Source organism: Talpa europaea, assembly GCF_964194135.1.
Source record: "Talpa europaea genome assembly, chromosome: 1".
In the NCBI taxonomy this organism is placed as follows: Eukaryota; Metazoa; Chordata; class Mammalia; order Eulipotyphla; family Talpidae; genus Talpa; species Talpa europaea.
Window position 1 is genome coordinate 94,054,837 of NC_140073.1, and position 246,120 is coordinate 94,300,956.

The 246,120-nt window shown below is 39.7% G+C and overlaps 1 protein-coding gene across 3 annotated transcripts; it reads right to left on the minus strand.

The window, feature by feature from the left end:
• Positions 1 to 8,904: 8,904 nt before the first annotated feature.
• Positions 8,905 to 236,545, minus strand: CACNB4 (calcium voltage-gated channel auxiliary subunit beta 4; the record flags this gene model as incomplete). Of its 3 annotated transcripts, XM_084237967.1 has the most annotated exons (14): positions 8,905 to 9,165; positions 11,604 to 11,789; positions 24,562 to 24,657; positions 26,671 to 26,822; positions 31,535 to 31,644; positions 39,422 to 39,480; positions 40,769 to 40,849; positions 41,073 to 41,092; positions 42,546 to 42,622; positions 44,251 to 44,381; positions 49,761 to 49,883; positions 52,140 to 52,259; positions 235,900 to 235,983; positions 236,486 to 236,545. In XM_084237967.1, 14 exons carry the CDS (start codon positions 236,543 to 236,545, stop codon positions 8,905 to 8,907), a joined length of 1,560 nt encoding a protein of 519 aa, XP_084094093.1. The 3 variants fall into 3 exon arrangements, with proteins under 3 accessions (XP_084094093.1, XP_084094094.1, XP_084094095.1); XM_084237968.1 differs by lacking the exons at positions 235,900 to 235,983; positions 236,486 to 236,545 and adding an exon at positions 124,613 to 124,657; XM_084237969.1 differs by lacking the exons at positions 44,251 to 44,381; positions 52,140 to 52,259; positions 235,900 to 235,983; positions 236,486 to 236,545 and having other exon boundaries at positions 49,761 to 49,822.
• Positions 236,546 to 246,120: the final 9,575 nt, after the last annotated feature.

A 246,120-nucleotide genomic window follows, 5' to 3' on the forward strand; every position in this document is an offset into this window, starting at 1 on the left:
GAACTAAAAAACAATAAAGTGTCCCTTCTATTTTACCTCTCTTGGCCATACACAAGTTTACCTCAAAATATAGAAAAGTCCACATGTGTAAGGCCTGGAGAGTCTATAATTCTCCTCAGTTATCTAAGCTAGAAAATGTGTATCTGTAGAACAAAGAGCATTATTGAGGACTGAAATGTGTCTCTTTCTGAATAACTGTGCAAGGAAGAGTCCTTTGATCTCTTTTGGAGCTTATGGTTTAAAAGTCAAAGTTTACAGAGACATAAAAATGGAAAGAAAATCAAAGCATTTTAATTTATAGACTATTTGCATAATAAAGTACTCTAGGCTGCTTAGGGAAAAAACGCTTGCATAACCAATTTATGTTAACTGTTATTTCCCTTGTGGGTAGTGCTTTTGGCAGCTCTAAAAACATTTTGCAAACTCCCCACAAGTCTGTAAATTTACCTAATGGATATCATATCCATATTAGACAAAGTAGGGCTTCATGTTTTATAATCTATATTAAGGAAATGGTTTCCCAGATTATTTTCTAAGTGTTTCTCAAAAGACAAAAGAAGTGAATATAGCTAATTCAATCTTGTCCAAGTCTAGGATCCATTGGGTGAAATACAAATTTGGAACTACTATAGACTAACTGGGAGTATTTGTTGAGTGATATGAAGCTATTTATGAAAACAACTCCTTATGAAACTGTGTACAGACTAACTTAACCATGATTATCATACTGTGAAAATGTCATTGGAGAGTCTGTTTCTACTCTTCACAAGAAAGCAGGATGGTCTGGAATTACCCTGCTACCATTAACAAACAGAAAATTGGACAAAGTACAGAAAACAACTGTTTTAAAATATTGGACAACACACAGCACAGGACAGTGATCCCTAGTAAGAGATAGAAACAAGATGCGTTTTACCTTATTTTTTACCTGGATCTTTCTGCCTGGAGGCAATTTCCAGACATCTATGGAGGGATGGAAACTGATATAGAATTTAAAATTTGTGAAGTAGAGAACTGAAAGAAGGTAGCTACACAGATAAGAACTCCAGAAACCTACGTAGGTCAAGTCACTCTATTTACATAGCAGTCTGTAAGTAAGTGTGCAATATTAAACCCCATCAGGCTAACCAATCACAATTTCTGAAGAAAAAAATAAGTTCCAGGGAGCTGTAAAACAAGTAATTTCCCAGAGTTTGCAGGGGATCAGGAATCATTTGTGTTCCCTTTAGTCAGAGTGCATTCACTGAAAATAGGGGACATTCAGTAGATATCTCAGAAACCTTAGAAGGGCAGCTAATTAGCCTGAAAATAATTGCTACTCTAGACTGGTACCTAAAAAACAAACCTTGGTACTTTTGGTGCTAGTGGGCAAGGTGTGAAGTAATGTGTATACCTAAAACATTTACAATGATGTAAACCAATGTTATCTCAAACACAAATAAATTAAAAACCTCCAAGGACCAAACTGATCCACAGTTGCCTGTCAAATTGAGTTCAACATTCTTTAAAGGAATATAGGATCAAGTCATCCATGATTGATAATGTCCTGAATCCAACAGAAAAAAAATTACTGGACATAAAAAGAAACAAAAATGTGATCTTCAACCAAAAAAGAAACCTCCCTACAGAAACAGATCTTGGTATAATGAAGTTAATTGCCCCAAGCTTATAGCTAATTGTTGGTGGATGTAGGCTTTACAGCCAGATAAGGGTTAAAGCCTCAATCTAACTACTATGTTTGTCTGTGTATTGTATGATAAGTCAGATGTTTCTCTCTCCAAACCATTTTATTAGTGGAGATGTGCTAATGGCAAGAAATGGCTTCAGACATATGGCCAAGTTGATGGAATAATTACAACTAAACTTCATTTCATCCAGTTGGGAGTTTGGGATTGTCTTGAAATGTCTTGATAGTTCAGACAACATTACATAGTACTCTTCAATAACTGAGCTAGAATTCATTCAGTCAACGTTTACTCTACTCCAGGTATTGTTTTCTATGTTTCAGATGACTACCTAGCTTTAAAGCATTTAATATACTTATTCTTAGATAAAAGTTATTAAACTTTGGTTTCCTTGTTTGTAGTTGGAACTAATAATCCATACACTGCTAGTTTGCAGAGTTTTCAGATGGATTAAATGTATTAATACTTGTGAAATAAGTTGGCTATAATAAATCACTTTATAATTCCAATACAATGATGATAATCAATACAGTATACATTTCTTTTGAACTTCCTGTACACTGTAATGAGAAAAAAGTCAATCAAGCCATAGTATGGACAACTGACAGAACACATGAATTGTCAAGTGATAAGCCGTATAACCTCCATGGAATTCTTGCAGGTACAGGATACCTTTGGAAACTTCTGGTAACCACTACATTAAAGTAATCATTAAGGGGTAGCCTATTCAATCCTATTTACTCATGTATTTTACTTCACATGTTTTATATATTTAACTTACCAGCTCTTTCCTAATATGGTATGTTTTTTGTGATCACTCACAGCACCTAGCAGAGTATTCAGGAAATAGTCATTTAATTGAGTCTGTGTTTTGTGAGTAAACACTTAGAATTTTTCTTCCTATAAGAGCTGAATGAATGTATCTCTTGATTTCCAGTATTTTTTCAGTATATCTCTAGAATAATATGAAAGAGAGATATAACGCTGATTTCAGTGGTTTTTTTTCATTTATTATATAAAAGAAAAAAATTAATGCAGTTGGTTTGTACACATTTAAAGTCCATAAAACAAATCCATAGAAATTAGGATACTATATGCATGCACTCTGCATTTTCTTTGTTAAATGTTTTGGGTCACAAAAATAACAACACATTTTTTTCCTTAAAGCCACTAAGCAGAGGGAGAACAGAACATGCAGCACTGTACACATTTGCATAGTATATTTTACCCAGCATGCCTTGTAGAATGCTACACATTTACCTATATAAGAAAAATAAAAAGGAGGGGTAAATTATCAAAATAGAGAACTAAAATTTAAAGAAAGGAAAAAATTACTTGACAAAGAAAATATTTTCCCCACATTATAGCTGGAGATATATCAATAGCCTGGGAAATCAACAGCCCTCAGAATAGCAGAGAAAAATGTTTTACATTAATTTGCCATATTAATTTTACTAGTACTAAGTTTGTCTGTTTTGCCCTCCCACCACCCCTCAAAAAAAATAGTTAATGGTTTTTTAAAATAGTATTCAGTGCAAAACAAATGGAAGAATCCTAAGTACTTTTGTTGTTGTTGAGACTTCTTTATTTATCATTCTGACTCTGGGCTGTGAAAAATAGGAAATATTTCAAACATGTCCAAAATTCATAGGAGCCCTTTCAGCTCATTTGTTGTTACTTTGCAGTTTTACTGAAGGAGAATGAACAGTAAATATAGTATGTGTCTTATCACAAAATAAAGTTTAATTTGTTTTATGGAAGGGAATGAAACAAAAGAAATTACATACACAGATTGCAAGGCTATGAAGTAAATTGCTGGAAAAGTATCAAGCAGCAAGTTAAAAAGATGGAAGAGGAAATAAATCTGATAAAACTTAGAACTAAATCTATATATTTTTAAAAAACACAACTGCCAAATTTAACAGTGGATTTTGCTGTAAGTTTGTGCTATAACAAATGTGCTTCTTTCTCCTCAATCTATTTTCATATAATTGGCAAAATATATATCTTTTATAATTTTGTACTGTACAATATATGTTTTTGCTACATTATTTCTCTACTGCTAATGCAGATTAGAAGTAACAACATAGATTTATTTTGGCAATAAAATGCTTTCGTCTTAATAACATCCCAGAAAATATTGTAAGGCATATGAAAAATAGTATGCAACAATATAGCATTAATGATCCTGCATCTTTAATACATCCCTTTATGCATACAGAATTCACACTGATTTCAGTTAAAAGTGTGTGAGGTGGCATGCAAGTAGGGCAAGAGTGGCCCCTACGTAAATATAGACATAGCTATTTGTTGAGAAATTTAAGTGTTCAAAACATAACCAAGAACACTTATATAAGTATTGAAAAGCCAGAGGCCAGCCACTTTTGTTTCTTAGATAGTTGTCATTTTAACTCCTTAAATTTTTCAAAGAGGGTCAGTGTATTGCCCAAACCACTCTAAATTTATTAGCAACACTTTCTACCATCTTTCTGCAAACATCTTACATACATCAAAAGAAACAAAAGGAAAGTTTCATAAGTAAATATGACTTCCCAAAACTGATTGCTATTAACTCTTATTTATATGTTTTTCAAAGTAAGTGGGAGTTACAGCCCTTAGTCGAGATTATCTGAGGAAATACTTTCTACTCTTGTCATAATGTCCCCCAATTACATGAAGCATCTAGGATTAAATCATCCATAAGTAGATAGAGATAGTTGCTTATGAGGATGTATTTCATTTTAAAAAGTTCATATTTTAATAAAAGAAGAAAACTTTAAAAAGCAATTTTTGAATATTGTAGCTCTGTCTGCCCGTACAAATCAATTTTACTATTTTGACTAACTTGACTGCTTAAGTCAACAACAAAAACAATCCTTATCAGTCTGACTATTGTATTGACTGATTTGATCATGACTATAATTTAAAAGAGTACTATTCTCTGCCTTATAGAGATAGCTTGAATAAGAAACTTAGTAACAGTTACAGGAGTAACAGTATTCAAAGGTCTAAGGGACTAATGAAATAAATTTTATTACATAATTTCCTATACTGTTTTCATTCACATAGTCATTCAAAGATGAGATTTCTATCCTAAAAAAAGAAAAGAAAAGAAAACATGCAACATTGTCATGAAAGACAAAAGCAGAAAAATAGAAGAAGGGGTACATTAGCATTTATTTGAAACTTTATATGAAGTTTGTTTCAGTGACATGGAAGTCCAAGATAATGCATTTCTTCACCCAGCAAGTGGCTAAGTGTCCATTGAAGACAATAGGATCAACAAAAGTTGGATTTGCAACCAGCTGCACTTAAACATCATGTCTCTGGATCTTCTCTCTTTTAGACTTAGAGCTAGATATTAGAAAAAGTTATACACAAAGGCAATTCCCTTGTAGTTTGTTTTGTTCCCTATGATGACCGATTTATTAACCTTGTCTCCTGATAAATTGAACCAATTTAAAGAAAGCTTCACTGTAACATGAAAGAAATGAAAGGGTGACAAAAAGCACTTTGGAAACAGTTTAAAATCTAAAGGGAAGTTATATTTTAGCAATTTATGCATTTTACTTTGCAGCAAGGTTAGCAGTTATAATAATAAATTTTATCATTACTTACTGAGAAGCGCTTTTCTCCTTAAAGACAGAGAGTCTTCTCGAGAGAAGAGGTAGTACAGATTAATATATAGGGCAATTTTTATAATGGCATTATGTTTATTTTTTAGCAAATATCAAAATAAAATGTATAACTAAGAAATACACTAGCATGCAAATCAAGGTTGCCAAGAAACATTCTTAACTGACATTCTGGGTCTCAACAACATTTTATGATATGTTCATTCAAAGAGTTTAAAATTGCAAACCATCTTTTGGCATAATTTCTTCCTCTCCCTCCTTTTCCCTGCCCTAGCTTCCTATTATGAATTTTTTAAGGCCCCCACACAAAAGACAAGTTCAAGTATGCAGGTATGAAAAGAGGTTAACATTCCAAAAATACATTTTGCAAACAACAGCAATAATAATTAAAGTAATCAACAAATTATTTAAAGGGAACAAATAATGTTCTCAGAATGTTTTATATTTAAAAAATTCATTTCATTAAGTACTAAGTGCAATGTTATCACATAATTAAGACTCTCTTATTAGGAAAGACTACCAGTCTAAATCGTTAATTTCAATTTTCTTTCCAGTAGAACTGTATAAAGATAAGAGAATCATTAGTCATTTATAAACATTTCTAAGTGTTGCTTTAAGTATTGGAGTAAACAAGGTAACACTGTAGATTATAGTATTGGAGTCACATTATAGCCTTGAGAATTAACATCAAGATTGACAAATTGCATTCCTTTTTTCCCAGGACATTTCTACATTGTCACATGAGTCTATACTGTTACATGTTTGCTGACAGAAATGACAGGATATGTAATTTACTATGCTGGAATTACATATACTGAAATGACAAAATACATGGTTTATACTACAAAACGGCTTCAAAACATTATAAGACTTGTTTCCCCTGCTTATCATTTGCTATTTTTAAATGAAATCAGTTCAAAACAAAGTATTTGTGGAACATGTATTTTTTTAAAGGTGCTCGATGTGCTTGGCAAAAATAAAATTTTCATTTACTATATATCTGTATTTTAGTATCATTTACACAATAAACTCTAAGGCCTAAGAAAAGGAAAATGCATATCTCATCCATTTGGAGAAGACAAACTTATTAAAAAAGAAGGAGAAAGACTGTACCAAATCAAAGCAAAGTTTTAAATATACCCATCAAGAAAATATACATTATACCCTTTCAAAGACTGTTAGCTTCTGAATAAGAATGCAAAGCAAAACAGGTTTGGACACATGATGGTAAAAGACAGATTGGTTTTGTGCACAGATGGACCTCTTTCTTTATGGGCATGACATGGAAGACTTTGAAACAAGGCTTTGAGAGGCCTTTAAAAATAACTTTCCAAGCTGAAAGAAAATGGTAATCTTGCCCACTAGGAAATATATGTTAGTGCTGTTACAGCTACCTGCCATAAAATGTAAATATCTTAAAGTAGTTAAATGACCAGATTGCTAATGCTACTACAAAAAAAGCTGAACAGCTGTCTAGTCTAAATTTATACACCTTGGTGCACTCTTTGCAATTAAATACTTTAACACGCACAAACAAGAAACCCGTAAAGCATATAGAAAAATGTTTTGGCTAATGTGTTCTCTCTCATGCAAATATGTGCTGTACATGTAATAAAAATGTTTTTGTTTGCTGGAAAATGCTCTTCTGTGCTCTAACAAAGTATTCAGTAATGGCAGGTTATATGTTTATTAAAGTGCTTAATGGATACAGTTCTTTAAATGCCTTAACTGAAAGTTCTATAAGCTTCACTACATGACAAAAGAACCTCACAAGCCAGTATCACGTTAACTTTTAGAATTTACTGAGCCCACATTTTTCAGTTGAATCAAATATTTGCGGTAACTTATATAACTATAGGCATCCTCATTATCAGCTAAACAAGTTCATAATGAAGAAAATGAATACAAGGGGAGGTATGTATGGTTCAAGATATGTATGACTAATCAAGAATATGGAACTTATTTTTATGGTCAGGAAAATTATTTAATGGATGCATGCTTTGAGAGCTTAAATATTGAAAGCATGTGGGAAAAATAAGATAACAGAAGTTGAATTATTGTTGTTTTCCCAAAAAAGATTTTATGACATGTGCCAGTAGAAATTTTATGCTGGGCTTTTTGGGGCTTTAGGAAAATGCACACATTGTGGACTTTTAGAAACAAGAAACTTTTCCTAAAGATAGTTGTGTATTGTATAAAGGGGTCAGTTTCAATAATTTTTTGGATCATATTGATTCTAAGACTTCCTTGATATTATAATGCATAAAGTCACTCATTCCATAAGAATAGTCCCTGGAAAAAAGCTGGGAAGTTGTAATAGGAGAAGAGGAGTGTTCATTAAAAATAAGGCAGCTCAATCTCCAAATTCTTCATAGTACTTTATAATAGAAATGCTATAATTTTAGTGATCAAATATATTCTGAGCCTACAAGTTTATTTTTTATTGCAAACTATTTAACTCATCATTTTTAATTAATCATTGTGTATGAACACAGTTTTCAATATCAAAATTGAATGTGTCCATGTAAACTGAAAAGCCTTAGCAAAATTATGAAGATTTGGTGAAAAGCTAGAACATTCAGATATTCAAAGACAAAGACTGAATGGAACAATGGGAAGTATTCAATTGTGCTGATGTTTAGCTTTGAAATCAGGAGGCTCTATGTCCATTTTTTTACTGTCTGATTTCAGATTCCTGGATGTATGTAGTTGTGCTCAGATTGATTAAAGGGGAAACAACACCCCATTTTCCATTTCACATAACCATCTAAAGAGACACAATTGGGCTTCTCTTTATTATTCTTTCTCACCGCTAAAGACATTTTTTTTTTTTTTTTTTTTGCTAACTTCAAACAAGTTAACAGTAGTGACTAAACAAAAAGCAAAACACTTTGAATACAACAGCTTTGCCAGGGGAAAAATAAAAATATTAAAATCTGAGAAGACTATAATTTCTGCATTAATTTGATTTTTTTTGGCACTATCAATACATTTGGTAAGTTTGAAAAGCCATTCTGGCAACATTAACACATATTAAAATGTTTACATTCCAACTTTAAGTGTAAATTTAGCTTCCAGCAAATAAATACCACAGCTGGTTTTGGCTCCTATTGGCATTTTGATTTTCTTATTACTTAGATTTTTTTTTCAGATTTTTTAATTGATTGATTGCAACATGCTCAAGTAGACTTTCTAGTCAATTCACCCAAATTCCAACAGGAATTGGTTTATAAATTGGTTCCAACTGGAACTGGTCATTTGGAATTTCCAGCATGGGAAATTATTTTATATGTGCCTTGATAAGTACCCTAAATTACAAATTGACATCTAAATCTAATGAAGAAAACAAAAGGTACTGTTATGTAAATGTTGCACTTAAAAATATCTATATGATTGGGCATCTAATATCCATCTAGACTGAAGGGCATAATGTACATTTGTTTGCCCTTACTTAGCATCATATGACATCAGCCCATAAGCACAATAAATACTGTGCTGTACTTGCCAAGTTAAGATGATTGGTTTATCCTAGCAGTGCTATGGCAATTGTCAACAGATGAATTTTTGTAGTTGTTTCTGCAGACTCAAAGCCTATGTCGGGAGTCATGGCTATATCCCCCAGGCGATCCTCTGTTCCTATGGGGTTTGTAAGTGTCCTGGTAAGAGTCAGGATAATCTTCTTCCACAAGAGGGTAATGATCTCGGCTATGCTGAGAACTGGAAGACAAGCGGTTCCTACTCTTCCGAGCCCTTTCGTTGTGATAATTTTCATCAGAGGTCATTAGACTTCGTCTTTCAATTGGAGAGTTCTCTGTGGAGTGGTTGCTGTGCCTCACACGCTGACTCTAAAAATACCATAGTTCATTAATTAAATAACGTCAACTTCAATCACTTAGAACAGACAAATGTTTGTACAATGCTAGGATCTGCACAATAAGATGTTAGATATCTCACTCAAAAGCATTTTGATACATAAATAGCCAGCTCAAAATATCTGGTCTTATTTATTCAGGGCATAACTTACGAAGATGCCTAAGTATAGATGGTTAATGAATTAAATTACATGATTAAACAGGCTGCCTATTAAAAATATAGAATTGAAAGTTAACTACTGAATGGAACTTAATATATTTGGGAAGACCTAATAATTCCACTTCCATTGCAAAAATGAGGATTATTTTGCTTTTGGGAAATAAGTTAAAGTTCAGCATAGCATCTATGCTATGATGCTTCTCTTACACTGATAAAATCTTTTCCCTTCTAAAGTCACACACTTCACCTTTATTTAGCTGAATATTTCTTATACCTTTAAAAATATTTTTAATGAAATTATAATTTTTGCTGCCAATAAAATAATGTGTTTCTTTTGCATCCTACATAAACCTAAGACTTTTAGCAACATAACTTTAAAAGTATAGTGGATAATTATGGAGCCAACTGAAACAGTGGCAAATCTTGCTTTCTCAACTGAAATATTTTGCAAGAATAATCTTCCAATATAAACTAAATTCTTCCAACACCATTAACTGAAATTAGTATCTTCATATACTTTTTGATATTTCAGATAATGTTACTTGATATTTTTCTTCAAATCATTGGAAATATGTATCATAGTTGTGTCTACCTGCTTAGGTAGATCACTTCTGTTAAGAAACAAAATCCTCATGAATCCAAGGACCCTGATGCATTAACTTAACTTCACACAGAAGGAAACTCATTCAACTGTCACAGCCTGTACTTTTAACCACAGTCAAGAGTCTAATAAGTAAGTGCCTGTGGTTATTTGGAAAACTAGGCCATAGGATAAAGGATACCACATTAACTCATCTGTGAAACTGGGAGAACCACTCTAGAAGAGTGTCTTAGAGATGATGAGTTGAGAGGGTGATATTCATAAACAAAGTGGTACATTTCATGTTTACATATGTTAGAGAAGCATATTGCTTCATGCATCTGTTTCTCATGCTACAGGTACAATTCAGAGCTATCCAAACGAGTGAGTGGAGCCACACTGGAGCAGTGAAATACACATACATGCAGTGAAATAAGGCAAAAAAATAGTCCTGTTGCATACATATGTATTGTATTTTACAATAGCACATTTCCCATATTCATTTCTAGCTTCAACAGCTATTCATTTATATGTCCATTTTTCTGCTTAGAAAGATGCAATTTTGTAGTAGGGTAATACAGTTATAATAGCATTTCCAAGAGTGCCATTTATCTCAGAGTTAACTCTACATGATCTACAATTATGAGGAGCATTATAGCCCATTAAAACAAAACTAGTCATGATACAAGAGGGTTCAATTGACTACATGCTCCTTAGTCAGCTGGGGGTTTGGCTATGTTCCAGCAGCTGCATGATAAACAGCAAATAATGATTGATTTAGAAAGGCAAGATTCACTTTGTATCATAATGCTTCTGACTCCCCACATTTGGCTCCGAGCCCAGCAATGGAAGAGCAAAGGAGAGAACCTAGTTATATTGTAGTACCTGCCATAGCCACGGACCAAGATGAACTCCTACACATCCCCAAGAAAACTCAGGGATCTGTTGCTGTTTCCAAACACAGCATCTCTGCTCATGTTCATGTTCTGTACTGAACAAGGTAGGAAGGCAAGCCCAGCAGCTGTGGGGCAGGATTGGTTAAAAGATCTGTGTGTCGGGGCCTCCCCTGGTGGTGCAGCAGTTGAGCGCTGGGCTGCGAAGCTGCCCACAGCCTCTGCAGCGCCTGTTCAATCCCCGGCCATAGGTGACTGTCCCACAGGTGACAGACCTCTCCTGCCACGCCCGCTGCTCCCCTCAGCAGTGTATTTCATCAGACTACCTGTTCTGTTCCCCGCTCTGGCTCTGGTGAATTCTCTCACCCTCCCGCGCTTCTGACTGTACCCAGTGCTTGTATAAATAAATAAATAAATCTTAAAAAAAAATCTGTGTGTCTCAAAATATTATATTTAACTAATCATGGTACATGGCATTGCCAACATTGTATAATTCTTAAGAAGTGACTTGTAAAAGCAATGCATAATGCAAGGAGTAATGTAAATAAAAGCCATTATAAATTAGCACAGAGTAAAACTCTAAGGAAAGGTTACTGTCTGGGTAACTTCATCCAAGATAGATCATGATGAAGTAACATTTTAGTTTGTTTTTTTTTTTTAATATATAAGGCCCACACATGGTTCTTCAGATTAATAAGAATCCCAGTTCCCATCTTAATCAAGTTCCTTACAGAATCTTAAATGTTAAGACTGTAAAAACACAAGTGAAGAGTGATACCTGTAACCCAGAAATTGCTGTGGGGTATGGTGAAAGTGCTGTTGAGCCCAAATTCCTTCCGAGCAGTGGGGTCATTGGGGTGCTGCTGGTGGTATGGGTAGCACGCCAGTATGCCTCAAGGTACTCTCCTAGATGTTCACACGCATCCTCCAGCTGATTTTCATCCAATATGACATCAAACATTTCCTGCAGATGACAAGACAAATTCCTTTCATTTATACTTTAGGTTTTAGGCAATGAAACCTAAAATTCCACTTAGTGCAGATAATAGTGTTTCAAATATCTAGTCACTAAAAACAAATTGATGGTCTATACATGCAATTTCTAAAGTTAAAGGCAAGTGAAAACTTGCACAGTTACCCATGTGCTAATGTGAACATTGATATAGAAAATGGCAGACCCATTAAATATCTGGATCTTTCATTGCTAAGAAGAAAAAGACAAGATAAATATAAAAATGTTTTAAGTAGAATATTGTGAAAACAGAGATGTATGCTATGGAGCTGAATGAGACGTTAGAATGTGAGAGAAAACAAAACAATGGCACTGAAATATTCTAAAACAGTCCAGAATATTCTAAAAATATTTTGGGCAATGACCATATCATTGGAATAAACACTTCATCCTCTAAAGTAACAATTATAAAGGAATAATACTCAGAATGCTTGTGATGATGGTTTATATCTTTGTTTTTGTTTTTGTGGGACCCTCGCCGATGGCTGGGGATCAAACTGGCGCTGCAGAGGCTGTGGGCAGCCTCGCAACCAGCGCTCAACCGCTGCGCCACTATGGTTTATATCTTATAAATACGTCTTGGGCCTCCACGGGTGGCGCAGGGGCTGAGCGCTGGGCTGCAAAGCTGTCCACAGCCTCTGCAGCGCCGCCAGTTCGCTCCCCGGCCGCTGGCGAGGGTCCCACATGGCGCGCAGACCTGTCCTGCCGCCCGCTACTTCCCCAAGCAGTGTATTTCGGTCCTTCTGCCTGTTCTGCTTCCCGCTCTGGCTCTGGTGAATTCTCTCACCTCCTGTCCTTCTGACTGTACCCAGTGCTTGTATAAATAAATAAATAAATCTTCAAAAAAAAAAATGTCTTATGATGAAACAATACAGGAAGGAGGTTTAGTGTTAATACTAGAAAAGCACATTACAGTGATTTCTGCTACCAGAAAATTGTTATGTGAAATAGTGAAAGAAGAACAAAAGTCATGTTTCTATAAGGATGTTGTCCAATATCTGCTGAATAATCAGGAAGCGTTCTTTCCTCCTCAAAGGAAGGGGTGGCTCCTCTTCACTGCAGTGTGGATGGGAAGAGACAGGACATATCCCTCCAGTGCTCTGGAGGGACACTCAGAAAACCACAGAAGCTCAAAAGAAAAAAGTCATTCCCTAGGTATAGCACACTCCTAACTTTCAACAGCTGGATCCTTACCTTCCCTCTTCATCAACCCCACCACCACATACCTATTTTAGGAGCTCTTTATACCAAAATAAGAACCTCCCAGTATGATACTGTGGCTGCATGATTGGTTAAGCAACTGGATGACTCTGAGTTTGTGGTGGGTCAGCTGATTCATTGTCATCAGTGTGAAGATTCCTTGAAGCAGAAGTCACCATGGAAACCATCTCTCCCCCAATACCTACCATTTGAATCTTTTCATCACATTGTTCTTAAATAAATAGTTTGACCCTAATTTGTAAAACTAGTTTGAAAGTCCTTGGAGCCATGAGAAATGTTCAGCAAATAGGAAACGAATAGGATGATTTCAATTAAATTAACTGGTGTTAGAGAAAAGATTCAGCCAGTTCAAATCATGCAGAAACCTACCCTTCACAAAATATTTATTAGATTTCAGATAACTTTTTGCATATTTTATTTATTCATAAAATATTTACTTAGTACCTGTTTTGTGCTATGTAATGTGGGCACACAATGCCAAAAGAACACACATCAGCCCTATGCTCACAAAGCATACTATCTGCTGGCAAACACAAGCATTAAAAATACATAAAAACATGTCACTCTGGGAATTTAATTTAGGACAATAAAGACATTTAATTTAGGACATAAACACTAAGTTAATGTTCAGAGCTGCAGCTTAGCAATCTAGATTTAGAAGAAGGTCCAGAGAGACACATGAAAGTTGAACTTAGGAGGGGAATTTATAAGTAAGCCAAAGAATTCTATCCGTAGAAGAAGGAGAATAAAACAGATAAAGAAGAAGAGATGCAATGGGAGAGAGATTAGGAAAACATCTAGTTCCTGCAGTTGCTGCCAACATATATTCTTGCAATAAATCCCCTTTTCTACTGAAGTAACTCAAGAGGGTTTCAGTCTCTTACAATCAAAAGCCACCTTCCCTCAGTAATGTAAACTTTCAACAGTTATAGAGTCCAAGAATTGCCCATAATGCTCTGATATAAACATCACAATGCTAATAGTCCCACTGCAAAGAGTGCCATAGACTCAGAGAGAAGTCACAGGAAGAAGAAAAGGGAAACTGGAGAAAGCAAAGGACCACTGTCAGGCACCCCAGGCTAAAACTTCAGAAATCCTTAACTGTGAGTTGGAGTCTGCTGTTTCATTTTATTAATGTTGACTGTATAATTCAACTATATAAGCCTCATTCTATAATGGGGTTTCAACAATGTATTGTCTCAACAAGTCATTCTCCTGCTTTAATAAAGTCCCAAGTCAAAGAAGCCTTCAGGGACACCTGGATCCAGGTTCTTGACTATCCCAGCCAGGATTTTGAAGCCAAGAGAGCAAAAAACCAGCTCAGTATTGCCCACTGCAGAATGCTATTTGAATCTGGTTTATATTTCTTGGTTGTGCCACATGTTACATTGTCACTACTATAGACATAATTAAAGATACATAAGCCCCCTCCCTGGTGGCACAAGGGATCAAGCACAGCACCATGAAGCTATCTGCAGCCTCTGCAGCACCAGTTTGATGCCTGCCCAGGGAGCTGACCTACATGGCACAGCAGACCTCTTCTGTCTCACCCACTGCTGCCCTCAGCAGTGTATTTCAATGGGTCCGCCTGTTCCATCCGCCGCTCTGTCTCTGGTGAATCCTCTCATCACCCCCTACCTCTGGCCTGTACCCCACTTCTTGTATGCATAAATAAGTAAATCTTTAAGAAAAAAGACACTTAACTATAAGTAATTTTAATAAAGTACTTCTTTTTGCCAAAGGATAAAATTTGTATATTTCAGCACATAGCTGTTTGCTTAAGCCTCAATCACTTCTGGGAAAGTATGCTTTCGCACTGCTAAAAAGACGCTATATGATGGAAGAAGATTTGAAACTGATTTTAGGCTTTCAAAAACACAGAGAAAAGCAAATTTCCATTTCTGAATGAATACTGACATATGCAGCTTATTTTCAACAAAGAAGAATTTCACAGTCTGTATATCTGTGACAATTACTGTTTAGAAATAACACAGCTGATTAGACCAGAGTGTTGGAACATGAGTATAAGGGATAAAATCTTAATTAATTATACATGAAATTCAAGGGAAGTAACCTTGAATTGTGAATTATGCAAACCAACTTTGCCAATTTTTCATAATTTTAAAGGTCCAAGTCTAGTTAGGGCCTTACTGATAATAGAGTGATCTCCATTGTGGGATATGGATTCAGGGAGTGATCTCATCAGCCAAGGAAGGTGTGGGTAATAGGACAGTCATAAGCAGCAAACAACCATGCCCTCAGTGATACCACGACCCTGGTGATGACTATAGGAGATAAAAGCTGTTTTCAAAGCGCTGCCACAGGGAATGAGTCTGACACTCTTTTGCCAGAGGTGGGCAGAGATAATGTGGCGGCTGAGGCAAATAAGCAGTGAACAGAGATATAAAAACAAACCATCAGAAAACCAGGCACAGTAGGCCCTTTTTCTGGATGAGCTCTTTCAGGAAAATTAAAAATGAAAACATTGTAAACAGCAGCAGTGAAAAAGAAACCTCTAGCTTATCTAGTGGTCCAGTTAACTAAAATGACAGAGAAGGAAAACGGAGAATTTTGAATAAATAAATACTTGAATAAAATGGAAATGAAGGCCTGAAATACCTTTTGAAAAAATTGTAGGTAATTAATGATATGTCTGGTTTTCTATTCACAGAGTGTCACATACTTTCCCAGGGAAGGCACCTGAATTGGGGCAGTCAGACATCCCAGTCTGCCTAGGATAAAGTGTTTTCAGGTACTTTAGATCATTGGTACTAAAATTTGGAAAAATCTGGAGAAAACTGTAATGGTCAATCACATTGGTTTCTATATAATAGAAAGTCTTTTTCAGTTCCTAAATTGAAGATTGGACAAAGTTCTATTTATTTCTTTTACATTGCTTTGGGAGGGAAGATATAGAGAGAGAGTGGGCAAGTTCTTCTCTCTCACTGCAAAATAGATACTTTATAGCAAACATATATTTTCTAATGTGTTTTATCTAGGAAGTTGTTATTTAACTTTTTAAAATAAAGTTTATAAAATAGATTAATTTTGCAACTTAATTTTACTTTTTTAAAAAAGTTGTTGCATTAATAATTGGTAACTAACCAAATGAGCCAATATATACAAGCTTTCCCCTGGTATATGCATTGCTTGGCATTTATTTGTTGTGTATAGATAAGACGTCATACAGGGCATCTATTTCCAGATTGGGAAAAAAAATAATAGGAGTTACATACTTTTATTTTTTTGCTATTGCAATGCAGAGACCCTGAAACTGTCACCATTTAAAAAAAAAATGGCCGTCACTATTTAAAATAAAATGCTAAAAAGGTAAAATAAATGACTGGATAGCAAAATATGTAATAATAATGATAAACAGTATTTCTTTCACATCAAAACTGCACTTCTTTATACTATTCAAAGTTTTGAAGTCCTAAGTACTTAACTCGCTAGTCAATGAGTGACAGGAAACCAGACTCTAAATTAAAGGGATTTTAAAAGATCTAGGAGGTCTTATAGTAATAAAGGATAGTCGGGAAAGATTACAATATTACTGGCTCAAGCAGTTAGTCCCAGGCATGGTTTCCATGTTTGCAAGCTAAACAGGAAAGACAATTAGAATTCTTGCCACTAACTGGTGGCAAAAGCATAAAGACAAGTAAATAGTGACTTTGATCGTCTAGTTCCTTTCTCTTGATAATCTGACATTCTATGTGAACCCAAACACACTTTCCTCACCATACCCCTCCATCCTGTCCATTCTTATTCAAAGATTATAACATTTACCAGTGCTGTTGTTTGCAGAAAAGGCTCCCATTGCTATAGTTTGGTCAAATTAACCCAGAGCTTTAAATCATAGCATTAATGGAGCGAGCTACTCTGTATATCCAAGTTGGGAAGCAGAAAGCCCTGTAACAAGAATATATCTCCTTTGGACTGAGAGAAACTAGATCCTATGTGGCCTTGTTTCATGAAGGAATCATCTGAGATCAGTTACTCTCTTTTTCAAAAGCAGTATTATGAATTAGACTGTGAACATACAGAGGCTCTGTAATAATAGATGTACCAATGGGGTCAGTACTTGAAATAGATGGGTGCATCCACGTGATTCTAAATAATTTAAATAAAATTACTAGAAAAGAGCAGTGGAAAATTACTGCTGTGATAGCAATACCATCAAGGATACTGGGCACTACCATTCAATTCAGAGCGCTTGTGTTTAATAGAATAAATCAGAGTCGATTCAGCAATGGGAAAGAAAGGGTGATAGGAGAAAATGACTATGGTTACTGTAATGTTAGAGGATTGCTAGACTGGAGGATGACTTCCCCTCTAGAGAGCGAGTGATCAATGTGATTTTATAGGCACCAAAATTACACAGCTCAAAGAACCACGGGGCCAGCTTTTGGTAACACAAGCCAGCTTGTAACTAAGTAGGATCAAAGGATTACATTTCAGTTATAAATTCAATTGTCTGCCTATCTGCTTTTCTCACCATGCAGTATATAGCTCTTATTACCATAGGACTGGGATAATACGAACTTTGGCCTTCTTAAAATGTACTGTTTTCAACTTCTCCAAAGGAAAAGGATACCAATATCTGGTAGAAGCAAAATGAAATCTAAAACTAAAGTGTAGAGATCGATATTCCAAATAAAAATTCAAGCTGATGGCATTAAAAAATAAATAAATAAATGAGATAGTCTAGTCCCCTAGGCCCTTTTCTGTCTCTAAACCATCTTTTCTTCAGTGAGTGCAGAGTGGGCAATGAGAGAAGAGTATGGTCATTTCCCACCCCTTCCCCATCACAGGGACCCCCCCCCCACCCCTTCCCCTGGTTCCAGAACCAAACTATTCAGTAGCCTATTCTCCCAGCTCATCTTTCTGTCTGGGGCACATTTAAAAATGCCCACAAATTCTGTGACAGTCCCTGCATAAAAAAGGAGAGTCTCTGTTCCCTATCCTGGAATTGGGGCAGCCTCTGTGACTCCTCAAACTAGCAGAATGTGTGGAAGTGACACTGTGCCAGTATCTAAGCTGACCAGATTGTAATACTTGCTCTTTGAGAGTTGGGAACTGCTGTGTCAGAAGTGTGTATCCCTATTGGAGAGATCACAGGCAAAGGCCCTGTGAGAGGAGCCATCCCTGCTTAAGGGACCAGGTTACTTGCCAGCAGATTGTTACCAAATGGCTACTGTTGAAGTCACTAAGTTTTAGGATAGTTTACTGTGCAATGATAAATAATCAGAACATTGTCCTAGCACAAAGGTGGCAACTTTAGTAGACTTGCTACTTCAGTCCTGCCTTCTGTTCCTATCAGTAAAGTTAGATGGAAACACTCCCGTTCATTTACATACTGCCTAAGGCTACTTTTCTGTTATAAAAAGTTGAACATTTTGTGCAGACAGCCATATGGCTCACAGTAAAACATTTACTGTCTGACCCTCTACAAAAAAGGTTTGCTGACCCCTTTCTTTGAGGAAGACTTATCCAATAAACCCATGATTCTCTCTCCAGAAAATTATATAATTATTCTGTTGCCATTCACCATTTAAAATCTTGCTATTCTAGGAGAACTTTGGACAGCCAGTTCACCTTTCCTGGTCTCGGTTACTTCATTTGTAAAATGAGGAGGTTAGGCTGATCAGTCTTTCCCTAGAAATGTTCCATGAAATGCTAGATCTGTAAGGTGCTTTGTGGAAAAATGGTTTTACAGCCAAACGTTAAGCGAAATACTACATACTCCCAAAAATCCTACTGGAGATATGAAATGTCCAGTAGCATGTTAAGGATTCTGTAGTGAAGAACTGGTCTACTGGTTCTTGTTGCTTACCATAAGGGTTCTCTCACACAGTTTTGTATCAGGGTTCTTTTTCATAGCACCTGACGTTGTATTGGAAAGAGCACACTCCAAGAAATACTACATCGGGTGCTTTCCAGATACCTTTTATACTTCAACAGACCCTGAACTTAGGAATCATTCTTCTCTCTACAGAATTAACTTTTTTCAGTGCTCTGTTAGACTTCCCTTTCCAAAGACTACTGCCTTTAATTTCTTAGCACTCTGAGACTCTGCCAGAGTAATTTGCTGACTTTTCAGATTGGAGATGGAGTAGCCAATTAAGCAAGTTGTAAATTCTCCTAGAGGAACAAAAATGACACAGTGATCACCAGTCTTTGAATGACTGACTAATTACTATCTTGAAGTAATGCAGGGACAAATGTAGATGCATTTTTACTTAGTACCAGTTTTTGGAATCCAGCTATTTCTTCAGTTGTACCAAAATAAAGTATACAGTTCCTTCTTAGCATTGCAAATGCTATTCACACAACATCAAATCAACATGTTTAATAATGTAAATAGTGCTTAGAAAATATTAGATACAAGATAACCTTGCTTATCCAAACTGCTTCTTTAAAATTCCAGGTTATCTGAACACTTACATAAAACAAGGACATGTTTATCCTGCTGAGATAATGACAGAACAAGGCTGTATTCCTAGTGCATAGGCTGCTTAAGATATCTAACATAGGGACAAGTCTGAATGCAGCTCACAGTATTATTTGCATTTAAGTATGCACATATATTTTCTTGGTTCCAGCTATTTCATATGTAACAAGTAATATTGTATGAACAACTGTTCAATTATTAATGCTCCCAGCAGCTAAAATACCTCAAAAGGACACAAGTATTTTTTTGAATAAATATTAATAAACTCACTCTCATTAAAAGACAGTAAAAAGAAATAATTTCAATATATCTCAGGGAATTATTTAACTAAGACCTCTTATAACATTATTAACCAAAATCTATATACACAACAATCTAAACCAGTGGTTCCCAAGTGGAAATGATTTTGACCCTAGGGGCATTGGGACATGTTTGGAAACTATTTTTGATTGTCACAAGTTGTGGGCTGCTAATGGCCAGGGGTGCTTCTAAACATGCTGCAATATACAAGAAAGATCCTCACAACAACGAATCACCCAACCTAAGATATTTATGGAGGTAGAGAAACCTGATCAAAATTATTCTTTTGTGGGCCTCCCCTGGTGGCACAGCAGTTGAGCGCTGGGCTGCGAAGCAGCCCGTAGCCTCTGCAGCACCAGTTTGATCCCCGGCTACAGGCGAGGGTCCCACATGGCGCGACAGACCTCTCCTGCCGCACCCGCTGCTCCCCTCAGCAGTGTATTTTGCCGGTCTACCTGTTTTGTTCCCCGTTCTGCCTCTGGTGAATTCTCTCACCCTCCCGCACTTCTGACTGTACCCAGTGCTTGCATAAATAAATAAATAAATAAACAAATCTTTTAAAAAAATTATTCTTTTGTAATTTGTGTAATAAGAGATTTACGAAGTAATTTATGATCTACCAATTTTTTTGCCAAAGGCTGACTCAGCTATATATAATCTCATTACAGAAAGTGAAAATCAAAATCAACAAACAACTATGAACCAGAGACACTCTATGGATGGTGAGGGGTGGGGAGAGGAGGGATTGGGGTCAAAATAAGGGGATTGCAATTGTATGGGAAATATAAAAATAAAATTTAAAGAAAAAATATATATAATCTTATTACATTATACATTCCTAAAGGCCAGAACATGCTTTTGCATCCCCAGGCTTAATGCTTAAATAATATTTGATCAAAGTACTTTAATCCTTGTCAAAGAAGGGTGGTTGTAGGTGAGTCACATGGAGTTGAGATGACTAAATATTTTTTTTTAATTTTTTTTAAGTTTTGTTTATTTATTTATTTATACAAGCACTGAGTACAGTCAGAAGCGCGGGAGGGTGAGAGAATTCACCAGAACCAGAGTGGGGAGCAGAGCAGGCAGAAGGACGGAAGTACACTTCTGAGGGGAGCAGCAGGCGGCAGGAGAGGTCTGTGCACCATGTGGGACCCTCCTCCGGGGTGGCCGTGGAGCAGAGCCGGGGATCGAACAGGTGCTGCAGAGGCTGCGGGCAGCTTCACAACTCAGCGCTCAACCGCTGCGCCCCTGGGGAGGCCCCGAGATGACTAAATATTTTGAGTTTGACTGATGTGACCACACATGGGTAGACATGGATATCACACCCTTGGACATGCCCATATGTTGTTTTATAAAAGCAGCTGATCTTAATGATGATTTGAAACAGTGAGGATGTCTCCTGATTGGATGTCTTCAAAATATTTTTATACTCTCCTGTTCTGTGGGTCTCACAGCCTCATGATTTGCTAATATTTCTACGCTGATGACTTCCAAAATCCAGACAGAATTAGTCTTAGAGGTGAGAAAGATCTTGGGTACCATGTCCTTTAGCTTTCAGCAGAAGAGATTCTTTCCACAACATCTCTATTCATGGAGCCCAGGCCAAGCTCAATCTATCTCCAACTGAATATTGTTGAAGACAGGGAGTTCACTATTTAGAAAGCCATTCATTCTTATCAGCATCTGCTGAAGAGCAGACTTATGAAATGTCTTCCTTCTAGTGCTTCAGTCTGATCCATCTATCTAATCATATTAGACAGGCCTAATTGCTCTCAAGTCCTTCCAGAAGTGATCCCTGACACTCCCACTGATATTAGCACCACTTCTGGGACCTAACAAAACCTGAGTGTCCTAAGAGTGTAAATCTTTCTAAGTTTGTGAAGACAGACACGACAAATGAGTTTTGACATATTAGCTTATGTTTTCCTTTTGCCTCTCTCCCCTTTCTTTTCCACCATTCAATCAGATGGCAGGGTCTCTGCTTCCTTGTCTGATGGTGGTGGATTGTGGCAGGAAACAGCCAGCTATCCATTTCCTTTTCTGGATTTTATTTCCCAAAAGCCTAAATTGGTTGGAGAGATTTTACTGACTGCCTTTGGAAACCAAAGAAGGTGGAGATGCTTTTAGATACAACATGAGCAGAGAGGAAATTCCTCTAATAGAAACATGAAGGGAAAAGAGGGAGACACCTCCCATCCTACAGACAGAGAATAAAAGGGAGCTCTCTAGCTAATGTCCCAGAGAGCAGGGGCTATGTGTCTCCCTCTCTTGCTAAAGATCCCCTGTTCCAGATGAGGTATGATGTTGTAGAGCATCCATTCTCAAGGAGCACATGGACTTGACAATGGTTGTCTGAATTGGAACTCCTCACCTCATTCCCTCAAAGTCTTCACCAACCTACTCTCACCTCTTGGCTTTCCACCTGCCCTGGACTTGAGTTAAAGGCAGCTGTAAGCATGGCTGAATATCCTGTCTGTCCAGTGGGATAGAGGTCAAAGTAGAAAAAGAGGTATTTCTTACACAGAGAAGTTGGAAACCAGAGATTTGTCTATACTATTGCAGTTATGAGTTGAGGCAGGATTGCAGGGCAGACAGAAGCTTGTTGGAATCAGACAAATCTAGGGTTGAAATGTTGGAGGTCATTTACTAATTCTTCCCTTAACAAGTTTTTAACTGAGGACTTAGCTTTTTCTTCTATAAAGTAAGAATAAAGTTACCTACTAGGGTGGTTATAGAGGTGCAGGATCAGACTTTCCCTTAAGTGAGACCTCCTGTGGTAACTGTGGTCATCACAGCCTGGTATACTTTAAGGAACCAGGGCAGCATTCAAGATGAGCCTCCCCAACCCCCACCCCAGGCTGCGGCCAGCCAGAGTCTGAGCACAGAATGGGAACTAGACCCTGAATATTTCTGTCCCTGGGGGGCACTCTAGCTAATTGACTGAATTCCATCACAGTCTGAGGCTCCTTCTATCTATTTCTCCTTCCTTACCCCTTTCTATTCAAAAAGTCTGTAGGAGCTTCTGCTGGTTCTGTGCCCTTTTCCCTTTATCTGTCATAGATATTTTCTTCAATATATTTTCACTTCCACTTCCATTGAGATGTCTGCTTTCCAGAAGACCCAAAATGATACAGCTCTTCTTATAAGATTGTCCCAAATATTGGAAATAGTAGCATAGTTTCTGGCATTTGGTAACTAACTGCTCAACAGAGGTTAGCTTTCTTCAATTGGGAAGAATTACAGAGTCAGGGGGCAGGATAATAGATTCTTCCATAGTCACACTGTGTTTATATACACATTGTGTGAGTGTATTTCATCAGTAGGTAACATGAAGTTAACCTTGCTAACACAGCACTCTGGTCCCAAGTTACTCAAATTATCAAAGGGTAGGAAACTAGGTGTGTGTGTATGTGTGTGTTGTGTATATGTACGTGTGTGTAGGTGGGTGGGTGGGGCTCTGAGGGGAGGAAACTGGCTTTGAAATGAAATAGGTCCCTACCTAATCCTAATTTGCTGTGTGAAATTAGGAAATCATTAAACTTCTCTTTCTTTAGTTGCCTCAACTATAAAATGGTGAATACTATCTACCTTACTGAGTAACTGTGAGCATTAGAGATAATCTGTGTAAAGCATCTAGCATAGTGTTTGACCCATTGTAAGAATCTAAAAAAAGAATGCATATGACTCTTATTGCCTATACATCCTTTCATTTATTTGCTCATTTAATAAATATTTATTGTGGGCCTGAGATGATAAGGAGTTGAGAAATACCAGTGAACCAGACAGGCCAGGCATGGCATAGCTCAAAGTTGCACCCAGTAATTATAACTGAAACACATAGATGTTGCTTATATGCCAGGAGGTGCTTTAAAAGTTTTACCACATATTCACTCACTGAGTTTTGCACCAACCCAATGAAGTAGGTAGTTATTCAAGAGTCCAAAACCAGTTAGTGTGGATTTGAAGCCAGGCAGTCTGGTTACAGAGTCTATACTTTAACACCTATGCTATATTGCCTCTCTAAATATCTGAATTAGATTTTATGTTTCCACACAAAATATAGAATCCTTATATAAGTATATAAAACATACAGTGAATCAAATCAGCTATTTCCTTTAGAGAAGCACAGGCACAGAAATAGAAAGTCGGTTGAGCTGGTGTAGATATTGACTGGCCACTGGTGACCACCCTGATAGTAATTACTCCCACAACCTCATCCACCCACCATTTGCTTGGCTTCCGACTCAGCAGCTATTTTTTGGCAACAACACTACAAAAAGTTGCTATTACATGTTTTTTCATCTTACGTAACCCTGACCTCTTCATCAGCTACAACCAAAGTACTTTGCTAATTCTAATAAATTCTCAGCTTTCAATGTCATAATCTTTTATGTCTGCCAGAGCTTTCTGGCAGAAAAGTTAAAGAAAGTCAAATAAGTATGTTTCATTTGTTCTTTTCTTTTCACAAAAATGTCCACATGACTGGAGTAAGTAGCTCACTGAGTGTTTGCGAGGCAGCAGTAAGGACATCTGACACAGGACACTAAGTTCATTTGTTATGACCCGGCAGCCACCAGCCAGCTCTGGGTGCTTGGATGTAGCAACACATCAGCAGCCATTGCTTTGAAAAATTCTTTAAATTTATGACAAAATACCATCCCAACAGCATAAAAACAATACTAATTTAAGAAAACAAACCCCACTACTCTCTCCAAACTAGTCGAGAATGATTAAAACAAAAAGGATACTTACTGGGGGGCATTGTGCAAGTTTGTCAGCTGCTACCAGTTGAACATTTAAGTGTTTACTTTGGGACTTTCCTCTAGATTTAATCAACCGTTGCAAAACCTAATGGAAGAAGACATGAATCTGAGCCTCTGTCAAGGAGTTGAAAGAAAACCAAATAAACCAAGATCATTTTCATAGTCTATTTAGCCCTCAGTTCTAATAGAAAGGAAAAGTAATGTGGCAAATGACACACACACACACACACACACACACTGTAATGATATCTTCCACTTACACAGGGTTTTAGTTATACAGCATTTGATATGTTCATCTTATGTGTGCCACGTGAGATCTTGGTGGGATCTTGATTTCTGCCCTAGATTTTACCCAAAGATTTCAAAGAGAGCTCTACAAAAGTGGGGTCGGCAGATGTCATCTGTACTAGGGGATGTAAGTCCCAATTTAGTTGAGTAATATTTTGGCTCACTACCTCAATGGGACATCAATATTTTAGCCCTTTTGTTTGTCACTGATAATTTTTGAAAGATTTCATTTTAATTTTATATAGTAACACATTTCATGATAGAAATCTAGGCAAGACATGTGTGCTGGCATATTGCTACACATAAACCAGTGATACATCTATTTTTCTTGGGATACTGCTGTAGCTGTATTTTGTTATATATTCCTTCCTTCCTTAATTATTATTTTAATTGAAACTGGATCCTCCCCCCAAAACAGTAGTAGCCTATGAGCTAGTACTGATACCTCAACATATATGTCCATGCCAGTCTCAGATCCTGCACTTACATGGATTGCATGGTGTCTGGGGCAGGGCATAAAGGGTATTAAAATCTAGTCCACTGCAGGGCCTCCCCTGGTGGCGCAGGTGGTTGAGCACAGTGTTGTGAAGCTGTCCGCAGTCTCTGCAGCACGGGTTCGATCCCAGCTGCCGGTGAGATAACCACATGATGCGGCAGACCTCTCCTGTGTCACCGGCTGCCCCCTCAGCAGTGTATTTCAGTCAGTTTGCTTGTTCTGTTCCCCACTCTGTCTCTGGTGAATCCTCTCATCCTCCTGCACATCTAGCCTGTACCCAGGTTCTTGTATGCATGAATAAATAAATCATTAAAAAAAATCTATTCCACCACAATAAAGGGTTTTTGAATCCCCTTCAGTTCTGGTTCAAAAATATCTCCAGATGGTCAAGGCCACTCTGATGATTCCCAAAAGGTTCTGCTTTGATCAGAATTCCCAAGCTTATCTAATGCTGAACTAGAGTCCAGAGAATGGAAGGGTGAGGTCGGCAGAAGGGTTAGGGAAAGGCACAATTTCTTCAGACATTCTCTACTCCTAAGAGGAGATTACTGCTCTAGTTGGAAACTGAACTGGCATTTCTGAACTAAAATGCACTCTTGAAAAGAAACTGACTACTAAGGTTGTACCCCCCAAAGGTATTGATTTTATATTCACTTTTTAAACAACATGACTTTTTGTTGTTTTTATTTTTTTTAATTTTAAAAATTTTTTTCGATCATTGTTCATTTTTAAACAATATTTGAACATGGCTTTTTAAATGAAGTACCCCCAAATCAAAGGGGACCATCTAATGGCTATCTCACTTTTACACTTATGTCCTGTGATGGCGTGAAGATACGTCATATAAATGCCATTGTGCTTAATCAAGAATAACTATATTTTTTGATGAACACAAATGTAAGGGTCTATAACATTTCCATCATCGATTTTAATTTATGTATTTATAAATACAGATACCTTTCTTGAATGATGTACTCTCTCAACTGGGGAAAGAATATAAGTCATACAAGACTCAATATTACCCAAGAAATTTACCAACATAGACTCCAAGGTGCCTAACCTTTTTTAATTTTTTTATTTCTACTATATTCTTGCATAACTGCCTGGTTTAGGAACCCAATAGATAGTGAGCTTCTTAAAGAAATGGGCTATTCTTTATCTACTATTTCAAATCTGTTCAGATTGATAGAATTAAAAGCTGTCATTAAAGCAGTCTCAACAAGACATCTTCCTGCCCACTAATACAAATACAGAGCAAATAGCATTTCAAAAGAAATGAACTTCTAATACTTAAGACAGAAATGAGCTAATTACCTTTGGAGATGAGACTTTTACATGAACAATAATTGGTGCTAAGGAAGTCTTTATAAGTTGTGCTGGGTGATTGATGGTGTCTGCATCAAGAACAACCAGTTGTAAGGATCTTGCCAATTCAAAGATTCTTTCGATTTCACTCTGTACTTCCGCTGAAAGGAGAAAATATTAGCAGGTTATGGTTCTTTTTATTAATTCTATTTAGTTTTTGCTAATTATTTTAATTAAATTATAACTATGTTTAAATAATAGTACTCTTTTCAGATAGGTTTATCTACATCGCAAAAGAGAGTATTTTGAATTTTCATAGTCCTGTCTATCTTAAGCTCTTTTCTGAAGAGAGATGGGTTAAGTTTTGCATAAAATGCAACAGTTAGTGGGAAAAACAGATTTTTTTAAATTTACAATCACCTTGATATTGAGCTATTTATATAGCTATGTAGTTTTTGATTGTTCTGTTCTTAAGAAATTTTATCTTAGAAGTTGAAAACACATTTAGGAGACAACTGAAATATATGTGCAAAGCAATATCACATGAAAAGTAAGTCACAATGAAATAATTTTTATCAATCAACAACTTATTAACACTTTATGGATATAGGTTTTAAAAATCTCACAATTCATCTGTTTAACCTTTTTATATCACTGGTTAAATGTTCTGTGTCTACTCTTACAACTAGCATATTTGTAAGTCTTAATTCAAGTATTAGGGTCAATGAACTTTTACAAGGCATGATTATCTTCAATATTTAAAAAAAATCAAACTAAGACCAACTACACTAAAATGATGCAATGCATCTAGGTGCAAATTTATTTGGCTGGCAGTAACAGCCAAGTGACCTGAATGTGTGTTCTGAATCTGGTCAAATGAAAAATCTGGTTATTTTCAAATAACTAGTTATTGCTGAAGCAATCAAGTTATTTTTTAAAAGCAATACAGATCATCTCTAAATACATAATATGGCTTTCTGAAATGTAAAAAAATTAATATACATTTCATAAATTGCCTCACTTATTGGGTCATGTCTAAAAGTCTGAGTTAGACTAATTTTCAGAAAGATAATTTTGATTTTTTTAATTTATTTTTATTTTTTGGTTATAAGTATGATTTAAAGTTAAAATCTCATCCAAACTACAGAGTAGGCAAAACTGCCTGGTATAAATTATTTCAAAAGAAATGAACTTCTAATACTTAAGACAGAAATGACCTAATTACCTTATTTCAAGAAGGTCTAATAAAAAGATGATGTAGCTCTAAATATCCTAATTGAAAAAGGCTTTTGTCAGGATCGTATAATTTGTTTTGTTTATCCATTGCAAATTCAAGTTCACAGCACCCACCAAAAAATTCTCCCCTTGTAACAAAAGGGATTGACAGGTTGTGTGGGATAAATACTCAAGACTATCATGTAAGTATTTTCTTGTATTTTGCAAAATTAGCATGCAATTCTTACTTCCCACCAAAATCACTGTTTACTGCATAATCTGTTATTAGAAGTATGAATTAAAAAGTCAAATATCTATTATTTTTCATATTGTCCAAAATTAACAGACTGAAAAATTTCATGTCGCTTTAAAAGGCAAGTCACTTTCAAAATAACAATATAAAGAATTTGGAAAATTAGGCTTATTTGCAAAATTCTAAAATCACGTATGTTAGTAATAATGAAGCACTTGTTTCCTTTTTCTCATAATTGTCAGAAACAATTAAAAGAATAATTTCTGTTCAGAAGCACGTTTGGAGAAGAAGGTTTATTTTTACTGTTGTAAAATTCTGCCTCAGACTGTTGGTGTATGCTCTCCATTTGTTATTTTCATTAAACGTCTACTGGTAAAGGAACTCTTGACCAGTACTGTACTAGAACAAGTCTATTGTTTCAAGCTTCGAGTCTGACTATGATGTAGCAAAAAAGGCAGTGACACCAACTGGAATGCCCTGGTACAAAGAATCCTTTAGGCTCTCTGAGTCACTTATGTAAATAACTCAGAAATACCTGGCTCTTAATTACTCTGCAGCAGCATTGAGGTAAATGTGGTTTCTTACAGGTGCAGAGGACAGGCACACCTACTGCTTAACCACTAAAATACTCTTGGGCAATGGGTACCTTGGCGTAAGCAGACAGCTAATGGGGCAGGGCAAGCCAGCAGGCTGCAGAGGGCCACCTTATTCACTGGAGTGGGCCTCATATTTGAATAATATGTATATAGAATGCAGTAGACATATTATGTGTGAGGAAGAGAAAGTCATATTTACCTGGATAATTCATTTTCTTAAAGAATAATTTTAATCAAAACCCCCAAATCTTTACTATTCATGTTTATCTCAGAAGGTGTCCAATGGGCTTTTTTTGTCATGATCTTATTCCAGACAAATGGAGATCTGAGAAATCATGGATTATGATGACTACTGCTTGACCATGACTGATTTGGACCCACTTCTCTTTAGCAGCTCTGTTACCTGTGATCTTTCTGATATCCAGTTGCTTAAACTACTTCAGTGGTACCCATTAAACATCCTGTGGGAAGTAGGGGCTTATGCCAGGGAAATATTGTATACTATAATAGTTTCTCTTGGAATTTCATGTGCACATCACTCTTCGTATCTCAAAGCCTCTAAGAAGTTTTGCAGAAAAGAAATCTGCCAACTGTAAATCTATAATTTCCAAGTTTAATTGACATGGGAAAAAATTTAGATATATCAATCATTAGTAGTTTTTAAAATGAACACTTCATGGATTCTATTTCAGAGATCTCTTCAGCAAGGTACACTATAACCCAGCACACTGACTTCCATTTGCTTTTTCAATCTCCTGTAGCTCTCAACCCATGGCCTGCAAAAACCATGGCATGCTATGCAAAAAACTACTTGTTTCTCAACCAAAGTTTATTTTAAATATGTTGATGCCTTTCTATATTCTTGTCTACCTTGAAGAATGAGCTCAAATGAAACTTCTGTGAAATCTTCTCAGACACCTCTTACTCTCTATCTTTTCTTTATACCCTTAGCTCTTTGCTCATAATTTCATTATCTCACAGTATTTTTAACTATCTGTTCCTTCTTTCTGCTTGCTCATGGATAAGCTACTTTGCTTTAACTGTATCTATATATTTCCTAAGTCAGGCAAAACCCATGGCACATAAAAAGTGCCAGTAAACACTTGGTAAAGGATCTACAAGTGTGCATTAACATGCAAACAAATGGCATAAGAGGTTCACACAATGGTTTATGATAGATTGCTATTAAATTCACTCTAATAGTTATGGTCATATGACTTTAAAAAGTAAATGGGAAAACCAGTAAGCTGAACTTGTTTATTAACTCAATATTTATAATAACTCCACTCACTCCATTGACGCTAACAACAGGTGACTAGATGACATGAAATGACTTCAAAGAATAACCAAAAAACCCTTGGCTGGTGCAGATGGTTGATGGAGTCAAGTAATGAAGTTTATACTTTGAAGTATGTTTAAGCCTTTCATTATACATCTGAAGAAGAGTGGTTAAAAGTCACAGTACAGAGTGAGAAGGAAAGAAGGTGGAAGGCAACAGAAAACAGATGCTTGTTTATCAAATTTTTAATCTAAGTTGGCATCCTTGTCATTCATGACAGTTGACTTCAGTTACCTAATGTGACTCACTACTGTCAACTCTGCCTTCATCATCTCCTCAGTGTCAAAATACTATGCTTTTAAGAGTGTTTTTCATTCTGTATGTGGAAGGTTCTAAATACAGGACTAAAGGAGGAACCAGTGATATCTGAGATCTCGACCACACAAGTGCCAACAACTATTCCATTTTTTATGTTTAGCATGCTCTTACAAAGCAACTATGCAACAATTTATTGAGTAGTTACCATGTGTCAGTGTTTTCCAGGAATATCGAGGTCTTATTGTGTAGCCTCTTTTCAACCTGGACAATTATTGGCTCAGCAAAGCCTTCAACAGATCCCTGATGGGATGTTTGGGCTTTCACTCTACCTTGGAGATCCTACATTTTTCTTAAAGATTTTTATCATCTATAGAGCTCAATTTGGTACTTTAAAAAATGTAGTGACACAGAAGAGCCCGATCTTTCTGAGTTGCTCTCAGTATGTGAATGAGGAAAAAAAAAAAAAGATAAGTGGACTACACCACTCAAGACAATCACAGAAACCACAAATGGGCTTTTGAGATGAAGGCTATGATTCACCAGCAGCATGGATTTGCTTCTGTAGTTGGTGATTCAGTCTTCCACCACCCTGCTTTTACATGACTTGATAAAGCTAACCACATATAGTGATTTTTGTCTTCTCCAGGATGGTGACCTTCAGGATGTTTTCTGACTGGTGCTCCAGAAAAGACATGTTTAAACTCCCTGCATGTCATTAATGGTGTTGCAGTTTCCACTTACAGATCTGACTACTCTGACTAGAAGCAAGCAGCAGAAGCAACACTAAGAACACCATTATCTAGCTTTCTTCTAAAGAACTGAGAAGGTAGACCATTTCTTTTCATGTCCTCTCATTTCCTTTCATGTCAGCGGTGACTCAGGTATGACAGATATCATTAGCCTCATTGAGAAGCCTGGGCAAAGTGGAGATGAGTGGTTTCACGTGGCTAGGCAGTAGCAGGCTAGAAGAGCCCACTGAGGTTTCTCCCCACCAGACTACTCATTAGTTAATTGACTAGAGCTGAGAGAGAGGACGCACTGGCTGCTACAGGACTCTGTTCCCTTCTTTCTCTATGACTGGCATTCTCCTCAGTTAATCAGCATTTCCCCATTCAGAAGGGGGAGCAAAATGGAAATGACATTCAAAATGCAACATGTATCATCCCTGTCTGAAAGTGCAGCTTAGAGAAGTACCACAGTTGAACATCTTACCTAAACTGGACCGAGTGTTTGAACGTTCAATTATTGCTCTCTTGCTGGGATTATTTAGGACAGACCTCTTGGCAAGAGAAATGTCAGCTGTCACTCTCGTTATTGATATCCTATGAATAGGAACACAGAACAGAACAAACCAGTAAAAATGTTACAGGTCTCTCCAAGTGATTTATAACCACAGTACTTAATAACCACTTTACATACTACAGTGCAACCACAATATAATAAACATTGGCCACAAGTATGAACAGACTTTGGCTAGTGTTAAAATACAAGCAGGGCAGGATGGAGGAAGGATTTGGAAATTTAACAAAAAATGACTGCAGTAAAAATGCAACTCTTTCTCCACTATCATCTGCCTTGCTGAATTCTTTTTTTAACACACACCGTACCAGGAGGGAATCAAAACATATGAATAAACCATGTTCTCTCTAGGAAGCAGCAACATAATTTCCCCACACTTCACAGCGGACTTGCTCTTGATCAAGCCTCAGGAACTGCAAATGCTCTGCCTGGGCACCTCAATGCTGCGGGTGAAATCCTCTTCATTTTGAAGAAATCCTCTTCATTTTGATCATCAAAAGCAATCAACTATGGGCCTCCCCGGTGGCGCAGCGGTTGAGTGCTGGGTTGCAAAGCTGCCCGCAGCCTCTGTGGCGCTGGTTCGATCCCCAGCTGCTCCCCGGCCACCGGAGGAGGGTCCCGCATGGCGCGCAGACCTCTCCTGCCGCCCGCTGCTCCCCGCAGCAGTGTACTTCGGTCCTTCTGCCTGTTCTGCTCCCCGCTCTGGCTCTGGTGAATTCTCTCACCCTCCCACACTTCTGACTGTACCCAGTGCTTGTATAAATAAATAAATCTTTAAAAAAAAAATTGCAGACTTAAAAAAAAAATCAACTAGTTGGTAGCAATATTGCATTCCTGTGCTTGATCATTAATTCATGATACATAAAGCAATTTTCCACAGGCACAAAGGAGTGTTTCATTTCTAAGAATATGAAAAAATATGGTTTCTTTTTTTACAGGCACAAGACTCTTCAGCATACTTGGATATAATTGTGAATGCATATGGTGGGAGTTATAAAACACTATAATTGAGGGCAACATGAGGATTGTGCCAAGATTTTGATGTTAGAAAGTATCCTATAATCAGGGAAGAGAATAGAATGAAGATATCATCCATAAGTGGAGAAAGGGTTCTATTTGCATATGATTTATCAAATGAGAGTCTCTGGAATTTACAACTTTAAAGTTATTAAGTTTAAAATGGAACTGTTCAACTTCAGATTACAATCTACCTGTAGAAAGCAGAGTCCCTATGTAAGCCAATTATTACCACCGTGGACTTTTCTTCACTCTTTTCTTCAGAGCCTGGCAGAGTTCCAGAGAGAAGACAAGGTAACCTCTTACCTTTATACTCAGTGCCCTCAACCACCTCCATTTTCAAGCTTCTTTGGGAAGAGGGTAGAGTTATTAACAACTATTGAGTTATAAGTCATTTCACACCTCTTTGGGACTACACTGTCATCACTCTCAGGAGACTTCACCAGACTTCAGTGACCTGAAGCCTCAGGGAGAATTTAAATAGTCCTTTTCACAAACAGTTGGAAATTACTTCTTTAAAACAATAGGCTGTGCCGAAAGTTCAAGTGCCATGTTAAAGCTAACTACTCCTTGCTTGTGTCACTGTGTTGTATTTATAAGCTGTAGATGGTCAGGAAGTAATATGGGGCCCTAATAAATTATTTGATGCCTTTCCAAACTTTCTTCTTCAGAAATCAAGAGTTTGGTGAAATACCTATGGGACCACTGAGAACAGTGAAAGGGTCTGAGTCAGCAGGATTTACCTCTCCTACTCTTGATACCAAATCCAATGCAGGGTGCACCTCTGCATTCCTGTTTCTACATTGGGGCTTTAGAGATGATTTTATTGTAAAAAGTTGTTCAACTGCTAAAAAGACCTTGAAAACAGTGGTTTAGTACAACATCTTCATTTTACCAAGAAGAAAACTGAGACTCAGAGAAGTTCCACATAGTGAGAGGCTGAGAAAGTCGAATACACAGGCCTGTGAGCACCAGGCCAGGATTTAATCTCTTGACTCATAGTTCTCTTGCAGTTTCAGTTTTCTTCTCCAGAAACCTGACTCTCCAGTGCAGAGGCAACGGTTGATGTTGGCCACGTGCATTTAATAGTCAGGATTTAAATTAGGACAATGTCAGGCGAACTTCAAATCTGAGTCATCATTCAGGCTGTTACAATGAGGAATAAACTCTGATAGGCAGTCCTTGGGGTTAAAATGCTCTTTATTTACAGAATAGAGTTTGCTTATTTTGTTTTTGTGTTTTTAGCTTGTTTGTTTTTTAAGAATGGAGTTGCTAGATAGAAACATACAGAGCAATTCAAATATATTGCTGGAGGGAAGTGGATTAGATTAGGGACAGAATTAGTGGATTAGATTAGGGACAGAATTAGACTTTCTAGAATAATGACTTTTTCAAAAACAAAATAACTAAAGCAGAAAAAAAAAAATCTTCATCTATTCCCAAAACAGGAAAAGGCATGTAGACAAAAGCATTCTTTTCCTGTTTTATTTGTTAATGAAATAGATTTTGCTATTATAAGATATTTCTTAATATATCTGGAGGAGGTTAAGAAAAGATAGACACAGCCTCAGAAACCCTTCAATAAGACAAAGGAATTTCTATTTTCTATGCAAAGATGCCTATTATTATCAAAATCAGATACCAAATCCAAACTCTTTTTTGGAAAATGGCTCCTCATTAACGTAATCATATTCATCATTGAATGCTGTCTAGTTTAAATATATTTTTTTTACTACAAATAATAAACTTTCTACTTCTTTTCTTGCTATACTCATACCCTTTAGTGTCTTTTAGACTTCTGTGCATCTTGTTTGATAAAGGTCACTAAAAAGTTCCCTGGGAAATCTTCATGTGACATAGTGTCAGTGCAGTCAAGCATTGCTTAACAATGGTCCAGTAGAGGACAGGCCTCATATAAGAACTCCAACTGTTGCTACTTTTGTTTCAGAATTCATCTAAAAATTGTTGCAATCTATTGTGAGCTAGGATTATTAGTTTTCTCTGATTTTCTGTAGAAAAAGATACTACTCTTGATGATGATTTGACACATTCACTAAAAAATTATTAGTATTTCCATGTTGCTAAAGGAAAGTTATAAGATCCTTCTATACATTATCCTTGATATATCTGATATGCAGCTCTATTTGTATATTAACTTTCAAAAGTTCCTAATATTCATACAGAAAAAATGTTCCATAGAATATAATAATAATGCACTGTGAGTAGAACAGGGATACAGGTTATAGATAGCTGTGAGGATTTTTCCTGGATCTTTTTCTTGTTGGTTGTGTGATTGTAGACAAGACCCCATTCTTTGAGCCTCAGTATCCTAGCCACTAAAATAGTGATAGTAGTTTGCCAAACTCTCTCACTGAATCGTCATTAGGAGCAAACAAGGGAACAGATAAAAGTGCTTTTTAAAATAGTTATTCATAGTGACCTAGGTTCATAAGCACATATATAATGTACACAAGACAACTTTTGGAAATTTGAAGACTTGAAGGAAACAGTTTCTTTATATCCTACCCTCAGAAGTTAGAAGTCTATCAAGAACTCTCCCATCCTGAGAGCCCAAAGGAACTTATATACACTTCTAGAGTATAAGGATCAGGTCAGATGTACTATAATCAACCTACTCATTCAAATATTCATATTTGGCATTGATGTGTTCAATTAATTATCTCTATCGTGTCTGAGTGTCCACCAATGAGTTTGCCTTTGAATAGAGGATAGTAAAAGAAGATGGTAAGAAAATTATATTGATAACAAAACAGAAGGTGCTATGATTTTCTTTTCCATTAGACGACTGAACTGACAAGTTGTTGTCATTACTGCATGGTTTTGCTCATTTGTGATAGCATCAATTGTTCCCACTTCCTTTTATCAGTAAGTATTATCTCTTTAGTCTCCCTAAGTTGTATTCTCACCCTCTTTTTTTCGAAAAAATTTTCTAAGGCCTTCTTTTCTTTAATTATTCCCTAGCTAGTGGTTTCCTCTAGCTTCACATCCTAACTATACAAGCTACATAATGTTTACTTAGGATTTCTGGCCATGGTCATTTCATTTACAAAATGTCTGATAACTACCATAGAGCTGATCTGATCCAAAAAGCCTAAAGTAACAACTTTGTTCAGATTTGAATGATTACTATAGCTCAACAAATTGCACTTGGTTTGAATGCTTTCTGCTCAGCCTATGAGTGGTAGATTCAACCAACTAAACCAACTTCATCTGAAAGGATGATTCCCCAATGAATATTTGTGGCATGAAGTGAAGATTAAAGTCCTATACCATGTGCATCCACTGTGTCCTGGTCAGACTGGTGCCAACGAGGCTGCTTGTTAGTCTCAGTGCAAAAAAACCTTCATTATGTACATGTATTCATATGCACAGAGGGCCCTCAGGAACTATTTATTATGGTGCTTTTTGTTTTATTTACATGCATTACAGTTTGGTCCTATAATAGGAGTTATAGCAATAAAAGTAGCTCTGAAGTGACTCAAATAATTCCTAAGGTATAAAAAAAAAAAAGCAAGAACATAATTCTGTAATAGTCAAGCTATTAGACTTTGATCACATTTATTGAAACATTTGTTAACCAAGATTTGAAAAACAACATGGAAGAAGAAAGCCTCTTCACAAAGGATCCCTTTTTGGCTCTTCCCAAAAATATAAAAATAAAGACTTTCTCCTGACTACTTTGTCTAATCTACTGTATTCAGTCAATGAAACTCTGAGTAGGCTTCCATTAGAACAGAGTGTTTATGTTGTATCACTGTGCTAAAGCCTTCTGTGTAGTTGTTCTCTTGGCTGATTTCAATTAAAGACTATTTGTGGTTTTCTATCCTTTTATTAAGTGGTAGAACACAACACAGCAGATTGTCATAGCTCAAATGTAAGGCTATTCCCCACACAGCAGACATGTGAGTCAGTGCAAAATTTTAAGTAAATTTCTTTTTCCTTATCAAAGTATACACATACTGAACCAATGAACTCATTATTGCTTTTTTGGCTGAACTGGCATCTTTTTATTTGGAAGCAACTCCATCTCCTAATCCCATTTTTAATATCTATCTTACCATAACTCTGATGTACATCAGATCTCTTTGGGGCTGAGTCTCTTTCTCCAGCTATTACTTTTGCTGCTACCTAATACTTCCAGATCTTCTGCTGTGTCATCAGACCCCTAGACACTCTTGGCATTGAAATTTTAATTCTATTTCTACCATTTTCAACAGTGTATAGGTGCTTGATGCAGACAACTCTACTAGACTCAGGGTTTAATTAAATGCATTTCCTCTTTCTGGCCCTCAGCATTAAAGAACACCAGATTTTCATTCTTGAAGGCAATAATTAAATCACTCACTTTCTCTTTACTAAATTACAACTTCTTTCTTCTTTTCCATTGGTGCTACCTTTCAAACCTTTAATTACACTGTCATTTAAAAGGATGCTCTGTGGAGATCAAAATAATCTAACACAATTGAGGCTGTGTTATGGTATGGGATTTGTTCAGCTTAGGAGCTGAACTTCCTTCATACCACAGGTTAAAATTATGTGGCTTTTAGCATAGTTGAAGGAAATGTGTGTGTGTGACCAAGGCCATAGGAAACCAAGCTATGCAGGTTAGCTGCCTCCAATCCATGGAGACCTGCATGATGGCAAAGCATTATTTCTGGGTCATCAGAGGGCTAGACCATGACCAACACTATTAAGTTAAAAAGTCATAGTTTAGTTGTTTCTTTGTAATGTGTTTTTAGGAAGTGAATTCCCAATTGCCAGTTGCCAAACATAGCTTATCTCTTATCTGTGATTGTTGGAGAAAGATTAGAATAACAGAAATTTTACATTTCCTTCCAACTTCCATATTATAGTATTCAGTGTTTTTCACTTTTCTTTGAAATGACTTCATTCTCTGCCCATATTTTTTAAATTAAGAAATGTGTAAGATTAAACCATGGCTTTCTTACTTAGCCCTTTGTGTCTACTAAATGAATGTGGAAGAGATTATTATTTGTTCAACAAAATCTATTTCCTCTTCCTCCTGGACACATGGCTAGACTACTTCCCAGCCTCCCTTGCAATTAGGTGTGGTCATGAGAACAAGTTCTAACCAGTAAAATGTGAAAATCAATGTGTACCACCTCAGTGTGGCATGATCCTGTCCCCACCTTCAGGCTGAAGGCCCCAAATGACAGAACAAACTTTCTGCCCAATCCTCCCTTCTCCCACTCTGTTCCCCCCACCCCAGCTGAGGAGAACCCATGTTAGATTGTTAAATGAGCAACAACTCACTTCCACTGTGTTTGAATCATTATACATTTTGAAGTTTAGTTGTTACGCCACCTATGCTAACACTAATGATGTAATGAAGTTAGTAATTTACAAGTGGCACTGAAGCAATCTGATTCTTGACATAACATCTTAATTAGGGCCTCCCCGGTGGCCCAGTGGTTGAGCGCTGGGTTGCAAAGCTGCCTGCAGCCTCTGCAGCGCCGGTTCGATCCCCGGCTGCTCCCCAGCCACCAGAGGAGGGTCCCACATGGCGCGCTAGACCTCTCCTGCCGCCCGCTGCTCCCCTCAGCAGTGTACTTCGTCAGTCTGCCTGCTCTGCTCCCCGCTCTGGCTCTGGTGAATTCTCTCACCCTCCCGCGCTTCTGACTGTACCCATGCTTGTATAAATAAATAAATAAATCTTTAAAAAAATAAAATAAAATCTTAATTATTGGAACTATCTTCTTTGTACATAGTCCCAGAAATTAATGAATATTTTAACGCTATTATTCAACAGATTCTTCTTTTGACAAACATATACAATTTGAACTTAAAGCATAATCAATTTTTTTCTTAAAATACTGTTTATTAAAATTTATTTGAAGATATTTAAAAATATTTTAAAAATACCTTCAAATTCTTTTTGTGTGTGTGTGTGTGTGTGTTTTTGTGGGACCCTTGCCGGTGGCCGGGGATCGAACTGGCACTGCAGAGGCTGTGGGCAGCCTCGCAACCCAGCGCTCAACTGCTGCACCTCCAGGGGAGGCCCAATACCTTCAAATTCTTAAATATTTGGTAAGTTGAATGCATTTACCCATACTTCTCAATATATAATATTTATGTTTTCTTCATTTCTAAAAAGGTTTCAGGTTTCTGCACATGGTTATTTTTATATGGAGAGTATTCTGCATTATGAAAGAGTTTAATACTGAATATTGAATCAAATGGACTTTTTATCATTTCACTGGGCCATGGTAGTATACATATAAAATAACAAAATATTTCCTAATTAAAAAATACACCCAGTACTAAGCATCCAAAGAACTATTATTCCCTACAAAATAGTTACTTAGGGATACTTTCCTTGTACTCTTTGGGAAAATATTTCTTATATTCTTCTTCTGAGGAAATTCAGTATTTTATTATGCATACCTGTATTACACACACACACACACACACAGCTTGAACAGTGAGTCACCCTATTTATCAGAAATAGTCTATATTTTAATTAATATTTTCCATTCAAGTTTGGTATGAATTCACAACCAAGTGAGAAAATAAAGTCAAACACATGCATTTAAATTAAACCAATAGATTATTTTCCTTCTCAAAGTCCCTTTCTTTTGGGGATTCAATGCTATACTTTATAACTTCTTATACTCAAAGCTTTAACACTGTACTCTTCCACTTAGAAAACTTTTGCAATCATTGGAAACAGAACCACAAATCAATTTATCACATGTTTCGTTAAAGGAAAACAAAATACAAAAACATCTATATATGTCTCACCTCCCATCAAACCTGTGCTTCAGGAAATCAAAGAGGGCTTTCTGCATCATGTCTGTTACCTTTGCAGAGGTGAGAAAAAAAGAATGAGGCAAACACACGCAGAGAGAAAGAGAGAAGTCAAAAGTGAGAGAGGTGGAAGGGAAGGGCGCTGTGCTGAGCAAAGACCTTATCACAGCCGATCCTCTCCGAGGGGTAGGTAATTGTAGTGGAAAGTGTTTTCATTCTTAACCACGCAGAGTTGCTAAGTTTCCCCCAAGTTTTTCCCCCAGGGTGTTGTGGAATGAACCAGCAGTGTACACTAGACCCAGGGCAAGCCTTCTTCCCTTATAAGGGGCTAGCAGACCAGGCGAGGCTGGCTTTGTGTGCAGGTGCTGCCTGCCCTTGGCAGACCTGGCTGGCTGTGCTTGCCCCCAACAAAGGGCAGGTGGAGACTCTCAGGCCAGATCTAGGTTCAACTGTCCTGCTAGTCTGAACGGGTGGATATTCTCCAGGCCCAAGGCTGGATTTCTGTGGACCATTCTCCAGCTCTGTCCTTTGACATTCAACCCTGACAGGAGGAGGAAGGGACAAGAGGGAAGAGGGGGAAAGGGAATGGAAGAGGGAAGGAGACAGGTAGGTGGGATTCTTAGAGAGTCATCAGTTCATTCAACATATGTGTACGGAATGCCCACGATGCGTCAGACATTGCCCTAAGAGAGTGGGAGAGGTGCCCTGAGGTTGCCACCTTCAGATTTTAATGTCCCATCACTCTTATTCTTAGCTATGCTCACACAAAGTCAAAAGAGCAACATCTGAAATCTAAGTCTTTACTCTTCACTCTTTTCCTTCTCATAAAGTATTATTTAATCTCTGAAGAGGTTCATCAATATTTTTGTTGGAGTTTTCCCCCCTTCTTATTTATGTCTTTTAAAATAAATAAGCAGAGAAATATTTGGTGGACTATGCTGTGTCTTGAGCACATAGCAAGGTGAGATTGTTGGTGCTTTGAGGATGTAGGTTTGCTGGCAGAGTGCTATGTTATCTTGTGTTGCTCATACTTGATTATTTCTAATAATCACGGAGCACTGGATACAGATAAGTCCTTTTCTTTATATTTAATACAGAGCAAACTTTTGATCACAACCATTACTAGTGTTTTGAGGGGGAGTTTTCTGAACAATGTTATGCATAAAGGACAGAAGTGTGTGAGAGAGGGAAGAAAGAACACAGGCTGCTCCCCCCGCCTTATATGATGAGAGTTGGCTCCACTGGCTCCTGTATGTAAACAGGTCCTAGAGGAGCAAACCCAAGTGGCTGTCTCCCAGGTTCTTGACCAAGAACTGAAGCATAACAGTGCGATATTTGTACCTCATAACCCTTCAGTGACGGCCCCACTAAGACCACCGGACGCATGGATGGCACAACATCGTAAGGAGGGATGTGCTCCGTCTGAAAGAGATGGTTCAACACGCGTGACAGGGTGAGAATAAGCATGCCTCCTCCAAAGCCACCACATTCATGATCTCACAGCAAGTGAGGAACAATTACCACAGGTTCCCACCAAGGAGGCTCATCCCTTATTTCATAGCCACTTGGGTCACTGAAATGGAGCATTGCAGGCAAGTATGGACAGGAACCTTAACAGTAGATTTAAGAAGGAAACACAACTTACCACTTTTTGCTTCTGTTTTGCTAAAAGACAACAATGAGAGCCATATCAAAATATGTAATCTTTGTAAATGATAGTACATGATTTTAAAAGATGGAAGAATGTACTAATTTGTCCCTGCAATTCTCATCATAACCCACTCTTTGGAGTACTACTTTATTACTTCATCCCAAATAAGCCAATTTTAAAGACATATGAAAAAAAATCAGACCACTTCCTTCCTTCATGAATGACCTAATACTCTGATTTCATGCTGGGCAGGAAGGGTGGCAGGGGCTCATAACAGTATGGGGAGTTCTGGGCCAGCTGGAAATCTTGGATTATTCCCCTGCTGGACACAGCATACATGTGGCTGAGATGAACTTGGATAAATAAAATTTGATGAAAGGAAACTTAGAATAGCAACTTGGGAAGGCATGATTATCACTTCTATTACTAGTTATATTTGGATTGTAATTTTGGTGAACCATGAGAAAATTTTGCAGTCCTTTGTGTGTTCTTAAGCTTTTTTGTCCATTTTCCAGATTATGCACACATTTTCCTATGATTGTTGCTCTTAATTTCAAATATGTTTATAATCAGTTATCCCTACTCTTTCCTATTTGCAATAATGAAAATTACAATGCCCTAAATGTCTAATGAATAAGGATGAGGCAAAATGCATTCAATATTTGAGTAAAGTAGCTTTGTGGTGATCCAAGCAGGCCCAGCCCTTTGGGGGTAACCCAGATACCTCATTTGGTTCAGAATTCTGGAGATCAGGAAGGATTCACAAAACCAGTATCTAAATATTCAGAACTAGTCCAGAACCAACCAAGTGTCCTGCAGTTATGGTAGGCTGCGAGAAATTGTTGGACTTGTCATTCTGAATTGGTCATATCAGATGCCCCAATGCAGCACTAATTCCAGGCCAGAATTAAATTAGTGTATAAGAATCAGGGAATGTGATGGAAGAAAAGTCCCCACTTGAATACCTCCATAATTTCCAAACATACAACACTCCATAACGTTCCTTTGTTACCATTAATTCCAAGCCTCCTTGTTTTCTGTCTAAAAGAAATGAGGTGATCATGGCCCAACCTGATCACCACAGCCCAGACATTAACAACACATCCTAAAACTTTACATGGAGACTGGAACAGAGCATATTCTTGAGCGTCTACAACTTTTTTTTCTTTTTAATATACCCTCAACATATTAAAGTCTATTGGGTTCTTGGGAGGAGTAATGAACTTGCCATTGTACACAATGGACATTACTGCATCTGGGGGTAAATAAGATTTTTTGAAATTATAAATATCTGAATTTTTAGACTCTAAATCAAATCAAATTACTATAGAAACCAAACGAGCAATGGAATATCCCAGGAAAATCTTTAAGTCAAATTTTGAATTATTTCTAAATTAGTAAAAACACTTGCATGCACGTTCAATTATTAAGAAAGGAATACATTCCTTAAAAAACTAAAATCCTCACCTGTTGATGTGGGTGTTGCTCGAAATGTCCCTGATACCATTTCTCCAAGACTTGAAGAAGAATTTCCACTGGATTTCCTAGGTTATAGGAAAGAAACTTAAGACTCATTCTCCAGACTCCTTGAAAACAGAACTGGAGAGTACAAAGCTTTCTTTGGCCTTTATCCTACTAAATAATTCAAAACACAACAAACCTTGCTATAAAGAAGAACTTCAAGAATCTATTTAAATGTTTTCTTTCTCAGAGAAAATGGGGACCTAGAAATAGTTTGCAAAAGTAACTCTCCTAGTTATCCAGTGCAGAAATGAGGCAAATGAACCACTGTCAGGAATGTTTTTGTGAACTGCTCAATTAACTAACACCATCACCAATGCACTAGACAGAAGTCAACACAGCTCAAAACAAGCAGCAGAACTGGAAGAAGCATTTCTTCTTAAAAGTGATTATGTCCATCGTTCCAGCAGTCAGGAATGCAACAGTGAGGGGGGGAGATAAAACCCCTTCCTTTTAGAGGCAGGGTCTGGTAGGAGAGATCAGTAGCAAACAAGATGAATAGTTTTTATGTAGTATTCTGATGGTAATAATTGCAGTAGAGGAAACTATGTCAGGATAGGAAGTAAGGAAAGGGAAATGGGCATAGTTTTAAATTGTGTGCCAGGAAAGAGGTCACTGAAAAGGTGATATTTAACAAAGATCTAAAGCAAGTGAAGGAGGGACCAGGTAGAAATATGAATGACAAGGCCCTAGTAAGAAGAAACAGCAAGTGCAAAAGCCCTGGAGCAGGAACATGTGTTCTTGATGTGTTCAAGGAGCAGCAAGGAGACAAAAAAGTTTAGAGAAGAGGAACAAAAGGGGTTAATAATAATACTTCAGGTATGCCATACGAATTTAAAATATTGACAGCTATAAGTGAGGATAACTGTATTTTCAAAATCCCCTATTAATATTTAAGAGGCTCCAATTATGACAAAGGCAAAAGAGTCCCTAAAGAATAGAAGAGTTTTTGAAAAAGAAGAAGGTATGATAGAAAAGGGAAGTTGAGAGGAAGAATAGATTTTTTAGGCTTTTCAGTCATAATTACACATCTCAAATCAAGATTTCATTGTAGTTTCACAATTTATGCAGGCTCAGTATGATTCTTATTTCTCCTCTCTCAGGCTTTGCCTGTATTCCTAAGACCTTTAAATACCTGCACTCTAAGATCTATATGACTACTTCATTAGATAACTAGAAGTTGGTTCATCCAGTCTATGTTCACTCCATCACCAAGAGATAGCATATGCTATAAAAACCCAGCGGGGAGAAGGTGCTACTAGCATAGGAACCCATGTGCTCCATGGCATTGCAAGCTCAAAGTTAACCAGGAAGAACCATGACAACAGGTGAGGTCAATATCCTACGGGGAAAGGATGCCCTATCTGACTCTCATGGAGGAAAGCTTCAGTTCCAAGGAGTGTTTGCTGAGGCTGCAGAAGAGTCCACTACAGAAATCATGTTGATGTCAGTTGATGTCAGGTGTATGCAATGGAGCGAATGAACAATCTGAAACTCCTTTGTGTCAATTTCAGAAACAACTTGTACACAAAAAATATCTTTAACTTTAAAAGCTTACATTTTAACTTTATAATAAGCAAACCTTAAAGTATCATCTCATTCCCTACCCCCCCCCAAAAAAAAAGCATTTATAGACAAGAAGGAGCCTTACCCTCCGTGAAAACGTCCTCTTTTTTGTTCTTGCTGAATCCGTATGTTCTCCAATCTAAGTGGACTCGGGATGAAGCCAATCTCACAGCCCTCTTTCACTAGCCTTCCTATCCACCAATCATTGTTGTATTTCTGGAATGCAGAAATAAAGCTCATTATCAATAGCTATTCACTTTTTTTCCATTACTTAATTTCAAGGAACCAGAAGAACAAAACTCTATTCATACTATATAGTTATCTACTATATTATGTATTATACATTATACATAGAAACTACTTATGATACATATGCTTCCATAGACTAAAGCAGGGATCTGTAAACTTTTTCTCTAACAGTTCAGATAGTAAATATTTAAGATTTTAAACACATAAGTAAGCAAGCATGGCTCACTCACAATAAACCATGATCCGTTTCTTTACAAAAAAGGCAGCAGCCAGATTCAGTTTGTGGGCCATTGTTTGCCAATGCATGGGCTAATGTCAGGTCTTAACCTTGAATTCCTTCAGTCTTTTTCAAGAAGTCCTAGTCAATTCTTAAGGAATAGGTTTCATAAGAATAAATATGCATCAATGTATTGCAACTCTGGAAGACAAGATAGGCAAGTCTGAGATGAAATATATTCATTTGTTTGTTATTTGTCAAAAGTTTTCATGTAAAGATTCCACAATATTGTCTGTAATCAACTCTCACTGGGGAAGAATTATAATACTCCAAGTTTAGGTGTGAAAATTAAGCTCCATCTCACTGCCTGAGGAAACCTACTTTTACAAAGGCTAAACATATCATATGATTAGTATGATGAAGTTTTGAAATAATTTCCAAATGGCCTGAAGTGCAAGAGGAATGCTGGGATTTCCATTTAAATAAATCACCGTGACATGTAAACTTGAAAAACAAGTCAACACAAAATCTTCAGCCAATATGCTGTGAGACTTTGTCAATGGAGTTCTATTTGATGAGTCAGCAAATCTGTATTTTAATTCCCAATGTGATGAATCCCAGGCAAGATGGCATATTTATTCCATGTCACCTGCCTCAAAAAAAGATTTCAGCTAGGTTGACTTCTAGAAAGTAGAGATTTCTATTGTTCATGTACTCCAGAGAGGATTTCGAAAATTTCCGTTCCGGTCTGTATTAGTGTTGGGTAAAATGACTCTTTCACTCTTTGATTTAAAGAATATATCTATTTTTTCAAAATGTAGTAACTATTACATCCCACTGTTTAGCTCAGAGAAAAGTGGAATTTATATGAGTATGACATTGGCACTGTGTGAAGGAGGAATGGTTGGTTTCATTGAATCACCACAGCATGAAATTCCATGAAAGTGAATAATTCGGATTAACAGCCACACATTCAAAAGCAAAAGGATATGCTTTGGGGATTTTGCTTTATTATGTGCACAGTTCCTATGCCAGGTGCCCATGGCATGTAGTATGAGATTGCACCGAAGAAATGTGAGTCAACCTAACATAAAATCTTGAACAACTAAGTCTTAGTTTCCCCTATCTTCCTGACTTTTATTTCAGGATAACAGATCTGAAACAACAGGCTTGTTTATTTTGGAATTAACAAAAAACAAGAGGACCTTTTTAGAATCTTTGGTCTGGAATCTAAATTTTACTGTGGAAGGGACAAAACAGACTATGAGTCATAGTTTCCTAGGGCTTGAGTTATTTCCTGAAATTAAGTTAACCCACTGGAACACTAATTTATTAAATGGTACCCAAGTGACCTTAAAGAGCTTCCTAAAATGGTTAATGCAACTTCCCACTCTGCTTTAACTTAGTTCTAGGAAACAGCTAAAGCACAATGAGAATCTGACTCAATGTAAATGAAAGCTCTTTGAGGTTAGTTAAGAGAAAGTTGCCATGTACTTTCTAGAGCTTAATTAGCTAGTCATTTGGTGTATGTAATAAGGAGAACTGTAATTTTTCTAAGCTGTTAAGCTTTTCATTACTGAGAAAATACTTAAAACCATGCATAGTAGATGGTCTTTTAGGGAATGGATGAGAGGAAAGGCCACAACTTGACTCTAGAAATTTGTGTTGATATGGAGCATGTGCTAATTTGTGGCATGATCCCCTTAATATTCTCCCAATCCTTCTCATTTCTATTTCCTTAAATGATGTGTGCTTTCTCTTTCTGTTTTCTTATATTCTCCAGATCTAAAAACAAGTGACTAATCCACATAGGGCTACCAGTTCAATATTATACACCAGAGTGTCAGAATGAAGAGAAAGTCACAGATCAATGAGCATGTAGATCAAAAAGCATCCAGCAGGACAAACTGAGAATACTGACAGAATGGAGGAAAGCAATGAAATACTACAGGGAATACTGGTGTGAAAGAGCATGTATGAAACATGTGAGAACTTGTCTTACCTTTTAAAGGGCTGCTTCTCTTTGGAAACAATGGGTATTAGCCACTAACGAATATAGTTTGGTCATTTTTGATGGGAATGGTGGGACAAAAATTAATGTAGCCATTCATATGCCTTGGCACAAGCTGAAGGTTGGGGGTCCTTGTCTTCTAGGAAGATGGAGACATTTTTGCCTCACTCACAAGAAAGCAGAGCTAAAAATTGATGTTTCCCCAGCTTCCTATGACCTGGGCTCCGATCTGTCTGTGCCTGCACTTATCTTTTTCCTGCATGTTACAATGAGTAATGCTCACCTTTCTATCAAAGATCTGCCCCTCCACTTGGTGTCAGCAGCCCACCTTTACTGCCTACTCAAAAACTTTACTCTTTTTGCCAACCTTTACTTTTCCATCAATTTCTCCCTCACTGTACATCAGCATGCACAGTTGCTCCAATGGTTCCCATCTTGAAAGAAAAGCTCTCTTAATTTCATATCCTCTTCAGTCTACTGCCTTGTTGGTGTCAACTTCCTTGAAAGCATGGTTCACACATACTAAATACACTTCCTAACTCCCCTTCTCTCCTCATTCAGCTTCCCTTCTGCTTAATTCCAGACAATGTCCCAATGTTTTCATGCCACTGACTACCATGTTGCCAATTCAATGTCCATTCTTCACTCCTCATTTTTTAAAAAAGATTTATTTTTATTTATTTATGCATACAAGAACTGGGGTATAGGCCAGAGGTGTGAGAGCTGAGAGGATTCACCAGAGACAGATTGGGGAGCAGAATGGGTGGATCTACTGATATACACTGCTGAGGGGAACAGAGGGTGAGACAGGAGAGGTCTGCTGAACCTTGTGGGTTATCTTGTTGGCTGGGGATTGAACTCAGGCCACAGTGGCTGGCAATAGTTTGATATCTCTGTGACTTTAACCCCTGTGCCACCAGGGAAATCTCTCACTCCTCATTTGAAATGAAACATCACAAAGTTCTCCGTAGTTGAGTGCTTCCTCCTTTTGGATGCTCTTCTCTCTTGATGTCCATGCACTTCTTTGCCCTGATTTTCCTCCTCTCTCTCTGGCCTCTTCTTTCCCATTTCCTTATTTTTAAAATTCTTTTCCTGTGCCCCACCTCTCCAGGATGGAATTCCTTTGGATTTGAACAAGAGCATTCTCTGGTCCTTTACTCTCTCCTTAGGTGACTTCATTACCACAGTATAAACTCAAATTTATGTTTGACTCAGTGTCTTCTTTCAGCTAACAAACTTTCTAGTTGATATCTCCTTTCAGATTCCTACTCTCCAGCCTCCCTCCCTATCTGTCCTCTCCCCACCCTAGTCAGTTCAACCCCAGTTGCTTAATTCCTTAAACCCTGATTTCCTAATCATCCTTGATTTCTCCTTCAATCTTGGTTCCTACTGTTGGAGCCATCACTAGTGCTCTTCATCGGATTTCCATAATATATATCAGGTCTGTCTACCTCTCTCCACCTCACTGCCACCATGCAGGCTCAATCCCATTGTCTCTCACCTAGAATGGTTCTAATCATTTCCCTGATACCAAACATATCTCACTGCAAACCACTGTCCCTAGAACAGTCAGAGTAACCTTGAAAAGATTTCATCCCATTATGGTGGTAAAATAAAATAAAATAAAAGTTTCATCCCATTCCTCTGCCTTTAATGATTTCAATGGCTTCTCATTACATTTAGAATAAAATCTGAAGTCTCACCATCATGGTAAGGTGCTACTTAACTGTACCCACTTGTGTCTAAAACTTTATTTCTTGTTGCTAGGCTCCTAGTTCAATGCATTCCAGTCATATGGCCTTTCTCCAGTTACCTGATTGTGCCAGACAAGTTTCCTACCTCAGAGTCCTTGCACATACTCTCCTCGTCCTAGAAGGTTTCCCCTTGTTCTTTTGAAAGCTAACTCCTTCTCATTCTCAGGTCTGTGCTTAATGGTCACATTTGCAGAAAGGCCTTCCCTGTAACATGTCTCTTCTCTTGGCCTTCTTTGTTTGCTAGTTGACACCACTCTCCACCCTTTCAAGTAAGCTGGAAAAACTGGCCTCCTTTCATTTTCCTCTGTCTCACTTTCTCCAGTATTCTTCGCCCCTGTGAAGTTTCCCAATACTGTCTATTTTCCCTTAACTTTCTCTCTAGCTCCTACCATGATTTCCAGTCTTTTGTGACACCCTCTCCACCATCTGAGTTATCATTCCACAACACAAGGCTGTCACATCTGGCCTTTACCTAAAATTCTTCTCCAATACATTGCCTGGTGATAAAGTCCAGGGTCTTGTCAGGGCCTAAAGGTCCTATTTTATCTGGACCCTGCCCCTCTGACCTGGCCCATCCCCTGTACCACTCCCTACTTTCCAGCCTCCAGGCACGTTGCATTGCTTCTGGCTGCATTGCTCAGTGCATTGCTCACTTTCACTTGATGTTACCTCTACCCTCCTCCAGCCTGAATATCCTTACACTTCACTGCTTCTGGAGAATTTTCTGGCCTCCTGAGCCTCCCTCCCAGTCAGCTCATCCCTCCTGCTTTTTCTTTCCCACAGCACCAATACAATTTTACTATAGAGGAAACTGTCATCCAATGCAGAAACCGTGCACTTGTCAGTCCCTTCCACCAGACTTGGAGCTCCCTGGGGGTGGAACAGTGAGGCTTCATTTCTGATCCACGATTGCCAACATCTGACATAAGTAGATGGGTTAATGAAAATTTCTGATGTTATTATTCCACTTTTTGAGGTGTGAACACTCAAAGTCCTCCTTGTACTGCTCAATCTATTAAGTTTTCTGTTTCCCCAAAATCAGGTGCATTTTCTTAGTTTTAACACTTTCTTTTATGGCTATGCAGTTACTCAAGATGATTAAAAGGTGATCAGAGGGCCACAGATCTGTCCTCTACCCATCCAGTGCTGATTGTGAGTGAATACCTTAAATGTGTAATAATGCAAGCAATGATCTCAGGCTTTTAAGTCTCAGTGAGAATGAACGGATCTGCAAGGTCTAACAAAGTAAATGAGGTAACACATTGGCAGCCTCTCAGGGCTCCTTTTTGTTTAGTTTGGCTCTGAGCCGACTGCTGGCCAGGACCTTGTGGAAGGTCAAAGGACACAAAATGACCTATATTTACCTCTTTAATGTGTAGGAAGTCCTTGGCATCAAAGGAGATGGCTGTGCTCGGAACAGGCACATCCTCGTCCAAGGCGCCACAGTAACTCACGTTCGTCTTCACAGCAAATGCCACAGGTTTGGACTGAGGACAGAATCATGAAATAAGCATGGAGGGAGGAAGACAGAGGAGAATTTTTCATATTGAAACAAACAAGATAATTAATAGTACAGATAGTAAGGAAAGAAGTTTTTCAAAGAGGGATCAAAGCAGCTTTTACATTCCCAGGCAGCAATGAGAAATCTACAGATGACTCTAAAAATGACACAGTCCTATTGGCCCAGCCATTTTCCCCTCCTGTAGGTATTTTCCAATACCCCCAAAGAACTGTGCCCTAAAATACTGAAGAGGGGTGGAAAGGTAGTCTGCTTTGTTCTGTTAGTCATGAAACTTAAGTTTGCTGTTTGAAATGATAACAGACATCCCCGCCCTTGGGATACAGGAAATGTATGCTGGGTTTTAAAAAGAAGGTGAAGCGGGGTTAAAATAAATATTGTTGAAATAGCATCCGATCTGAAATCTATGTCCCCTACTCAGTAGAATACCTTGTCCTGCCAGAGAAAGAGAGAATAGAAAGACCAGTCAGGGTTAGACAGGAAGAGCAGAGCTGCACATCACCTTCTCCTTCCAGAACAAAAGTTGGCTTCAAACTCTTTTTTGGGGGGATGGGGGAATAAAATTTAGATTTATTTAGCTACAATTATACTAATATTGTTTAATATTTCCTTTTTATTTTAAAATGAGGCAACACTGGCTACTATACTGTATATGATATAGGGTTACAGGTTCATACCTCAGATGTATGTCAACACACCACACCCACCACCAAAGTACCCATAGTCCTTTACCAGAGTCCACTGGGTTGCCTCCCACTTTGTTCATACCCTCTCTCCCCCTCTAGTAGCCTCAGTTCTATAGTTATACTTGGCTTAGTTTTGCCAGTTCTTTTTTTTTTTCCCTCTATGTCCCATATATGAGTAAAATCATTGGGTATTTGTTTTTCTCTTTCTAACTAATTTCACTTAGCATAGTCCCCTCCAGATCCACCCATGTCTTTGCAAAAGACAAGTGTTCATCTTATTTTTATTGCTGGGTAGTATTCCTTCCTGTACAAATAAATGCTCTGCTCTTCTGCTGTTGGGCACTTAGGTTGTTGACTCTTTTTATACAAATTCCTCCCCTGCAAGTGCTTTTGGGCTGGTACAGTCTCATAGAAACTAAGCAAACCACAGTGAAAGCTAACAGGGCTGCTACTGATATTTGCGTAACCACAATGGCCACAAAAGAGAGTCCAAAAGAAAGGTAAAACAAAAATTGGCACAAACTCAAGGTTTCTACAGTCCTAGACTGCTTAGCTACTGGGTAATTCATTGCTGATGGGACGAGTTGGAGTCTCACAATTTCCTTCACAGACACTGGCCAAAACGCTTTTTCACCAAACAAGCATATACCCTAGGTGTCAAAGCAGATGAAGACACCTCATGTGCCTGAATCATATTCCACTTATTTCTCTCTTAAAGATTTTACTATAAATATATAAAAAGCAAAGCATTTACTTTATTGAAGCTTCAAGGTTTCTTTCAAAAATTAGAAAGACTCCTAGCAGACTGTCATGAAGAGCAAAGAAGAGAAGGCAGGCCATGAGCCCTGTTTTTATATTTTGAAATTGTGTATAATATTTCATTTGACAAAGCGGTCTATACTGAAAAGAAAAAAAAAAGTTTTAAAGACATGGAAAGGAGCTCTCCAAAGACATTTCTGGTTCTAACATTCAAAAATGCAGTCTTCTTGCCTCCTATGGGTCGGTATAGAGACTGCTATGGGGACCTCTCCCTGTGGATATCTCAAGGTCTGTTTTGACAATGTCTTGTGTTGCCTTGTCTTGGCTGAACTTCTAGCCATTGTTCAAAGTATTGAACTTCACGCTGCACTTGAGGCTGGACATTGAAACCAAGAGGGACGAACAAAGAAAACAGGAGACTAGCAGAGCACAGGTGTGGTGAAAGCTGATGTCATCAAGAACTACGGCTCAAGGACAGGTGGAGCAAACTGGTGCCTTTGGAGACTCTGCCAAACTGGGACGTGGTAAACTGGATATTGGCCACAATTGCCAGGTTGGAAGCTGGCTAACAACTCACCACCAGACTAAACATAAAAGGATGAATCGAAGGGTTAGAGTCTCCAGAAGTGGATTCCTTGGAACATTGTGAAAGTCCTTTAAACTGGTACCTCGTCAGGATGATCATAAAATGTTTCCAAGAAATGTGAGGCAGGAAAAAGCAGCTGATACCTTCAGAACAACTTGTCACTTTGGAACCAAAGAGGGGAAAAGAATGTCACCTTTGCTCTCTCCAGCTGGATAGCGGCTTGCTGCTCTCTCTCCTGACGAATCGCTTCTCGATCCTCTTCCAAAGAGACATCGGAATCAGATGGCCTGCTCGTGTAGGAATCTGCTGAACCCTAAAAAGGAAAACCCAGAACATTTTGAATGAGGTGATGTGGAGCTTCTTAAATTGTCACATCCATAACAGTATCCTGGAGCGAACTCTTTCCATTTGCATGGAATCTGATGCGTACATTCTGTGCCTTACTGCAGATATAAATTTGGATGGCAGAATATAGTTAAGCATCTGAGTAATTCAGAAGGTAGCAATGTTGTGAAGGAAAATATTTTGACTAGATTAAGTGCTAGGAAGTAAACTGCAATGAAAATTATGTGATATTCAGCCCCAATTCTTCTTGCTTGTGCTATCTTTATATTAAGCCTTTATTCACTTACAGAACTGAAGTTTTATTTCATCCTCTCTTTTATGTATACATCTAAGGGAGAAAAGACTCAGCCAATTATAAGAACTAAAATCTCCCTATATCTTGGCTTACAGATGTTTCATTTGTCTAAGATTTTAATAAAATAAAGCAGAAACCTACATTAGCAAATTGATTTTCCAATTTCAGTGTCAACACCACTGAACTGCTCCACTATTAAAACTTCAATCATTGTGTTACATCAGCTATACTTGGTCACTATGCTATTGGAACAACACTGTAATCCACTCTAACAGATGTGGCAAAAGGCACATCCAGCATCACCTGGTGTTCATGTTATCAGAAGAGATGAAAACCATGGCGGCTAGTTCAAAAGTGAAAAACAAGCACAAAATTGCGAATTTGTCTTATGGTTGCTAAAGGAATGTCATCCTTACAATTTGCTTAAACCAGGATTAGCAGTTGATATTTGCATAGATGATGACATAACAGAGGTACTGATAGAACAGGTGTCTTTGGCCTGTTTCATAAATCATGCACTGGTTTTGAAAAGCACAGACTTATCCATATATAGCTAAGAATTTGTTTTCCATTGCAAAATATAGGTCTCAGAATGGCTGACTGCTGGAATGAGCCCTTTAAACAAAACTAAACTTAGAAGTATTAGGGTTTGTTTGTTTATATGTTTTGTGAATATGCTGCCTGTGAGAGCAGCTTAGCTCTCTCCATAAAGGATATCATTATAGCCAGGGTGATCCTTCATACTGTAAAAAAAAAAAAATCCCAGCTCAGATTTTCAGGCAGCCTGGAACAATAACTTTGGCTAGAGGTTTTACTGGAGGGCTCAGTAGAACACTGTTTCTAACTTCTATCTCTGCATTCCACTTCAGAAAACTTTAAGCAGATTTTAAAGTTTGAAATTCTGTACAACGGGGATATTGCCTAATTTATAGGATTGAATGGGATGAGATTTAATGGACAGTGGTTAGTTATTGAGCACTCAATATAGCACTGGTTTGGGGTGAGATGCTTGTGGCAGTGAAAAAGATGGGACTTAAACTCCGGTAGTTCAACAGAGCTGGGGTACAGGTCAGAGGTGCAGGGGGGTGAGAGGATTCACCAGAGACAGAGTGGGGAGCAGAACAGGCAGATCCACTAAAATTCACTGCTAAGGGGAGCAGCGGGCAAGGCAGGAAAGGTCTGCTGCGACATGTGGGTCACCTCCCTGGCTGGCTAGGGAATTGACCTCGTGCTGCAGTGGCTGGCAACAGTTTGATAGTGCAGTCTTTAACCCCTGTGCCACCAGGGAGGTTCCAAGTCTCATCATTTTCAACTCACTTATAAGATATATGTATAGTAGCCCATTTTGAACTCTGTGCATTTTTCTTATTGAATTGACTGCATAAAAACACATTCTAAGATTGATTATTGCAATGTGTCCAACCCTATACACTTTATATAGCATTGTTGAAAGTTTCCTTTATGGAAGAAATGCATTTGTTAACTATATTATAACCAAATTTCTCTCTTCAATTCTACTGGGAAAAAATCTGGACCTTCAAATGGATAATTACTGGGTGGTTGTTTTATATATATATATACTCATTGCTTTCAAATGAGTTATCTTGAAAACCTTTAAAAGAATTGCCTTAGAACACCCCCTTTGTCCAAACGTAGGTTCACTTGCATAAAATTCAGATGAAGAGAAAAAGGAAACAATATCTCTAAAATACATATGAAAACATTCTGAGCTAACCCTAGGTTTTGCTGAAATGTGATGTGTGAGCTCAACTGTTTCAAAGTATTTGACTGGCTGCCAGTGAAGATGTTGGGACCATAAAGTGATTTTGATGCAGGAAGTCAGGAAGGAGGTACTCGCCTTTTTCTGAGAACATGTGCTGGGGAAGGCTAATGACTATAGTTCACAGGAAAGCAGGCTGCCCACTGGAGCAATGAGTCAAACAGTAAAAATACACAATCTACTGCTGACACCAGGAGATAGCTAATTTCCTGATACACCTTTGACGACTTTTCAAATCCTGGCATTCAATCATCTCCGAGCACACAAGTGACTTAAAGATTCTATTTTGAAATGTGAGCAAGATTGTAAGAATTTCAAAACTACTTAAAAAGCTTTACTATTGCCAAATACTTAATAAGCTGTACTAAAGCAGAAGCATCTGTTTACTTTCCTGTTTTTAAGAATATTGATAGAGGGGAAAACAAAGCACTATAACATTCATTTTTATCAAGACAGTGTTCTAGCATCATAATATTTAGTCTTTTGGGTTTTTTGTTTGTTTGTTTTTGTTTTTTAGTGTCATCTACATCTCATCAAATATGGGAATCATTGCAGGGAAAGCAGAGGTCTAACATCCAGGGCCCAAATTTGGTCCATCAACAGGTTTTGCTGGCTTGGCCCAGAATTGGTTTCTTATTTTCATTTTGTTTTATTTTCACTGTTTGAAAGAGAGTACAGTCATATTCTAGGAGGAAGGAAGAAAAAAGAAAAAGGACATAGGTTCTTTCCACATTTGCCAAATGGGAATGAAACCCTTTGTGCTTATTTTTGAGAATTAACAAGACACCATAGTACAGCAGAGCATATAAACAGATTAACGGCAAAACTAACCCTTTGCTGTCCAAGAGAACTTTCTCCAATGATAGATATGATGGATAAGCTCTGCATGACTGCTGTCCAGTATGACAGCCACTAACCACATGTGGTTATTGGAATACTTGAAATGTGACTAGTGAGACCAAAGAACTAAATTTGTGATTTATGTTTTAAATTATGTGTCACTGTAATTAATTTAAATTTAAAGGTCCACATGTAACAGACACTTAATTTTTTTTTTTAAAGATTTATTTATGCATACAAGAACTGGAGTACAGGCCGGGACGCAGGGGGTTGGGCGGGTGAGAGGATTCACCAGAGACATTGTGTGGAGCAGAACAGGCAGATTGAGTGAAATACACTGCTGAGGGGAGCAGCGGGTGAAACAGGAGAGGTCTGCTGCAGAAGCTGCAGAAAACTTCACAGTGCTATAGCTTTGCCACTTGTGCCACCGGAGAGGCCCTGCAGTTGCAGACACTTTAAATGTAAGTGAAAATACCAAATTTATACTGTTTAACATTCACTGGAAGTGAAACTTACATTTAAAGTGTCTGCAACTGCAAGTTTCACTGCCGGTGAATGTTAAACAGTGTAAATTTGGTATTTTCACATTATGTGGCCTAAGTGATAGTGACATGTCTAGAGAAGCATATTACTCCTCATGCATCTGAAACTTTTTTCTCCAGTGAGCTTGCAATGGCTTGATGATGCGCTTTTCCACATTGCAGAAGGAACTAAGCCATTTCTTGATTACTTTTCCAGATTTCCCGGAGTGGGTGGGTAAATAGCTCACACACAAAGCTGCACTAGGCAAAATGGTCTTTCAGGTAATCTTTACCATTTCAGGCCAGTCCCTCACTTTCTAGCTGATATCTTTATCTCTTTCGCCCTCTTTACTAAACATGTCCATAACTCTTTGCAAGGGTAGCCAGCCTAGCAGGGTCCAAGTTGTGTCTTCAAGTGGCTAGGCCTGGGTGTTGTCTGGCATACAGCAAAACCTCAAGTTTGTTGAAAGAAAGATGTTGTCACACGTATCAAAATCTATCTGTTCTTTATTCAAAAGTTTTAAATTCTTCCAGGGTAGTTGGTTAATTGATCAAAGTCATGTTCACTTGGTGTGATGTTCATTGTTAAACAACTTTACTCCCACAATGTGAGTTTGGTTCCCTCTTTTTTTTCAGAATTGAGATTTTCAATGCCTTAATCCAGAGCACTAGATAATGTGTAAAGTGAGGAACTCCTTGATATTATATCCCTTTTTTTTAAAGATTTATTTATTTATTTATACAATCATTGGGTATAGTCAGAAGCATGGGAGGGTGAGAAAATTCACCAGAGCCAGAGCAGGGAGCAGAACAGGCAGAAGGACTGAAGTACACTGCTGAGGGGAGCAGCGGACGGCAGGAGAGTTCTGTGCACCATATGGGACCCTCACCTGGTGGCTGGGGATCAAACCAGCACTGCAGAGGCTGCAGGCAGCTTCGCAACCCAGCGCTCAACTGCTGCGCCACTGGGGAGGCCCTGATATTGTATCTTAGAGATGACAAATTATCCTTTTTCTAAGGTACTTTAACCATTTCTTATAAATTAGAGGCCTTCAAAAATGTTGGCTGAAAGAAGTAGGTAAGCTCTGTTCAAAAACCACTGCAGTCTACTTTATTGGATGAAAGAGCTAAAATGTATCTCACCACTGAAGCTTATCTAACTAAGCTTCATTTTTAGGGTCCAAAGAGCTATTGAGGTTAGCAAAGGAATACTTCATAAAAGGCCATAAAGTGAAGTGGAAGAGAATGAATCATCCTTTACTCTATGTGAGTCAATATTTTACAAACTTACATTATTACATCACCTTTAAAAAGTAGGTTTTACAAGGGAATATGGTGATGGTTCACTGGTGATGGGAGAACTATGGGGACTACAACAAAGTAAGAAAATTTTAAAAAAATTGTAAAAAGATAAGTTGGTTCTAATTATTCCCCTTTTACAGATGAGGCATCTGAACCTCAGAGAAACAATTTAAAACTTTGTTCCCTGTCACTATTATAGGGTACTATGTGGTGGTGGGGAGGGGGGCAGGGGAAGTGGTGGGGTAAGGCTAAATCTTTGTTTTTAATTTCCTTTACAGAATCTGATGCAAAAACTTGTATTAAAAATGTCAAATAGGGCCTCCCCGGTGGCGCAGCGGTTGAGCACTGGGTTGTGAAACTGCCCCGCGGCCTCTGCGGCGCCAGTTCGATCCCCGGCTTCTCCCCGGCCACCAGAGGAGGGTCCCACATGGCGCACAGACCTCTCCTGCCGCCCGCTGCTCCCCTCAGCAGTGTGCTTTGGTCCTTCTGCCTGCTCTGCTCCCCGCTCTGGCTCTGGTGAATTCTCTCACCCTCCCGCGCTTCTGACTGTACCCAGTGCATGTACAAACAAAAACAAACAAATAAATAAATAAATAAAACATGCCTCTATTAAAAAAAAAAATTAAAAAATGTCAAATACTTGTTACTTTGGAATACTAGATGTAGGTAAAGAAATAGCAACCTGATCTCATGGAATGTGAACTGCAAAGTGTATTTCAAAAGATATTTTTACTATTTCTAAGTCCATGTGATATCAATAAATTATCAAGGATTTGTTTTGTATATTCTTTGAGCTTTTACTTTAATGATAGGATTATTACTTAGCATTTTACATATTTTCAGGAGATTCTAGGGTATCTTTAAGAGTTGCTTTTCTTTTTTTCCAAATTGACAAATTTACCTATTTTATTGTCCAAGTTGATAGAAAAATATTTGTTTTATCTTTGATTAGAATATTGACTTTCTATTCACTAAACTTCAACATTGGTATCTTTAAACTTTTTTACATTTTTCATTTGTTTTTAAGATTTATTTATTTATGCATACAGGAGCTGGGGTACAGGCCAGAGATGCGGGGGGCCAGAGGATCCACCAGAGACAGAGCAGGGAACAGAACAGGCAGATTGACTGAAATACACTGCTGAGGGGAGCAGCAGGTGAGACAGGAGAGGTCTTCCTCGCCATGTGGGTTTCTCTCTGGATGGCCGGGGATCGAACTCTTGCTGCAGAGGCTGCGGACTGCTTCATAGTGTGGTGCTTAACCCCTTGCGCCACCAGGGAGGCCTCCATTTTTCATTTTTATTCCTGTAAACAACTGGTGAGAACTGGTGGTATGAGTTGTTTAAAAGTCAAAATCAATAGGTAGTTACTAAATTAAAACATTAGCATATTCTTGATCTGAAGTAGAGATGAATGTGTACTCTGTTACTGAGTTGTTTTTCTTAAGTGACATCTCCCCCAATTGTATTTACGCTACTTATTTAAAGATTATTTCTTGGGGCCTCCCTGGTGGCGCAGGCAGTTGAGCGCTACACTGTGAAGCTGTCCGCAGCCTCTGTAGTGCTGGTTTGCTCCCCGCCCGGCAGGCGAGAATCCCACATGGGGCAGCAGACCTCTCCTGTCTCGCCCACTGCTCCCCTCAGCAGTGTATTTTGGTCATCTGCCTGTTCTGTTCCCCACTCTGACTCTGGTGAATTCTCTCACACTCCTGCGACTCTGGCCTGTATAAAAAAAGATAAATCTTAAAAAAAAAAAAAAAAAGATGTGGACTAACAGCAGATCTGCAAATTTAATCAACAGTGATAACAGGAGGCCAGATTCCTTTTATTTAGGGTTACTAAAGGAAACTGAAAAAAAGTTTTGTTTTTTTCCAATTTTATATGGCTAGTATCTTGAAGGAAGAACAAAAGACAGCTATTACTTTATATGGATCTATTTGGTAAAAACTGCTTTGATTGTCAGTGGATAATGTTGCATGAGTATGCAAAATGTGCTATATCAATGATTTATAACAATTAGTTATAAACCAAAACCCTCCTGTAAGACTAGCTAGTAACAGAAATTGAAAAAAGTCAAATCATTTTGCATCCAATCAGAACTTCATCCTAATGGCAGAGATGGTGAGACTGAGGAGCTCACTTTCCCAAGAATGTGAAAGTGACCACCTGCTGAGAGAAGGTGGCCTTGAGCATCCAAGCTTATGAGATATAGGTCACAGAACGAATAACATCGTGGGACACTGAGCAGCTACAGATGGAACCATTCCTCCCTGGTCAAAACTTAGAACTTCTGATGAATCCATGTGACACTAGTACCAGGGCCATTACACCAGGCTGACACCAGTGCTCGCACCGGTAAGCTTTTACCACAGAACAAGGAGTTCATTCAAAGACAATAGTTCAAGTTGCACTGATCCAGTTTCAGCAGAGTTGTTGGAAAGGAAATGACGGTACTTGCTCAGGAAATCCTGACTATGTTTCTAGTAGATGCAGAGCTGCATGCTGATGACACAACTAATAGTTTCTTATAAATGTGACCTATTACCCTTCTGTAAAAGTGACTGACTGAAGAAAGCCTCCTTCCATGTTCTCCCAGAGTGGTTGACACAGCAGCCCACAAAACACCACTTTTACATTGTGGGTCTATTTTATTGAAGAGTCATACAAGAAATCCGATCACAGTAAACATGTTTCTCCTAAAAATAACTTCAGGCCATCACTTGTACTTTAAAAAAAAGACTTTTCTTCTGGCATATAAAGGGAGAGATAACAGATGTTGGTTTAGAAGAGAAGAAGGCAGGGAAAGGACTTGAACCTTTTCCGTGTCATTTCTATGGCCTCAAAAATTGATGAAAAAGAAATCTAATCCTTTGGAAATCTTTTTACTTGAATTTTCTCATTAAGGGATGCCTGTTGACAGCTAAAAGAATCCAAGTGTGTCATCAAGAACAGAAGTACTGCCCACAGAAAAACGGCAGATACAATGGAAGCCACAGTGAAGCATCTACTTTGTTTTAGATCATGTCTCCTCAGCTTTGTTTCCTCACAGCACTGAGCACAAAGCCATGCAGCTCATAGGCTCTGGAAATTCTTTGCTGAATGAAGGAGTGAATGGTGGGGGGGTGCCTTGGAGGGAGGGAGAAAATTCCCAGACTTCACCCAAAGGGAGGATGGTCTTCCTGTCCATAGGTGTTGCTGGAAGCCGGGTTGGAAAGAACACAGAAAAACAAAGCAATGTTAAACTTGACAAAACGTGAGAGTGAGTGATTTGTAAAAACTTAAGTTCAAAAATTTCTCAGAAAACATGTTATTGAACAAATAGAGGATTAGTCTTTCAAGCAGATATTAACAAATAAGGAAATTAAAAATGTTTGACACAGGCACTGTTAAACGAGATAATAGCCCACAAGTTAACCCCATATGTAGGAAATCAGCATATGATATTAGAAATATTTCAAAAAAAATGAAAAACGAGTGACATTCAATATGCAATGCTGAGAAACTTAGTCAACTGGAGAAAGAAATAGAGCTCTATTTAATTCTTATACAAAAATAAATTGCAGATGAAGAGATTTAAAAACAAAATTTTATTTATACACACATACACATTACAGGTATATATTACCACTAGTAGAAATTATGGCTTAGGTTATAAAATAGGATGCTAAAATTTGACTTACATAAAAAAATTCCAACATTTGTCTGGAAAAAATAAGTAACAGTCAAACAAAATGCTAATGACCAAAAGGAAAAAATGTCACATAAGAGATAAGGATTTAATGTTCTTCATATTCAAACAGTTCTAGGAATTAGTAAAAAACAAAAAGAAGGAGAAGAAACTCCTATTGCTTTACCCACTTGATAAGAGAAAAGAACAAACAAAACTAGGAAACAATAACAGGAGCAAGAATGTACAGTGAACACATGAAAAGAGGCTCAGTCTTTTTCCTAGGTATAGAAATATAAGATAAAATATGACACTACTTCCACCTATCAGGTCAAAATGCTTGATAATACCCAGTACTAGTGAGGGTGTAGTAAGACTGACACTCACATACATTGCTAATAATGTCAATTGGTATAATAATGTTGGAGGGCATTAATCAAAAACAATCAAAATTAAAAGACACAAATTTCAAATAACCCATTCTGTGGGAAGAAATTTACCCTAAAGATACACCTGTATCAGATTTGTATGTGTTCACTGCAATAATGCTATGAGAGAAAAAAAAAAAATCAGTAAGAATCTAAATGTTTACCCATAAGACTTTTTTTGAAAGTATGGCTCATTCATAAAATAGAATAATATGTAGAAACTAAAAAGCATGTCATAAGCCTCTAAGCAATGATGTATAAAACTGTTAAATCACAAGATCAAGTTGTAAAATAATCTAGTATGTTGTTTTAAAATTGTGCTAACGTGCCTGCTTCAGCAGCATCTATACTAAAATTGGAACCACACAGAGAAGATTAGCATGGCTTCTGCATAAGATGTTGTGCAAATTCATGAAGCATTCCATATTTTTTAAGAAAAATAAAAATGATATGATCCTATGAAGAGATGCCAAGAAAGCATTTGGTAAGATTCAACATCCATTAATGATGAAAACCCTCAAAAAACTGGGGATAGATGGAACATTCCTCAACGTGATAAAGGCCATAAATGATAAACCCACAGCAAGCTCATTCTCAATGGTGAAAAATCAAAAGCTTTTCCACTAAGAACTGGTACAAGATAAAGATGTCTATTTTCACCACTAATATTCGATATAGTATTGGGATTCCTAGCTAGAGCAATCAGGCAAGAGAAGGATATAAAAGGAATTCAAATAAAGAAGTAAAGCTATCATTACTTGCAGATGACATAACATACATCGAAAACCCTAACAACTCCACTAAAAAACTAATTAAAACAATAAATCAGTCCAGCAAAGTGGCAGATTGAAAAATCAAAACACAAAAATCACTTGCCTTCCCATATGCAAACAATGAAAAGCCAGGCTTAGTATTTGACTCCCATCTGATAATTCCGTGTTCTAGCTCATTAGGTTGAAGGGAAAAAAAACAAATTCCTACTTCAACCTTTGAAACTACTGCTCATTTGGTAGCCATAAAAAAAAAAAAATCACTTGAAGGGATAGAGTTCACTACATACTGAAGTAAATAAGACTTAGAGATACCAATAAATGCCCAAGGCCATACAACTGTGAAATGTGGTGAACTCTGATCTAACTGACAGTAAAGCCTTGGCTAACAGTTGATAACCAAACTATGCAGAAGTGTTGGTGGGCACTAAAAAAAGTAGAATTAATCTCGCCTCTCTCTTTGCATCTAAATTAAGCTAGCAGCTACTGAGGATGTTATGTTCTCTCAATGCATTATCCTGAGTTTCCTACAAAGCTCTTTTAAGGCCTTCCAGGGAGGTTAAGCGGCATTCTCTAGTGACCAAGCCATTAGCTGGCGAAGGCAAGACCAGCATTCAAGGCAAGAGGATCTCTTGAGTGACCTGTTTAAGATTCTTCTGAGGTCTGTTCTTAAAGGTGTCTTCATGGTGCCAGGAATTAGGTCTTCAAGTTCTTGGAGCCAGAGAATTCATCTGAACTGCCATCAAAATATATTCAATCAACTATTACTTAGGATGTGATAGCAAACTTAAGGATTTTCTCTCCCCTTGAGTTGGGCCTATCCAAAGCGGTCAGAGAGGAAACTCATACCTGATCACTTTTTTTTTTGTTGTTAGAAGCTTTTGGGCCCATCGGCAATGGCAAAATGTTAAAAGATTAAAATTACTGAAGAAAATGAGTCTGGGAAAGATACTATGATTTAATTTATTCTGAGCTCCTTTATTCTTCATTAGCAAGTGTAAGGAGGGGTTGAAATAGAATAAGCAGTTCAGAGTGGGCTTTGAAGCGAAACTGCCTAGGTTGGAATCCTAAGGCTGTCATTTATTAGATGTTACTTAATCTTTCTATGCTCAGTTTCCTTTCTGGAAAAAAAAAAAAAGAGCATATTAACTCATGGAGCTGCTGTGATTATGCACTGAGAATAAAAAGTATAAGCATTCAGCAGAGGAATCATTCAGTACAAGTTGGCAAATACATTTCAGTTGATGAATTTATCCTGGTCCTTTGGTTCTTGGGTGAGTTCAATTTACTGTTTTTAAGACCTCCCTAAAAACACAGAAAAAGAAGGTAAATTTTAAATCATCAAGGTGAGCAGAAATTAAATGTCCTAGGTGAGACCTGTGGAAAAATTAAAGGCATTGGCCAAAATGAAATTTAGAGGTTTTGGGTGGCATATTCCTCCCTATTTTCTTCTGCCTGCAAAAGCTATGTTTACACATGGGGCATTCCCGCTTCAGGAATAACCTGAAGATGGTCAGCTTTGGTTTTTCACTAGAGGGTAAAACTGCTATCCTTTGCATGGGGAGATGAGGCACTCCACCCACCCACTATCCACTCTGAGCTGCTCAGCAGCTCCCAGTGATGTGCCCATTGATATAGGAGCACTGATATAGGAGCCCTCATGCCATTTGCAGCAACCTGGATAGAGCTGGAGGAACTATGCTATGCGAAATAAGTCAGAAGGGAAAAGAAAAATATTGAATGGTTTCACTTATACATGGAATGTAAGAAAACCGAACAAAGGGTCAGGAAAAAGACAAAACTTGCAAGCTAATGATAGATTTTAGACAAAGAGTAAGGGAAGGGAGGGGGAGAATGAGGAGTGAGGGGGGGAGGGGGAGGAGCACCAGGGACTGTGGTTGTGGATCATGGCTGCTGTGGCGGTGGGAGAACTATGGGAACTACACCTGAGGGGAGAACAATAATATAAGAAAATAAAGTAAAAATTGCAGAGTGGACAAATGCAGATCACAGCAAAATGGAAAAGCAGGGAGGAGGTATCTATAGTCCTCTGGTTGTTGAGTAGCAGAGTTCCAGAAGAAAAGGGGGAGGGGTATTAGGGAGATCTAGCCAGACATGTGAAGCAGTGCAGTCAGAGAGCTGGGAGACTGATGGGATAACGACAGTGGGGAAAGCGAACCAGGGAGGCTTTCTTTTTTGTTTTTTAAGATTTATTTATTTATGCATACAAGAGCTGCGGTACAGGCCAGAGGTGCAGGAGGCGAGAGGATTCACCAGAGACAGAGTGGGGAGCAGAACAGGCAGATCTACTGAAATACACTGCTGAGGGGAGCAGTGGGTGAGACAGGAGAGGTCTGTCCCGCCATGTGGGTTTCTCCCTGGCTGGCCGGGAACCGAACACACGCTGCAGAGGCTGCGGACAGCTTCACAGCGCTGTGCTCAACACGCTGCGCCACCAGGGAGGCCCCAGGAAGGCATTTTAAAGGAAACATTCTAAAACTGGTTGAGACGATTTAGGGAATAGACACAACTTACTGACTTGTAGTGTGTATTAGGAGCCCAGCTAGTGTTACTTGGCTAAAGGTGATAAAGAAAGTGAAAAAAAAAATCTATTTCGCAATTTCCACTTGAGCATCAGTATTTTCCACTGTTTGTTTTCAAAACATATTAAGCCCATCAACAAACTCAGCTTCTATCACCCTCTGTTCAGCAAAAACAAGGAGAAATAAAAATCAGACCTTTAAAAGAAGAGAAATGTGGCTGAGGGAAGGTTTTTAAATACACTTATCTAGCAAGTGCAATAAATCCTTATTATTCATTTCATAGTTTGTGAAAAGGTTCTTCACCAACTTCAGCTGTATAGGTTCAAGGCAACACTATCTACAATATTACAAAATTAGAAAAAGTACAACATCCTTCCAACTAGAAGAGATCGCAAAGGATATAAAAAGGAATGTGGATTGAGTTTTGACTATTGCTACTAAAATGTGGTTTGGCACTTGCACCACACGTTATTTATAAGCAAAGAGAACATAAAAATTGATAATGATGGACAAGTAAAATGCTTCACTGGGGGGAGGCTGAGGCTTATATTAATTCTGAGACTAAAAATTTGAGAAACAAACCTTTCTCATTTTAAGCAAACAATGCTTTACCAAATGAATTCCAGGGAACTTGGTTTTATTACAAATTGTATTGCTCCTCTCAAAATAGGAACTACAATGGAATCTGTCACTGATTAGCATGCAATGCTGTGAAGACGCTGAATATGAAAGAAAACTGAACACCCAAACTTTCCCAGAAAATAAATCACTGTGCATAGTATGAAAGACAGTCCTCATAAGAATAAAGTGGATGGAGAGAAAGCTGGCAATGCTCTTTGTAATGGATAACACCCTCTTTTGTCTGTTAATGAATGCCAATTCAAAGAAAATGTTCCATGAAGGTTCTGCAAAGTCACCCAGTGGAAAAGCTCTTCAAACAGGAGGAGTTTACAATCAAGATCTACTTCTGATGACCAAATGAAGGAGAGCTCACCACAAAATATTAGAATCTCGTGTTCTAGATAATGAAAATCAAATCATCTTCTGCACTTCCTGTGAACAATGAAAAAACTACAATGGACTATATTTTATTTTGTTTTTTGCTTCAGCCACCAGGAAGCTCAGAGATAAATTCTAATTTCCATTCAGTCTAGGTCTTCTACCTTAATTTATAATTTCCATGATTCTGATGTTTTACCAGTTACTAGCTTTTTTTGTACCTTTATATATTCCTTTAAGTTACGTCAAAAACTCTGTGAGTTGAGGTACATGTAGAATTTTTTTTAACTACCATAATTTTCACCAAATTTTATCCTGCCATTGTGATGAGTGAAGTGTTCATCCATTTTTTTTTTAACAGAAGTATATGAATAGTTTTTTGAGCCCTAAGTTGTTGTTAATTGGTTAAAATAATTCTTAATAGCCTCTCTGTTAAGATGGAGTTTTTTCTACCCCTTCCTTGCTGTCTGCCCATATTCCTGTTAGCCACTTAGATATTTCCAATAAAAAATTAAGTAGTTTATGTGGTTTGCCTAGTTCTGCCCATGAATGCTGAATCTGTGATTCAGTCACTATGTTTCTTTGTGTATTTATTAAGACTGGGTATAAATAGGTATTAAATCAACTCAAAAATTTTGCCCCCTTACTCTTTAACTATCAAGCTAGACCAAAAATAAGATACCTGTTCATTGACTTTAAAAAGAAGAAAACTGGGGGCACTATTATTAAAATGTTCTTTTAAGTTGTCCCTGACAACTTCTAGCTCACCTTTCATCTTTCTTCTTCATAGCATGTAGTACATAGTAGGCACTCAAAGATTTATTGAAGGGGTGGGGGAGGTTGCTCTGATACCTCCCTGCTTTTATACCAAATGTTAACTCTTACTTGTAAAGCCCCTTTTCTCCTTGTCCATTGGCAAGCTCCATTTCATCCATCCATTGTTTATAAAAGTTTAGCTCTTTTTCCATTTGACAATAAATAGTCATGTCAGATGCTGCATCTTTTTCATCTTTGTGTCCTCAACATGGTCTTGGCGCATGGTGGTTTATAAATTTGTAAGAAGGAAGGGAGGAACACACATTTCTTTTCATTGATCTTTTAAAAAAAAAAGGAATGTAAGACATTTTACTAGCCACCAAGAGTTGCATTCAATAAAGAAAAATGCTTGACTCCAATTTTTCAAAACCACCCCTGCAAAAACAGATTGAATTTTGTGTTTCACTGAATCTACCATTCATGATTAATTGGGTAGTTAAGCACTTCCAGTTACATGTACAGCTGGGAATTCCTCCAGCTGTCATTAATTTTACTAAAAATTCAAATCCTCAGTACTTAGCTGCTGAAATGGAGTCGCTGTTACTCCTTCACCAATCAAAATCGAGTAATGAATTGTCCCATTATTGATGAACTGAATAATTCACAAAAGCTACAAGCATGCTAGCTCCAGTTGCTCTGTTGGTTACTGTCATAACAAATATGGTACCATTTGAGCTCCTGTTTTCTTCTACTAACTAGGTAAAATTAAAATCCAGACAAATCCCACAAATCAGTGAACTCTGAGACACAAAGACATAGCAATTAGTGAAATTTTAATGAGTGATATTGAAAAAATACATTTCTTTGGCTTCCAGTTTATTTAACTGGGTGGGGAAGAGGAACGTTGAAACAAATGTCTTATCTGGTAGTGAAATTTCATAATGTAGACTTTTTCATAAAGGAGAACAAGAATACTATCATTTCCCTCACAGTCTGCAATCAAATAATGAAGTGCAAACACAATCCAGCTCATTTCAGCTGTTTAGTCTCTCAACATGGTTTGAGTGCCTGCCAGGATACTGTGCAATTAACTGTAATATAGGCATGCAGATAAACCCAACATATTCAACCCATTCTCCAAAGGAAAAAAACAAAAAGCTCAGTCACCTTGCTTGGTCATTTCCTTTCCTTAAACTAGAGTCCTTACCAGCCAGTTTGTCACCATTGTCCCATTGTCACTCCATTAGTACCAATATAAACACTAAAAATAAACCACTCTTTTCAGCTACAAAGGCAAAGGGTAAGAGCCTGAGTAACTTTTCTATCTATAAAGTCACCAACTCCTTCCATGGCAATAATATCTCCTTCAGGAATCGGCATACTTCCAGGAAATGCCTGAGCCATTGCAATTGATGGAATAAAGGGAAGATGTGGTTCTCTAGTCTTTATCTTTTGCTGCTTTGCTATTTTCATCTGATTAAGATTTACCAGGTGAAAACCAAATCTTATCAGTCACGGAAGGCCTTCTTCATTTCAATGGTCCTATGACTGGCTCATTATTTCTCTAGCCTGCTCTCTTTCCACTCCTGATCATCTTCTCTCACGCTAAGTTGAAATGCTTACAGCTCCCCAGTTCCATGAATGCATGGAAATAAAAGTTTTAATGAAATTTAGACAAAGGTGGGCCTCCCCTGCTAGCGCAGCTGTTGAGCACTGGGCTGTGAAGCTGCCCGCAGCCTCTGCAGCGCCGGTTTGATCCCCGGCCCAGCGAAGGTCCCACATGGGGTGACAGACCTCACCTATCTCGCCCGCTGCTCCCCTCAGCAGTGTATTTCATCAGTCCGCCTATTCTGTTCCCCGCTCTGGCTCTGGTGAATCCTCTCACCCTCCCGCACTTCTGACTGTACCCAGTGCTTGTATAAATAAATAAACAAATCTTTTAAAAAAATAAAAAAGGTTGCTTTTTTTTTTTTAAAAAAAAAAAAGTGAAGATACTGCAGATGAGACAGAAACAGTGAGTCACTGACATGAAAAATGCAATTATTCTTGACAGGGGGCTTTTGATTTTCAACTATAGGTTTATATCTTGTGAATTCCGAAGTTATCTTGACCTAATGAAATGCTGATGCTATATATGTGCAGAAGAGGACAAATAGTGGGGGGGTAGCCATGTTCATGATTTCTGAAAAATTCGCTAGCAAAGGCTAGGTACCCACTGTTAAAACTCTTTGGTTATTAGTGCGGACTGGGGGGTAATAACAAGGATGGTTTAGCTGGAGGCACCAGATTCTTAATGGCTGCTTCACAGAACAGGACAAAGTCAGCTTTGACTTTAAGTCTATACAGTTGGCTTTGCTCTCTCACCTGCTGTACCAAGGAAAAGCAGGGGTGGTATGGGAGTGAGCTGGGGGACAGAACTTTTACAATATGTTCACAATCTCCCCTCTTTGGGGTATATCAACATTTATTCATTGCATTTTATGACCAATTTTGCACCTTCCATCCAACATTGGGGACCTCTTGCATGCTTCACCTACATCTTACCTAAAGAGGTATGTTGGATCACATCTGCCTTCCTAACTATTGTCATCTGAGCCCTTAACTCTTATTACCCTCCTTGGCATTTAACACTACATCTAGAAAATATAAAGTTAGACTTACATTTTATTTGCCATTATGTATTGAGTTATTCCATGCATTGGGCTATCATAATCCGGGTGTCTAATCATTCATTATTTTTAGGCTGACATCACTTGAAACATTTATAAGCTAGGAAAATAGTTACAATACTGATAAATAAAGTAAAATCTGTCCGGTTGCTTCCTCGGCTCAAATCTTCACTTTGATTATCTAATAAACTCTTTTTCTAACTATCACTGAGGCTTTTATTTCCATTAAAAGCATCATGTAGATTCCTACCCTGATAGATCTCTGTGAAACTTTCACCTAACTTCACTCCTCCTAAAACAAGATATGTGTCTTTCTAGATCTTTCTAGATGTTTCTGTCCATAATGCCCTGTAGGCTCTCTTATTTTCCATTAAAACGGCTATGTAGGGGCCTCCCCGGTGGCGCAGCGGTTGAACGCTGGGTTGCGAAGCTGCCCGCTGCCTCTGCGGCGCCAGTTCGATCCCCGGCTGCTCCCCGGCCACCGGAGGAGGGCCCCACATGGCGCGCAGACCTCTCCTGCCGCCCGCTGCTCCCCTCAGCAGTGTACTTCGGTCCTTCTGCCTGCTCTGCTCCCCGCTCTGGCTCTGGTGAATTCTCTCACCCTCCCGTGCTTCTGACTGTACCCAGTGCTTGTATAAATAAATAAATCTTTTAAAAAAAAAAAAAACGGCTATGTAGATTTGTTATCACTGTACTTATATTATTTAATAACTATCTCTCTACACATACTTGACTTGTAAACTTCGTCAGGGCTAGTGTCATGCTTTATTCATCTTTTTTCCCTTTCAGGGTTAAGCTCAGTCCCTGATTTTATAAATATTTACTGAGTAAAAGAATATGTAAATGAGTAAATGATTTACACATAACCAGACAACAGAAGGCTGGAAAAGTAGCACAAGCAAGGACACTAATATATAATCAGATATTTTCATCAGGGATATAAATGAGGAATAGCCATAACAATTCTTGTTCTGCATACTAAAATTGTATTTTCTATAAATATGTTTTTCTTTTTTTTTAAGATTTATTTATTTATGCACACAAGAGCTGGGGTACAGGTCAGAGATGCAGGGGGTGAGAGAATTCACCAGAGACAGAGTGGGGAATAGAACAGACAGACTGACTGAAGTACACTGTTGAGGGAGCAGTGGGCAAGTCAGGAGACGTCTGCTGTGCCACGTGGATTGCTCCCTGGCCGCCAGAGATCGAACTCCGGCTGCAGATGCTGCGATTGCTTCATAGTGCAGCGCTTAACCCCTTGTGCCACCAGGAAGGCCCTAAATATGTTTTTTTGAGTCCTGTCCTTAATATACTAGCCACCAAAGAAATAGAGATGAGAAACCTAAGTTACTATAGAGAAAATATTACTATTTTATCTTTTTAAATGAACTTGTTATTTAGGAATAATTTTAGGTTCACAGAAAAGTAGACAAGATAATACAGAGAGTTCACTCAGCTTACTCTAATGTGACCGTCTTACATAACCATGGTCATTTGTCAAAACGAAGAAATGAACATTGGTATACGATCATTAACAAAATTTACCAGTTTTCCACAAATATTCTTTTTCTATTCTAATATCCAATTCAGGACACCAGGTTGCTAAGTTTAGTATATGCTTTTCCAAATGATATGTTTTCTTGATTTCAAAAAAGAAAGATTGCCTGAAAGACTGATTAAACAGCCCAGCCATTCTTCCTGTTCCCTCCATCTCGAGAGATGTTTCTGCACAGCCCCATTTCCTGGGCTCAGCCAGGAAAAGCACAGCAGATCCATCCCTGCTTCAGTTGCTGGCACAGCCGTTCATTCATGTGGGCTAAGAATAGTTCAATCAGGTCAGCACACAGGTTCTAAATGAAAGAAACTGAGGGAGAATAGAGATATACCAAAGAAGACAACTAGCAATACAGAGCATCCTGGGTTGGTGTTTCAAAGGAATCAGATGTGGATCAAAAGTTCTCAAATATTCTTCAAGAGGCTTTTATCTGGAAATTTAGCTTGGTGCAGTAGGGTAGAAAAAAGAACTGCAATGGGAGGAGACGGATGGGATGGGCCTTTCCTGCAGTCAAAATGCAGGCAGGGAGGCTGGAGAGTTAGGGCACAATTGGAAAAAGAACAAAGGAACCAGGTAGTGGCTGATTTCAGCAAAGGGTCCTTTCAAAGTCCATAGAGCATTAACAGCAGAAAATAAGGAGCTCATTTGCTTCTAATTTCCATGCTCACAGGCCTTATAAGATAGAGAGGAGTATAGTTGGGTAAAGGTGGTGAACTTGAGCACTTTGAAAAGTTTGAAAGCAGACACCATACAGAGACTGATTTTAAGGCAAAGGGAGGCTGAACTTTTTGCATGATAAAGAACAGCAGATTCTATTCTAGTTAGCACAGAACATTAAGGCCAATCAAGATACCTTAATGGGCCCTCCTGTCTGGTTTCAAGGGTCTACAATGCAAAGGAAAGTGAAGATCTAGAAAGAAGCATGGGATAGATGCCAAAGACAACAGATCATGGCAAGGAAATTTGGGTCAACTCATCTGGACACAGAAAGCCAAAGGAGGATTTTAAATAACATTATTTAAGAATTGGAATAGCTCACAGTGAAAATCTCTACAATATTAGCAGTTACTGAGCATTAAGGACCCCTCTCCACAAGACTCTGCTGAACTGATAAGTGATTGGAAGATGGCCAGTGAGCAGGGGCGAAATAAAACAATTTGAATGGTTCAAACTCCAGGGTTGGAGAAAAGAAATTGTGCAAGTGAAGGCAAAGTAAGAAAAAAATAAAGCCTCATCGTAGCATGAAGGACTTAAGTCAGACACATTTTTTTGAGAAAAAGAGTAAGAATTACTGAGCACAGGACAAAAGCTTTCTAATATAGTTTACAAAATCTCAAATCCAATTTTTCAAGTTTCCTCATAGTTTGGGGAGCTTATTTAAATTGGATAAGTTGGCGTTTTAGATATTTTGCCATTTTCTTTACATAAAAAAGCAAACGTACCAACATAGGAGATTTATAGATTTAGTTAAGTATAATTTTTGTTAAAAGGGAACAGGTATTATGTTCGAAATGGTACCTGGATAAATTTAGAAAGAAAATTTAGACAGAAAGTTTTTACTTTTGGCTTATTTATTGAATCTTTTTTTTAAAGGTTTTCAGGTCTCAAATGTATACATTGTGCAAAAATGAAAAACGATGTAAGAATTATATAAAATAAAATATTAAAAAATATATCAACAATATGCTTGTTACATCTTTAGTTAGCACAGGATTTTTTCCCTTACAAAGAATTACATAAATAAATGTGAGAATTGCTATCATCAACTATAAAACTCAACTCCTGTTCTATCTAGAGTTAGGGTCATCTATTTAATTATAAAAGGCACATTTGGAAAAAAAATAGAGATTTTCAGGTCTCTAGTATGATTATATTCTCTTATTTCATTTAAAGCATAGAAGACCCCCTTTTACAAATAGTTAGAAGCACATAAGAGAACAAGAAAGATATAAATTGGACTAGTTTATATTCATACGAACACTTGGAAGAATAAAAGTGCTGTAAAGCCCAAAATGACCCATGCCCATTTTAAGTTTTCCATTAAAAAGACCTATTCAAGATGAGACTCTCTGGGATATTTAAAAGTCAACTAAAAAATACTAAATCTTACCTTCATTATAAATTGTTAAAGGGAAGGAATCATGCATATTCATATTTCTCTAAGGACTACAACATACTGAATGATTGCTCATATGTAATAAAGAAAGCCAAAATACCAAAAGTGCACACAACCTACCTCTGATCCACAGAGGAAACAGGAGATTTCTGTTCTGGGGCAAAGATAAGTTTCATATTTTTGAAATTTTTAAAACTTTTTTTTGAGGTTTATTATATTATATAGGTTTCAGGTGTACATCATAATAAGTGAACAAGTATATATACTTTGTTATGTTCACCACTAAAAGTCTAATTCCAACTTTTTAAACAATGAACTTAGAACAATGCTTCCCATCTAGGGGAGATTTATCCCACCAAAGATATTTTTAAAATATTTTTTTTTTTACTGTGGTAACACTGGTTTACTACACTGGATATAATTTAGGGGTATAGGTTTGCACCTCTTCAGATGATTACTCCATGCCATGTCCACCACCAAAACACCAATAATCCTTCACCATAGTCCACTGTACCCCTCCACTCTTTGCTCCCCATACTAACCTCTCCCCATCTGGTGTCTCTGTTAGGGTGCCAGATTTCTAGGGTTTGTTTTGGTTTATTTTTCTGACAGAGGGCATTTAGCAGTATGCAGAGATAATGTTATTGTCTCACTGGGGGGAGGTGCTACTGACACCTCCCCCTGACCTGAGTAGAGGCCAAAGAAGCTGCAATATATCTCCCAATGTGTATGACAGGCTCCCAAGACAAAGAATTATCTGGTCCAAGCTATCTACAGTGCAGATGTTCAGATATGCTGGCTTACACTATGGAAAACTGTAGGGCTGCTCCTCAAAAAAGTTAAAATTAGAACTACTGCATCATCCAGCAATCCCACTTCTGAGTATACATCCAAAAGAATTGAAGTTGGGATCTCAAAGATATAGCCACACTCTCAGGTTCAATGTGGCACTATTCGTAACAGTCAAGATATGGAAACAACCCAGGAGTCCACCAAGAGATGAATGGATTGGGCCTCCCTGGTGGAGCAGGCGGTTGAGTACCACACTGTGAAGCTGTCCGCAGCCTCTGCAGTGCGGGTTCGATCCTGGCCGGCTGGCAAGATTCCCACATGGCGCATCAGACCTCTCCTATCTCGCCCGCTGCTCCCCTCAGCAGTGTATTTCGATAGTCTGCCTGTTCTGCTCTCCCGCTCTATCTCTGGTGAATCTTCTCACCCTCCCGCACATCTGGCCTATACCCCCGTTCTTGTATAAAAATAAATAAATCTTTAAAAAAAAGAGAGATAAATGGATTAAGAAGAATGTGATACATATATATATTCTACTGCATGTGTGTGTATATATATATATATATATACAGTATTCTACTGTATATATAGCAAAATTTGCTATTTATACAGTAATCTGCTGTATAAGTAGCAAAATATTCTACTGTGTTTATATATGTATAAACACAGTAGAATATTTTGCTATTTTGGATAAACCTGGGGGACATTATACCAAGAGAAATAAACCACCCATAGAAGGGAATTGCATGATCACCTAGTGGAAGTACCTATAATAGTCCAGCTCATAGAAGCAGAGAGTAGAATGGTGGCTTCAGGGGCAGGTGCACAGGGGAAAATGGGAGCTGTTCAATGGACATGAAGGTTCACTTCTGTGAGATGAGTAAGTTAGCGAGATCTTCTGTATGTGATAGTGTTCCTAGATAACAATATTGGATATGTACTTAACATTTTGTTTAGATGATAGATCTCATGCTAAGTGTTTTTACCATAGGAAATAGGAACCTACAAAAGGACAAAAGGAAACTTTGGAAGTGAATTATATCTACCTTGATTGTTGTGACTGTTTTCACTGGTATATACATATATCTAAGCTCTTCAAACTGTACAGTTTTTTTAAATATACAGTTTGATTCTAAGCCACAAGTAATGACTTAGAATCACCAGCTCTCCTTAATGACCAATTTATTTTTTTAAGATTAAATGGATATATTTGGAAACAGGTTTACAGGAAACCTACCTGACAACCAACTATAACTTCACTTTAAATATATATATATACATATAAAGATTTTTATCTATTTATGAATACAAGAGCGGGGGTGCAGGCCAAAGATGCAGGGGGTGAGAGGATTCACCAGAGACAGAGTGGGGAGCAGAACAGGTGGATCCACTGAAATACACTGCTGAGGGGAGCAGCAGGCAAGACAGGAGAGGTCTGCTGCACCTTGTGGGGAGCTCCCTGGCTGGAAATCAAACTCACGCTGCAGTGGGTGCAGATAGCTTCATAGTGCTGAGACTTAACCTTTTGCACCACCAGGAAGGCCCCTAAAAATATATATTTTGATAAGAAGATAACGGGGGAAGAGGGAGAACATAATGAATGATGATAGAGGATTATGTGTAGTCTGGTGGCGGGAAGGTTACAGTGACCACATGTGGGATGGAGGGATCCTATGCTGTCAAAACACTAGGAAGGGTGTAAAATAATGGTACTTCAATAACAATCAAAATAAATTTTAAAAATAGGGTGTCAGGATACTAACATGGTGCTAGCCAATATTTACAAAGCTGGAGTTCCAATCACACATCCCTGGCATATCCAGATCAGGATGCAGTTCCCTGCCATGAAAGAATGAAACCATCGTTGATGAACGAACACTGCCAACGTGGATGGCTTTAGAAGCAAAACCTGTTTGACTGAAACTCAGCAGTATCCTTATGTATGACAGCTGTAAAGTATAAGGAATATAACCATAAAACAAACACCTGGACGGATTCTGAGGTGAACTCAGGTATAGGAATATGTTAGTAATGGATTCAATAAAGAGTAACTGTCACACAGGACTGAGTAATAAAGAAGGTGATCCACCTAAAGAGCTCAGTATACTGCAGAACACAGGATAAATGTTTGAAAATATATAAGCTATCATGAGAAAGAGGAGAATGACTATCACAATTATTGGGAAGACCCAATCTAAATAAGAAGAATATTTCCAAAATGAGTACTATTGCTTACTCCCTAATTTCTTCTCCCCTCCCTATGTTTTGCTTATGAACAAAGAGAAAGGCGTGAAAGAGAAAGCTGCTTAGAAACCTCAGCGTACTGACAACTGAAGGAGGTCTTTTGTCTTAACTCCTCCTCTCAATATGGCAGAAACAAATGTTTTGAAACAGAAGTAAAAAGGGCTGGGGGAGAAAGGGTGCTACCAACTCCCCATTAACCACCCTCAACCATATGCACCAGTTTGTTCCCTGCCAAGATATGTGGTATGTTATGGTGGTGGCATGGTACATGTTTTTAAGTTTCCCTGAGAGGTTGTGTTTTGCTTTGTTGTTTTTTTGTTTGCTTATTGTAAATACAGCATTCATTCAGCATTGGCTGAAGTCTACTATTTCATTCAGTCAGTCAACAAGTACATATTAAGTGCTCAACTGCGTGAAGAGCAACATGGGAGTTGCAAAGATCCCTATGACATTGTCTTTCCTCCAAACTGCTCACAATCAGGCAAAGAGAACTAACTTGTGGTTAGCAGGAGACAAATATGGATGACTCCAGAGACTCATATCCTTCCCTCTTTTGCTAGCTGAGCTGAGAGCTGCCTCAGCTCAACTGAAAATAAGCTGATACCAACTGCAAGGCTCCAAAGGCTTTCCATTTCTAATAATGCCACTTCTCTGACCAGGCAACTTCCATTGTTGCACAATCACATAGCTGTACCCTAGCCACTGACCCAATAAATATGAAAAGTGTTTGCTACTTCAGCTGTGGCTATGGCGCATGAAGAAATGCATGCTGGCCTAAGTTATGGGGGAGGGGTTCAAAGGGTTATGCACATACTACTACACGGTTGCTTACTAATCGTTTTCTAATTAAAACCCATATTATATTGGAACAGTGTAAAATTAGCATTCCGTGCAAGTGACCTCTTGCATAAAAGACAGACTGACAACAGCAGCATGTCCAGAGTTACAAATAGCATGTCCACTACATTTATAGTTGACCATTCTGATTTGTACAGGTTTCATGAAATTTTAATCTATTTGTACAATTTTAATCTATTTGTAATCTTTTAATCTATTTGTACAAAATAGATTCCAATGATAATTGACTAAAGTGTGTTTCCTGAGATCAAAAGACATATATAGGACAGTGAGAGAACCCTGTTTCCTGAAGTGATGTAACACAAGGAAGGTGTGTATCTAGACTGGATCCAACTGCAGGGTCAGATTCTCTTGAGGAGTGAGTCACGTCCTTGACCAGGGTAGTCTCGGGAGGTAGGGTTCAAAGGAAGGAGCGGTGCTCAATTCCGAATTGATCTGGGGCTAAAGTGTGCCTTCTGGAAATTGTCTTTAATGGACCAGGGTTTAAAAATGGTCCAGGGTTTAAAATTTTCTTTAACGGTCCAGGGTTCTTTAAAATGTCCAGGGTCTGGAATGTATGAGGAGTTCATGACAAAAACTGACTTCGAAGCTAGAGACAGGCTTCTGCCCATCACTCTAACCATCAACAGCCACACCCTCGTAAAAAATATATAAAATAATAATAATAATAATAATAAAAAGAAAACCTGGGGGGGCGGACCTGACTCAAAGCAAAAAATAAAATGAATGAAGGAATGAAGGAATTAATAAATAAATAAATAAATTTCCCTTGTTGATTTAAGAAGCTGAAAATGCTTCACAAATACTTTGAAAACAAGCCATAGTTTCACCATCAGAAAATGATGATTGTTGCAAATGCCAAACTAGAAACATCAGATGTTAAATCTTGGTTTAAAACAAAATGAATGACAGTAATGAGTCAGAATGAGTAATGAGTAATGAACTAGTTATGTCTTACTCACACTTTCTTCATCTAAGAGAGTATTAATTTCACATTCCTGCTATGACAAATGACCACAAACTCAATGGCTTAAGCCAACACAAATTTATTATCTTATAGTATTGGGGGGGGGGTCAGAATTCCAAAGTGGGTCTTACTGGCTTAAAATCTAGGTATTGACAGGGACACTTTCCTTCTGAAGGCTCTAGGGAAGCATGTGCCTTTTCCAGCTTCTAGAGGAAACCCATCACTAGACTCCTTCCCCCATGTGCAGAGCAAGTTATATCTGGATGAGTCCTCACACTGTCAGCCCTCTGCTTTTCTCATTACTTCCCTCTTCCACTTATAAGAATATTATTGACTGTATTGGATCTACTGAGATAATCCAGGATAATCTCATCTCAAAGAGACCTGATAAGCAACCTTAATTCTCCTTTGCTATGTACCACAATATATTCCTAGCCTCCAGGGATTAGTTTGTGGACATCTTTGGAAGGCCATTATTCTGCCTACCATAGGGAGTGTATATAAATATGCCCTGTGTGATACAAGGGATTACAAGGCTCATGACATTTCAAGTGTTGGATTTTTGACATGTACAGTGTGGAATTTCCTGACAGAACTTTTGAAAAATGATATTTATATTACACATACCACAAATGCGATTATTTTTATACCAGTATCTTCAGCCCTTTTGAACTTCACAGGTCATTTTTATAAAATATTGAGCCAATTCCTAAGGATTAGCTCTAGTCTGCACCCAACATTTGTTGATTTTTGCCCCCTGTGAATTAACTTCATCAGATCAGGAATCTGATCTGCATTCATACTTGTGAACCTATGAGGATTGTTGGACTATGTTAAGGAACAATCTTGCTCCCTAAGCCAGCTGTGCAATACCTGGACCCCTGAAGAAACAGCAAATTCCTTGATGTCTCATGAAGGACATGCCTGAATAGGGATGAGATAACAGGCAGGACTGTGGTGAGATGGAGAGGTGGTAATCTGCCTAAAAGTATTTGAAGTCATTAAAAAAATAATAACTATTCTCAAGCAAGCATAAGTCCACCCAGATTTGGACCCAGTTTATCACTTTACTACCCCTGTTAGAAGCTGCTTCCATTCAGAATCTGGCTCCATTGCCTCAAGCTGCAGGAGATTCTACTGTTTCCCCTTTTCCATTAAACCTTCATCTCACTTTGCCCTCTCAATTCCTTCCTGTCCTTAAAGACTCTGACATCCCATTGAGTTCTTGTATTGTCCAGACCTGAACCTCTCATACCTCATAAGAACCAAGCATCATGGACACCAGGCCCTGGGCCCCATGTGTTCCCTTGCTTGTGGATTGTTAGAGCTATACATGCAACTTTCTGTGAAAGCTACCAGGAGGAAGGGAGCCTGGTCAGATGCCAATGGATGGCATCTAGCTGTTACGCCGTTCTTCAAGAGCAAAATATTTATTCTTGGCTAATTAATCTCAGATTGGCCTAATGGGAATCCTAATGGGAGAGGTCATTGCTGTGTGTCAATAAAGTCATATTAATAAAGTGGAAGAAACAGCACAGGGCTGAAGCAGGAAACATGGGTGCTACACTCAGTGCTCTTGCAGAGTAGCTAGGTACCTCCAGAAAAGTTCCTCTTCCCCAAATTGATCTTACTTTTCTCATTAATACTCTGAAGAGGACTGGGAGAATACTTCCTCGCTCCATGCACCTTACTATTCGTAAAGTATGACTGGAGTAAGGTGATACTTTCACATACTGAGACAGTCTGTTATAATTCTAAAATTTCTTAAGCCAGAAGGAAATAGAAAAATATCAGATGGTTTCACTTATAGCAGGAGTAGAGGGGAACCAAATAAGACATCAGTGTAAAAAAATAATAACAGCATAAAACACAACAAAGTAAAAACAGATAATTATAAATCAGAGACATCCTGCAGGAGAGGAGGAGGGAGAGAGATCAGAGGGAGGGAGGGAGGAGCACAGGCGATTGAAGTGATGGTGCATGGGTGCATTGGTGAAGGAAATTCTACGGGGACTATATCTGGGGGGTGGGGGAGAGCAAACATTGTTTAAAAATGAACAGTGATGTAAAAAATATATATAAATAAAATATTTTTCAAAAATTCTAAAATTTTTAAGAATTTCCCATGAGTTTCCACGTTATCTCTACTCAAGGGGGCTGGTGTTTAAATATGATTCTCTGATATATTTACACTTTAAATATACTTACATGTTTTATATAGATATATTTATATTTAAAACATTTGGCATATATTTAATCAAATTTGTTTATATTATTTTAAAGAAATATATTTGTATATTAAATAGATGTCATCACGTGTGTATACACACACACACACACACCTGCTATAAAACTTGCTACAGTAGATATGCATAAAAATATCACCATGGAGAGAAACTGTAACATGATAGAGATAAAATATTTGTAAGGTGGGAATTGCTAAGAAATTTTTCCAGTCTCTGAATGAACCATGAGGTTCTGAAATACATTTGTTTTAGAAGGTTTCAGAACAGATCCCAGTTTCTTGAACAGTTCAGACTGACATTTTTCTAGCCTAGGGTGCTTATAATACTTGGAATACCTGTTTTTCACCTTTGGTATTCCAAGCCCTGGAACAGAGTCAAGGTGTGGTGGGGACACGTATCCTTTATACATGGTGACCAAGATCTTATCATTTGAAATATCAATATCACTACTGAAATCGTTCAATAGTGTTCATTGAACGAATGACTTATTTAATGGTAAGAAAGGTTACTGGCACTCCAGGATACATAAGATATCTCTATTATCTTATAATTCTAAGGGAAAGAATGAACAGTATGTGTGGCTATTAGTTAACACATTTAGTATATTTGACAGTCACATAACAAAAATAACACTGATGTTTTGGGGACCTAGGTCATAATTTTATTCAAACACTTGGAACAATTTCTCAGTGTGCTTTTAAAATAAGTTCCTAAAACCAAGGTACCAGGCTTTTAAAACTGTCTTAATACAGGTATCAAACCTGTAGAACTACATTTAAAATCCTATCAACATAGGATTCCCTGAATGAATTCCATAAATCCTCATGGGAGGATATCCATCATTTTAGAATTATGTACATTAACAATACTTGTCACTTAAGAGAGGTTTGAATATAGTTTGGCAAAGGTGCATATCTCTTCTGAATTTGGAAGAGCAGAGTAGAATAGCTCCTCCTAGGAACTGTGAACTTCGAACTTCAAAGATGAAAAAAAGAGCTGAGAGCAGGGAGAAGGCTATGGTATTCCTGCAGAAAGGTCCTGGAGGCTTATTTCATGGTGGCCTCAGTGTGGTGATGGAAAACGGTAACACTCAAGGTATACTTTGAAGATAGAACTGACGAGATATGCTGTGGACTGGACTTGAGACATGAGAGAAGGAAGAGTGAACCATGATTCTAAGGCATATGACAGAAACATCTGAGATAAGAAACACAGCGAGTTTAAGGAGAACATCAGGAAGCTACCTGTGTACATGATGAATCTGTTTGCCTATTAAGCAACTAGGTGGAGATACTGAGCAGGTAGTTAGGACATAGTAGTGTGGAATTCAACTGTAGATTGGGGCTGAAATTATAATTATTGGGTGGGAACATTGTAATACAATGGATATTGAAAGCCTCAAGGATGGATATCATGAACTAGAGAATGCATATAGAGAGAAATAAGAGATGCTTAATAATTGAGTTCTGGGTCCCTCCAAGATGAAGAATTGTGGCCAAAAAGGCAGGAGGAAAATGAAGACTCTGTATATCCTTGAAGCCAAGTGAAGAAGAATACAGCAAGAAGAAATAATGACCCATTGTCTCAAATAACCCTGATAAGGCAAATAAAATCATTGGCTATGACAATGAAAATCTTTAGTGACCTTAATAAAAAACAGCTCTAGAGGATTATGGTGGAAAAAGCCTGATTGGAGCAAACTCCACTCAGAAAGGGGAAAGAGAAATAGAAAGAAGAGAATATAACAACTCTTGAGGGGAATTTTGCTACCTAAAGCCTTTTATTTGGCATCCCCAAAGAATCCTTGGATAAAATTTGGAAAGCTCATGAATTTAGATAGCAAAAGGATTACAATTTTATTTTCACTACTCTCTAGTTAAACTAACATTTTAATTATGAATGTAAAATCATCAATGTCTTTTTGTCACCAACAGAAATAGTGGATATTTTCATATAATATTATAATTGTTACATGTATCTCAAAACATTATGATCATAACTTGTTCAAATTTACAGTAATTATAATTACTGTAGTGATATCATCACTAGATCTCACATGACTGTGATCTTCTGTCATACAAGTGCCAGACAAACATGGCTGACCAACACTCGGCAAATGTGCCCAAACTCCCTTGGCAGGGAAGGTACATATTCACACAGTGGTAACCCAGACATCTTTGCAATATTCTCTTTCTACCCATACTGGGCTGCTGGTCAATACATGGAAGGGCAGGGTGGTTTTCATTGTCTAAATTTTTCAAAACTTGACCGATTAAATGAAAATTCTTAACTCTTGTAAGATGGCACAACTTTTGTAACATGGGTATAAGATGAAAACTATAACTGGAAAGCAATATGTCTTTAAAAAAGAAAATTTAACTTCTGTTTGCCATATTTGAAAATGCATTATTTAATATATTTATAAAGAATAACACGCAGTAGTATCACAACAGTTGAAAGTTATTTTAGTAATGATATCCCAATATAATTTGGTTCTTTTGTGGTACCATGTTTTATTTTAAGCACTGAAAAACATTACTGAGGAGTCCATAGACATCACCAGACCATTATAGGTATTCATGACACAAAGAAGTTAAGAAAGTATGTGGAAAATGGAAAAGAGAAATGCGCATGAGGAAGAGGAGGTGGAGGAGGAGGAAGCATCAACAGAGGATGTTCTAACATGGGAAAAATAAAAGGATATTTGTATTGCAGATGAGAATGATTCAGTACAGAGGGAGGAAATGGTGATGTAGAGATAGGGTGATGTAGAAATTGCTAAAGCAATGCTCTGAGCAGGCAAGATGAGATGGTCAATCTAATGCACAAGTGAAGGGGGGTAGGCAGGTAGTGCAGTTATGGAAGAGAAGGCAGGGAATATGGGCACAGTAGTGAGTAGACAGGAAGAGGTTCTGATGAGACCCTATGGGAGTTCTCTTCTGATTGCTCCTATTTTCTCATTAAAATAAGAAGCAAGATCATCTTCTGAGAATGAAAACAGGAGGTGCTAAAGATTTGAGTAGAGAGCAGAAGGCATGAACGAGATGATCATTCAAAAGAGTAAGAGTGAATGGACTAGTGAAAAGCATTGGGGACTTGAGATTAATGATCACATATATCAAGTGAATCAGCACCATTGTGAGCTTTACTCTAGTCTCATCCAGCTGCAGGGGTGCAGGTGCTGAGTAGGTAGAGAGTTGGATACAATCAGAGTTGCATGAGTAAGGCAAAGTAAGATTGCTGAGGGTGGCCAATGGTTAGAAAACAAATAGCTCTGGGCCTCCCCGGTGGCGCAGCGGTTGAGCGCTGGGTTGCAAAGCTGCCCGCAGCCTCTGCAGCGCCGGTTCGATCCCCGGCTACTTCCCGGCCACCAGAGGAGGGTCCCACATGGCGCGCAGACCTCTCCTGCCGCCCGCTGCTCCCCTCAGCAGTGTACTTCGGTCCTTCTGCCTGCTCTGCTCCCCGCTCTGGCTCTGGTGAATTCTCTCACCCTCCCACGCTTCTGACTATACCCAGTGCATGTATAAACAAAACAAACAAACAAACAAATAAATAAATAAATAAAGCATGCCTCTATTAAAAAAAATAATAAAAAAAAAAAAAAAAAAAAAAAAAAAAAAAAAAGAAAACAAATAGCTCTGACACAGTAACAGTGAGCATGGCCAATGGAATTCATTTTTTTTTTTTTTTTTTTTGTCTTACTCTGCCTCCTGGTTCCTTAGGAGCCAAACACAAAGAAGTGGAAAATCACTGGGCAGGTGGCAGCAGGAACAGAAACTGTAAGTCTGAAGAGTGGAGCAGCATGGGGCTGGGGGAGGCTGTGAGTATGCCCAAGCTCAATGAGTATGAGGTAGCAAAAGCAGAAGATTTGGTCACATGAAGGGTTGAGCATGGAGTGAAGTTCTTAGCTCCTGCTGCTCAGGACATGACCTGCTCGGAACTGGTCCCTGGAGCTGTTTTGGAATCTGAGTACATATTGCTACCTGAATAAAAGCAAACAGGAAGCATTTATTGCCTAATTTTTAAATTTTATTTATTTTATTATTTTTTTAATATAAATTTTTTTATACTCCCCATACAATTGCGACCGCCTTATTTTTGACCCCAATCCCTCCCCTCCCCACCCCCTATTGCCTGATTTTAAAGAGATATGTTTTTATTTTTGAAAAACTTTCAACTTACAAATGGGAGCATTTGATCACTTGATGCCCCTTTTACAGCATTTTTGTACGTTTGTGTTAATTTGTAGATATTTGAATAATCTGCTAAATGTAGGTATCTAGATAACTATAATGTAACAGAGCCAAAAGCAGCTCTGTGAAGACAAGGACCACGCCTCGTTGATTCCCATGCCTTTTAGGACACCCCTTTGTGCTTGGGAGGCGGTCCACAAATGCGTAGGTGTGATGACTCTTAAAGGATTATGCCCTGATTATATCTATTTCTGCCTCCTTGAAAAACTGAGTTGCCTATGTGTAAGAAAGGTAGCTGAAAAGTCAGTTGTAGATATGCAATTCCTGGCAAATAATTCAAAATTAAAAAAGGTAATACAGACGGTCTCGTTATTCTGTCTGAACTCAACAAATAGTTCCTTCGCCTTCCTCTGCTTCCTTTTAGCAATCTGGCTCTAGTCTCCATCTCCTGGGTATTCTGGGAAAGGTGTCACATGTCAGAGTTGGAACCAGAGCTTCCTGCTGACATTCCATCAAAAGGCCGACCAGCGGCCACAGCGCTTACATAATCATGCTCAGGGCTCCTATTACTCATGGGGAGGTGAGGGGAGATGAAGCCAAGAGGAGCAGGTCTCCTCTAACTGCCGGAGGAGAAGAAAAACTATTTTTAAGTTCCAGAAATAAAATCACTTACATGAGTGTATTTCAAACTTTTGTTTTTACCACAATCTACCATAAGATATTAATTTTACCCTGTGACAAAATAATCATGAATGAATATGCATGAGTAACTGAAACCTAAGATTCATAAGCTTTACTGTAAGTCATCCTCTCTGACAATTTTCTACTCTATTTTTATTCAATTTCAAGTTTTTACATGCTAGTCATAATATACTGAATGGATTTAATGACCCACACCAGGTCCTGACTTGCAATTTTAAAATGTTAGCCTATGTGAATTAGAAAGCAAATAATATTATTGTGTTTGATTTGTAATAGCATACAAATATTTCATTTTATCAAGAGAGTAAATCTCCATAGTTGAAAGGAAGAAGCAACAATTACCATTATTTGCACGCAATATGATTGCATACCTAGAAACCTCAGAGGATCAACATATTTTATCATGAGCTTTTTAGAAGCAAGAAATGAAAACATGCCTGTACCGCATCCAAATATGCCACTCTCCCTCCTCCCTCATTTTGGCTATCCTCGGCTTCTCTTCGGGTAACATATAAACCTATCAACTCTCTTCCTGAACTCTCAGGTTATCCTAAGTCATTACAGTGTACTAGCTGTCTATTGACCAGGAATTGCTAAGGAACCAATACTTGCTCCGAAAATAGAACCAGTCATGAGAGATGCTCACTAGTGATTAGAATATAATGTCTAGAAGCCTAATATTTCTATGGACAAACTAAGTCCTGAAGGGACTCAAAAGCAGCAAAGGACATCCTCTTAAGCTTAGCTATAAAATCCAGGTTATGTTCAGTGTGTTCTATTTCTTTTTCCTGAAAATCCTGCTTGTCCAGTCTAGCTGCAATAACATATGTAGTATATGACACATGAAGGCTTTATTCAGACTCACATAAGGTACATGACAACACCAAATTGGTGGAAGTCAGGCATCATAAAATTATGAAACTCAAAGATGCTTCCAAGGCACATTCCACACATCCCCTCCTTGTTCCTGGCACACCCTCTGTCATTTTCCCAAGTAAAGGCACTGAGCAAACTCTGTGGCAAAGGTATTGTCCTTCCATGAACCCCTTCCAGACATTCCTATGGTGATAAGAATGGACATTTGAGGGATTTTCATTAACAATAATATTTTTTAGTTTCACAGGAATAAGATAAAGAGATGATTTCCATCCTTCGTCAACATTTCCTAAAGCTCAAATTGGGAAAATGGCAATCTAAATTTTCATCGGTTCGTTTTAAAATGAATTTTTTTTATTTATTTATTTTAATTTAAAAAAAAGATTTATTTGTTTATTTATTTATACAAGCACTGGGTACAGTCAGAAGCGCGGGAGGGTGAGAGAATTCACCAGAGCCAGAGCGGGAGCAGAAGGTCCAAAGTACACTGCTGAGGGGAGCAGCGGGCGGCAGGAGAGGTCTACGCGCCATGCGGGACCCTCCTCAGTGGCCGGGGAGCATCCGGGGACCGAACTGGCACAGCAGAGGCTGCGGGCAGCTTTGCAACCTAGCGCTCAAACGCCGCACCACCGGGGAGGCCCCTTAAAATGAATTTTAAAAACTGTAATACTACCCATATATGATGCAACTTTTTACAAAGGCACATTTCTCTACCTATTGACCTGGAAGCAAGTAATGATCATATGGCACAATTCCATTTCCTGTTTAAAAAAAAAATAAGCAACTAAAGAAATGACAAAGTATATTTACACATGGTTGAGCATGCAGAAATAAATGGAAAAGACAGACATTAGGGGCTATAAACATTGAAAAGGTGATAATGGAAGAAAGCTAGGGAGAGATGGTTAGTATTTGCTTTTATATATCACTGAGTTCTTACCACAAGCACATGTTACTTTTACAATTTTGAAATTATAAAATAAAGGGGGAAATGTTTTGAAATAAACTAAAATAGACCACTGAGCAAGTATACATCCTGAAAGAATCTGTGCCAAAATGACGACTTTCTCACATAGCACACTCATAGATGAGCCACGAGTTATAATATTTAAATACCTGATGCACAATAAACAAGTGAGGAGCCTTCACCAGTTGAGCTCAAGAATATAGACACTATAGAATATGCACCTGCTGTGGACTGAATTGTGTCCTCCCAAAAAGATACTGTGAGATCCTAACTCCTAGTAGATCAGAACGTGACCTTTTTGACAATGTAGTCTTTACAGAGGTGATCAAGTTAAAATGAGGTCATTAGAGTAGGCCTTGATATAAAATGACTGGCATCCTTATAATAAAGGGAATTTTTTTAATTGAGGCAACATTGGTTTACAATGCTATCTAATATTTATAGGTATAGAATCACACCCTTCAGCTGTTATTATCACATCACACTCATCACCAAGGCACCCATAGTCCTCCACTATAGTCCATTGTGTCCCTTCTGCACTTTATTCTCTTTTCTCTCTCTCATATACCCTCAGTTCTATAGTCAAATTTCTAGAGTTTCTTATTGATTTGGTTTAATCTGACCTTTAATTTTGTTTTTCTACATTCCACATATGAGTGAAGCTATCTGGCATTTATCTTTCTCCTTTCCACTTACTTCACTTAGCATAATTGCCCCAAACTCCAACCAAATGTCACAAATGTCAAGAGTATCTTTTTTATAGCTAAGTAGTATTCCATTGTGTATATATAACACATCTTTGTAATCCATTTATCTTTCTCTGGGCACTCAGATTGTTTCCATAACTTGTCTAATTTAAGTAATGCTAAAGTTTTGTTTTTTTTTTTTTTAAGTGAAGAAAGGATTTTTATTTTCATGAAACAAAAACCTTACTTTTAGTAAGATTTTTTTCTAAATATTTTTTTAATTTTATTTTTATATTCCCCATACAATTGCAAGGAGTACAAGCATCCTAAAAGGGGCAAATTTCGACACATAGGCTGACACATAAATAAGGATGATAATGTAGAGACACAAGAGGAACACCATTATGCTGCCAAAAAGCCAAGGAAAATTTGAAACTATGAGAAGCTAGAGAGTAAAGGATGGCTCCTTCTCTACAGGTATTAGAGGGAGCATGGACCTGCCACTACCTTGATTTCAGACTTCCAGCCTCCAGCGCTGCAACACAAAAATTTTGGATTATTTTAAAACACCTAGTGTGTACTACTTTGTTATAGCAGCCCCAAGAAATTAATATACTATTATCAAGGTAAACTAGAAATCTCAGCATGTACATGCTGGTCTTGTATTATGTCACACAATTTAGTATGCTATTAACAGGATTATGTTCTGATTGTATTATGGGCAACATCCTGCTCTTCAATAAGACAAGAAAGTTCTTGACTATTCTTTTTCATAATGATAGCTACAACTTTGGGTTATTTACTAAACATTGAACATTGTACTTTGCATGCATTATTTTATATAATTTCTCACAACCCTTGAGGTTATTGGTTTTATTGTTATTATCAGTCTCCTTTTAATAGTTAGGAACAGCTATGGCTCCAAAAGATTAAGCAACTTATTCAAGATCACATACTTTCAGAAATCTGAAGTTAAATCCAGTCTGAGCAACTGAAAGTCCTTTCCTTGAATCTCCAAACCCTACTGCATTTACTCAGGCTTTCTCCACAGAGCATGATACTGTGAAGAGTAAAGGGCAAGCTTAAAGCACTGAGGCTCTTTAATTAAGCAACTGTAACACTTGAAATCCAATTCTATATAGTTTGGGATTTTTTTAAAGGTCAGCATTAAAGTAACTACATTGAAGGGATTTTTTTTAATTTATGGAGATTACCTAAGACAGTTGTCCCTAATACTTAGGGAGAGTAATCACATATATATCAGTTATCAGACTCATAAAGTAAGAACTGATGTGGAATTTGAAACCTACAGTCTTGAGACTAAAAAATTTGAAGGGCCTCCCCGGTGGCGCAGTGGTTGAGCGCTGGGTTGCGAAGCTGCCTGCAGCCTCTGCAGTGCCGGTTCGATCCCAGGCCACCGGGTGAGGGTCCCACATGGTACGCAGACCTCTCCTGCCGCCCACTGCTCCCCTCAGCAGTGTACTTTGTCAGTCTGCCTGTTCTGCTCTCTGCTCTGGCTCTGGTGAATTCTCTCACCCTCCCATGCCTCTGACTGTACCCAGTGCTTGTATAAATAAATAAATAAATCTTTAAAAAATAAAAAAATAAAAAATTTGAAGCTGGACCTCTGGCCCTCAGGAGGATAATAATATGAGGGGGTGTAGAGTCTCCCAATCTTACTCTAGATAGAGTTAGAAGGGACTAAAGTGGAAGGAACAGCTAAACTACATGAATTTTGCAAGATGAAGAGAAGGAAAATGTGCCTTTAGGGAAAAAGCTGCTACATCGTGGGCTGAACAACTAAAAGTGGGGGATTATTGACCCCAACCAGTGTGCTCATACAGACACAGGAAAAGTAATATTTCTATGTGGAACCAATAATCATCTACTCTCTTATGTCATGCCAATTTTGTAAATGTGGGGAATGTAAAAATGGCCAGAGATGTGGCTGTGGCCTCTTGGTTAGATTTGAAGACCAGAATAAAGACAGCGTATGTGCATGCACAGATATGCAATCAGTTGAATACTACAGGTTTTTAAAAGATTGAAATGAGCAAAATATGCAGTCATTATTTTTTTTAGTCAACTATGAACCTACTGTGCTAGTACTTTTAACAGGTATTGTGTCATTTAATGTGATGTAGGTTTTATTATTATTCCCACTTTCCTAAGGTTCAAAAAACACAAGTAACTTAGTGTGGTAGATCTAAGACTCAATAAAAACCCACATTTACCTTTCTATGATAACACATCATATATAGGAATCCAACAATATTGCTTGAGTGTTGATTAATGTATGTCATTATTAAACATACATATCCTCTATGAATATTCAAAATATATTCATATTTGCTCCATGTTTTCAATGTAAATGTAAACTCTCCTTTGTATAATTTAGTGGAGATATCTTTGCCTTCTCAGAACTCACCAGGAACATCATAGGTGGGAGAAAAATAATTTGTTAAGTAATTGGTTTACTATGGTAGAACTCTGAGAACCATTAGAACTTCAAAATATTGTCTTCATTAGCATAGTATTGTACAGTTGGAAACAAGGCTTTCTTGTATAAATAGAAGGCAAATTCTTAAACTGAAGAGATTAAGGTAGAGGTTTTAGAATCAGAGACTTTGGTTTAAGTCCATAGCTCTGCTACATATGAACTGTGCCCTTGGGTAGATGACTAATTCCCTAATTCTGTGTCTTCATTAGTAACAAGGCAACAACTATTTTACGTGTGTGTGTATGAGTTTGTGTGTTTTATAGATATAGCTATAGGTATAGCCTTAGATTTAGAGATATAGATATAGATGTAGATGTAGATAGACCACCACAAGGGTTTCTGGAGTAAAAATGGCACACTGCATCAAATTTCTTATCAGGAGGCTGAGTCAGTAAAAAGTATCTTACGTTCTAAAGCAACATCTCTGAACATGTGAAATTCATGCTTTGATTTTTGCATTGTGTAACTTTCCCATTTTAATACAAGAACAGTTTAAAGAAGACCTGGTTCTGTGAACCTAGTGACACAAGCTGTGCTATCCTACATTAATAAGCTTCCAGGGGTCTCCCTGGTGGCGCAAGGGGTTAAGCACCGCACTATGAAGCAATCCACAGCCTCTGCAGCACAAATTCTATCCCCGGTCAGCCAGGGAGAAATCCACTTGGCGCAGCAGACCTCTCCTGTCTCACCCGCTGCTCCTCTCAGCAGTGTATTTTGGTCAGTCTGCCTGTTCTATTCCCCACTCTGTCTCTGGTGAATCCTCTCACCCCCTGCATCTCTGACCTGTGCCCCAGCTCTTGTGTGCACAAATAAATAAATCTTTAAAAAAAAAAAAAAAGCTTTCAAAGGCAATCATTTCCACAGTTGCAGCATACCACTATAAGGAAATCCATATGTGAACATAAATCTATTTTACTTAGATACAGATGTTGAACTCACTCAAGAATATTTAAATTATTTTTATTTACAACATTTCAAGACAAATTATCGAAATTTGCAATGTTAATATGGACATGAAAGATGTTACAAGAATTGAAGAAATAATACTTTTTAGGTTGTCACATTTTTCATGGTGGGACATGTTCTTTGGAGAAGTAACTTCTCAAAAAGTTTCTTTTCAAATAATTTGAAATGCTTGATAGTGCCAGATTTGGAATGCTTTCAGAAATCTATTACCATTATATTTTTGTTATAATTTTTTGTATAAGTGTATCTACTCATTTTTCAAATCCCCAAGTTAGTATGGGTAGAGGAACGCTTAAGGCAGTTCTGAAAAACAAGATAAAACTAGTTCACACTTAAGAGTCCCAAGGTTTGATTGATTAAGCAATCTGGTCTGTAACAAACTGAAGTTGTAAAGTGCAATTCATGAATTTTTCTGTGCTATTTGAAACAGAAACATAAACAGCGTTTCTAGAGTGCCAGAAAGCCCACGTTAGTTTCCCAAGGAGTGGAAGTTCAGACAGCAAGCAGTTAGTAATACTGGCTGAAGAATTTTGAGCCACAGCCAACTGTTGCACAGAGGATTATGACTTTCTTGTAGTGAAAAAGTAATATTCAGACTCAGTGGACATTCAGAGATTGTAGTGCATTCTGTTTTTACCCATTTCTTCATAAAATCTTAGCCAAAGAAATATGAAATAGCAGTGAAACCTCCAAAAAAGTTCTATGCAACTCACTTTGCTTAAATGGTTCCCCATTCCACAAAGAACAGTTAAAGGTTCTTGGTTCCATCATAAAAATGAATGTTGAAACTGAATCATGTTGTTTAATTTCAGCTCTGTGAATTAACATATCCGGTACCTGGATGTATTGTGGTAATTGATTCCTTGGTCATTTGTGTTTTGCTGTCTCCTTCTGGGAGGAAAAGCAGCCTTTCTAGGAGTAGATCTAACTGCAAAATAAAGGCCCCGCCTCTCTTTTCATTTTCTCACAGTAATTTATGGTTGGGAAGGCCATAGGGCCTGGACCACCTCTCATTACATGCTTATTACATCATCAGCTATAAGTCTGATTCTCTTACTCTAGACTAATATGCTTTTTGGTTTATATGAAACAGAAGAACTGCCTCTAAAAGCCCAACTATGTTTCAAGATTATAATGTTCTCTGGACTCTCAGAGTATAAATCACCAAAGATGCTGTGATTTATGGAGATCACTTCATGAGACTGTCTTTGGTATATTTATATTTCTCATTGAATAAGGTTTTCTTTGTTGGGATCTGTGATTATCATGGCAAAAGCAGAAATTACCTTTCAACCCAGTTTTAGCAATGAATAAACACCATTACATATTCAGAGTATCCTATTTGAAAATCACTGAAATCAACACATTCACTGAATTCCTATCAGAGCAGACTTTGTTAAGTGTCTAGGTTTAATAATGACCTATATGCCAAGGAAGGGTCTTCTCCACTACAATTCCTCCAAATCTCTTTTGGCCAGGATTCCAGGATCCTGTTCTTAGGTTCAAGTTCTATCATTAGTGAATTGTTCTTTCAAGTGTTTGAGTTTTGTTTCTTTTTGCCTTGATCATTCAGAACTCCCTACAGAAAAGTTAAGACTTGTGGGAGAGGAACTACATTAAGCCTTCTTCAGTTATGGAATCAGAGATTATTTCCTAGTTACCTAAAAAATAGGAGTCTGAAGATGAAAGAGAAGGGTATAAGATTCCAGGATCCCATCAAAAGGAAGGAAACCTTTCTTGGTTGATTTCTATATGCAATGTGCTTTTGCATACCATGGTGAACATGAACAGGATATTCTGAAATGGCACCAGCTCAGAAGTCATGGAAAATAACCCTGAAAGCTGTCTAAGGAACTAAGACACCATCTCTGCATCTATAATCTGGGGCATGCTATTCCTGGGGCTGTATACAGTGGATACACTGTGACTTAAGGAATTTGCAATGAACAATGGAATCTTATGTCATGGTGCCATATTTGATGACTGTTAGATGGCAACTGATGTAATGATAAAATTCTAAATTCTGATTCCAACTGACAAACAGATCAACTCATTTCAAGATTGGAAGACACCTTTGAAACATCTAGCTCACTGGCAATTTGAAAATCAAGTTCCTTCTAAGTAATAAATGTCAAGTGGTCTTTCAATCTCTGTTTCAATAGCTTCTGAATTAAAGAACTCACCCATTCAATTTTCAGAAAGTTCTGACATTTTATTATGTTTTATAAAAATGTGCCTTCTTGAGACTTCTATCCATGGGTTCCAATGCAATACCCAGAGTTCCCACAGAACAAGCATGACAACTTTTGCCCATAATACTCAAATACCTGAAGAGAACTGCCATGTTCATAGTCTGTTATGTACCAGAAATGATGAATAATAAATACATTGCTTTTGATTTAGAGAACACATTTTCAGCAAAAATGAATTAATAAGGAGACTAAGAATCCTGTCCAAGGTCCTCTCAAAGTATACTAATGTACTAATAAGGCTGCCTGGCAACCACATCAACTTCATTCAGCAGACAAGGAGATACACATTCTAATTTACCTAGCTGAAAAGTTATGTTTAAATCATTTTTAGCTGTTCTTTTTTTCTATCATAGCTATATACTTGTACCTTCTTTTAAGAAGGGCTTCAGAATGCAGCATTTTGAAATATTGAACCCAACTTAACTAAAAGGAACATTTGAAATAAAAATAAGGTGAAACCCTCCCTCTGCTGAACCTGACACACAAAAATAAATCTGGCATCTCTTGCTTTTGGAGAATCTAGGGGAAGGAATAGTGGAAAACATAGCTTCTGGTAGACACAATGGATGGAATCACGGACAGGAACTGGCAATGTTTCCTGGTGAAAGGAAAGCCGGATTGGGAGCCAGGAAACAGACTCTTTCTCTGATCTGCTACAGTAGCTTCGAGACCTTTGTTAGCTCTCCTAACATATCATTTCTTTGTCTATAAAACATACATAATACTTTCCCTATATACCTCCCAAGATTGCTCCTGAGAGAATTAAAAAAAAAAGCCAGTAGATCGTTGCAAGATAATTGCCGCAGCCTGCTTTGCTGGCATCCTTTCCCCTCAGTCAGCAATACCCACATTTCCTTAAGAGGTATTAGGACAGGCTCCAAGTAGCAGGAAAGGAATGAGAAGAGAGTCTACACTCAGTTATGACTTCAAAAATAAGATTTTTTTTTGGATACTTAGATGAGAAACAATAGCATTGAAAGTCAAAAATGCATATTTGGAAGCCGCGGGTTTGCTGGAGAGGAAGACGTGTCCTTGTGAAGCAAAGGTTGGTCTTCAGGGAGTAGGCAGAGGAAACCAGAAGATGGTCACTTAAATTTTGAGGGTGGGGGCAGGGGAGATAGCATGGGGCCTTACTTCAGAGGAACTTTATCAGCTCAGACAAGGGAATGAGGTCTGAGGTTCCCTTGAAAGAAATGGAAACAGTCCAGGACTTTCTTTGAGCAGATGACAAAATCTGGAAGCCTCGAGACAGGATTCCTCTATTATCACTTAGACTGAACTGTCCTCTCTGGTAGATGAGGACCTTCCATCCACAGGGAAACACACCTGGGTGTTAGCTAACCAAGGTGACTACCTATGATCCAACAATTTACTGAGTCACTCCAGACTGTTGCCTGCGAGTACCTTCTTCTCACTGACCCAGTACACTTATCAGCACCCTCTGCTACCAAACAAAAAGAAAAAGTTGATGGGACTGCACAGTGATGAAAGTCACTCAAAAGTCACACACAAATTCTTCGAAAAAGCAAAGAAAAAATTTTTTTTCAAATCTAGGGAATTGGAAGGCAAACGAAAAATCATTTCACTCATTTTTCTTAAAGCAGCCTCACCTCTTAGATAAGCTTGGCTGAGAATTATATCAAATATCTGTCCTACTCCTAAATTATACTCTTGTTGGATATAGATTTCATTCAGAAAAAAAAATTATTCCAGCCTAATAAAACTTGCCTAAATAATATTGTCTAATAACCTACATTATTGCTAGTGTTAATATGTATGTTTGTGTCTAGACATGCACAAGCAAAAAGCAAATTAATGAGATACAGTTTTTTCCAAAGGAATAGCGTTTTCTGGTTAATGTGACATTTATTAGCAGCGACAAGGTTCTGATCGCAAACAGACAATATGACAGAGGGACCATCTGGAATCTCAAGACCCTCTCCCTAATAAGCCTCTGAATTTGACTAGGATTTAGACAGAGTATCCAAAAACGTAGGAGGTACAGGCTGGAGTTTAGGTCTCAGCTTCAGCATTTACTAGCTGTTAGGCAAGATATTTCTCCTATCTAAACTCTGATTTCTTTACCTGCAAAATATGCATACGACTACTACCAGCTAACTACTGAATCCTTGAAGTGGAAATCGTTTGTCAACTCTTAATATAAAGTATTAAAGAAGATAAGGGGGCCTCCCTTATGGCACAAGGGGTTAAGCACCGCACTACGAAGCAATCCGCAGCCTCTGCAGCACCAGTTTGATCCCCGGCCAGAGAGCAACCCATAAGGCGAAGCAGACCTCTCCTCACTTGCCCACTGCTCCCCTCAGCAGTGTATTTCAGTCAGTCCTCTCACCCCCTGCATCTCTGGCCTGTACCCCAGCTTATATATGCATAAATAAATAAATCTTAAAAAAAATTTAAAAAAGAGTCATGGAAAAGAGATGTTTGAATGTGTTTATTTATTCTTACCCTCACAACTGAGGCAATCTTCTTTGGGACAGTCAAAACAGACTAGGAAGACAATTGAAGCATAGTCTCTCTTTCCAAATCACTCCTGGTCTGGTTTGGTTCACTTTATGTGTTTCCTTGCAGGTACTAAATGAAAATCTACTTTCAAAGTGCTACTTGTTCATCCAGAAGAATTCTTTGTCTCTTAGATAATAGCATGGGAGAGTTTAATACTTTCAGAATAAGGCTTCCTTCACTCCACAACTTAGAGTTTCCAAAAATAAAACAATAGCTATGTTTATAAATCCATCTAAAATGATGCGGGTAATTAGTCATTAGCCACAGCATGCTAATAGAGGAAACCGATAGATTATTACATCAGGTTATTGTGAGCAAATCCTATTTGAACATTTTTATATGCCCAGTTTGGTGTCACACATTGTGGGGGAATTTAAAATAATTGTAAGCACTGAATTATTCACTTTATATGGTTAATTTTATCTTATGCAAATTTTACCTCAATAAAAAGGGGGGGTGGGGCAAGTGAAAGACTAACACATCCCCTTAAGAAAATAATGGTTATGGTCTTAACCTTCACTCAGCCAATGCATTTCCCAAAAGGGTGTTTCATTCTAGGCATGCATACAATGCAAACAATGCACAAACAATGCAAAGCACCTTAAGGTTATGGCTGTGCTATATGCCAGAAATTAATGCCTATAATTATTGGAGTAGAGATGGGTGCAGTCTTCTTGAGGAAGGTAGCCTGTTCTATTCATGAAAGAGACTAGTATAAGTAAAAGGTGAAAAATGAAAGTTTTTAGGCAAAAAGAATGAAAGCAGGGCCCAGAAGCGATTCTCAGCATGGCATGGATACTGGACAGCAAGTAATCCTCCAAAATTTCAATATTCTTCTTTTCTGATAAAGCTACAAGAAATGCTATTTGGAATCCATCAAGTCATTTAACTGAGTATTTACAAGATGAAGAAGTATATGGGATGGTTAGGTATATATATAGAACTGAATGCTTGCAGCAGACCCATCAATGTATCAAATACCCGGCAGGAGGTTGACTTCTAGTCCTATACTGCATTTTCCAAAATGTGTCCTGTTCAAAATGTCATGTTCAGAAACCTGGCTGAAGACATACTGGCACTGATGATTAAATTTTTGGTTGACCACTGGGAGAGAACACTCACATATGGATGACAGATGGAAAGTCTATAAAGAATTCCTCTGGTTAATATGATGGCCACATTAGATAAGACAAAATTTAAATAAATGTACTTATTTCTGCAAAAACCTAACCAAGTACAGTTTTAAGAGACAGGACTTAAAAATGGTACAAAAATAATTAAAAGGGTTTATGGTTTTAGTTGAGTATTAAGTTAACATTAACCATGTCAGTGACCACCCCCCACAAGCTAATCTGGGGCTCAGTTCTAGGTGCCTCATATTAGCATTAATCAGGTGATCCCCAGAAGAGCCAGGAGGGAAAGATATTTTTTTTAAAGATTTATTTATCTATCTATACAAGAGCTGGGGTATATGCCAGAGACGCGGGGGGTAAGAGGATTCACCAGAGACAGAGCAGGGAACACAACAGGCAGATTGACAGAAATACACTGTTGAGGGAAGCAGCGGGCACGGCAGGAGAAGTCTGCTGCGCCCTGTGGGCTGCTTTCTGGCCGGCTGGGTGTAGAACTCATGCTGTAGAGGCTGCGGATTGCTTCACAGTGCGGTGAAGCAGGGAGGCTGGAGGGAGCCACCAGGGAGGCCCGAGAGAGAGATTTTTGAGGATCTTTGAAGAATTGGTTATAGATCAGTTGGAGACAACAACACATGGTAACCATGTGCAAAAATGTAAAGGTAACAGATTTAAAATTTTTAAATGGACATAAATAATGCCAGTGGACAATTACAGAGATTCCAATTGTACACGTATTTCAAAAAGACCTTTCTGACAATTAAAGTATGTGTAAAATGGAATGTGATTCCATAAATTGTCTGTACTAAAGGTGTTAAAATTACTCCTGAGTGACAGTTTGTATGAAACATTGATTATCAGATATAGGATCAATCTTCCAAAGCAGGTCTTTTTCAGTGCTGAACTCCTATGATTCAAAGAGTTGAAGAATGGAGTAGAGTTCAAAAGTTTGTCAAAGTTCCCTAGGTCTGACCAGAAGGATGAAAGAGAGTAAAGTGTTAAGTAGGAGAGTTTGGATCTAAAACAGTTGGATCTAAATCAGTTCTAACGGGAGCATATGGAATAAAAAGGAGAAAGACAAGAACCAAGGAGGACAGTCATCTAGCTGTGAGACAACGAAGTCTACACTGGGTCACTATGGAGAGGAACAAGGAGGGAAATGGCATAATACAGGAAATTTTGCCAGGATTTCATCATTAGGTCTTAGCAGTGGTAGTGAAAAGGCGAAAGTTTATTTTCAGTATTTAAGCTGAAAGAATAACAAGATACTTAAGTAGAAATGCCTGTTAGGCAATTAGAGATGTGGTACTGGGGATAATAAACTGGTCAGAGATAAAGATGTGAAATTTATTGGATTAATGGTGATAACTGAAGTCGTGAGACAGAGGTGCTCTTCAAGAATGAAAATGAGAGAAAAAAATGAAGGTCTAAAAAAAATAAATGTTAGGAAAGAGTAAGTATTTGGGATTCCAAGGTGGAAGACAAGAGAGTAAAGGTGATATAGGAGGGATCAGAGGAGAGGAAGACCTTGGAAACTGTGTCATGACAACCAGTAAAGGAAGGATATCCAGGAGGGAAGCAATTGTGATAAAAGCAGTATTCCTGAAGACCATCATTCCAGGTCGGATGTTCCCAGATCACCAGTAGTGGAAGAAACAATTTAGGGTGGAGAAGCCACCCATTCCACAACCGCTCTGCTCCCTAGGGAATTTTCCTTCACTGTAATCACTGTGGTATATGGTTGTAAGTACCAGCAGACACACTCGTATGCAATCATCAAGAGAAGCCCATAGTCTGAGTGATGGTGTGGGGGCACCTGTGCACAAACCAGAGGAGGCCAAGTTACAAAATAGGACAGTCTCCATTAAATGGAACTATTTTATCAAGTTACTTTACAGCATTACCAATTAAAGAAGTTTTAGAATCATCTTTCACTCTCCAGGCAAACCAGTGACAGAACCAAGCCCTGAAGTAGCAAATTCTGCCTTCCAGATTGTTATGGACTGAATTGTGTCTCCTCAAATTCAGATATTAAAGCCCTAACCCCTAAGGTGTTTGGGGGTAATGGTTAACTATGGTCATAAGGACAGAGCCCTAATCTAAGACGTTGGTATCCTTAGAGAAGTCACCAGTTTACAGAAGAAAGGCCACATAGGAACACACAGAGACCCAGGCTGTGTATATCAGGAGACAGGCCTCACCAGAAACCAGCTCTGCTGGCACCCTGATCTTGGATTCCAGTCTCCAGAAATGTAAGACAATTAATTTCCGTTGTTTATGCCACCCAACCAATAAATTTCTGTTGTTTTTGCAGGTTGAGCAGACTAACACAAAGAGCAAGGGCCTACTTTAGATTTTGCTTATGCTTCTTGCTTGGTCAATAACCTGGACATTGTTTATCTTTTTTTTTTTTAAAGATTTATTGATTGATTGATTGATTGATTGATTGATTGATACATACATATATACAAGCACTGGGTACAGTCAGAAGCATGGGAGGGTGAGAGAATTCACCAGAGCCAGAGCGGAGAGCAGAGCAGGCAGGAGGACCGAAGTACACTGCTGAGGGGAGCAGCGGGCGGCAAGAGAGGTCTGTGCGCCATGTGGGACCCTCCTCTGGTGGCCGGGGAGCAGCCGGGGATCGAACCGGCGCAGCAGAGGCTGCAGGCAGCTTTGCAACCCAGCGCTCAACTGCTGCGACACCGGGGAGGCCCCTGTTTATCATTTTTGATAAACACAACCACAGTCCCAATCACTTGCTGGGAAAAAGTCCAATATTTATTGGAAGTTCTACTAACAGAAAAGTACACGGTGATCACATTCTGGACTTTTCTGTGATCACCATGTCCAGCCTGTGATCACCGTGTACTTTTCTGCAGGTGCCTCAATGAATGTGTTTGTTTAAATGATTTCCCAACTTTTCCACTAAGCTGGAAGCTCATCAAAAGGAAAGTCACATGAATAAGGAAAAATACTCAGATTTTGAAGAGTTTTATTCCAGGACTGCTTCTTGCACAGTGACCTTACACAGTGGTAGAACAAGCAGACACATGGCTAGGAACTAAAGGGTCTCCAGAAAACCTCCTCTCCTCATGAACTTGGGTATATGTGTCTATGTCTCACCCTCCCCATCTATAATGTGGGGGAAATGACAGGTCCTACTCATAGGTTGTTGAGCAGAATAAATAAATTCAGATGTGCCAAGAAGTAAGAACAGCACCTGGCAAAAAGTATCATATAACTTTAACCACTATTACGGCTATTGTTGTTAATACTACTACTAAATACTCCTAATGAGGTTTCAGCGACCAAATCCCTGGTTTGCCTGGAACTGAGATGATTTTCGAGACACAGGTCAGTTCAGGCACACCCAGGTGGTGTCGCTCTAAGAGACCTCAAACTCCCACATCATTCACTCCACTAATGCTGTAAAGATGCAAATGTTATCAGAGAGTGCTGGGTTGGATTACACCATTAGCATTCCTTAGTACTTCACAATGAGATCATCAGCTTGTCCAGCAAAATTCTGAGAACATGAGCCACCAGACAGACAAGGCTATCAGCAGTAAGGAAAAGATCAGAGCTTCAAGTGTGTTCTGACCAGCTGAGAGCTCTGACAGCGCTGTGGGCATCGGGTAGGATGAGCTGGAAAGCAGGCCAAACAGGGAGGTGAGAAAGAAGGAAGAAAACAATAACCCCAGAGGTAGGACATTTTCAGTCTCAGTTTTTTATCAGAGGCCACCTCAGGTGGAGGGTACTTTACCATAGTTGTAAGGATCTCTTCTATAGATCCTTGTGGAAGTAAGATTATGACTTTGAAGGACAGTGGCGATTCTGATACTTTAGAAAACAAAATCCGAGTAAATCGGATGACCTGTGCCATAAATCCTGGAGTGACATGTGCTCACAGCCTGAGATTTGATTTCATTCCAATCCTCCAAGGGGAGAGAGAGACCGAGGGAAAAGCATTCTGTATTTGCCAAGGTGAAGAGAAGAGCAGTTAACAGAAAAGGCAACCCAGCTGAACAGAACTGATTAAATCAGATCTCCAGGAGTGCCCTCTATAGCCGGCAGCAGGTGCTGCGATGGGGGTCATGCCATCCTGGACCACAGTGATTCAAGTGAGACAAGAGGAAGGCACTTGTGCTGGTGCATAAACAGGACATGCCCAGGGTTTGCCTGCAAGGCTGTTTTTCTGCCACAGCAGCATGCAAAGAATCACCTGGGGCACTTTTTAAAGTGGTGCTCCTTGCTGACCCTAATGGACCCAGAAATGCAGACATAACCAGCTTCACAAATGATTCTTCCAGGCAGGAATGCTTGAGGGCCATGTCTGAGAATCATGGCTGTAGAGGGTCTGGATCACAAAATTAGATATGGTTCCCGAGTGACTTGAAAATGTCTATGCACTTTCCAAAGGTGCACCTGAAAACATTAACTGTAAAGCTCCCTTTGCAAGCAGAAGGTTCTCTGATTTACAAAAGCCATGAGGTCTTCTGACTCCAGCAGCAGAGACTTACTAGAGTGAGAACTGCCAGCTCCAGTCACCTTCTCTCAGTTCACCCAGCACTTCCTGCAGGTAGCTGCCCCAACACAGAGCCCAGCAGAGAAATAGATGAGATCAGATTTTAATTACTATTATGAGAATGTCAATTTGTTGGCTGAGTAGCCTCATTTACAGAAACAAGCAGCAGTAGCCTTTAAAAAGGGAAGAAAAGGCCAACAAAAGAGCGCAGTATTATATATTGAAGATTCTTTTCTTAGCTGGTGTGCCAGAGGTAAGGGAGGGCGCTCCAATGCCCCACTGAGGCGCTCAGGCATCTGGAGACCTAAAGCTCATTCAGAGTCTTGCCTGGATTGTCAGTTTTGAGCATGCATAAAGCAACATGGGAATGGATGAGTGTCATTAGTGCATTTATCACATTTGGACTGGCTGCTTAAAAATCTTACATAAAATTAGCAAAGGACCTAGTGTCGTTTTCTCTGTAGTGAGCTGAATTTAAAACGCCTTCCTAGCCCGGTGCCAGCATTACAGCCTTTCCTGCTTGTTTGCAGTCAGAAGTTAGTGGCTTCATCTACCAGCTACTTGCAAAGTGCAAATTATATAACCTGTGCTATGAAAGCCTAGGGCAGCTACTCAAGCTGGGCAGAAGGCAACCACTCTCACTTCAGTCTCGAACGTTCCTTTATGTGCTCTGACCCGGAGGTCCCCCAAACAGACTAAGAATGATGGGACTAATGGAAGTGGCTCTTCTTGCCAAGTGCCGCATACCCTCAGGGATTTGGAAAATACTAGTTCTCCCACCCGTGGCCACAGCACAGAATGTACATAGAATGGGTGGAATGGGGTGGGATCAGGGAGGCAGGCATTCATTGCAAGACTTTATGCCTTCACTCCTCCAGCCTTTCTCCCTCCACCCTTGTAATTGCAAGCACATGCTTTAATGTAGTAAGTTTGAAATTTTAGAATAAATGGCTACTTGTTTGAAGTGGCATCACTGGCCTAGCTACATACCAGTTTCACTTAGTCCCCCACCTCTTTGCTCTCTTTTATGTTTTCGTTTTTGCCTCTTCTATTTCTTTCTTTCCTTTTCTCTTTCTCCTCTCCTTCTCCCTTGTTTTCTTCTTTCTCTTGTCTTTCACTCTCATTCAACTTACATTTATTTGACACCTCCTGTCAGATAGATGGAAAACAAAGTGAAAAATGCCATGCTGACCTAAACGGGGTAACACACATGCAGTCAACACACATGCAGCTCTATATGGAGAGCTCCTTTGTGCCAAGCACTGTGCAGGGCTATGAGATCATGAATTAAACAGAGTAACTGTCCAGTGATTGATATAGAGAAGTAATTAAAATACAGCAGACAGCACCAAAATTTCAGAATGGTAGGTCATGAGGTACTTCTAAAAGGATATGGTACTTGAACGGGCCCTTGGAGGAGACATAGCAGTTAGCCCACTGGGAAAAGGAGGAAATCTGCAAAGGCCAGAATGGGACCTACAAACAGGTGAGATCCCTGTCTCAGTATGTCCTTACATGGCCTGTCCTCTGTACATTCCTGGTGTGACAATGTCTTTGGAATATAGAGAAAAGCTAAGCTAGAGATCCGGCAAAGGCTGAGATATGCCAGGGCCAGGAATTTGCAGCATATTCTACAGGTCATGGTGACCTATTTAAGGATCTCAAACAGGTCAGTAACAAGGTGAGATTTACATTTTACAAAGATAATTCTGAGAGCAAATCATTCTAGGTAAAGGATTGAAAAGGGACAATGGCAGAGCACGAGCGAGAGCAAGAGGGGCGAGAGAGCAGGCGCACAAGGCACCGGGGAGGAGGTTATCTCAACGACCCCAGTGACAGGAACAAGGGAGATGTAAGAAAACCTCTGCTCCCATTAGCTGTATTTTTTACGGCCCAATATTCATCTCTAGATGCCATCATTCGGGACATTTTCTCTCTTATCCCAAGATGCGTAGACTTTCTGTAGAGACAGAATCATCTGTCCTTCCCTGTCTTCATGATGTCTGCCCTAACATTCTAAATCAAAACGAATGACCCTGCTTTCTGCCCCTGTGGAAAAAAGTTTGGCAGTTTCTCAAAAAGTTAAATATGGAATCATAGAAAAACCTAGCAGTTCTACTCCTAGATATATACTTCAAAGAATTGAAAGCAGATGCTCAAACAAGAACTCACATGAAAATATTCCTGGCATCCAAAGTTGGAAACAGCCCAAATGTCTGTCAATGGATGAACAGCATATTTATCCAATGAAATATTCTTCATTTGTAAAAATGAAGTACTAGTACTACCTACTTCAATAGGGATGAATCTTAAAAACCTTATGCTAAGTAAAAGAAGCCAGACATAAAAGGTTACATATTGCATGATTCCATTTGTATGAAATATCCAGGATATTAAATCTTCGGAAATGGAAAGCAGATTAGGGGATGCTCAGAGTGGGAGAAGAGGTTGGTGGGGAATAACTCCTCAAAGGGCACTGGGTTTTATTTTGGAGTAAGAAAAATGCTGTGGAATCAGACAGAGATGGTGGTTGTACAGCCTTGTGGACATATTAAATGCCAGTTAATGGCTCACTTTAAAATGACTAATTTTATAGTATGTGAATTTCACCTCAACGAAAGAAAAAATTTTTAACCTAATGACCCAATTTTGCTCTCCTCTTTCTCCAGCCCTCTTTCTCCTCAAGTCAATCTGATGACTGAAGTTTTGCAAGGCTAAGGTTGACCAGAGATCCAGCACTGGCACATGGCTGCAGATGACCACAATTTCAATTTCCCATAAAGACACTAGGAGTTTAGAGGAGCCAGCAGAATCAGGAAGGTCAGCGAGAACAGGTTTCAGTTTGCTCCTTTGAGTGGTGGAATCAAATAATTTTATAAGAGAATGAGATCATATCACAAATTGTGGCAACAAGCTGAGGTCCGTACATGGGAAGAAGGCTTAGGTCCCACCACAGAGCAAGCACAGCACACAAGCATCGAGAGATGCTTACAGTGTTTGGCTTCTATTGGCAATTGTGCCTCTGTCTCCTAATAGAAAAGACTAATGAGGAAGCTGGAATGCTGTGGGTAAGGAAGCTGATTAAACCTCCCTCCATTCTGAGAGACCTCACCTAGTAAACAAAGCAGCACGACATTACTTAAGCACAAGGAGAGCTGAAAGGGGCTTTCTAGGACTTGAAAAGTACAAATGTGCATCAGAAAGGCCTGGAGGCTTTGGGTGTGACTGCGAAGCTGCCACAGTCTACCACGTAACCAGGGGATGTTATTTGTAGTCTCTGTGCCTCAGTTTTCTCATCTGTATAACAGGATTAGTAACATCTATTTCCACTACTCCTGTGAGAATCAAATCATATGTGTCATGTATTCAGAAACTGTGAGGTGATATTCAAATTGTTTGATAACTAGTGTGATGCCAATATCTACTAATCAGAATAAACACTGAAATGAGTAATCCAATCAGAATGGACATCACCTGTCTGCCTGTGTGCCATACATACAACTTACAGATCTTCCCTGAAATAGTCCATGGTTCATAGTAAGTCTTCAATGGAGGGAAATTATTATTTGGAAGAAACAGCCAGATATAGGGTCACTGTTTCTGTAAAACACCGACCACTGTTGGTTAGCTCTAAGTATAAGACCCACAAAGGCAGTACAGGCTAGAAAAGATCTCTGAAGGTCCCCTTGCCCAAGAGCCTCTTCTTTCTCTGGTCCTCGTACTATACCCCACTTCTATAGACAGGTGATCTCCAGGCAGGGTCGCATAATGGGTCCTGTTTCTCAGACACTTGAAAAGAAAGCAAAAAAGGAAATGTAAATGTGCATGAGGAATATCAAAAGCTGGTTAACAATTTGACTTAGATGTCTAGAGGCTCTGGAAAAAGGGACCTCAGAAGCAGCTAGTCTGAGATTTAAAGGGACTGCCTTGGAAGGAGACAGAAGCTTGCACCAGAATGCAAATCAATCCCCTGATTCCTTCACTGAAAAAGGATTACTAGGTGGAAGGGGGGTTGGGGAGGGAGGGAGGAAGGGAGTGTCAGCTACCACCGCACTAACAGCAAGATTAGTGATGTAGTTAATTCACCTTCTGGCATTGTTTCTCAAAAATATTTGAAACATTTATATTCCTAGGAATAGGGGGTAAATTTCAGGGACTTGTTTGAGAAGAATGAAAAACTGTTTCTGGCTTTATTCATCATTTTGCTAGCAGTCTTCAAGTGTTCAGATCTGGTTGAATGAATAGAGGGAAGAGTGAGTGATGGCTTATGGAGAAGGAAAAACAGGGTATGTTTAGAGAATAAACTGAAGGCTAGGTGGAGTATCAGAATGCAATTTCTGCCCTAAACTTAGGAAATTAGAGACAATACAGGAAATGAACAATTCTGCCCTGACACAGGTAATGCGCATGAAGAGGCTCAGTCATCATCAGAAGGAACTCAAAAAGGGCACAAATGCAATAATATGACGCCACCAGGTTCCCAGGATTCCTGCAGGTGCAGAGAAAGCTCCAGTTGGAGGGGCAGTGGGTCCCTTCTGTCGGTGGGGTCAGTCCAAACACTGGAGCCATTAGCTGGAGTGGCAGGTCTCCATTTTTATCCATCTGTCAATAACTTGCTTATTCTTTCTCTTGCTCACTTGGTATGCCACATCCTCTGTTCTAGCCGCCTGAACCCTTTGATTCCCTATTTGAGGAAGGGACTCTTAATCAGGCATGTGGATTCGAATTCTTGCTCATTGCTTACTGGCTGCATGACCTTAAGTGGCAAACCACTTAACATTTTCTATGCCTAGAAAATGCATGATAAAAGAATCTACATCATAAGTTTGTTGTGAAAATAGGGGAAAGAATACATGTAGAGCACTTTGAACAAGTTTGGCTCACAACACCTGGTAACTATTATCATGGTTACACTAATCTGCCTTAAATCTTATTACTTTTATGAAATTATGCAGACTTATTGCATGCCTCCAAAGTTTTTAATGAGTCCCAATTCCTTTTGTGCCTATGTTTAGACTCTGCCAAATCCCTGATCCTGATTTCAGTCACCCTAAACTGTCTTTCAATTATTAGTAATATCTAAACTTTATTAAACTCCCATGTGTTGGAAATTTTATGTAACTCTTACAAGTTAGCTAAATTTATTTTATCACAATAACCATGTAAAGATATTATTGTCCTCACTTTACTGATAAGGAAACAGATGCGGGAGGTAAATAAATTGTCCAAATTCAAATAGTAAATAGTAAGCACCTGCTTGTGTCATATACCTAGATCTGGTCCTCTTGACTTAACTCTGAGCACTTGTGCATGGGGAACATCTTCTATTACTAATTCTCTTATAAGAGTAAACACCCTTAGCACAATGTTGGTGAGGCCATAGGTACTTGCTAACTGTTCAGAAAAAAGCACATCTGTAACAATTCTTCGAAACATTCTAACTAACTTACCTGTATAAATGACACCAAAAGGTAGGCTTAGGATTAATTTGCAAAGTTGACATTTTCACAATAAATTCCATCTATTGGTTGACCAAATGTATTAATGTACTTGCACACTAAGAACGAAAGTAAGGAAGTCGCCCCATGATCTGTCTCTACATGAGTGACCTTGGAGATGCAAGGACACATTCCTGTTGAAGGACTCTACTTTGTCTGACCTGTGACAACTGTGGCCAGGAGGCTCAGTGTGGCCCTGAAGTAACAAGTAACAGCTGCAGCTTCACTATAGTGTACAGTCTGCCTCTACAGCCCGCAAACAGCATTATCGTTCTAAACTAGGGCAGCAGTGACCAACAGCTACTGTCCTCGTCTAGTTCTTTTTAACAAGACACAAAATTAAGGCTATAAATTAATAGAGTAATTTTATTTAGCGAGAATTATTTCCATGGAATTTTTCATAATGAGTTCATAAAGAAAGAACTGGGATGATTTAATACCCTCACCCACAGAGAAATATTTGAAGAGTAGGTTTTATAGAAAATTATTGATATTTGCATTGCCAGAAAAACTAACATATTTTTGTTCTGATTCAAATTACTATATCTTCTGATCTTATTTTCTTAAAAAATTATTTTTAGTTTCCATTTGGAAACCAAGTAAATTGCCACAAGGAGGTTCATTTATGTGGGGCCCATTCAAAGAACTGACCTTGTTTGCGAAGTCATGGAAATTTTGGATATGACCATCACAGACATAATGGCTCTGATAATGATAGAGTTGCTAAATTATGATCTGAGCTTAGAAATAAAAGAGAGGAAGTTGCAAGGATCCTATTTTTAAGACAATGTCCCTGAACATGTCCTTGCAAATGAGAACAAGTAAGAAGAAATGAAGAGAATATCTGATGTTCAGACAGGATTACTTCTAAATAGAAAGTCTTTTAGCATTTTCTGTGACAAGTCAGCAACTCTTTAAATGAGCCCCTCGCAATTTCAGAGCTGCACCTGGTTTAATTGATGACTCTCGTCATTTCCTCAATGGTTGTGCAAACCAGTCATATTTTGCCATGCACTCAGAACATCAATGTCACAGCAGCATTGAGCTATAGCATCCATTCATTCACTCAATATTAATTTGTGTGTCATTGTGCTACATCTTTCTTATTCATCCCTCTCATCTTGCATAGTTGGGGTTGAAGGAAAAGAGGCATAAAAAATGATAGGACTTGATCTTCACACTCCAGAATCATATATTTACAGAGATACAAGAGAAACACATGAAAGAGTGAAGAAGTCATATGAGGTTACATGTGATTAATGCCCAGGTGAGTGGAGAAGACACTGTGAATTCAGAAGAGTTTGAAAATTCTGGGAAAAGTCTAATTGAAGAAGTATAATAAGAGTGTGAACTTGTGCAAAGGTTGTAAAGAGGGAGGGGTACTGCTTCCTCTCGCAACCATAAGAGGACCACATTGACAGGAGCAAGATTATAATGGAAATAGGTGAGATATGGCCATATGGTCAGTGGAATGGGGTTCAAACTTTCCTTGAATTTTCAGTAGACCATTTATCTCAAAGTATTAAAAATGACATACACTTTAAAGTGACAGGCCAAGAAACTGTGAAGTTCCATACACACACAAGTACACAAATATGACATTATTAATAACAACCAAAATGTGGAAACAGGAAAAAAGGCCATCGACAGATGAATACATAAATAAAATGTGCCATATCCATACAATGGAATAGTACTTGGCATAAAAAGAAATGAAATAGTGATACATGTTATAACATAGATGAAGCTTGAAGCTTGAAAACATTGAGTGAAAGGAGCCAATCACTAAAGATCACATATTGTATGACTGATCCCATACATATGAAAAGTTCAGAACAGGCAAATGCACAGAGTCATGTTTGGGCTGAGAAATTTGGGGGAAATGGGTAGTGACTACAAATGGGTACAAGATTTCTTTCCTGTAATTAAAATGTTGATGATGCTTGTATAACTCTAAATATACTAAAACTATTGAACTGTATATTCTAAATGGGCGTACTGCATGATATGTGCATTACATAGCTCAATAAATCTATTTTAAAAATAACAGTCAAGAGAGGTAGATTCTAGGGAGCCAGGTATAGGAGTTTAGGGTGGGAGACTTACACTGTCACCAACTTGTTTACAATCATTCTAGTCTAGTTGGAAATATATGGGAGAGAAGATGGAGTTTCCCTTATCACACTCAGCTCTTTTAAAAATATAGGCCTTTTCCAATCCTCATACATTGTTGATGGGAGTGCACACTGGTTCAGTTCCTATGGAAAGCAGTATAGATGTTTCTCAAAACATTAAAAATAGATCTACCATATGATCCAGCATGCCTACTCCAAGGCATCTATCCAGAGAACGCCAATTTGAAGCGATATATGCACTCCTGTTTTCATTGCACTTCTCTTTACAATAGTGAAGTTATGGAAATACCCTAAGTACCCAATTATGGATACATGAATAAAAGAAAATATAGTATATATACACTACACAATGGAATATTATTCAGCTATGAAAAAAGACAAAATATTGCCATTTGTGACAACATGGATGGAATTGGAAGGGATCATTCTAAACAGAGTAAGTCAAAAGGAGAAAGATAAATACCAAATAAATAATACTGAATGATTTCACTCACATATGTAATATAAGGACCAAAGCAAAAGAACAGACAAAACCAAAAAAAAAACCAAACACCATTGTAATCTAACTTCATAACTGAGGTTACCAAGTGGGAGTGGGTGGGAGCAAAGGGGGCTTTGGTGGAGGATTATTGGTGCTTTGGCAGTAAGTATGATGTGGTAACATACATTTGATTGATGTGAACTTATCCCCCTAAACCACATACAGATTATAAACTTATCTCAATTAAAAATAAACATAACAGTCTTCTTCATTTCAACCCTTAAAAACATATGTAAGTCTTTTACTTCTCTAAATCTGCATGCCTCTATTTTTAAATTTACTTTAATGTTTCAAAGAAAAAATAATGACCACTCATGAACATGGACACACACAAACACACACACACACCCCTACCTTAGAAGTCCCTAACAAATATGCCATGTTCAATCATTCCTGTCCATTCCGTAGGTCCCTCTGGATTTCTGGGGAAATTAAGGTTATTGAATTTCAATTCATCCCAGCAGTCATTTATTGAGTGCCTGTCTTGGGGCAAGCACACACAGCAAGCAAGTCCATGGAAGGAAGGGGGTGGGGGTGAACAAGAAAGACATCTTTATTCCTAAGTGATTACCACTCCAGAAGGAAACAGGACAGATACACAGGGACCTTGGGGGGAAAAAAGGGGAAATGTCAGTGCTGTGTGCTGTCACAAACTTTCTACATGATTAGAATCATGATTTGACCAAATATTTCACAAAATGTCTACCCCAAAATCACTTTGAATGTGTTTACTAACAAAGCAAATCCTGCACCTCACCCCAAACTAACTGAATGGAAGTCTCTCGGAGAAAAGCCCAGAAAATATAAATATCCATGTAATTCCACATTCCATTCCACTCCACAAAATCCACCCGGTCTAAGTCATGGAGACTGTTTCCAGAGAATGAGGTTGGTGTAAATAATTAGACCAACATTTCCTCAACTGCATTCTGCAGAATAGTACTTCATGCAATTAATAGGTATTTCTTAGGGGAAAATAGTCTCAGAGGTCAAATAATATAGGATATCTTTGGGTCAAACAAAATTTAATCAACTTATTTATTACAGAATGCTCAGAGACTTCAACTGCTCTGATCTCTGCAAATGGGACACAGAATGTGGTATTACCAGACCTACTTCACCAGGGATCCATTTTTTCACTTATGTCAATGGATATATTAAATTATATCCATTTTACCTACAAAATTCATTTACAAAAATAATCTACAAAAATTAAGAGAGGATATACTCTGGAAAAATTGATTTTGAAAAATAATTTTCCTCCTGAGTGATATCTCAAATACTCTTTTTGGCACACTAGTTGTCACTTGGATTAATACTCGTTTACTGAGGAAAGAGGTGTTTAAAAATTGATTTGAAGATTTCTTTGCAGCGAATTTCATCAAGACGAGGCTAGTGTGGAGTATGGCATGTTTCCACTTTGGTTTCCAGACAGAGCATAACAGGGTGTGTAATAGTGGGTACAAGCCCAGAGCGGAGAGCTGAAACAGTAGGCTGCATCCAATTCCTGGTCACTGGGGTCCTAATTGTCTCATACAGAACTATTTCATGACCCTAGGATGAAGCCAGTAATTTTCCCAGCCAAGACTCAAGATCAACAGCTGGAGGACTGAGGGCTTCTGAACCTGGACATGGCTTCTAACCTGAGCTCCCTAGGGTCTGCTCAAAGGCTTTAGAAAAAATGCTCTAGTCTCTCAATCTCGGAGGCTTCATCATCCAACCAGTCACCCAAGCCAGAAGTGGAAGGGTTCATTCCAGACTCTTATCCCTTCCTAAGTTAATTAGTTATGAAATCTGTTGCATTTCTGACTTAAATATTTCTCAGTTCAGCTCTTCCTCTCTATTCCCACTGCTACTGCCCTAGTTGAGGCTTCCATTATCTCACTCCTGAACTATTTCAACATCTTTCCAATTGGACTCCCTGCCTGAATTCTCCCTCTCCTCAGATCTATCTTACACTCTGACCAGACCACTTTCCAATTTAAAAATCCTTCAACAGTTCCCAATAAGCAGATCCTCAATAATTTGGGGGACCAATACAGCACCCAAAGCATGTTCTGCAGAATACTAATATAGTAAGTGATTCACCAAAACAAGGACTTCTTTGAAATTGGGGGCCAGGTATATTAATGGTAAGTATCATGAAAAGGACAGACCATCAGTGCTGATCTCCAAAAAAGGTTGACTAATTCCTTGAAAACTCAGGACCCAGAGGAAGGGCCTCTCAGGAAATTGGGGAATGCTTTCAGTGTCTATCAATGTCCTTGGCTAAGGGATCTTAGAAGTTATAGGATAGAGGGTATTCTTTATCCTGCTAAAAATGGTTTAGTTTACAAACAGAGCCTGAGGAATATCCTCAAATTATCTCCAAGAAGTCAAACTGGAGCTTCAAAGCTATCCATCTTCCATTAAGTGCATGGAGGTGAGGTTTTATGTTCACAGCATCTGTGTAAACCCCAAATTAAGAATTGAACATTCAAATATCCCAAAAATCAGTTTGAGTTTCCAGAACAAGATATCTGATGTGTCCTCCCCTCAGTGTCCTCGAGCTATCTTTTTACTAAACTAGTCACCAAGTCAGACAAATCTTCAGTATTTGAGTTGGCAGCTGGCTGGCATTTTGAAAGCCAGCTTCTCTATGTAAATGCAAGACTCAAATAAAAAAAATTCTAACAACTAGTTGCACATCTTACCGCCAGAACATATTTCAGTGAAAAGGGATATGAATCAAAACATTCACAGAATCTAGGTTATACATTTCCTTGTCCTTTTCCTACCTTATTTATAGTGTTCTCTCTCAAAATTTCAGGGTAATTCACCCACACTAAGTTTAGAATGTGGCATGAACACTTTTTAAAACTACCTTTGTACAAGTGTATATTTCAAAATCAAGACAAAACAATATCCTATCTATCAACATTCAGTCCTAACAGAAACCCTAGTAGTTAGGTCATCTTGCATAGTTTTTAATATTGTAGCTTGATCTAAAGAGTTTCACACACACACACACACACACACACACACACACACACTTTATTCAAAATACACAGTTGATGAAGGCATCTATAATAGCAACTAGTAAAATAGTAACAATGTACTTCAATTATGAGATCTACCTTGCCCTTCTTATCACACTGTATTCTGCACTAGTAATAATTTAAAAATTAGAAAGAAACCTATCTCTAAAAATAATATATTATCTTATAAAGTATGTATATTTTGAAAATGAGAACATTCAAGCAGTATTCATATTTAATACATATGTTAGCTTACCTTTAATATAGCTCCTTACGTATATTTTATTTATTTTTTTAAAAGACTTTTTTTTAAAAGATTTATTTTTATTTATTTATACAAGCACTGAGTACAGTCAGAAGCGTGGGAGGGTGGGAGAATTCACCAGAGCCAGAGCAGAGAGCAGAGCAGGCAGAAGGACCAAAGTACACTGCTGAGGGGAGCGGCGGACGGCAGGAGAGGTCTGCGTGCCATGTGGGACCCTCCTCTGGTGGCCGGGGAGCAGCCGGGGATCTAACCGGCGCTGCAGAGGCTTCAGGCAGCTTCGCAACCCAGCGTTCAACCATTGCGCCACCGGGGAGGCCCCTTACGTATATTTTAAAACTTCTGCAGAACCTATATATTCATTGTCTGTATACACCCATGTACCAAGCACACACTGTTCAGGGAGTAAGCAAATGAAACTAAGAACTTTATTAAAATAAACCTCAACAGAGACTTATGGCAATCCTCCTTTTATTCCTTATCACTAGAAATGGCTCTCTGCTGAGATGTTGACACAGTTCTGTAAGCAAAAGGAAAAGCTCTCACCACTGAGCATGCCCGGCTCTGCAGACACTGCTAGAGACAGGGGGGAAATCTACTCCCCAGAGCCCTCCTACCTTAAGAATCATGGTTGTCAGAGCAGCTGTTGCACAAGAGCATGTGACCACAACTATGGTGATCTGTCCAAGAGAGGGCAGTGAAGCAAAAGGTCAAGAGGAGCACTACCCCATGAAAGGGACCTTTGCTCCAGCCACTAGAAGGATATGATCTTCCCCTCTCCCCACGATAAATGTTATCTCCCATCACTGGTCAACGGGTCCATCAGACAAGTTCTAGTACGAGTTTCTGATCTCAGGATCCCAGAATGTAATCACTGTATGAAGTATCTACATTTTACAATGGGAATAAAGGGCCTTCATTATATCCTAATACATACTCCCAATCCCAGTTTCTAGATTCCCACCAATTTCAAATGTTTCCTCAAAAGAGACCTCTAGGGCCTCCCTGGTGGTGCAATGGGTTAAGACACAACTATGAAACTGTCCGCAGCCACTGCAGCATTGAGTTTAATCCCTGGTCAGCCAGGGAGAAACCCACATTGCACAGTAGACCTCCTGACTAGCCCACTGTTCCCCTCAGCAGTGTATGTCGGCCAATCTGCCTGTCCTGTTCCCCACTCTGTTTCTGGTGAATCCTCTCACTCCCCACACCTCTGGCCTGTACCCCAGCTCCTGTATGCATAAATAAATCAATCTTTAAAAAAAGGAGACTTCTAAAACTTTTAATTGAATGCACAGACAGAAACATGTACACATCATACACACGTAGCTCAATGGATTTTCACTAAGTTTACACTCTGTGTAACCAGCAAGCAGTCAAAATTGACTTTTTAATGGGAACACAGAAGTTCTGCTTAGCTTTACTAAAGGACCTGGCCTCTGAATTAGTATTTTCCATGGGCTTTCTTTATCTTCCAAAACAAGTCCTGCTTTCAACACTGTAAGTGAAACTCTCTCTCCTCTTAACATTCCTGCCCCTACTCAGTCAATATATCTTTTAAAAAGGAGGCTGTCATCAGAACTGTAAAATCTCACAATGCTAATTCTTCCACCCACCAATCCTCCCACTGTTTTATGCAGCAGGAATCACAATGCAATGACATTAGGAGGATCTAAAGAATTATTCCAGTCTGGCCATGACAGTGGAGCAGAGCTGAGACACAAGTTGATCAGATACATGTTTTCTATATCTGCTTATTATCTTCTGGGACCTTGGTGTATTTGAAAGTTGTCCTGGAAGCACACACAGTTAAGCTTCTTAAGCTTTCTTTACAAACTAATATTTAAATCTTTTCTTTTTGCCCATTGCTAAATGTTTAAATACTCCAAAACATAATAATAATAATAATAATAATAATAATAATAATAATAAAGCACAGTACATGAATAAAAATCCAGGTCACCATTTGTAACAAAATATTTTCTTTTTTTTTTAAAGATTTATTTATTTATACAAGAACTGGGTACAGGTCAGAGGTGTGGGAGGGTGACAGAATTCACCAAAGAGAGCAGGGTGCAGAACAGGCAGACACACCGATGACACTGCTGAGGGGAGCAGTGGACGAGGCAGGAGAGGTCTGCCACACCATGCAGGTTTCTCCCTGGCCGGGCGGGAATCAAACCTGCACTGCAGAGGCTGCAGACAGCTTCACAGCAGACCACTCAACCTGCTGCACCACAGGGGAGGCCCATGCAGCAAAACTATTTTCGTGTATGAAAGTCAACACACATTTCTAATGGAAAATAACCAACAGCAGTTCCTTTACAGCTTCACTGGCATCTTCAGCAGTATGTTTTGGGAATGTCTTCAAAGTGTATGCTTTCACCTACTGACATGAATACATGCAGACAGGGCCCATCGGTAGTATAGATGAAGCAGCCTCCCTTTGCCTTGCCAATCACCTTCTACCCTTTTCCACTCTGCTCTTGCATGGTGTGGCTGACCTATATATTATATCCTTTGGCTTTTTGTTGTATTTAGCCGAGGGGTATTCTAGGACACACCAGAGAGAGGGAGGAGATAGAGATTAGGGTAAGCATCCCCTGGCTTCCTTCCTTTGGGGTGTTATCAGGCTGGCTGCATTCCTCCACAATTTTAGGTTGCATCCTTCTGAACAAGACTCAGTGTTCTCAGGTTCATGTAATCTTGCCCTTTCCGAGTCCACGGGGCCTACAGTTAGTTGATAGCAGTTTGCAGGTACTAGCCCGGGGGTACTTCCCTATCCATAATCTCCTCATACCATACCAAGTCCTTTTCATTTTATTAACCCCTCTAAAAATTATCCTAATTTGAGGGTGCTATCTATTCTTTGTAGGGATTCTGATTGATACAAGGACTGCCCTCCCACACTCAGAACTTACAGTTCCTTTTACCTTTTACAAATATTGCTGTCCCTTTTACCTTTTAAAAATATCACTACTGACTCATGCAAATGTTTTTCTGAATTGGAAGTTCATGGAGATGAATTGTAAATGGGGAAGACAGAGATTTAAAATGTAGCTTTGGTCTATTGGCTAAGGCCAAATGTCACATCGACATGCAGCTGTCACCAAGACTTGCAGACAAATGACGGAGAACACCAGCATTTCCCTAAGACACAAACCTCTTTCTGACATTCTTTAGCATTGAATTTTCATGTTTGTTTGAGTTTTATGGCTGTATTATCACTTTAATCCTCATTGACTAGGGACTTCAAACCAGATCAGAAAGCAATATCAAATAAGAAAACTTGAAAGAAAGTGGGAATCTAATCTGGATTCCAAGTAGGTAAAGTTCTCACCATCTTGGGTCAGAGAGCAGTCTGTCTTATTTTGGAGCTCCTCCCAACGCCCAACTGCTCTGTAAGCTGTCAAGCAAGCACCACACAAATAATATGATTATACCACCCACTGGTGGCTTATTCCAGTTTTTATATGATTGGGCCTTAGAATTTGGCATTATAAAAAGAACATTGCTCTAGAAAGAGAACTGAGGAGGGTTCTAGGTCTGGTTTTGTCACGTATTGCCTAGGTAATTCTATGCAATTTGCTTAACCACTTCGGGACTCAGTCATTTCATTTTTGAAATGAAGGAGAGTGGGATGGTGGATGCAAAAGCTAAAGTTTTTGTGCATTTTTTTATAACCACATTATTACAACAAAGGGAAACTAAATTCTTCCTATGGAATCTGAATGCCAGAGTCTATAGCTGTTTCCTATAATCAAGAGAATTCTTTGAAGTCTTATATTTCAGATGAAAATTTTGAGCTAATTTGATTTATTCTCAATCAAAAAAGAATGCTTGTATAATGTGGACCAATATGTATAAATCTTAAAATGTGCTAATCCTTTAATCCAACAACTCTATTTCTAGGAAGTTATTTTGGAGAAATGTTCCATACTCACCCTAAATTTATATATAAAAACATTGACTTTAGCATTTACCTGCAGGATTGGAAAAAGGGAAATATCCCAAATCTATTAGTGGTCTAAGTTCATTATAGTAAATCCACATTGTACAGGCATTATGTCACTCAGCTTATTAAAAAGAATAAAATGATATGGAAAAACATTCATGTTATGTGTTTAGAGGAAGAAAACAAGGCACAGAATAATATCTGCTGTGTTCTTATTCAATTTCATAAATTTACAAATATGTATGTTTGTATTTTTCTTTAATATACCTATCAGTGTATAGAAAGAAGATCTGAATCAATACCCACTGAATATCTAATAACAACTCTCTGTGGGGATGAGAACAGCTTGGGAGGTCATCAAGAAAGACTTTTTTTACACTATATAGTTTTTTTTTATTGGTTAGATTTTTTTTCCCAATATCATTTCACTGAATTTAAAATACCCACAAATTATTAAACTCAACATTAGATTATGTGCCACTTGGGGGAAAAACTGCCAATAAAACTATGGGATACCATAGTTTTAAGATGTAGCCCTATTTCAGATATAGTGCAGTGTGTAAGGGGTAAGGAGAAAATGCAGGATCAATAAAAAACTATATATAAATTCAGAAATTTTCACAGTATAGGAAAAACTAACATTGGTACTGAGGAACATCATATTTTCTGTACTAAATTTCTGGGCTCCAGTTAGCTAATAATAACATGTGACTATCAAGTGGTCTTTTCTTTTTAAATCAAATTTGTTTTTAAACTTCTTTGATCTGTGTGGTCTGATTCCTTACTCTATTCTACATTATCCCAGAGTTTCACAAAGGGCCCTGTACATTGTGATAATTAAGAAGTGTTCTGTGCTTCCCTACCTTATCAATTTAATCCATATAATATAAATATAATATGCATAGATATAACTCCTTTTGAAAGGAGTAAAAAGTAAAGAATAACTTTTTAAAAAGTAATGAATATCTCCTAGAATTTACTATATTCCTGGGGGTTTCTTATTGATTTATTATTGCTCTAGTACATTCCAAAGGAAAAAAATGATAATAAAGAAAGTTCTATAAAGCAAGAAACCATTAAGTAATAAATGTTCTTGATGATTAGGCATCACAACAACCATAGAACAATTATTCACACTGTTTTTTGTCCTCACTCTTAGTCATGAAGGGAAGAGAGATCATTTAAAGCAGAAATATCTCTACTTAATCATCAGAAAGAGTTAAGAGAAGCTTACCTCTCAGAATGCTTTTTGCTTTCAATTTTTTTTTTTTTTAGAGCTGTGACTCTAGTGTTTGCAGCTCAAATTGCTGTGGGCTGGAAGTGCACTGTGGGTATTGGCAAGCAAATGAGCAATAGACAAGAACCCTTTTTGGCTTTTAGAGTTAAAAAAATCTTAAATAAAACGTCTCCCTTTTCAAACATATAGTCCCCTCAAAGACATGCATCCACGCACCTTCCTCCTAAGATTCTGAAAAGGCCAGATATCCAGACTTAATATTCAACACCTTATCCATTATGCACAAAACACCACAGTAACTGATCATTTCACGATGCCAATGGCATATGGTGGCATTTGTATCTCAACTGAAGAAATTATTTATTGGCAAATAGAACAAAATTTTGGATGTGGAGAAACTTTAGAAGTGATCTAGTCAAACTTCTTAGTTTTATAGAAGGAAACTGAGGATTCACACAATTAAAAGATTTAAATTAAAGGTTACTGTTAATAAATGGCAAAGACCAAGACTTTTAAGTCCTAGTGTTCTTCTCATTACACTCTACTACCCCTTTTCTGAAATAAAACAAAACATCCTAATCATAAGACCTTAAGAGAATAGTGCATTCTTTTACATGTCAACAACCACAACACTTTTGAAAATCCCAGTCGAAAAACATGCAAGTACTCTTAAAATAAATCAAAGGGTCTGGTGGGGAGATCAACACCTGCAGAGGAAGGGAGAGGTTCAGTCCTCAAAACCGCAAGTATAATCATAAAATGAAGAATAGTATTAATAATAGCAGAAAACATGTTTTAAAGGGCTTTAGACATATTAACTTACTTAATATTTAAAATTACCCAAGAGGTACTTTCCTTTGTTATTTCACAGACACTAAAGCATAGGGAGTTTAAGAAATGTATCCAAATGACACACTAGGAAGTGTACAATTAGAAATTCACTGGTAATCTTTGCAGTGAGTCTTGATTTTTAATCATGACACTTACACACTGCATCACTGTTTCATAATACAAAGTACAAAAGTAAACTTGACATTTCTCTGATAGATATGCTCAGTAGAAGATTAAATCTTTAATAGTTTTATGGAGGTTAAAAAAGATTGAGAAACACTTTTAATAACTAACCACTTACCGAACTTTTCAATAGATCTGCTAATAGAATTACAATGAAGACCAGATTCTCTTTATGTTATATGTTTCTCAAGCTAAAAAGAAGAGAGATTAAAGAGTAATAGGAGTAAAAAAAGGCAAGATACGTGAGCTAAGTTATTTACAAACTACGTAATCAAGCTCTGAATAACTGACAGTTGCCCACATTCACATATGATGCATTCCTTACATCAATTCCCCTGAACAAAAAGACTAAAGCAACTTCAAAATATCCTGTTTTAAATGTAACACTTTTCAATATTTCTGAGAACAGACACAAAAGGGAAAAAAAGGATGTAGGAAGTAATCATGTTATGGCACCATTTGAGAAGAAATTATTTACTAAAACTGCACATTTATGTTATAAATGAATACGTCAATATAGCATGAAAACAATTATTGGCTATTTAATCTCAAAAGCTCTCATGTGATGTCACTAGACCATCTTCCCTTTGGCAAACCACTAAATACTAAGTAAAAATGGCAGCAGTTTTCCTTCAGACCCACACTCTTCAGAGTCTTAAAACATCAAAATCCAAGGCATACAAATTTCTAACCCCCAATCTGCTTGCCATTACTTTATATGAACTGCCAGGTCCCTTAAGTTTGCTCACTTAACAGTGGCCTACTACTGTCCTGTCCTCACAAAGACACATGCATGTACTCAAGTCCTGGGCTACAATCTAGAGTAGTTGCTGTGTTTACTGTCCACATGGCCTGAGGCAAACACACTAAAGGCATCTCAACCAGCCTGATTTAGATCAGAATACAGTCTGTATCTACAAACCTTTCTAGGTTTCATTTTTTACTTAGCTTCATGGATACCTGAGCTTGTAACTAGATGACTATTTTAAAGACTTAGTGGGTGAGGGAAAAGAGAGAATGGGAAATGAGAAGTAGTCCAGTAATTTCTTCTTGTCCTCCTCAGGCGGCTTCATTTACTTAGGCAAAGGATATTAAAGGGAGATAGTGAATAAAATGATGAGAACTAGCTACACAGAAATAAGGTCCAAGTTGAACACAGAAAGTCAATGGCAATGGGATGCCTCCCCACCTTCACCCTAAAAGCATGTTTTTTCCCATAGATATTACAGACCTTCCTACAGAACATCTACTACTACCCAATAAAATGATGTTTGGTGAGTACATGTGAAGTCACAGGACCATCTTCTAAAACCTGATTAACTCATCATAATCTAAAAACACCACCAGCTGGAAAGGAGATACAGAATCCCTGGGGAAAGGTAATAAGAGTTGATCCTAATATTTCCCTCTGTCATTCGAAAATGGAAAATTTGCAAGAAAGCAGCAGTATTGATGACCTTGCAGAAGCAAATTCATGGATTATGATAGATTTAAGAAATCTACAACTCATTTCATTATGTTTTAGAAAACACTTACTGTGAAGAATTGATTGAAGAGAAATTTCTATCATTTCCCTAAAACAGATTCTGGACAAACACCAAAATCGCTGAGCTGAGTAAAACAAGTTGATTTTCTCAAATCAACTCACGCATACCGTGAGTTCCATTTCGTTTTCCTCTCTGACCAGTGACCAGTGATGCCAACATCCATACCATGGATTCTCTTACAGAATAGTCTCATTCTCTAGAAATAAGCCAGAAAGACTCTCTGACCCCAAAAGGGATTCTCCAATCTACCAAACCAAAAAAGACCATCGATCTTGTTTCCAAGAGAAGCCTACTCCTTAATATCCTTAGCGAGTTCTTCTGAAGGTTCCTGAACACACAAAGCCTTCTGTTTGCAGTTTATCCTCTCCCCTAGCAAGCACAAGGACATGGCTTCATATTTTAAAAAAAAAAAACTTTATTTTATCATTGAAAGTAGCAATTGTTTTTATTCTTTTGTGGATACACTTCCTTTCAATCCACTTAGGTATCTTCCTACGTATCAAAAGCAGTTAATTTTCCTTCTCCAAAAGCTCTAAGGCAGAAATCACCCTCTTAGTATTAACCATCAACTAGCCAAGCATGCAGCGTGTCTACACATGAACGTGTGTGAATGAATGAGGGTGTACAGTGTGGCATGGGCATGGAAGCACAAACATTTAGGTAAACATACATGGTTTAAATAATTACATATAGTTGTCCTCATAAAAATGTATAGGTACATATATATTTAAATATGTTCTTTAGATACATACAGATGATACATACACATAATTTGTAAATGTTACCTTCCCTTACTTTATGTACATAAGATTTCTAACCATATTAATAAATATACTATGGCTCCATTCTACTATTGAGAAACACTTAAAAGAATATATTTTCTTGAATTATGACCTGATTATTATCTTTTTTCATTGCAAAATATCAGGTCACTCTCTCTCTAAATGCTTTAGAATTCAAGCATTTTCCAATGGAAGCAACTGTGTCAGAGAAATCAAATATTAATTCTGTGTGCAGCTAACCCTGGCTTTACAAAATACTCTAAGATTCAGTATTTCATTTAAATTGCTCAAAATCCTAGGAGGTACACATTGGAGCTTTAAATCTTACAAAGCACCTCCAGTATAGGCCACTTCTAGTCCTAGTGTGCTCAGTATTTTATCAAGTAAGAACAGCATTTCACAGACTAGGATGCAAAGCACAGTAGCAGGTTTAGAATGACATATTTACTGAGATGTGCATTGATCGTCTGAAAGGATAGGTAACAATATGTTATCAGCCATTATATCTGGGTGTGAACTTTAGGTAACTCTTCCTACTTATCAGCTTTACATGTATCCCTATAAAAACACTCTTCTGTGTAATAAACTTGCTGAATGAGAAAAGAATCTATTTCTATGATTCCACAAACATCAAAATACACAATGAATCCATTTATAAAACATGCAAACCAAGTAGGACATCTATCAAAATCTATTGTTAATGAACTTAAAAATACATAGTGTGTATTGGGGGCTCAGTCAGTGAAAAGCATCCTGGCCACTAATTCCTGTGTTGAGACCAGGGAGGGCAGTTAAAGTAGACTGAACTACCCTCACAGAAGCAAACAGAGAATATGTAACGCAACTGCCTGGTCTACATATAGACTCATCCAGGAGCATACACTCCATTATCCATGTCAGTGTAACAAGAGGACTACCGTGCCATGCAGCGTGAAATCTCAAGTTCCTATGCAGAGTCTGGCTGCAGGGCACTGAAGGATCTTCTGCACTTCCTTGTAATTCTGGATGATGCTGACACTTAACTACCCTCTTAGAAATCAGAGCAGAAGTTAATGACTTGTCCAAAAAGGCTATGTAGAATTCAAAGAATCTAAAAAGTCTAGATTCAAATGTGCTCCAGTTTGTATCTTGTTCCTTTCTCTTAATATATATTATGTGAAATACAGAGATTATAAGTAAAATCCAGGGTTCTGGAAATGTAATATCAACCTCTGGACCAGACTCTTAAGAAAAATCACCCATCACAGTACCAAAATCTCTCTAACAGTGTGGGGTACTGACAGCATGTAAATCGCTTTATTCTCAGTCAGAATAAGATGATCTTATTACAGACTTACGGTGTGATCACATTGAATAGAATCACTCATCACATGTTAAACCCCACAAAGACATTTCAACAGCACAGAGTGGCAGGACATAGGCGGTGGCTCCCCAACCCCCCAAAAGAAGTGCCGTACTCAGCTTTTAGTGCCTGTATGTGCTCAAACTGCAGCTGGCCATCTGAGAAAAGCCTCTCCATGCCTATCCACCAGACCTGTTCGAGAGCTTTGCTTCAATCTGGGCAAACCCCCACACTTACAGCCATAAATGCATTGGCACTGAGAAAGACTGCTGAGGATGTGGCACTCCAGGTGTGGCTTTATTTTTCACTTCACCGGGTCAGCTATTTAGGCCTAGTCTTCTCCATTGGCTTGAAGCTTTGTTCACACCATCTTGGGTAACACATCACATTATTCTTCCTTATAAAAACAAACAAACTCAAATGAGCATTCAGAGTCAGTTCACCCCTCCGAACACCTCTGTCTTCCCCTCTGGTTTATGTGACACCTTTTGATCCCACCCCTCTGTACTTTCCAACGAGGACTGACCAGAGGCCCTTCTTCATTCCTGGGTGGCCCACCTTCCTTGCCTCGGCAGATGTACACACTCCAGAGCAGCTCAGCCTGCTGGCCACCACTGAGTCACCAGGAGCACGGCACTGCAGTACCTACACTACCCACCATCAACTACCGCCACCGAGTAAAGTCACTGCACTCTCCATGTCCCACCCTACAGAAACACTCAGCCGTCCTGGGAGGCTGGAGCAAAGGAGGAGAAATGTCTCATACTTACAATGGCTCCCCCTGAAACAGAGCATCTAAAAGGTACACAGTTCTGGAAAACAAAGTGCTGGATACACTAGTTCCTGACCGACTGTTCACAGCAGCCAGATTCGAAAATAACTGGCTATTCTGAAGAAACTCCAATTAGGAGCAATTCAGTACCCAAGTTTAAAATCAAGCATTGAAAATAAAGCTACAATTGAATAAGGCATCACATGTTTCATAACTGAGTGTGGAGAGAGGTGTATGAGGACTAATCAGGCCTCCTGAGGAACACAGCAGAGTAGCTGGGTGACTGACCTCCTAGAGTTGCATTGTCCATTCTCCCACACCACTGGCAAGTGTGGACCTTCTCTATTTCGGCCACCAATGTTTCAGACCACAGTCCCTTGCAGTAAACTGACAGTCTGATAATTTACGAGCACGTTGGGCAACACACAGAGAGACTTTGTGGAAACAGAGTTAGAGTTAGAGCTAACACACAGACAGGAAGGAAAAATGGAATGCCTTATCAGAACAGAGGACTTCTATCTTTCACGGATAGCACATCATTTGATACATACGTCTGCACTGACGTATACCATAGGGGTTTTTTTTTGTTATAATCTGTTTATTTGGTGGTTTAGCCAGAGAACCTTATATAACACATTCATATTTCAAATGTAGCAACATGTATGGCATTGCACTTGTCTAAAATTCAGACTTTGCACAGCAGGTCCCCTTGGCCACCCCTGATCATTCTACCTTGTAAGGTTTCCATATAATTGATGAAAAATAGAGAAGTACCACCAGCAACAGCAAAAAAAAAAAAAAAATCAGTAGACAGTTTACCCTATATGCAAAAGCTAGCATTCTGATGGCATGACTTTAGAGATGTCAGAAAACCACGTCGATCCTGATTTTAATAGACTGCATGAATCTGACCTATGGAGGGAAAAAGAGTCTAGTTTTCTAACCAAAACAGGTGAACCTACCTCTGTCTTCCAGGGTAGAGTATAAGAACACTACCCACTTCCTCTGCATGGGTGTTAGATGCCCACAACCTTTGCACCTGATTTCCTTAACAAAGAAGCAAAAGATGTGTACCTCTTGTTTGGCCAGAAAGCACATAATACAGCTACAGCTGAGGAACTTCCATTCATGCTAGTTCAATAAACAATGTGTATTATATAATGAATGAGCCTTTTCTATAAACCCTGCTACTGGAAAACACAGGCACTTTCTGCATAGTTTAAGCCAGTCTACAAGGAGCAGTTACCCCTTGTGAGATCAAACGTGGATCGAGTAATACATAAATCTGAGCAGCCTACACTCTTAGGTGCCTCTGCTATCACCTTAATTTCTTTTTCACTTGACAAGAAATTACACAATAAAGAATAATTTCCATTAACTCTGAGGATACAGAGAACATTTTCACAGCAGCCAGAAAGCCCCGAATGATGTTGGCTTTCTGCTCCATGTTCCCTGCGTTGCCTAAGAAATAAGGAGGGATGGGGGTGGGGGGGGGGTGGTAGTGGGAGGAGGAAGAGGAGGGGAGAGGGAATCAGCTATCTATGAAAATACTTACAGCCTCCGAGTCTTCAATTCCATGCAGGTACAAATTGTCATACATGGAGGTCTGATAATCCAGAGCACCTCTTTCAAGGCAAAAACAAAATTGGTACTGAAGCCACAGCTAGAGCTAAAAGATAGAAAAGGCCTGTTTGAAAGAACTGCGCCTGCCTTATCTTTTCTTGTGGATTTACCAGGCAAGATTCTATTCATTCACATCACATAGGGTAAGGTTATCCCCAGAGACAGTCCAGACCTGGCATTTTATCTGCCTTCCCCATACAGAGCATAAAAAAGCAAAACCCTTCCTCAACCACAGACTGGTGACTGAGCTAGGAAAGCGGCCTCTGATTGGCTCGGCTCCCCTGCTTCAGTCAGCTGAAGAGCGTTCCCTGGGAGAGTGGAGGGTGACTCGGAGCATCCTACCCCGCAAAGAGCTGCTTCCTGTTTCGCCTATATTGTACAGTGCTGCAATAAACACTCATCAATATCTAAAAGGCTGCTTGGAATGTTTGTAAAGGCAGACTATTGGGTACTCTAAACACAACTGCTCATCTCCTTAATTAAATTTACAATTTGGGGGAGGGTGGAGGAGCAGAGGAGAAATTTTATTTCCAGAGTACAGTGATAAAGACAGGTGGACAGATACTAATCTCTACCCAGCATCTGTACTTCACAGATGTAATTTAAGCCAAACAGGAAATAAGTCATTTAATTTTTTTTAACAAGGTAAAGGAAAAATGAATAAACAGCTGTAAGATTTCTTGTGGGAATTTCTACCGTGAAAGTTTTCAGAATTCTCACTGAAGTCTCTCTAGCTCACTGGCAGGAAAATACCTCTTTTACCCAGCTAATGAAGTTTGAAACAAAATCCAAAAAGCCTTTATTTAGATGCAAAATTTTAAGTATCTTTTTAGCATGATTTTTATGTGACAATGTCTTAACTTAAATCCTTCATCTCCTTTCCGATACTTAGTGCTTTCATAGTCTAAAAATGGAGTTGATCTTTCTCCAAAACCCAAACTTAAATATTTCTAAAACAGCACTGTTCTTTTCCCTTCCCCTTCTCCCACCACACTGCAACTCGGTTTGACCTAGCACCGAGCTTACCTAGATACTTACAGCTTCCTGGTCAACCAATAAGATACAGCAGCTTTGAAACTGGAGAGCGCTACAGTTCACTCAAAAAGAAGCCAGCTAAATTTGGAAAATGGAGTTGGTGAGGGGCAAAGAACACAATCCAGAAGTGCCATGACTCACTGGGGTAGGCAATGACCCAGAAACTCTGAGATTCGGAGTCCAGTATTAGCTTCACCACTAATTGGTTGGAAGACTGGACCAGTCACCACATCTAGGATCTTTAGTTTCTTCACGTGCCAAACCGAGGTAAGAAAGAACTCAGAGAAAGCACTTTGCGTATCTAACGTGCAACATAAATGCTCTCCAATGACAACCCTGTTTTATCAGTCAGAAAGCACTGGCTGCAGTTCTTGGGAGCTCAGTAATGGCTGGCCCGAGGAAATGAGACCTGTTCTTCTAGCCAGTATCTCTGAAACGCATAGCTCATAAAGGAATAATCCTGATTCACAAGAGGCAACACAAGTGCTATAACTGCTGAGGGGAGTTCAGAATTTCCAGGTCTGTGCTGATTCATCAATGTTTCCCCATCACAGTTGAACCATTTGCAAACAGCCCCAACACTTGGTCACTTTCAAATATAAAAGATCGCAAGAGAACTCATCTGTCCTTCAGAGCCCCAAAACATAGGCTTCCTAAAGGATGTCAGCCCAGGCCTACACAGAGGGAAAAGGGAAGCAGAAAAGGGTATAATTGGTGGGATTCCATGGGAAGAAACCCAGTGCCAGTTCTACGTGTCGAAAACCCTGTACCCCAAGCAAGTCACTTCCCAGAATAACTTCACCTTTCCCTCCATAAAGCCGCAGGACTGGATCCAAGGATTATAGCCTTAAATGTAAGCATCAGTCTCTGTTATTTTAATTAACTCTATAACTATAGTCATATGGAATTTTTAGCCAGACAGAAAATTGGGGCAAGAGGGTCGTTCTTTCTCCATAAGTTTTCCAGGTCATTTCCTTACTTTACCATGTCAGTTGAGAGTATAGATGGTGCCTGAATATCTTTAGATGTGAATCTAAATTGGGTGTGGAGGGGTGCAGACAGGCCTCCATTTTCATAATTCACCAAGATGGGAAAGATTATTCCCTACTGAGAAAACAACACATGGCTCGGTTCCTTGCCTGCATCTCCAAGTCTCAGAGTGCTCCCTACAGCTAATGTAAGGGCCTAAAGGAAGTTTTTAAAGATCAAGGGCTCATCTGGGATACACTAATGCATGTAGTACACAAGTCTGCCTGGAAGGGAAGTCAGGAAAGAGGCAATGGATCAAACACAGCAGTCTGGACACCTACACCCTTTAAGGACTAAGATAAATGTAAAGTGGGGCAGGTTGGTTCTGCCAGCTTCCCAGGAAGTTAGAAAAATGCAGGACTCAGAATCACAAATTGTTAGAGGTGAGAGAACCCCAAAGGTCACCTCACATTGCCCTTATTTTAATATTCAGAAAGGTTCAATTATTTTATTCAAAGCAATAATTTCCTAAATACTTGAGTGTCCCTTCCCCACTCCCATCTTTTTTTCAGTGATAAATTTTTATTTTTTAATGTATATTTTTTTACATCATTGTCCATTTTTTAACAATGTTTGCTTCCCCCATAGAATTTCCTTCACCAATGCACACATGCACCATCACCTCAGTGCCCTGTGGGGATTTTTAAAAAAAGGGATAAGGGCCAGCTGACATGTTCCCAAGAGGAATTAGGTAAAACCAAAGGAGGTCACTTTGGTGGGAAAATCGCTATTTTTTCCCACTCCTTTCACTCCAAAAATTGCTTAATCACAAGTCATTTGGTCACCCACAAGCTAACAACTAAAAATCAACTAATAGATTGTGGAATCTGCCCCTAGCGTTTGCATCTACACAGAAAAAGCACGGCACCTACAAGTCACCTAGAAGTTTCAACCCAATAGACAGGCTGACCCCAGAGTTGCAGAGGAGTCCTAGGAAGGACCCAATTAGGAATTCCCAAGGAACTCTGAGGAGCTATATACTCAGAAGTCCAAGAGGAACTTGGAACTTACCGTTTCTATCCCAAGATTGCTTCTCTGACCCGAATGCTGGCTGAGAAGAAGTGGGAGGTCCCTGGGAGCACGGTGTTCCTGTTTCTGATCACCTCAAATCCCCAGGCTTTGGAATTCTAGCAGGTCCAAATTCCCAGGACCAAATTTCAAGGATCTCATACCTCACTGCAGCAAGAGATGAAAAGCAGCTAAGGGACTGGCACCCTCTTGTTTTTGAAGTTCTCCAGTTAAGTGATTGGTTAAGAGGATGAAAGACAAACTACCCCCACACCCAGTCTATTTCTCCTACCTCAGGCTACAATGAAAACAAGTCTGAAAACCTTGGGGCTCATCTCATGTTGGTGTTGCCCAGTGACTGATCCATCTCTCATCAGTGAGTAGCCTCCAAAACAATATGACCCCAAAAAGGCTGCCTCGCATTCTGAGGTTTTTTTGCTCAATGTGTTTCTGACCCATTTCCCTTCAAGTCATCGCTCATTAGTATCAACAGTTCAAAGTAAGAGGTCCTGTGTAAAAGCATGGTCTGTATGACAATGTCTGTGTAAGTTCCATGATTCTTAGTGGGAAGACTGTCCTTACAATTTGACAAATGACTCTGCTGAGTTCCATTTGATGGAGGCAATAGTAGGGTCCTCAACTAATCCAAAAAGCTCTTTTCTGTATCACCAGAGAACATTACTTTTAGTTAAATATTGTTTGCTTCAATCTTAGGAACATGGAGTTCCTTCACCTTACCTGGATCCCTATACCCAACCCCCTGGGTTTTGTGGTACAGCAAATCTATGGAACTGGCAGTGGAATAGAAAGGATAAGCATTTCTCTCTTCCATTTGTTTGGAAAGGGAAAAGAGGGAGAAAAAAGCCAGAGTAAGCTGATTAGTTCTGAGTTTTCATGATCGAGACAACTGGTAAAGATTTGGAAACAGAGGGAAAGTTTGCGATCTGATTTTCCATCTAGATTTCTCTGGAATTTAACTGTTCCAAGTCAGGGAGTTATGTGTTCCTCAGCAGACTCTGAGAGGTCAGGAAAGAGACCAAGGAACAGTGTGTGGACTCAGCAAAGCCAAGTCTTTTTTGCCGGTTGGCTGGGCCGCATAGAAGTCCAAGAGCTCTGCTTGCCTATCCAGCCCTGCGAATTATTGTGCTCTTTGTTTTTAAGTTTTACTAAGTGACCACAGTGCGCTAAATTAGTTTTTCCTTCTTCTGCTCCGCAAGTACTAATAATCCACTCCTTTGTCTCTAGAAATCTGTGTGGAATTGCAAATATTAATAATATTCCTCCCTAACGTGCTTCAGCTAGGTGGTACCGGCAGGGCAGACAAAGAAATGAAAACAAAACATCACAATTTATGTCCTTTTTAAGAGTCCTCCAAGTTTGAATCTAGACCTCACTACCTAGGCAGTCGTGTCCTGGAGTCTCCCTGGGCCTCATCTGTAACATAGAGATAATAATAGCTCGGGATTTAATGAGTTAATATATGCCTAGCACATAGCAGGGAAGAGGAAAGAATCAGTCTTTTTTCCTTTGTTTTATTTTAATGAAAGTAGTATGGAATCAGGGCCGCCTACATCAGCCAGCTCCAAGGGCCCCCACACACTGCGAGTTGTGTGAATGGTAGTCCCCAGTGCCGTGGGGCAGAAAGACTATGGAACAGGGACTCTGGAGCCAGACTGCCCACATCTCTCTGCTGTGCCACTTGCCACTGTGCCTCCATTTCCTCATTTACAAAATGGGGATTATCCCAGACTACTGTGAAGATGAAAAGCCTTGTGTAAGAAAGGGCTCAGAGCAGTGCCTGGCACAAACTCTGCATAAGCTTAGGCAGCTTCTTATCTTTGAGCTCTGGCCAGAAACCCTGATGCCTTTGCCTCTGGAGTGGAATCCCTATTTCTTGCCCCTGAGGCTGGCCTGATCTTCACGATCCCCACCTACATCCCTGGGCTTAGCCAATAGAACTGAGACCATCAGGCTGCCTCCTGTTGCCCTACTTAACGCCATGCCAGTCTCCTTCCGACTGCCGGCCTGTTTCATCTGTCAGGGCTGATGGCTCCTTATGCTGAAGCTGGCTTGTACAGTCCAGTCTTCTTGGCCTGACAAGGCCTCAACCCTTCAGCTACCCTGCTGGACTCTGCTCCGAGACTCCTTGTGCAACCCAGGGTACCCAGTACTCTCACACCAGCCTTCCCAGGAGCCTGGCTTCTTGAGCAACCAGAATTCTAAACTCCATTGTCCCACCAGTCACTCCTGGACAATCTCAACCTGTCACAAACATTGCCAAGAAGATGACTCCATGACAATCCTATGATATACACTATGTGTTTTTACCAAGGACACAGAAAGGCAGAGAAAAACAGAGAAGGGGCCTCCCTGGTGGTGCAGTGGTTGAGCGCTGGGTTGCGAAGCTGCCCGCAGCCTCTGCAGCGCCGGTTCGATCCCCGACTGCTCCCCGGCCACTGGAGGAGGGTCCCGCATGGCGTGCAGACCTCTCCTGCCGCCCGCTGTTCCCCTCAGCAGTGTACTTCGGTCTTTCTGCCTGCTCTGCTCCCCACTCTGGCTCTGGTGAATTCTCTCACCCTCCCATGCTTCTGACTATACCCAGTGCTTGTATAAATAAATAAATAAATCTTTGAAGGAAAAAAAAAAAAACAAACAACAGAGAAGGAGGGAGAGAGAAAGATGCAGAAACAGAAAACCCCAGAGCCACTCAAAGAAGAATAAATATATGGACTAGTTCCCCTCCTCTCTGCTGTTCTTGATGGCTCCAGGAAAAAAATAAGTCTTCATAATTCATAAAAGTGAGTATAGGTAAGGTAAAAAATTCCCATGGCCTATTCAACTTGCCAAAAAATGACAGATCCCGCTTTGTGATTGACATATTACTCAGAAATCTCTCACTTTCTGAAATTTCTGTTAAAAAAAGTGCCAATCTCTGGCAAAAACATTCCATACAGCCACAATTTTCATTAATACTGTGCAACTTTATTTTTCATTCTGCAAAATGAACCAGGGAGAACAGCTGGTGTTCTCCCTATGGCCTATATATCATCTAGCTGATACTATCGATGCTAATTTAACAGTCCTGGCTTCCAATTGTCCACTGCCCTGCACTATTTCAGAAACCGGGAACTTAAAGATCAGCAAGACATGACTGCATTCTCCTGGAAGCCAGCAGAGTGATGGTGCGGTGGCAATGCTGGAAATCCTTCAGACCAAACTGAACCAAGGAGATGACTGCAATTAAAGCTCTCACATTTTGAACTCCTCTGATGACGGCTAGAGAGTAATTTGACTCCTTTATCTGCAAAGCTTCAGCAGGAGTGAGAAACAGGAAAGGGGTAAGAAAGAGATCAGTTTCACTCATGGAGCAGAACTGAATCAGCCACCAACTTACTATATGGCCTTGGGCAAATCACTTCTGGGATTCCAAATTTGCTACAAAGAGTAAACAGTTTAAATTTTTATGTAAAAATTGTGAAATATTATTTCTATTTTTTTACGGCTTTCAGAGAAAAAGCCAAATTTTTCCTATCCAATCGCGTTTTACTCTGATTTAATAACAAGATTTACATACAGAGCAATTCAGTCATCCAATAGTCATCCATAAATGCTAATTGAGTACTTAAGATCTCCAGATTGTGCCAGTTGCTATTTGAAATCTTGCAAGGCTTACCCCTGTTCTGAAGACCCAAATCTTGGAGATGGTCTAGCACGACCGTTTCTCTTTTCACATCCCTCATTTTACACCTCTCGCTCCTTCACTCTCTTCTGTACATCCAGCTTGGTCCCACTGGATACGGACCACTGGGCTCTGTCTATCCTGAGTCCTCTACTTAGAACCACCCCACCTACAGGCCCTACTCTGCCTGTATGAACATGAATGCGTGACATGGATGAATTACTATCTGTCTCCAGAATGTGAGTTCTATGGAAAGAGGTCTTAGGTAGCTTCTTATTTATCATCCTATCCACCCCATACAGCCTTGTCCATAGATGGCTTTCAATAAATATGAATATTTCATGATGGCCCTGAATGCTTTGGCTACTTCTTCATCCCCTTCCTGCCGGGGAGACTGGTCCTGTTCAGATTCAGATTCTTAAAAATTAATCTAGGGGGGACACAGCAATACTGTTTTTGACAATGCCTTTGTTTCAAAGAAAACATGTTACAAGGTGTGGTGGAAGGGGTTGGAGGGAGAGAGAACAAGAGCAAGAGCTTTATTCTATAAGAGATCCTCAATAAAAACTATTTGTTGGAATTGAATGACAAACATGGAAAAAAAAAACACACACATTTTAAGCCCTGATGTTACTGTCTCCATTATAATCTATGTGGCCTAGTCTAGCAGATATTTGAGATCTTAAAGGGAATCAACAGAAAAGGAACTGAGCCAGGAATCCGTCGGGTCAATTTTAAGGCTTCTACGGATTTGTGAGGCATCAGGGACTCTGATCTGAGCTGGACTTGGGTCAACTGTAGAGGTTTTGCTTTGCTTTGTTTCGTTTTTTCCTTGAGTGGAATCTATGGGCAAAGGGGATATTGCTAATGATGGATCAGTGGTAGTAGTAGGGTCCTTGGATGTTTCCCAAAACTTTGTTGCATCAGAACATATTTTTTGGAGAAACACCAAAATCTTTTAAGGAAAGAATGCCAGACCATGTGCCTCTCAAGGGCAAGAACTATGTCTTATTGATCTTGTTAACATACTTCTCTCTGACCCCGTGCCTATCACAGTCACTGGAGAAGAGAAGGTCAATAACTACAGATTGGATAGGGTAGTGTGATATAGATGAGTTCCACATGATACATGTGTCCCATGTTCTAGCACATCTCAAGCAGCCTTAGACAGCAGCTAGAACCATAACAGGGGAGCAGGGAAATCTGAATGAATCCAAAATACTGATCTTAGAGTAGCAATGCCCTTCCTAGAGTACCCCTGCTAGTGGACCTAAAGATTTTAAAATACTGCCAGATTTGAGTAGAATTATCTCAGACAGTGGATTGATCTTAGCTTTCAGGCTGGCAGTTTTCAGTTTCTGCATCTTGGTTGAGTGTTAAGGAGATAATGATGGTTTTGAAGCACACTGCTGAGCCTTGACTTCTCTAATATTCTATGTAGCCAAGATGACTAAAAGCCATGAGTATTAGGTGATTAGTATTCATTTTCCACTTCTTCCTTTTCACAGTAAACCCCATGCCAGCCCCACTTGTAGCAAGGTAGATGACTCTCCATCTAGAAACTACCTCTCACAGACTCTCTTACAGTTAGATATGACCCTCTTCTTGCCAAGTGAACTTGAGTGAAAGTAATGTGCCCAACTTATGCATCACATACTTGAAAGGGTATTAATTGCCCACCACTTACTCTTTTCCCTGTGTCTTTGGAGGTGGTGCTGATGAATTAATTTCTAACATACAGATAAGGATCGCATGCTGGGGATAAAGAGATAGTAAGCTAAAGAAGGTAAGTTGGTAAGTGATCTGTGGAGCAAGGCTACTCTGTTCTCTGGGACTGTTGTACTGTACTGTTCGGAGAAAAGGCAAAACACCACCATCTTATTTATACGTCTGTACTTGGGGAACTTTGTTGAAGCAGCTTATGATAATACCAGCTGTAAAAACTAAACTACAGAGGCTATTAGCACAGGAACAAGACAACCAGAAAAAAGTGTCCAAAAGCTTAGGCACTTGACTCAGAAAAGGGCACCTTCTAGACTGTTTGTTCTTCTAATTCTCTTTCACAAACTGGTGACAAAAACAATGTGTTGGTCAATTATAACGAATTCCTTCCCCACCTCTTCCAACACCATTAACAATAGAATATTATTATGTAAATGTTTAGCCATAAAAACCTGTTTATTTTCAAAGACTAAGGACAAAAACAAAATGTTAGTAATCTAAAAACACATAAAAATTGTCAACTTTGTACTCTTTTCCAAAGCCCTAATGTATTCAAAGAATATCTTCAACTCCATTGGTTTTTTTAATTGAAGTAGACCACTACAAAGAGAAAAAATATTCACCACCTATAAGCAAAGCCCATAAGGATTTCCTCATGAAGATTTGGATTTTCAATATCATTTCTCCTCATTCCCAACTGTTTGGTCATTTCCTCTGCAGTACTGAATGGAAAATTAGTTGGAGCACTGAGTCCAAAGCTTTTCCCCAAGAGGTATGAACAGAAACAAGCTGAGTTGCTTGATCTAAACTCCAATTTTCAGATGCGATTCTCGCATCAAATATTCAAGGAAAATAACAATCATCTCCAGAGTAAATAGTATAAATTTAGGAACAAACAATAAAAATAACATACATTTGTATTGACACAAAATAGAAAAGAATATTTAAAAAAAAATCAATAATCCCTTATCCATGGAGGCATATTTCGTAAATCCAAAAACATAAACAACTTCATCAGCACCACATTCAAACAACTGAGTATGTAGTTATTGGTAAAATGCACCCACAAAACACACACCCACACAAGGCCTTGCAGTTATTCAGCAATCCATTTTTCTTATAAAAGTGATTTTTCTGATACTTAAGAAAGACAAATGAAAATTAAAAGTAGCAATATGTGAAAAAATATTTAGGTGGCACGTAACTTACAGCACCCCAAATTCACTGCATTCCTGAACCTGCATTGGAGGGTAAACTATAAATACTACTTGACCTTCTAGATTTGTACACCTTAGAAATCCATTTTCCTTTAAACTGGAAAGGCAGTAGTATTACAATTTCTAAAAACAGTAGTTTAAAATAAATTATCTCTAATAATCCCTGTAAGTTATTCTTTCAACATCAAATTAGCTCTTTTATCAAATATAAAACAGTATCAGATAGTAAAGTAATAACTCTTGTCCAGAAATAATGTTAAATCATAATGTTCTACTAGGTTTCTTGGACACCTTGGACCTTGCACTTAAAGTTACGGAGCAATAGTCTTAACATAAATTGTCTACCTTGACATGAATTGGAAGAGAGACAAGCAGACACTACCAATCCATTCCAGAAAACAAGGGGGAAATTCATACATAACATATTGCAATGGCTCCCAGAATATTATCTGCAGGTATTAAGAAAAGGGCATTAGCAAATATTCAGATTTACCTCACTTGATGAGAAATGATGAGTTTTTCTCTACAGGTACCTTTAAAGCTTTCCATTAAAATTTTGAACTAAAAGACTAGGTCAAGCCTTAACTGATACACGCTTTTTGAAAAGGACATCTATTAGAATGCTAAGATATTAACCAACACAGCAACTATGAAAATCATTATATCTCCAAACAAGCAAGTCAACAACCACATAAGTTGGGGGAAAAGGATAAAAGATTCAGTAGAAGGGATCATCAGCTAATTTCAAAACTAGTAGAGTCATTCATTTTCTTTCACATCAACTCCTGTTGGTTGTGTTTGCCTCATTTAAACATACACTCAATGAGCATAAAATAATCAGAAAGATCTGAAGGTTTAGAAAAGATGGGAAAGCTTCCTAACATCACACAACTCTGAAACCATACAAGAAGAAAATATATTTTTTGTTATATTCATCCTCCATTTATTTGCCTACTGTTACCTCTAACTTACAACATCTTTCTCATTTTACTCTATTTCATGCACTCAGGACTCTTTCCCTAAAACATGTGCTTATGATCCAGCATCCTGCTGCTTCTTATGCTTAAAATCAACTTATGCATTCTTCTTGCCTACTGAAATTTTCCCACAAATATTCCTTTTACAGGCCAACTCTTTATAATGAGATCTTCCACTGCCAGTTCTTCCATAAAAATTCTATTTTTAAAGCACTCCAATGAGTGTATTTATTTTTCTGATTATGAAAGTAAAATATTTTTAAGGTGGTAGTGCAGGAAACTTGCAAAATTCCAAAAAAAAAATCAAAAAAAGAATGAAAACCTGTATTGTATTTTATTTCATATTTAGGACATACTCTATGTAAACTTTTGTACTCTCTTAACAACAACATGGAATTTTCTCACTTTGCTAAAAACTCATAAACACAATCTAGTACAATTACATAATATTGCACCATATGAATGTACTATGCAGTTCCCATTGTTTTGCTCTTATAAATAGCGCTGCATTATATTAGCCTCCAACTCAGATTATTTTCTTGGCCTAGACTCCCAGATATTCTTCAGTCAAAGTGTATAAACATTTTAAGTCTCTTGATCACATTGCCAAATGCTGTGCAGAAAGACTCCATCAATTTACATACCTATATTTCAATGTGGTGCTATCACCAGCAAAGGGACAAGGGGGGAGAAAGGGAATCTGAGGATCATATTTTCTATGCGAAAAATGCAGTCACTGCTGCTTTAATGTGTACTTTTGCTAACAAATAAATACATATGAATACTTATACCACTGCATTTTTTTCATAAGTATGGTAAATCCACTGTCCCTAAGTAGAAATTTCCACATCTAGATAACAAGAGACTGTGATGCTCTTTACTCTACTCTCTTTTTGGAAAATCTTAATGAAAATGCATTAAGGGGCCTCCCCAGTGGCGTAGGGGTTAAGTCTCAGCGCTATCATGCTGGCTGAGGCCTGGGTTCAATCCCCAGCCAGGGAGCTGGCCCACATATGATGCACAAACTTCTCCTGTCTAGTCCACTGCTCCCCTCAGCAGTGTATTTCAGTAAATCTGCCTGCTCTGCTCCCAACTCTGTCTGGTGAATCCTCTCACACTCCACACCTCTGGCCCACATCCCAGTTCTTCTATGCATAAATAAATAAATTTTTAAATATTTTAAAATAAATATTTTTTAAAATAAAGAAAATACATGTAAAGCTGCAATTCTCAACAGTGAGAAATCAGAATCACCCTCAGCTTTTTAAAAATCCATTTAGATTCTAGGAATTCAAACTCAAGAGAGATTCTATTATCTATATTTTCTAAAAATCCCACTGCCATCACTAAAGAAGTCCAATGAGCTAAGACTGCAACAGTTAAAAATACAGTGAATAAGCTACTGCATGCAACACCTAAGGCATAAGACAAAAACCATTATTCCCTAACTATTATTTTATTCTTTGGTAATGATTTTTTACATCAATCAAGCAAGCAATGCACTCACCCTGTGAGATCTACTTTTAGTGAGTGACACATCATTGCCCATATCTTTTAGCCTTAACTTCTAAGAGTGATCTTTTTCACATGAAAATAAAGCAGCCTACATATTGGTGTACCTTTTGTTTACAGACCAGAATTTGGCAAAATTATGTACACATTAGACAGGAAGTATCTAGTGTGACTTTCTAAAATGGCACCACTTCCAACTCAAGGAGAACCTCTCTGCCTGTATCCTATGGGTCAGGAATGTGTGTTTATCTTATTTACTGATTGATGGTAACATTTCCAAATATGAAATCTCATCTAACCCTTCAATCCACCCCAACTCACTCCCATCTCTAAACAACCAATTAAGCCCCTCGCACACTACTAAGCACTGTACCGGGTCAGTGGTGACAACTGAATGACCTAGGTTTAGGAAGTGCCCTCCTATCACTCTCAGAGCCAGGTTAGCAACACTATAATGATGAGGAAATGAGATCTTAGGTCAGGGACAAAATTTTCCTCCATATCAACTCTGATACATCCCATTTGACGGGGCAATGCTAGCTTAAGAAGAACGTGGACCCAGTCAGACTTTCCAAGTGTTGCCTAATCCCTTGCCAGGGGTCACAAATTGAACAGTTATAAATTATCACCACAAGAATCTCTGCAAGAGTTATTTCAGAGATTCTACTCTTCCCTCTCAGAGGCTAAAAGTGATCATCCCTTCCCTTCTAAAAGGAAGAGACAGAAGGTGAGCACCAACTTAAGTGCTGTAACTAGTACTTACACTGTTGAGTCAGAATGCAATGAGTAACTGCATGTCCTTGACAAATCCATAAGTGGAAAACTGACTCCAATTTTCCAACAAGGAAAGTAAGGGACAGATTTTTTTTAATTAGATAAAATACGAGTCTAAATGAATTATCTGTTCTGCAGACAAATTCCCCAAAGGATCTGCTTTACCATGGCCAATCACCTCTAGTACAAACTAATTGACAATGATGAATAGGCCACTTGAACTTCAAAAATTAAATCTTTATATGGCAATGAATATTCTTTAAAGTTTACCACTATAGTGTGTGGGGAGGAGGTGCTGCAATCTCTGCATTTGGTTGAGTTCAGAGAAACAAAGTGAATCCTCTTTCATTCTGTTCACCTCTCCAGAAACCATTTTGCCTGCCTTTGGATTATTTCTTCCATTAATGGCATCCTCAAAAAAGCCTCGGGACAGAAAATGTTGGAGGTCCCTGAGCATAAAAATCTGTGATAAAGCGTCCAAAAGAAAGAAACTTTGTTGATGTTTTGAGTTAAGTAAAAGAAAAACACATTAGCAGTGCAAATTTGGTGAGTGGAATTAGGAAACCAGGACACAGTCTACAAAAGTGTAATCACAAGGTCACACATTCACACCTAGGGATTTAGCAGTGTGTCACTGTAAATCACCACGCCAGCACTTTCCCTCCTCTTCATTTTTTTATTTTTCTAAATTTAGTGCCATTGCGAATGCTGTTAACTCAGATAACTTAGTACCTGTACACAAGGAGAGTGCATCACAGTTGGGATGAGATCCACCAATTTAAATGTCTTCCCTTCTGTATATTTCCATCTCTGGTGACAATATCTCAGTCACTATGTATCTGATTCTGATGTGTATTCTTAAGGATTTATACATCTGCATAAATTTATCATAATTTTTTCTTTGCATATACTCATTAAATATTGTACTCTTCCTCTTTTGAAATCTGATCCCAGGAAATGATTTGTATATTCCCTTTTTATTACAGAACTTTTTAAAAAAAGATTTCAAGTATGAGATGAAGATACGCCATTAAACAATCTAGAATTAAAAGTAATTAAAATCTTAATGGGAAGTGGTTGCAAGTGATTGACTATAAATGAGTACCACTCTTTTCTTTTTTTTTTTTTTCTCAAAGAAAAGTCAAAGTACACAACAGCAGCAAAGGAATGGACAAATCAGGCTCTCTACTAAAGGACACAACTTTCCCTATTCATTTCTTTAAACGTGTCTCTCAATGACTCACATTCACTCTCTGCCCCTACTGAGCTCTCCAGACCTCCAATTTTACCTATAAATCATCTTCTCCTATGTTCATTTCACCCACATTCTAGTGGAATGTAAAATCCTTCTTCTCTACCCTACACCAGATTGGGTAAAGAGTTTGATTTAAAAAAAAGAAAGTATGCAAATGTAACCCTATGACCTGCACTGGTCTCTCATTACTACCATTTGTATTTGCTCAGGTTACAATAACAAAATACCATATAGTTTTTCTCATAGTTCTGGAGGCTGGCAAGTCCAAGATCAGGGTGCCAGCAGATTTGGTGTCTGGTGAGGGTGCTCTTTCTGGTTGCACATGGGCGGACATATACTCACATGGCGAAGAAAGCAAACTCTGCACTCTTCTGTATCTTATAAAGGCTCCATCCTCATGACCTCATCTAAACCTAATTATCTCCCAAGGTCCCACATGCAAATATCATCACTGAGAATTAGGACTTCAAAATATGGCTAGGAGAAGAGGAATCATTCAGCCTATACCTGTCTGGTATGCCCTCCATATCTACCATCAGTTTTCTCCACAGACCATGTGAATCTTCAATCTGAAACTCCTACCTCATGCTTCTTCTTTAGTCATTATTAGATTATTTCTCACTCCCCTACTTCCTGGAAGGTGAATATATAGATATTCCCTCAACTCCCCATTCCAGCCCACAAAGTAGACTTCCTGCCATCCATTTTGATGGAAGAGGTATCTCTCCTCCTTCCATGGTTGATCTCTTGACCTGTGCTCAGAATCCCAATTTCTCTGGACCTGTGCTGCCCCAGATTCTGTATCTTCTCGACTATAACTTTGACCCACATCTCTCTTCTCACTATTACTCTTAACATATGAACATGCTGATGTCTCATTGACATTAAAGGGCAACAACCCTTCCGAGACCTTGCCTCTTCCCGTTATCAACTTACTTCTCTTTCCTTCATCACCAACATCCAGAGAGTATATCTACAGTCTTAGACTTCATTTTCTTCTACACTGTATTCTCTTTATAATCTGAACTTTATCCTCATCTCTGACTCAGACTGTTCTTGTCAAGGTTGACTAGGATGTCTTCATTGCTACATCTAACAGAACCTCATCATTTAAGACCTTTGGCATTGTTGATCTTTCTTCTGTTGGAAACTCTTCTGTTCCTAGAAACCAAAAAAACCCACTGGTCATCTCTCCAATTTTCCAAATTTCCAATCCGAGCTGTTCCTTAGCTTCAATCACCTGCCATCTTCTGATAACTCATAAATAAGTATGTTCAGTTCAAATGTAGGTCCGGAGTTCCAGAACCACAAATTCAGCTGCCTACCAGATCTCTACTCAGCCCTCCCACAGCACAGACATGTCACACTCAATCTATCCAACAATAAGCTAATTTATTCCCATCTCCTGTGACCCCAAATTCCTTAACACAAAACAGAATGGTACTTCCATTCAGTTGTCTGATTTGGAAATTTGGGGATCACTGACTCTTCCTTTCCCTCTCTCCACTGATCCCATATTCTGTTACAGTTCTCTCTAATATATTTCAAAGCTCATCTCTTTTCTCAATCCCTATTGCTTAGGCTCTCATAATTTTCCCCCCATTTTGTGATAACCCCCTTACTGGAGGTTCCTGCCTCCACACGTGGCCACTGCTGGTGTCACACATCTTTTCATTTTAATATCAAAATATTCTGCACACATTATCTTATAACTCTCTGCTTCTTAGGGATAAAATTTAAATTTTTTCATAGATAAAGTAATGTCATGTCCCGATGTAACTGACCTCATCTCTTACTGATTTACTCCTATCATATGCTCCAGCCACACCACACTCCAGTTCCTGAAGTCTTGCTCCTGCTGGCTGTGTTTCTGAATACATTGAACCCTCTTCCTCAAAAAATGTTTTGCTACCTTATTCTCTATTAGTCATTCAGAAGTCAGTCTAGGCAGAAGCCTCACCAAAAGAACACCACACTCTAATCAAAGATGACATGTCTCTGCTGTAAGATCTCACAGATGCAGGTGACAGCACAACACAGCACTTACCACACCATGCCCTCCACAGTCAGGGAGCTCCGGGAGAACAGGGACCACGTGGCACCCTTGACTCCTTAACTACCTCTGCAATGCCTGTTTAATAGAATGTGCTCCCAATTTTGTTTAATACACCAAAGAGTTGTACAAATTCTGGGATTTTAACCTTATCATTAGTAAAGGGGTTTTCAGAAAACACATTCTGATCCATTTTACTCTCTAATTATACCTATTACACCAATGTCACCACATCGATCCCTGATAAAGCCATGATTTCAACTGAATACGCACACAAAAAAGGAAGTAGTCAGCCAACTATATCAGAAAAAGATTACCATTTGCAGACACTTAATGAAAGATGGTAATTTTTTTTAATTAGCTTTAAAAAATAAAAAATAAGACCATTTATAATCTTGCTAAAATCTGGTTAAAATGTCTTTTTAAGATGCTGTTTTCTAATTGGGAGTTGGTGAATTGTGTAACTATTTAAAATGGCAATCTAGTCGGAGAAAATTTGCAATGAATTACATATGGAGTGCAAATTATTCTAAAGTTCTTTCAAAAACTACATGTCTAAGTCTTATTTATTTTAGACATTTACATCAGAAAATACCTGACAGAAGCCTGCTCGTGATGCAACTCAGATTATCTCTAACAGGCTCTTGTCAAAATAGCAATTACTGAATCTCTTTAGAAGAGGGCTTGGGTATTGCCCTAAACAGTAGAGTCAAGCAACTCATTACCTTCTAATTCAGAGTTTAGCTCCAGATTAGCCTTCGGATTCTGAGCACAGGAGCTTTATTCTGAAGACCCCATTTAGCTTTTGTCAATAACACTTAAGATCAAAATTCCAGATTGGATGGAGCCCTGCCTGGCAAGCCAGGCTTCTCAGAATTTGGTCTTCATAGCTATAAAGCTCACTGTGGAATATCTTTTCATTTAATACCCAACAAAACAACGAAGACCTGGGTTTAACTTCTGCCCTGTCTGGTGATAGTGGCTGACCAGATGACTTCCTTGTCTCACAATTCTACATGTGTAGTTCTGAACTAGGAGTAGCCAGAAGATGTCAAGCTCTGAAAAAGTGCCAAATGGCATGTCAATCATGGAAATAAGGTGTAAAGAATATGCTTCTTACTTTCTGAAGTCTTAACCATATGAATGGAGGACTTCTGAAAGTCTTTTTTGACATAACCATGAGAAACAGTAGTGGTTCATCTTTCCATCTTTCTGGCTTCCAAATTAAAACAAAAATCTGAAAATATTCCTATCTACAGAAGGAGATGCTAAAAGAGATACTTAGATATTTCTAATGATTTCTTCATTGTTCCATGATGGCAAATGTCTTAATTTGGCTTCTCCCAAAAGTGGAGCCTAAGACAAAGGACTTTAAGAGTGACCTCAGGAAGAAATAGTGAGGGTGAAAGAGTGATCAGGAAGAAGGAAAGGTCAAAGATTTGCCTTTTGAGGTAACAAGTGGCTCAATTCTACCAAGGATTTCTGAGCAACAGAATAATATGTCCTTCAGAATTGCCCCTCTAAAAAATAAGAGGTTGGGGCAGTTAAACATCATTGCTCCTGATCCACTGATTGAGAGGGTGTTAACTCCTCTGTATTTAGGGTCAATCCTTCAGCAAGGATCCAGTAGCTTCAAGGGGAAAGCTTGAGACAAAACCAAGATAGTGGAAGCAGTCTTCATGCACCAGAACTGCCCATCACCACTGCAGCTGACAAATCCAAGGTGAGTGGAGATGTGACTTGGGGCCCAAAAAGTGCCAGCTCTAGTTGGCACAGATCCTTTGTGCAATGTGGCAACTATACTGTTTTTTAAAAAAACTACTTTTCTCTTCAGTTTATTCCATTTCCTGGGAATTTTAATTAATAATGGTATATATTTGCTCCCTGCATTATTAGTTCATCTTTCAAGTAATTAAGAATGAAATGTAAGGACAACTATGGCTTAGGGAGGTTGTTAACTACATAACTATGGAAAGAAGAGAAATAAAAAAAACCATTGGCAGGAAGGACTAAGTGAATACCTACTCTGGAAGGATTTTACTTACCAACACGAAGTTCCATCTTTTTCTGTAAATAGCAAGCTGTTTTGTATGTCATTATGACAGTTCCTTGACAGGTGTGAATGCAAACCAGCACCCTGGGGAGCAAGTTTAAGTTTCTGGAAAACTACAACCAGACCTTAGTCACTGTGTCAGCCAAGTATGCCAACTCTTGGCCCTATTTCTTCCCATATTCCAACTAGGACCTACTATGCCACCCCCCCTAGAAAAAAGTTGATGTTCTGAGCACTTAGACAATGCAAGCTGAGTATTTCACATCTTTTGACTGACTTTTACTCCTCCAAAATCAAGGTCAAAGTCATGTCACTAAAGAAGCTTTGGAAATATTCCACTTCCTAAATTGCAAATGATTTCCCACGTAATGCAAACAGAAAACTTCAGTTCTTGGTACTGTCAAAATGACACCTTCATAGGCTTCCAAATTCAGTAATTACTGTTGTCTTCACACCTACTGACAGGCTGAAATTGAGTGGATCTCACACAGTTCTCAACTCTGGTACCTTTTTCAGTAGGTGTGGGAAGAAAGGACAAGAAAACATCTTGGATAAAATCAGGGTCAGAGATATGAACCATGTTTTCTACATGTTGTTTTAGCTCTCAAGGTTTGCCCACACACTTTCCTCTTGTTAGACAACATTTTTTGATCACTAACAGTCTCTAGAAATACTCTGAGACAAAGCAATTTGCAGATACCATTTTTGTTTGACCCAGGAAGCCGAGACCTACTTTCAGGGGCAGGAGCTGGGAGCCTGGGGCCCAGGAGAGATGATATTCACAGTACCAATGAAGTTGAGTCAGATTAGAAGGAGCATAGGGCAAACGTGGGAAGCAAGACTGAAACAATGCAGCAGTGAGAAATCCATAGGCCAGAGGAGGCAAACAAATAGCATGAGGAGCGAGGAAAATAATCAGAACAGTAGGCAAGCTTGGACTTCTGAACACATGAACAGGTTGGGGATCACATTTAACATTGAAATGGATAAGCCAAAGAAACTGGCTTATCCACATTTGGAGAAAACTAGTCGGATATTCCAATCATCCCCATACTAAGGTTTAAAATTTGCTATCTGCAACTTTTCTATCAGATGCTTCATGGACTTGTTGAGCAAAGTGCATTTTCCAGCCTAGCCTAATTCTAATACACACTTTAGGCCAGGTTTCTTTTAGTCCACTGATTTCTACTCATTTTGCAAATGCTTACAATGCCTTTTATACCCAAGGGAATTAAATAGACTTGAGGGCTACATGCTGATCAAAACCAGGAATTAGTCAAATTTGCAGAAACTTCAATTTTTTTTAATAGATTAACTTTTTTTTAAAGATCTATTTATTTATACAAGCACTAGGGTACAGGCCAGAGGCGCAAGTGGGTGAGAGAATCCACCAGAGACTGAGCAGGGAGCAGAATAGGCAGAAGGACTGAAATACACTGCTGAGGGGAGCAGCAGGCGAGACAGGAGAGGTCTGTAGCACCATGTGGGAATCTCCCTGGGCCAGGCAGGAATCGAACTGGCACTGCAGAAGCTGCAGACAGCTTCACAGCGCTGTGCTCAACCTGCTGTGCTGCCGGGGAGGCCCAGAAACTTCAATTTTTAAGTTCTTCAGTGCACTCTCAGTAAGACAGATTCCAAATTATTACTGACCCACTGAATACCTCCAAAACATTGGAGAAAGCTATACAAACAATTAAGAGCCCAACAACAGATGAGTGGATTAAGAAGATGTGGCAAATATATACAGTGGAATACTACTTATCTATAAAAGGAGATGACATCCTGCCATTTTCAACAACATGGATGGAACTAGAGAGGATTATGATAAGCAAGAAGAAAGACAAATACTGGATGATTTCAGCCATATGTGGAATATAAAAAACAAAGAAAGTACAGATAAAATAAATTCTTGAGGGGCCTCCCCGGTGGCGCAGTGGTTGAGCGCTGGGTTGCGAAGCTGCCGGCGACCTCTGTGGCGCCGGTTCGATCCCCGGCTGCTCCCCGGCCACCGGAGGAGGGTCCCACATGGCGCGCAGACCTCTCCTGCCGCCCGCTGCTCCCCTCAGCAGTGTACTTTGGTCCTTCTGCCTGCTCTGCTCCCCGCTCAGGCTCTGGTGAACTCTCTCACCCTCCCGCGCTTCTGACTGTACCCAGTGCATGTATAAACAAACAAAACAAACAAACAAACCAGCAAACAAATAAATAAAGCATGCCTCTATAAAAAAAAAAAAAAGAAAGAAAAAAATAAATTCTTGAAACCCAAAAGTAGAACTGAGCAGGAGGGCTAGGAGATAGGTGCAAAATGGGGAGGAGGCCCAACAGACGACGATGAAGGATTATGGGTGCTTTGGAGGTGAAGGCATTGTGAGAAAATACAATTGCAGAAATGTAAACCTAAACCCACAAAACAGACACACTGTTGTAAGTCAACATTACCTCAATAAACATAATTTTAAAATGGGAGGGAAGGTTGGCAAGCACAAATGCCAATGTAGGTACTGACATAGCTACCTATGCCCGTACATACACCAGGAGTGCTCTTGGGACCTTTAGGTGACAAAAGTAAAAGTGTATCTTGAAAACAACAAACCACAAGACCAATGAAGTTATGAGGTCAAATGAAATAACATCATATGTGTGAACTTTTTAAGTGTAAAGTTAGTTGTGTTTAGAGTTGTCCAGAGTCTTGTGCTTGCCACAAAAGGAAGCTTAGAACAATAAATTTGAAAGGCATTAACCAAAAATATTAAGGCACTAAATATGCTTCAAAGCATGATATCACTAACAGAGGTGCTTCATTCAAGTCTGTTTGCCATTTAAAAATCTGAGGAAGCTGAAGATTATGCCAGGCACTCGGACCTCATGTTGTAACACCACTCACCAGCACCTGCTAGAGCTTATCAATTACTCCTGAGATGAAGCAAGTTTTCCTGACCCCGTTTACTTAAACATTTACTCCAGGGCCTCCCCTGGTGGAGCAGCTGTTGAGCGCTGGGCTGCAAAGCTATCCGCAGCCTCTGCAGTGCCGGTTCGATCCCCAGCCACCGGCGAGGGTCCCACATGGCGCGCAGACCTCTCTGCCGCCCACTGCTCCCCTCAGCAGTGTACTTCGTCACTCTGCCTGTTCTGTTCCCCGCTCTGGCTCTGGTGAATTCTCTCATCTTCCTGCGCTTCTGACTGTACCCAGCGCTTGTATAAATAAAATCTTAAAAAAAAAAAAAAAAAAGCATTTACTCCAGCTCCCTAAATAGTTTTGATTCCACCAAGTTGCTGGAGGGCTGACCTTGCAAAAAAGGTCAAAGGGAAAACCTGCTTTTAGAAGAAGGGTTGGAATGAGTTCTTATTAAGAAGAAAAACTGTCTTGTTTTATTGTTGTTTTTCTCATACAACCATACAAACAATAACCCCAGCCCTGGTAATCCTTCAGACAATTCATATGGATCACAGGGAGGCATTACTGACAGTAAACAACAGTATGGAATTTTTTTTTAAAATCCATTTGCTTTCAGGCACCATGCCGAGCCAACTTAGAGAGAGTCTGAACAATACAACCACAGCATTCGTTGTTTTTTTAACCCCACTCATTTTCTGAATGAGATTCAAGCGCAACAAACCCAAGGCTTAACTTTTCCTGTCTGTTGGCTGGATGCTGAGTGTCAAGACCCTCGTGCATGACCCTAACAGCCACTCAAGATGCACAGCAACTCAGCCAAGAACTCAGAAGCTCCAAGTGTTAATGCTAGGTCAGCCTACGAATTGCCAAGTGACCTTATGTAATCCTTGCAGCTTTCTGTTTTTTCCATCTGCAAACTGAAGAATGTGAGTGACTTAAAAATGAATAGCCAAGTATCCACTCCCTTCCCAAGGTTTTTACCTTTCTTTTCAACTAGAGCTGAATAAACCAGCCATTTCTTTCCACAACTAAAAAATCCAGAATCCACACAACAGTTTTCTTATTATCCTTTGTTTCATTTCTATTCTGCTAGACAGAAGAATAGTTTCCAGAACTAAAAATTCAAATATTTTGCCTAGGCAGCTAAAGAAAAGGAAGGAGAGACAGTGTCATAAAAAATGTCATTACAAATAGGCATGATTCAAGAAAAGCTCTGGTTTTCAAACTGGCAGCTGTTAATTGTTGGTGTTTAAGAAAAAAGTACACAGATCCAGTCTCTAGAGAGGAGGTGTGCCAATGGTTGCCTAAATACATGCCATAGAGCATAAGGATCAAGGGATTTTTTTTTTTTACTGTGACAATAATAAAGTATTTCCTAGTCTGTAATGAGTTACATGTCCACTCCAAGCAGGTGTATGTTCACTCCAAATCCCTGGACCCTTTAAGTGTGACCTCCTTTGGAAAAAAGGGTATTTGAAGATATAATTCAATATAGGATGTTGAAATGAGATCTTCCCAGAATATTGGGTGGACCCTTCATCTAATGACAAGTGTCCTTATAAGAGAGAGACAAGGGCAAGATGACAGACTCACAGAGGGTGATATGAAGGTGGAGGCAGAGATTAGAGTGACATAGCACATGTCAAGAAGACCAGGAACACTAATGACCACCAAGAGCTAGCTGGAAGAGGCAAGGAATAAAAATCTTCTAGAAACTTCAAAGGTAGGTAATGTTGTAGATACCTGGATTTCAGATTTTTTTCCAGAACCGTGGGAAAATAAATGTATGTCACCAAGCTTGCAGTAATATGGTACAGCTGCTTCAGGGAACAAATACCAATTCTATCCATCTATAATCAAATCCCTAAATTAACCTCTTTTGAACATATAAAGCTGGCCTTTTTCACTACTGCCATTAGAAGCCATCACTGGAGAAACGTCTCAATATTCTGCAACTTTTATCAGTTTGCTTTGTTGACACATAACAAAGGCTTCCTAAACATCCATAAGACTGTTCTACTTTCTAGAAATGAATGTTTATCAAATAGGTGAAATTAAGTAAGTTGTAAACTCTGTGATAAGTGGATAGAGAACATAATCTGATGTCCCAAAACCTATTCTGTATCCTTCTGCCACATATTATCTGTGTGAACTTGCATAAGTCCCTTAATGTGTCTGGCCCTCAGCTGACTTGTAAAGTGTGAAAAGTTCCAACACCTCACACAGTTGTTAGAAGGCTCAGCTCACAAATGTGAAAGTGAGAGGGTACAGAAACCAGCAGTGCTCCTCAGGGTCTCACTGTTTCCCTCCCCACCATAAACAGGCAAACAGAGACGCTGAGGACGTCTATGTAGGAGGACCAGGGATGGAGATGGCTAATAACTATCTATTCTTGCCAAATATGGATGGGGATATTTATTCAGCACACACTCCAGAAGCTCTATTTATACAGCTGGCCTCTCCCCTGAATTTGAGCACTCTCAAGCAGAGTCTGTGTGAATTGGCAGGGAAGTGGGCAAATGGGCCAACAGTCAAACTTTTTGCTGGGTGTGTGAGAGGGGCAGCAAGCAAGTGACCGCCCCTTCCACCGAAGTAGGACAAACATGGTCATCTACCCTCCCCTCAAAGACCAAAGCTACCACTGCTTCTGTCACCTCCTTGCCAAAGTTAGGGACTCTCACTCCAAAGCAAAACCTCAGTTTCATTTAGGGAACTGCTTTTGAAGCTCTAGTCCTGGGACAAACGCGGCCACCAACTGCTCAGTATGAGGAAGTAGATAGGATCTGGGTGTTTTAATTACCCTGATAATCAACCACTCCAAGGCTTACTCCTGATGTCCATGAGATGGCGCTGTGGCATTTCTTCCCAGGCCCAGGGCAAAGTGCTCAACTCTAGTGGGTGAACCAGATCTTTTGACCATGCCAAATACATTTGAGTTTTCTACCCTATTACCTTTCTAAAATCCAATCCTATCTGCTAGTATCATCCAGAAATGCCTCAAATTTTCTTATCAGGTGATTATACCCTTTACTGTTAGCCTGCTCAAACCTAGGGATTTTTTTCTTACTTTTTGGGGAAATCATTTCAATGAGACTGTGGCTTGAAAAGGAAATACTTATGTAATTTCATTATCTTGACAAAAGTGTACCTATTTTAAAATGTGTTAATTAAAAAAAATCATTAGTCTGCTCCGCTACCTCCACCTCATTTACTGAACCAAAATTTGCAGATGTGAGGCTTACTAGTGGGTTCTTTTTTTTTTTTTAATTAATAAATTTTATTTTTATATTCCCCATACAATTGCAATCCCCCCATTCTGAACCCAATCCCTCCCCTCCCGCCCCCCAGCCCCCAAAAAGTGTCTCTGGTTCATAGTTTTTGTTGATTTTGATTTTCACTAGTGGGTTCTTAAAGCTCCTCAGGTGATTCTGATACACAGCTAGAGTTGAGAGTCACTGTGATATACCTCTTGGAATAATTAAGGCAGTGTGTAGAGTACAAAATAAATCACTAGCAGCCAGTTCATTTTGTTTAGGTACTAGGCTATGCCCCCCTAAAAGTTAATTGAAAATTACTAACCCAACTCCAGAATATAACTAGTAGTTTGCAATCGAAACCCTTTTTCAGTGGGTGCTTTGTTAAATACAATGCTTAGCAGGGGATGTCTAGCTAGATTCTATTCCTATATTCATTTCTTCCTATGTACACACAATAATAATACCCCATACTTACCTCACAAAAGTGTTAATTTATAGAATTTGAAAACAATTTATACAAACCTCGTTGACTTAAATGGGTGACAAAAGTATTGCATCAAACGTTGTGTTATCAATCCTGTAACCTTCCCTCCCAGGTTTTCACAAGAGTATTGCATTAATTCAGGCTGCCATAGCAAAGTACCATAAATTTCCTTAAACAACAAACAATTCTCACAGTTCTGGATGTTTGAAGTTTGGGATCAGGGTTCCAGCATGGTCTAGTGACAGCCCTCTTCCTGGCTTGCACATGGTTGCCTTCTGGCTGTGTCCTTGATGGAGGACAGGAATAGAAAAACTGACAGGGAGGTACGCACAAGACCAGAAACCTGGCTGACAAAATGCCAAGAGCTGGTGGTGGGGGTAGAATGGATTAGCATAGCCATTGACACAGCTGTGGAAACCAAGATCCTTAGGCGCTGAGGCCTAGATAACAAAGCATAACATCCAAGCAGGTAACCAAGGGCTCATCCAAAGATGAAGATATGGAGATTGAGCCCATTGTAGAATCTCAGGTCCCTTTCAGATTCTTCATAGTTCTCTATTAACAGCAACTAATCTAAGGTTCACAAGGGGTGACCCCTCCCAAACAGAAGACTGTATCAGTGCAGTCTTGGCAGAGGCTCCACTCCCTCTGCCCACCTATGACTATGCAGGTGCCTCTTTTCACCAACTTTCTCCTCTGCAGGGCAGCAGCCTCCTGCCTGCCCATGACCTGTACCAGGCTGGGACTTCACTTCACTGACCTCCCTCAGCGCAGGCCGCTCTCCTAAAGGCCGCCTGCCTGCAACCATGCAGGCCTCTCAGCAAACCTGTCTCCTTTGGGGCAGCTCTTCCTGCCCACTTGTATCTATACAAGTGTCTTTTACTCTTCTATGCCTTTCCCTAATAAACCTGTTCTTTAAATATGACTAACAGCCCCCCCCACCCCCCGCCGCCGTGGCGCAGCGGTTGAGCGCTGGGCTGCAACGCTGCCAGTAGCCTCTGCAGCGCTGGTTTGTTCCCCGGCCGCCGGCGAGGGTCCCACAAAAATAAATAAATAAATAAATAAGACTAACGTCTCTGTCTCATGAGAAACTCACCTGGGAAACTCGCCACGTGTCACTGAAATGGGAGCTCTGGTGACACCTTTCCCAGAGTGAACCCAAAGACCCTGCACTTCAAAACCACAGACTCCGAAAAGACATCCTCATATGGCGGAAAGAGAGAGGTCTCTTTCCTCTTGGAAAGGAAAGGATCTTGGTTTCTCCCTTCTCAGAAGGACATTAACCCCATCATGAGGATTCTACCCACATGACCTAATTACCTCCCAAAGGCTGTACTTGCAAATACCTTCATACTGGAGATCAGGACTGCCAAACTCCACTTGGGGATGCACAAACATACAATCGAAATACTATCCTCTCAAGCCTCCCCTGGTGGCGCAGGCAGTTGAGCGCTGTGCTGTGAAGCTGTCTGCAGCCTCTGCAGCGTGGGTTCAATCCCAGCTGGCCAGCGAGAATCCCACATGGCACGGCAGACCTCTCCTGTCTTGCCCGCTGCTCCCCTCAGCAGTATATTTCATCAGTCTGCCTGTTCTGTTCCCCACTCTGTCTCTGGTGAATCCTCTCACCCTTCTGTGCAGCTGGCCTATACCCCAATTCTTGTATGCATGAATAAATAAATCTCAAAAAAAAAAAAAAATACTATCCTCTCACCTGAACTTCCTTTCTGTAGGGTAAGTAAAAAAATTGTTAGGATTTTCTGCCCTCCCACAATTAGCATTAATGATAGATCCCTGCAGTCCTATATGCATGCCTGATAGCAGGCACCTGGAGTAGGGTGTGAGCATGCATAAGTGGGTGCACCTAGGCTAAGAGACTGGGCTGATAAGGGCAGTATCACAGGAATGCCAGCAGAATAGCAGAAAGAAGAACCACAGAAGTAGTAGCAGAGAAGCAGAGAGAAGAGCCCACAAGAGACTGCAGAGAGCCCAGAAAGAGTGAAAACTCGCTTGCCAGGGGCTGGGAGGCCTGCCAGCCTCCTGGTCTGCTCCCACTGCAACCCTCCCCCCCCCCACTGCCGTGTACCTGGTTGCTGCACTACAAATGGTGTTAAAAAGCTCAATAAAATCCTGAAACGCCACAGAGGGCTCCAGGACTCTCCTTTACCCATCTGCCTGGATCATAGAGAACCTGCTCTGTGCCTTCCTGGCACTACACCTCCCAATCAAAATTATGTTGACCCTGATGTTGACCCAATTATGTTGACCCAATCTTCCAAGATGATGTTCACTTCTGCCAGCAAAGGAGTTTCTCCCAGCCAACATCCACCTACCTCTGCAGTATGCCTTGGAGCAGTATCACCTGAACTGTGATGCAGATGGGCTGCTGAATAGCATGACAGTCACTATAAAGGGTCAGTGAGGGCTCTCCAGAATGCGGTGGACTGATAATGCAAGAGACACCAGGGTGGTTTGTAAGAGGTAGTTTTCGAATATTGACTTCTGCCACCCTGTGAGGCAAAGGCCTAAAGAAGCTGACCACACACGGCGCCCCAGGCAAGGAGGGCACAAACTTTCCTTGTTTACTTCAGACAAGTTCATAAACATGGATGAGGACGCTGGCCTTTCACTATCTGCAGAGGCCAAGAATCCTTTTAAACAAAACTGCTGCAGGCTCTGCTAAGTGGCTGGCTTTGCAATGCATCAGTATTCTTTTTTTTTTTTTTTATAGAGGCATGTTTTTATTTATTTATTTATTTGTTTGTTTGTTTTGTTTATACATGCACTGGGTACAGTCAGAAGCGCGGGAGGGTGAGAGAATTCACCAGAGCCAGAGCAGGGAGCAGAACAGGCAGAAGAACCGAAGTACACTGCTGAGGGGAGCAGCGGGCGGCAGGAGAGGTCTGCGCGCCATGTGGGTCCCTCCTCCGGTGGCCGGGGAGCAGCTGGGGATCGAACCGGCGCCGCAGAGGCCGCGGGCAGCTTCGCAACCCAGCGCTCAATCGCTGCGCCACCGGGGAGGCCCAGCATCAGTATTCTTAAAGTGAAGATTATTTGGTGGATGCCACCTCTTCCCACTCCCCCTCACTTCAAAACAAAACAACCATGATGCCACTTCTTGATTCAAGCTAAGAAAATTACTTTTTTCATACCAAAGGTAACTTTTTTTAAATACCAAATAATGTGGAGCAAACAGCAATCAAAGTTGTATTGTAACAGGGTGATCCCCAGGAAAGGGAGGTTCCAGGTTCCCTGCCCCACCCCAAGGAGGGTGGAGCTGAGCAGGGAGAGGAGAAGCTGCCGAGGAGACTGAGGAAGGAAGCAGGATGGAGCCAGAAGGAGACCTGGAGGAGGCTCATAGAGCAGAGAGACATGTAAAGAAATTGCGCTTGCCTTTTGGTCATGGACTGGGTGACACAGATGTGGGTGAGGGACCCATGGGGAGGTGACAATGGCATCTTTTATCTTGATTTTGATTTTGCTCTTTTCCCTCCAGACTTGTCTGGTTGTTTCTGATCCTTCTCTGTGGGTCCCCACTGGAAGATGCTTTAGACTTGTGGCAGGCTTTGGGGCCTCACTCTGGGCCAATCCTGTTTGGGTGGACTTTTACCCATGAGGGGACGGGTAACTTTGGGTGCTTGATTTAGAAACTATATTCTTTGCCTTTCCTGTATTATTTCCTAGTTGTATTAAAGTTCCTTCCCATTAAAGTCTCATATGTTTTATGTTGATGCAGTGGATGGCAGAACCTATTTAGAGCAGGCAGGTTTGCAGGGTTTGGGGTGCCCCCTGCCTGCCCTGTAACAGTATCTTCTTGGCCTTTTTTCTGCACATACATACAATACTATCGAGGTTATACGGTGACCTAGGTCTAAATATCTGCAGTGGAAGATTTTGCAGATATATCCCTAAAGCATTTACTAATGGGATCTATTACTTTTAATAATAATTCTTCCAAGATAAAATATGCAACTTGTTCATCTAACCAGTTGTCGGCTGGGGCAAATTAACCTCTCTGAACCTTGGTTTGTTCATCTATTTATCGTCTATCAAATATAAATAACATTTGTACAACAAACCACACAGGGTAGGAGTAAAGTGGGACTCAAGTGTGTGGTATGGCTGTTATTATTACTATCATCAAATAAATACAGCAGTATCAAAATGAGCTTGATGCCATTCCATGTGGTATTGGTGATGACTCAGGACTCAAAGGGAAGCATTTGCAATTGCATCAGGAAAGAGGAAACTAAGGTTAACGTCAATATGTTCATATTTGAAATAAATTAGCATTTGTGTTTTGTGTGTTTAGCAAAAAGTGAAAATAATAAAGATGCAAAGTATCTTGAAGGCATTAATTATTATGTTCCAGATTTTGAAAATACATCCCTATCAGCAACCGTCATGCAAAGCTGCTTTCTTATTCTGTGCAAATGAATTTCAATCTCCAGGATCCATATAAAATATACAGTTCTGCCTGATACTGACATTTTCTTCCTATAATTTAAAAGTATTCAACTGTACTATTTGCTTTACTACCCAGATTTTTTTTTATTATTATTAAAGGAGCTTATAATTTACACAGCCGCATTTTAAAAGAAGAGCTCCTGAAGTGTCTTTTATATTCTGGCCTCAGCTCCAAATGATAGGAGACACATTTCAGTAAAAACTTGACACTTTTTCCCAGCATTTTTTCTCTCTTCTCTGCTCTACTTTTGCATGAACACCATGCTTCAGAGACTCCTACCTCCGTTTTACTGCCTCAAGTGAACTGGGATAAGAATGTAATTCATCATTTTATTGCCTGCATTTAGATACAAAGAGAAAACTCAAGGAGCTTATAGTAGAAAAGGAAGATTTCAAAATTAGCTGGAGGTTGCTGGGATCAAGGAAGGATAAAAAAAAATCTCATGTGTTTGATTTACTTAACACATCTTTGTATGTTCTTGAGTACAACATTGTTAATTCTACAGTATATCCTGAATCAGTGTCAGTCGGGTGTCCTCTAGGGACTGCCCCTAGTTCTGGCCCTAAATTTCCCTCTGAATGAGCCCCTCACTTTCTTCTTATCTCCTCCACTACCCACCCCCAGAGAGGTCCAGGCCCTCCCTATCCCCCATCCCAGACCCTCTTATCATTTGGTAGTGCCCCGTGCACAAGTCCTACACCTGTTCCCAGTAATTTCACAGCACTGACAAGCAAAGTTTTGTTGCACTTGTACCCATGTTGGAGACAGCCTTAGTTGGGAGCACAAGTCCAATTTGCAAGAACATGTCCCAGGTTATCAAAAAATGGATAAAACACACCTTGAATGGAGCATAAGTCTCTCTCTGTCCCTGTCTCTCTCTGTCTCTGTCTCTCTCACACACACATACACACACCCCCCAAACCCTCAGCAGTCCCTCAGCCAATCCGGCCCCCCATCTTCAGTGGATCCCACAGTTGATGCGGCAGGAAACTGTCTTATATGAAGTCACAGAGTCACTTCTTTTTCCTGGAATTGCAAAATCCAACAGCAGAATGGCAGATTCCCACATCACCCAGCTAGCTGGGCTGGATAGAGGGGTGAGAGGGAGACAGAGGTGCCATGGAAATTAGGTCAAGTTGGCATTTCCCAACATAAAGACCAAAAAATGCCAGTGGTTCTGTAGGTTTTTTTTTTGGTTTGGGGTTTTTTTTTTTTTTTTTTTTTTTTTCCTTCAAGGTAGAGTCACGGGGTTCTTGTCTCCTTGTTAGGGAGCACTGCGTAGTGACATCTAGTGGCCCCAAACTAAATTACTCTTGGACTAAAGTGCCATGAAAAAAGAACAGCTTTCAGGAAACTCAGTGTTAATTTTAAGCACAATTGTGGGAACCAGTGTAGCCTAGATTTCTGCCATGATCAGGCAGAAACCCTTGGGCAGGTGACTCCCTTTTCTGCACTCCATTTCCTTGCCTATAAATCTGAGAAAAAATGTACCAAATACATGGGCTGGGCTGAGTGGAGGACTGAAGGAAGGAGATAACGTATGGCAAGGGCTAAGAATGATGCATGACACTTAGTGGCTGTAAAGAAAATAAGCAATAGCTTATTTTCATGGATAGAGTGGAAATTTGGAACATAATAATTAGTGCTAATACTTGGTGAGCTACATTACTCTCCTATTCCATTTGGCTTTGCCATGACATAAAAATATTTTAAATACTCAATAAAAATGCGTCCTTTTCCCCCCTACAATCTTCTAGTTCTGTTGACCCAGTCAGGGAGATGTGCCTCAGGGAGATGTGTCTCAGGTATAATGGGGTCTCACAAGTCCCCAGCACCACTCTGTACACCCTCAGGGATGTGAGGTCCTCACTTTGAGAAGCCCAATATTATCTAACACCTTCCCGAAAGCCCAGCAGCAGCCCACGCTGCTCCAGATTTATGGGTGAGATCTGAACTTCTCAGGTGGGGCGTCTCCATTCAGTTTGCCAAAGTCTACACCACTCACTGGGACATTGCACTAAACCACTTCTCCCATTTATCTTGCCTGCTGGTTATAAAAATACTGATTTTGGTACTTTTGTTTATACGTTAAAAGATAAAGTTCAGGGGCCTCCCCGGTGGCGCAGCGGTTGAGCGCTGGGTTGCGAAGCTGCCCGCAGCCTCTGCAGCGCCAGTTCGATCCCCGGCTGCTCCCCGGCCACCGGAGGAGGGTCCCACATGGCGCACAGACCTCTCCTGCCGCCCGCTGCTCCCCTCAGCAGTGTACTTCGGTCCTTCTGCCTGTTCTGCTCCCCGCTCTGGCTCTGGTGAATTCTCTCACCCTCCCGTGCTTCTGACTGTACCCAGCGCTTGTATAAATAAATAAATAAATCTTTAAAAAAAAAAAAGATAAAGTTCATCTCTTTTATTCTGGAATTGAAGGTCTTTCATGATTCATCCTTCTGGGCATGCTTTATTCAGACAAACCCTTCACACCAGGCACAGTCATGAATAGCTGTCCCCATCCAGCCTGTGTCCTTCCCTAGCCAGCTCCAGCTAGGTATCCAGAATACCCCTTTCCACCAAATTTCCTCCAAGGCCCACCTTAAATTCCACCAAAATCTTAGAGATTTCTCTCTGGCTGTCACAGCCTGCAGGAATCTCCTCCCTGCCTTGGTTTTGTCATCTATAAGTGGGGCTAAAAAGCTTCATAGGGAGGTAGTTGGAGCCTAAATGAGTCAACAGGCACTTGGCACCTGGCACCTGGTGCATAAACGAGGCCTTGCTTTGTCATTTTATCTTTCTCACTTGACAACTCGACCAACTATTGTCATGTTTAAGCTATGTTTTAATTGTAGTAAAATACGCATAACATAAAATTTACCATTTTAACCATCTTCAAGTGTATGGTGCAGTAGCCTTAATTACACCCCACTATAGTACAGCCATCACCACCATCCATTCCAGAACTGGAAACTCTGTACCCATTAAACATTAACTTTCCATTCCCTCCTGCCCTCCAGGGCCTAGAAACCGCCTTTCTATTTCTTGCCTCTGAATTTGATTACTATAGGTAACTCACATAAGTGGAATCATATGGCTATTGTCCTTCTGTCATGGGTTTATTTCATCTGGCATAAGGTCTCCAGGGTATATTCGTGTTGTGACAAATGTCAGAATGTCATTCCAGGCTGAATAATATCCCATCATATGTACTGCATGAGTCATATTTTGCTCATGTGTTCACCTGTTGATGGACATTAGGGCTGTTTGCACCTTTGTGAATAATATGAATGTGAATCATACATAATGCTCTTAGAACATTCCTGTTCAACTCCCTGATTTCAGTTCTTTTGGTGGTATACACCAAAAGTGGAATTGCTGGATAAGGGAGAAGTCTCCAATGGCAATTCAGTGTTTAATTTTTCCAGGAATCACTGTGTCATTTTCCATAGCTGCAGCACAATTTTACATTCCCACCAATAATGCACAGAACTTCCAGTTTCTCCACTTCCTTGCCAACACTCATTTTCCTCTTCTTTTTCATAAAAGCCATCCTGGGGCCTCCCTGTGGCACAAGGGGTTAAGGCACAGCACTATGAATCTATCCGCAGCCACTGCAGCTCAAGTTCAATTCCCAGCAAGGGAGCTACCCACATGGCACAGCAGACCTCTCCTGTCTCACCTCAGCACTGTATTTCAGTCAATCCACTTGTTCTGTTCCCCACTCTATCTCTGGTGAATCCTTTCACCCTCCCACCCCCACCTGCACTTCTGGCCTATACCCCAGTTCTTGTATGCATAAATAAATAAATCTTTTTAAAAAATAATAAATAAATAAATAAAGGTACCCTACATCCAGTTTTTTTTTTTTAAAAAAAGAGCCATCCTAATAGTTTAAACTGTTGACCTTCTACTGTCTTAATCTCCAATTTATAATTTTGCTTGTTACTCCCTCATTTTGTTCAATCCTTTTTTTTTTTTTTTTGCTAACAAAATCACAGACTTCTCAATGACAGAGGTTGTGACATGTCCATTTATTTAACTCTCCCATCACCCTCCACCTCAACCCCTTATAACCCTCTCCCAAGGGGCACTTAATCTAGAGCTCTGCAAATGCTGGGGGTCTTAATCCCCAAAGTGTGGCCCCCAGTGGTATGGGCACAATTAGGAGTCTGCTAAAAATGTGACTCTCAGTCCCAACCCTGAAACTTAGGAACCAGTATCTGTATTTTAACAGGGGATCTACAAGTAGCTCCAGGAATGGGAAAGACAATTTACCTTCATTCTGTTGGCAAGTTCTGCTACCTCATTTTATCGGTGCTCTATAAATGTTTGCTGATTGAAGGATTAATGAGAAAGATTAACAGCCCTGTTAACACCCACCAGCAGGCATTTATCAAAAAAGTGGAAAAAAAAATCTCTTGAAAAGTAGCTCAAAGCAGGTTGAAAAATAGGGCAAAGAGAACTGTCACAGTCGAGAAGAACCTAAGGAGACATGAAGAGTAAATGGCATGTGGCAACCTGGATTGGATCCTGGGACAGAAAAAGGTCATTAGGCAAAAATGAAGAAATCCAAATAAAGTATGGACTTTAGTTCAGAATAGTGCATGAATATTGGTTCATTAATTGTGACAAATGTACCATATTAACAGAAGAGGTTAGTAGCAGGCAAATGGGGTGTGGGGTATATGGGAACTCTCTGCACAATCTCCACAGTTTTTCTGTAAATCTAAAACTACTCTAAAATAAAAGGCTTATTTAAAAGTGGGAGGCAGAGAATAGGCAGGGAGTGAAAATGACAGTCAACTCCAAATGTGTCAAGGCAACCAACATCTGTGCCATTAATTTCCTGCTGTGGAATAGATGGGCACCTCCAGGACCTTGTGGAATCAAAATGACACCTATGTAGCCTCAAGGAATGATGGTCAGCAAATGGTTGTCTCTAAATCCAACATCAGCCCAGCGTCCCTCTGCTGGGCCTAGACAGGTCTCTGCTATCTAATTGGCTCCTCATCTTTCTCCTGAGGGGAACCACTTCTAAAGGGGGTTAAGGACACAGCTCACAATAAGAAATATTCTTGCCTTACCCTATCTGCCTTTCCTGGGATGAAATGTGCTTTCCTGAAATTAAAATTTAAGGCATAAATCAAAAAAGATAAACTCATGCCATTTGTAGCAACATGAATGGAGTTGGAAGGGATTATGTTTAGTGAAACAAGTAGGGAGGAAAAAGAAAAATATCAGATGGTTTCACATTTAGAAGGAATATAGGGGAAACAAACAAGGGATCAGGAAAACAAAAGAAAAACAAAACTATCAGGCAAACTATAAATCAGAGACATTCAGTAGGAGAGAGGGAGGGAGAGGGATCGAAACAGGGTGGGGAAAGCACAAGAGATAATGGTGACAGTTCAGGAGTGACCTGGTGTTGGGAATATTATGGGGATTACACCTGAGAGGAGAAAGAAAACATTGTAGAAAAATGAACAATAATGCAAAATATATATATTTAAAAATTTGCATTAAAAATTATAAAAATAGGGCCTCCCCCATGGCGCAGCAGTTGAGCGCTGGGTTGCGAAGCTGCCCACAGCCTCTGCAGCGCCGGTTCAATCCCCAGCTGCTCCCCGGCCACTGGAGGAGGGTCCCACATGGCGCGCAGACCTCTCCTGCCGCCCGCTGCTCCCCTCAGCAGTGTACTCCGGTCCTTCTGCCTGCTCCGCTCCCCGCTCTGGCTCTGGTGAATTCTCTCACCCTCCTGCGCTTCTGACTATACCCAGTGCTTGTATAAATAAATAAATGAATCTTTAAAAAAATAAATAAATAAAATATAAAAATTATAAAAATAACATTTAAGGCCCATCAATTCTTAGAATAAAATATATGATTTGCATCAAACTAATGTCAAGTGCCACAGAAAACTAAGTATTACTAACAGACTACTAAGTTCAGGTGTGCCATTAACTCTCATTCATTTCCTCTCTCTTTCTCTGTCTCTCTGTCTGTCTCTCTGTCTCTGTCTCTCTCTCATTGACTTGCACACAATTTTAGTTTTAGGTGTACAATCTAATAATTCAATATTTGTATACACTGCAAAATGATCATCCTAATAAGTCTATTAACCATGTATTCCCAGCAACTTTCAAATTTGCAATACTTTATTACTGATAATAGTGCCTATGTAGATCATCACAGTTCTTTGTCTTCCTTATTTCATAACTTGGTTATATACCTCTTGATCCTCTTTGCCCATTTCCACCACCCCTCAATCTTCCTCCCCCCTAATGAACATCAATCTGTTTCTGTTTTTATGATTTTAGTGTATTTAGTTTTGCTTGTATTCTTGTATTGTTTTTTAGACTCAGATATAATATAATCATATGATATTTGTCTCTCTATTCACTTAGCAAAATCTGTTCAAGGTCCACCCATGTTGTTGCAAATTCCAAGATTTCATTCTTTTACATGGCTGAGTAATATTCTATAAACTCATTCTCTTTAAGAAGTATGGTTTCTTTCTCCATTCTTCAAGAAAGTTTCTGGGTACATCCCATCTTGTTTATCTTATAACACTGACCTCAAGGAAGTAAGCACCATTAAAATCATACTGTGCTAAAAGTTAGTACAATTAGTAATAATAGAGAGTATAACTGGCATTTCTTCTTTTCACTATATTTTAAATACAGTGCTACATACTTTACATGTTTAGTCTTGTTTCATTTACTGTAGAAAGCATCCTGTGAGATAGGTGCTATTATTATCTCCATGAGATATTTGAAACACATCTCAACAGGTGAGACAGGTTTAACAACAACACATGATGAAGACTTTGAGACTTGAGATAATTTCAAATTCAGTACAACACAGGAGTGATGTGGCTACCAAAAAGCTGATATAATATTATCCTGAATTAATGAAAATATAATGCACAGAATGATGGGAAAACAAAAAGTTATCAAGAGCAGATTATATTCAACAAACTGATGTCAGACACTTCAATCATGTCATCCCTTTCTTGCTCAGAAAATTCCCTTGGGATGAAGAACTACTGCCCCCATTTTGCAAGAGGAATAAACAGATTCAATGATTAGTAAATGGCATGAGACATACACGTTGCACATGGAAGAACCCCATTTTGAGACCAGGTGTATCTGATGGCCAAGCCTGTGCCCTTTCCATTGCAAGCACTCCGCCCAGGGCAAGACCCCCACGGCCCAGTTCTGCTTGGCATTGGCCCAGTCTCAGCTGGAATTCCACATTTACTCCAAATCTGCACTGTGAGAGGTGAGGTGAAGGAGCCAAGAGAATGCAGTCCAGACACAGCAGCCAGAGGGAGAAGAAACAAAAACTACTTCCTCTGAGAAACAGTGAGAGAAGTAGCTTGGCCCTGAGAGCGTTACAGGAAGTCACGATTGTCCCTCCCCAAATTTGAAAGTCTGCCGTGTAGGAAGAGGGACAGACATTCTGGCAGATCTCAGACCTAGCAGAACTAGGGCAAAGAGGGCCAGAATTAGAGGGAGACAGACACATGTTCCATACAAAGAAAAACACTGAAGAATTATTCCAGAAGAGTCGTTGTCTCACGGGGTAGTTCATTCTGCATCCCTACAGGTGAGAAGCCACTGATCTAGATGAACAATGATCAAATTCTAGATAGACTTTTCATGCTTTCTATCTCTGACTCAAGATTCAGTTATCCTGATACAGTTTTACCACATAGCCCATTTATAGAGAATACATACAGGCCAAGACAGAGATACAAATTTTCAAGATGTTAAGTTATAAATTATCTTATTAGCAGTAAACATACTGAATTTTTTGAGAACATTTCAGGAACATTACCATGAACATTAAATGGCATTAAGCAGTAGGTGCACAGAAAGTCAACGAGAGAAAATACAAGGTTGCAAAGAATGAGTGTCCAATTGAGTCTTCAGGCCTAGAGGGAGCTGTTAGCTTGTACCCTCATAAGCCACCATGACAGAACTCCTGGAAGTTCACGTAGCACAGTAGCTCTGAAGAGGGGCCCCGGAAGAGGCTGAAACAAGTATCAGACCCCTCACAAAAGTGTGTCCTATGTAAGAGTTCCTTCATGCAATGTTACCAAGGAATCAGCAAGAATGTAGAAGTTGGAGAAGAATGTGGGAGAAGTTACCACAAGATCCTGGTAACCCTTGCAGCGAGGAGGCGCACTCTCCTATTACTCATTACAGGACAGGCCAGTTCTTTCCTTCAGAAGAATGGAATAGTCACCATATACCTTTTTCTGATTTCCTAACTTCATATTAAGTAATGTTTCCAATCAGTGGAACCAATTTGTCTCTTCTACTTGTCTCTCCATTTGTTCTGGAGCTAAGTTCACTGGCTAAGCAAGACAGGTCTTCCCTAACTGGCTGGGGAAAGGCTGACATTTCCCTTGAGGCAATGGGAGTAGTGAGTTCTCATTGGCTCTTCCCAGCAGCTGGCAATCCTGAAGCATTAACTGTGGCTGATAAACACACAGAAGCAAGCAGGCCAATGCAGACCACTTAAGTTTCCTCCTGGGGTAATATCACATGAAGGAAATGGTTCAGGCATAAATTCATACATAATTAGTCATGTGGTCCCCTTGGTTGCTCAGTGTTAATCAGGCATAGCTCAGGCATGCAATAAACAACACCTTATGGTTCATAAAAGTCCTTCTAGTTCCAGAACTTTCTTTTTTCCTGATGATTTGGAGGCAATATAAAGAATCATAATTCCAAATCAATATATAAAAACTACTTCTGGAAAAGTGGTTTGTTGTTCATTTCATTTCTGGGAGATCCTGTACCACAGAGAACCAATTACATTTAGGTAGTCATTGGGTCCCACTACCAGAAATTAAAATTTTTAATTTAATTTAATTATCCAAAGTAATGTTAATCAAAAAGACAAAGACAAATGAAAGGAAAGTGCTTTAACCCCCAAGGCTGAAAACACTGCTATCTAGTACAAAGAACTCATTTGTCAAAACCCTGAGACCAAGTCTCCTAACGCTTAAGGCCAGACTTGGTGCTAAGCAACCTGGTTTTAGTGTCCCCTCTGCCACTAAATGGCTACAGAGATTTTTAAATCATTTATGGGCCATTTTACCAAGCTCAAAAAGTCTGTGATTTTACTATTATTCCTTACCACCAACACCCCTTTAAAAATCTAATACCTCCAAGCTAAGATGCCCCTGTTGTGGTAGACTGTGCTGTCATCAGGGGTGCCATATTCATTGCCTTGCAGAGGTATTATACATCCCCAAGCTGTGGAATCAGGCGCCAACCTGAGATTTGATACAGATGAGGAATTGCAAGCAGAAGTGTGTGGCAAAAAGTGGAGCCACAGCAAACCTGCTGAGGGCAGGAAGCACAAATGAGAAATTTTCATTGTCGTCAATAACTAAGACTCTAGGTCTCCACCACACTGTTTGTCACCACTGCCAAACCTAGCCTACCCATACTGCTATACTTGTAATTGTCAAATCTGTTAGTCAGTATCTGCAAAAGACTTGATCTTCAGGATCACAAGCTCCAATTCTGGAATTGTTTCAGACAGATTACGCGCTAAAATAAGTCTCATACAAAAATTAGGCATTTACTCAAAAGTTTTTTCCTTAGTTTGCCACTAAAAATAGGTTGACTTGCTAACCTGGGAATTCTGTAACAGTTGCTCTTGCCTCTTACTAATTACTATGGTATTAGTCAGAAAAGGCAAAAATACATAGTGCATCTGTTATGAGCAACAAAGCGAAACATTAGCTATTCATAGCAAAATGAGCACTTTCGGGAGGCTTGAGATTCTCATTCAGAGATACAGAAAAAAATCAGGAATGTAGTACTACAACAGCGTTAAATTATTAATGGCAAGGCAAGTAAAAAAGACAAAGTGCCACTTAGATTTGCACAAACTATATATTCCATAACTATAGATGGAATAAAACTTGCTTTTTCTACTTTAAAGAGGTTTCTAAGATCCTATTTTGAATTCAGGTTGCCATAGAAACCAGTAGATTTCTGGATGGGGTTCCATCATGATGGCTGCATAATTTGGTGCACACAGAAGAAGGCGATCTCACTGTCTCAACTTAAAACAAAGCCACTACTCTGGTTTGGATTCTTTGATAAGTTTCATAATTTGAGGCTAAAATATTTAATAAAAAATTAAGGTTCATGATGACGATAAACCTGCAAACTGAGATATTTTGTTTTCAAAGAGGTAGGAGCAACTGTCAGTCCAACCATGACCCTCGGACATGCTATATGTAGCCAAGTCATGACATGCCATTCATGATGCCAGACATGCCTATCTATATGTGCCCAGATATGCAGTGGTGGGGGAAGTTATTTTTAGGTACAGCAGCAATCACTGTGCTTTGAACAAATCACAAGAGCTGTGTTACAGACACAATACAAATATATAATTGCAACGATAGCTAACATTTATGGTGTGCTTCGTAATTTTGAATTCTTTCTACACTTACGCAACAACTTCACGAGGTAGGTACTATTATCACCTCCATTTTGTAGATGGAGAAATCGAGCACAATGAATTCATACAGGCTGCCCAATATATAGTTCTTAGAGGTAGAACTGGGATTTGAATCCAGACAAACTGGCTGCTGAGAGTCTGTACATTTAACCACGAGGCGTTTCTGCCTCTCTGACCATCTCAGAAATTGCCAAACACAAATATTAGGCAAGCTTAGCTCAGATTAAGTATACAGGCATGGGGCCTCCCCTGGTGGCGCAGCGGTTGAGTGCTGGGCTGCGAGGCTGCCCGCAGCCTCTGCAGCGCTGGTTTGGTCCCCAGCTGCTGGTGAGGGTCCCACCAAAAAAAAAAAAAAAAAGAATACAGGCATGGCACCTGCCTGATAGTTCTCAATCCCTCGGGCATATAAATCCTAGGCCTGCTTATTGAAATGCTTGTTCGTAGGCCCTTCATCCAGAAATTATGACTCAACATGTCAGGAGGATCTGTGCTCCTGCATTTAAACAGCAGCCCTGTGATTCTGATACAAGTGTTTCACAGGCCACACTTTGAAAAACATTGACTTACTCAAATTCAGCCAATGAGATAAATGAAGCAACTTCACCTATCCATAGGAACTCTGAAAATAGAAGCCTTAAGTTTTTTAAGATAGTCAAAACCAAAAAAAAAAAAAAAAAACCAAAAAAAACCCCTGAGAACAGCAAAGCAGAGAATGAATATCTTAAAACAATAAATCTCTTGTACTTTATTCCTTAGAATTTTCTCAGAGCTTTGATCAGCATGTATTTCTTCTAAGTTTGTACACAATCTGAGAATGGCAGTTCTCTAATTTCAAGATCTCAGAAGACTAGAAGCAAAAACAAAAGGAGAAATAAGAAACCTCAGAAAGAAAAGCTATTAACAGCAACTATTGCAGGCAGGTAGAAAGTGAGACAGGAGGAGGAAGGAAAGTTTACAAATATGAAAATTTAAAGGCCACAGGTGCGGGAACATCAGTATTGACTCCACATCTGGAGGAAGGATTCCAAAAACTAAAAAGAGGGGGATTTGATGATTTATTATATTTTGAATGCTATTTTCAAAAGAAAATGGCATAAAATATTTGAGGAAACTTCCCATTTAAAGTAGTTGAAGCTATAAAATTTGGGTGCTTAAAAACTGCTATGTGACATTTTCCCTCTAGGGCTAGAGAGATGCAAAGCAATTTATTGGTGTGTGTGGATGTAATCAAGGGGGAAAGGTGTAAATGGTGTTTAGGACCTGGTTTTGGGGGAGAGGGTTACAAACACTATAACATGTTTGCTCTCCAATGCCTGGGAAATGTATGTTGCTTTGACAATGACACAATGGCCAGACTTCTGGGTTGAACAAAGGCCATTGTGTACTAGTACTCTACTTGGGAGTATTTCTGACTAGAGTGCAGGCTTTTCACGCATTTACTTAGATGGTAATTTTCTGCTATACCACTTTTCCTTCCATAAAATTGGATGACAGAAGTTATTTAAAATCATTTCTGGTTACTGCTATGCCTTGAGATATGATTTTATATATAAGCATCTTTTCAATCCTACTGATGGTCAGTTAGAACTGATATAGAATGTTAAATGTACATGTGCTAAGACAGGAAAGAGTAAAATGAAGGGAAATTATCCTTATATTTTGATTTCCCTATATTTAACTGTAATGCCACAAAAGAGTTCTTCATACAAGTTTAATGAATGGATAGGTGGGACGATGTGTGGATGGATGGATGGGTGAATGGGCTGACTGTGGGGGTGGATGGGCTTGTAAAAGAATAGGTGGGAGAATGGAAGGAAAAATGGAAGAACAGACGATACAAAAAGGTTTTCTAATAATGAGGAAGATGTTAATACTAACAACAATGGTTAAGAGAGGTTAAAATGACAGGAAGACTGATTATAGCTAGATGACCACCAAATAGACACATGTGTGTGCATGCTGTACATGTGTACTTATGCAAAGGACTGAGGGTGAAGGAAATCCTTAACGTTTTCTCCTTCTTTTCTCTTACTATTCGGGAATTCTCAAGCAACTCACACAACTGCTGTGAGACATGGACCCTGCTATGGAAATATGGGCTAAATCAGCAGTACATGTGGTGATGAGAGAGGAGCAAGAGGGGTCTTTAAACAGAGAGGCAGTTTGAATGGCAGCTGAGAGAGTAAGGAGGATCCAGACAGTGGTGAAGCCATGAAAAATGAGGTTATAGTTGTCTCCAATTCAAGATTTTTACTTTTGTTTGCTTATTTGCTCAGTTTTTATTGAGATAACACTGGTTTACAACATTATTTAAGTTTCAGGAGCACAGCTTCACACCTTGACAAATAAATACACCACACCACACCCACCACCAAAGGTCAAATTACCATCCAACACCATCCAATCAGTTCCATCTCCCAACACCAACCCACTTCCCCTCTGGTAACCACTTTTCTTTTGTCATAAGAGGTTTGGTTTTGGTTTGTCTTGCTTATTGATTCACTTTGTTGAACTCAACATTTTTAATCTTACAGCCTATAGAACTGACTCATGACCATCCCCAAGCCAAGTCTCTAGAACTCAGAGGTTCTGACCCTGTTTATTATGAGCCCTACCCCTTAGGGGAAAGGAGAGCCTTCTACTGAGGGGTACTTAACTGAGAGAGGTTGTTATGCATTTTTAGGCCCACTTGGGTTTTGGTAGGATCACGATGACAGGTAGCATTTTTCTCCTTATCCTTCCAATTTGTCTCTGACCCTATTTACGGCTTCCAGGTAAGAACTGGTCAGGACTGAGGAGCAGAGAGGGCACGATCTACCTATTGCTCTGACAAGTTACTAGGAATAGAGGCTGCCAGTGACCCATGAAACTGTCTTTGGGATTGTAACCTTCCAATGTTATCAGTATTCCAGTTGCTTCTAGTGGCTATTCTTCTTGGTTCTAAAGGCAAAGAGAAAACAGTGTTCCCTTTATGCATAACAGTAAAGAAAGAGGTTAAGTCATGGTACAAACACTGCACTATAGAAAACAGATGCCTGTGCAACAAGCCTAATCAAGCAGCAATAACAAAATAAACATTAAAGAAGTCACTTGGGGTTGCAAGCTAGGAACTAGTAATAAGGGTGAGAAATCAAGAATTAAATATAAAAGAAAAACATTTGGACATGACATGAAAAGAGAATTAGGCACAGGGATGAACTCTGGCTAAAGGAATGTCTTAGCAACACCCAGTGATTCAAGTCTTAGACACCATGGTATCTAACACATAATTAGATATTTTGACATCATTCATTGCTGCCTGTTGAACAAAAGCCCTTTTCAAAAACAGGAATGGTCTTGTTTGGAGGGCCATTTCAAATGAACAATGAAATGTTCTTCCAGTAACTCCTTACTTTATGTGATTTATAGGTTGTTGGAAACTGTGACTTTAAGCAAAACCATATATAATGTATAATAATGATAGCAGGTCCTCAAATAGTTTCTTTCAATGTTGGCAGGGATTGTTTATTTCTCATCAATATTACAAGGGAACAACACTGAGCAAAATGTTTTTGAGGACCTTGTGTACCTGGAGGGGAACATCAACAGACCACTTTGCTTTTGGTTCCCAAATGTGCTTTGGGAAAAGTAAAATTGTTTGGGAGCATTCAGCACATAAATGCAACATACATAGAATGCCATCAGGTCAGAACCCTAGAGTGCTCTAACAATCGAAAGTCAAGTATTTAAAGAGGAGCCAGCTAAGGAACCAGAAGAAGCATTATGGGGAGTTGCAAGGTGGACAAGACAGAGGAATGTCTCAAAAGCCAAGGCTGGGGAGAGTTTTCAGAAAGATGAAAAGCTGATGAGAGGGTAAGTGGCTTTCTAAGAAGTCTTAGAAATTGGCAGTGAATCTATGTTCAACTGCAGCACTAGTTACAATAGCCAAGCTATAGAAATAACCTAAGTCCCTATAAGCAGATGAGTCAATTAAAAAGATGTGGTGCGTACGGATGATGAAACACTAGTCACCATGAAAAAAGACAAAATCTTGCCATTTGTGACAACAAGGATGAACTAGAGAGGATTATGATAAGCAAAATAAGTCAGGAGAAAAACAAATACCAACAATTTCACTCATAGGTGAAATAAAAAGAAAAAAAAAGAAATAGTCAAAACTAACCGAAACAAACCCTGGAAATCTGACTGAAGAATTGAGGGATCTCAGAAGGTAAGAGTGGGAGATGAGCAGTAAAGGAGGGAAGAGGTTTAATGACTGTGGTAGAGGATTATCAGTAAGTACTTTGATGGTGGGAGGGGTGTGGTAACCTATAGCTGAAGAGGTATGAACACATACAATGTTGTAATGCAATGCTACCTCAATTTAAAAAAATGATATAGTTAAAAAATAGGCAGCAAAGTCAAGATGACTTTTCAGAGAGCATTTCAGTATAGGGTGATGGGGGCAAGAAACCAAATGCTCCTATTTAAGAAGCAAATTGAACCTGAGGAAATAAAGGCAGCTCTCCCAAAGTTGGTTCTTCCAAGATGTTTGACAACAAAGGGAAGAGAGACAGACGCGTAGCAGCTTAGGGAAATTGTAAGGAGAGAGTGGGGCTTTTGGGTGTTTGCTTTTATTATTACTTTGATATCAAGATGGGGGTTGCTAAGTGCCACTACAGACAAAGGAGAAATTCTCAGAGGCAGGAGGAAAGGGAGTTCAAGAATATAACTGTAACAGGGTGGTCCCCAGGAAAGGGGGAGGTTCCCTGCCCCACCCAAGGGAGGGTGGAGCTGAGCAGGAAGTGGAGAAGCTGCAGAAGAGACTGAGGAAGGAAGGAAGCAGGATGGAGCCAGGAGAACTGGAGGAGGCGCATGGAGCCTAGAGACACGTAAAGAAACTGCGCTTGTCTTTTGGTCGTGGACTGGGTGACACAGATGTGGGTGAGGGACCCATGGGGAGGTGACAATGACAGCTTTTATCTTGATGTTGATTTTGCTCTTTTCCTTCCGGGCTTGTCCGGTTGTTTGTGACCCTTTGCTGTGGGTCCCCACTGGAAGATGTTTTAGACTTGTAGCAGGCTTTGGGGCCTTGTTCTGGGCCGATCCCATTTGGATGGAGTTTTACCCACGAGGGGATGGGTAACTTTGGGTGCTTCATTTAGAAACTAGACTCTTTGCCTTACCTGTATTGTTTCCTAGTTTTATTAAAGTTCCTTCCCATTAAAGTCTCATATGTTTTGTGTTGATGCGGCGGATGACAGAACCCATTTAGAATAGGCAGGTTTGCGGGGTTTGGGCTGCCCCTCTCCCTGTCCTATAACATAACCAACAGTGATAAATTAACAGATGACCGCATAAGTGAGCAGGTTAGAATGTAATAAGGCTAAATGGTTAAATTGCTTTCAGACCCTAAAGGGCACAAAAGGAAAAAAAAAAACAAACTTATCTAAACTTTTCTCTTTGAGACATGTACTTCCAGATGTAGTTTAGTGCACATGCTGAGCAAGAAAAAGCAACAACCTTATATTGAGCTTCAAGCTGGCTGGGGGCTGAGAACTGAGAATGCAGAGCTGGGGTTTACGCAGGGGAGGAGCAGCTACATCAATAGAAATTCAAAACTCCAGCTATCTGAAGAAAAACCTCTTCACAAGACATGCATGAAGTGACTAACCATTAAACTTCAGCCAAGTTCATTTTTCCCTCCTATCATGTTTCTCAGCTTCTTTTGATCTTTGGTCCTTGTCTCCTGAACTGCTTAGCTTCTTTTGTCTCCCAAAGGCTGGGGATGATAAAATTCAAAAAATTGCAACTCAAGGGTATTAACAAGTGGGATTACAACCCTGGACAATCCGTCATACCTCGTTATCTAGGAAAAGATTGTTCTTCAATGGCCCCCAAACCTCCACCACCATTCTCAGCAAGAAGTAGTTACAGAGGATGAACCTTTGCTCATTGTCCCTCAAGAATGAGGAACAGAATACAGAGGAAGACACAGTTGTCACAGGCCTCATCTTTGCTCTGCTCCTGTTTTTACCTATTGCAGAAATTCTTCATTCCTGCCCTGTTTATCTTTTTTGTAGACAAAATCAGCTGAAACCAAGATGGAGGAATTTTGGAGTGATTTACCAACCCAGCATTTACTCAGTGAAAACAGGATTTGGGACCCATAGCTACCATAACCTCTGCCCTTGATGAATGACACCAGCCCGATCACCAGATGGCCATGAGTCAAGGTGACATCAAAATTAAAGAAGTTGACCTATATGTCTCACACAGCTCCTGTCCCTTTAAAAACTCTCAACTTGAGAGATTGGAGATGGACTCTTAGGAGGCTAATCCACTCACCTCAGGATGCCAGCTCTTGAATTAACCTTTGTTTTCCTAAATCCGACCTTTTTCTCTTGATTGACTTGCTAATGATGAATGTGAATCTGGAAACAAAGATCAAGAAAGCATCTGGAGGAGGAAGCCCTGAAAAGGAAAGTCCAGGACATTTTATCTTCTGAAAGAATACTGGAAGGAGGCAAAAGGCTAACACCAGGACACCTAAAATGTATTTCATATAAATGCCTACATTTAATCCACTACCTGCATAGATGGCTTTCCCTCAAAGTGCACAAAAATAACTCTGAGGCATATGATGATTTTTTTTTCAAATTACATTTTGTACTTTCTATTTCAGTAAGTAGAAAAACACAATATATTTTAGAACAATTTCAAATAAAAAATATTAAAGATTGGTATGGAAAAGGTTAAAACTTCAAGAAAGGAGAAATATTACTCTTTAGACACCCAAAGCTTGACTTAATAGAGTCACACAGTTAGGCATTTGGTATTGTAACAGGGTGGTCCCCAGGAAAGGGGGAGGTTCCAGGTACCCTGCCCCACCCAAATGGAGGGTGGAGCTGAGCAGGGAGAGAAGAAGCTGCAGAGGAGACTGAGGAAGGAAGAAAGAAGGATGGGGCCTCCCCCGTGGCGCAGCGCAGCGGTTGAGCGCTGGGTTGCGAAGCTGCCCTGGGTTGCAAAGCTGCCCGCAGCCTCTGCAGCGCTGGTTCAATCAATCCCTGGCTGTTCCCGGCCTCCGGAGAAGGGGCCCACATGGCGCGCAGACCTCTCCTGCCGCCCGCTGCTCCCCTCAGCAGTGTACCTCGGTCCTTCTGCCTGCTCTGCTCCCCGCTCTGGCTCTGGTGAATTCTCTCACCCTCCCGCGCTTCTGACTGTACCCAGTGCTTGTATAAATAAATAAATAAATAAATCTTTTAAAAAAAAAAAAAGAAAGAAAGAAAAAGAAAGTAGGATGGAGCCAGAAGGAGACCTGGAGGAGGCACATGGGGCCTAGAGACACGTGAAGAAACTGTGCTTGCCTCTTGGTCGTGGACTGGGTGACACAGATGTTGCTAGGGGGAAAAGGATGTCCTAAAGCTAATTCCATATAGGCTTTGTGGACCCCACCCCCACCCCAGGCCAAAGCCAAAGACACTGGGAACTACAAATCCCATCACCACCAAAGGGAAGGTGGCTGGGGCCTGAGGGTGGGGTTAAGCAGCCAGGTTGGTATAAAGGCAAACACGTGGGCTTTGGAGAGGGTCCCCCATTTTGGCTCTCCGCCAGCTCACAGCGTCAGGCCAGCTCTGAGAGTGACTTTGGGTTTACAGGTCGGCAGATCAGGTAGGACGCATTAAAGACTTTATTTCCCTATTTCCTCCCTGAGTTGTACATTTTCCTTATTTCCTTTTCCCTTGTAAATAAACCTTTTATTAACCTTTTGTGTGTGCCTGTAGAGGAGTATTAATAAGTCCCTTTTAAGCACACGGGTGAGGACCCACAGCCAGGCAACCCGTTCAATATCGGGGCTGTCCTATAACAATGTGGGTGAGTGACCCGTGGGGAGGTGACAATGGTGGATTTTATCTTGATTTTGATTTTGCTCTTTTCCTTCCAGGCTTGTCTGGTTGTTTCTGACCCTTTTCTGTGGGTCCCCACTGGAAGATGCTTCAGACCTGTGGCAGGCTTCGAGGCCTTGCTCTGGGCCAATGCTGCTTGGGTGGACTTTCACCCACGAGGGGACAGGTAACTTTGGATGCTTGATTTAGAAACTAGATTCTTTGCCTTTCCTGTGTTGTTTCCTAGTTGTATTAAAGTTCCTTCCCATTAAAGTCTCATATATTTTGTGTTGATGCGGCAGATGGCAGAACCCATTTAGAACAGGCAGGTTTGCGGAGTTTGGGCTGCCCCTCTCCTGCCCTATAACAGTATGATTCTTCATTTAATGAAATAGAACGAAGCCAAAGAATTGCAGAAAGTTACACATTCTCCCCACTCTGCGGCACCGCCCTCACCTATAGTGATGTTGCCATGATTCCCTACTGTGTCTTGCACAGGTCTCACAAGTGAAATCCCACATGAGCAGGGAGAAGGAACTTAGGGCTGTTTTGTGGCTGCTTGAGTTTCTATTCCTTTTTTTTATTTTTCTGGGATAAGTCATTGTTGGGAAGGCACCGAAGCTCCCTCATTTTCAGTCTGCCCTTGTCTTCTACCACACAGGCGGAGCTTGCTGTCTTTGCCCAGATTCTAGGTCTCTTCGTTCCTGAGACCTCAAACCCCTCCCTGAGGAGAAGCACCCCTTACCAGTCTACACAAAATTGTATCAAATCATTGTGAAAAAAAAAAAAATTTTTTTTTTTAAAGCCAAAAGTGCGAGTCAGGAATGGCTTAGGTGGGGAAACCCTTGTGAGGGAGGTGAGAGATGTTACAGTCACAATATCATTCTTTTTCACTGAGGAGAATTTAGTGCTTTGTTTTTTTTTCTAATTTAATAGCATTATAATCAGAAAAAATACTTGGTATTGATTTCAATTTTCATAAATTTATTGACATTTATGTCCCAACATATATTCTATTTTTTTTTAAATTTACACTTTAACTTCTCCCCTACTCACTCTTTTTTTAAAGATTTATTTATTTATTTATTTATTTATTTATTTATTTATTTAACAAGCACTGGGTACAGTCAGAAGTGCGGGAGGGTGAGAGAATTCACCAGAGCCAGAGCGGGGAGCAGAGCAGGCAGAAGGACCGAAGTACACTGCTGAGGGGAGCAGCGGGCGGCAGGAGAGGTCTGCGCGCCATGTGGGACCCTCGCCTGGTGGCCGGGGAGCAGCTGGGGATCGAACCGGCACTGCAGAGGCTGCGGGCAGCTTTGCAACCCAGCGCTCAACCTCTGCGCCACCGGGGAGGCCCCCAACATAAATTCTTGAGAGTATTCCATATGCACTTGATAAAGCTGTAAATCTGTTGTTTTGGGATGGAATTTTCTGTAGATTGTTTTTAGGCCCATCTGATTAGCTTAGTTATTTAAAATGATTGTGTCCTTATATTTTTTTTAAGGAAAAAAAATAAAAAATGCCTACCACCATCTCTTATGCCCCCTCCATACTTTCTTCCACTTGCCTCCCCCCCACCCCTTCACCTCTGGTAACCTCAGTTATAATATCAACTTGGTTTTTTTTTAAATTTTGCTTTGTCCCAGTTCATCTACCTTATTTCTTTATATTCCCCATATATGCGAAATCACACAATATTATCTATCATTCTGGCTAACTCTGCTTTCCATGATTCCCCCAAGGTCCTTCCATTTTGCTGCAAATGGAACTATTTTATATTTCCTTAGAGCTGAATAGTATTCCATTGGGTATATACCACCTCTTTATCCACTCATCTACCAGTGGGCAGTCAGGGGCAGTCCATATCTTAGCTATTATAAAAGCATTGTGGAACATATGATTTTTTGTATTGATGGTTTCATGTTAGTCAGACAGATACCCATAAGTGGGATTGCTAGATCATATGGTATTTCTATTTTTGGCTTTTTTTTTTAATAATAAATTTTATTTTTATATTCCCCATACAATTGCAACCCCCCCATTCTGACCCCAATCCCTCCCCTCCCGCCCCCCACCCCCCAAAAAGTGTCTCTGGTTCATAGTTTTTTGTCGATTTTGATTTTCACTTTCTTACAGTTATTCATTTCCCTGGTTCCTTATTTAAGTTTTCTAGATTCCTGCTATGAGTGAGACCATCCGGTATTTTTCTTTTTCTTTCTAGCTTGTTTCGCTGAGCATGATCCCTTCCAGCGCCATCCATGTTGCTGCAAATTGCATGTGTTTATCTTTTTTGAATGCTGAGTAATATTCCATGGTATATATGTACCACATCTTCTTGATCCAGTCATCTATTTTTGGGCATTTGGGTTGTTTCCAAAGCTTAGCTATTGTAAACAGTGCTGCTATAAACATAGGGGTGCAGGTGCTCTTTGGAATTGATGTTTCTGTGTCCTTTGGGTAAATACCTAGGAGTGGAATTGCTGGATCATATGGAAGCTCTATGTTTAGTAGGTCCAGAAATCTCCACACAGCTCTCCATAGTGGTTGGACCAGTTTTGGCTTTTTTTTTTTTTTTAAAGGACCAGACTACTTTCCAAAATGGCTGTGCCAACTTGATTCCCACTAAGTTTCTACTTCTTGACAATGTTTGCACTTAGAAAAGTTGAAGAGGTCCAAGAAAAGCAAAACTGAAATAAGTTTGGATTAAAAAAGTGAAAAGAGAATGTACTCTATGGGAATGGGGTGGGGATAGAAGTAGAAGGGGTGTAATACTGGCATTAATATTAATACCTGAACTTCACTTTTAAATAGCTTTCCCCCATGAAAGTTGTTGGTTATGTTTTGAAAAGTAACTGAAGTGTATAACTCAAAGAAATAGAAGCATCTCTGCTATTATGAAGTAAAAAAAAAGATAAAGTAGAACTGTGCTCTAGAGTCACACACGCCTGTTTACCATGGTGACGACTGATATTGAAGATAAACAAGTACAATGAATAGATAATGAAAGGGATACATAAAATGTCAAGAACACCCTAATGTTTTTAACTTAAGGATCAATTTGTTTACCAGTTCAAAGTGAATTGAGATAAACACTAAGCGGCTAAAACTGAATTTTTATAGATATTGATTTTATAGTGATTGAGCTTAAGACATTTAATTTTCATCATTTTTATTTACCTGTTTCTTTTCTATTTAAGCAGCGTCCATAGAATCTTTACATAGAGGCCACTGTATTTTCTGATTGGATTGTCCTAACAAAGACATTAAAAGATTATATGCTATTTTAGCTTTGAACTGTGAAATAAAGGGATGAGAAATACTTGTCTCAATCACTGCTTATTAATTCGGCATCACAACTATGACAGTCTCATTGTATCTTTCCCACAAGCATATCATTACACAATTCAGGGGTGCTACACCCTCAGTGACCTGCTATTATAACAATGGTAAGCATGCATTTTAAAATAACAAAACCAGAAATCTAAAGCCCACTATTAACTTTCAATTTGGCAACTTGGTTAAATTATTTCCAACCACTAACTTCTATATTGCCACGCCAGTAAACAAATTTGGAGTTTTTCTGTTCTCCCAATTCTGCCCCACCTTCAAAACCTTTACTTCCATTTGTATAAATTATATATGATGACTTTACTAAAAAAAGAAAATGGTGCCAAAGAATCTTCTCTCTCACTGTATAAAGAGTACAATCATGCAAATGTCAGAGCTGAGATCCTGAAAAATGGGAGGGGGTGGGTAGTGGGACCAAGAAAGACAAGGACATTTTCTCCAAATTCTCCTAAATTGTCTACTTCATTCTATCCAGAAAAACTACAATGCTAGCCCTCTCCCTGAATTGTAAGCATATTAAAAAAGCAGAAATGAGAAAAAGATACATTGTGCCTGAAGTGCAAGGGAAGTGGCTATAAAAAATGATTGCTCTAGGGCTGAATTAAATTAAAATCTAGGTCTCTAGAACATTAAAATCCTCTGTTGCGGTACAGAAAATATTTTGTTATTGTGACACAAGAGCTTCTCTCTTAATAGGAAAATAAACTTCAGGAAATTGAACTGCAAAGAGACCCCTGCTTCAATCTTGAAAATTGGATATTTTGTAGTTTTAAAGAGTGCCCCCGTGTGGATTTTAACAAAATTTCAGAAAGTGTTCAGCGTTGTCTCACAAGTCATACTTGTTACACTATGAAGCACTGAATTTTTCTTGTGTGTATATTTTGTTAACATTTGCTTTTAAGTGTGATTATAGCTGTGCCTTGAGTATTGTAGAAAAATGTAATTACAAGTAAAGAGACGTATTTGCAGCAGAAAGTGTCGTCCATCTATCTCCTTGCTTAGTACAGAGGAGGCTGTAAGGATAGAACCTTCTACAGAGGCACTCGATACAGTTGGCACCTCTGGACAGCATATGGCCAGGCCACTGGGGGCCTCTGCAGAACTGCCTCCAGGAGATTCCCGGGAACTTTCAAAAGTGAACTTCTACATCTCCCTCCTCCTTGCACTGCGGTCCAAGCACTCTGCCTTTTCTCCTGCTGAGAGTAAAAGCCCCAAGCTTTCTATAAGACCTGACCTTCCATGCAGGCATCAGGTCTGACTCAGGACTGCGCTCCCACAATTTTCTCTTTTCTTTTTTTTTTCCTTTCTACTGGATTATTTCCATGAGCATCGACATATAAACACACTGTCATAAATATCCTCTCTTGGCTCCACTTTTCCCTCCAATAGCCCCTCCTTTTCTTCACTTCCTTCTACTGCCACATTGCTTGAAAGAGTTGCAGACATAATTAACTTCAACTTCAATTTTCCATTCTCTCTTGAACTGATTCCAATAACGCTTTTCTGCCCGCCACTCCACCAAAACTGGTCTTACTGAGTTCACCAATGGCCCCCTATGGCTACCCCCAGAGGCTCATCTAAGGACCCACTGACAGCATTTGACACAATTACCACTGGCCCTTCCTTAGAATCTTTTCTCCTGTCTGCTTCCAGATGTTCCCTCCTATTTTTCTGGCCACTTCTTAGTCTTATTAGCTGGATTCTCATTTCCCCAACCTCTAAAGCAATGGTTTTCAACCGTAGCTGTGCAAGAAAGTCACCCAGAAGCTTTAAAGGACAGAGATGCCAAAGCCTACTCCTGATGGTTCTAATCTATTTCAGCAGGGAAGGGGCCCAAGAAATGGTGGGCTGTATTCTAAATGCTAGAATACCCAGGGCTCAGTTGCCAGACACTTTCCCTTCTGTCTATGCTCACTCTCTGGGAGATATCATCGCCCAGTCTCCTGGGTTTTTTTTTAAAAAAGATTTATTTTATTTATTTGTGCATACAAGAGCTGGGATGCAGACCAGAGGTGCAGGGGGTGGGGGTGTGATGGAGGATTCACCAGAGACAAAGTGGGGAGCAGAACAGGCAGACTGACTGAAATACACTGCTGAGGGGAACAGTGGGCAAGACAGGAGAGGTCTGCTGCACCATGTGGGTCAGCTCGCTGGCTGGGATCAAACTAGTGCTGCAGTGGCTGCCGATAGCTTCATAGTCCTGAGACGTAACCCCTTGCACCACAAGAGAGGCCAGAGGCCCCCCAGTCTCCTGGCTTTAAACACCTTCCACAAGCTGTTCTAGTCCATGTTCATCTAAAAGTACAGCCTGAGTGAAGGACTCGGGTGCAGGAGTTGATGTGGAAAGTGGCACCATTAATCAACAGTGAGGGAATGGGCAGAGTGGAGAGGGGATGAGGAAAAGTCAATATAAATACATGTTTCTGTGGTCACTGTTAGTGGCAACAGGGACTTGATTCTGATGAACTTCCTGAGAAGTATCTAGATCCACCTCCCCTACCTTAACCCAGGATGCTAAAGCATTTACACACTGTTTCATTTACTGTTATTGAAAGGTTTCCCGGGAGGCACTACCTCCCTTCACATCCAGGCTGCAGGAGCTTCAGCAGAGGCCAGGCAGCAGAAAGTGAAGAAATACACAGTTAACAATTAAGGTGAGTCTGGGCTCACAGCAGCCTGCTCAATGCAGCTGTGACAAATATCAAAGGTGTGGCAACTGGTTTCCAGGGTGGATGCCATATCTGGTGGTGGTGGTGGTGGGGGGTGTGTGTGTGTGTGTATAACCTTCCTTGTGCAGTTCAGACTCGATTTGACTTGGATTTTTAATAGTCCTCTCCAACTTAACATGTTCAAAACGAAGTTTCCGATCTACTCCCATATCTCACCATACCTGCTTCTCTCTTAATCTTCAAAATAAAGGCAACCCCGTTCTTTCAGTTGCTCATGCCAAAAACCTTCAAAGTCATCCATGACCCTTTCCTTTTTCTCATTCCTACATTCAATCCATCAGCAAATCCTGTTGACTGAACCTTCAAAATATATCCAGAAAATGATACATTCTTCCCACCACCTCCACTTTCCTGGTCATCTCCTTCCTGAATTATTGCTGCTAATTGACTGGTGTCTCTGCTTCTACTCTCCCTTTTCCCTTCAAATTTATTCTCAACTCAGCAGCCAGGAAGCCTGTTAAAATATAAGAGAGAGGGGCCTCCCTAATGGCGCAAGGGATTAAGCAATGCACTATGAGGCAATCTGCAGCCTTTGCAGCACGAGTTCGATCCCCGGCCGGCCAGGGAACAATTGTATTTTGGTTAGTCTGCCTGTTCTGTTCCTCACTTGTCTCTGGTGAATCCTCTCACCCCCCACATCTCTGGCCTGTACCCCAGCTTTTGTCTGCATAAATAAATAAATCTTTAAAAAATTTAAGGGAGAACATGTGATTCCTTTGCTCCAAACTTTTCTATGGCTTTCCTTCTGATTTGGCACAAAAGTCAGGGAACAACATGACCTGGTCTCCTGTGACCTCTTAGATTGCATCTGCTACCCACCCATTTTGCTCCTTAAACATACCAGGTGCAATTCTACCTCAGGACCTTTGCTCTTGCTGTAATCTCTGCTTGAAACATTCCTCTCATTTAATCACTTGCCTCCTTCTCTCCTCTCCTTCGAATCTTTAAATGTCACCTTCCTTTTTTTTTTAAAGATTCATTTTATTTATTTATGCAAACAAGAGCTGGGGTGTAAGCTAGAGATGCAGGGAGCAGGAGGGTGAGAGGATTCACCAGAGACAGAGTGGGGAGCAAAACAGGCAGATCTACTGAAATACACTGCTGCGGGGAGCAGTGGGTGAGTCAGGAGAGGTCTGCTGCACCATGTGGGTTAGCTCCCTGGCCGGGGATGAACTCATGCTGCAGTGGCTGGCAGCAGCTTAATAGGCACTGAGATTTTAACCCCCACCAGGGAGGCCCTGTCACTTCCCTATTGAGGTCTTTTCCTGCCAACCCTATTTAACATTGCAAGTCTTTTCTGACCTCATTTTATATTTCTTCTTGGCACTTACCATATTCTAACATATGTGCTTTTCTTATTTATCTTACTCATTTTTAGTCACTTCCTATTACAATTTAAACTTCATGAGACAGGGATTTTGGTCTATTTTGCTCACTAACTGCTGATTCTCAGCACCTACAATAGTGCCTGGCTTATAATAGGCACTAAATAAATAGGAGTCGAATGAATGAATAAGAAGACCAATAATTATAATAATAATTAATATCTATTTTCCATATGCCATACACTATTATGCACTTGTATTTATAAATTTAAGTCTTATACCCTACTTAATTAAAAGCTAAAATCTATTATTATCTCCATGTTACACATGAGAAATGTATGCAGAGAATTGTTGAGTGAACTTTCAAGGCTAGACAATTACTAAGCAATCCAGATATAAACTGAAACACATTTCATCTCAAAGTGTAGACTCTTTCACCACTAATAATACTGAGACTAGTTGCTAATATTCAAGATTATTCATGTCTCCAAATCTTTTAGGGAATAAGTGCCACTTTGACAATAATAGCAATGTAGAAGAATTCTCAGTGAGAAAGGAGACTTCTCTCGGTGACTTGGGAGCCACATATGAACAGAGAAAGCCACAGGTAAGATCAGAGATATGGCCAGTTCAGGAGGAGGGATATGTGCACTCCACAGCATTCTTTCAGCAAATTTCTACTGAGAGCCTTCCACTGCTCACCTCAATTCTCAGTGCTGGGAACTGGGTGGTAAACAAATCAGACTAAGTCCTAATAATATAGTGAGGGAAACAACAATCAGGTAAGTGAAATTTTAATGTAAAATCAGATAGTGTCACAAGGTAGTCAGGTGCCTCCCTGAGAGGGACTATAATAAAGGGGCCGCCTTCATGTTTGATGGTGGCCTGCTGACGGCTTTCAAATCCCACTCCGCTTTCCAGCACTCTTGACCCATGTAGGAAAGCCATGTGCTACCTTTTTCTACTTTTTGCTAGAAGTTCCAACTAACAAGCCCTAAAACTTCTAGCAACCATAAAAGTCAAAGTCAATCACCTCCCCTGCTCTCTCTCAAGCCATTTCATACCTGCTTGGAAGCAGCCCTGCTCTCCCCAGAGAGCATCAATCTGTGAGTAATAAATTTCTTTATACCCTATGCATGCATGTATGGCCGCAAAACCAAATTCTGAATAAGAGGTAGGCCCTCCCCACTCAACTGGGACAGCTACAAGACAAAAGTCATCTGAGCAAGACCTAAATGAAGGTTGGGAAGGAGGGAAGAGCATATGAAAGTGTAGCCCATCATCCCCTGCAAATGAAATAATTTACTATCAGGAATTCCAGGGATTTCAATGGTGAATACAGAAGCAAAGAGTTACTGTTTTGTTGTCTGTTATTGTAAACTCTACACCAGCAATGGGAACAGTTGGGAAAGGTTGTGTTTCAAAATTAAAGTTTCCTAAACCATATCAATGAACATGAGCAACCACTTTATTGTGACCCGGATTCAGACATGTCCTGCAGGAGTCAATGCACACTCTTCTGACACCCAGTGATACCTCCCGTTTTATGACACAGAATAGCCCAGGCCTAGTCACTGTCCTTTTTCACCTAACCAGTTCTACTGTAGCCTCCAGACAAAACACTCTTTAACTGCACCTACCTGATTTCCAGGTAATGGATGAAATGTAATCATTCCATCATCATAATGCAATAGGTATAACCATCTTATTTGTATTTATCCTTTTGTGAAAGAAGAAGAGAATGTTATTTTAATTTGTTCTCCCTTGTCATCTAACCAAATCTGATATCAACTGAGCAATGTGTTGGGTCAAAATATTTCATGTGTAACTACATGGTGAACAGCTTGTGGTGAGCACTGGGGGAATCATAGGAAAGGAGAAATAGATGCTTGGATTTAGTGCTTAAAATCTAATAAATCACAAGGAACTCACACAAGTGAATTCAGCAAGGAAAGGATAAAGACATTTTTAAAAAGCACTAACAAATGTTTGGGAAGGAAAATAAAGGAGAAATTTTATTCAAGAAGGCTTCACAGAAGATGGTCCTTGTGAGCAATTTGAAGGAGAAAATTCCAAGCCATTTGGGACAGGACAGTCCATCCAGGAGAAATAGGTTAAGGCCAAGAAGATTGGACTGTATTGGTCACCTGGAAGTAAAACCATCTATTATGATGGTAAATAAAGAAGAAATCGCAGATGTGGGGGTGCTGGGTAGAGAACCTTGAAGCCCCAGTTCATGATGCCTCACTTTCATTCAGAGGCAACTCCCACCACTCTGCCTGATTCTGAGACCGACATCAAATAGGGTCTAGAGAACAAGGTCTCTCCCTGCACAGTCTCCACCCTGGGTGGAAGACAGGGAAAGCAGATGTAGCAAACCTAGGAGAGAGAGCATCTGGGGTAGACAAAAGGTATCCTCAAGCTCCTCACAAGATAAAGATGAAGAAACAACCGTGATGCCAGGCAGGAAAAGAGGACCTACAGGAAGGTTTCTAACCACCACGGTTGGCCTGGAACTGTCTCGCTTTTAGTAACTAACATCCCGCCCACACCCTGGGAAACTCCTCATTGGTCACCCTACAAATGCCACTCACCATGTATTAAATCTGAACAAGTGTTGAGTATAATGAAGTAAGGATGGGATAAAAGTCTGAGGGCAAATCATGTCACAGGTCATCATACCTAACATGCAGCTTAGCTGGGGAGGAGAACATTCTGGAAAGTGGAATCAGGGAGGCTGAGGATAAGAGAGGGCACAGGAGAGTGATTCCTTTTCCTCCTGACCTTGCACAGCTGCTGGGTGCTGCTGCCATCTGCAGTGCAGACCCCATGAGGATCTTCTGGATCCCACACCCTGAGGGGGGAAGGCAGGTTCAGAGATGACCAGGTGTTGCACAAAGGAACTGAGCGAGCGTGGATTCACAAACAAGCCTGGTCTCCTCATCCTCAGTCCCAGCTTTCTCACCTCCCTGTCAGCCCCTCCAAATGGCTCCTCATCCACGGGTGTCAGAGTCCTGAGCACTCCTGGAGCTAGAGGAGAATCAGAGGAGAGAGGGAAACCCTGAAGGTAGAGAACTAGGTCTCAGACAAAGGAAAAAGGAGAATGCTTTCATAATCATCCACTTTAGAAAGTGGATATTTCCCTCCATCACGAAAAATCCGCCCTTTCTTGACATCCAGGTCTCTGAAGGGTAAACACCAAGAGGATTGTCTTGCAGCCAGGAAGTTAAAGCTCTGCATCCCCGTGTCTTTGCTGTAATGAAGGCTAAATTAGGGAGAGCAAATGCCTTCATTTCACATTCAGGCAAGAACAGAGTTCAGCACAGCCTTGATGATTCAAGTGTCTGGATATTCAAGGTGGGGGGAATGTGGGAAGAAGGGAGAAGAAAAAAGGAACGGGCGGCACAAACCCAAGTCTGATTTTCCAGACCTTCTGTTAAAACTGCCCTGCAGATGGTTTCAAAATATAGATTGAGAGACTGGAGCTGGAAGGAAGCCTGTTCTCACTCGTCCAGTATCTTTGTTCCACAGATGGGAAGAGACAGATAAGGACAGGCAGAAAGGACAGCTGGCAAGGGTGGGGGGAGGGGAGCAGATCACCTGACATCCAGTTTAAATTTGTTTCCCTTAAATTGCACTAGACTAAACATATTTTGTAGCCCACAGAAATTAATAACTGACCTGCTCTCTTGCAACTAATTTAATCCATCAACAATTAAAGATAGGACATCTGACTAAGTGGGTCATGATTTTAAGAATTCTGTAATGAATTATAAGTTCCTTAAGTACAGACTATGATTTAATAGTATATTATTGGAACACTTTAATAAAACAACTTTTAATAGGAAAATAAAAAATCTAATTGTTTCTTCACTTAAAGTACTCCTCTTGCCAAATGTACTTTATATCTTTCCATCTTAAAGAATTTTTGGTATTTTTGCTAGAAGATTAATAAGCAGGTCAAATAATAATAGCTAACACTGACATGAATGTGGCCAATTTATCTACTGAAAATGGAAATCTTCATCTCTCCTTGCACTGAGGAGGACATAATGTCTTTGGGCAAGTGTCTAAAGCTCCCAGACAAGATTTCTTGAGTAGGCATTGTAGATTTCTCTGAAAATGTCTTTCTTTTTCACTTTAGGAGGTTTATGTTCTGTATCAATCAACTATCATAATACAGTTTCTAAAATTAAAAAATTCAAAGTGAAAAAAATAGCTAGCGCTGAACTCACAGGTATAAAAATATTAACTTATTTAATGCTCACAGTGCTGTGAGGTAGATGCACTATGATTTCCCTCTACAGATGAGAAAACTGAGGCAGTAAAATATGACCAAGGCACATAGCTAGTTGACAGCATCAGGGCTTGAAAACCAGAAGCCTGATACTAGAACTTAAACTGTACAACTTCTCTAAATTCCATTGCAATGAACGTTAAGGGCCTGGCTAACCCCATTTGTCATATGGGTATCTTGATAAATAAACCACTGTTTGGCCAAAATTGGCTTAGAAATCTAGGTATTTGGGCCTCCCCTGTGGCGCAGCGGTTGAGCTCTGGGTTGCGAAGCTGCCCACAGCCTCTGCTGCGCAGCTCGATCCCCGGCTGCTCCCCAGCTGCTCCCTGGCTGCTCCCCGGCTGCTCCCCGGCTGCTCCCGGGCTGCCGGCCACCGGAGGAGGGTCCGGCATGGCGCGCAGACCTCTCCTGCCGCCCGCTGCTCCGCTCAGCAGTGTACTTCGGTCCTTCTGCCTGCTCTGCTCCCCGCTCTGGCTCTGGTGAATTCTCTCACCCTCCCGCGCTTCTGACTGTCCCCAGTGCTTGTACAAATAAATAAATAAATCTTAAAAACAAAAAAAAAAGAAAGAAATCTTCTAGGTTTTTGTCAATTTTTCTTCACTGGAATTAGAGCCATAATTTCATTCCCCTTTATAATCAAGGTGCTGATTACTATGAGTAACCACTAATGTTGCTAAATCTGTTTGCATGATCTTTTGTTCACATAAGCTCCAAAATATATATATATATTTAAAATGTCCTTTTTCTTTCTATTTCCTTATGTATGCAGACTTGATTTATTTATAAATTCATGTAACGCCTCAAGTCTTTTCCTTTTCCATATATGTGACAAGACTGTAGACTGCTGAAAGGGTAGTTTATTTATTTTGATCCTCTTCATTCTCTCTCTTCCTATTTCCCCTTCCACCCACTCAACCCCATAGTATAAGCTACAGTTCTACAAATACTACAGACCAAGACAGCAGCTACTACGTAAAATCTTATTATGCCTGCTAAATACCAAGAGAGGTTTGATCCAAAAACAAATAATAAAAATAAGAATTGATTCAACACATTTACTAAATAAATAAACTGCCCATGTCATTAAGCAAGCAATATCAAGAGACATTCAAAAGACACAAAAACCAATGATCCTCTGAAATTTTGTAAACTGGTTAATTCTAAAGAGAGAAAAAGAATGGAAGTCTGGACTGAATGATGCATTTACTATGCTATAATTGTAAGTTTAAACTGATAAATTTTAGGTAAAAAATATAATAGTCTCTAGCTAAATATATTAACACTATGAAATATTATAATCTGTACCGCCAAGAAAATGGGCTCCTAGAGCTATAAGCAATCTTATAACTTGTCGGGTTTATATTAAGCCCCAAAGAGAAACTTTTCCCAAGAATATTCTTTTAGATTTCTTTTTCTATGTTGGCAGGCAGAGTCTGCCTAAATTAATAGCTTGATTAAAACCTTGGAAAACTTACGTAATTTCAGAAAGATTTTTTTACTAAATGAAGAAGAACCAAATTTAAAGTTCAAAAAGTTGGTAAAATTAGTATTTATTTAAAGATTTTTAAATTATTTTCATTTTTAGGGCCTCCCCTGGTGGCACAGCAGTTGAGTGTTGGGCTGAGAAGCTGCCCACAGCCTCTGCAGCGCCGGTTAGATCCCCAGCCACCGGCGAGGGTCCCACATGGCGCGCAGACCTCTCCTGCCGCCTGCTGCTCCCCTCAGCAGTGTGTTTTGTCAGTCTACCCGTTCTGTTCCCCACTCTGGCTCTGGTGAATTCTCTCACCCTCCTGCACTTCTGACTGTACCTAGTGCTTGTATAAATAAATAAATAAGTCTTAAAAAAATTATTTTCATTTTTAAATATTGATTCAAAAAGATTATGCATAATTAAATTATTTTAAACTTTCCCAATAATAAAACTTGCAATGAATGTTTGCCAAATTTATTTTGGCACTTTATTAGGAAATAGAGGTTTTGGTTATTTGAAAGTGAGTATAAATATATAAATATATATGTCTTACAGAGTAAGCATTATCCTAGGAATGCAAAAGTAAGACATCACCCCTTCTCCCAGGAAGCCTTTGGGGACCAGGAAGGCAATAAATGAGTCAACAAACATTATGATAACAGTAGGAATAATGAAAATAACAATGCTTACCATGTTCAGGCAACCCTGCTAAGCACTTCGAAAGTGTTAACTAATCCTTCAGGAACTCTAGAAAAAAGGCTCTGTTATTATGCGCACTTCACAGGTGTGGCAACTGAGGCACAAAGAGTTAATGAACTACTTATCTGGCTAGTAGGTGATAATCTTCCTCAAGAAATAAATGGCATCTTCAAAGTGTGGGAAGCATTTAAGGAAATCCACAAGGAGTAGTGCAGAACCTGGCCACAAGGGGGCCTTGTCCACTCCATGTGAAGGGATAACAGGGAGTCTGTGAAGGAACGAGTGTGGCTGGGTAGACAGGGGTGTGCCTTCTAGAAAGATGATGGCCCCTGGCCTACGTGTTGGCGGGATCTGCACTGGCCCTGACTCTACTCCTGCCTCTTGTCCCCATCTCTGAGCCCAAATGAAGTAGAAGTAGAAATAGGAGATTAAGCCCAGTGCTGAGGTTCTTCCTGCACAGAACAAGGTGGAGGAGAGCAGAAGCTAGAAGCAGCAGGGCAAACAGAATACATACAGCACACGAATTGTGGAACTGGGATAAAATTATTGGACCCGATGCTACTGTCTGCTTTCAACAGGCAGCTAAGGTCATTTCTGGAACTGAAAATAGAAAACTGAAAATGCACTAGAAATAGAAGACAGAAAAATGACTGACTCCCTGCAGAGGTCACATTTCCTTAAGGCCAGAATGAAGAGGAGAGAGCCAAGCAGGGCAAAGGCCCTAGATGGGGATCATCTTGGCACATCTGGGGGTCAGCAAGGTGGCCCACGTGGCCTCCTAAATAACCAAGAAGACCGGAAGCAAATGAGAATGAAGAGCTACACTGACCAGTGGTTTTGAAAAAAGGGCAGATGTCTATTTGCCAATGCAAACAAAACTCTTTGCAAGTTAAACACTGCCTCAGGTTTGCAGGTGGGCTGCCACCCCTTTAAAATTACTAAAAAGAACTGAGTGAGCACCAAGGGTTTAGGCACAGAATCCTGGACTGGCAGCAGCTTCAGACTCTCTTTTTTCAGCGTCAACAGCTGCTGATGCTCAAGGCACAGGTTTCTTGAGGTCTGCATGGCCTCCAGCTGCTGCTCTAGCAAGTGATGATTCCACCCTTTCAGCATCTGCCATTCAGGGTGAAAGGCAGATTCAGTGTGATCTGGGTAAATACCATTTCCAAAAGTAACAGGAGCCCAAACCTCCTGTCTTTTTATAAACTCTCCTTCACAAACTGTATATTCTGAAAGGACAGAGAAACCAAACTAGGAAGACATTTTTTACTCACCTATTTTAAAAGTTTTAAATAATCTGACACAACATTTAGCTAGTGGGGGAGGGAGAGATGAGGGAGAAGGGTTTTAAGGCAAAAGTCACACAGAATAAGGGAAAGATCAAACTGTAAGTTTTTGCCCTTTTCCAAGAACAACTCTAATTCTTTTAAGTTTCCCTGAATAGAATTAGTCATTCCTTTACTATTTAGGTAGCAGATCTTTCTCTTCTTTATTAACAAGATGCAGGTAATTGGCAACACAACAGAAGTAAGAACTTTTTATTTATGAAGTATCTAGGTGACATACTATTTTTAATTCCTAACACCTGAGGGAAAAATAAAGTTCATCAGCTTCCTGAAGCAGCGGGGCGGGGTGGGGGTGGGGGGAGCAGGAAATGAGCATTTCTCCCTTACTAACAGACAGTTCTTCCAAACAAAACCAGTCAGACTTAAGAGCAAGATGGACTCAAAGTGACTAGCTCCTCATTACTCATCTCCCTACAGGGCTGTTAAATTATCAGAATGCACAGGGTCAGTGTATTTAAATTTCATTTCAAATTAAAATTCCAATAGAAGTCATGTCTTGCAAAGTAGGTCTTAATACATCCATGCTGCGCAGCCAAAGCTCTGCAGGGGAAGAAGGAGCGGAGACAGGGATTCAAATGGCAAAACATAATGGGCTAAATATGCCTGAAGTCTCCATTAGGGTGGTTACCAGGGTTCCAATAAAGGGTGATGACTGAAGGGGCAAAGCCACACAGCAGGGGGATTAAGAGCAAGAACAACAGGTATCATGCAAGAAGAGCAAGCTAACCTGGCTGCCCACTCTGGCTTTCTTCTTTATTTTATGTCCTGTTACCACAAAATGGGGACAAGGCAGCAGCTTCCCTACAGAAAAGCATTCTGTCTAGAAAAGCATCACATAAATGACAATTTTTATTTACTGCTTTGCATATGAATTAGGAGGATATGATTCTTCTGCTCTCTGGGTGTCTGCAGTCTGGCTTTAGCTGACCTGAAGTAGAGATGCTGCTTCAAGCAACGACATTCCTCACAACACCCTTCCAAACACAGCTAACCTCCGGGGTAATAAAAAAGAAGCTATGGGGAAAGAGTTGCCCCGATCCTCTTATTCTTTTTTTTTTTTAAATGTTTATTTATTTATTTATTTATTTATTTATACAAGCACTGCATACAGACAGAGCGCGGCAGGGTGAGAGAATTCACCAGAGCCAGAGCGGGGAACAGAGCAGACAGAAGGACCGAAGTACACTGCTGAGGGGAGCAGCAGGCGGCAAGGAGAGGTCTATGCACCATGTGGGACCCTCACCCAGTGGCCAGGGAGCAGCCAGGGATCGAACCGGTGCTGCAGAGGCTGCGGGCAGCTTCACAGCCCAGGGCTCAACCGCTGTGCCACCATGGGAGGCCCCCGATCCTCTTATTCTTGACTGAGCACTGGATAGTGCTGCTCACATGGGACAAACTGGTTTGATGTTCTGTCCTCAGTGGGATCAACAGCACGGTTAGTGCAGAGGCGTTGGCCACAAGAGCCACTCAGGGTAGCTGAGCGAAACTGTTGTCAGTGGTTGATATGTGGCCACTGAAGTTAAATGTATCAATTTTCAATGTCCTAACCTAATGGTGAATAGGTCACTCTGCTTTCTAATCCACTGCCCTTCAAAACACCAGAGGAAAAGGCTGGCATTACATTGAGAGTGTCTTACAGTGTCTCCACCATATTACAAGCAACATCCAAATATCTCAGGAGAGGCAAGAATTTGCCAAGTGGACTACTTTATTTTGCATATTCATCACTTTTCTTGCTCTAAAGAAGATCAGAATATTTCCAAAATATTAGAATGTACCTGATATTACAATATCAGAATGTACTTGAATGTAGCTCTTTGTCTTATTAGACAAACCACTAGAAGAATATTTTACCTCAACCTAACCCATAAAAATTTCTTTCTAGCTTGTTCCATTAGGCAATTCTGAGTGAAGGCTTTTATATAAAGGAAACTTTTCAGAAGATTTTTAAACCTCATCATATAATTAATAATAAAAGTGTCAAATGTGACAAGGGTAGAGTTCAATAAGGATGTTCGCCTTTAGAAGCAGTCTCCCGAGCAAGGAAAGGGTATTCTCTTTAGACCACTCAGACTAGTTTAGAGTATGACATACTGTGAATTTAATGGCCTATGGGCCACGGGTGAAAGACATTGGCCACGGGTGAAAGACATTGATGTCTAAGTCATGGCCATACCTTCTAGCATAACATAGGACAAGTATCCTCAGCGATATATGACTCCTTCAAAATATTTGATTTGACAAATAGTAACTGAGTATGCTGAGTTCTGCACTAGATACTAGAACAGAAATGCAGAAATCCTGAACTCCAGCTTCAGAAGGGCAAAGAACCGGGGCAGTAGCCCTATTTGCGTTTCTATCATAAAACACTCATGATGGCACAAACCACAAGATGGAGCTCTGAGACTATACTGCACACCTGCTGACCTGCCAGCGTTAATTCTTGGGGGGCAAATAGTAGGCTTCCAAGTGTTTTCTTAGGATCTTCTTGCCTGGGCTGTGTTTGTTACCTTCTCAGGAGTCATACCTGAGGATCTTATTTTGGACAGAAATAAGAATGCATCACTCATTCCCTTTGAGTGGTCTGTTGATGTTGTAATAACATACTCTCCCTAACAATATAAGGAGTCTCTCCTTTGAGTATGAATCCAAGAAAGTGTTCGTGTAGCATTAGGAATTTCACCTATTTACAAACGGTCATTCGTACTTGGGCCCAAACCTCATCTTTGCTAAAAAAAAATAAAATAAACCTGCAGACATTACAGAGGAACTAGGCTGTTTTGGAGTTTATATAAATTCTCAATTTACAAAGGCTTACATATCCGGATTTCTTGATTTAGGTATTTCCGAGCAAAATAAAGAAGGCAGGAAATACATGCTAACACATTTTGAAGTATATCATTCTGATTCCTAGTGAAGCTGTATTTTCCTCACTCTTTTTTTTTTTTGTGGGACCCTCGCTGGCGGCCGGGTAACAAACCGGCGCTGCAGAGTCTCCGGGCAGCCTCGCAGCCCAGCGCTCAACCGCTGCGCCACCAGAGGAGGCCCTGTATTTTCCTCATTCTTCTTGCTTTGACCAAAAGCACCTAAACCTTTCCCGGTGAGGTGACAGCAATGAAGAGGCCACTCTTCTTTTCCTAGGAGTGGGAGAAGGAAATGCTGTGTGCAGCCTCGCTTCCTCTGCAACCTAAAGGGAGGAGGTGCTTCCAGAGAGATTTTTCTTTTCCCAGTTGGCTGAAAGTCAACCAGGGTGGCCATTCTTCAGCCAAGACATCAGCAGGCCTGCAATACGCTGCTTGTCCCTCATCCTAGGAGCTGCTTGCCAAATGCTACAACAGTGAGCTGGAAGCTCCCCAACCTCCAGGGAAGATGGAGTCATGTTTCAGCAGCTGGATGCAAAAGGCAAACCCCCCTCAAAGGAAGCCTTGACAAAATGCAGAGCCTATGGAATCTGTTCAGTATTCAGACTGGCAGGAAAAACTGGGAAGGATCGGAGGCTCCCCAAGAAATGCATGTCAGGAATTTACTGTGATCTGCTGTGTTGGGAGCAGGAGGTACGAGTACTGGTGGCTTTCATAAATCCTGTCGATGGCAAAGTTCCTAATTTTTTTTAAAGTATCAAGGATGCTAGCCTGTGGTAGGAACACAGAACAAATAGCCTTGTAAGGCAAGAGGCTGGTGAGCTTGTAATTCTGGGGTTTGCTTATTCTCATGCCAGAGTGCACACAAGTTGTTGGGAAGAGTAGAACAGCCTTCCTGTCCCTTTCCAAGTTCTGCTGTCTTCTTATGGTCTATTGGGCCTGATTCTGAATGCAGTTCTTCATCCAGCTTCTACTTATGACAAATAGGGATTTGGCTGATAGCAGGCCAGAAGCTGGAGCACGGCCTGATTGCAGATAATGATGTGCTCAGCTGAGGTGACCGGCACTTCCCTGAATCTGACTCAGAGACCTAAGAAATCAGGTTTGAGGGAGCAGCTAAAGGTTTAAGGAGGAAAGGTTGTCCTTGCCTTAGCCCCGCCATTTGCGCCGTCCAGTGTCTCCTTCAGCTCATTAACAGCAAAGATGAAGGCATCCCTTTCTCCTTAAATCTCCCTCCACAAAGACATAGGCAAAAAATAGAAGGACCAGCTGCAAATGCTGTCATTTTCAAAGACTCATAGGATGTGAGATGAGGACGAGGGTACAAGATTATATCATAGAGCTGGGCACGGAGGTCCAAGAGAAGCCATGACGTGGCTGAGGTTGCACAGCAAGTTAGTGGAAGACAGGGACAGGAAGAAAGACGCCTGCCTCATGGCCCAGGACACTCTCTGGGCCACACTCTTCAGAGGTCTGTAAGACCCCACCCCAAGAGAACATGATGAGTGTTTGCTTCGGCAGCACATATACCAAGAGAACATGATGATATTTCCCCAGAAATGACTCCCTGCCAGCCTCTTGTCAAAGTTTTTTTTTTTTTTTTTTTTTTTTTTTTTTTATATAGAGGCATGCTTTATTTATTTGTTTGCTGGTTTGTTTGTTTGTTTTTTTGTTTATACATGCACTGGGTACAGTCAGAAGTGCGGGAGGGTGAGAGAATTCACCAGAGCCAGAGCGGGGAGCAGAGCAGGCAGAAGGACCGAAGTACACTGCTGAGGGGAGCAGCGGGCGGCAGGAGAGGTCTGCACGCCATGTGGGACCCTCCTCCGGTGGCCGGGGAGCAGCCGGGGATCGAACCGGCGCCGCAGAGGCCGCGGGCAGCCTCGCAACCCAGCGCTCAACCGTTGCGCCACCGGGGAGGCCCTAAAGTTTGTTTTTTTTAAAGATTTATTTATTTATGCATATAAGAGCTGGGGTACAGGCCAGAGATGCGGGAGGGGGTGGTGGGTGGGTGGGAGGATTCACCAGAGACAGAGTGGGGGGAACAGAACAGGAAGACTGACTGAAATACACTGCTGAGGGGAGCAGCAGGCAAGATAGAAGAGGTCTGCCAAGCCATGTGGGTTTCTCTCTGGCCAGCGGGGGATGGAATTCGTGCTGCAGACGCTGCACATTGCTTCATGGTGCAGTGCTTAACCCCTTGTGCCACCAGGGAGGCTCCCCTTGTCAAAGTTTTTAACTGGTAAAGAGGAAAGGTGAAAAACTACTCCAGGACAGAGGTCCCTTATGTATAAGGTAATCAAACATTACTTTTAAAAGGTTTAAATCTATAAGCTAACATTTTCTTGTACTAAAAAAAAAAGTTTGAAGAGATATTATGCACCTCCATGTCTACTGCAGCACTATTCACAATAGTCAAGCGCTGGAAACAACCTCAGTGCCTACCCACAGATGATCAAATAGAAAAGATGTGATATATAAAAAAAATGAAATCCTGCTATTTACAACAAATAATGGACCTAAAAGTTATTACACTTCATAAAGTAAATCAGATGTCATAAAATAAGGAGAAAAACAAACACTGTATGATTTCACTCATATGTGGATGTGGTATATAAAAAAATGAAATAAAACAAAAATAAACATTTAGACTATAAGACCAAATAAGTGGTTATCAGAAAGGAAGGGGGTAGAAGGGTAGAGAAATAGGGTAAAAGGGATCAATTATATGGTAAAGGACAGAACTGGACTTTCAGTGGTGAACTGAATGTAATTTATACAGATGTTGATTTTTAATGATGTATACCTGAAACTTAGTTATGTCATAATACAATGTTAATTCAATAAAATAATTTTTAAAATTCAAGATATATAGTTTTCTGATCTGTTGAAAAATCTTACTGCTAATATTGAACCCAAGTATTTTTTTGATCAGTCTTTTACAGAAAGCCTATAATTTTCCTATTGTATTTACTTGCTAAACAGCATATGGAGCCCTAGAAGATACTTAGTTTTTTACAAAGGGTCTCTCTTACCTTTGCGATTATACTGTTTGCTCTTTGAGAAGAGTGTTGTTTTGTGTTTCTGTCTCCTAATGAAAACATCTCTGGGGGCCTCCCCAGTGGTGCAGCGGTTGAGCGCTGGGTTGAGAAGCTGCCCGCAGCCTCTTAAGCGCAGGTTCGATCCCCGGCTGCTCCCCGGCCACCAGAGGAGGGTCCCACATGGCGCGCAGACCTCTCCTGCCGCCCGCTGCTCCCCTCAGCAGTGTACTTCGGTCCTTCTGCCTGCTCTGCTCCCCGCTCTGGCTCTGGTGAATTCTCTCACCCTCCCGTGCTTCTGACTGTACCCAGTGCATGTATAAACAAAACAAACAAACAAACAAAAAAACAAATAAATAAATAAAAACATGCCTCTATAAAAAATAAAAATAAAAAAAAAAAAAACATCTCTGATAATTCTGCCCATGGCAGGCATACAGAGCAAGGGAGCAGGGAGCCACTGGTGGAGCCAGTGTTGCTCAAAGAAATGCAAAAAAGTCTTCATGATACTAGCCAAGCAGAGTGAAGCTCTGAGAAAAATAAGTCCTCAGAAACATAATTGTATTCATGAAGTAAGTGCTGAACTAGAACATATATCAAATAACATCTATTTTTCAAAAGAATTTACAATAAGAATAGAGAGCAAAATGAAGATATATACAGTTATATATATGGTGCACATTTTGGGTATAATTTATTGACAGATTAAACTCCCATTATGATGTTAGGGAAATGAATAGACTTTACATCAGAACAGAACATGAACTTTAATTAATTGCACATTCTATTTCTACAGAAATAATACTGACTGATAACTAATGGTCCCCTGTTTTCATTGCGGCTAAATGAGAATGTCTCATTTATGGGTTATTCTGAACAAATTAGTTGGTAGATTTTTTTAATATAAAAAATGCCAAGAGGTCTAACCCATTTTCGAGTTAAAAAGTAGAATTTTATACATCTAGTGCATCAGAAAGTTCATGGTTCTCCTATCTCATGGTATTTAACTCTCACATTTTTAAAAGAATTCATTAACATGTAGAACCTTGAGATTTATAAATCCTTATTATCAAATTTGGCTCAGATAAGAACTGAACCAAAAGAAATGATGCATGTCTATCTGAGGTCTCATAACTCACTAATATTTCCTTCAATTAAATTAAATTCAGAAGGAATTCTTCAAAATTAGAGAAATGTTTAGACCTCACCTAAAAAATCTGGCCTTTTTGTTCACGCTCAAATGTACATGTTGCCAGTGCCAAATGAGGGTAATTAACCCCAAGTTATATTTTCTGTGAAACAAATTGGTATTTTCAGGACAGTTTCCTAGTGAGAAAATGTCAACATAAACACATTATGATCAATTCCCAGTTGATCATCTCTGCGAAATCCTAAATGCCTGTGGTCGCAGAGCAACAATGGCGACCCCTGACCAGCCAGGGCAGAATCTGTGAATTTCACAGGAGGGACACAGCCAGGGATTCAACTTCGGATAAAGCTCTTCTCTTGTCATTCAGTGTAATGATTCTGAAACACTAAGACAGATGACTTCTCCCTTCCCTGTTGGCAAGTCTCAACGTATTATTTTATGCCCTTTGAAAATTTTCACTGCAGAATCCTGAGTGCATACACAGCTCTGTTTTCTGAGGCTCAAGAATTTGTTTAATAAAACCTTGAGTTTATAAGACATCATTGTTTTTTAGTTGCATAAACTGAGTACTCATGAGGAATATTTCTGGAATAAGGTAAAGGTCACTCTGTAATGGGGACTATAAATCTGTTTAAATTTGCCCCAAGTGATTCTATCCAGTAAAAAAACAAAATTAAGATGACAGTGGGAAGAATCATCAGAAGTAGGTCGCTGGAGGCAGGGCTGGGGGAACACTGTTGCTGTTCATGAAAGGTTTGCTCAAGTCACTACCATGCAAGATCTGAGTTTCCTTAAGCAATGGTGCATGGAGATTTTGCAGGAAGAAAGGACAATCTGGATGAACTGATCCTTGGTCAAAAGACTTCAAGATTATGTTGCTGAAAACACTTCCCTTCGGTAATTCTCTGGGATTCTGCAAAACACTGAATCAAGGAATAGCACTGGATATGATTTCTCTTTGTTCCCCACCAAAGCTGTGGAAAAGGAAGATATTTTGCAGGCAACTGAAAGTGTTTTGTCCAGCATTATTGGAAAAATATTCATTTGGAAGTTGAAACACCAAATATAAGCATTAATTCTCCTTTTAATTCCATGAGAAAGACAGAATGGGTTCTGGGATTATGTATGTGAAAGGTACTAAAAGTGTAGATCTTAAAATATTCTCACCGCAAAAAAAAAAAAAATGTAATTACGTGAGGTAATAGGTCTGTTAATTATCCTCACTGGGGTAGTAACTACACAATATATATGTGCATCCAAAAATATTCCATCAGAATATAAACTGTCTTGCTCACCCCATCATTGCCAGCACTTGGAATAATGCCTGTGACAGAGCAGAAGCTCAATAAATATTAGTTGAACACCTAATCAAAGAGTAAACTATGGTCCTTCTACCACTCCTCTAGCCAAACTTCAATCCAAATGCAGGACCGAAAAGGGCCAACTTCTGTTTCAGAAACAACACTCTATCTCCTACCTGCTACAGGGAAGGTAAGAAAGCTTTCTTTTGGAGTTCCCATACTACCTAACCTGGTGTTACCAGCAAGGTCACTGTCAGCATCCCACTCCAGCTCTCTTCTAACACATGGAATGCTGTTCAGTTCCAGCTCTTGTCTTGCATTTACTTCCTCTGCGTGCCCTGTTCTCATATCGTGTTTTTCCAGGGTATTGGATGGTATTTCTGTGGCTCCTGCTTGGAAAAAACTGAACCTCTCTCAACTTCTGAGGTTTCCTAAGTGAATCCTACCAACCAGAAGACTTACTCTTTGAAGTCAGGCTGAAGTCCAAGGAGCTAGACTAGCAGTACCATTGACCAGAAATACCAGCTAAATTTACTACATTATTTACTGCTCATATTGTGTGGCCATCTGCTGATAGCAGTTAATCATTAGAAAATGAGCAAGAGGAAGAAAAATGGTACTTTACATCTTAGCTTGTCCCTTCTAGTTCAAAGTATTATTAATATTTTTACCTTCACATTTAGAATTAAAAATGTGTGTCTAGGTGCATGCATATATACATATTTTCATTCATTCATTAAAAATATAGACACACACTTGGATTTTTTTACACTTGTGGAAACATATCAAGAATTCACTTGTCTGATTTTGCTAATTAATAGAAATTTCTTCATCTTCAAAAATTAGTATTTTTAATTACCAACACCATTTTTCAAATATTAAACTGTTAACTTGAGATAGCTTCTCCGTTTCCAGGCTTCACAAACATTTGATTCATCAGATGTATTTTCTAAAATAATCAATAAAATTGTATGACAAAATCAAAATAAATCGCTGATGGAAAATATAACAAAAACTTGATCCTCTCTTTGAACATGGACAATATTTGTTAAGATGACTTCAAACACGGGCTTCCCTGGTGGCACAGGGGTTAAAGTCTCAGCGCTATCAAGCTATGGCCAGCCACTGCGGCATGAGTTCAATCCCTGGCCAGAGAGCTAACCCACTTGGCGCGGCAGGTCTCTCCTGCCTCACCCGCTGCTCCCCTCAGCAGTGTCTTTGGTCCATCTGCCTGTTCTGCTCCCCACTCTGTCTCTGGTGAATCCTCTCACCCTCCTGAACCTCTGACTGTTCTTGTATAAATAAATAAATCTTGTATAAATAAATAAATCTTTTTTAAAAAATAAAATGATACTGTTGTGGCTCGGGATTTCCAGCCAGAAAAAACATTTTTCACCACGTAACTATTCCCAGATCATACAACTAGAAAAATACATCTATTGATATATATATATATATATATATATATGTGTGTGGCTATGGAGAGGTATCATTTGCCAACTTAATCTTCAGTAATTTAAAAAAACAATTAAGGTTTTTAATAAGCTTTACAAGATAAGGATTGGAAGTATACCAATTTCATAGCAGCAGCATTATTCACAGTTGCTAACTAGCAGAAACAAATATCTATGGGCAAATGCATGGATAAACATGGTATAAACATACAATGGAATATTGCTCAGCCTTAAAAAGGAATGAAATTCTGATATATACTGCCGCAGGGGTAGGGGTGAACCCTTGAAAATACTGTGCAAAATGAAAGAAGCCAAATACAAAGAGACAAATATTGTAAGATCCCACATACATGAGGTGCCTAGAACAGTCCAGTTCACAGAGATAGCAGACCAGGGGCTGGAGGGAGGAGGTTAAGGGGCGCTATAATGGGGCACAGAGTTTCAGTGAGGGATGTGAAAGAGTTCTGGTGAGGGCTGCACAGCAATGTGAATATACTTACTACTGCTTTATGTACACTTAAAAATAGTTAAAATGGTGTATTTTCTGTTATGCATATTTCATCACAGTATTTTTTAAAACATAAGGATAGGGTTAGGAGGACCTGGTGTATAGTCTCACATTTACAAGTAACATCCTTCTCTTTCCTTCACCCATCCAACTGGGAGCACACTCAGACCTGTGATTTCTCTCTCCTGCTTCCAAGGGAAGTAAGATAGTGTCTTCCCATAACTGTTGCCCTCACTAAATAAAGTGACTTCAGAGATTCATTAAACACTTTCAGTTCCTTGAAAGACAAGGGAAAAAACACAGGTAATGAACAGCTGGAATTTATTTTTTGGAACAGAGATTGGAATGGGGGATAAAAGTTCCGATAAATGAAGTAGAATGTAGGCAGATTAGAAATCAATGTCTTAATCTTCAGGCTGAGAATTGATAAAAGGATGGGAAATAAGATCAACATGACTTAGCTGTTTTAGTAGAATAGAAAGAGAAATGAATTATCAGGAAGGAAATATCAACTTTTTACTTGAAAACTCTGATTACATAATAGTGTATTTTTATACCCCATGACTGTCCATTCAAGGGAGAGTAGAACTTCCCAGAACACGGAGCACCACACACTCAGACATGACCACAGGCAGAAACAATGACAAATCCTCCCTGGGGAAAGAAGGCATGTTAGGAACACAGGCACACTTTCTGGCTCAACTATGTGAAAAGAGAGGTTAAATTACTTTAAAAAGCTAAAGCAAATACCTTTGGCCTAGAGCAATTTTATAGGACAATCACCAAGATGATTATCTCCCATCCATAATTTTTTCCCTACAGCTGTGGCTCGTTTCAACTTGACTACGGCAAACAGGACAATCTATTTTGTCCTTTTAAAAATCAGTCTCTCATCATCGGTGTCCCACTCACTCCTTTTGTCGTTTAATTCTCCATGCCAGGCAGTTATATCTGTTCAGTGCACACTTAGACCACCAGAGGCCCACATCTAAGAGAGCCCTGCTTCCGGCCTTTTTAATATGTCACCCTGGGTAGAGGCACTGTGACAGTGGTTAAGATACACTGCTGGACTATTGGCATCTCAAAAGGAGATGAGAATTCTGCCTGCCTTTCATCAAACCTCGACTTTTCAAATTAAGTTAATTAACCCAGAAATTCTAGTCAGCTTATCATCTCAGGCAGCTTGCCCAAGCCCCAGGTATCTGGAATAAACTGTCCCCAGATGCTTCCATCCAGTTAGGAAAAACAGTCTCGTCCTAGCCTGGTGGTATTGAGATCCTGTTAGTAAAAGATGAGGTCAAATGGGGGTTTTCAACCTCAGCACTATTGCCATTGTGAGCTGGATAAGTGCTTGACATGGGGGTCTCATGTTAGTTAGTGGGAGGTTAGTTTGCAGGAGGAAGTTTAGCAGCATCTCTGACCTCAACCCACTAGATGCCAATAGCACCCTCCAGAAATGATAACCAAAAACTGTCTCCAGGCATTGTTAAAAGTCCTCATGGGGCAAAATTACTCCAAATGAGAACCAAGAGGGTATAAAATAAGATTCCATCGCAGCCCACCACCATCAGAAACTTCTCTATGAAAGTTTCTCTTCTTTCCCACCCCCATCTCTTATCCCCCAAGAGGGCCCCTCAGCATGCAACCCAGCAGGACCCATGTGAGAAAGGGGGAGAACTTGTTCAAGGGGAAACTGACTGGACTCCACTTTAATTCCCAAGCTAAGAAAGAGTAAGATACCAATCCCCCCATTCTGCCCCATGAAATAAGCTGAAAAAGTCAGTACTTCATTGGTTGACCTTCTCTCCACCCTCCCCATTGCCAATGAGGAGATGTAGCTAAGACATGTGTTAGTGGTAGGAGACACTGCAGACAGAGGAGGTCGTTTGAGTGTGACAGGAGTTCATAGGATAACTGCTCTGCATGTGAGTCCAGTTTTGCAACCTGCTGGATAGATGACCTTGAACAAGTCATTTAATTTTGCTGCTTTTCTTTTCTTTAGCAGTAAAGAGAAAGAGCCACATCCTTTAGACCTCTGAGAATCCTTCTGGATCTGAGGTGCTACTTTCAATGTTAGGGGCCAAGAGCGTAGGGGTAAGATGGGGGTAGAGGAACAAGAAAACAAGGGAATATTCTCAGTGACTGTATGAAGAGCACAAAGGAGAGCATGAGCTAGTTTTTAAGAAAAGTCACAGATGCTTAAGGCCAGCAACAATCAAAGGAAATTTCCAGAACAGAAAGAATTCCTTAGAAGGAAGATTTTAATTTTTCAGCACTCCCTTTAGCTTCACCCTCGTAAGTAGTTCTGTTCTTATCTTAATATCATTCTCCCCTCTGTTAGTATTCTCTTTCCCTCTTATTTCACAAGTTGATTTCTCCTTGTACTTTACTCGGATTCCTCCCGTGCTTTCATTCCTTATGATGATTTTCTTTGTGGCTCTCTAGCTTGCTCACTCTCTCTCTTCTCCCTCCTCCTTTCCCTTTCCTCTCTCTCTCACGCCATACTCCTCCTCCCTCCCTGACCTTCTTCATCATAAGAAGGAAATAGGTTGCCAGCCACAGTCCTGGATTCCACATCCTCAAAAGATTCAAATCTGCAGGAAAAGTCCAGCTGTGCCCTGAAGGATGAAGTTTACACAAAAAATAGCAAGGGGTTATACAGGCGCTCAGGCAACACGCTAAGCTCCTGCTCCATCATATGAATGATAAATGGGGAACATTTTATTCCTTTTAAGAGGACTTGAGTTACAACCACATTGGCTTTGCAAATGACTGCCGTTAACCTCAGGTGAGGAACTCCTAGCGAAGGTCACATGTGTCAACTTGTTTGCAAGACAATTGTGTATGAAACAACCAGGGCACAATAAAGAGATGGGGTGCTCAAACATCCTGGTTTGGCCTGCAGAACCCCTATGGGAGCCTGTCAGGCTTGTTTGGAAGTCTCCCCACTAGGCTGGCACTGCACCAGGATATAGCAAGTTGGGTGAGGTCTCGGTGGAGCACAGCTCATCACAGCTGAGTCTGAAAATGACTTTACAAAGTAACGTACTGTGCTACGCCTGCTGCCTGCCTTAGAGACCAAGAAGGAACGTTTCAGGTCTCTTCCACTCCCAGTTCCAACCCTCACTTCCCCCTCAATCTTTATCCACACAAGCTGATCAGAAATATCATCCCTTGCTATTTATGACAAGAACACAGCTCTAAGGGAAAGCTGGAGGATGAGAGGAGGGCATATCACAAACTAGATTTATTCTAAATGAGCCAAATCAGCACAAATGGAACATGAACAAAACCTCTAATCAGTCACAATCAAATAAAAGAGACTTCCTGGAGAGTAACAGCCAGATGGGAAGTTAATATAGTTCAGACCATTAACATTCCACCAATGTTCACTGCCTTTTTAACAAGCAAATGGGGCCAGGTCTCATAGATCGTAGAATGAGGAAAGAAAAATGTAGGTACCTCCACTTTTTCTAAAAACACACACTCAGAATGACATGTGAAGTGAGGTTCCTGTTCTCTTAATAAAGTTCTTCTCCTTGCCCATCACTCAGCTCTGTGCAGCAGCCCTGCTTCCCTCTGGCTTCCTACTGTCAAACTTTTTTTTTTTGTTTGACAACCCCTTATTAAGATAAAATTCATATACCATTCAAGTCACCCATTAAAAGCATATCCTTCAATGGTTTTAGTCAAAGAGTTGTTGTCGAAGAGTTGTACATCCATCACCACAATTTTAGAATATTCCCATCACTCCAAAAAGAATCCCCACACCCATTAACAGTCACTCCCCAGGCTCACCACCCCTCCTATTCCTGGGCAACCACAAATCTACTTCCTATCTCTGTAGATTTGCCTCTTCTAAACTTCTCACATAAATGGAATTATAAAATACATGGGACTTTTGGCCTGGCTTCTTTCATTTAGCATGTTTCAAAGGTTCATTCATATTGTAGCATGTATCAGTACTTAATTCATTATTATCACCAAATAATATTCCATTGTATGGATCTATCGTATTTTACTTATCTATCAGCTGAGGGACACTTTAGTTGTTTTCACTTGGGTACCACTATGAATAATGCTTCAATAAACACTCTTACGTAAATTATTGTGGGGACATAGGCTTTCACTTCTCCTGGGTATAGACCTATAAATAGAATTGCTAGGTTAAAATACAGACTTTTATATTGATATTTAACATTTTTTAGGAGCTCCAAAGTATTTCCCGAGGTGGCAGGACCATTCACATTCTAACCGGCATTCTCCACATTCCATTATTCTCCACATTCTTGCCAGAAATTAAGTTTTTTTATTGCGGCCATCCTAATAGGTATAAAGCAATATCTCTTTGCAGTTTTGACTTGCATTTCCCTTATGGCTAATGATATTGAACAACTTTGTCATGTGATTATTGATCACTGGTGTATCTGGAGAAATGTCTATATAGACCCTTTACTACTTTTTGATTGTGTTATTGATCTTTTCATTTTCATTGACCTTTTCATGAGTTGTAAGAGTTCTTTATTCTAAACAAGAGGTTCCTTATCAGATATATGATTTGCAAATATTTCCTCCCCTTTTGTGGTGTCCTCTCAGTGTGGTTTGAAGCACAGAAGCATTTCTATTTTTTGTCCAAATTATGTTTTTTTTCCCCCTTTGATTACTTTTACTTTGGTGTTGTATCTTTAGATCAACTTCGTTTTAAAGCAAACTTTTTTCATCTTGTGTTTCTCAGTCTTAGGCATCGATACTTCTCCATTTTCACAGCAGGACCTCTCCTAGGCTGACTCACTCATATATGCAGGCGCAGCAGACCACACAGCCTAGGTAATGAGAGACATGAATGGTTTTTCATACCTGCTGAGTCCTGCTGCTCTCTGATTATGACTGTGATTATTATTGAACATTTACACGTCTCTGTAGGGCTTTTAAGCTTCTGGAACCTTTCAAAATTATTAATTAATACTTAAAATAGTTGTGAAGTATAGGGTAGAAGATGATTCCCTCCCTTCCCAAATCTGAGTTAAGAAAACAATTTAAGAAGTTGATACAAAAACAACTCTGAGGAACTCTGAAATTCTCTGATTTTGAAGAAGGAAAAGGAAGTAGAAATTAGGGAACGTGTGACAAAGAGAGGTAAAGACACAGAGCAAGTTGAGGCCACTGAAGCTTAATGTTCTTATATCATCACTCACCTTCACTGCCCCAACTTTGACAGTCTAGACTGTACCTAGAGGGGTCTTATTCAAAAATCTAACTATAATCAATTTGCTCACCAATGCATGCAACATGTTTCAGAAATCAGAAATGTCCATTCCCCAAATGCTTCTCCAGCACATTTGCTGCAATTATCCCCCATGTTTTCCATACTCAAGCATCATAAACTTTCTTTCAGTTGACCTAAAGTATTTGATCCCTAAAACTTCCTCTGCTCTGGAATGCATCTTCCTTCCTCTACACACGGCAGAATCTTACTCATATCATAGGTAAAAATCTCCCTGGTCAAGTCTTCCCAATTTGATTGTAATCTTCGTGATGCCCTCAGTATATTCTTCATAATTCTATTATTATGATAACCCAGATGGTAGCTGGAATCACCCTTATGCTCTAGTTACCAGTGGCTTGCACCATAATTTCACATCCTGTGGGAAATTCAATGGCCCTCTAATCTATCTGAAATTTCAAAGAAGAGGGGAAAGTGGTATTCCATACCTGTGGATATTGTTGCCTCTAACTCTCTACTTCCATGGAATTTTTATGCTCTATTCTGTCTGTGGTTATTCCTTACTTCCACAAACATGGACTTCCAAATGCTGATTTCCACTGAAAACTGCTCTGAGCAGCCCCTGAGAGGACACCCAATGATTTTCACCTTCCGGTATTCCTGGTTTTGTATGATTCCCTTCCCATGAGTAACTGGCTTCTAACAACAAAATATGGCAATATTGAGGGATGACACTTTCATAATGAGATAACAAAAGATGATGATTTTGTCTTGCTAGCAGACTCTCTTCAACTGACTGGAGAGGCCCATGTGGAAAGGTACCGAGGGTGACCTCCAGTCAATAGACATCAAAATAGTAAGACTCGCAGTCCAAAAGGTCTAAGGCGTTTCTTCCTACCACCATCCATGTAAGTGAGCTTAGAAGCAGAACCTTCCTCACACAAGTCTTCAGATGAGACCAGTTCTGCTGACATCTTGATTGCAACCTTGTGATTGCAGGTGAAGCAGAAGTCCCAGCTAAGCTATGTTTAGATTCCTAAGCCACAGAAACTATGAGGTAACAAATATGACTGCTTATGTAACAATGGATAGCTGATACAAAGTTCTAACAAATAAGCTGCCCCACAACTCTAGATTTCTGTATATACAGAAGACTCTATGTCTTAGGAGAGAGAGAGACTTTACATCACAGAAATCCTAAAAACATAAGTTGAATATCAAATATCAAGTTGGAGGAATTTTTTGTCCACTCCACCATGCTCTTCAGCCTCTCTCTCCCTCCTCTTGTTGACATCTTCTATCTCAGATGTGAGAGCATGAGTAAGAGCAAGAGAGAGCGAGCAAGCGAGAGAAAGAGAGAGAGTCTGAAATTATCTATAACCCATGACAGGTCCTAATGAGGCATACTGATTGCCTAAGGCAGGAAGTAGGGAGATGAACTTTTATTTTTCCAAGAACACAGTATAATAAAAATAATAGTGCTTATTATGATACCTCATTACTTGCTTACATGTGCCCCACTAGATTGACTTTTTTTTTTAAATGACTGAGTTTTATTCATCTTTATATGCCTAGTGTGTAGCACAAAGTTGATTAAACAGTCAGGACTCAGTAAATGTTTGCCAAATGTGTATTCATTACATACTATTACACTAAAAGACCTACATTTAATATTAGTTATTAATGCATAGGAGAAACACTGTGTGGGCTACAAGTAAGACTATATTATAATAAGGTCCTGGGGCTTCCCTGGTGGCACAGCAGGTTGAGCACAATGCTGTGGAGCTGTCTGCAGCACAGGTTCGATTTCCGGCTGGCCAGGGGGATACCCACATGGCGGGGCAGACCTCTCCTGTCTTGCCCACTGCTCCCCTCAGCAGTGTTTTCGGTCCATCTGCCTGTTTTGCTCCCCCCTTTGTCTCTGGTGAATCCTCTCACCTTCCCATGCCTCTGGCCTGTGCCCCAGTTCTTGTATAAATAAATAAATCTTTTAAAAATATATTAAGGTCCTCAGATATTTCAAATAACTGTAACCCCCTTGAATAGATTCAGAAAAAGTATTGCTCTGATAAAGCTAATATTATAACATGCTGTGAGGCTCAAAATGTGTTAATTAAACTCTTAAAAAACATATGTTCCTTTTTATTAGATATTCTATAGCTCACGGTGGGAATGTATTTAATTTTTGGCTGAGAACACAATTGCTCAGGAATTCCAATTTTAGGAATTTATCATAACAGAATAAAACATCAGCATTACTTTTAAAAGTGAAAAACTAGAAAATCAAATTTCCAGCAACAGAGGCAAGTGAGGAAAATCATGGCAAAGCCACACACTGGATCCACACTGTATAAGAAGTGAGAGACTAGATCTTATTTATCCTGAGAAAGATGTCTCCAATATAGTTCTATATGATAAGAACAGGTAGCAAAATGATACATAAATGTTTTTCAAAAATGCATTTGCCTGTATCCCTGGTTACTTATGCTTAGAAAAATAGACAATATACCTCAAAATATTAATAGATAGCAGTTACCACATTATTTGTTATCTTTATACCTTTCTATATTTCTCAGATGCTTTGCAAAGAGCTTGTACTTCTTCATCAAAAATATTTCAAACTGTTTAAATATAGAGGAAAATATATAATCAGTATTACTGCCAACTGGATACTTACTAAATTAATCTCTGTAATGTAAAAACAATTCACATAATGTAAGACATTTTACTTTTAAAAGCAATTTTAAATAAGTAAACTTATTGGAGCTTCCCAAAACTTTGTGAAAAAGGAAAAGCTTATCAAGTACATTTTACAGACATTAAATATTAAAGATATTAAGTCTGTGGCATCTGACTCCCAAGGCAGAGAGGATAGATGTTATGAATGGTTCCAAATGTAGCTGGTCCCTTCAACAGCACAATAAAGAATGATGACAAAATAATGATAAAGAATGTTTTGTGGCTATTCTGATAACCTGAGCAATGTTTTTTCAACAAATACTGAAGATTATGATAAACTAATTTTCTTTTTTTTTTGATTTGCATTTTCCTTTATTTATTTTTTTTTAAATAATAAATTTTATTTTTATATTCCCCCATACAATTGCAAACGCCCCATTCTGACCCCAATCCTTCCCCTCCCGCCCCCCACCCCCCAAAAAGTGTCTCTGGTTCATTAAACTAATTTTCTTTGATACCTTATTAGGAAAAATTTCCAAACATAACAGCTAACTATTCTTTTCATTGGTGCAACAAATAAGCACAGAAGACCAACATATGGAATCTCCAATGCATCAAGACAGGTAGAAAGAAAAACATGGGCATGAATTTAAGAACAGTTACTCAGGAAGCCATGACACTGTGAATAGTACACAAAATCCTCCCAGCCAAAAGCCTTATAACAAACACTGTGACAACACTTTATTGACCATTCTTTTAAGTCATTTTATTTTACTTTTGATCCAGTGCTTTTATGGACTCTGTCAGTTGTACAGGAGAGTTTGTTTTAAACCACCACGGCAAAGAAATAACCAAAAAACAGTATTTCTTACAGATACATGCATTTCTAAAGTAAGCAAAGGTGGAATCCAACCAGACTGGGTATGAAATTTAAACAGTACCCCCTGTGTGTAAGCAAACTGGAAATGAGGGAGAATTAATTCTCTCCTCAGCTCTAAGCAGTGAAGAAGCCTCATTAGGGAGCACTGACCTGCAAGCAGCATGGCAAGACAGACACCAGGCATGAGGCAGAGCACAGTGGGGAAGAGAGGGAACTTCCTTAAAGTCTGGCTTCACTCAGACCTGTGCAATGACAAATTAGGAAGGAAATAGAGCAGAAGGCAGGATGTGAAGTGTGAACTATGAGTAATTTTAGACAGAAAGGCTGGCACTTTTCTGAAATTAGCATATCAGCTTTGGGTCAAGGAAGTGCCCCTTCGGACTTACATCAACTTCAGGGCGTGAACCAGTGGCCAAGCAAGAGCAGATCAGCAGATGAGTTGAGAAGTATCCAGTTGGACCAGGAGAGAAACAATGCCCAGGGCTGCTCCACACTAAGGAATTCACTAATCCCTTAGTAAGAAGAAACTGAATTTAATGTCACACAGACCAGAAAGGAATTGGAATCTACTCTGTGTGTGTGTGTGTGTGTGTGTGTGTATAATTAGTTAAATGGCTAGTTAACTGTACATGGATCATTCCACACTGTGAATTTGGTTCTTCTCAACCAGTTTAGATATTGCCAAACAGCTATAAACTCTTTTATGATCATTATCAATTACCAAGTTAAAGGAGCTAGCAAATTAAAGATAATATAACAGCCAACACCCCATGTTAGCCAGTTATTTTACATCGATCCATTTTACAGAGGTGAAAACTGAGGCAGGAAGTAGTTAAGTAACATGTCCAAGATCCCAGTTAGGAAATGGCAGGACCAGAAGCTGAACCCAGGCAATCTTGCACCAGAGGCTGTAACCACTGAACATCAATAAACCAGAATTGTCTGTTGGAGCTGGCTTGGTATAACTCCACTGGGGCTCTCAGTGAATAAACCATGTAAACGGCACTTCTCATAGAAACTTGAATAGTTTTTTTTTTCACGTTCAGGAAATGTTTGTTAAAATTAACCATTCACAAAATTTGGTTCAAAGGAAATAACATAAATTCCACAGAAGACATACAGGTGACATAACTGAGTGAAGCACGCTGGTACTAAGACAATGGAAGTGACGGGATAGGGCTTAGGGAGGACCAAGACAGTAATGCCTATAGCAAGGATGCAGCATCAGTCATCTCCAGACAATTATTTTCCTAGAACAATGCAGAACCAGTATTTCTAGTTCTCATATTTTTAAAAAAGTTGAAAGTTCAGATTCCCCCCAATTTTCAAATCTTGGCACACCTTCAAAATTCTTTTTCTTTGAATGATGAGCCCAATAAAACCTATCTGCAAATATAGGCTGCCACTTCAGTATGGGTCATTATAGCAGCAGCAGATAATGCAAAAGTGGGCTTCTGAATCACAGAAGACTGGAAGTTTGGGGAAATTATAAAATATTGCCAACACATAACCATACACAGAGATTGACTCAGGTCTGGTTATGTCTAATGGCAAGTGCATGCATTGAAACACTGCTGAAGGTTCACCACTGTTGTGGTATGTGAATGTAACTTGTGAATATCTAAGTCAGGGATCTCCAAAGTGGACTTCAGGTATGCAGTTACATCCATTGGGGTGCAGAAAGAAATATTCAAATGTATATTTCTATTTTTATTCTTTTAAAATTTCATTTTTTGATATGCACCATAATGTTCATAATATAAAGTATATTACATTCTTCAAATGACATATGTACATAAAAAGAAAACAGACTTATTTGTAATAATTGACTATGATCATTACACCATCACTGGCATAAAAATATAGTTAGGCAAAGAAATTAGACCATGAAATCCAAGAAACTGTCAATATATTCACAAATCCAAGAACTCCTGGTCACACAAGTCACAGCAAATTCACCAACAAGTTCAATATTAAAGCAAAAAACTAGACTCTCCAGTCCCCAGTCAGCAGCTATCCAACAATGTTGCCACAAAACTGGGGGACCAGCAAAAAGACCTGTATATGAGGGCAAGGACTGATTCTTTAGTCCTATGCCAGGAGTCTTGCACAGAGTAGGCACTTAATGTACACACTTACTTGTGTGGTAAATTTTATTTAGTTGCTTAGCTGTTCTCCTACCCTGATCCCCAAGACAGTACCAATTTTAAGAGGAGTTATATCCTTTTTTTTCCAAGGAATGTCACTTCTGGCAAGTTCCTTGGTTGATACAACAGCTGTTTTGAAGGCTTGGTTAGATCTGTAAAAACACACAGTAATCCTCCTAAGAAAGAAGGAAAGGCGGATACTAGGAAGAGGAATTCTTAGCAACCAGATGTTCCAACCAGGTGTTCAAAGACTTCACAAAGCACAAATTCAGGCTCTTTGCTACACTGTTTAACTTCCCCACATGCCACTTGGAAAGTAATGGCAATTTCATTACATAATTTATTCTCTCCTCTCCACACTCTTTACTTATCCTTTCCCCCAGGCAGTTCTACATAGCCTCACTTCAAGACTACAAGATTTATTAAGAAGGGGGTAATATTTTTTAAAATAGCATTACTCTTGATTACAAAAGCTAAATACATTCATATTAGAAAAAAAGAAAAGAAAAAGGAAGTGGATACAGTTAATGACCATTATAAATGAATACATTTCATCAGTGGATCGAATGGGATGAAGCCTGAATCAAATATCCCTCCCTCCCCACCTCACAACCTCTCTGCCCCATCTTACTCCAGTCCCTGCTGAAGCAACCAGATCCATGCAATCTCCAACCAAATTCAAGCACCTGCTTGAATGAGTAACCTGACAGTTGCTCATCTCAGCCTCCTTCTCTCCCCTCCATATACCCTTCACCTCCTGCTCTAGAGGTTGTTCCTAAATTTAGGGACCTATCCACTCACACTCATGCACTGCAACCCAGGATGACAGGACTATCATCACCTATGGTCTCCTCCTGACCAATAGAAGCAGAAGCCAATGGATGCATACTCCTTCATTTCAGCCTCCAGGTAAACCGTTCTGAGATGCGTTTTATAAACCGTCTCAAAAATGCTGGCCATCAAGCACTCACTGCCCTCAGCAATGGCCAATTTGTTAATATATGCTTGTTTGGCTTTTCCTCTTTCCCTTTTCTCTTCCCTGGTCCTCCTCTCCAATTGGAATCACATCCCAAATATACTACCTGCATGCAAGCATTTGTCAGGTTCTGTTTTCTCAGGGACCCAAGCCAAGAGTGTGGATAAGAAAGTAGACTTAGAAAGCAGACCCTCTGGATTATGGCGCTGGATCCCTCAGCCCATTGCTAGTGGTAGGCACAAGGGTGATAAACCCTGGTATGCAGAAGCATAACATTACTAATTCTTTTACTTTGGTGGATTGATGAGCGATGATGGAATTAAGAGGTAGCTGTGGTACTTAAATGATATGGAATCAGTGGTAATTATAAGAATACCAGAGTTGTCTGGCTTTTGTTAACTGCTTTGGAAGCCTTGAAGAGAGAAATTAAAATTACACATACAGGTCAGTCAATTATTAACCAAGGCACACTGTGAAAGGCTTCTCTGTCCGTGTTTAGTTTGATCTTCAGCTTCTACAGCTACAAGGCAGAAAGAGCTGAAAGTCAGGCTCAGGAACTAATTTTAAGGCTGGAAGAGGAGCAGAGGAGATGGCATGCAGTCTCAATATGGATCCTGTGTCAAAGTCAGGGCCCTGACAGGAAAGTAGGTGTCTCCATGACCTGGAATCTGATCATTAGGGTGAATGAGACTAAAATCTCAAATCCCTGAATCCTCTAGGTCATCGATAGCATCTCACTCCTTGCTAGAGGAAAGCAGCCTGCCCTTTTCTAGAGACACTGCAAGATCCTCACACAAAATAGATACCTAACGAGGTAATACTTGTTCTTTCTAAAATCTACTGGTGCTGCCACTTCATCTCAATGACTTTGAGCCGTTAACAAGAGTCAAGTCTCAGCACAGCCCAAGTAAGGAATTACAGTTTCTGCTGCAGAAGTAAATTGCGTCCACATCAAAGGAATATATATCAGCAGGAACAGAGGAAAATTATGCGGTAAAGATCTGGAGGATTTTAGACCAGGGGGTACAAAACATGAAGCTGGATAAAGAATAATTTATCAACACAAGAACACTGTCTAATGACTCTGGTTTTGATGTCCTGGGAAGAACACTTGAAACTGGTCCGAACCCTCAGCGGGAATGGCTGCATGAAGCCTGGAGAGGATGATAACTTCCTGTTAAACAGGTGGAGATGCTGGAACTGAGGAAGGGATCAGAAGGATCAGGCATGTGAGATTGTTAGTATAGATTGATTTTTTTGAGAAAGAAGAACCCACCACCTATGTTTTCTGAAAAAATGAAAATTCTCCCTTTACCAAGGCTATAAGCAGTGAACTGATAAGGGAGTGTTGATGTCTTTGAGGTGCACAGCTTCACCTTTTAGGAACCACTTCACATACTCTAGCTCCCAGCTCTTCCTCCCATCACTGTTGCAGCAATCAGAGGCACCCAGGCTTCAGCCAGCTTCACTGTAATGTGCCAGAACAGTGCCTGGCCTTGCTTCTTCTGGGTGCCTTTGGCTTCTTGACCCCAGGCTTTCCTGGCAGGGAGGTGCAGGATGTTTGGCAGTCACTTGTGTGCAAGCTAGTAACTCGAGGGAGAAAACCACAGTGGGGCCACTTTTAATAAAGTGGGACAGATGCCAACGGAGAAATGCATCCCCTTTTCGTTGTTGAGAGTAGATAGTTCCGACATGCATTTCATAAGACTCTTCAGAAGCCAGATCTACTGCCCACCTGGACTGTGCAGGTGTTTCTTTTCACCAACCTTCTCCCTTTGCAAAGCAATAGACGCAGCTCTCCTCCCAAGACTGACTGCCTGTGTTTACATCTCTTCCAGCAAACAAGTTCCCTTCAGGGGCAGCTCTTTCTGGCTGCTGTATCTGTGCAAGCATCTTTTATTTCCCTTCCCTTTTTATAATAAACCTGCTTTTTAGATATTTCCAAAAAAAAAAAAAAGACTCTCTGGGGAGCCACGGTATCACTAATCATTAGTTGCCCCAGGACTTGCCAATTTGTTGTTGTTGTTGTTGTTTTTAAAGATTTATGTATTATGCATACAAGAGCTGGGGTACAGGCCAGAGGTGTGGAGGGTGAGAGGATTCACCAGAGACAGAGTGGGGTACAGAACAGTCAGATTGGCTGAAATACACTGCTGAGGGGAGCATCGGGCAAGTCAGGAGAGGACTACTGTGCCATGTGGGTTGCTCCCTGGTGGGCCAGGGGATCAAACTCATGCTGCAGAGGCTGCGGACAACTTCATAGGTTGTGTCATAACCACTTGTGCCACCAGGGAGGTCCAGTACTGGCCAATTTGTTAAAACATTCTGGTGTTGACTTTTCACTCTCTCCACTCCTGCTCCCTAGAATCACTTCCCAAAGCACAAAAGCCTTGAGAGGAACCTAGACTAAAACAAAGCCCAGTAGTTTGGGTGAACGTGGGGGAAGAGATTCTTTAATATGGGTCAAGACTTCAGCCTCCTAGGAAATTGGTCCCACAGCAGAAATCACAGTGATGACAACAGCCTCATCAACAGATACTCACCTGAACCAACCTCCCATTAAATCTCTATCACAAGCACATGAGCAACACCGTTTTTTCCCCAATAGAATCAAATGCTGCTTCCATACATACCCTGCACACTGAACCTGATCAGCTGAGTGCAAAAAAAGTCAATAGAGAAACATGCAGTGGAAAACGAGGACAAGGCTTTAGCAGGCATTTAAATGTAATTTTCAGATGATGTTGTAATAAGATTTTAGCTCCAATAAAATATTACAAGGAGTCCATCACAGTTCCAGGCATTCCAGATAAGCTTACTAAATTTCTGTTGTTTTAGAGAAAAATGTATCTCTTATTCTAGATCTTTTGATAGAATAACAGTCTGTCAATGTTTATAGCTAAATAAGCAAGACTATGTCATGTTTTTACAAAAACAAACATTTAGAAGTAGATGCAAAAATAAGAATCAATTTTTCTGTATGAGGCCCAACTATGCTGAATCAAAAATAGGGCACTTGTTGAGGAAAGGCCACAATTTCAGCAAGCCAAATTCACCCCTCTTTAAAAAATATCTTTTCAGGCTTTGCTAGTGTACTAGTCTTAGAGAAGCACTTATGCACAAGTTAAGTCTGGGGTTAAAATTCTTTATGCATGTCAATCATAGACACCATGACCAATCAAATCAACATAGTCAGCAGCCCCAAGAAATCACCCATGCTTCTTCTACATTTAGCACAAACAACAAACTTACGCTTAACACAGAAATGGGTGTCCATAGAAACTGCACAGTGACAAAAGAGCCTCAGTTTTGTCTTCCACTTAGATATTAAAATAGTTTAATACATTATTACTAAACTGTTGACTCCTAAGTGGAGGCTAGTATATAATATGATTTGGTAAGCAAAAGGAAGTTGGGAAGTAGAGGCTTCTTTAAATAGGTTGTCCAATAGCTAATCATTTCGGCAAACCAACTATCACATTTTAATCTGCATGAGAATTAAATTATATTCATATATGCTTAATCATAGTTGCTCTATATCATAAATAATCCTGGATTAAGAAACAAGCAATCAAAAGCTGCATGTTTAATAACTGTTGTTCACACTGAAATTTCTTATGCTATTAATATCTAAGTTCCCTTCTGTGACTTTAGGCTATTTTAAAGGGTGGGGGGAGATATAGAAACTTTGTCACCATGGAAACTGTAAGCCGGTCAGCCCATCTGCTGAAAGGGATACAAAATTTTATAAGTAGAATTTTAAAAACCTTACTATGAGAAAGACTTCCTTAAACACAGTATGGGAGAGGAAGCTACAGAAAATCTGGCAAACATCCATTTATAAAAACTTGGGCTATCATTATTTTGATACTAACAATAATTTGCCATAATTCTTTTTAACCAGAATTCTTTTTAAGAGGAAAGAATTCATATATATATATATATATATATTAGATATCAAAGATATAAAACATACTTTGTACATATTCTATACTGATGGCATTTATACCATTTTTATAGAAAAATGATATTTAAGAATTTATATTAAAAACAAGTCCAGGGCCTCCCTGGTGGCGCAGGCGGTTGAGCGCAGCTCAGTGAAGCTGTCCGCAGCCTCTGCAGTGCCAGTTCAATCCCTCACCGGCTGTGTAGACCACATGGCGCAGTAGACCTCTCCTGTCTTGCTCGCTGCTCCCCTCAACAGTGTACTTCAGTCAGTCTGCCTGTTCTGTTCCCTGCTCTGTCTCTGGTGAATCCTCTCACCCTCCTGCACATCTGGCCTGTACCCGGGTTTTTGTATAAATAAATAAAAAAAATTTAAAAAAAAAAGTCCAGAGACACCTATGATTTGGTGTTTGGTTTAAAAAACTGCTATAGATGTTTTCACTGATTCTTATAAAATTAGTAACCAGGTCTTCAGTAACCTAAAACCAAATAAAAAGCATGCATTTTAAATAATTACACTATAAAATACAATGACATCTTTAGTACCTCATAATATTTAGCCTTTCTCTTCTATTTTTAGGCCTTGACAAGATGAAAGCACAAGAAACTTCCTAGCAAACCAGTTCCTTCCCTTAAGGAATGGAAAGAGATGATCTGTTTTTATTCATCCACCCATTTATTCATTCCGTAAGACTCAATGAGCATTTGATGTGTACCAGACACATTTCTAGGCACTGGGTTTGGCACAGTGATCAAAAGGAACAAAAATCCCTGTCCCCCTGGAACTTACATTTAGATATTATTTACCTTTAGATGATAATAGTTGAGAAGGGCAATTCAGAGCTAACAAGGAGCTGTAAGATGACAGAAATAACTCCTCTGGGTGGAGCAGTTAAAAAAAGATTGCAGAAGAGGGGACTTCGGAGTTGGGGATCAAGAGATGATGAACAGGAGCATAGTAGGCAAGAATAAAACAATCATTTCAGACCAAGAGAGCACAATGTGGGGGCAGAAATTTACAGAATGTCTGCCACTGAGTTGGCTTTAATTTCACAGCTTCAAAATAACTTAAGAAATTCCATGTGGCTAGAGTGGCTTAATGAATATTAAATTTCGTAGAAATTCTTATATGCAAAATGATTTAAAAAGAACAACTATTTTTGCAGAGTTTTGTGATATTTATATTAATTTTCCTAGACGACAAAGCTCCTAGTTAAAGAACATTCATGCTTCAAGATAAGTATCATAAGTCAAATATAAAAATAGCTATAGTAACCTTTTCTTGTTATAAACATTTTTCACAGATATTTCAGTCAAGAGATAGAAAATCGCACAATGAGGCATAGCAGTCATTATCTCTGTTTCACAGAGGTGGAAAATGAAGCACAAAGAATCAACTTACTCCAGGTTAAATAAATGGCAAGTATGATCTTGAACTTGATCTTTTGCTGCAAATATTGTGCTCTTTCTACTGGATCAGAATTTAGTGCCAACTTAAGGGTTTATACAAAACAATAGAGAAACGCTCTCACAGAAATAATACATCACAAATGTTAATGGTTTTTGAAGAAATCCATATATCTACTTTCTGCACTTGGCAGAGAAATAGTAAGGTTCAGGAGAGATGCAAGTAGTCTGCCATCAGCAAAGGCAAACGTCACAAAGTCAGCATAATGATTTCCTTAAATGATCTTCTTCCTTATTATCAAAGGTCCAAAAATGTCTCCCACCCACCCTCCATCACCCACCTCTGTACCAAATTCAACATACCTGAAGTGCCCTTCCTATGACGTGGCTGCTTTAGCCCAATGCTGCTTCCCTTGCAGAGTAAGTAAACAATCATGCTTTTACACTGTTTATATGAGAATTTAGCCACCACCCCCAGATTCCAGTGCCATCACCAAGTCTGGCATCAGTTAGCAGAAGAATGGAATTAATAGGCATTTTGAACAAGCTAAGACAGAAATGTAAACAAATGAATTGCTAAATATATCAATAAGAAAACAGGTTAAGCGGTGTTGAGATTGGAATGCAATACAGTATAATAAAAACTCCCTGTGAAAATAATAAAAGATACACTTTTAAAATGCAATAAAAGATGTAACCTGGGGCAGATCTGTCAACTTACTGTCATTGCTTAAAAGAAAGTCCATTCTGCACTGGCAGTTATGTTCTTCAGTGGTGGGGGCGGGGAGTGGAAGCTGTCAGAACTTGGGGCATTCCTGTCAATAAGAAATATAGTCCTCCAGTGATAAAATCTCTCTTATAAGCAACTTAAAAAAAAAAAAAACACAAAAAACAAAACTAGTCTATTGGAGACAAGTCGCTGGCTCTAGGGTGAAGAGCCAGGATCTAAAACCAGAAGAGCAGATGATGGGGTAAGTGGATTAGACTCCATGCTAGACCCAGTAAACTTCCCCCCAACCCAAGATAAAATCAAGGTCTGGGAGCTAGAGGAAAAGCAAAGTGTAAGCCCACGTGGAAGGAACTGAGTTCACAATGCAGTGGGCAGGCAGACAGGCAGGAGGGGAATCAAAGCTGGGGGTCATCTCTCCAGGAGCAGGCTGAGAAATAGAGGTAAGAAACTCAGAGGAAATGACAGAAGCTCACTTGTTCCCAAAATCTTCAGTTACCAACACAATCACCATCAGCTCCACCACATTCTCATCACCACTTTTCATCTTCACCATCACTTCCATCACCATCACATTCGCCATATCACTGCCACCACCACCTTCAACATCACCATCACCATCCTGTAATCACCACCATCAATACTACCATCACCTTCACCAGAACCACCCCAGCCTCATCAACACCACCACTGACACCACCTCCACCATAACTACATCCTCCATCTTCATCACTGATATGACCATCATTTCACTAAGATGTTCCCTCTACAAGCACAGAGGAACTGGCAGAGGTTTTGAAATTTCAGCTTCCCTACCAGTCTCTGAAAATAGAAAGCATTAGTACTGACTCAAATTATGGCTTAAAAAAGAGAAGAGGCTTTTGTTTTTTTTTATTGAGGTAACATCAGTATACACCACCATAGAAGTAGCATGAATATAGCTTCACACCTCAACAGCTGTATATACTACACCACACCTAGTACCACTGGTCTAGTTACCTTCCACTACCACCCAATTAGTCCACCCATGACCACTCACTATCCCCCAGCAACAACCATTCTATTGTCTTTACTTAAGGGCCTTTAACTTTGTTTTGTTTTGTTTGTTCCTTTACTTTGTTTCTTATATTCCATATACTAGTGGAATTATTCTTATTTGTCTTTCTCCTTCTTTACTTAGCATAATCCCCTCCAGTTCCATGCATATTGTTGCAAATGACAGAATCTCATCTCCTTTTTATAGCTAAGTGTTATTCCATTGTGTGTGTGTGTGTGTCTAGTTTCCCTATCATTGTGGATTATGCTCTTAAATAATTTTCATCCAGGATATCCAGGACATATATACATTATCTCATTTCTCAAAATTTTCCAAATACCCTGTGAGGCAGATACTTTTTCCCCCAATTTTCAGGTGAGGAAAATGAGGCTTGGGGACATTATTATCTACCCAAGGTCACACAGATAGAAAGTGGGGACTCACACTCCAGTCCACCTGATTCCACTGCTCATTCTATTAACAGCTCTGCTATGCTGCCTCTGATGAAAATTAAAATACAGCCAAGACCTTGAGGACTTCAGAGTCAATGGGAAGGGCCTACAAACATATCATTTCAAAACCCTGTGAGAAGTGTTCCCAATGTGCTAAGGGAGAATGAAACTAAGTTTGCCCTGGGGGTGTTGGAGAAGACTTTACAGAGGATGTGACATTTATGCAATTGTGAGGAAAAGGAGTAGGATTTCACCAGAAAAGGCAGTGGGAGAGCTTTCCAGGTGGAGCACTAGCAGATGCAAGGACACCGGCAGTGCTGACTTACTACTCCTGCTGGCTTTGCTGCTTTTCCAAGGTTGACCTTGGCCTGACTGAGAGCTCCGCTAGGTCTGTCAAACTGCCAGTTGGTCTCTACACCCACAAACCACACACCCCTAAGCCATACACACAGACAACTGCCTCAGCCTTTCTTAATGCTGCCTTAAATTCTACAGTCCAATGTGTCCCTGTGCCTCCCAAGGAAGTCTGGGATGAAAGGATCTGGCTTGCAGATACTCAGTTATCCAACACTGGGCACCAGACCAAAGCAGAGAGCTAAGGCCAAGTGCTGGTCAGTCAGTGCCTAGCAAGAGGCTTTGTAGATTCCTTCTCTTCGGGCAGAAACCATCCTGAAGCAAATCCAGGATGGCAACCCAAATGAAACAACTGAGAGAATAAAGTAATTGCTCACCTGCATGTCACCAAATGGTAGCTAAGAGCCCTGACATTCAGTCATGTAATCCAGTGTCTGGAGGATACAGTTTGTCAAGATGTCTGTTTGAAAAATAATTAGATTAGGAAAGGGAATTGCTCACAACTAGACTGCTTGGTATAGACTAAGGTGGCAGGCAGGTGACCACAACTGCTTAAACACTTGTCCAAGCCAACAACACTGCAAGTATGTCTTTGGGCTCAAAACGAAGGGTCCACCAACAGCCATTTGTGTGTTTTTTGAGTAAACCCTAATCTTTCTGAGAAGACCTTCAACACTTGGATCAAACTTTCCTTTCAGTAACATGTCCTTCTTAGGTACTCAATTCATAAAAAGAAAACATCAATTGCATCCTTAGCGTTTCTCCCTTAAATGACAACAAATATTAGGTCCTACACAGATTCTTATCCAACTACTGAATTTCAAAATCACTGTCATTCTATTTGCTTACCAATTAAAATGTATTAAACATTTCCTATGTGCCAGATGCCTTTTCTGTTCACCTGGAATGTGCAATGGCAAGAAAGTACGAGGTCCTGCCTTTTTGAAGCCTCTGTTCCAGTGAGGCTGATGGGAATGGTTAAGTAAAAAGAAAACTACAGACATAAGGTGATTTCAGACAGTAATGGAATGTGATAGCAAGTAAGCATGGGAAAGGAATGGTCCTATGTTAGAATGGCCATGAGAGGAAGAAGGTGATAGTGAAGAAGGTGATAGTGAAGTGAAAAGAATATAAAGAGTTGGGGGCCTCCCCGGTGGTGCAGCAGTTGAGCACTGGGTTGCGAAGCTGCCCGCAGCCTCTGCAGTGCTGGTTCGATCCCCGACCACCAAGCGAGGGTCCCACATGGTGCGCAGACCTCTCCTGCCTCCCGCTGTTCCCCTCAGCAGTGTATTGTCAGTCTGCCTGTTCTGTTCCCTGCTCTGGCTCTGGTGAATTCTCTCACACACACACCCCCCCATGCTTCTGATTGTACCCATGCTTGTATAAATTACCCTAAAAATATAGAAAGAAGAAAAAAAAAGAATATAAAGAGTTGGGGGAAGAACACTCTAGGACAAAAGACTAGAAATGCAAAGGCTGGGAATCAAGATTAATCTTGGTTTATTGAAAGGACATAAAGAAGGTAAAGGACTGGGGAGGAAGAGATGGGTGGGGCAAGAGTGGGGTGGTACAGAATAGTAAGCAGGACAGTTGAAGATGAAATTTCCATGAATTCTTGAAGATGCCGCTAGGACTGCTGCAAGAGTACAAGGTGAGAAGTGGGAGGGTGGTCCACGCAGACACCCTCCATATCAAAACATTTCCAGAGATGTCAGTTACCAAGGATGATATCTGCAATTTCATTTGAAGAAAGCATTTCTATGCTCAAACCAAACTGAAAACCACTGTTGTGACAGGCAGTCTGGCTAACTGGCCCCGATATCCATTCTCTCCTTCCTTCCAGAAATAGTCATTGCAATTTTTAGCCTTCACGTGGTTACTCAGTCAGAGTGCACATTTCTCAACTTCCTTTGAAGCAAGATGTTGCCTCATGACAAAGTACAGGTAAATGGGTTGTGAGCAGAAGAAACAGGTTTAACTTCTGGGTCATTGCCTTAAAATTGAAGCTACTTATTCTCCTCTTTTCCCTCTGAACTGCCTAGGAAATGGTGATGACTGTGGTCACAATGGATCCAAAAATGTCATCTAAATGATGAGAATGGCAGAACCTACCCAGCAGCCTGAGTCTTTGGATTACTGATCTCTTGAAATAGGGTCATCAACCCACTCTGAACAACCCCCTAGTCTTAGATTGTTTCTTAACAAAGACAGATACATTGTACCTGTATGTACCTGATGTCTTCAACATCACAGCATATAACCAAACAGCTTCAACAGCCAATATATGATTCATCATGTCGGGTGTTCTGTCTTTTGCAGCAAACAGAAATGTTCCAGAGACTGGCTACTCTATTGGAGAGAGAACAACAGCAAGCAGGCCTACTACCAACTCAAGAGTTGCATGGGGTATGGATACAAAGTAAGTCTTTGTTGAATTTTTTTTAGGGGGAGTTTTTTATATCACTGCAGCATTACCTACTCTGTCCTGACTAATACATCTTTACTGAAAACAATTGCTCTGGAAATTTCCCTTAAATTACATGAGACAAAAAAATGTGGATTCATCATCTGGATAGTTTTCAAAAATACTGATGCCTGATTCCCACCCCCAGAAATCCTGATTTAATTAGGTTGGACACAGAAAGTTTTATATACTTCACTGGTGATTCTAATATGCAGCCAAGTTTGAGAATCACAGATATTTGTAGATCATATAGCAATGGCTCCCATGTGTCCTTTCACGAAGATGTACTAAAACATGATGAAGGATGTTACCTATATACTGAAGGATATTATTAAGAAATAGCTTCAGTATTATAAGGTATCATTTCAGGGTTAAATTTACCATCTTACGTGGTGCCAACTCCATGAGAAAATGGTAGAAACCTCTCTCTAGTTTCAGTTTCGATTGTGCTTTTCCTAAACAAGTTTATTTTTGCCCTTGAACACTATAAAGTCTGTAAATGATCTTGTTTTCTGCTCCAAATAGATGCTAGAAAGTTCAGAGTGAAAGTTGAGGCCTCCACTTAGCAAGTGATTAGGATTTCACTGGCACATATTTTGTGTACTCAATGCTCCATCTTACCTTTGTTTTCTCCTTAGCTCATTTTCTTCACTAGTGATATCACACCAGATAATTTAAGTCATTTCTAGAACAAGGCAGGCTATAAATATATATTTAAGATAATAAATAAGAAGCCTATACCGCTGAGTGGAAGATGAGAAGGAAAATAGTTAAGCGCACCTACCCAGGCAAAGTGTACTCACGAGTTCTGTTATTATAAAGCCATCCACCAAAGTCTACTTATTATATAGTTCATGTCACTTAAAAACAGGAGTTCCTGCCTCATTTTTTTGGAATATGGGTAAATATGCTGAATTATCTATGCAAAATACCATGCCCTTGGAAAATGAGGTATAGGCAGAAAAGTAGGTATTGCAACTCCTAATGCATGTTTGCAAATGATGAGAATCAATCTTGTGGTTCTACCCACCCTCAGCAAACTTTCCATATGGCAACTTTTGTTATTCTTTATTATAGATATAAAGCCACATTAACTACTTGCTCTCCCTGTGGCAATAACAATCATAATAGCAGGCGTTAAACTACTCCTCAGCCAACTAACTCTTAATAGCTTCCAGGATGCACATCTGAGAACCATCTCACCACATTTTACAAACACTTCACTCTTGACAGCCCACTCTATCTGTGCATATCCTTTGATGCAACATGCATATGCTTGAAAGAGTTATAAATTTCAGCTCTATCCCAAATTATCTTCCCTCACGTAAACTCTACATCATCTCTGTGCTACATTCTATGAAAAATATCATCTAGTATGTTTAACAATATTTTATATATGATAACCCTGTCTTATGAGTTTATCTCTGCAAAAAAGTAACACTATGTTTCAACAAAACTACAGATTCTAGTGATTTCTACCAAAGTGAAACAGTTGACTATGGACACTGACATAAAGTCCTAAACTGTTAAAGCTTGAAGGAACCTCAGAGGTCAGTCACTTTGGCCATCCAACTCAAATGTCCATCGTGCAGGTAGGAAAACAGAGGCCGTGAGAAATATAAATTCAGGTCGTCATTCCTGTATTAATGAGTGGGTGGCTCCAGAAAGTCATTATTTAGTCAGTTATTTGAAATTTGATACATATTTCTCATTAAGAAACAACATTACAATAGAAAGTTTTGCTCCTAAATTAGCCAACAAAATCCTGTATATCTAGAGGCTGGATGGTGATGATGGTTGCACAACAATGTAAATGTAATTAATGCTGCTGAACTGCACACTGAAAAATGGTTACAATGATAAATTTTATGGTATAAGTATTTTATAATACTTTTGGGGGGGAAAGATTTTTTTATTTATGCATACAAGAGCTGGGGTACAGGCCAGAGATGTTGAGAGGGAGGTGAGAGGATTCACCAGAGACAGAGTGGGGAACAGAACAGACATATCGACTGAGGTACACTGCTGAAAGGAGGAGCAGGCAAGTCAGGAGAGATCTGCTGCGCCATATGGGTTGCTCCCTAGCGAGCAGGGGATCGAACTCGTGCTGCGGAGGCTGCGGATTGCTTCATAGTGTGGTGCTTAACCCCTTGCGCCACCAGAGAGGCCCTTTACAATACATTTTTAAACATTCCTTTTTTAATCCATGAAGCGGTTAAAATACGTGGTACAAGAGGAAGGTGGTGCAAGAAAAGGAAGAAGTTCTCAACATCTTGCTTGGGGCTACTTTCCTTGCATGAACAGCCAGCTAATTGCTTCTGAAGCATCCACTCTCCCTCCATCGATCACCAGCTCCCAAAATTCTCTTAGGGAACTGGTCCTCCCCATTCTCAGCCATCACAGAGCTGACCCCAATCACTTGTGTAGGTGTAGCCAAGTCCTGGTTTCAAGCAGTCCTCCTGGCCACAGTATGGTTCACATGTTATTTCATGTCAATAAAAAACAAGAACTCTGTGTGTGTGTGTGTGTGTGTGTGTATTGTGTTGCTGAGGGAGGGCACATATATTACATATACAAATATATGTGCACAAATATAAAGTATATATAAAAGAACAAAATGAAATAAAAAATCTTCCTTTGTCATTCTGCTGGAGTTACTATAAGAGAGGATGTCTCTTCCTCTGAGTAGGGCAGTAGATAAATGGAGATGCCCAAGCCACTGTGGCCACTGCTGTCTCCATAAGAGCTAAGCTGAAGTCTGTGTGCTAAGCACACAGATGAGCACAGACAAGCATGCAGGGCAGAAAGAATTGCAAAGAAAGGGAGGAACAGAAGCCTTGATGAAGTCATGAACTTCTAGAACCAGCCTTAACTAATGGCAGATCTGCTTCTGGACTTATTGTCTGCATAAGCCAATAATTCCAATAATTCCATAAGTCTATATTTGCAATTGAAATATTCCTAACAGATACAGTTCCAGAAGAAAATCTGAAATAGATCAGGTTCGATCTTCATTTACCTGCCTATCAGAAACCATCTCCCAGCAGCCACTGTCTTTCTCCCCAGGCAGCTAGTACACTTCTGCACTAAGGTCTCTGGTCTCACACTTACCTGGTCTACACTAAACCCTAAAGCACTTCAGGTCCCAACATTAACTTCCCTGTTCCTCTTACATCTACTCTAACTGCCCATACAGATTCATAAAACAAAAATAAAGAAAAATAAATAAATTATTATGAGTATGTTCCACCTGAGCCTAAAAGAGCGTGTACATTAACTTGTGTGGGTCAACATGCATGGTAAAGAGGTGTTGCTAGTAGCGAGTTTTGTGTAGCGCTGAGGCAGAGACCCAATCATGTCTGTTCCCCAGTGTAACCTCCAGAGAGAGAGATTCAGGTTAAAAGCGTAGAAGCTGCCTTTACAGGAGAAACTGCGAGATGCAGGGCACTGTATATGCCACTCGAGAGCCCAGAGGACAGAGAGTCTCGAAGTCTCTGGACAGAGAGTCTTGTCCAGAGAGATGAAGTAATATGGTGCTATTTGTCACCATCTATGTTTTGCCAGAGAAACAGCATTCTTAGTTTAAAGGAAGCTGTGTTCTTACAGCCAGAGGCTGAGCAACCACAGTGGGAGAAGCCTACTTCTAAAACTTGTGGCAGCAGACATAGAGGGTCGAGGGAGAGTTGTAAACACCCCCAGGATTCTCAGGATAAGGAACAAGCTATTAGGAGGCCAAGTGCTGAGATCTTGTCAACAGTAGGAAAGGTGAATGTAAATGTAAATATTGTATATTATAATTTCTTCTCCTGCTCCTCCTTCTTGCCCCACATTATCCATTAGTGACAATGTCCACGTAGACCCACAGGCTTTGGGATCTGGGGACATCAAGGCCATATTATAGAGCTTTGCAGAGGGAAGATTCTAGAGGGATTTTGACAGATGGAAAGATCACAATAAAATGGAAATGCTGAGTCCTTCTTTGAGGACAAGGAATGGCATGATCGCACAGGTGGAGGGAGAAAGCAGAAGCAGAGTCCAGGCGTGGGCATGTGTGCTGTGTCCATGGGAGTGGGACAGAAAAGGGTGTGGCTACAAGTGGATCCAGGGAGACAGGGACCTTTGACAGGGAGTGTGTCTGCTTTGTTGCAGTGGGCTTTTATAAAGTGGGAAGAGGAAGTCAAATTAAAATAATGTGAATAGGGCCTCCCTGGTGGTGCAGTAGTTGAGCGCTGGGTTGCGAAGCTGCCAGCAGCCTCTGCAGCATAGTTTGATCCCCGTCCACCGGGCAAGGGTCCCACATGGCGCGCAGACCTCTCCTGCCGCCCGCTGCTCCCCTCAGCAGTGTATTTCGTCAGTCTGCCTGTTCTGCTCCCCGCTCTGGCTCTGGTGAATTCTCTCACCCTCCCGCGCTTCTGACTGTACCCAGTGCTTGTATAAATAAATAAATAAATAAAATCTTAAAAAAAAAAAAATCAGACCTTGTAGGCAAGTTATAAAAAAAAAAACTTGCCTTGTAGGCAAGTTATAAAAATAACTGGAGCCTCTTAAGACTCACGGGAATGTTCATATTTTTTTAAACACATTGTTAACCCTAGTCATCTTGAACTGTCCAAGATTGAGACAGAGGAGAAAGAAGAAAAGCACTTTCACAGCAGGTTTGTGGGGCAGACGACCCTGAGCAGGCAGCCTGCCACACCTAATTGCTACCTCCGGCCCACCAGTCCAATTCTGCTTAACTTTGGGACTCTCAGCTTGTGTTGGTATTGTTGCTTTAAACAGGCCACTAGTTGTGGTGGGAGGCCTGAGCAATGGTGGACATTTTTAGTTAACTTGTAAGTTGGATTTAAGTTTTGCCTGGCAATGCTGTCTTTTCAAATATCCTGGCACATCCATTTAAAAAATGACACATGCCTCCTGGTGGCCTAGCTCAGCTAGGCCACAGACTTCTCCTGCCTCGCCTGCTGCTCCCCTCAGCAGTGTATTTCAGTAGATCTGCCTGTTCTGCTCCCCACTCTGTCTCTGGTGAATCCTCTCAGCCCCACACCAGTAAATGTACTTAATGCCACTGAATTACACAATTAAAAATGGTTGAAATGGTAAATTTCATTAAGATATTTTACCACAATAAAAAAGTAATTATTATTATTTATTTTTTAATTGAGGTAACATTGGTTTACACCATTATATATGATTTAGAGGTATAGGATCACACCTTCAGATGCACATTATCACACCATGCCCACCACCAAGGCACCAAAAGTCCTCCATAAAATATGGAGCGCCTCACAAATTTGTGTGTCATCCTTGCGCAAGGGCAGCACTAATTTTCTCGGTATCATTCCAATTTTAGTCTATGTGCTGCTGAAGCAAACGCTAAACATAATTTTTAAAAAAGCACCAACATCCTCCCTTTTTTAAAAATACAACAGTTTTTACTTTTCCTATGTAGCAATATTAAACAACTGCAACGATGAAACTTGCAATTGACTGGGCTAGTTTAAATCCCAACTATCCCTACAATGTAGAAATTGTAATCATAACAAATACAAGCTATACATTACTCTTAAAACATATATTTGACATAGTTTTTAAAAAGATGTTTTTGGCTTAATTTTCATTGTACATGATTAAAAGAAGTATTTACATTTTATTAAATTAAGTGACTACGACAATCAACACCAAATAAAAACTGAGTCATTTCTACCAGGTCTCCCTACAACATGGAGACCACAGGAATAAAAAATATCCCCCAAACTAAATCACTCCTCAAGCTTTCTGAAATTAGCAGAGAATGTTTGCAGCTGACCTATTTCTTTGCCACACGACTGTGTTGATAATTGACTTTTGTCCCCCAGGGAAGTACTCAAATATAATTGAGCAGCACCTGCCACATAGAAAGTACAGTTTTATATACTCAGTAATTCCCACAAATATTGTACTTAGCTTGGGACTCAAGCACTCTGCTTTCTCCTTAATTGTAGCACTCAAAAAGAAATATTGTAATTACCAAAGTTGAATTATTATGAACATCTAGATAAAATAAAAGTGTTTTGAATTGCAAATACACAAGTTATTTCTAATACTAAAAATTATTGAAAGTGATGGGAATAACAACTTACATTTCTCAGACACTTTTTTAATAGTGTCAGTCTCATTTTATTATATAAATCCTCTTCTATAGTCACTTGTTTTTGTTCAATCCAGAGGACAATGGTAAGGTCAGGGGTTTGATTTCATTGTAGAGTAGGTTTGTACCGCCACCCCAAAGTTCGACTTTGTGGCCTGACACTGCAGCTCCAATCAAATATGTGTAGCATCCACCCCATTCAACAACATGACTATGTGGGATATGGGCTAAAGGAAAGGCAAGCCTCCTTTCAAACACATACCAACATCTCTACATTCAGACCAGGGACCACAGCTGGAAGTTCTCAGGCTCTTACAGAGAATATGCTAATGAAAAATCTGGAGTCAGTAACATAAAATCACATATCATTGTATGTTTCCAAGTTATATGAAAGATTCAATATAGAATAGGCAGATCTATAGACAGAGTGGATTAATGGTTTTTAGGGCTAGGGGTAGGGAGGGAGATGGAGATGCTAATGGGTAGAAGGTTTCTTTTGGGGCTTGATGGAAATATCCTAAATCTAAATTAGATTATGGTGATAACAGAATTTGACCTCTGAATTCCTCCCCCCTTTTTGGTACACACTGAGGCCAAATTTAAAAAGGTGTGGCCATGGAGTGCTCTAGTCTTACCAGTGATCATTTTACCCACCTGTTTGATTTGCAAACATAATCAGCATTTGAGTTAACAATAGCCTTGAGCAATTGGAGAAGAAAATAGGAGATACAAAGGCTGATCTACCTAAATTGCTATGCCTTCCCGTGACCACTGGACTTTGCTGTGTTACAAAAGAAATTACCAAAAAAAAAAAATTCTTAAAGAGCTTAAATATAATATTCTGACACCATGAACAGTACAACTGTTTACTGTTTTTAGTGATTCTGACAACCCAGAAAAACACAGAATCTTTTCAAGTTTATGTTCACAAACTATTTCCTCTCAAAACAATTCGGCTGCAGCCCTGGGCATGGTTTATCATCCAAACGATTACAGTGCAAGGATGAGAAAGATTCAGATGTCACATAAGCTTTATCGACCTATCTGATTAATGCTTTCAGTACATAAAATACAAATGCCAAATGTCATCCCTTCAGATTGAAGTGATTACTTCTGATCTGCTTATGTGTGCAATAAGAAAGCATGTTAAAGAAAATAGGAAAATTTACAAAGGGGCATGCTTACTCTAGCTAAAATGAGAACAAACTTCAAGGAATTTCAAAATGTTGCCTAGATTGAGGCCAGGTGCTAACAAAACATCAATCAGCCTTAGCTACATCTGAATACAGTTTGCCATCAAGCACAGCATGGCATTGTTGTTACTTAAAAACAATAACAGCATTCCCTTAAAATTAAATCTATAATTTAGCTTTTTCATTACTTCAGTTTCTATTTGCAGTCCTACCCTCACTACCCAGGCCCAATTCACATCGTTAAATCCGTGTACCATTTCTAACCTGCTTCTTCTATGCATTGTGAAACTCACACTCTCCTAGGACTGAAAAGCAATATATTCTACCTCTGGTTTCATAAGTAGAAAATGATGTAACTGTGATGGGAGCATAATATCTACTGCTTACAACAGAATGTGGTTTTATGGGAGTTTGTTGGGAATAACAGCCTTGCTCTTCTTGAGACTTACCAATTTGATATATTCTAGAGAGGCATTATAAAGAAGGTGTGATTGGGAGAAGGTTGAGTGCTCTGCACAGTATACAAAGGAAATTTTTGCGCAGCAGCCTAGGCTTGACAGAAGTGAAAACCACCAGGTGTGGAGGGAGTGTAAGCGGGTTGGGGGGGTGGGTGTTGGCAGTGGGAGGGTGCTGCCTATGCCACACAAACCTGTTTAACGATAGTCTGAAAATGGATGTCTCCAGGCCTGTAACCCATTCTCCTGCTGGCAGGGACACTCCAGCCAAGGGTGAGCAAACATAGAGGGTGGTACTGTTCCAGGAAGCACCCCACTCCGAAATGTTGATTAAAAATACAAGCAGAGGGCCTCCCTGGTGGCGCAAGGGGTTAAGCACCGCACTATGAAACTATCCCGCAGCCTCTGCAGCACAAGTTTGATCCCTGGCCAGCCAGGGAGAAACTCACATGGCACAGCAGACCTCTCCTGACTAGCCCGCAGCTCCCCTCAGCAGTGCACTTTGGTCAATCTGCCTGTTCTGTTCCCCACTCTGTCTCTCGTGAATCCTCTAACCCCCTGCATCTCTGGCCTGTACCCCAGCTCTTGTGTGAATAAATAAAATAAATCTTTAAAATAAATAAAAATAAATAAAAATAAAAATACAAGCAGAGGCTAAGCAAAGCAAGCCACAGAGCAGAATGGGGCTTGCAGGCCTCACTCTCCACATCTGTGGACTTTTCTTCGAGTCTTCAGAGAATCTGAGTGAGTTGCAAACCCCCATGCCCTGGTCAGGGCTTAAGCTTCGTTTGTGTCTAAGTCACAGAAAAGAGAGCTAGAAGGGTCAAACTCAGTGGAAGATGAGCTTAGACAATGCCAACCACAACTTGAAAAGATAGGTCAGAACTAGAATTCACTGGATAAGCAGACTCCCAAGGAATGGACAGACTAGTTTCCACAACTAGCTTCACTATGTGATGTGACTAAATTAGTTTTCTTCAGCTCTGCCCTTGCTTTTTCCCTTGAAGAAGGAGCAATCTCTGCTCCTTGACATCCAGAAATGACACTGTCTGGGGCAGCCTGTGGAATAATTAAGGGGAGAGGATCACAGCAAAGCCAAGGTCATTTCCAACTTAAGTTTCCACACAGGGTCCTGTCATGTTCTGAAAGATTAAAGTTTGAGTCAGAATTTATCAACATTTCAGTAAATCTTACTATCTTAAACCTCAGGATAAATGGTTTACAAAAATGGGAATTGGGGAACTCTATGTACCAAGAACGAAGACTTCAGAAATAAGCAAAAATGACACGTTAACTGTTCTGCTGCCCCATAATTAGATTTCTCAATCGGGAGCTTCATAAATTCAGTTCCCTTTATTTAAGTCCAAGTGCACAGACAAAACAGTTTGCAGAGAAGCAGAGTTCTTTCTTGCTGTCAGATCTCAACTTGGGAAGACGCACTCTAGAGAAAATTCAAAAAAAAAATAGGTGTGGACTTTTCCTTAAAGTTCATTATAGCTGGATTTTATTATATAGCAAGGAAGTTCTACTTACAGAGCAACTTCCAATTGGGTTGATGGAAATAATTCGCTTCCGTGTAACTGAAATATAATGGTTGTGCCATCCCAATCTGTTTGCCTAAGATCCATTCCTTTCCTGCCCTGGCTGGGCTTTCTATCTCATTGGAGCCAACACCAGCAGGCTGCTTCCCAGGGCCCCCTGTCAGCTGGGATCCAGTAGGGCTCAGCCAATGGGAGACACTCCAGGAAACTAGGTGGCCAGGGGTGGGGTTAGATGGAAGGAAAGAAGCAGCAAGATTATTTCTTCGTATTCTGTCCACCTCAAGTGACTTCTTTGGCAGAAATGCATCTCCTCAGCGTCTCTTTTTAAAAAAAAAAAAAAAAAAAGATTTATTTATTTATTTATTTATTTATGCGAGCACTGGGTACAGTCAGAAGCACGGGAGGGTGAGAGAATTCACCAGAGCCAGAGCGGGGAGCAGAACAGGCAAAAGGACCAAAGTACACTGCTGAGGGGAGCAACGGGCGGCAGAAGAGGTCTGCGCATCATGTGGGACCCTCACCCGGGGCCGGGGATCGAACCGGCACTGCAGAGGCTGCAGGCAGCTTTGCAACCCAGCGCTCAACCGCTGCGCCACCGGGGAGGCCCTCCTCAGTGTCTCTTGCTCTTACAAAAAAGTGCCTGAGTGGTTCCAGCACCTACCAGGAGATTCCAGACCCTAAGTTGCAGTAAAAGTTTTCTTCTCCAGTAAGTTTTTTCTAGCCTAGAGGTAATAGTGGCTTTCTGCCATTGCTAACCTCTCAGTTCATCTTCTAAACTATCCCATAACCTGTTTAATTGTGCCTCTGCATTTAAGTCACTCAACTGTAAAAATTCAAGTTAGTTTTGTTTTCTGGTTAGACTTTGGCTAATACAAAAGTAAGTAAGTAAGAAAACAAGCAAAAACTTCCATGAACCATACAAACAAAAATTCAATCCTATAACAGACTTGGAAAGAAACTACAGTCTTCAGATTCTCCAGTTATTGCTTTGTTCTTCACAGTAAACACAGATTAAGAATATTTCCAGGGGGCCTTCCTGGTGGCGCAAGGGGTTGAGACGCAACCTACGAAGGCTATCCGCAGCCACAGCAGCACGAGTTCAATCCCCGGCCAGGGAGCAACCTACATGGCGCAGCAGACCTCTCCTAACTCACCCATTGCTCCCCTCAGCAGTATATTTCAGTCAATATGTCTGTTTTGTTGAATCCTCTGTCTCTGGTGAATCCTCTCACCACCACCCCACACCTCTAGCCTGTACCCCAGTTCTTGTATACCTACATCTTTTTTTTTTTAAAGACTACTTCAGATCCTTTCATTCGTCCACATCTATGTGTGTTTGTGTGTCTCCCTTGAGTATTCAGATGAAGTGTGTTGTAGTGGAAACACTGCACAGTGTGAGTCAGGGTCCCCTGTCTTAATTCCATCACTATCTATTGGTGTGACCTTCGTAAGGTCTTCAGGGTCTTTATTTTATTCATCTGAAAATGAGAGATTGAAGTACTTTCCCTTGGCAATCTTTCCCTGTTCTAAAACTTTGTGATTCTAAGTTTATAGATGAATTTTGCATATATGCATGTCTCTAGGCACATGATTATTCTTAGAGCCAGGCACAAAGTATATACCTTCTGCTGAATTTGCATCTCATCAGAGACATGCCTACAACCTATGCTCAAATTATAACCCAAAGAATTTTTTTGCCAACTTGTTTTATGTTAGTATGAACTCAGTATATGAACATGTTTTAGATCTCCAGACACAGTGCGGGTTCATTGACTTATTATGATGATGATCTGATTAGCATACCTAAAATAACACAAGTTTTCTTGCTCTAAGGTAGGTGATTTCAAAGAAGGCTACCATGTGCTCTTTCCTAAGGTGATCTTTCCACCCTCCATTAAAAGACAGACTCTATTTTCCCTCCCTTTGAATCTGAGCTGGCCCTTTGATCTATTTGACTTACAGAAATGGCGTTGTATAGTTTCTGAAACCTTAAGAAACCTACAGCTTCTGTCTTTACTTCTTGAGATACCCCTGCTTGGAACCCAGCCACCACGTTGTGAGGAAGCTCAAGCAACCATGCTAAGAAGGCCAGGTGGAGGAAAACCAAGCCCCCTGCCAAAAGCTCTAGCTGAATTCTCAGCCAGCAGCCAACACCAACTGCCAACCCCACATATGAGGATATTTTTAGATTTCTCAGCCATCTCAGTGCTTTGACAACACACAAAGCATACAGAAATTCAAAAAAATAAAAATCATTGTTGCTTTAAACCATTAAATTTTGGGAGAGTTTGTTAGGAAGCAATTTCTACCCATTAAACAAAGAGTTTAATGTTGGAGCAGAACTACGTATCCAAATATATCACGCTAATTCTCCATCTACTTGCTCCTCATTCATTCAAGTGAATATTTATTGAATATCTACTCTGCTGGAGGCTGATGATACAAAGGAAACCAGGTAGTCATGTCCCTGCCCTGATGGAAGTTATTACATGGATGGGGAGACACACATTACAGAGAAATATTGCACGCCAAATTATGAGTCATGGTACTGTTGAGAATTGACACAATGCATTTGGGGGGCCCCTATTTGAGGAACTGACTTCATCAGAGATCTGAGAAAGGGAAGTAAAGACTAAATTTAAGACTCAGGGGGCCTCCCTGGTGGTCTGGAGGTCAACTTTCAGTGCTATCACCACTATGGCCTGAGTTCGATGCCCAGCCAGGGAGCTAACCCATATGGTACAATAGACCTCTCCTGTCTCGCCTGCTGCTCCCCTCAGCAATATATTTCATAAGATCTGCCTGTTCTGCTCCCCACTCTGTCTCTGGTGAATCCGCTCACCACCCCCCTTGCACCTTTGGCCTATACCCCAGTTCCTCTACACAAAAATATCAGTAATAATAATAACACTCCGGGAAGATTAAAAGTTAGTCAGGCAGAGGGAAGAGCAAGGTTCTCTGCATTGAGGACCCAGAGTGTGCAAAGGGTCCAGGGCAGGAAGGAGGGTAGTATGTTCAAGATCTGTGTCCAGAGCTAAAAGATCATGGTCCAAGATAAAATGAGTCTGTAAGCGAGTAGGAGCTAGGCCTTCAAAGACAAGGAGAGGTTAACTAATATCACTCAGATCAGATTTTCTCTTTGAACTACAGGAGGGAGAAAATGGGAGGAACCCCAGTGAGAGTAGCCTGAAGTGTTCCACCAGACATACTGTACCTGCAGTGACATTATAGTTATTTCAATACTCAACATACACTGGCAATTGATCCAGACCCTGGCTACATTTCCCTGTCTTATTTGTATGCATCTCTCTCCATAATAAGATTATAAAATCTTTTGGGTACAGGGACTATGTCTCATTCTTTATTTCATTCCCCCTTTTCCACAGTATATAGCACAGTGTTGGGCACATAGCAAATGCTTAATTAGTTTCAAAGAAAATTAAAACATAAATAAATAATCCATTTATAAGTAGTCTATCTGAAGTCATCTCCTGGTAGAAAATTCTATAGCTTTACTTGGAAAATCATTTGAAAGACAGCAACACTCTTAGGAAAGTCTTGCTGTAAAAAGTCATTCCTTTCTAATTTTAGCCAATTCTTCAACCTCAATGAAGACCGAGAATATCCCATCATATTTCCAGAAAATATCTTTGTGTATACTTTGAAGATCATTACTGGGTCACCCCTAGCTTTTTTCTTCCTTTCAGTGGCAAAATACTTAATCTTTCTCACCTTCCCTCAAAGAAAGCATTTAGTTACTCCCTGGATTCATTCCAAAACCTCTATCCCTTCTTAAATGGTAAAAGCCAGCCATCTAGTAGACCAGGAAACAAGGTCAAATAGGCCTAAGGGACTCTGCTAATAGTTCTCAGGATAGAGGCAGGCTCTTTTTCTGAATTTGCTTGTTTTCAGGCTAGCTCACATGAAAGTGTGCATGCACACACACAGACTGAAACTTTGTATCAGTTCAAAGAATGAAGATTGTTTTATTAGGTGAGACTGCCAACTGTCCTCTGTCGTCACTACCAGCCCAGTATTATCCATCCGATTCCACATACCAAATTTCCTTTACTAAAGGCTTTTCCTCCATGTATTTATAAGTGATATCACAGAGAAATGAAAAGCACTATTTTTTAAATTTTAATTTAAAAAAATTTATTGAGTTAGTATTGGTTTACATCATTGCGCTATTTTTACTGGTATCCCCATACTTCATGTGAGAAAGCATTAGACTGTGAAATATCACCAAGAAATTCCATCAATCCAATGTATCAAGAATGCAAAAGCAATAAATCACTGATCAGTCCACAAATAATGAGACTTTGTTAACATAAATGGCTATTGTGCTTCTTAAATTATTTTTTTACCATTTGGGTGAAAACACTACAATTTTACTTTAAAAGATATTGCTAAATTCCATGCAATCTTTTTTTTTTTTTATCTCTTGTCAAAGAGAAAATTTCCCCAGTTATTTTTATTGTAGCTCTTTAAAAAGTCTATATTATGCCATAGAAATGAGATCACATAAAGGATGGTTACCGAAAAGTATTCTCAAAACTTTTGTATTATTTTGGCGCAGAAAAATAGAAAGATTGTGTACATAATATAATTACACTAACTCTTGGATTTAAATTAGACCATTCTGTTAAACTAAGAAATCTCAGTTTCAGAAAAACTTCTAAAATCTATGTTCCAAAAAAAATCTGTATTAGTTTAAATTACTTCCAAAATTAGTAGGTACTGCTTTTTACAATTTTAAACCAACATATAGCAGCACACCTAACAAGCATGTATATACACGTATTATCTCATTATTGGCATAAATGGAGAAACGCATAATATAATAATCAGTATTTATTATTTTGTTTGTGTTTGGAAGAATAAAGTATGAGGAAAGTAGTTGTGTATATGAACTCCACATTTTTAGTCAAACAGCTCATAGCAGCATAATTAGTATTTCTAGGAATTTGCAACAATAACATGCTATCAAAAATAGGAACCCACACATAAACATCATTAAGATCTCAAACAGTTGTATAACTCAAAATTTTCTAAAGATTAATGTCTTTGCCTTATCAAGTACAAAAATAATCTAAGAACTGTACAAGGGATTGAACACACCTTTAGAATGAATGAAAGAGATATTGATTTTAATACACATGTTTAGTGCACCCTGAATTAAAAAGTAATAACTTTGATTTTTGTAGAAAATGAAATTCTGCATAATAATCTAAATTATTTAGGGACCTCTTAGGAGAGGTACTTGTCCAATTTTCTGTCAAATGCCCATTCATCACTGGTAATCACTAAAGAAATGCACTGCAACTGCCACCATAGGTTAAGAACACATTACACAATGCTCTGAGTGACCTATAGGGAAAGAACTTCCCAAGGTCACTCCAGCAGTCCACAGCCCAGACTGGGATAAATGCGTCTTGGTGCGATGCCCAAAGTCCTCCCAGGTCACACGGAACACACACTCCTGGACAGTTTCTATTCCAAAGAGAGATCAAGGTGACTGACTCACTTTTGCTTGATCTCACCAGCACCTAGCAGCTAAGGTGGAGGTGATTTCATTTACAGCACATTCACAGTATGAAAATTAAGGGCCAATTTCCAGTGTCAAGGTGAAAAGCACCTAAGCATTCAGTGTAACCATGATTTTTAAGGACACACAACAAGCACTAGGATCGCGCAGAAGGAAGCAACTACTAAGAAAACATTAAGTGTAGTACTTCCCAGACCCTGGGAACTGCATGCCAGACTTGGCTTATTTGGTCTTAACCAGATCCCGCAGCCTTTGCCTAATTAAGTGAAGCACAGAAGAGGTCCCCAAACGGCACCAAACTTTCTGCTCAAAGTGTCTTTCTTTAGATCAGAGCTCGGAGATCTCTCCCGAGACCCAAACGAAAAATATTCAAAGTAGGACAAAATAGAAGAGATGGCTAAAACTCTGGAAGCCAAGGCTTCTGGATACTCAACGATACGTCTTAAAGCCATTTTTTTCCCACGCACCAAAGGTGCAACCAGAAACATTTCCAGCACTAAAATTCAACGCCCCTGGTCTCAATCAGGTCCCCGCCGACTGGCCGCCACAAACACAAACTAACTTCCCAGGGCTGAGCGGAGACCCCTGGCCCTGAAGACTCCAGGGGCAGAGGACTGAGGGAGAAGGACAGCGCAGCAGCCTCCGCCCAGGCGGGGAAAGTCGCGCGCAGGCACCGGACTGGCCGCTCCGGCACGTGGGGGCTGCGCGGCGCTCGCGGACCCCGACCCAGCGCCGGCCTCCGCCGGTCCGTTCCCGCCTCCTCCCCGCGCCTCCTCCTACCTGTCTGAGGATGAAGCTGGTCGAGGTGGTGCTGCCATCGGATCTTTTCAACCTGCTCCTCCGGGTCGTGGTGCCTCGGGCCACCTGGACGCAACACGCGGGAGCAGAGAGAAGCCGGTGAGGCTCGAGGCGCGGACCCGGGCAGACCGCCCGGCCGGAGTCCGCCCCCCGTCCCGCTCCCCGGGGTGCCCGCGAGCCCGCACGCGTCTCCTCTGCGGCTCCCAGATGCACCCCGGATTCCCACCCACCCGCTCCGAGCCTCGACGGCTGACAACGAGCCCGAGACGGCCGCCCGCAGCACCCACCACATCCATTAACAAAGACTCTCCGGGCGCGGGGTCCGAGTCCCCGGCATCGGCTGGGGGCGGCTGCGGGCTCCGGAGCGCGAGCGCGGAGACCCGACGAGGTGAGGAGGAGGAGGAGAAAGGCAGGAGGAGGAGAGAGAGGAGGAGCGGGAGGGAACAGGGGCGCGGAGGAGGGTGCGGGAGCGGGGCCGCCGACTCCCGGGACTGGGGGCCCCGCGCGCCGGGCACCGGGGCGGGGCGCGCCCGGGCCGCGGAGGGAGGGGCGGGGGAGGGGGCGGTACCTGCGGCGTGGGGGAGGGCTGCCCGTCCGCCGGCCCGTTCTTGGCGTAGGAGGACGACATGGTTCACCGCCGCATGGCCCGCCCGAGCGCGGCGGGTGCGGGGCGGGAGGCCCCCGAGGCTCGGCAGCGGGAGGAGGCGAACGCGGCGGGACCTCCCCACCCGGATCCCGGCCCCGCGCCGGCTCCCGGGCGCCCGGCCCGCACTTCTGGGGCGCGACACCTTAAAGGGACCGAGGCGCGGCCCCCGCGCCCCCGGAGGGATCCCAGGCGGCGGCCCCCGCAGGCGACGGTCCCGCGGAGGGGGCTGCTCCGGAGCTCGCCTACCAGAGCCGACTGGGAGAGGCGCGCTCCCACCTATCGAGCGCCTTACATCAGAGCTTTCCAGAGGATGGAGGGAGGGGGAGGCTGGGTGGGGGTGGGAGGATTAAAATAGTCTGCACAGTTTAAAATGAGACAAAGGTGGCACGGTTCATGAATCAGGACTTGGGGAGGGACTCTGGCGCGGGGTGGCAGGCAGTGGGAAGAGCCGACCGGGTGTGTGTGTGTGTGTGTGTGTGTGTGTGTGTGTGTGTGTTGCACTGGAATTTAAAAGGGCTAGAGCTGCACCTTCCTTCCGAGACTAAGCTTATCAGTGCAGGGTGTGTGTAAGAGTGTGTGTGAATATGTGTGTGTGTGTGAGTGTGTGTGTGTGTGTTTGTACGCGCGCGCGCCCGTTGCATTAGAATTTAAAAGGGCTAGAACCGAACCTTCCTTCCAAGACTTCACTTACCAGCCTGCTGTGGAGAGGCGTGGGTTTTTGTGCTTTGTTTTCTGTCCGTATTTTTGTATTGTTTTGTCAACTCTAGTCTCAGAAACGGGAGACATGCACATCCAGGCAGCAGCGGGAAACCCTGCCAGTCTGAGTCTGAAGGGAGATGCAGCCCCGCAGGAGACTGGCATGTCCTAAGGAGTTTTGAAGGTCAAGTTAGACCTGCTAAAAAGCAGGAGTTGGCCACGTGCCTCCCGTTTCTACCCAGAGAGCAGTTTCCAAAGGAGGAAACTCGTTTTTGAAAGCACACATCACAGTCTTTGCCTAGTTGCAACCCTTGGTTTCCTCCTGCAAACGCATACAAGAGACTAAATTGCTATCAAATTAAAAGAGAGGAATTTTGGAGAGGAAGATGTTGAAGTCATTAGAAGAGAGAAGAAAAATATTTGCAAATTAAAAAATATGGAGACCTTCGTTTGACTAGTTACTTATGAGGAATCCAACATTAAAATATGCATATATCTTAAACACTAAATTAGACCCTGTCACCTGTATTCTAGGATTTTTGATGGAAACTACCCTGTTTGTTTTATAACAACTGATTGCCCTTATTCAACTCCTGATTATATTTTACTGTCTATTTTACTGCACACACGCACATACACATACACACAGCATTCCCTCAACACGCTACAGCAAAACTATTTTCCTAAACTCTTTTTGCCCAAGTCACTTTTCTCTATGAAGTACTCATTAATCTCAGCAACCCACAAAATACAGTCCAAATTCCATGATCCAGCAACCAAATCCTTCTTTCCCCTGCTTTTCTGTTCATCACCTCATTTCTCCAACTTGATTTCTCTGTACAGATCTTCCAGCAAAGAGCCAGGGTTTACTCATTCTCATTCAACCATACCAAATGCAATCCCAGCTTCAGCACCTCTGCCCTGGAATACACCATTCCCCCAGTCTGCTCTTCCTCCAAACCTAGCTCTGCTCACTCTTCCTCCATAGAAGTCCTCCCTGAACTCTCCAGTCCTGGAAAATTTCTCCTGCCCTTAGTATAGGCTGTCTTAGTTTATTAGTTCACTCTTTTGTGAAAATCTCCTAATTTCCAAAACAGATTTTTAGCTTTTTATCTTCTATTCTTATATCTTACATTTAGTAAATATTTCATAAAGCTTGTAGCTAATGGCTTATCTGCCAGCGCAGAACTCCCTGCTTTAGTTACCGTCAACTCAATCCATTTTTAGTTTTGAGCCATTTTCATAATTGATATTTAATCAATATACAGAAGATGAATCATTGTGTGGGCACTGGAACTTGAGATTGCTGGTTTTCTACTGACCATTTCTCACTGACTTTGAGTTTTCAAAAAAGAAACTACAGTGTCATGTAGTAAGGAACTCTGTGCACCAGTACCGTAGCAAAACCTGTGAAAGTTTAAAAAAATAAGCAATTAATAAAGCTACTTAATTCTTTGGAATTGGTTCTAAGGCTCAGCAAATGAAAATAAACCTTATTTTAGAAAACTTACTAAAACTCAGCAAGAAAAGTAAGTCTGTGGTATTTAACAGACTCCCTGCTTTATATACAGCTCAGCAAGAAGGAAACTCCACTCCATACTGGTTCAGCCAAGAACTCAAGGCTCTCTCCCCTCAGTTCTCACCTGGAGGGCTATATCCCTGAGAGAGGACATCAGTATTTATCATCCTGTCCCCCCATGCCTGTTATTGAGGTTAAATTTCCATAAAATACAGTAGAAATGTGGGGGCTTCCTTCCTTAGCCTAGACCCCACTTATTGGATGGAGGAACCTTGGGCAGAGAGGATACTGGGGCCCTGGCTGCTCCTGGAGTGGCAAGCTAGGAAATCTGGAACTGATGCCCCCCACCCCATCAAGCACTCAGCTCCTAAAGTGGGGTATGTCACTAAGAGTTACACCATGATCTCTGCCCCTAGAACCAAAACTCAAAAGAAAGAATTTGGATCCTTTCCCTCACACCACATACAAAAATTAACTCAAAATGGACCAAAAGCCAAAATAAAAGAGAGAAAAATATAAAGCTCAGAAAAAAGCATAAGGGTAAATCACATGACTTTGCATTTGGCAATGGATTTTTAGCTTTGACACCGAAAGCACGAGCAACAAAAAGAAAAAATACATTGGTACTTCATCAAAATTAAAAACTTATGCTTCAAAGAGCATTATCAAGGAAGTGAAAAGAGGGCCTCCCTGGTGGTGCAGGGGTTAAAGTCTTAAAGCTATCGAGCTATTACCAGCAACTTCAGCATGAGTTGGATCCCCAGCCTGGGAGCTAACCCTTATGGTGCCACAGATTTCTCCAGTCATACTGTTATTGGGCAACCCCAATATAAAACGGGTTGCCTGGCTGTGGGTCCTCACTCGCACTTAAAAGGGACTTAATACTCCACTACAGACACACACAAAAAGGTTAATAAAAGCCTTATTTACAAGGGAAAGGGAATTAAGGAAATATACAACTCAGGGAGAAAATAGGGAAATAAAGTCTTTAATGCGTCCTACCCGATCCGCAGACCTGGAAACCCAAAGGCACTCTCAGAGCTGGCTGGAGCTGTGAGCTGGCGGGGAGCCAAAATGGGGGGAACTCTCCAAAGCCCAGGTGCCTGGCTTTATACCAAACCTGGCTGCTTAACCCCACCCTCAGGTCCCAGCCACCTTCCCTTTGGTGGTGATGGGATTTGGAGTTCCCAGTGTCTTTTGGCTTTGGTCTGGAGTGGGGGTGGAGTCCACAAAGCCTGTATGGAATTAGCTTTAGGACATCCTTTTCCCCCTAACAATACCTCTCCAGTCTTGCCCACTGCTCCCCTCAGCAGTGTATTTCAGTAAATCTGCCTGTTCTGCTCCCTACTCTGTCTCTGGTGAATCCTCTCACACACACACCCCGCCCTGATCTAGACCCCAGTCCTTGTATGCATAAATAAATAAAATAAATCTTAAAAAAATAAATGCAAACTTTTAAAAAAAGTGAAAACAACCCACAGTATGGGAGAAATATTTGCAAATCATATGTCTGTTAAGGATTCATAGCTACAACTCATTTAAAAAAAGATAAGTAACCCAGTTTTTTTAATGGACAAAGAATCTGAATAGACATTTCTCCAAAGATATAAAGATGGCTAATAAGCACATGAGAAGATGCTTGACATTGTTAATCAAAGGGAAATGCAAATCAAACCCATAGTGAGACAGCACTTTATACTCACTAGGACAGCTATAATCAAAAAGTTGGATAAGAACAAGTATCGGGGCCTCCCTGGTGGTGCAGCAGTTAAGCGCTGGACTGTGGAGCTGCCCACAGCCTCTGCAGCGCCGGTTCAATCCCCAGCCCCCGGCGGGGGTGCCACATGGCGTGACAGACCTCTCCTGCTGCACCCGCTGCTCCCCTCAGCAGTGCGTTTCATCATTCTACCTGTTCTGTTCCCTGCTCTGGCTCTAGTGAATTCCGTCACCCTCCCGCGCTTCTGACTGTACCCAGTGCTTGTATAAATAAATCAATCAATCTAAAAAAAAAAAGAACAAGTATTGGCAAAGCATTGGAGAAATTGGAACCATAATTCATTGCTGAAGGGGATGGAAAATGGTGCAACCATTTTGAAAAGCAGTTTGACAGTAACCCAAATAGGTAAACATAGAGTTACCATATGATCCAGCAATTTTACTTCTAGGTTTGTACCCAAGATAAACGAAAGCAAATGTCCACACAAAAACTTGTATACCACCACTCAGGCGACATCGTTTATATTAGCCAAAAAGGTGAAAACAACCCAAATGTTCACCCACTTCATTCCTAGAAAAAGGATGAATGCCCTAACATAGAGGAGTCTTGAGAACATAATGCTAAGTGAAAGAAATTTCAAAAGATCACACCCTGTATGATCCCACTCATATGAAATAGGGAAATCTATAGAGAATAAAAATAGATTAGTGGTTGCTTACGACTAGGAAGGCTAGGAGGAGGGAATACTGAGGTGATAGCTGTAGGTGCAAGGCTTCTTTTAGAGGTGAAGAAAAGTTTCTAAAATTGATTGTAGTAATGGCTGCACATATCTATAAATACACTGAAGTTATTGGATTGTATACTTTAAATGAGTGAATTAGATGGCATGTGAATTATTCCAATAAAGCTATTATTTTCTAAAATCCTCATATTATAAAAAAAGTAACTCAAAATAGATCATAAATCTATGTGGATATTGCAAAACTATAAAATTTCTATGAAAAAAAAGAGAAAATCTACATGACTCTGGTTTTGTAATGAAGTTTTAGATATACCACCACCAAAAACATTGTTCAAGAAAGTACAAATTCACATTTTGGGTTTATTAAAAATTGAAAATCTTTTGCTCTGTGACAGACTGGGTTAAGAAAATGAAAACACAAGTCACAGATTGGGAGAAAAATATTTGCAAGACACAAATCTGGTAAAGAATTTATAAAAATATATATAAATAATTCTCAAAATTCAATAAGAAAACAAACAACCCAATTAAAAAAATGGACACCATGGAAGATATATGGATAGCAAATAAGTATATGAAAAGAAGTTCAATATCATCTGTCACTAGGGAAATGTAAATTAAAACAGCACAATACCACTGGACAGCTATTAAAATGGCAGGAAAAAAATTTTAAAATGACATTACTATTGTTAGTGAGCATGAGGAACAACACAAATTCCCATTCATTGCTGATGGGAATGCTTAATGGTACAGCCCTTTGGAGGCGGATTTGGCAGTTTCTTAATAAGCTAAACATAGTCTTAACATACAACCGAGGGATCATGTTCCTGGTGTTACAAATTTGTATTTGTCCATATAAACACCAGCACCGAAATGTTTATAGCAGCTTTATTCATAATTGCTACAAACTGGAAGCAACCAAAATATGTTTCAATAAGTAAATGGATAAACAAACTGTGACAAAATCATACAATGGCACACTAGTGAAAAAAGGAATAAGCTACCAAGCCATAAAAAGACATGGGTAGACCTGAAATGCATATAACTAAGTGAAAGAAATCAGTCTGAAGCTACATACATACATTGATATGAAATTCTAAAAAGAGCAAAGCTATAACTACAGTAAGCAGCTCAGGGGTTCATGAGGGGCAGGGTTGAATAGTAAAAGTGCAGTGAATTTTTTTAGGGATGGTTATTCTGAATGATACTGTAATGGTAGGTACATGACTGTATATGTCAAGAACTTTTGAACTTTTCCACACAAAAAGTAAACGTTGGTGTGTGTGCACATTTCTTGAAATGATTTTTGGGGGAGATTCCAGGATGAAATGCAGAGTGTAGCAAAAGAATGTAACATAATTCTATGAAACAATTTTGAGGAAGGGTACTAAATAGTTTTGAAAATGATTGGCATTTGTAAAACTAAAAGTAATAGTTTTGAAAATGATTGGCATTTGTAAAACTAAAAGGTGCAGTTCATGAAATTGTTTCCTGAGAGATATGGGTTAACAATTCTGAAATCACTATATGTATGTACTGGAATTGAACCATTAAATAAAATGTATAGCTGATAACAGGAGCTAAGTTTTCCACTGTGGAGTGGTAGGTTATAGAGAAGAGGAGAAAGCTGGAATGACCCATGGGGTAATGGATTAGTCAGAGACATCAGTATGGTATCTTAATGTAGATACAGATAGCTATCTAGAGAAGTAATTATAGATATGTGTATATGCATGGGATAATGTACACACATTGTCTTGCTTTCAGTTGAGGGCTTAGAAATAATGACATCTTAGTAGCAACCTAATACCAGGTCTTAGTGTCAAATATTATCTTAAATAAAAGAAACCAGGGCACCTTGAAGAAACAAGTGATTCTAGGACTCCGGCAGGAAATATACAAGATGAGCCAGGAGCATCTTATGGGCCCATAAGGTAAAGATGTGCTTTTAAAAGATTGTGGGTATGACACAAACTGCAAGAGCTCCCAATGGCCAAAGTTGGAACAATTCAAGCAATGAAGTAGTATAGGACTATAGTCTAAAGTGTTTGGTAAATATCCATGAGTCCATAATGAAAAAATATTTGAAAAATTAAATGGGAGAGAAGAAACAAAACTTTCATGGGAAGTAATTCCAAATAATTTGTGTAGATCCTCCATCTTCAAATAGGGGAAACACAATTCACTCCCTCCTTCAATGTGCATGACTTCCTTCCTAAGAGTACAAATGGCAAGAAGGAAGTGGAGAAACTTGAAAAACACTATTCAGACAGGTGATGGAGATTCACATTAACAGTTATGTTAGGTTGATACAATGTGAAAAGGGCATTTTAATTCTGTGACCTCCCAATCCTACAACCCCAATCTATCATGATGAAAATGTAATATAACTCCCCAGTTGAAGGACAGACTACAAAGTAATATGCTTGGTTCTCCTCAAACCTGTCAAAAGCCATCAAAGTCTGAGAAGGTGTCACAGCCAAAAGTTGCTTAAGCTTAAGGGGACAAGATGATTAAATGTAATATGACATCTGGATAGGATTCTAGAACACAAAAAGGACATTGGATAAAAACTTAAGAAAATATGACTATAAAGAATGGACTTTAGTTAATAAACAGGTATCAATATTGACTCACTAATTTTCACAAAGGTATCACAGTAAGGTGGTAATAGTATGGGGAAATTAGGTATAAAGTTCTCTGTACTACCTTCAAATTTCTATAAATCTAAAATTTCCCCCAAATAAGTATTTTTAAAAAGTTTTATAGTAGAATAAACCCCACACTTAGAAAATTAGGAACTGGAGCTTAAGAGAATGAATTGCACAAGAGCAAGTGACCACAATTATGCTCTGCTTTCTTTCCAAATACACTGAATACTAGACAGTTATAAAATCTGATCATCTCTGTCCATCATTTTCATTCAACCATGCTTGTGATGAATTATGCTAATCCTCTGTTCAAAGGAATTTTCTTCTAAAAGTACGAATTAAGATGCTGTTAGATTCCAAATAATACACAAATTCTGGTTTTTCTACTTTCCTGTCACCAGTGAAGATAACCCCATAAAAACTCAAAGTTGGAAGAGAACTTGAATGAAATTATACCGGTGGTTCATAACCAGTATAAATATGTGGTAGGAGACACGCAAGTTGGGGCAGCAGTATTGTTGAGAATATTACATAGAATTTGTTTTGTCCTTAACCCCCATATCTATTTGAGATGTCTTGCAAAAACCACTTACGTATCTGTGACCTTTCAATCTTCTAGGTAACTTTTTTTTTTTCATAATCATTTGCCTCTCCTCTAGCAAGGGTCTGAGATGAGTTCCCTGCCACATTATCAGAAATGTTCTCTGTGCTTCTGCCTCTGCTATAATCCCTGGGCTCAGAGTGGCGAAATGAGCATGCTGATCTGGAAACAATCCAAGAGTATGATTTGATGAGCACTGGACACACTAAGATTTTTTTTTTTTTTTAAGAAGAAAAAGCCATTGGACTTCTAGAAACTTAGGATCCAAGCTTCTTGTCTCTTGATAGTTAAAATGCCATGTTCCCTGGCTTCTAAAATGATTTGTAATTTAAGATGCATCACTGGTTGAATAACTTTAGGGAATAAAATGAAATCCTATAATATGGCTTATCCACTGTTGGATGTCTTATTATCATACATGGAATGGAATAAAATGGGATGATGATCAACAAGCACAATTAAGAAAGGATCAAAGAAAATTCATTAATTGAATGTGAGGCAATATGAGGTGATAGGCACCTCTCTGCTAAATTCATTTTTAATCTTTATTGCACAAAAATTTTAAGTGCCTAGACTATGCTCTGGGAATGCACCAATAAATAAAACACAGCTCCAATTTTTGAAAGATTGCTTTCAGATACAAATAGCAAAACCCTATCAATAGTAGTCTAGACAAACAGGGCTAACAGGTAAGGAGTTTATTTTTCCTTATAAAGTCGAGAGAAAAGTAGCCTAGAATCACCAATTATCATCAAAGAGCCAGGCACTGTCAATCTTCTTGAGCCATTGTAACTCTTCCTTATGGTCATAATACAATTGGCTTCATATCCTGACATTACATCTTCCTTCTAAATCAGAAGTGGAAAGAACCAGGAGTGTTTTCTTTCTCTCTTCCACAGGGAGCTTTGACCTACATCTCATTGGCCAAAATTGTGTCATGTGGCCACCTTTGGCTGTAAAGGAGTCTAGAAAGCTAAGTCCTATTATCAGGCTTACTAATTTCCTATAAAAGTGTAAAATATGGTTGGAAATGCATGGTGAATGAGCCAAACTATACTTTGTATCTGACAGAAACAGATCATTCTAATGCAAAATAGCCACTTATAGCAACAAGATATACAGAATCACTGAAATTTGGGCTGACATTTGGTAACTTATAGATGGACAAAAACATTCCAGGTAGAGGAAATAAAAAGTAACAGGGCCAGCACAGAGGTGTAAGAAGCAAAATTGGCAGCTGAGAAATCTGAGGTTTAGGGGTTGGAATCTAGCATGTACGTGAGAGAGAGAAAAATTAGCAAGACTCTGAGGATGAATGAGGTCATGAAGACTCTAGCTAACTGAGAATGGCCATAAGCCAGCATGTAGCAGAAAAAAGTAGCTGGTTTCCTACACCAAAATGTAATCAGCAGAGATACTAACTTGCTATAAAGGTACTCGAAAGATTTTTTTTTTCCTCATTAGGATCTTAAATGGTATAAATAATAAAGAAGTTTTTACTGGGAACATCCAGCCAGTTTTCATGTTTTCTGTTCCCCTGCTTACCTTTGAACATTTTTCTCTTTGTTCAATACCCAACACACAAGATGGGCAGAGAATGGATAGTTATAATTTTATAACACCTCTGCCAC